General features: G+C 39.2%; 1 protein-coding gene across 4 annotated transcripts; it reads right to left on the bottom strand.

Annotated features, from left to right (window-relative positions):
• Positions 1–42,307: 42,307 nt before the first annotated feature.
• GRIK1 (glutamate ionotropic receptor kainate type subunit 1) lies at positions 42,308–206,124 on the bottom strand. 4 transcript variants are annotated; one of them, XM_068689570.1, is made up of 18 exons: positions 205,768–206,124; positions 120,154–120,321; positions 117,452–117,709; positions 110,362–110,543; positions 100,256–100,309; positions 98,217–98,390; positions 94,766–94,909; positions 79,973–80,080; positions 78,728–78,772; positions 75,521–75,634; positions 74,126–74,329; positions 73,326–73,549; positions 67,718–67,836; positions 63,368–63,585; positions 58,333–58,558; positions 53,598–53,848; positions 50,999–51,164; positions 42,663–42,797 (listed from the first exon to the last, which is right to left on the bottom strand). In XM_068689570.1, the coding sequence occupies exons 1-17, from the start codon at positions 205,907–205,909 to the stop codon at positions 51,015–51,017; spliced, it is 2,781 nt and encodes a 926-aa protein (XP_068545671.1). In that variant the 5' UTR covers positions 205,910–206,124; the 3' UTR covers positions 42,663–42,797; positions 50,999–51,014. The 4 variants fall into 4 exon arrangements, with proteins under 4 accessions (XP_068545660.1, XP_068545682.1, XP_068545671.1 ...); XM_068689559.1 differs by lacking the exon at positions 50,999–51,164 and having other exon boundaries at positions 42,308–42,797; positions 205,768–206,122; XM_068689591.1 differs by lacking the exon at positions 78,728–78,772.
• Between the last annotated feature and the right edge of the window lie 25,464 nt (positions 206,125–231,588).

Below are 231,588 nucleotides of genomic sequence, written 5' to 3'. Positions count from 1 at the left end.
TAAAACCATTTACAATAATGCTTATTCAGTATATGTTTAAGTCTAAGGATGCTGTTTAAAATATGGATGCATGTTTTAAAAAAATAAAAGCTTTAATACCTACCAGGTTTTGCAGGCAGGCACTATCCAAAGAGATAATGGTTAAGAGATGCGAGATAACCTAAAAATATGCAAAGCACAAGATAAACTAAAAATCTCATTTTAGTTCTGGGACAGTGTTTCAGCTTGCTACCTACAAAACTTCTAGGACTTCTAGGACTTCTAGGCTTCCTGGGCTATGAGAAGGTATGGTATGACTGCAGGAGGGTAAAAATAGCTTTAGACTGTGAATGAACATGAATTCGTTTTGTGGAGGGTTATGTTAGGGTTACTTCTATAATATATTGCTAATGTTGATTCATATATGTTCTTATTACAAGCTAGTGTACTGAGTAATAAATATATAGTAAATGTTTATGTACATATAAAAAATTTCTTGAACTCATCAGAAATGCTAATACCTGTTAGCTGGACTGACGCATGTCTTGGAGTACCCAGAGTTGTTTGGGCCACACGATCTGTACAGTAACTTGTGGATGGAATGTGTGACATCCATTTCCTTCCTCTATTGGGATCTCCCATTGGGGAGGAAATGGAGGTGTGGGGCACATCACACAAAACTTCATTCTGGCAATGTCAGGCAGAGCAAACTGCATAGTGTGGTTGGTATTCACTAGGAAACATTAAGGTTGTTTATAATGTTCAGTAGAAGCTGAATGCTTGATTGTAGATGGTCTAAAACTCCAGTTATCATCAGATAAGAGTATTCTTTGTGTGCACGTAGTGGCTTCTTCCCTTTTCAGTTCATGAGAAGCATTTTCTGAGCACTATAGCTGGTGAAAAGTTCGAGCTTTCTATGTATCCACAGACATAGAAAGAATGAGGATACAGATAGAAAAATATTAACAAGCTCTTATAAGTTTTAATAGTAATTTAATACTTGCATATTTTTGCTTACAAAATTCACTTAGTGATTTGAGTGTGTTACAAAAGTAGGTCAAAATGAACATACTTGTAATGCCTAGAGAGAACATCAGAAAATGTCATCTGCTTCTTGAATTTCAGTCACTCAAATTAGGATCTTTGTGTTTTTCTTATTTTATAATTAAAAAATATATATATACAAAAATCAAAGGAAATGAAGTCAAGAAGTGTCAGATTCTGGAAGACAAGTTGGTAATTTACAGGATTTCCACATCCGCAAGATTTCCATTATTTTCTTAACAAGAAAACTTTTTTATTTTGTTTTCATAGAAATATATTAAATACTCTTTAAAAAATAGCTTTATGTAAAAGCATATAATTGTATGAAGAGCCATCCTGAGAACAGTAAGACCTGTGTCCAAATAATTTGGAATGTGAAGAATTCAGCAACTTTTTTCTAAGCTGTTAATACCTACTTTTAAAGTAAGTGCTAGTAGGTGATCTCACATTTGTAATCAAGATTGCCAAATCTGTATTTCATACAATCAAATGATTTTTTTTGTGTTTATGTACAATTACTTTTTAATGTAGTCCAAGATAAGACTCCTCAAGGATGTCTTTCTGATGCTTTCAATAAGGCCACAAGTTTTGTTCACTGGGCTAGAGCATAAGCACAAAAACGACTGCATCTTGATCACACATTTCTTGAGAAGCTCAGTTGATTTTTATTTTATAAGTTCTACTTAATCCGGTGGTTTATATTGTTAAATTGAACAGTGCAACCTGTTTTCTCCTTTAAACTGTAGATGGCAGCATAATACTGCTTACTGTGTGCATCACTAGGTGTATCAGTGAGGGTGAAAAGTGTGTTGGTTAAAAAAATCTACTGGAAGAGTGAATTTAGATTTAAAAAACCACCAACAACAAAAACTTAGATTATGAACCTCAATATCTAGCACTTCATCCTGTAAACTATGCTTACTACTCATTCATTTCAGCAGATCAGTGATGTGAATGCAGCCTGCTGGTTCCTGATATATTCAGGTGTGAATTCCAACAGCATCTATTTTGCTTGCAACTTTTCATTCCTGAAGTGTATAGCATATCATTGGCTTGATTTCAAGATAGAAATTAGAAAAATAGTTAAAAAAAAAAAAAATTAATAAAACATTTCCTAAGGCTTTCCTCTTTGTGAATTTAAGTGGAAGAGTACATTCCAGTTTGCCTTGGGGCCTGACCTAACCAGTGTGTTAGTACCTTTTTAGTGCTATTATTACTGCTGTTGGTACAAAGGACTTTATATTACTCATTTTGTAAGAAAGGAAAGGTCTTTAAATTGTGCTAGCATTGAGTCTTCTAAATATAAACAGGGACAGATGTAGATTTTGGTTTAAAAATGAAGATATAGCTTTCAAATTGTCAGACTATCACTGATAGTATCAGGCTGTGGTCTAAGAAACTACAATCTTGCCACTTCATGTATACTGTGCAGTAAGAGGAGGTAATTCCCACAAGGCTGAGGATGTTTTTTCCCTCTTCCAACCTTCCTGGTTGACTGCCTTCTTCCTGGAATATCTTCCTGGATGCTGCTGAAGAAGACAAATGCTGCTTTCCAACAGCCTGAAGGGTACCAGGTGATAAGTGTTTGGTCTGAACACACAGAACAATCCATGCTTTGGAAGAAGAGATTTGGCTGACACAGGATTTACCTAGCACAAGCTGTAGCTCTCAGCTGATGCTGTCTAACACATGCCTGTGAAGGAGAAAGAATTAGCTGAGATAAAATAGATGCCTGTGTTTAGTTCTGCTGAGAAACTGTACTGTCCTACATGCTGATGTCAGATGATGCCAGATCAAGCCTTAGGGTGTATGTAAAAGAAGAAAGAATTTGCAAAATGGTATTTCAATTATAGGCTAAAACTTTATGTAATTCTTAATTGTATAGCTAGATAAAACACTTAATGCACAAATCCTAGCAGTTAACTTCTCAAGTTTCCATTTTTTCCCCATCAGCTTAAAAAATAAAAAGATAGATCCCCATGTACGTGGCAAAATTTTCTACCATAACATTGAAAATAAAATTATCTTATGTAAATCTTACAGAGATAGTCATAAAAGTGTCTTTAGGGATATTTGCTTGAAAAATGACAAACTTAACCAGAAAACAGCTTTTTGTTGTAACAATGTGATGACAAAGACTTTTCTAATGTATTGGAGTGCAAATGTTAAAAGCAAAAATGTACAGATGTCTTAACATGAAAATCCCCATTTTTCAAGCTGGCACATTCCCTTTTGTTTTGCAGTTATGAAAATTTTCCAAAGATTTCAAGTGGTTTAGTTAGTGATAGAAAATGACCTGCGTATAATTGCCATCTCAAAAATACTTAAAATAAGAAAACAAATAAAAAAATCCTTTGTCTGAGCTGTCAAACATTATTTCTGCCCTATCTTAAAATCAAATGGTTGTTTCAGCTTTATTTTTTTAACACTGTAGTCCAGTGTTACAGGCTTACAATGAAGCATTGAAGAAACTAAGCAATAAAACACAGCAGCATTAATCCTTCTTTACTTTTTTCCTCTTATGGTGATCTGAAGATCTAGCATCTGATCCTAGAAATATTCTTTGACTGGATTACATTATGGAGCTCTTAATAAGGGGAAAAAGTAAACTGAGGGGAGGAAGACTCGGTGCTCCAACTGAGGCACTTGGCCTGCAGTCATTCCAATGGTTTTTGGAGATGTTCTTATGGCTGAAGTCTTGTTTGCATGCTCACAAATTTAGGAAATCTGTCAATCAAACTGTTATGCCAAGCAGCCAGCAGCTGTGTGTTGTTGGATGTTTTGCTTTGTTTCCTGAAGGAGCTGTGATTTGAGGCTAGGGGCTTAGACATCCAACAGCTGCTGTTTGGGGTTGGCACTCTGGTGCTACAACTTTCTCATGTATGAATTCCTCCAGTGAAAATACCACAGAGAAACATGATCTGCCATACAGTTGCAGGAGGAATTGCATTGAAGAAAGTTTTTCTTAGCAATCTTCTATAGATGGCTTATTGCTTGAAAATACCCATCCTAGTGCTGAATGCACTGCAGTCATGTGCGTTGTTTATATCTCAAGAATTACTGGATTTTTCTGCCATTATAGAACAAGTTGCAGCAATGGGAGACACAGTCACTCCAACAGCTACTTTCATAAATGCTTGAAAAAAATATTTTAAGTCAATCAATTCATAAGCAATGTTAGTTTTAACTTTCCCTTTAAATCTCAAGTCAGACTGAGCAATACTGATGAATAAATTTGTTTGTCAGCACCACCCCATCCTGTATGTTCAGAATTGCTGACTGGTTACTGACAGAAGTCAGCTAGAACAGAAATTTTGTTTCAGTGTCATTAGCTAGCTAACGAAGGAAAAAAAGTCATTTGCACAAGGCTTCCTGTTTTTAAGTGTCCTCTTTGTCTTTCCCTTCCTCCCAGCTTGTGACTTGTAAAATATAGGAATTGTAATTCTGCGTGTGCTGTGGGGCAATCACACCACATCATCACCAGTCAAGTCCATGAAATAATAGGGCCCAGGACTCTGTTTTCCTCACTGTTCATTTGAATGTGATTTATGATTTGGCTATTTCAAGAATCAGAAAAATATTGTGTAAGACTTGAGAGAAGTCATGCTGTTGCTGATTTTCTTCCTCTAACTTCTATCCCCTCCAGAAGCTACTGTGTGCTGTTCAGATAGGAAGTAAAGCACATGAAACTGTGATGTAAGATTAGTCATGACTCTTCCCACACAGTTTTTAAAATGAAGGTTTAATCGTTGTAGGTTTTTACAACTGTAACCCAAAGCTGTAAATTAGCCCTTATTTTTACAAAATGCCGCTATCAAACTAAGTGCCTGTGTGTTACATAGCATTACTCCTACTGTCTTCAACATTAGCCCCAAGAAGTCAGGGATATAAATGAGTAAACTACTGTGAGAAGGGGAATAGCAAGTATAGCTCAAGAGCTATACCTCCTTTCAATAGGGATCCCCAGCCTTCAGCTCCTTAGTGGCAAGGATTGCAGGTGATCTGAAATTGCCCACAGCAATCAATGCTGGCTTTCCTAAATTCATGGGCTATTTTATAGTCTATCTGTGTGTCAAGGCCAGATCTGCTCAGTAATGACAGCTGTGATCACCTCTTATCTGGTCCTCCAGTGCATGTGATGCGAGAGTTTTAGCTCTGTTTTGTAGGAGGATGCCAGCATGGAAATCACAAGGCCAGGAAGTTTCTTTAGCTCTGCTCTGAAGTTGGGACTGTCTCATGGCTATGTGCTGTAAGGTATCTGCAACTTTGGCAAATCTGGCAGGGGGCCACAAAAATGTAAGTTATAACAAGGCTTTGTAATGAAATTGCATAAGTAGTATTGAGACAAATTGAAGTATTTTGCTAACTGACAAGGATTTCTGTTCTCGAGATGTACTGAATGAGCTGAGGCTAGCTTAAAAAGCTCCGTGGATATTCTTTCCAATTCTGTGTTCTGAGAACGAAGAAGCTCAGGGGAATGGGGACCACTGCAATAGTGGTAATTGCAATAAACAGTTTCATTGCTGCACAGAAATATTCCTATCTGGCTAGATAAACTCCAAGGCAAAGTAAAGTATCAGTGACTGTGATTAATTTTGCTGGCTGACACTGGTAGAGGAATTGGGTTGCCTAAAAATAGGTGATTAGTGCTATTTCAGGTGTGTGGATCTCCCATAAGTTATCTGTTAGGCTTGTGTGATGTCTTGTATGCTTAATGGTGCTTTCTTTTATACTTGAAGTGGATGTGTGATCAAAAGAAAGGTTTTTATAACAGTGGATGTCAAGCCACACATTGGACATCATAATGGAAAGTCACTAGTCAACCAAAATTGGGAAAGATAACTTTAAATGATGATACTGAGAGCTTTGGCAGCTCTCCAGCCTGTGGTATAACTTTGCTGGCAGTGAAGCACCACAGAGCTGTTTGCTCACACTCCCCCCCCCTACTGCGATGGGGGAGAGAATGAGGGGGGGGGGAAAAAGTAAAATCTTGTGGGTTGACATAAAGACAGTTTATTAGGACAGAAAATAAAGAAAAATAATAATGATAATAGTAATAATAACGTGTACAAAAGAAGTGATGTACAATACATCACCTGTACAATTGCTCACCACCTGCTGATTGATGCCCATCCCATCCCTGAGCAATGGTCTCCACACCCTGGCCAGTCACCCCATATTAATTGATCATTATAGTGTCATATGATATGGAATATCAATATCTGTCCCCTCCCAGCTCCTGCTGCACCTTCAGCCTCCTCACTGGCAGGGTGATATGAGAAGCTGAAAAGTCCTTGGCTTAATATAAGCACTGCTCAGCAACAGCTACAGCATTGGTGTGTTATTAGTATTCTAATACTAAATCCAAAACACAGCACCATAGCAGCTACTAAGAGGAAAGTCAGCTCTATCCTAGCCAAAACCAGGACGCAACTTCACTTAGGAAAGAAGTTTGAAAAGTGAATATAATTCAGTGAATGTGTAGTTTAAGGGTTTGGTAGTGGTTTTTCACAGAAGGCTTTTCATTCCAGGAATCAGAGTGACTTAAGCGATGGGAACTTCCCAGTTTAGGTGCATGACTCAACAAAGCATTTTAAAGCACTGGGTGATAAAGCACCTTTTACAATTTAAGAGAAAGACAGTATCTAACCAAGCAAAATTGGGAATTATAGTACTTGTGAAAAGGATAGTCAGGAAACAATATTGTCGTCTGTAAATAAATCAGAAGAATCAAAGCATGTTTATGAGGGGAAATAACCCTTAATTCAGAAGAAAAAAAGGGAATAAAAAAAAGGGGGGGGGGAGGCATCTACAAATTACTAAAAGCAAGTAGTTCTTCCTGTGTTGTATGATCTTCCATGGACTATTTTGGTGTTGCATTTAAAAGGTTTTTAATTTATTTTAATGCTGTCTTTAAGATGAGACTTCTTGCAGGTCAATCCAGGAGATGAAGGTCTCAGTAGCTACTGGATGGTGTCTTCTGCAGTGCTTTCATCCAAGTGTACATCCACAGGTGTGATTGGTTACTGCACTGATAGTTCAGCATCAGACAAAGCGGAAACGTTAGGTATGTCTAGACAGCCCACAGACATCTGTGTTAGTTGGATGAGGTGAATGGACAGGAAGTCTGCTGAGCTTATGGTCACCCTGAGTACTTCAAGAGCAGGCCTTCTTGGCACAAGTGTGAAGACGTTAAAAAAAAAAATCTGAAAAAAATCATAAGGAGATATTTTAGTTAAAGCTTTATACATGATAACAACCTTTGGTGTCAAATATTTTGACAATTTTTGGTATTAGATAATGAAATAAAACTTAATGTGAAGAACAGATTACATCTCCTGGTTTTATATTTCTTGTATGTTCTACACTGAAATAAAATCAAACAAACAAAAAAGTCTTGTTCCAGTTGAGGATTTTGGATAGCAACTTAATGCAAAATTATTTCTAATGTTACTTTTCATATACATTTCAAAAGTTAGTAAATAGATTTTAACAATGGTATCACAGAACCAGTAAATATTAGCTTCGTTGTATGGCTTAGTAGTAGGCTAATTGAGTAGCTGAGGCTGCTGTAGTGTCTAGACAGTGTTTATAGGTATATGTATCCAATATACCTAAATGATTGCCAGCTGAGTCTAGATGCTGTGATGAAGCTCTAAGTTTCATCCCTTGCCATCTACATTGACAACCTATTTGGTTGAACTTGAGCATAGCAAGACTGCAGGGAGCAAGGGGAGCAATACCACAGTTCAGTGTTCCTTCTACGCATTGTTAGCTATGTGTAATATCATCTGGAGGAAAAGACAAAATTGTACGAAAACAAACAAACAACACAAAATTGTTTCAGATAAGAAACAGGTGGAAGGAAGGAAACCTCAAGCAGTTGTTCAAAATGGATAAGTACAGGATTGGAGGCGAACTATAAATATCACTGAAAAACTAATTCAAATTGTTATTTGCAGGGAATAAAGGATTAAGAGGGAATAAAACAAAGATCTGGCTTCTCACTCATTCCTCCCTCCTCTTTTGCAAAGGAACCTAATTAGTAAAACAAGATCCTCAAGAGGGAATGCCAGAGGTAATGTAGAAGTGTAGATGACAGCCAGGAAGAATCACTGGGTATTGAAAATGTTTGTAATAGCAGAATACAAGAATACAAGAGAATGTCTTGCTTCAGAAATCAAGTGAAAGGACCCTGCTAATTCTGACTGTGAAGGGAGGATGGGGATGGCTAGTAATATGCTGGTTTCCTGTTGGGTGGGCACCTTCATGTTCTCCAGAAAGTTCCAGTTGGCCGGTCTGTTTTGCTGCAGAACACTGTAGCAATTGCATGTGTTTGCATCAATTTCTGTTTGTACAGCAACTGATTTCTTTTATACAATAGTACTTTGTGTGAGGATAATGGTGCTGAGAAAACGTACTAAAATTTGGCATGATAAACTGTACTTTTCATCTGAATTCATGAAGAAAAAAAAAAAAAGAAAATAATGGTGTTCAAACAGCTAATAAATGCATACTTTTCATACTAGCTATTATTCGGTCCTATTTCTGACTGATCACATGGTGATTTACTGACTTCACTGATAATGCTCTCAGAAATCACAAGAAAGATGTGAAAACACTTAAATATCTACAGACCACTTCAACTTCTTCATTTCTGACGTAGTCAAACAGCAACTGTAACTTCCACAAAGCCAAAGGACCAACTTCTGTTTCACCGAATTCCTTTTCCATTTCAAGAGAAAATTTGAGGATTGGAGATCTTCCTTTTTATTCACACCAGTTTTTCTTGTTCCCTTCAAAGACCATGAGTAATAAAACAGCAGCAGCAGCAAAAAAAAGTTTCTTCCATTTTTGATGACAATGACAAAACTCTTGCGAAATTTAGGGATTATTAGGGGAAGCTGCATATGGTTTTTATTAGGGAAGGTGATGAAGAAAGATCTTACCTATGTTGGTAAGGGCCGTTTCTAAAAAGTTTCTTAATCTTCAGCTATCTTCCCAAAGGAAGGAGGAAGATCTTGTCATAATCTTTGGATTATGTGAATATCCTTTATGCTTACAAATGCACTGCATAAAAATTATGGTGTCAGAAGCCTTACATGAAGCGTTTCTTTTATTCACTAAGGATTTTTTTTTCCTGGTCTGTATCAAAAACATCTTTTCCCTTTTGAATTTCCTCCTCCTTTAAATAAAACTCCAAATATTTTTGTTATTCTATCCATCTGTATGTGCTCTTTAAGGAAAAAAATTGAGATTAAGAAAAATTTAATTCTAGCTCACTCTCATCAAACTAAGTTGAAGATAGTTCAAAACTCTTATTGAGCTTCAGGGAATGACTTTTCCTTGGACTTTTCCTCTCTTTAAGGAATTTGAATAATTCAGGAACTGATAAACTGGGATAGCCATCGCTAACAATGATGTAAAATAAAGTGCTTCCAGAACTATGATGAAAAGTGCAATGAATTTAAAATTAATTGTGAAATCAAGATTGTTGTTCTCCTAATATGGCTGACTAAGATTTTCATGACATTAAATGACTTCAGCTCAGCTATGTGCAGAGAAAATCAACTGCTGTTTTGTGAGGCAGCTCAGATGCTTGCAGATTTCTGTACAAGACAAGAACTTAACGCAGGAGGAATAAATGAAGCTCACAAAAGAGCTATTCTAGATTTTGTCTGCAATTAGCAATGTCATGTATGTACTTGCTTTTGAACTAATTAAATCATTTATACTCTAATGATCCTTTTTTTGCTGAGTTCAAGGCAAGACCCCTGAGTGGGGCTGTCTCACCGGGGTGAAGTGAGATGAATTAGTAGATTGGTCACAGGAAAAAGCAGCCTGGTGGTCTGGGTGCTAGCCTGGGTCCCATAAGGATGTATGTCCAGTTTTGGTATTGAAGCATTTTGTTGTGTGCATGTGGAAATGAGAAACAAAGTTTCACCAAATCACCTCTTCAGACAAAATCACCTCTTCAAGCACTCTGATAGTGGAGGCTGCGGACATGCTACAGGCAGCTAGAGACACCCATGGAGGAGGTGTTGCAAGGTGCTGTGTCTACTGAAGTCCTCCTCTCTGCTGGCAACCCTAAGTTCCCAAAATGAGGTGCCTGTGACTGGAGCTGCTTAAGGGATCTTGACCCACTTCACCATGATCTCCTTCAAGTACTAAATAGGTTTAAACAGAAACAGGCTTGGTGAATAAAAACGCCTAAATGTCTTGAAGGAGTTGTATGCAGTTCTTATTTGGAAAAAGCTACCCCTTCCCCAAAGAATTTGCAATAAAACTAGACGTGCTTGGTAGAATTGTCCTAAAATTCTTTTTGTAAGTGGAAAAAAAAATCTAGTTTTGTACACAGTATTTTGCTGACTCACATTCTCCTGTATTGTGCATTATTAAATCTCAGTAAGTAATCACTCCTGGAAATGTCTCAGGTGTTCTAGGGGCAAAGGAACTTTGAAGGTAACGCTCTCTCTTCATGGAGGTACTTGGGTAAAACAGAATTATTTTCCTATCATATTAACAACAATTTAGAAGAAACACATCACAGGCTCTGGTGGATTTTAATTCTTCACTGAAAGAAGAGAAGGGTTCAGATTTTTCTTTGCTGAAGAGTATTTTTGTCCTTTTTTTTTTTTTTTTTTTTTTTTTTTTTTTTTTTTTTTTTTTTTCCTGGGACCTTCTTATAGGTTTGAAATGGCTCTCACTTGCTGTGACAGTGAGCATGAGAAGGGGAAGCAAACAGCTGTCCACCAGAGGCAGGTCAGAGGCCTCTAATCTTCCATTTTCTACATATAAGATTAAAGATCTGCTTTGAGTTTTGATTAAGAATGCAAAGTTAAAAGATTAAATACCAGCAAGCCAAATTAAAGAGGTTTAAGTCAATCTCAGAACTCATCAAAGTACCAAATTTTTAAGCTGTCATTACAACACAGGATTAGTGCAAAGCTTCCCAGAACCCTGATTTGATGTCCTTCAGTCAACAATGTTATTCTCCCTGCAGTTTGTGCTCTTGGCATAAAACCAGCTATTGTCTTGTATTTTAGATCCTTCTTTGACTTTTTCTGTTTTCCTACCTGTGGCCCAGTTAATCTAAGAACCCTATTGTTTTGTGACTTGTAGTTTAGCAACGCACTGTTCCATACTATGCATTGTCACAAAATGCATTCACTCTCAGTAAATTTGACTGTTTTAAAAAAAAGTCTTAGTCACTCGGGTAATTATAAACTATTCCTATGAGTCCTAAGGAGTAAATACTTTCTGCATCCTCTGTATACTTCAGACAATTGATTCTAAAAATAAAGTAAGAGGGAAAAATCTAATGAGTTCCTAGAATGAAATGAGTCTAGCATGGTGATCATCAGCTACCTGAGAATTGGTTTTAACAGGCTGTAATCGATGTTCCGACCTTTATGAAACCATGAATCATTTCAGCTGAAATTTGTGAAAACATAGGACAGTGAGAACGGAAGACTGGAGAATGATTAGATCCAGGAATCTGCTAATGCAAATAACTACTTTGGTAATAAATTTTACAAGCTGTCATAAATGTTATTTAAAGCTCAGGCTGTAATGCATTAAAGTGAACGTTCCTCTGGTTTTCAATATAGTAATTTGGTTCCTTTCCATATTTTATTTATAGAGTTTGGGATGTCTCAGCTATATTAACATTAAGCTTTCCAGGATTGTAACCACAGATGATAACTTACTAATGTTACCAAGCACCACACTAATTAAATCTTTAATTTGAAGTTATTCCCCCAGTAAGATTGTGTGCCAAGTGAAATATTTCAAAATTTTAATCTAAAGACTTACTTTTTTTTTTTTTTTTTTTCTTTTTTTGGTAATGATTAAGAACAATAATGCAGCTTATTGAACACAGACACACATTTTAACATGTCTGTGCAGAATCATGTCTTATCCAAAATACCAAACTCACATGCTAAACTATTTTATTTTTTTTAAACAACAACAACAATATGAAATTAAAATTTGTGTTCTTTATTGAACTGTAGTATCTGCAGCTCTATATTCATGAGAGATCTTCATGGTCTGTTCTGACTCTTGCAGTCATTTCTGAGAACTGACTTGATGGGAAGGACCTTACAAATTAATGATGTATGGTACATGGGACTGTAGTAAGCACATAGTATCTTTCAGAAAATTCTTCAGGATCATGGAAGACAAGGGATAAATTCTTGGCCTTTCAAAAATGTTTTTTCTTGTAATGTTTTCTCACTCACTTGTTTGAAACTACCTACTATCTAATGTATTTTGGGTATACTACATAAAGCCCGAAAAAGCTTTTAGTCAGCAAATAAAATTCAAATTAGCTAGGTTTTCTGAAAGAACTACATGTGTGTGTTTTGATTAAAGGCAGAAAAAAAAAAAAAAAAAAAAAAAAACACGAGTGCCAAAGAACAAGGAAGACCATGAAGAAGGAAATACGGGTACTTCTTATGAAGCTCTTAGCATCCTACTCCTGGCAGATTTACAGTTATTTTATATCTGAATTTCACTAGGTCCTGTTTTCATTTGCTAGTATTCAGGTTGCAGACAGAAATGAAAACATGAGAGTATGATTTCCAACCCATAGCAATCATGACAAATAAGGACTTCACAAAAAACACTGTCTTCAGAAAATGGTATTGGCAAATTCACTTTAGGAGTAAGCAGATAGATTAGGTAGAATTTGAGTAAACTTGTTCATGAGTTGGTAAAGCTGGGATGCAGTTGACTTCTACCATATTGTGCAAATTAGTTCCTGCAGTTTAATGGATTTCTTTTTCAATATTTATAGTGTAGAAACAGTCATGCTGTCTGTACACAGGTTCACCTGGCTCTGTAGGCACTTTGTGAGAGTGGCTAATGCACTTTGAACAAATACAGTGATATTCTTCACCTGGCATTTCCTCCTGGTGATCCACAGATTATGATTATGGGCTTCTTGAGCCCAAGATTGCATTGGATTTTTCTCTTTAATGGCCTAGTGGCTTAGTGGCTTTTTTTTTTTTTTTTTTTTGAGAAAATGTACATTTCACATGCTGGTGAGTGACACATTTTAAGTATGCAAAAAAACTCATTCTGATTATTTTGTTTTTACGTTTTTTACCTGACCAATTCTTTTGATGCTTTAGGTGTTGGTATTATGAAAAACAATGAATAACAATCCTATTCGCATTTTCCTTACTGCGCAGAATTTTGTACAACCTGTTACAACCTGACCTGTTACCTCTTTTCCATGATGAGTAATTCTCTAAAGCCTTGTTCTGTTTTTCTCTTCATCTTTGTCTTTCTCTCTTAAGTTCTGCAGTTCTGCTATATCCATTTTTAGATATAGTGAGCAGAACTGAATGCCTTGTTTAAGAGATGTATTTATATACTGGTAAAGAATGCTTTCTGTTTTATTCTCTATTCCTAATCTCTGCTAATCTTTTTTTTTTTTTTTTTTTTTTTTTGACCAGAAGTGATCTGTTTCCAAAAAACTTATTCACTATGGCTCTTGATTTTTTTGTTTCTTATTCATACACAGTTAGTTTAAAAATCATTAGTGTGCATGTCTAAATAAGGTTGTTTTTCCCTATATGGATCACTGTGCTTTAACAACATTTAATTTAATCTGCCTATTTTACCATCCAGCTGCTCAGTCTCCTCCTGCAACTCTTCACAGTGCATTTATTCTTTTACTGTGCTGGATTATTACCATCAGCAATCTTTATTGTATAGTTCACTTTTTTTTTTTCACATAATTTATGACCATGTTCTACACAGAGATCATTACTGGACCCATGTGGTAGCTTCCTCTATAGGTTGAAGGCTAATCATTTATTCTTGCCTTTTATTTCCCATCTCTTAACCTATTATTAATCCATAACAGGACCTATATTTCACAAAGAGCTTTGTTCAGGTAGCATTATACAAGCCTGTTTTAGAAACCCTAATATGGTTCACTCATGACCATATGCTTGGTGATCCCTTCAGGGAACTTTAATAGGTTTGTGACTTCCCTCCCATGGTCATATTAACCCTTCTCATCGTAACACTAATGTGTCTTTTAATTCTTCCCCTGTTATAATCTTAATCAGTCTTGTCTCTACGGGCAGCAGAATTACTAAACAGCTGCTCCATAGGTCCTCTCATAGCTCTTTTCAGAAGTTGGTATCACCTTCCTTGTCTCTGACTGCTCATGCCATACTACCACACCTAACTACTTCTAGAATTAATATTTGAGATACTACAGAATTAATGAATGAAAACCATTTGGTCCTCATAAATTATTACTATATGTTTTATTTATTTGTTCTACATTTATTCTACTGATGCTTCTATTTATCATATTCTCCAGTTGATTGTATAAGTAGGTGCCAAAACAGGCAACTCCATGTTCTTCCCCATGGTAGAAATAGAAGTAAAGCATTGATTTAGCATTTCTGCTATGGCTTTAAATTTCTTGTGTGTATATATGTTTCTTGCATCTATTTCATTTTCAGGTTCTACAGACTGGTTGATTTTCTACGTCTGAGAAATCTGAAGAAAGTTCAAAAGACTTGTCTGCAGTATATTTTTAATATGGCTTTATCTTTAGCTAGCGTTAATGCACTTTTCTGTTTTCCTTGTTTGGACATGGCTTCTACTTCTGGACAGATGCCTTTTTGCTATTAATAGCTTTCTTTATTCTCCTGCTTGACCACACCAGTATTTTCAGCAATCATTTGAGAGTCATTTTTAGTACAAAGTATGCTCTAAGTCTCTGCTATACTGTCTTCATATACTCTCAAATCACCTGCAAGGATTTTGGTAATTTAGGTGCTGATTTTAGTGTTATATTTGTGCGACATATTGTTTCTAATACATTATTTCCTTTATCAGGCCTGTGTGGTTTCAGTATGAACAGGTAAAAAATTTACATAGCAATTGAAACAAACAGATGAGCAAAGATCAGCAAATCAGTCTGTGAGAGGTTAAACTCCGAACTTTTGGCAAAACCAGGATAATGTTGTTATTTGGGTTGGGCCCTGCCTGTTCCCAGCAACACTCATGTTCAATGAACTCTGACACCGCGGTCCTGCTGGGTGCTGAAGAAATGCCTGTGAGCCTGACAGAGCAACAGATGGACCCCAGTCACACCGACCCACTGAAGGGAGGGCTGTCCTCTAAAAGGGCTTCTGTTCCATTTAGTTTAGTTCAGAGGCTCTCTTTTTCTGCTTATGCTTCAGCTGAGGTGGCTCATCTCTCATCTGGAGGGTTGGGACAGCATCTTCAGAGGATGCCCCTAAGGCCTACCACCACTGACAGGCTTCTGCCCTGGCCTGGTCTGGTGAAAATGATGTTCCCAAGGCCTTGCTAAGAGTGCGTCATAACATCAGAGGGTGTTACAGTTCTTAAAGTGTCCAGGACATGGGCTGTTTCTACACAGTTTTTCATATGTGTGAGAAATTCAGTGGTTAGAAATAAGAATGGAAAATGGAATAATCCATGTAAAGTATCTGCCCATGGCTTGTAGCCTATGCTTGCTGAGCTGAGGAATCACGATTCAGAACAAGCAAGAGTTTCTGAAATCTTCTCTGGTTTAGTTATGTAAAATCTTTACTGTATTGATAGGAAGAGACTGAGGATTCCTGCAGCTTCTTGGGAGATTGGAGAGGAATCAGGGGATGTTGCTGCTTAGCTGTATTGGTTTTCCTTGAAAAATCAATGTCACCACTGTGACAAGGACATTCAATTTAATCATCTGAAAATTAAGGCAAATAGTTGAGGGGCCCCAGAGAATACAAACTGCAATTAAGAGCTAATTGACAGAGAATAGCATAGATTGACCCATTATCCCTGAGCCTTGCTTGTGAGGATCAGAAGTGGGAATAGCTCCTGCATGAGGAGTTGGTGAGGAGGTCCAGAGGTGATGTGGGAGATGTGACAGAGGCCCTGCAGGGTTGTGACCAGAAGGGGAGGGCAGAGAGAGACCAACGGCTCAACATCTCTGTGGACCATTAAATGAAGCTAGCAGGAGCCTGGTTCAAACCAAACAAGAGGTGGGGTTTCTCTTAATGGATGGCTTGGACTTATAGCAGAAAGATATGTTTAGGTGCTAAAATATTACATAGGTTGAAAGGGAGGTTGAACAGGCATGTGGAGAAAAATACTGCAGCAAATCTAGGAGGTACTGCTGCAGAAAAGCACAAGAAAAGAAGTTGTGTGTGTCATGTTCAGTGTGTAGGTATGTCCCTAAGCAACACAAGTCAAGAATGGAGCTGCTGTGTGATAATATGAGGCATGGACAACATTTCAGATGGAGAAGCTATAAACTAGTGTGCAGTTCTCTGCTACAAAAAGAGAGATTTATCTAAGCTTTACCTAAGATGTTTACATAAGCTTTACTTAAGCTTTACCAAAGCTTTAAAATCTTCATTTTTTATTTTTTTTAATGAACTGTTTTTAAATATGAAGTTTTAATTTAAGAATAAAGTAAATTAATTAATTTGAATAACAACAAACGTAGGATCATGATTACCATGTCTATTCAGAAATTGCTATAATTTATATAGCTCTCGTCACTCATGCATCTTGATACTTCTGATAGTAATAATCATGTTGTTTTGAAATCCATATGTGTGAGCATTATAAGCTACATTGGATTGTCACTAAACTGCAGCTAAGATGAATACAAAGAAACAAAAGTTACAGCTTACAGTTCTACAGAATAAGCTTGGAAGTGGATGTCACAATACTTACTCTCTGACCAGATTCTTTCAGCTATTCCACATGAGGAAGGTTTAATATGATATCTACTTATCAACAAATGTTACTTATTACCAAATGTATTTAATATCAAATAACTTATTTGGTTTATTTGGTGTTACATGGGATTTGATTTAGCAGAGTGATACAGAAATATACCAAAATCACAAGCATAACATAACAACTGCAGTATACAGTTGAATTGCAATACAGACGTAATTCCCATTACCAGACTCTGTATGTTCACCATCACTGCGCTGGGTGTCCCCAGTCACTGACAAGGCACATGTGGGTTGAGATCAGCTCAAATGGTTGCTTTCTTCAAAATGTGTTTTATTTGTTGGCTGGTATAATACATTATGCTGGGCTGAGCCACATGGGCACTCCCCCCACATGGTGATCCGGCTGGCTCAGGAAGACATTACTCTTTGTTAACTGTCTCTGAAACGTGATGACTCACTGCTGCAGCTGTCTTATCTAAAACCAAAGTTACCCTCCAGTTGCAAGAAAGTGTAACTTTTTTTTTTTGGATATATTTTTCCCTGAGCTTATTGCTTTTGTTGTTGTTGTTTCCCTCCTCCACTGTGGGGAGTGCTGGTGGGGCTCAGTAGGGCTCTCGAGTGATGAAAGAAAAGGCTTTGAGTTGTATTTTGGAAAAATCAACTTACTGGTGTAGTTCCTTTTAGTATATTTTTAATATCAGAAAAACATAATAACGTTAAGCTTTTAGTTACATTTCATTGTTTTAACAATTGTGTGATACATACAATACATTGTATTGCATTGTGTTAGTTCTTGTGAGTGCATTAGAGCCCTCAATCTTATTGGGCACTAGAGGTCTCTTATTTACACTTTTTCAAAAGACTACAGTTCATTTGTATGCTGAATACAGTGCTCATCACATTGCACTTGCTTGTTACTTTATTATTAGAGGTACATCGTGTGCTGCAGACCAAAAAATATTAGCACCAATTAAAAGTCCTAGTTATTGAATATTGTTCTTTCCTATACAAGCAGCAGCATAGCTTCACTAGAAGGAGCAAAGCATAAAAATCTCCTATTTGTCTTAAGGAAAAAGAGAGAGAGAGAGAGAGAAAGAGAGAGAAAGAGAGAGAGTTAAAAGACAAGGCAGTTTTTGTTATTTACTATGCCTTTGGGAAGGGGGAGTCTAAAGTTCTCCTTAACTGGCAACAGAGTGTTGAGAATTTGAGCCTAGATAGACTTTTTTAGGTAATTGACTATGTAGCTATTCTTTCTGGTACATTGATAGCAAAAGAATAATTGAAGAATTTATCCATAAAAGCATACATTTTGTCTCATAAATATGCCTCCATTTAATTTTTTGTGCATGAAAGATCTAGAGCACTCAAAATGCAGTAATACAAAGGAGAAACACACACTTGTAATAAATCCTCAGGCATTTGAAGTATATATTTGCTATGACTTTTATCATGCATTTGACATTTTCCTTCTGCCCAGCAACAGTTTGTTATAGCCTTTACTGCAAGAAAGATTGTCAGTGGGAGGTTATCAGATGCTAGAAGTGCTATTGCTGGAAGATGTCATCTGTAGATATTGCTTACATTTCTTCTCTTTATCTGTATTTTCCTCCTCTGTTCACCCCAGGGGAAGATAGAAAATGGATTAAAATTGATCGAGCTAATGAGTTTTGGAAAAAGTGCTGAAATATACATTTTCCATAAAACCACGAATGAAATGCATGCTGGCTGCAGTCTGCAGAGGGACTCTGAAAATAGAAATGCTCAGATGCAAATTTTTCCTGATTATCACAGGATAAAATTCTTGCATCTAGTCAGTGGCTCCTTCCATTGTGAAGCCCAATAACTTCTTGCAAGCATTAAGGACTGAAGCAGCAGTTTAAATCGTCACTTAAGTGATTATTTCTCTTTTATAAATGAAGCATCTGAGGCACAAAAAAACAAGACCCTTGCTCCTGTGCAGGGAGTCTTTGGCAAAGGTAGGGTTATGATCTAAGTCCCTCGTCATAAAGAGATCCCAGTTAAGGTTTCTCATTTCTAACAGCTTTGACTGACTCACCAGGCATCTGTGCTGAAAACCTTCTTGAAGTCCAGTGTCCAGCAGCAGCTCAGTCCAACCCAAGAGCACATCCTCCACCCCTGAGGGTTTCTAAGACCCAAGGAAAGGCCTGAACAGGCTGCTCTGATCCCAGAGCTGGCCCTGCCTTGGGCAAGGGCTTGGACTGGAGATATCCCAGGTTTACCTGCCACCCAAATTATCCACAGCACTCTGAGAGCTTTTCTGAGCACCATGGATGGCAGTGGAGGCTGCTCCTGCACCTGGCTGTGGTGGGGACAGAGCTGGCTTGGTGCTGCGGGCACACTGTGCCTGCCTGTCTGCACCTCTGCTCTTCTCTCTGGCTCCCAAGTTTGAGGCAAGGTCAAAAGGAAAAAAAAAAAAACAGAAAAGAGAAAAAAAGAAAAAAGGAAAAAGAAAAGGCAAAAGAAAAAGAAAAGGGGAAAGAAAAAGAAAAAGAAAAAGAAAAAGAAAAAGAAAAAGAAAAAGAAAAAGAAAAAGAAAAAGAAAAAGAAAAAGAAAAAGAAAAAAGAAAAAGAAAAAAAAAGAAAAAAAAAGAAGAAAAAAAAAAAAGAAAAAAAAAGAAAAATGATTCCTAAAGCATTTTATCTCAAGTGCAGTTGTCCTTCAACTGAGAGGCATAGCCCAGGCCAGGGCAACCTAGGATGATTTTCCAGCACTGGGCTATATTTGCCCTCTGTCTCTATTTATTGGTCTATAAAAGACTGATAAATTATACTTGCCTGCATTAGAAGTGAAGAGTTATTATTAAATTGCTATATAATGTATCTCTAATGAGATATTTAAAAAGAAGGGCAGAGATAAGCTCAACATAAATGCAGGGTAGGAGTGTTTACTCCATCCCACAAATATTTGTGTTTTTGCCTGTCTACATCAAAGCCAGCTTACACTGGGAAAATGAGAGCTACCAGCACAGCAACCCTGAGCCTGGGGCTTCACAGGTAGCCTGGTGGTGCCACCTCAGATTCTGCTGGGACAGGATCCCTGCAGACAGCCCAGTGCCGAAGGCATCTGGACCATGGGCGCTCAACCACATCTGTTGTGTCTGGGGACAAGTTTGAACATGAATGTAAATCACACGTTCCTGAGTGAGGCTGAGCACTCCTCCCAGGCTGCTGGCCACTGTGAGGTAGGGCAGAAGTGGGTTGAAGGACCAGGATGCCCATCCTGCAGCACATGGAAACAATTCAATGGGATATCCACACTGATTAGACCCTTTTCTCTTTCCTTAAAATTACGGATGTGGCAAATCTCTGCCTGGCACCCCGCATGAAAGATAACTGATCAATAAGCCAAGGCTGCATGCTGGGATGCTGATGTTATCCGCTATTTGTACTACTCGGAGCGCTGACTTCAGAGGCTTGCGTTCTTGATTCGCTGAGTTGGTAGCTGCATTACAAGTCTCTTCACGTTTTTCCAGTTAAACTAAATGACTATTATTTCCTCCTCCTCCCTCCCCCACCCGGCTGTTGTTGTTTAATTAACCATAACATGCTGCTCTTCAGTGGGTGTTTGTTTATAGCTAGATAAATGTCAGTAATATGCTGTAGTGTAAAGTCTTTTAACTGGGAATAGTCAATTTTTTTTAACAACAACTACTAATGTAAATAGGAAAAGTTATTTAAAATCTATTTTTCTGATGCCTTTTCTTAATATTTTAATTTTTTTAAAAAAAAAAGAAATGTGCAGCTCAAATTGGATGTGAAACTTTAATCCCAAACTGAAACCATATGTGACAAGAAAAGAAGATTATGTGGATTTCTTGTAGCATTTTATCAAGAGGTTTAGTTCCCTAGAAATTCAGATCACATCTGCATTTCTCAGCTTTTTATTTTCCCTCTTTTACTTACTTTTTAAGCCTCTGAGAAGACATAGGCAAAACAAGCTCATGCCCAGCAACAGACAGAGAATACAGATATAGGCTGATTACTTTGATTTCTGATACCTGTGTTCAGTTCCCCCAAGGTAAGTTAAATATCTTGAATAACGAAGAATTTACTTTGCTAAAAGTGCCACTGGAGCACATCCAAAAGCTGGTCCCTAAGTGTTTTGTAGTCATTTCTCCAAAACCATCTTTATTTCAATAGTCTTTCATGTAAGAAACACCTGAATTCACTTTGTGTGTGTGGAATGCCGTAGCTAGTTGATAGACATTTGGGACACAAGGTATTCTAGCATATGCCCTTTCCTGGTCAGGAGTAACAGGACAATGGAAGAGGTTTAGGGTTCCCCTTCCACTAGATTGCAGAGACCTGGGACACAGATCCTGAGGGTGCAGCTTAGTCCAATGTTCAGAATATAAATATTCCTGCTTAAAGAAAAGTATATTAAAAAAAAAAAATTTTTTTTCTTCCTTTTAAAAAAAAAAAAAAACAACTTTTTTTTTAAAAAAAAGGAAGAAAAGGAAAAGAAAAAGAAATAAGAGTGAGAAACAGAGAGGAAGGTTGGAAACAATGGCAAAGACAGAATGGGATTATAATGGTCAAGGACACTGAACTACATTTTACCCTACGGTAAATCAATAGACTTCTCCAGGCTGCCCAAAGTGCTGCTGGCAGTCTTTCTCCATCACACACACTGCGCCTGTCTCCTGTGGCTCCCTGTTTGTGGCCAGGTCGAAAGGCAGGCTGAAAGCAGTCCTTGCCTGAAAAGCACCTCCAGAGGCAGCAGATTTGTCAGTCTGAATCCCAAGCTACATCATTTTACTCACAGTAATGGCAGTGACTAGTTAGAAATCAACTGGGGTGCAAGCACACATCGAGGGGGGCTGCTCTGCTGGGAATATGGCCCAGATGTGGCTGGACTGGGGGGTCTCTGCCTGCAGCCTGGCAGTGGGGCATCTCAACTCCACATCATGTGGGCTGTGTGCCTGAGAGCATGGCCAGGGCAGGGCTGCAGCCAGACAAACCTCACGGGGATTGTTCTGATCCTGAGCTGTGTTGGCAGGGTTGGTAGCTAGGTCGCGGATGAAGCATCTCCAAGTGCAGGGCTTTGCAATGTTCCTTTTTTTCTCAACTTGTTAAAAAATTGAATTTTCTACTGTGAGTTTGTTCCTGTTTAGGAATGAAGGCAATCGCTACATCTTCTTATAAGCTTTCAGCCTGTTTTGCTGTTGTTTTTTTTTTCTGTCTTACTAGGCAGTATTGAAGAACTGAGGAATATGGGCACCAAAATCAATTCGTCTGAACAAGACATCTCTAATTGTTCTGTAGTGCTTATCCAGGCTCATTCCCTCTCATGGAAACATGCTGAGGGCATTTCTGCCTTGCTGAACAGCCACAGAGCAGCATCCTGTGACAACATTGCCATGGGGTGTTATGCTATGGGGCCAGGTTGCCTCAGAGTTGGTTCAGGGACCAGCCATGCTATATCAAACTATGGGGTCTGGATCAGCTTCTGGCTGCCTAAAAAGCTGCTGTATTTTGTGGATATTTTGTATGTTGCATAAACATAACACTGTTCTACTAGTTGTAGATTAAATCTGGAAGATTTATTGTCTGCATTGTCTCCCCGAATCCCTATGCTGAGATTAGATATTTTCATCTTTTTTTGGTCCCCAGTCCCCATTTTATCAACAGAAGACATACATGTTCACCTTGGGGGAGACATTCGTTTTCTTAAAACCATAAAGTTTAAATGGGGAAAAGAATACAGAGCAGCAAAAACAAGCTATCATTGCTATCAGATGTCACAGGAAGAAAGCATGACTTGCCCGGTGTCACTTGGAAAACATGTGGTGTAGCTTGCTGTTCCATCCAAATCTATCATGTGATTTTCAGCTTTTCACAATGCCCCTTTTCTTTGCCTGTTTTGTTTGTTTGTTTGTTTGTTGTTTGTTTGTTTGTTTTACTTGGTGGCAATCTGTATGTTTTGAAACTGGAGAGGAAAAGTATATTCATGATTTATTTTGCAATAGTATAGAGTGTAAATACAAGCTATTGCCTTCATGTACATTTATATTTATTGGCTGTGTGAAGTTTAACGTGTCCCAGATTATAGCCGTAAGAGCCACTGAGAACAATCTTCGTCCTAAAAAAGTGTGGAAAGTAGAAAGGCAAGAGCTGGCAGACAACATGCAAGGATTTCCATTGGGAAATACACTCTGTTTTCTATCACTTACTTCTATTGAAACTATCACAGGCCAGAAAGAGTTGTTTTTCCAACATAATAATTTCTAGTCATTTTTGTTTTCATTGCATGAAAAAGCTCTGCTGAGACTAGGGAAATACCAGCAAACCCCACCGACAGCATTGCCCAAGCCTGGCTAAAGTAGTCCCAAGTAAGAGGGAAGCCGCCTCTGCTGCATTCCTCCTCAGAAGTGCCGGCCGATTGCTCTGCTCTGACCACCTGGGGTCACCTCCATGAGTAACATACAGGCCAGAACCTGAGCTCCCTGCTGATTTTGTTGTTTTTAGGTTAAGGAATGTTTTCTCTCTGCTAGCTATCACAGAATCATAGAATATCCTGAGTTAGAAGGGACCAATAAGGATCACTGAATCCAACTCCTGGCACCACACAGGTCTACACAAAAGTTTAGACCATGTGACTAAGTGCACAGTCCAAATGCTTCTTAAACTCTGACAGGCTTGGTGCAGTGACTGCTTCCCTGGGGAGCCTGTTCCAGTGTGTGACAGCCCTCTAGGTGAAGAACCTCTTCCTGATGTCTAGCCTAAACCTCCCCTGCCTCAGGCTGACACCATTCCCATGGCTCCTATCACTGGTGACTGAAGAGAATAGATTGGTACCTGCCTCTCCACTCCCCCTCATGAGGAAGCTGTAGACTGCGATGAGGTCTCCCCTCAGCCGCCTCTTTTCCAGGCTGAACAGGCCCACTGACCTCAGCCACTCCTCATACGTCTTCCCCTCTAGGCCCTTCACCATCTTTGTAGCCCTTCCCTGGACACTCTCCAACAATTTAATGTCCTTCTTGTACTGTGGTGCTCAGAACTGCACACAGTACTCAAGGTGAGGCCACACCAGTTCAGAGCAGAGCAGCACAATTACTTCCCTCGACCGACTAGCAACTGCACCCCAGGGTACAGTTGGCCCTCCTGGCTGCCAAGGCATACTGCTGGCTCATGCTCTATCAACAGAGCATTGGCTGATGAGTCTGAAGGCCATGCTGTACACCAGATGTGCAACTTTCTAGCAAAAAGAATGCTCCACGTTGCAGGAGATGACATGCTACTACCATCCATGCTGCTGCTCGCAGACATAAAGCTGCAAGGAAGATGGGGAAGAAAAAAAGTTCTTCTCATTGCAGGATGACAAAATCTGCCTCTCCCTCTTTTGTTGTTGTTGTTGTTGTTGTTTGTGTAATGATTTAAGGCTGGGCAAAGGCATTTTACAAGGTGTTTGCCATGGGGTTGGGGCATACCTGCAACCGGCCCTTCTGCACCACTGACGAATCAGGAGTGACTGTGCAAAGATAGTTGGGAATGAACAGACAAGCTGTGAGAGAACATCAGCATGGGGACATGTTGTGGCAGAAGCTTCTGAAGATGATGACCCCCAGAAGAAGCAGAGAGTGAAGGCAAGGGTCTGGTCAAGGCATCTGCCCTGCAATGAATGGTTTGTAGCCTCATGCTCTTCTTTGTTCTTCTGTTTTACGCCTGAAAAAAAAAGGGGAATACCAACCTGCATTTCATGGGAGCACTATGGCTGCAGCCATTTTATGTCCTAAGTTCCTCTGTCCCACCACATCCCAAAGCAAAAGAGGAAAAAAAAAAAAAAGTGAGTGCTCTCAATTCCAGTGTTGTTTTTTTTTTTTTTTTTTTTTTTTTGGTTGGTTGGTTGTTTTTTTTGCTTTTGCTTTTTTTTTTTTTCACTTTTACTTTTTTTTTTTTTTCTTACCAAAATAAGGCTTTCATATGTATGAAGCAAAATATTTTGTGTCCCTTTACAAAAATGAACTCAGATACCTTTTTAAAGTCATCTTATAAACAAAGCAAAAAATAATTTGGAAGATGTCTAAATGACTTTGCTTCTTGAAATTCCCTTTCCTACACTAGCCAAAGTTAAAGAAATATTCATTTGAATCCAAAATGCATTTTTGATGACCAAACTCCACACAGGAAAATGGAGAGTGATCCATTAAAAGGATTCAGATGGTAGGATAAGGAGTCTCACATGAATAATGTAGACAGATTGGTCTTTAAGAGACACATTACCTTCTAATTTCTGAAGCAGAGTTTCAGTCACTGAGTTATGTGATGAAATCTCTCTTTTCCCAGCATCTTTGTACCCATAAACAGGAGATTTATCCTTCCAAATGGTGAAGTGTTCTCTCAAGTGCTGCTCAATATTAACATAAAGGACTCCCCATTAATATTTTGGGAGGAGAGTTAGTGGTTTCTTTGGATATCACAAGCTAAGAACATTAGCCAGGTGGGGCTTGGGAACAGACATGATATCTTTTATTAGACAAACTGGTACAGTTGGGAAAAATAAAAATGTTTTCTGGCACACACTGGCTGAAATGAAAGCAGCAAGTTTCAAAGTGAAATAGATTGGGAACAGTTGCTCTGAGTTTAACTGGTTGCCTTGGTGGTTAGGCTGTCTGAGACAGAAGGTAAGAAGCAAGGGGTAAGGGAGGATTTTGGTACTAGGAAAGGCAGCTAAAGACAGAGGAGGAGAAGGAGGAGGAGGGAGTTATCACTTGTAGAGCCCAGAGGGGCTAAGGAGTGACTGCTGAGCTCTAATGTTTTCTGAAATCACCGCAATAGAGTGGTCTCTTAAGGAATCAAATACTTTTATCTTACAAGAAACTATTGAGTTTCATAGTTTATTTATTTATTTATTACATTTTTGGATTTCTTTTTCTTCTCTTTTCTGCCTTTCCTTATCTTTCCTTCTGTCAGGCCTTTCAAAGTACCAAAAATGAATGATGCCTACAAATTCTCCCCAGTGTTTAGAAAAATTCTTATCTCTCCCTACCTCTTTCTCACCTGTAAAAACTCTCTGTCCCCAGAAACATTATTGGCACAAGGCAGAAATTTGGAAGAGAGAGAGAGGGTAATTTTTAAATGAAATTTCTTTGAATACGATTTTTTTTTATTAGCAGCTGGAAAAATATTTAATGAAAAGAGTTGGTTTTAAGAGCTAAACTAATGCTACTATAAAAGCAGAAGTAGGGAGTTAAAGGCACCGATAGCAAAGAGAAGCACATGCATGTTTAGAGCCACATATGTGCATACTTTCTGTGTGTCTCACATCTGAGTCATCACCATGTTCCAGCACAAATCACACATATTTGGGGCTGTATTTAATTCACCTTTCTTCCAGGGGCTGTTTTGTTACTGGAAGGTGAAATGACAATTATACAGGATGAAGCCCACATGAAATTTCTCCCCCAGACTGGTTAGTCTGCCCAAATGTCAGCAGTCACCCATGTCCCTTGCTGCTGCAGTGACCTCAGCAGCCAGGCAGAAGGGGGGATGCAAGCAAAGCCCTGCACAGTGCCACAGCAGCACCAGGGAGGCACAATGTCGCGCTGTGTGCACACACTAAAACACCCATGCACACGTGTGCTGCCATCTCTCATATTCTATCCTGGCAAGGGGAGCGCATCCACTTGTCAGGCACATCACTCTGCAAGTATTCCTGCTCAGGTTCCGTGTGCCTAGTCTGTCTTGTTGAATGGGCACTTCATAATTTTAAGTAAGGAGGTCTGCTAACAGATACGATACTCTTCAGGGGGGATTCATGCACTCCATCACTTTTGAAGAAGAGGGTGCTGCTTAGTGTAAATAAGAGTGATGGTAGATGTTTTTTCAGACCTGTGCTGCCCATCTATTTGTTTACTGAAGCATCAATCTAAACTAGAGGACTTCATTGATGGATGTAGCACAACCATGCCTGTCTGTATGATACAAATTATATATGATACAGACTTTATTTGACATATATCTATTTTCTTTGTGCATGTTAGCTATGCTCTTCTCTTTATTTATTTAAGGATTTAAATGAGAAGACAAATGAGTTTGGACAGTCCTGTGAGACTTTGCTGTTCTTAACTTTGATTCTTGGCTCTGACACAGATCTCTTATGTGACCTTGATCAAATTGCTTAACACCTCTGAAATGGGTTACTCTCTGTAAATTAGTGATAATAGATTTATCTCTGCTTTCACTTTAAGCTTCTATTTTAATTGGATGGGAAGTGTCCTTTGCTTACTTTGGTTCTACATTTTACTCAGGAGCAGTGTTTAGAGTAATGTGACGTGACTTCTGCTGAAGTCTTTGGTAGTCTTACACTACTATTAAGACTGGGGACTAGTCAGTTCAGTTTAAATAATGTAAATGACAAGTGCTTGAAAATTTGATATGAGTGACAATTACATTTTAATTCTCTTTGAGAAGGATTTTTTTTATGCATACCTATTTTAATAAAAAATTGTAAATTCATGCTTCTGCCTAAGCTGGAGAAATATTCAGGTTTGAAGTGCCAAATTTCTAAGAGGCTGTTATCAATCACAGCCTTTCTGATCTTGCCAAAGCCAGACAGAAAATCTCAGGAGTAACGCCTCTTTCATGAAATTTGTAGACCAGTTTTTCAGCCTCTAAGAGGTTATGGGAAACTGCATGTCTAACAATAACTATTACCTCTGAGACTTTTATATAACTGCAGGAACTCACAGTGCTCCATTTGCTATTTTAGGAATAGTTTAGGGTCTTTCTTGGGTCATTAGTTGAGTTGTGAAATCATATAGTTTTTTGCAGTCACTTTATGTGTTTATATTACTGGAAAAAATATATTTAAAACCTCCTTTTCTTTTTTTTACATGACAGTGTTGCAGACTTGTTTAGTATCCTCAGTTGCTCAATAGTGAAGAGCTCAAAGGTCACTTTGACATGTGGAGCTAGACATGGAAAGGGCAAGATTTGAGTAATAATGAAGATTTCTTGTCTTGTTCAGAAATTTACTGCATGCATCTGTCCCTGTATCTGCAATATGTTTTGCAATCAAAAATAAGACTGAAATGCTTTTTTTTTTTTTTTTTCTCAGTGATAACTACTTCCATATATTGCTTTTCATAAGCAGCTTGAGGTTGATGTTATCTTCCTTTGTTCCCATGGACCTTCTTTAGTTTATGGGATTAGATTTCTGACCCAGGCACCCTATTTCTTTTCCTTTACCCAGGATTTCATCTGCTGTTGATCTAATCAACATGATAATAATAATAATAGCAACAAGGCTTTCTTTCTTAATGTTATATCCTAAAGAAAACCCTTAATGTTCATAGTTCTCCCCAGAAAGTGGACTGCCCTGAGGCGTTTAGGTTTTTCTTTGTCTGGAGGAATTAAAGATCAACATCTGTCAGAAATATGAGGATGTCTGTAGCTCTGCTTTGGTGCAGGGGAACTAAATGACCTCTCAAGACTCTTTCTAGTTCAATTTTCTGTCTCCACCACATAGCGTTGCAATATGTCTAGAAAGAGCAGAAAAGATCCTGCATATAAATATCCCATTACAGTACTCTTTTTTCAATAACACTTGAAAGGTCAGATTTGAAGGGAAAATCCCCATGCAACATTTAACTACTGTGTTGCTATTGATACACTAATCTCCTATGTATGCTTTAAAAGTTAACAACAAAGAAAAAGCAGGAAAAAAAACAGGTGTTCAATAGTAGCATGAGGAACCTTGGACATATGTTCACCAAGGGCAGAAATTTAAGGATTTTGAAAAAAAAAAAAAAAGTCTTACCCTGTAGAAGTACTTCATAGACAGGAATACTCTATTTGTGCTTGGAATCACCTGGAAGTACATGGAACCATTGAAGTAAGGATAACAGGTGTCGGTCAATGGTCATAAAGCCAAACATGTAAAAGAACAAACAATTACAATTTCTTGTGTGCATACTAAGCAAAAGTTTCTCTCCTTTCAACCAGTGTTGCATGTTATAATATTTCTTCAGATGGTATAGCTGGGAGTAAATCTAGCAGGCACTGCAGAGTTGCTTGTCTCCATCTGCTCTTTCATCTCAATGGTTAACCTTAATCTCAGGAATATCCACTTTTTTTTTTTTTTTTTCTCCTAGTTTCAAATGAAAAATAATATTAGCCCTTAACTAGCATGGTATGTGGCTACCTACAGAGATGATAGATTTCTTAAATAAATATAGAAGTCCATTCATTTATTAAAAAAACACTCTGGCTAAATTGAATAAACATTGATCGTCTATTAATATTAAGAATGACATGTCTTGCTAATGTTTTGGCTATGGATTGGCATCATTGTTTACTGACATTTTGAAACTGCATTGCAGAATAGATGATGCTCAAATCTGTGTCTGAAAAACCCACCATAATCTTTCTGCAGAGAACTTCAGGGGTGAGGAAAACAGAAAAAGAAAGTATGAAGAGCTATAAGACGAGACTTGTACAGCAAGTTCAGCAACTCATTTTACCTACTTTATATGCATTTTGTATAAATCAAAGGTCACACTTTGAGTCTATGTTAAATCATCAAATAGCTGCTTTCAAAATGTCAGCAATTCATTGCACAAATAGTCTGCCAAATAATAGTTAATCAAGTATAAATGGCATGCAGATTCTCATGTAAACTTTGGGAAAATTGTTAACCTCAGCTAAATGTAGATAATATTTTTCATGGAAGTCACTTCATACTCTTGCCTTGGCTGATTTAGTCTGGGCACAGCTCTGCTGTAAATCACTTCAGAAATGTGGATTATACTGAAAAGACATGTTTGATCTTATTAACATAACTGTACCTTCTATCCTGTATCTGGGAGTTCCTTGCTGCATGAAAGCAGCCTCTTCACAGATCTATATCACGAGTTGAGAGAATACTTTGGGTCAAACCTTTAAAGAGAAAATATTTGTGTAATGACCATAAGCCTGGATTTTCCCCCATATTTCACTGTAAGCAGAATGACATACAAAGGAGTTGACAGATTCTCCGGTTACTTCAAAACACAGCCCTTAAGCTCTTGACAAGACCAGCTTTCCTCCCATTTGCACTGAGATTAGCTGTTATGCCACCTGTCTCCTTTCCTCCTTCCCTTTTTCTTGCCAGTGTGTCGGCTCCCTTCTCCTTCACTTTCCTACCACATCGGTTCTGTCAAGGCCACTTCATTTTCACTCTGTTTTCTTTATAGACAGTTGACCCCACACCCCCACCTCCCCATCCCAGCCCAATTCAGCCCAATTCAGCCCAGGGATGAAGAGACATGTAAAGGGAAATCCAGCCATCCCTCTTCTTCAAGGAAGTGCAATGAAGGCTGGATGAAAAGTATGGTGCTGAGCCATCTTTACACACAGACCATGTCCCATTTCTTTTCTCATGACTGGATTTTTTTTTTTTTTTCTGGTGGAGAAAGAAAGCTTAAGAATAGGCTTGGAGCTCACTTACTGGAAATGCACAATGCTTTCTGGTGCAAAGGCAGTGGAGCATGGACTCGCCTCGATGCACTCATGGTGTTCGTTCCTTCTCTGACAGACATTCTGCTCTCTAAAGCCAATTTGCTTCATGCCTTTCTTTGCTTGGCGGCTCTGCCCAGTGCTTTGTGTCTCCAAATCTCCATGGGAAGTTTGTTTCTCACTATTTTAAGGAAAGCTCCCTTGCATTCTCTTAAGGTTTCGAGTGATAATGTCTTTTCAGTCCATTTTTCCCGTCACACTTGTGCCCTGTAGCTACACTATGAACCTCTACTGTGATTTATACATGCCCTAATTCATGGTCATTAGCTAGCTATCAGCGTGAGCCACTTTTACTTCAGACCCTAGGTCTGTGATATAAGTGGTCAGGATCGAAGTGTTGCTGAGGTACATTATCTGTGCTTTCTAGCACTTGATATACAGTTTATCTCCTTCTGTTTATTGTAGGAACTTGCAGTGTGCTATGAGCTGTGTACAACTAACTAAATAAGTTCTGGCATGTCTCTGCTTGGCCACATCACTTTCCCTTTCCCTTTCCCTGGCTTGCTCAGCCCTTGGATGGGGTCTCTTTCCCCTCTGTAGAGGTCAGGTGAGGGACCCCTGGCGAGGCTGAGCCAGGCCCTTCCCCTGGGTGCTGGGAGTGAGGAGGCCTGGTGCCCAGCTGGGGGCTGTTCAGGTGTCCATGTTTGAGAGGGGAACACCTCACTACTACAATGGCATTTTGGAGTGACAGGCATTAGTAAAAGTAGACGCAGAGGCGCTTAGGAGGCAGCTGGGTGCAGCAATGCCCTGGGGGGCTGCGTGCCATCCCAGGCTGACAGGGGAAGGTTGGTCCTAGCTGTATGCCAGGCAGGGCTGTCAGCTCAGGAAATGTGTCATGTGAGTGGTGTGTTTAGAGGCCATTTGTCCTCCTCAAGGCAGGTTCACCTTGACCAAGGCAATCCTAAGAGAGGTCTAGTCTGTTTATCTTAGGCCTCTTCCACCCTCTCCAGGCCACCTGTATGTGCCAGTGCCTCTGTGTCAGTAATATCCTCCTCCTTGATGAAGTCTGAATATCTTTCTTCCTGTCCCTGTGCTGCAGGCAGAGGACAGTATTTCCTCTCTAGAGGAATCTTAGATATATTTGAATATCATCTTATTTCCCCTCAGTCATTGCTGGACTAAATAACTTCAGTTCTTTCACCTGCCCACCCAGGTGACTCTTTTGGGGCAGCTTTTTTTCTGTTCTCCTCTAATTTCTTCCCCTGTTAGTCTTGAAGCACGGTCCGCCCAGCTGGGTACAATACTCCAGCTGGGCTCTTACTGGAGCCAAGCACACTAACTAGAGAGGTGCCAGTGTCTCTCTTGCACATGCACTGCCACGTACCCAGCCTGGTATGTTTGCATTCTCACACAGCAGTATGAGCATAGTCAGCTGTAATCCCCTGATCCTCTGCAGAGGGAACACTGCACACACATTTTTTCTCTGTTCTCTGTAGGCAGCTGGTTATTCATATGCTAGGGTGGTGCTTTACATTTGTCCTTAATGAATTGCTTTCAACCAGTGTCAGAGGAACTTTTCAACCTAGCAAGATCCCTCTGAATTATGATCCTGCCCTCCAGAGAGTTTGTTGATACTCCAGAGTTGGGCTACTCTGCAAATAAGTTTATTATCTTTCACCATTTACATTAATTATGGAAAAGGTGAATTGATAATAAAATCCTGAAAATCTGTTTTGACATTTTGTTCAGCATCATACATTCCCAAAGAACTGGTTCCTTGGGACTGCAAAGGAGATGCAACCAGTCTTGTATCAGACATATGACCCATTAGGTGTATGAATGAGTTTGTTCTTCAATGACTAAGAATAATTTATCCATAAGCTTTTTGCCTGCTGTGACACTGTGGCACACAAAAGTGGTTCAGTAATGTGTGTCATCTTCCATAGGATAATGCTGATGAACTTTCAAAATGAATGTGTTGATGTGAGTTTACCATCTTTCTTAATATCACATGATGTCATTATAAAAAATTTTGGACCCCTTATCAGCTACTTTATCTTCAAGCATTTTTGTAGAACAGCTGAATATGTGCCATCCAGGCAGTCTGCATAGTGTAGAAACAATTTATATTTTACTTATCAGACTGAACTGTCCACCTCCCAGAAGTCTATTGAATTTCAGTCCTATAAGATGTATTTCAAGTAATTAAAGTTGGTTAAGCCTTGCTGGAAAGCAGTACTGGGTGGGAAAGGTATATGTCCATCCTGCAAAATAGTCACATGTAGAAACAAAGAAGCTAAGCTAGTGTTTCTGCATAATTCAGCACTGTGTAGGTATGTTAGTTCTAGCAGTAGTATACAAATTTGAATTTGCCTCCAGTTGTGGTGCTAGTAAGTTCTGTAGTGGCATGGGCACCCTTCTCCAGTGGCCCTGCTGAATGCCTTAAGTTTGCCTTCTTGGGTCCATACCCCCAAAAGACAGTCCAAGAGCAAAAGCCTCTTCAGCCTCACTACTCTCTACTTTGCAGTAGTAAGTACCCTAAACTGCTGTTATGAATATCTGTTTTCAGGATACTATATGCTCCTGAGGTAGACCAATGTGTTTTCTGCTGTTATTCCTTTTTTTTCCAGCCTTTAAATTTTTTAAAAAGTCATTCGTGTAAGCTGGGTATACTGGTGATACTCTGGTAACTGTCTGCAGAGATAAAGCTGAAAGCAATATAAATAATTAATGTTTTTCTCCTGTTGAATGCCTCTTACTTAACGTTAGCTGTCATTAAAGCCAATAGAAGGGATACAGAACAGAGTGAGTTACATTTACTGAATTTAGCCTTTAGATAACTGTGTCAAATAGGTCTTGTTAATTAGGTGTTGCATTAAGACAATTTTGATTATGGCAGCTGTCACTAAGGGCTGTTGTCAGGGATTGTCTTCCAGCTCCTTTTTCTTTATAGGCAAGCATGTCTCAACATTAAGAATACCACTGTGCTGGCTCTTAGGTGTACAGCCAAGCTTTGTGTGGTTTTGTGGAGATGTGGGTACTTTGGATGCTAAGAACAGAAACTGGAAAAGATAATTTAGACATCAATAATTGGACAAATTTGCTGTCTTTAATTAAACAATCAGATAAAGCTTTATATCTGACTTTATATCACTGCACTATCTGGGGGCCTTCTAAATGGATTGCAGTTATTGTGCTCCAGATATACCCTGATAACTTAGACATCTAGAGAATAACGAAGATTACCTTGCAGTGTTCAGTCTCTGACCGGGGTGATGTTTTTTTATAGGAAGAAAGAGAGATAATAGTTTGGGAAGAGAAGGGACAGTGACAGCATGCTGGAAAAGCTTTTCTCATGCTTCAAAGCATCCCCTAGAGACTCTCAGACTCTGATATAATCATCACAGGAAGATTATTTAATCTATCATTAACCTGGGTTTAAGTTTTTAAAAAACAAGCAATCCATTTATTTTGAAAGGGGAGTTGGGAAAGCAGAAAACAAACATGTCTGTAAAGAAAGCTATCTTTTCTGGGTGACAACTTTTTGACAAGATAAGCATCAGTCAAATGTATGGGAAACTTGATCCTTGTACTTTCTCTTCCCTCTCAGAAAAAGCAAAAAGCCACTCACTTTCATTGTTGTTCTTGTGAAGATGCAGATTCACCAGTGTGCACAATGACTTTTTAAATGAATGGCAGCCTACTCAACTCCTCCGAGTGGGAAATCCTCTGGGAGGATTTGCAGGATACAGATGTCCTTTCCATCCTTCTGCCCCCGCCCGTGAGGGACTGATACCCAACCTCTGTGAGCAGGCCATTAATCTGACATGAAATCTGATTGAATGAAACGGGGTAAATCCCTGTTGGATAACAAAATGCTAGATTAGCAGTTAGCAAACCTTGTGATTAGAGAGATTAACTGCTGAAGACATCATTCTTTCAAACGTAAAGCCTCCAGTTTCATTTAGAGTTGGTAGTCCATGAAAAACTACTGTGCTAGCAATTAAGAAACAGTAAACGTGCTGACCTGCAGAAGGGTGAATGAAACCTAAGGTAACTTTGGTAGCAGTATTTCTTGCTCTTTGCTTGTTAGGCACCCCATTTTTCTTCCTCTGGGCATTTAAAGCTGTGTCCTCTCAAGAGACACTGTTTTCTTTAAAGAGAATGTGATTCAGTGTTGGCTACAAGGAACAGAATTCATTCTTTTTGTCATTAGGTTTGTTTCATTAGGTATGGGACAACAGCTTTAAAGCAAAGACGTGCAAATGGCTCCAAAGATCAAAGGCTTCCCCACAATTTTCTGAGCTGCCTCCTGGAAATCTACCACAGGACATTAAAGGTTACAGTGGTCTCCCCTAGTGGCACTTGCAAACTCTATAATTTAAAAAATAATTATTGAAATATGATATGCACTTTAATAGGCACCATTAAATTAGTCAGCTAGTTTAATTCAATATGGACATTATATTTATTTTATGCTTTGAGATGGCAAACAGGAGCTTTACAAAACATACTATATTTTTTTTTTTTTTTTTTCTTCAACAGTGCTGCATCTCTTTCTAAGTGTCAGCAGAGAGTCCAGTGCTCTTCTGGTCTAAGCACATCTGCATAAAACCTGAAAATCTGATAACTACCAAATGAAAGGGGAATACCAGTATTATGTCAAAACCTGAAATGAAAGCTTTTGGGGATACTAGTGTTTATATCAATTCCCTTTCTTCACAGAATAAAGATGATTAAAAATGAAAAGAGGAAATGCAGATCAGGAAAAAAATATAGGAAATGTATTAGGGACATATTTAACAGGTAGCTTTAAATGTAATCTCTCACATTTCTCCCTTTCCAGAGACATGATAGGTAAATAATTAGAGTTAAGCTAAATCACATTAAGAGGTGTCCTCTTGGGGTAAAAAAATAAAAAATAAAAATAAAAAATCTTGGTTTAAGCAACTGCTTTTGAATATTCTGCTGGGATTGAACTGCATCTTTGGGCATCCAAATCCTTTAAACAGTGTGGCTTATACTTGATGCAATGAAGGGAGACTCACTAGATTACGTTCCATGCTCAGACCTGCTGAAATTAACACATCTTTTCCCCTACACAAACAGGAAGACTTAACGTTTCATACAGTATGACTAAAGCACTCTGGACAACACTCAGAGTAGTTTCTCTAGTTGGTATTTTCAGCAGTCTGGTGCTTTGTGCATGAGTAAAAGCCCATGGGAGGAAGTTTCAACCCCATCTGTGGATAAAAATTTTCCACTGTTGCTGCTTGGGAATGAAGGAGCTCACTACCAGCTTGCCAGAACAAAGCTTTCAAAGTCTTTGTCACTTCCATTGTCATCCTGCACCAAAACAGAAACCCATCTCCCTGCAACATGTTTTTTCTCCCTCGAGTTGTGCTAGTTTGCTGCACCCCTTCAGAAGGTTAAAATATCATCCACAGTGCTCTCATCTGGTCCTGCCTCACTGTTTTTTAGATCTGAATATTTCTTTAGCCTTGTAGTTTCCAGGAAGAGATGGTAGGCAGCTCAAAGATAAAAAACATGTCTGCTTTTAGGATATCTTAATAAATCACTTGAAAACACCTGAACACTTCTGTGGCAGTGTTGTTTATTCTCACAATTTTCAGAAAAATATGATGCTTTTGCTGGGGGTACAAGATTTTCAGCAGAAAACCAAGCACCAAAACCACAAAAAAAAGGATGTGGCAGCTTGCATGCTGTTGCTTTGTAGAAAACTCAACGTTGGAAATAAAAAAATAAATCCAAGCCTCTTACAGTGTCTCCTTTAGTATATATTTTGTAAGTAAAGGAGTATGATGTCAGTTGTGGGCAGAACACAAAGGAGGTATAATGAGTCAGCTTATGAGTAACAAGGTTATTTGAATTGTTCATCAGTCTGGATAACAACTCACCAGGCTGGAGCTCACTTGCAAGTAGAGACCAGACCAGCTAGCCTTGTAAATGTGTGCCATCTTATTCTGCAAAGCTCAGTAACATCCCAGCTTTTAGCACTTTATCCATTCCTGGTAATTCCCCTTATAGTTTTCAAGGTGAGGAGTCCCCCCCTGCTGTAAATATTTTTGGGCTATTGATAACAAAATTCTCGTTTGATATTGGGGGTCTTTTCCAACCTTAATGACTCTGTGTTTCCTGTAGCAGGATATTATCCAGCTGTAGTGTGTATAAAGGCAGTTTGCTGACTGCATTGCCCCATATTGTCTAAAGTTTCTGGGTGCTGTCCCCTTGCAGGGCCTCTGCCTTGAGCTGTGTTAAGGGCAGGAGAGCTCCAGGCTTCCTGGGAGTCTGGTTCCTGGGAGATATACCCAAGCCCCCCTTTGCTTTTGGAAATCTCGTCTAAAGATGTGTAACACATAAAGCAACGTGGGTCTTTCTGAAGCAAAAAACTAACTGCTTCCAAGCAGTACCTTATCTGAAATCACCGGGGAGTGGAGAAGTATTTTGGGCTGCTGCACACTTGTATGCATTTCAGGGAGGACGAGCACAGCGTTGTCTGGTTCAGGTGTTTCTGTAATTGTGATTCATTAGTATAACACACAGCATTCAGCGTCTAGCACCTGTGTGCTCCTGCTGGGATGGTGTCAGTGCTCTCTGCTGTGATATGAAATGTACGGCTCTACTGGCTAGTTCAAGATATTTTTCTCCTCTGGTAGTCTCTTTTCAGTGTATTTCTTGGCCTCTGCAGCTCTGAAGGTGCAGTTGCAAGTAGCCTTTAAATGACCCAGGAGCATAAGCAGCATGCTGAGTTTTATCCATCCTCTCAGAGAGGGATTACCCACATGTTCCCAATGACACATGACTGTTCCTCTCTTACCGAAGAGCCATTTCTTGTCCACTGTGAGGGAAGGGGAAGAATAAGGGCACTCAGCACAGATTGCCACAGGGTGACAACTATAAAAGGTGCATAAGGACTAGACAATTTTTAGGGCGGCTAGCTGTGTTTAAAAGCCTCCTATGGTGAGGATGGAGGAGTGAGGTGCCTGTCCCTTCTTTTGGCACTCGTAGGGCTGATATGTGTTCAGTGTTGCATACTGTGGGTGAGGGTCCTTATTTGCCATATTCACAGCTACCTGTGAGAGGTGATGCAGTGCCCAGGGCTCAATGGGCAATTTGTGGAATTTGAGGTCTTTGTATCTGTGGTTTTCATTATTAAGGGTCAGGCTGGAAACCCAGCTTTCCCCCAGACCTCAGCTCATGTGAGCTGAAAGCTGCCATGTGTGAGGCTGCCCCATGCCACCAGCTCCAGGTCCGGGCACATCATGAATGCATGGCCCAAGCATGGGTCTCATCTCCCAGGCTGTGCAACTGCCGTCAAAATCTAGAAATGCAAGAGGGAGTTTCATGTTTTGCCACTGATAGCTATGTAACGATTGGGCTAATGACAACAAAGCTTGAACTGAAGGAGGTTACAAGAGGCAAATGGGAATCAGAATGCATCAGCAGGAAAAAAAATATGCATCTCTATCAATCGATTAAGCTGAAATAAAATTGCAGTTGTTTGACAGCTGTAAGTGATTTATCTTTAAATAGCAGCAGCTCTGATCCCTGAGAAATCGTGACTCCTGCAAGCCTGGCAGAGAGTAATTAAGGGACAAGCTCAGCAGTCAATAAATGCCCCTTGGGATTACAGGTTCACAGCAGACCCACAAGATGTAGTCCTCTGACAAAGGGTTCAAAAGGTAATAAGCTGATCCTCATTTGTTTTGCAGTAGCTTATTAATCATGGTATTGGGCTGGGCCCTGTGCACACAACTTAAACAGTTGCTTACATATTTCCAATATTTTTTCTTTTCCACTGAGCTTGCCTTCCCACTTTCTCAAGAATGTTGATGGATGTTAAATTACCCTTACCAAGACCACAGACTGGTGGTGGGAAAGATCACTTGACATTAAAACTAGGCCATTTCTGGAATGAAACACATTAAAGCTATTCAACAGCATCAGTCAATATTGTATTTCTCTCTTATAAACAATGAGGATGTATGCCTGCTGCTGCCAAGACAGAGATCTGATGAGGATATTTGCTTTCCTAATGGATAATCTCTAATCAGGCTTCCCTTGTGCTGCATGCTGCCATGCAGGAAAATAGGCAGGAAAAAATATTTGTTGGGATATGGTGAAAAGGTCACAGTAATCATATTTGCTACCATGTCGATATGTAAGATTGCCCTGTGCTCATTCCCCCCCTCCCTCAGGACAAAATAACTTTCTCAGTCATGGCGTGAATTTACAAGCAGCATCTGAAACCAAGGAAAATGTTTCTAGTGACACAGAAACGAAGATGCTTTAAAAAGGTGGGGGGTTTTTTGTTTGTTTGTTTTATACAGAAAGTGAGAAGAGCAGGATGGCTGTGAATGGACTGTTCGTGCCTGTATGCGGAGCTGGGACCCGTCTGTGAGTGGTGTTCCTAACCAGTGACCTGAAGATGTTTTTGAGGAGGGTGGAAAAGGTCACAGCTCCAAATGAGAAGAGCACTTAGCTGAATCCTTAAATACCACTGGGATTTAAACTGATCCCTAAGCCTCTTCCCCAGCTGCAATTTTAACTAGCTGAAACATCAAATATTCTGTTGAATCAAGGTGAGAGATATGGTGGTCTCAATCTCCCATGCATGTGTCCTTCAGGTCCAGAGGTGGAGCCAGGACAAGATCACCACTGGCCTGAGGCAGGAGCAAACACTGAGAGCAGGTGTCCCTCAAATTCCTTCACTGTCTCATGTTAATCCTTTCTGTAGTTTCTTGAAAGAAAGACAATTAGTGAGGGAGTCACAGGCCATGACAGTAGTGACATAAAAATATCAAGAGAGGAAACAGAGCAAGGGGTTTGGTGCGTGTTGTGTAACTGCTTGGAGGTTTGGGGGAACCCACAGCTCATCAGGTAGTTCACACCTCAAGTCCACCCAAGCTTTGGGGAAAATTTATACTGGAGGAGATTTTATAACCCTTCATAAACCTGCATTCCAGGAGATGGAAGGGAAGGGCACAGATACACACAGGGATGTGTTGCTTCATGAAATCACGGCAGGATAGTTAGCTCCTTTGCTGTAACTATAGTTTGTTAAACTGCCATCTGAGATTAACACAGAAACTTCCTGATACACTGTCACTCTTTCAAGCTACTAAAAAGGAAAAAAGGAAATCAAATATGCTCTATTTATTGTTTCCCCAGGTATTTCTTCTCAGACAGCAAAGGCAGTTTCTTTTTTTTTTTTTCTATCTTTTTTAAGGGGTGGGCCACTAATGCGAAAGCTGAAATTGAAAAAGCAACTAAACAAAATACTGTCTCTTAATTTCCAGAAAGTTTTAGTAGATTTTTTAAAAATGGAACTTGGAATTCTTTAACCTCAATATCTAAGGCACAGAAGAATGTCCCTTTAAAAAAAGGGGGGGGGGGGGGGGGGGGCTGATCATAAATCTGTTATCACTTTGAACCTATTCATTTAAAAATATCTTAGCTAAAGGCTGTGGATGGCAGAGTGATAGAGTTACTCAGACTGAAAAATAATAACTTGCTTTTCAATCATGTTATTAAGACATTACTGGTGGTCTGAAGTGCCTGTTTGTAACCTGAAGATGACATAAATAAAAGAAACTACCTTCAGAAGGATGAAGACGCCTTATCATAAGATCCTCTATGAGCTCTCAGGGCCAGGGGCTGTTTTTCTTAACTATTGCTTATCAACCCAGCTTGTTACTGTAGTAGGCAACAGACCAAGGCTCCCAAAAGCAAGCATTGATTTGAGAGTTTTCTACCATTGTCACTGAAAAAGAGACTATTTTCCTTGCTTTCCCAGGGGCTGACTGCTGTGAACCCTCAGACAAACTCAGGGAGGACAGATATAGTCCAGAGGAAATGCTGGAAAACAACAATAATAATTCCTGTCTTCAGCAGAAGGAAAAAATAATCTAAGGAGTTCGGGGCCAGGCAGCTTAACTCCAGGTGCCTGGCAAACACTGGCATATACTTCATAAATAATTGGTTGGAAATGAGCAGGAGTTAATATGAATGTGTCAATCCTATCTGATGAATTTCCTTTAGCAGCCTAAGGGGCCCTGTGGGTGAGGGAAGGGCTTCTCCATCTCAATTTTAATAAGCCTTTGATCCTGTCCTGTGTGACATTTTCATAAACAAGTAGGGCAATAGGCCAGATGACATATACCAGACATATTCTGTCTGGTAGCCAGGAGCGTAAAACTGTCCTATTAACTGTCAGTGCCTCACTGTCAAAATAGGAGGAGGATCTTCAGGGATCTGTCCAACATCTGGGTCTTCTTTAAGGTTGGTCTTTAGTGAGTGTGACAAAGGGGACAAACTGAAACACTGGGGAAACTGTGGTTTAAAAAAAAAATATGTGCTTATGAATGGGCATGGCCCTAAGCTTGTGCTGAAATCATCACTGCCTGTACCGCAGAGGGCTCACTTGCTTTACCCAGTTCAAGCAAGGCAAACCTCATCACAAGGTGTATGAGCAATGGTGCTACCTTCGAGGTACATGAAACAGTTTTTCTGCCCAGCTTCACATGGATTAGACTTTAGGTGGAAGAACACATCTAGTTTTGGGCATTCTGTTTTGAGAAGGATATGGACTAATAACAGAGAGCACTGGGCAAAGCAATGGTAATAACGTGAGTTTTAGAAAAACTGACCCCTGTGGAAAGGCTAAGTGAACAGAGGTGTCTCCTAGCCTATAGTAATAATATAAAAATGTATCACTTCTCAAGTAGAGCTTTAGTAAGAAATACCATTCTTTTTCAGGTTGACCTTGCCATGCAAGATCACCAGGGGCTGCACAGGGCAATGGTGTAAGGCAAAGGTGGAAGAGAGATTTCTCAGCTCGGCAGTTTCCACGTTACTTTCTGCTTTTGCAGAAGAAACGGCCATGGATACAAGGCAAACATAATCAGTGGTAAGCAGTATGTTCCCTGGGGGAATACAAGAAGGACAATAAAACTTAACATTTTGCTGAAGCACCTGCACGATGAACATTACCACAATTAGAAGCAAGTTGACATGACTGGGGCTCACCCAGCCCCACATGCTGTGCAGAAAAGCCGTCAGTGGCTCCTGTACTCTGGTTCCCCTCTTCCAGCCTTTCCTTAGGACTAGAGATGGTTGTAGTGTTGGGACCACCCTGGGCAGACCATACCCTTACTCAACCCAGCAAGTAGGATGGCAAGATTCTGCTGCCCATCCACAAGGCACAAAGGCACCAACCCCGTACATCCACCCTCATCACTTGCAGGGCATCCATGGGAGTACATAAATTTCTCAGGTTTTCTTCTGTAGGCAGCCTCAGAGATAAGCAGCTGGCACCAATAAAAGCCCTGGGAGCAACAGAATTATCAAAAGGAAAACATAATAAATATAAACGTACCTCATCTTACTCTAATGTAAAGGCACTGCTATATGGAGGAGGGATGTGGGAGCCTGCTACTCCCACAGTGCTCTTCAGACAGATTTTTTTTTTCTTTTTTTTTTAAAGACTTAATTTCTTCTTCCCAGTTAAAATATTTTGCTGGTGCCCCAAGCTGCAAAAATGGCTTCAAGTCCTGAGCATTGGCTGTATCTCTGTCAGATGTGTTATATTTCTGGTCAAGGTTTGTTGGAAATTGAATATTCTGGGCTCTAATTTCTAAAGTGATTTTTATTTTGAAGTCAAGAATCAATTTATTGGTATCAGGAGCTGGAAGATATGGCACCATGACAATGTCAGTGTTGCCTTCACCTGTTCACTGATAATTATTTCCTTGATTTTATTTCTGCCTTTTGAACAACTAGCACCTGGAGACACGGCATTACCAAATAATCTCATTTTAAAATAAATGAAAAAGAAAGGAGATAAGGGAAAAACAAGTTTGTCACAGATGAGAACCTGAAGAGTGTTCTTTATAGCATCAGAGAAAAGTAAAAATAACTCATTGTATATAGCTTAGTGTTAAAAACATTTTTGTACTCATTGTTTATGAGTTAATTGCATGATTTTTTATTTTGATTGTCTAGACCCCAGTTTCTAAACAAGTGTGCAATCTTTTCTTCAAAAGAAATAAAAAGATACCACTCCTAGATTATTGGAAAAAAGATCCCTGTCTCTTGTTTATTTATTTATTTAGAAAGCACATACAGCGATGCATGGGGAGGGGAAGAGAGATGCAAAACAGGTGAGCATACAAATCCATCTCAGAAGAAATAGTGAGACACTTCCCAGGTGATTAGTAGTACATCAGTCTATGTGAGCATTTAAACTGTTGTACCTCTAGATTAAAAAAAGAAACCACAGAGAATTTCTGAAGAACAAGGTAGATGTCTATATTTCAGAAATCCCACCACAATCAACTTGTAGGCAACAAAGTTTTTGTTCTGTTTTTGTTCCTGATTTTTCCTCCGAGGGGTCTCTCTTGCTCATGCTATGGTTTCTTTCCTCAGTGTCCTCCTCTGGTGACAAGTAAGGATACTTGTGAATGAAGACTTCCCCTTAGTTCTTGACCTTTTCTTTAACTTCTTCTGATGCTTGAGTGAAATGCCAAGCTCCTCCATTATAGCATTGAAAGAAAGACACTGGTGGAACATGAAAATTGCATTAGACACTTTTCACTGAAGACAGAGTTTGACCATACCCTCTGACCAAATTGTGGCTCTTAGAAACAAGGACCTCATTTCTCAAAGACAGGATCAGAAAGCTTCTCTGGTGAGTTCTGCCAGCCTTTAGTAAGTCTCTAATGTATAGTAGGTGAAGTCTATAAGTCAGTTTTCTTGCCTAACTTGACTTTCACTGAAATTAATTTAACTTTGGTTTAACTAAAGCTGATTATGAATGCTTCTGAAATTCTACACAGATGACTGTGATATTTTGGTGGCTTCACATCATAAAACTTATTCTTTTTTTTTTTTTCAGCAGGTAAATCTCCTCCTGACCTTAAAAGCAGAAATAGTTTCTTTTAAAAATCCTTACCCACCCCTAAATTATGAATACTAAAGAAGACAAACAAATATTTCGTTGTGATTTAATTATTTTCTCTTCATGAAATTAATAAGCAATTCCAAAATGCAGCACACTCCACAATACTTCTTCCTCTTTGGAATGAATCTTTTTCAAATATTGTGTATCAGAGAAAGAAGAGAAATTACCACAAGAATGAGGTAGCTGAATAGTTTAGAAAGCAAACAGAAATCTTTTTTTCTTTCCACTATCACAACATTAACAAAAACATTTTGGATAAATGGAAAAATCTGTTAAAATCTATTGCTAGGATAATTACTTGTAACACAAAAAGCACAAAGAATCTTTTAAGTGGAAGTATCTAGCAAGGCAAAAGATTGTTCCATGCAAATATGTATAAATAGATTATTTATACATAAAATGAAGTGATGGTAGCAGTGTGAAACTAAGCTTTAAACACCTTACCTCCACCACGCTAAATAAATCCTCCTACCAGACCCTTTCTAGAACAGTAGGACTGCTCAGTTTTAACACAGCTGGTTAAAACAACAGTTCAACAGTTCTTGTCAACAAATGAGAGCAACAGCACACAGACATGGTTCTTTGCATCAAATACAAATTCCCTTCTACAGTGATACCAATGCAAGGAGAGTTGTGTTCAGTCCTTAACCACTAGTAACTCAATGGTGATCTCAACTATAAAAAAGAAAAAAAAAAGAAAAAAGAAAAAAAAAGAGGGGGGGAGGAGAGAGAGAGAAAAGAGTAAAAAATTGATATGTTATTGAAGAGGAGAAAATCCAAGCTTTCTACTAGCCAGCTGAATTCCAGTGGAGTATTTGCAAATGTAAAAGAGACTATGAGGTATGAGGGTAGCCTGGATAAAGGTTAGGTCCCTTGTATAAGGTAGTAAAGGGATTCCTGAGTGGTGAACACCACACACTGCACTTCTTCCAGTCCAGTAGAAACCCTCTGGGTGGAGTCTGTAACCTCGATTCTGCACATGAGACCAACACATCTGTGCATCAATGTGTCTGTGGTTTAAATGTATATGATTGTGCAGGTATCATCATGTCCATTTGCGGGATGAGCTGCGTACAGACTAATATCCCATAGAGTGAATATCCCATAGAGTGTGACATCAAGAGTTTAATATGTTTTTTCTTTGAGATGCTTAATTTTTGCTCATCTGAAGTTCTTAAGTATACGTGAATCAAACTACTATAGATTCATGCCAGACCCAAAATGTAGAAGGCATGGGCTGGGTCACTGTGTTACTTTATATATATGTACATATATATATATATATTTCAAATTAATATCTGGTAATAGACAGGACTTTGGTGGTGCAATTATCATTTAAATAGCTCCTTTGGCAATGTAATATAGGAATTTCAGTGTTACTGGAGTTAGAGTCAAGTGTCTGCTGCAGCCTCATGCCCTCTGGAAGCAGCAGGTGAATGTAGCAAGTATCATACTAGTACAGAATTATTTGTATATTGCTTCAAGCTTTCTTTAGAGCATAGCACCACTTATTTCCAAACCAATAAAAGTATATGCTCTAACTAGATGATTTAGCATGTATAATTTATCTCTACTGTCTTAGTTTTAACTGAGCTTTCAACATCTAAATTACCAAGTGATTCCAGAAATCCATGGCAAATAATGAAGAAGGGACCATATTAATAATTTGTAGGATTGATCAGACTGATTTTTATTTTTTTCCTGTTGTTCTTACCAACTTGTATGCTGTGTGTGTGCTTCTGCATTGTGCATGCAGGGATGGTTTCTGCAGAAGAAAAAGTACACTTTGCTGCTTTGTTAATATGCCTATATTTGAATTTTCCAAACGGATTTGTATTATTCAGACTATGTAATGATTACAATGTCTTCTAATTTCACCAAAATAGTCCCATGAAGATCATTTTACCTTTGCACGTAGATATTTGAAAAATATAACTGGCATTCTATATATGAAGTTTTTAACTTCTGAGGATATGAATTGTGAGGTGTTCAACTGGTTCTACTTTCAACTCTCCTATGAAATTTTAAAAATCATTTTCCAGATATAAGCCTTTTAATGGAAATATTACGAGAAATAGTTCAATAGTTCAAGTTTATTTTTATGACTAGGTCTGGTGTTTAGATTGTGTCTCTAAGAATTGAACTTTTGCCTAAATGTTCATCGGTACCAGCTACACCTAAAACTGTAAAAATATTACTATTCTTGTCTTTCCTGCAAACTGATCATGTTTATTCACCCAACAAGGTATGGAACTAAGTCATTTAAAAATCTGAAAGATTCTGTCTGTTGAGACTCTCTCCTCTCCCGTCCTGACAGTGTAAGCCCCCAGTGGGCCAATCCCACTATCCAAAAGAGAAGTCAAAACACACAAGCTCAACACATGTAAGAATAGGCTCAGCCATCCTACAGAAACAGCAGTTTGGGAGAGGCGAAGGAGGACAGTTTACAGTGACAGCTACCTGAGTCTTACACCTTGTAGATCCTCTTCCTGACTTCATAAAAGCACAAAAGCAGATTTATTTTTACTGTTATATTACACCTAGTTTTGAGGGACTTAAAACACCATTGATTTGAGTTTTGTCAAGCTGAAGCAATGAATTAAAGATAGATTTAAGACCTTGTACTGATCTGTGAAAGATATTCCAAAGGTTATGGTCATAATTACAAGTCTGATCAACTTTATGAGTATTCCTCTATCTGAAATCCTGCCATCTTTGAATAAACATGCTGGAGGTGGCAAAGAGAGTTAAAAGCCTGGGATACACAGGGCCATCTAAAAGAGCAATCTAGACAATACTTTGAACTTTCAGGGGTTTGGTTAATCATTCAGAAAGGCAGTTATAACATGAGCTTTCTTTTGAGCCCTGGAAACATAGCTCAAAATCCTGTTTATCTCCAAATTCGTTCATGCAATCAGGAAACTGAACAGATGTTTGAAAACCAGGATTGCACTGAACTCTTCAATCAGCAGAGAACTGTAATATAGAAAGGGTACGAACTCAGCCAAAATGCCTTAGGAGTGACTTGAAAATCATGGACAAGAAACACCATCTGTAGGGACTCTCAAGACAGCCCTCGGAACAACACCGTGTCTGCTGTACAATTGCAGTAGCCTTTAAAAAGGGGATGGTGACATTTTGATTCCATTTAAAAGGGTAATATATTGTTCTTTTAATCTCATATTCAGATAGCCATACCCAAAGGGTTTCTTTAAAAAGCCTTTTTTTTTCTAAAAAATTATTTATTTTTTATTTTTATATATGCTGTTAAATCCACTTTAGAGATCTCTGTGAGAATGAGGGTGAAGTAGGAACAGAGCAATACATTTAACAACAGAGTAATATGTTTAACATTAAGCTTTTTGTCAGCTTGACTTTCTCATTCTAGCAGTGCCAAAATGCTGCAGTACGTGGCATGTGAGGATTAAAGGAAATCTTTTAAAAACAGAATGGGTTTGGGCCTCTTTGTGATTTGAGACTCTTCCTCTTTGCCCTTTGGTCATTTCATCAGGATGTAAAAGCTTGCTCAAGAAGGTCTCAAATCTTTCCTTCCACTCCCATACAGAAGACTGTATTAAGCATCATGATAACTCTAAATTCATTATTTAAAGAATAACATAAATTAAGCTAGAATGACTGAAAAAGTTCTATAGTTAGGCTTTATCAGTCTGCTGCTGCTTATGTTGCAGGGCTTCCACTGGAGACAAAACTTTTCTACAGTTTTTTTAACACCTTGCAAAAAAACAAACAAACACAAACAAACAAAAAATAACTAACCAAACAAACAAAAACACAGGGTGCTGTGCTGGAGATCTGAAAACTATGGATGTCAAAGGATGTAGCCTAAATTTTATTTTGGGAGAATACCTGACCAGCTCAGACACAGGAAGAACAGGATTTTTCTCCTGCTGTGCCTTCCTCGTCATGAAACACCCATAGCTGGGACGCTGACATATGTCTTCTGCTGAAAGAAAAGTGATTTATTTTTTCCTAGTGCACTGAAGGAAAAATATTGAAAATAGTTTCTCCTAGTGAGTAAACTGCTGTTGCAGCACATTAAGAATCTGTTTGAGTATTCTGTCATTGATGGTTAATTGCATGAGGAGATCACTAAATGAAGGATTTTGAACTGTCAGAGTCCATTGAACAGTGACTTTCAGAACAATATCACAATAATCCATGGATTATTTTAACTGTTTCTCAGTTACATAAACTGCACATCAGTTTCATGTTTACAAGAAAAAAAATAATCAGTAAAGCTCCTTGCTGATATCTGAAACTGTCCTATGCAAACATGGCTGCTTAGTGAAGGCACAGCTGGCCACAGTTGTGTTTGGAGGTGGGGTTACAGCCTGCAAATGGATGGGCCAAGGTTGATGTTTGAAGAGGAGAGAGTATTTATAGACCTAACAACTTCACAAAAAATTATTTTTTGCAAGAACCTAGATAGGGATTTTTTTCCTTCTCCCCCTTCTCCCCCTTCTCCCCCTTTGTTCCAAAAAAGCTAAAGATTTGAAGCTTCAAAGCTTTGATCCAAGAGAGATGGAACAAGGACATGAAACCATGGCAGTACTTTGAGGAAATATCAATCCAGATGTGTAAAGCATTATTGGTGTGCTTGTTCTAGCTCCGCGGTGCAGGCACATTACTAATCCACCCTGATCCTAGCTCTCTGAAATGGTGATCATACAGCATACTGCCTTTGTTCCTCTTATTCTTCTCCTGTCTCATCCTTTCTCCCCCCTACCCCCCCCCCCCGCCACCCGCCCCATCTTTGTCTAATTGCAGACTGTGTGATGATGACAGCAACTGGCACTAAATAAAGGTAGGCGTATTGAGCTCAGCCAAATCAAACTGGCAATGGACTGAGACTTGTTTATTCATTTTCTTTTCTTTTCTTTTCTTTTCTTTTCTTTTCTTTTCTTTTCTTTTCTTTTCTTTTCTTTTTTTCTTTTCTTTTCTTTTCTTTTCTTTTCTTTTCTTTTCTTTTCTTTTCTTTTCTTTTCTTTTCTTTTCTTTTCTTTTCTTTTCTTTTCTTTTTTCTTTTCAAGACATTATTTTGAATATTCTGGGAACTCTGAGTAAAATGCAACAATAGCAAAATAAAAATTACTATAAACCAATGTAAGGGTATATGTTTATAGCCATTTTTCTCCCCAAATATCTCTGGTTTAAGCTTTCCTGGTACTGCAGTGCCAGAGCTGATGGAGTCTGCTGTGGCTCATCCATCACAGGCAGAGCTGTTAACTCAATGCTGACACACCTGGGAGAGGACCTAGTCTGACCATTGAGTCCTGGGAGCAGTTGCAAGGTTGCAAATAAGGAAGATGCAATGGTAACAATCTGTGTCTGTAAATGGAGTACTGTTTTGTGGCTAGATTTCAAAGTTTAACAGCTGTAGACGCTGAGTTTTTTAAGGCTTCAGCACTTCTCAAAACCTATTACATCTCTGCCCACAGGTGCCATGCACTTCACAGGAGATGCCACGGACTATGGCTCCATTGAACCTCACTGTTAACCTGAAGGCATCTAACTCCTTCTAGAGCCATGGCAAACCTTGCAAAAGCTGTATTTACAAGTGTAGATTTATTAGTTCCCAGGTGGCATGCCTCCTCTTCACCATCTCAACTGCTGGTGTAACTAAGGAGCTAAGGAGCAGGTCAGGCTTTTTAATAACTTTGTGGTAGGTAGATATGAAGCCCTATTTGGGAAAGGAGGAGTTGCTTTTTAGTCCCCACCAGCAAGCTGAAGTCTGTGAGGTTGCCTGTGGGGACACCTAAATGGGGAAAATGATCACTTTTACTAACAACGTGACTATTTCCTTGACAGATGTGAAAATATTTACCCAAAAAGTGACAGAAAGTTTCGGTATTCTGCATTCATCTAAACAGTGATTAGAAAAATAGTGGAAACTGCAACAGTGAGGATTTTTTGTGCAGAACAGTGATGAAGATAAGCCCATTAGTAATTTTCCTTTCTGAGAGTTCAGAGAAACTGGTTTAAATTGGTTTTGAGCTTCTTCAACTGGGAAACTGCAGACAAGAGTGAATTTTTTATTTTTTAAATCAGGGATAAGGAAGATCTAATTCAGGTCTTCAGTTCTAGGAAGGTTCATTTTATGAAGACACGAAGTTTTCAAAGCTCTGTTCAAACAAGTTAAAATTCCAGATTGAGCAAGACAAATTCTTGCAGCATCTGGAATGAAACATGAATACCCATGTACACAGATGAACAGTGGCAGAGAAGAGGTAGCATAGCCTAGCCATGAGCAACTTCATCAAAACAAACAAACAAACAAACAAACAAAACGAAACAAACAAACAAACAAACAAAAAAAAAACCCACAACACAAAACTTGAGCCTACTGCCACTATAAATAATGCTGACTAAAAATTGTAAAATGAATGGAAGAAAAACACAGGTCGCACCGTCTTTTCTCAGGTGCAGCCAGGTGCAAGATTCAAGAGGAGAGCAGAGCTTTGCTGGAGCACTTTGGTGATTGATCATGAAGGCATCCACTCAAACAAGTTTTCTAATTGCAGCAGAGCCCAGAAATGGCCCCTCAATAAAACAGATCGTTAAATTGTTTGATGAGGAGGAACTGCAGTGTGCAAGAAATCATAAAGTAGGTGTGAGGGGTAGAAAATGAATTCATGAAACTAGAGGTAAGCCAAGATATAATGAAATTCAGATAAAAGGTAATTGAGTTTTGAAAATGTGGTTGTTTGCCATGGTTCATGACATCCTACGAGCTGGCATTTCTATATATTTTGTGTATCTCTCCCAAATTGTTGTCATATGTTTTTCTGTGGCAACAACAGATCCAGTTTCCAGCAGATCTCCTCCTGCTGGGACAGTCCCCAGACAAGTGGAGGACTGAAGGAAATCAAATTGATGTCCTTCCAGGATATAGAAAACGTCCAGTACCGCTTCCTATAAAACAGATTCCTTTTCTTTTTCAATATGCAAAACAATGCCAAGGCAAGACAGTTGAACATAAATTGATATCATGATTTTTACTGGCAGTTATGTCATAAAGGACTTCCCTATGTCACAAAGCCTTACAACAATGAACATCATGAATGGTTCAGGCCAAGTCAACAGTTATGCTATGAAAGGTATATGCTGGGAGTGCCTGAGGGTGCTTTTGCTGAATATGTTCTTAAATGTTAATGGTTACATGGCATAAAATTTAACTGAATGATATGATCTTGTGCTATGATAGTTACTAGGAGGTTTTGTCTAATGAATTTTAAATGGATGAATTAAAATTCATTAAATATTGACACCAGAAAAAATATATGTCAACTAAAAATCTCTGGGTGTTTAAAATAGGGGTTTAGGAAGTCAATGGAGCCCGCAGGTTGTTTTCTGAGGTTTATAGAGAAGTGTCTGTCCCACTTGCTGAATGCTTCAGCACAGACCAAGGAAAACATTTCTCCGTGCTTTCAGTAATGAGACTGTCATGGGTTTACTCAAGTTCTGTTGAAAATGAAAGAGAGGTAAATAATTTTTCTTACCTGAAAAAGGTGAATTACCCCATGAAATGACAAGATGACAATTGTCATATTTCTTAGAAACTACTACAGTCTGTTGCTCTCACCCTTCTTGTAGGTGTAATTATTTTCTGTGATATGCATTTAAACTGCCCAAATTTCCAGGACTTTGACAATTTGCATTAGATAAGCTTATCTCCTGCTGAAGTGAGAGGCACTTTGAAGACATTAACTACATGTTGGTGAGTACAACCTTTGTCATTATGTGCACTGTTTAGGTTTAATGTTTTCATTGGACACACCTTTTTTCTTTCCTGACTATACAGTGTGAATTGAGGGCTGAGTTCGAATCCCTCGCTCCTCTCGGATTAACTTGCCACAGTCTAACTCCGTAGATAAGGTGGTGCCAGAGGTGGAGTTGGACGGATGGGTTTGCTTACACTGTAGTCCATAAAAGAAACAAAAGGCCTTGCATGCAAGAAAAAAAAATGGAGAAAATGAATAAATGAAAGAAGTAAAATTAAAAATAGACATGAAAATGAGATTCAAAACTGTTTAAATCAAAAGAGATTAAATTTATGGAAACAGAAAAGTCATAGATTGTACACAACTCATGCTGTGGATTAGCTTAGTGATAACATACAATGTATAGAATTTTCCATCTAAGCTTCTTATATCACCAGAATAAAAATAAAACAAAGTGAGAGAAATCAAAAAGTAACACTAAAATTCACAGTATTCTCCTCCTGTTCCCCAGAATAAATCTGTGAAAGTCGTATATGATGTTATGTTAACTCATTCAAAGGTTTTAGTTATTGTCATCAGTGACACATTGCTGTGAAACAGTAGTAGAGTTCCACAATGTATAGAAGTTGTGCATGTACACATGTATCCATGAACATTTATTTATTCACCCAACAAATTGCTAAGTAAATTAACAGTCCAGCATGATGTGAAGTCATAATTTCATAATTTTAATTATGACTTCAGGTATACCTTTTCCAGGAGTCTTTTCCAGATTCCTCAAGATTTTCTAAAATATTCTGCACCATATTAGTACTTAGATATTTTTGCTGCAATAGTTCTCCAAAACTTATTTCAATAATAAAAAAGCTCCCTAATCTTGAATCAAACCAGGATCTCAATATATTCTTTACACATTTTGTGGTAAAACTAGCGTTATTGTGCTAATCAGAAAGCTACAATATGGGCAAAAAGCATCCATCACTTCTGTCTGATTTACTTAAAAACTTGATTACTAAGGTCTGAAGAATTTCCCCACATGAGCTCCACCTGTTGTTCATTACATGGTGACATTGCCTTTAGTGAGGGCTTGCTCAGGTGCACACAGAGAATTCTACACAGTCAGGAGTTGCCTTCTTCTGCAGCATACTATGAAATCCAAGTCCACTGACACTGGAATTAGGTCCCACAGATTGGACCCTCAGTAACACTAAGTGTCAGCTAGGAAATGAAGATGCCTGGGTAGGATTCAGCTCACTTCTTTCCAGCTGTCTGAACAGCAGGCTTGTAGATTTAGCTTCATGTGACCCCGCAGCAGCAGCAAAGAGATAGAGGCATGGCTGCACAGTGCTTCATTCCATCCAGAACCTGATGTCTGCAAATGAGGCACTGTCCTCTCAAGGTCCTTAGCCCTGGCTGCTTGCTGTGACTCCGCTGTCAACCCCTCTTGTGGCCCAGCATCAAAACAATGTAAACCACATCTCTGAGACTGATTTCAAAATGTTCTCTGTCCCCTCCCACTCATCCCTGCTGCCTTTGTTAAAGTTACTTTTCTTGACAGTCGTTTCTGGCTTTTATATTATCATCCTTGTAGGACTACACCTTGGATGGACAGGATGAACTGCCCACTGAAAAGGTCGTACCTTTCCCATCTAAATGGAAACTGAGCTTAAGCAACTCATTTAGAAGAAGAAGCCTGATATTTGGAAACTTGAAGTTAGGGGATATGAACCCACCTCTTGGTGATGGGCACAGGGGCCACCAAGCTGGCAGTGCAATGATATCCCTATGATATGTCCTGTAGAAGTGAGCAGGATTTGAACAGCTTTATCAGCTAAGCTGAACAGGACTAAAATAGGGTTTAGGACACTGCTAGCAACAGACCAGGACCAGGGAAGGCAGCCAGAGGGAAAGGATTAGCAGAATAGACTGTGAGTGACTGCCCATGTCTTGTTTCTTTTACAATGTTTGGAGGCTCAGAAAATGGGTGTTTGCATATTATTTTAATGATTGATTCTGTTTCTCAAAGTGCTATGATATTCAAGGCACAATTTATATACAACAATTTCTTTGTTTTCCCTCTGACCTTTCAAATTGCTTGTTACACTTCAGTGGAGCTATATCCACATTTTATTTGGCTCCATAATCTTACCTTATTGTGGCGTCCATCACCTTTCAGCAGGTTTTCCTGCTTTGAAGTGTATGCACAGAGTGTGTAAACCTCTGGCTGTGAAAGAAATGCTTTCTAGAGCAAGAAAAAAATTACACTGGGGATTTGGAAGTGCATTCCTGTTGTTACTCAAAGGGCTGATGCTAATGCCAAAAAATAAAAAATAAAATAAATAAATAAACCCACTTGCATTTTATTCCTTTCCAAAATAATTTATACTTGAAATTTTAAAGATCATGCAGAAACTGTTTGATAAATTAATTGCTCTTGATCTACATTGCCATACTAAGCGGCACTAATTGGACTGTGGATGAGGTACTTCCCTATTCTTAATAATAAATTAGTTGTCTTTAGTGCTAGAAACGCATGGTGAGAGTCCAGCAATACAAAATCTGCACTCCAGCAAAGAGACTCATAACGCAGTCACCTCCATATCTACAAACCCCAGCCTCACAGACACATAAGCAAACTGGAAATGGACAACTTACCTGCTCAATATCACTGTTTTTCCTTGATTTATATATAAATTCACCAATGGCTACGAACACTGAAAGAACAAGCCCTGCGGCGAGCACTATGAAGATGCCCCCAATATTCTCCACCCCGAGAGCACTGGCTTCTTTGCTGTCCTCCTCGGGGCAGCCATTGCCTCGCCACCACTTTTCCTTCATCATGTGGAGCTTCCCCTCCTCCTGGAGCTGGAGGATGGCAATGGTGATCTTGTCCCTGTAAGGAGACCCTGCAAGGTAAGAGCAAGACCCGTCAGTGCTGGTTGCAGCAAAGGGAGGAAGGCAGGGAGGAAGCATGTTGCTGTTATCTATTTGCAGCAAAACAGCTTCCTTATCACAAGACTGATTATTCCAGCTAGAAGGTCTTGGTTTCTCTTCAGCCGGAAGGGGAAAGAGAACTATGTGTTGGTATCTGCCCCGGGGACTGGAAAACAGAAGGCTCCTTTGGTGTGGTTGTTTGTTTGGGAATTCATGATAATTTCTAGGGTCTCCTGCTGAGGTTTATTCAAGTCTTGGCAGTGGGTTTTCTTGCTAAATAATCCCTCTATATCATGTTTGAATATTGCTTTGAGCATCCTTTGAGACTTTCCACTTTGCATCTCTTCTATTTACTTCAACATCTGTTTATTTTTCCTACTGCATGTAAAATGAGTAGCTGTCTAAGAAAACCCACAGTCAGTCAAATATATTCTCTTCTCATTTATACCTGCATATGCCCACAACTCCACTTCAACCTATAAGAACACAAACTGGCTGGGTCTTTTATTTCCGTGACTTGCAACAATATTGGCATTGCAAGCTGAAAATAGCAACTATTTAATGCTTTTTATTTTCAGGCCAACAGCTTGCTAAATGATGCATCTTCAGGCTCAACAGCATTAATGTCTCTGTACAGTATCTGGCAAATGGCAGGGTCACATTGGGCAGTTCAATCTGTTTAGGTTTGCTTCTCATGCACTGTTCCGGCTGTCCAGCTTCCAAAATCTCTGTTGCCTGTGATTCATTTCAGCCAGAAGCTCTTTCAGATGCACAAGTCTGTAGCCCCAAAGGGGGGAAAAAGGGAGAGATTTTCCCCTCAACCTGATTTTGCAGCAGAGCATAGTTAAGGGGAAATTGCTACCAATTAACTTTTTCTGTGCTGCCAGTTGCTGAAGTTATCAACAATAATAGCAGCAATCCTTTATTAATTATAATAGATAAGCAAAAGTTGGTTTTGGCATTGTGAGGAAGACTGTTGTTTATGTATATTATGATAGCAAGCAGGAGAGGGTTACAAGAAAGGCAGTTGGTTCTAAAGATATATTATCTATCTATCTATCTATCTACCTATCTATATCTTGGGTACATATATATATGCATTCAAATCCTGCCATGATGTATTCACTGAAATTGTGATGTTTTAGTGTCTGGGCTGAAATACAGCCAATGCGGCCAATCTCTCATCCATGTACCTAACTGCAATTCATTCTTTCCTTTCCTTTAGCACATTAATAAGACTACTCCTTGTAGCTGGAATTTCACAAGTAGTCAAATTTAAGTGCAAATTGAAGCAGCTGCAATTCTTGATCTGATCAACAAACTTTAAGGCAGAAGGTGCGCCAGGATTTCAGTGGTAGCAGGGTGCAAGTAGATGTGGACATTTGTGGAAAGTGTGGAAAATCTCATGAGGCACCACTTTTGTGTCTTCGTGCATCTAAACGGCCTTGGAAATTTGGGCTTAGCTTCACCTTTCCTACACTGTTGTGCAGGACACTATTAACAATAATTGTACCATGAATACAAGCCTCTGTCTCTCTTTCCATTTCCCCTAGCCTGCAGCACTGTCTGAGGAGAGTCAGTGTGAAAAACATGGCAGCTCCTCAGTTGTTGCGCCAACACTCAGCTATTTTTCAGTGTATCCTACTGCCAACAATAGGACATGCTGTGACCACAGATGCCAAGAGACATGTGTCAGATTATACAAAGTCCATCTGGGAAGCCAGCACTCAGCAGCCACTGCTTTGGGTAGCCAGCTTTGAAAGGAAAATATACTGGCTGTAAGAATGGATGACTTCTATGCATGCCATTAAAGGACCAAAAATAAGCACAACAGAAAATGAAACAGAAACACCTTCAAAAATGTTTTTAACACGGAGAAGTGAATTATTACGACTGAAAACAGGAACGCCTCCCAGAAGGAAAAGCAGAATTGTTTCTGCCTTAGGACTGGTTTGTCGCCCTGACGGCTGGAGTTTGTTATATTGTAGGACTCATCTATTTTCCTTCGACTGAAAGGACAGAGCTGTTAGGCAAAGTGAAGCATCCTAAGTCACGGCACAGGATTTGTGGGGATGTTCATTCTTCCTTGTGATGTTTTTGTTGCCAGCAGGATTATCACAATTCATCTTGAAGGTAACAGGTACATCTATATTTCTATGCGTGCTTTTAAAGTTTGTCAAGTGTGCCTGAAGTGCTGGATTGGTGGTGTTTTATCAGTGAGCACTAAAACTGCACACAAATCCATCTCAACACCTCTTTGAATATTCAGCACATCATTTATGGCCATTGAGCTATTAACAACCTACCTCACAGGCTGGGAAATACAACCATCTACTTCCTTAGCAGTCTCCCAAGTAACTGGTAATAGCTTTAGTGTTAGAATTACTTGCATCAGCACTGGCAGTGATGCTGGAAGTAATACCTGTCCTGATACCTATAACAGCATTGGTTTCTTCAGATGGATTCCTCCCAGGGTGACATTTTGCACAGCTTTTGCTTAGAGGTGCCTCTGTTACAGCCATGTTTCTAGGCTGCAGCAAGCTTACCATCAACTATCACTGCTGATTTTTCATTGGTAATGTTCTTTGCCAAGGATCTAAAGAAAACCCTCCTCCCTGTGACCCATGTGCTCAGTAATAAATATAAATGGAGGTTTTTGTTGCTACACCTGAATCCTGATCATCCTACCTCAGCAAAATGGAGAAGGAAGACAGAATATATATATATATATACATACGTTTATTTATTTATTTTTACTTGCAGAGGTTGCTGTGATAAATGAGGTGAAATTCCCTGTGTATTCATAGATTAATTGTTTCCTTGGGAACCAAGTGTTGATAGTATTCAGCTCATTCACTAGAAATTTTAGAGTGTAAGGTGTACTTTGGCTGCTGCAAACCATAGCCACATGGTTGTATATTCTCCTGAAGGAACAAATGCAGATTCAGATTTGCTGAAACTTTGGTGTTGAGGATCAAAGACAAGTCTTGTTTTCCATACAGCTTCTGCAGTGCAATACTTTTGAATGCTATGAGAGTATAACAGAGGCTTTGGGGTCTATGTGAATAGTAGAAAGGTCTCCACAGCTTCATTAGTCTTTATTTGTCTATGTCTTTAACTTTTTAAAATTTTAAAATGCCTGATGATACTGCATCATTCCAAAGTGCTTGTAGGTATATATTGCCCTGATTTTTTTCTGTTTTTTCTTAAGAAAGAAATCAAGGCACATTTATCATACAAGAAACATCTTATAAATATATTTCACAGCTGTATTTCCAATGGATGCACTTTCTCTGAGGATTACCATCTGTTCCAATTATTCTGTCATTGTTCTTGGTTTAAAGTATGGCAGCTTTATATCTGCAATGAAACTCTTGCCATGCATTTGTCTTTATTTGGAGATATTTTAGCTTTTGTACTATTTTCCTCAGGGAGAAAGGCTGTTCTCACACAGACAGTGTGGAAGAATATAGTTAAAATATTATCTGTATGATAATCTGAGGTGCCCAGCAACATAAAGAAACACATGTCAAAGTGCAGTGGTGTTTTTCCTCTCTTATTTATATCTGATCTGCCAAGCAACTGATGGACCAAATACTTCACCTGTTATACCTGTATAACATAGTTAATTCCCCCAAAGCCAATAGAATTGCATAGCTATTAGCAGAGTGTGACATGGTAAATGTATATATGAACAGTCTGGAGAGGTATATCATACAAGAAGAAGATCTGTCTGCATAGTACCATTATTCACATGAACCCAGAGTAAAATAAAAACAAAAACAATCAAAATTAAAAAAACACATACACAAAACCCAAAAACCTGACACTTTCTATTCTCTATGATTAAAAAAATATTGAAAAAGGCACTGGATATGTTAGAAAAGGTCTGCTGGAAAGAATTCCCAGAGACTGAGAATCTCTGCTTAGCTTGAAACCCTGAAGTCCCTGATGCAGATGCAGAACCTTTCAATTGCTTTTCATTGTACCCATACATTGAGTCACAAAATGGAACAAAAATCAGTCTCCTATCATGTAGCTTTCTTGCAGATGTGTATGTTGGATGTAACATTTATTCTGCCCACTACTACTTTCACAGAGACACTACCTGACTCCTCCAAGTAAGCTGAAATTCAGTAGAACAACTTGGACATCGAGCAGCACAGGAACACCCTGTTTGTTCCACGTGGGATGCTCCAGAAGGCAAGCAGGCTACTTAACTTTGCTCTGCAGATGTAGCCTGCACTACTACATCTATGTTCTCTCCTGCCTGTAGAGTCTGCTTGCAGGTGAGTGGAGCCAAGAGGTGGTCTTTTGCTTTTAAGGAAGCTCCCGGGGTCTCTTTTACTGAGAAAATTATCTAAGGCGCTAGGGCATCATTCAGATGGCTATCAATGCATATGAATAGAACATTTCTGGGTGTGCTCTACAGCACCTGTGTTGGAAAGCATCTTACCGATAGGGGTTCCCACACCGTAGCCTTTCGAGTCGATAAGCCCCCCAATCTGGGTGAGGTTGCAGTTTCTCTGGGTCACATACTCGATGCTGGTTGACTCCATCAGCAGCGCGTAGTCCGTTGTGAGTACACGCTGGATCCCCTCATCATTGTTCTTCACCAGCGCTGTCTGCTGCCTGCTGCTCATGAACGCCCACATCTTCTCATATGTGGATATCTTGGATTTCTAAGGAGGGAAAACGAGGACGTAGAATCATACCAGCACCCAAATTACACTTGTAAAATTTTCCTCTGCCTTTGGTTGTGAATGATGCCAATAGCATATCTTGAATGAAAGGGAATTTGTAGAATGGTTTTCCTTCCCACAGCCTTTTTCTCTTGCTGTGTTTTATGCTGAGAAATCTTTTTTTTTTTTTTTTTTCTCTTCCTTTGCAGTGCCAGGAACTTCATTACTGGCACAACTGTGAAGTGCTTTGAAGTTTTTTGGGCTAATGCTGTTACATGGATTACAGCAAATGACTACACATAGCCCAGCTAAATTAATGCAGCTGGATACTGTTGCACTCAGAAGCAGCGTTTCTGCCTGTCAGGGCAAATGCACTGTTCCAAAAGCCTGATGATGAATAAAGTACTGGCTCTTTTGTATTGATATCATTTGCTTAGAAATCATGTACTTCAAGGATAAAGCTTGAGAAACAAACCCAAAGTGACTTCTGAGTAAACTTCTGCTTTCAGCTTCTCATTGCAATCAGACTTAAGGTCCTAATCCTTCTCCCACTGAAGTTTAGGGGGATTTTTTGCCACTGGCCTCAGAAGGAGCGTGCACGTGGCCTGTGTCAATACCCAGCTGCAGAGGGAAGAGGGAGGCCAGCAGCCCCAGCCACCTACACGCTGGGCATTCCTTTCCCCACTCCTCTCCCTGTGCTGTGGGAGCACCCTGCAGGGAAGGGCTGTTGGAGGGGGTGGAAAGACAAACTGAACCTGCTTAGGGACTTCTCAGGGGCACTGTGCCTGCTGCCCTCAAGATGTGCTACTTACAACCCCAAAACCTTCAAGCTAGTGCTAACACGATTAAGCCTCCCTCTTCCCCTGTGTGCTGTCCAAAACCGCTGAGCATACAATGCCACTTTTGGATGAAATAGCACGTTAGGCCTACGGGCAGTTGGACCATCAGACACAGTTTGTCTCAAGATGGCATAGCCAACTGTTGCTGAACTATGCTGTGCCACAACCTAGCACAAGCCAGCCACCCACAAAACAGCTTTGAGATGTACATACAAGTCCCTACGCACTTATACTCTCCCACTTCTAGGGCAGAATATCCTTCCCCTCCTTCACGGGCCCTATATCTGGTTTGTAGCCATCAGAGCTGATTTTAGGCTCACTGTGTGGAGACCCTAAGTGCTCATTACACACAGGTGTCTAGGGGATTCCTGTGAGAAGCTGATTTTCTGGTTCTCTGAGCTTTAAATGTTAACTTGGTTTTCCTGTGAATTCAATACCTGTGAATTTCACCTAAATTTCACCCAAGTTTGTTAAGCCACTGGATACCACTAAACTTTGAATATAGTTAAGTGGCTCTTTACAAGAAGAAGCCATTTGTACTGCTCAGCTGGGAACACTTTTTGAAATTGATGATACATTTATGCAGTAGATTGAATCCAATGTTGAATTTACTGGAAAGATGTATTCCTTATTCAGATGAGTTTGAAAGAAAGATCTCAGCTTCTCAACTTACCAACTTGCATTTTTATTTTTTTTCAGGATATATCATATGCTGTACTTTGGCCTTTGGATTCTCATTGATTTCAATGGAAACATGCCTGCATATCAGCAGGTAGGAGCTGGCAAGACTTGCAATGTCAGATTAAGATCTATTATCACAGAGGGGCAAGAAAGCAATGGAAGATATATAGATGCGTTGGAAACAGAGCAGGACAACACTCTGGAGAAATACGTTCTTGTCATGATTTGCAGGTGTGAAACATCTTGCCTCCATTTAGATTTTGACTAAATTTGGACATTCACACACATGGAGAATGCTGCCTGAGCTCTCACTGCTTTGTCTGCCTGGAGCCCCATCACCTCACCAGGGTGCTCCTTAGTTCTCCATGCCCTGTTTTCAGGATACTTTCCTCTGCTACAGTCAGGTTTGTCAGACCAGCGGCTCCAAGATTTGCATACAGGGAGGAAGCTGACACCAGGGCTCCTTCAAAGCCAGGACTCTTGTCTTCCAGACGTAACTTCAGATGGTTTTGTTTTCATTCCTACTACTACCTGGTTAGAAGGCATAGCCACTGCAGAAACTTTCTTGAAATTTTTGCCACTCTAGAAAGAAGTTGTCTGGAGAGACTATTCACAACAGTGTAAGGCATCTAGAATTAGTGGAAAACCACAACTGTTTGTATCTGCATTATAAGCAAGACTAAATAAAAAGAGCCATGTGAATTGGCATAAACACAAGCTGAGTTTTCAGAAAAGCCATGGAAATACTTTTCTTTTCTCACATGGTTGCTAACCTGCATCCCATCCAATAAACACCTTGTGTAAAGCCACACTGCGGGGGCTTGCCTCTGCTACTTGAAGCAGAAAGTCTTAGACCAAAGTTCTTTAGAGTTTACTTTGTGCCTGGATCACTTGATGCTTTCAGAAAACCCTTATCTGTGTGTGTCACGTGCAGACTTGAAAATCAGCCCCACCTGATCATGTACCACATGTTAGGCACTGTGTCCTTTCTTCTGTGGTGAGGCACTGACAGCATGTATTGTTTTTCCTTTAAAAAAAGTGTTGTTCTGAAGGAGTCTGTTGTTTCCCTTGGCATGCCTTAAGTACTAGGTGAAGCTCAGGGATGAGTCAAGACTTGGAATATAGGAAGCACTCCACTTCTATGGGACATCTTTGCTGCCATTAACCTGGTGTCACTGCTTCTTCTTTCCCTTTCCCTTTCCCTTTCCCTTTCCCTTTCCCTTTCCCTTTCCCTTTCCCTTTCCCTTTCCCTTTCCCTTTCCCTTTCCCTTTCCCTTTCTCACAGAAACCCTTACTCCTGCCATTTCCTCATTCTGAATATTGGGATTTATATCTTCCCAGGTCACTCACTGCAGTGTGTGTGTGCTTGCTCAGCTCCAGATGTGTATTATTTTACAAGACAAGTGAGGCAAAGTCATGCCCTTGCAGGGCACATAGTCTTCCTGTTGCATACCTAAGTATTTCTTGCATTTATTGTACAAATATCCACACTGTGATATTTTTGAAGTTTTGGCCAGTGTAAGGAAATCATAATATTTTGAGGGTCTTGAAAGGCTTCTGTAATAAAAATAACAATGTTTTTATATAGCTCCGTGTGTTTACAAGTGTGTCACTGGTTTAGAAGTGTGTTAAACTGTATTTTCCATGCATCTTTCACTATGTCACCTTCATTTTGCTAGCTTATCCATCTCCATTCTGTAAAAAAAACCTAGTGTCCTTTCACTTGTGTTTGCGTACACACATATTTCAGGCACAAATAAGTCAGCATGCATTGCCTATAAATATTTAATCACCTTGTCTGAAATGTTATTAAATTTAAGAGGTTTGCATTCTTTTAAGCCTACAAATTTTACTCATAAGGATTAACTGTGAAATAAAAACAAAACCAACCAACCAACAACAAAAAAACCACAACAGTGTAGAACTGGAAAAAGCTCTAGAAATTTGTTTTGAACTTCTTGTAATGAAATTACAATTTATTTCCACTGAAAGATCATGGAAGCAACAGGTTTTGAAGATTTCTCTCTCTGGTGCTGAATCTGACTTCAGAATAGCAATGATGTTGGGTGTCTTTGGGCAGTGAGGAGCTCTTAGACCAAGGGAATGTCCTAGAGCACTCCTCAGGCTGCTTCCTGCTCCCTTGCATTCTTTACTGGGGTTTTGTCCTTGCCTTATGTATTTTCCAGGAATATCTCAAGATGGGTTTCCCAGCATTTCTTAACAGAAATGTCAGCTCATCCTTTCAAGAACCGACTCTAATGAGGCTCTGAAAAGTACTGTATTTTGTGCATTTCTTTCAGAACAGAACATTTCTGCTCAGCACAGAGAGCCATTAGAGGAGGAGTTCACCCCTGACAGCTCCATCAGGGATAGCCTACCATCAGCTCTACTACATAATTGAAATGACCTTGGTGAACACTGCTAGTTTTGAGAGATGACCCAAATACTGTAGCCAAGATCCCTTTTATGCATGTGGAAATACTCACTTTTCCTCACATGGAAACATGAGGGGGTGCAGTTAAAGCAAGGCAGGGAGATACAGGCAGGAACACCAGGGGAGAAGGCTCTCAGCTCAGGGGCTGAGGCTTCTCATGCAGACGTGAGTGTTATTTTGTCCCACACGTTTCTTCACCGGGGTGTCTCATCCTCAAAGGCACCACATATTTGACTGTCTATAAACATCACTATGAGATGTTACAGTGAAAAACATGATACCAATTCAGTCAGTGCTTAACTTCCCTGCTGAGACTACCGATGAAGCTGCTAATTAATTCTAATTGTCACAGGATTTTTGTGCATATATCCTATATTTATAGCTTGTTGGCTTTTACGTTGACATTTTATGAGATTAACCCATTTTGTATGTAATTAATACTAATAGTGAGAAAAAAAAAAAAAGAAAGAAAGAAAAGAAAAAGCATTTATCTATAAAGCAATTAGCCACAGAAAATGACCTTTTACTCACGATGTGTTTATGTGCATACGTGGCCTGTATATTAATATTATATGTGTTGACCACGAACCATTTTAAGAAAGGGACAAACCAACTTGCATTTTGACTACCTGCAGTATTTTTCTAGTGCATACATGTATGTGGCCTGCGGAACTGATCTTAGCCAGGTGCTTGTAAGAAGCTGAGGTCCTGCCTTGAGAAACAGTTGGGGGGATAACTGTGCCCTGGTCCCCTTCATATTCTCCCATCAGAAGCATGGGTTTGCCCCTCAGAGCAAAGGCCACTAATTGTTCACAAGTTGGTCTGACCACTCAGAGCTGGCTGATGTCATCTTACCTTGAAGAAGGTCATCGTGGATCCATCTCTAACAGCCCCGTACTCTATCTTGGTTTGCTTTGCCAGATCGTCAGCTGAATCGATGGGGGATTCCATCCTCTCTACTGTCAGGAAGGCAGCCAGGTTGGCAGTATAAGATGAGATTATGATTAAGGTGAAAAACCACCATATTCCTCCAACTATTCTGGTAGAAAGAGCTTTGGGCATCAGCTCTGATCCTGTTACAATATTATCAAAACAATCATATTAAAATGATGCTTAGAGATACCTTTCCTGATACGAAAGACTATTTCTAGGCACAGAATGCTTTTATGAGCCATAATACAATAAAATGATTTAAACAGTAATCTCACAGATGCACATCTAACATTTATAATGATAACACACTGTGAAGGGGATGTATGCCATGATACACGACAAATGGAATTATCCTTGGGTCTAAACCCCATTACCTCTCCGAGCTAATGTGCAATGGGCCATTAACCTCTTACATCCCTAACAAGCTGTACTAGTATTTTTTATCTGCTTTCTGAATTCCTCTTTGCCAGTATACTGCAATTGACATGTTCAATGTGATGTCTTTAGCAGAAAGCTGTTCCACTTTTAAGCTGTCTAGGAAAAATGCTTTACAAGAGAAAGATGTCTGGTGTTCCTCCTATCCACATACCTAAATAGAAATAGGGCAATCAATATGGTTCCAGTGAATTCATAAACCTGTGTGAACCTGAGCTCAAAATGTAGAATATGTCTTGCTACAAACACGTGACTTACATTTTAAAACTCAGAGGGTGAATGGAACTACCCTGTGGATGTACAGGACAATGCAAAGTTTTGGACACTGAACTTAACACTAATTATGGCTGAAAAGGTTTTAGCAGATCTGCCTGCATGTCACACCAACAAGTACCAAAATGATCTGCCATAGTCATAAAAATCTCACAGAAGAGCATGTTCGCAGATTGGGTGTTAAGTGCACTTAAATGCTTCTTAGCAGCTCATACAGAATGTAAGCAACATAGGTACTCAGATGTCCAAACATTCTCAAGTTTTATGCTTGCCTTTTTTTTTTTTTTTTTTTTTTTTTCTAGAAGCCTCTCCACTGAATTTAACTTATTATGGTGGAATTTAGGATGCGATTTACTTAGACATCCATATGAATACTTTTGACATCAAAGTTAAATGTTGGCATAATTTAGTTGATGAAGAATGGACTTAAGAAATTACTCCAGTGTTTGATGTAACAAACACTTCTATTACTGGAAAAACACTCTAGTAGTATGTTATCTCTCCAAAACTGTTAGATGATTTCTGTAAGAAATTTAAACAGGTCACAGAGAATATTTTCAGACTTTGCTAAAACTCTGAATGTGACTTCTGGGGCAAAGACTGAAAGTGTAACAACTTTCCAAACATCTAGCAAACAGATTTAACTCAGCTTTGTAAACAAGTAGACATGTCTCTTAAAGGTCAATGCCTGAGCATAGCCCTAGGGTTTCAGTAGGCTGACAGAATTGCCAAGCTGCAAGAGCAGATGCTCTGCCTGTGCAGCCCTGGTGCTGCACGGATTTCAAATTAGGCCAGCAGTCTGAAAGCAAAAGCTCTCACTTAAAATTTGAGGCCAAATCTACCCATTTCTAAAGCTGTAGCTCTATCTGGGTTTACGTTTGTGGTCTGCTGTACTTTCCTTGCTTTTCAGATAAGTTTTTTTTTTCTTTTTCTTTTTTTTTTCTATACCATGAAATCTTTTCATTTTTGCTGCTTTCAGGAAAAGTGTGTGTTTACTTCTAAGCTGGGGTTGACCTGCAAAGGCTGGCTTCTAGGAGAGCTGATCCAGGTTATCCTGAAGGTTTAATTTTTTTAAAAACTTATGCAGCTACACACATGCAAATTCTACACTTGAGCCCTGATGCTAGGACCTAGCTCCAATGTATACAGACACATACTGCATAATAGCCAGCTACCTTGCAGAGATCCTAACAAGCAGCCACAAAATCTGCCACCATGTGCAGCCATATGGCAGCACAAGCATGTAGGCGGAGAAGCCCTGTATGTTGAATCTGTGGGGTGAGATGCCAAACCTCCTGTGATTTCCCCTACCAAAATATTATTTGTGGAAAAGCAGCAAAATACATTCAGTTCAATTAAGCTCAAGATTCCCTGGCCTATTAATTATGCAGTGTGCTTCGATTTTGTTTATGGGAGGTGCTGAGTGCACTCTGCTCCCAGCTGAACCAATCAGGCCCAGCATCTCTTTTGATCGGTCCCCTGATTATTTCAGTGTTCACCTTTCTGAGGGCCCTGACTGCAGCAAAGAGCATTAGTATATACTTAATGCTTCCTTCACCCCAAGCTCTCTCCTGAACTGGGTGCTGCTGCTCTGCCCACCATCTGGTTGGAGAGGGGCTCTGGCAGAAAATTTGTCTTCCTGAAAGCAGTGGTTTCTCTGAATGAATTTGATGGAATGTGTCCTGTTTGGATGCTTTCAGAGTATGTATAACATGTCTGAGACTTTCAGGGGGAAAAACAGTGGAAAAAAACATCTAAATAGAAATGTTGCTAGCAAGACTGAGGGTCGGGGACAATACTTGCTGAAGTCTCTCTAGTGCCTTTTTATGGCAGACATGACAGCCAATCCTGATCCAGACTTTGCTCACGCTCTGTAGAAAAGAGAAAGTCTGATCATCACATTTTAAAATTTAATAACAAATGGCTTCCAATCAAGCATAGCAAGCAGCTGCTGTCAACAAGAAAGAGTGTAACAGTAGATGCAGAGTCTCACAACCATTCACTTCATGTTCAAGCTCTTCACATTAACGATGATGCACTTACAGTCACACGCACCACAAGTTTGTACATGGAAACATTTGTGTTGCCTTACAAATGTTTTTTCTTTCTTTCTGTCATTTATTTTGTTTTTAGGCTTCTTGAAAGACAAGCAGAGTCTGGTTGGGGCTGACTGTCATGTACCCAAGGTAGTGGTAACGAGCAGACACTGCATCCCACAGTTTGCTGTGGATGATGGTAAACTCCAAAAAAAGGCAGTACATCGAAACACAAAATCCTAGGGCACTTTCACACACACGGCAGTCACAGTTAGGTACACACACCTGCCTGATACTGTAAAACCTCAGCCTGTGTTTCACTGATCACTTGGAAGGACAATAAAACAACAACAAAAAAAAACAAACAGAAGGGCTCCTCCTTCACGCAGTCGCCTTCAAAGCCATGTCTATGAGGAAGCTCTACAACCTGTCAATGCATTAGTGCACCAATAAAAGCAAGGGTATCCTAGGTACAAGACAAACTTTACTCTCTACCATGTCTAGTAAATCCTCCTAATGGTTCTTTTACTGCTACTCATGTCTGTTAAAGAGGGAAGAATAAACTGTACCTGGATGAGTGTAGAGATGGTTTTACATTCCTTACTTAAATGTTTAGGAATTTAATACCGAAGCAATCTGGGATTTCTTCTGGATTGCCTTTTTGGTTGTTGTCGTGGGGTGGGTTTTTTTGTTCAGCATTGATTCAACTGGAAATGTTTGTCAGAAAATATTTTCATCCCTTTCAGTGGACCCCAGTTTTGGTGAACAGTGATTTAATTGGAAACCTTGGAATATACATGCCATAACCAAATGTGATTAGTACACATATCTGTTTTACTTCGCATATGGAGTGAGCTTCACTGCCCTTCCTTGTCAATTGAGTATAATGTCAGCTGTTTCCAAAATCATCAGCAACAGGGACTTGTGACTGTGTTAAGTTAATGCTTCTAGGGTTGAATGCGTTTACAGAAGGATGGGACTCATACCTGCAGAAAAGCCATAAAAAAAAGGTTTGGTTTTGGTTTTAAACAAAGCGTTTGACAAGTGCCAACAAACTTAACAATCCTTCTGAAGAAAGAGAATCATCTTTTTGGTTTGGCAGTAAAAATAATTTTCCTAGGCTGTTACTGTTTCTACTGGGATGGAGCCCAATTGAGAAGATATTTTCCTGTTGCCAAACCTCTAAAATCAACAGACTCAACTTCAGCATAAAGAACATCATATCCTTCTAGTGAATATTTTCTATTTTAGCTCCAGCAGCTCCGATGAGACCCTGTCCGCTTGCCTCTCTCCCGGATGTTTCCTCTCCTTGCTCCTGCTGCAGCCCTATTTCTGGACTCTGCAGGTTCCCCTCCTCTGCCTTCTTCCAGCTCCAGAGACTTGTTGCTTTCTTCCTTTCCTACTTCACCTGGGTTCTGAGATCGGGTTTTACAGTATAAGTTGTAATTACAGAGGGTGGAGTTTACCAGCACAGAAGCCCTTGAGCAGACTGTGGGACGTGTGCAATAACGAAGTGTAACCGGTGTACCTTGCTGCATGAGAGCTCCAACTCCAAACCAGAAACTATTTAGTAAAGTAAAATTGTTTTCCACCACATCTGAGTCTGGGTTGCACGGGTGGGGGTTATACCATTCATAGGGTGTAAACCTGTGGCAGTTAACAGAAACAATCTGTAAACATCAAGTAGAGTACACACAGTGGCAGCAGACCTGCTGAACAACACACAAAATGAGGAGAGTAATGAAGAAAACACAAGAAAAAGGAAACCTTAGTGGAAAGGCTGTCCGCGGGATGTCTAGCAGCTGCCTCACGCAAGCTGTGGAGCAGCACTGCCACACCAGGAGCAGTTTCCACAGCCTTACTGCTAGCACAGGGACTGCATCCTTACTCCTGCTCCTCTTTGGTTACTGCCCTCATGGCTGGGGCTGCTGGAACGGCCCAAATCCCCCAGGACTTTGCTGCCCGTGCCACTCCCAGGCAGACGGGGTGGGGACAGCTGGAAGCCCTCTTGCTGCTTCGTGGCAAGGCATTTGGAGAACAGTGAAGGAGGAGCAGCCCTCTCAAGACAAACCCTTTTAGCTGCCTGTGGTCAAGACACTCGATGCTGAATGCCTTCACCCTTCACAAAGCTGCCCTGGCAGCAGGGAAAAAAGCTGGCGGTGGCTGGAAGGCACAGGGGAGCGGCTGCAGCGGCTGAAAGCCATAGGCCATGCTGTCGGCAGTGTGTAGGAAGAATTACGCAGACGATTGCCTTGAACAGAGGAATTCTGCTCTATTCCCCATGCACCATGCCGCAAATGGAAACCGTACCCCTTCTGGTCTGCAAAACACTTGGCAGAGTTACTTTAAAGACCGTTCCTCCCCAAGGTACCTTGCCTGCTGTTGCTTCCCACTGCTGCATGGCTTGCTACATACTTTCTCATGACGTTTATGAATATAGTTTTAATTGACAATGTCATGCCAATACATTTTAATTACTGTTTCAACAATATAATTAAGCACTGAATTTACGCACGGTTGCAAGCAGAGTGCCTTGCTCAGCTGAAGTAATGAACTCTGATAGTAATGAACCCGCTAATTGAAACAGTATGTAGCTTAGGATGCCATTAGCTGAACAATATTACCATTACTAGTACCACAGTGGTTAAAAATTATAACAAAAGACGCAGTTTTCAGATTCAAGATACAACAGTTCTGCATATACCAGTTAGAAGAAAGCAATCACCAAGTTATAGGTTTCAGAAAGTCTTTGAGTAGCAATGAAATGGTTCCCAGCACAGTTTGTGCACATGTGGGTAAACACATCCTGAACAAGAGACTCAGCATTAAGAAATGTACACAGCCTGGACACCCAATGGACAGGAAAGTGAAGCAGTCCCACACTGTGAGTTCAGTCACAGGTATGGGAGTGCTACTATGGGACAGTAAGAAGATGTACAAACAGCTCTGTGGGACCTAATTGGGAAGCCCAAAGCTGGGATGGGACAAACATCTCCATCACACATGGTTTGATTTTGGGGTGGTCCTGTGTGGAGCCAGGAGCTGGACCTGATGATCTTGGAGGACTGCTTAGCGTTAGGTCAGAGGTTGGACTCGGTGATCTTGAAGGTCTCTTCCAACCTAGACGCTTCTGTGATTCTGTGATACCTGTGGGCCCCTTCCAACTCAGTATGTCTATGATTCTATGATACTACAGCCACTGAAACAGCCAAACTGCATTTGTTGGAAAGTGGCAATGAAATTCTGGCAGAAAAACTCTTTCTGCCAGACTGGAAAGATTTTTTATCACAACGGATATATATTTTAATGTGGTACTAGGGCTTATATTACTTTTCCACCTTAACAAAAAAGCTGGTTTTCTTCTTGTGTTTTTATTGCTGTGCTGAGATCCAAGAAGAGAATAAGTTATAGTTTAGCTCTGTGTCAGTGCTCACTCAGGTCTTCTGTTTACCTGGTCAATTACCCAGTTTTTCCCAGTTTTCAGTGAGAAACCCATGCTGAGGTTTCTGCTATAGATTAGATGTTCAAGGTTACCTAAACACCTTTTTCTATAGGTGATGTGCAAACTTATTCACCTTGTATGACTGATGGTTATCTCAGCTGCCTAGCTCTAACATCATTGACATCAACAGCACAGTGGGTATGACATTAGCAATAAACAGAAATTTTGGCAGAAAATGCCTTCTTCATTCACTGCCAGTATACTTGGGAAAAGAGCTTTGTCAGTCTGTAACCTTTAGCAGTGATAAAAACTTTAGTGTTTGAGTTTCAGAATTAATGTAACAATGACAAGGCTGCATGATACTCAAAGAGAAACAAGAAATGGTTCAGCTGTTGAAAAATCTGAAGAAAAATAACAGCAAAATTACCCCAGTCCATGAGAATTATTCCCAAGTTTTTGTCTTCTGCAAAATTATGTCAAAACACCAATAACTGCTTAATTTGCTATGGCATTGTTAAAGTGGTTGATTACAGAGATTCTTTAAAAAAACATATATTTTTGTTTTTTACTGAAAACAAGATTGCCAAATATTTACTGAGACATTTGGCAAATCTTACAGAAATCATGGCATATATGAAGACATGAACAGTCCTAGATGTGGACGTTAAGGATGGCTTAGCTTCTTGAAGTAAATTAAAATGTCCAAAGTCTGGAGTAAATTAAGACCACATGTGAGCACAGTTTCATGTACTTCTTCAGCCTACATAGTCATTATCTAATTAGGCATTGGTTTTCAGCACAAGTTCCAATAAAAAAAATAAATAATCAGAAAAGTGCATAAATTCAGAAAATTATCTTAACTATTTTGCTTAACTGGCATGTTCTTCTCCTCTTTCCCTAGAATAGGGAGGTTAAGGGATACACAAGCTTGATATGTTTAAGTTGTTGCAAGTTGGGTTTTGTGTATTGTTGCAAGTCGGCTATGTATTATAAATGTTTGTGGGTCTATGTTTGTGGGTCACCTTTAATGACATTCGAGCCTTTTAGCCACATTTGACAAATAGGTAGAGGCCTTAAAGGTTATTATGCTCCTGCAAGTTTTGTGAAATGTTGCAGCGGTAGCCCCACTAGGGGAGAAGCTGCAGGATGATCTCCCAGCATGTTCCATGGCAATTAATGCACACAGGAAAGATCTCCTACAAATCCTTCAGCTGCAGGGAAAGTAAACAAGCAAACAAACAAACTTCAATTGGTGATCACGATCCACCAGGAGACACAGATCTGTAGGGAAATCATGCTTCATTAGTTACACGACTCCTGGAACTACTGCCTTTTGGAAAGGTTTAGGAAGCAAAACATAGCACAGTTACACAGGCCAAAGCTACGGATTTACCCAAACACTGCACTGTGGTTTGGAGCAATATTTAGCAGCCAGGAGAGTAAAGCAAACAGGTTTCACAGCTGATGATCTGTGAGCACTGTGCATTTCCATTCGGTTTATTCCTGGCCATGCATCTGTGTGTAGGCAGATCTGCAAGCAGGCAAGGGACCCTGATGCTTATTTACTCTTGCAGCCTTGACGCTTTTTTATTTAAAAAAAAAAAAAAAAAAAAAAAAAAAAAAAAAAAAAAAGAAGAAGAGCTGAGGATAACTTGGGTTTTGTTTTCCTTTCTGCCTATTCTGAGGTGGAGAGGACTGTGGGATGTTTTCAGTCTTGGCACACAACTGCAGAAAAGTCAATCTGTCATGGTTGAGCAAATTTAATATTAGTCATGAGTGAGATCATGATTTGCGTACAGTAAGAGCAGTTATTTATGGTACAGTGAGCCACTGCAAGAGCTTGTGGGAAGCCATGACTAATTGTGTACAGTCTCGTCACTGCTAGGGAGGGATGAACTCTCTTTTTTACCAGGGGCCAACACTAATAAGTTAACCTATGACCCCTCCTCCTCAAATTCCCTCCTCTCTCTTCATGTTCTCAGAAACTTAAAGGAAAAAGTAAATCCCACAGACTTCTGTACTTTGGCACTGGAATAGAAGCATGCAAACAAGTAAAGCTTTCACATAGGTTGACCTCCTGGAGCTAGGCTTGTTCAGTAGACCACAGAGAAATGTATGCCCGAGGCCAACCACTCTCAGCTGAACTGCTCCTGTGAATAAAGGTTTTATAGGGTGTGTCTGTTGATTAGAAAAAAAAAAAAAAAGAGCGAACTGTAGGAAAAGCAGCAAGAGCTCCACTTGACTTGGCTCACACACATGTGGAAGTCAGGCAGAATGTATCAGAATTAATGATTCAGATTACTATGATTTTTGTCATGTTTGAATCAGGATTATGGATGCATCTTTTGGAAAATATACATTATTGCTGGTTCTTTAAAGTAGAATGTCATCATTTGCAATAAAAACTGTAGCTTTTCCCATGTTACCTTTGCTGTGATGGGAAAGGGTGTTATTTCAATGATACACAACTATAGTTCTTATATTTCATAGTATAAATATTTTCCCAGACCATTTTCCTATGTAACTCATTAATGTGTAAGACATTGCTGTATATGCAAAACAATGCACAATGAAAGTGGAGGAAGCATTAGTGATCCTTAGTAAAATGCTCAAAAATACAAATCTCTGTGAAGTATTAATAAAAATATATATGTTTTAAATTGTGAAAAGGAAAAAAATGAAGGATATGATGAGATCAAATAAGCAGAGTTGGAAATGAAATTCTGATGCCATTATTTGAAGAAAGTGACTATACCAGTTCGCAGAGCCCACAGTTATTGAAGAGTATAAAAAATAATATGCCTCAAATGACCAATTTCCTCTGACAAGTTTCTCAGTTCATCTTCTTTCATGCTTGGTTTTCCCTTACTCAAAATCACACAGCAACTGACTCCCAAACCATGGTCCATGGTCTCTGCAGCCAAGACAAGTGGCTTGTAGCTGGCTTGTGAAACCGTATCAGCTGTCTAGAATTTTTAAGGTAAAGTTTGATGTTAAGGGTGTAGAGCGCTCTTCTGTGGCCCACTGGTAGAGAAAATGTGGTACACCTGCTTTTGAGATCATCATGAGCTTTAGGATCCTTTGGAAAAGTGGTGTGTACGTGCTTATTTCTTACTGTTTTTACATTGGGACTTCACTGGGAACCTGCCACTGACAGGCAGGCTGCACCTCAGGACAGTGCTGGGAGAGACCCTTAGTTCTGTACCACCTTGCAGATTGCCCCCTCAGGATCCCAGGCATGGTATCTTGTGTTTCCAAAGGGGAGTGAGCTGAGCTAATTAGCATCAATCAGCAAAAATCTGTTCACAACCTCTCTCCTACCTTTTATATGTACTATTAGTAGGAAAAGAAAAAAAACAAAACTGTTTACATACAAGTAATATCAACTGTTTTTCAACATGTAGGTAGTGTGCTGAGGTGCTGTGCTCTGACAGAAGAAGGCTGACACATTTCATCAGATATTTCTCTCCATTCTGCCCTTAAAGAAAGTTAAATCTCATCACATTGCAATATATAAAAGTGATAGCAGTGTTGATGTGAAAATAGCAAGAGACCTTCTAGAACATTATGTTTTAGGGCTGGATAAAATCCTTAGAACAGTATTATACTATAGCTACTTTGCAAAACCAATGTAACACCTGTGAGATGAGAGGTAGTTAATGTGGATGCATCTGAAACTATGTGTTTGTCTTACCTTGCAATGACAAAGAGGACACAACTGACTCCAAGGCAGGCTAGGAGAACATACATCCAAATATCAGGAGAAAGAGGGTTTAAAAATGAGAAAACACCAGGGTTTGTGCCGTTGGGCTTCCGGTACAAGATACTGATTCCCAGTGTCATGAAGGGCTTGGAAAAATCAATTACTTTCTCTCTTACATAGGTAATAGTGAGAGGAGCAACTGCCAGATCAGCTTTCTGAAAACACAAAGGGGAAAATACTCATTTTTTGTCATGTTTTCATGCATACACAATACTCTTGCTTCCATGTCTTCTCTGAGTAACAAAGCTAAACCCAAACTGACTATAAATACAAAGTGCACAACAAAACTTAACAGTGCTAGGGTATTGCTGCATACCTGACATCCTTTTTCTGCAGGTGGGGGATCCTTGTGGCTTTTTTGTGTGGAAGGTCTGACCAGGGTCACGGGGCTTGGTCTCTGGGGGGGCTAAGTCCTGTGGGACTCTGTCCCCAGGGAGGATTACATTCACAGACCAGAGCCTGCTGCAGGGCAGAGTTGAGTTCTGCCTTTGCATCTGGAGCTTGTAGCCAAGGGGTGACAACATCCATGTGAGCTCAGTGCCCACTGCCCCCCAACACCCAGGCACTGCTAGATCAGACATAATGCTGTGACCTCCTACTCTAGCAAGAGGTGACAAGACAGAGCAGTGGCTCTGAAAAACTGTAGACTAGTGCAAACATTTCATGTGGGCTGGCTTCACATAAAACACTGCAGGTGAAAGGAGAATAAAGAGAGAATGATTCAATCTTACATGATCTATGAGCTCTTTGACCATCCCATTCCACTCTCCTTTGTCATTCTGGGCTCCATATTTACCGTCAGAAACTAGTTTGACCTCATAGATGAAGCCCAAAATATTTGACAGCTCCTTTAGCAAATCCAGGCAATAACCCTCGAATCTGTCATTTCCATACAAGGGCTTGTCAGACTTCTTGTACATAACATAGGGATCTTCCTATAGAAAAACACAGCAGATGTAGCAACAGAAATAAAGTTTGTTTCAGATTATATCAGTTTCTCTAAATTATGTGAATATTTTATTAATGGATTGCAATTAGCTGGATACCAGTAATTTATGATGTCCATTAAAAGCTGCTCTAGGTGTGTTAACAAATTTACCGAATCAATTAGTGATAACCATAAGGGCCCTAACTGTCAGTGGAACAGACCATTCACAGCTCCCGTGGGCTTTAATTAAGGTAGTGTTTAGCAGCCTCAAAATCAGATCCAAGATTTGTACTCTACGTTGTCCCACCCTGAGGGACAGGAAGGAATATTGGAGGAGAAGCCTAAATACCAGGAAAAGAATCATAAGCAGAACCTAAAATTTTATATTCTACAAGAAATAAATCTCTATTGAAAAAATCTCTAATGTGTAATATAGCAGAGAGCTGAACAGGTACTTAGAGGAGAAAATGAAGAACAGCATAGATAGATTGCAAACTACTTCACTGCTTTTTTTTTTTTTTTTTTTTTAAGGGATTTTGTGTAGAAGGTCTGGGCAAGAACATTGCTGCAATTTAGTGCAGCAAAAGGCCTTTGGCAACAGAAGAGGAGGGCAGAGGGAGCCTTTGAGCTCTTTCCCTTCCCCGGAGGGGTTAGGCAGAATAACTGAAAGAAGGAAAAAAAAAAAAGGGGGGGGGGGAAGGGAGGGATGAGGGGGAGGTGTGGAGAGAACACATGAGCAAAACAATTGGGTGAATACCCATTTCCACATTTTCTATTAATCGTAGGAAGAACATACCTCAATCTCTCTGTCTACTATTTGCTGCTTTCTTTCATTCCTCTTCATCTCACTTTCAGTAAACAGAAAAGATGTATAAATAGTGACTATAAAACTGAGCATTTGCATGTGTTTTGGGAAGAATAGTATGCAGGGTGCACCTCTGAAATTTTGAAGTAAGGTAAAGAGTTTTGGAGACAAAGGTTCTCCAGACTCATTCATTGGCAGTGGGGTATTTTGAGTCCCCCTTATTGATGGATGAAAAATTATGCTGGTTCTGAGTCTATAACACAAAATTTGTTTGAAAACAGTCGTTTACCAAAACATGTCTTAGTATGGAGGAAAGGAGCAATAGAGACACATCAGCCATGCCTGCAACCTGCAGCATGGATGAGGACACCAGCTCTGCCCACCAAGACTTACCAAAATGGTTGTGACGATCAGCGTCCGGTTAGCCAAGGAGTCGGTGATGTTGGTCGACCTGTCTTTGTTGCTGTCCGTCATGTTAAGGCCGCTGTAGGAGTTCCAGACGCCGATCTACACAGAACAGAGCTGGTGAGAGCCTGCCTGTCCGCAGCACACTGGCTGGGGTGAAATGCAGGGTTTCCCTAAATGCTCACAGCCTGGGAAGTGTGCATTGGCTCTAGTCACCACAAAAAGAGACACCAGAAGTACAAGATGCTAGAGAAGGGAAACAGCTGTAGATCTGAATAAGGCAACGACATCGAATGGTTGATTGTCACATTTAGAAAACACAGGGAACATACTGCTCTTTCAAAAGCAGGCTGAAATTGTTCAGCTGTATGAGTATAAGGCATGTCAATACAGTGGTGTACTAGCCAATTTGCTACAAAAGTGGAATATGTTGACTTCCTTTCCCGCTAAAAAAATGTCAAATGTCTATTTTTATGGATTTTTTTGCTTTTGTAAATGGTAGAGTTGCAACATACGCCTAGATTTCTCTTTTCCACTGCAACAGATTAAAAGCTTGAACAAATATGTTGAAGCAGATTGATGGATGCACTGGCCTTTTGGTTCTGCTGTGCCTTCACCAGGTTTAGCAAAGATTATTCTGTCATTTCTTACTACTATATATGACAAAGTGAACAAGGTGAAATCATTTCACCTACTGATCAGTATTTGCTTAGTAAATATAAGCGACCAAAGGCAAAACCAATTTTTGATTCTTTTCTAGCTCCAAATATAGTGAAGAATTGTGGCATTTAATGCCAGATCTGAAGCCTAAAGGGACCCATGATTTCAGTGGATCTGGATCTATACCACATATATATATATGGTATATACCATATACATGTATATATATAATGACAGAAATTATAACCATGGAGTTGATCTAGTCAAATAAATATCTACTTAACATAAATGCAGTGTGAAAGCATCTTTTTTGTTTGTTTGTTTTAATTTGGTTTACATATACTGTGTGGTTGAGGGCTGGTGTGAGAGAACCTCAGGCAAGTAGCTTGCTCAGTTTGGTTTGTATTTTGGACTTTCGTGGAGAGCACCAGATGGATAGCATGGAGGACTGGTATCGTCCATCCACAGAACTGTCTGCGTTGGTGTGCCACTCTGCCAGCATGTTTCAGCTCTACCTGGGAGGGATCAGCTTTCATATCCTCCCTTCTAGGATTGCTAACAAAGCTGCCAAGTGTGTCTAACAAAAAACCTGCTGACTTGTCCTGTGTACTGAAGGTCTGTAACCACCATCAGGTGCTCAGTCATCAGACCCATGCAGGACCCTTTTTCTGTGGCTGTTAACTGATGAAGAGACAGACCCACCTTTGTACCAAACCCAGCAGATTAATTTGTGCCTGCTGATAGTCAATTCAGGGTAATAACTGTATAATGTCATACAAACTTTGGGTTTGTGTCCCTGGGTGCCATTATTCTTGTGTTTCATAAATATTTTCTCCAAAGTATGCTTACTGGGGATAGTCATGCCATTTATTTTATTTTTTATTTTTATTTTTTGAAGAGTTTATCAGGCATTCCCTTTGTTTCCAAAATTAGATCAGGTTGAGAAACTGATCTGGAAAGTATACACAGAATAAGATGTTGGATATTATGATAGTCTGTGCCAGGAATATAGTAAATAACCAGTGTCCTTGAATTTGCACCACGGTGGCCGAGTTAATCAAAAGCTGTTCTGCTCGTTGTTACTGACTTGATTCACTTTTATCAGCTGGCAGCAGGGAAGAGGAGAACAACCATGAAGAACATGTAACAACACAGTCACAGGGCATACAAAATACACCAGGAGACCACTCTACATCTGAAGATAAGGATGACACCACAGGTCAACCTTGATTAGAGCAATGGAAGAGATCGGAGAGGCACTGGAAGAATGAGGCCAAGGTAGTACATCACTATGGTGAATCCAGGAGATTTATTGCAGTTTAGTGACAAGTCTGAGAGGTGTCATATGCCCTTCTCAGCAAGCCTGTGTTTTGAACCAATTGTAATTTGGTTTAAATCAATTCAGCATAACACGAAGTGCCTAGAGTCAAAAGCCAGATCAGTTCAATCGCGTTCTGCACGTCAGGTAGGATGATCTATTCACCAGTAATGAGGGAAATGGAGCCCTTTGTGCCTTTGCCTGATTCACTGATATTAAAACAAGGTTATTAAGTACGTCCTTTATAAGAACAAGAAAAGAGTGCTGTAGGATGCTTTACACTCGTCTACTCTGTAGCATTAAAAGACACAAAACCAGAACCTTTTAAATTGTGTGTGTGGGAGGGGTGGGAAATAATAAGAGCTGTGCAAAAGATACACAAAAATATAATTCTAAGTGCTATAAGAAAATTTCAACTTGTGAATCCAAAACTCTTTCAACATGGTAAATGCAGTTGTTATCTTCTCCTTACAGAATAGCAAGTGTATAGTAAAGAAAACTGTGGGTTGTACCTCCAGCAGGGAACAGCACATGGAGCTGGTCTCTGATTCCCTCTTTGGTGCCTTATCCACCAGACAGAGACATCCTATGTTAAAAGAGGATTGAGATTCCTGAGGTGCTTTATAAACAAGCTTAGTTCCAATTTCCATATGTTAGTGAATGACAGCATCCACTTCATCAACTATATTATTTTCTGTAAGGAGCTAATAACACACCCGTCAAAATTTTGAGTCAACAATGCTAGCACATTGCCCGCACAGTACGCATTCTGTGGGAGTTAAAAAAAAAAAGAAACAAAGAAAAAAAAAAGCCTGCACATTAAAACTGTCCTGCTGCTGATGCTCATAGACATTTGAAATGGCACAAATTTACCAGTCACGGTAAATCTTAGGTGAATCAGGAAGGATAGCAAATGAGAAAAGGAGAGATTTTGCTGCAGCCAGGAGCCTCTGCTCAAAGAAGGAAAAGGCACAGCTCCAAAGAAATAGCATAATAATTATGATGAAAAAAGATTTTGATGAAAAAGCTGAATCCTGCCAAGGATTATTTAGAGTTTAGTGTTTTAAGTTGGGACAATACTTAGCCTACTACAAAAATTCATATTCTCGGATAGACTATTGTCTCTAAACTGCAATGTGAGAGTCACCATCAAAACCCAAAGGATGAGTCTGATGACCCAACCCAAAGGTTTTTGCATCACCTGTCTGTGTACAAACCTTCTTCCACACTTTATATAAATGATTAGAAACCTCGCCAGCAGCCTTGGTATAAAGAAAAATAAACAAAGTGCTTCATTAAAAATGAAAAGAGAACCAGTCTGGAGAGCTGTGTGGGAGCAATTGTATTTACAGTCTCAATTAACCTGACAGCAATTATTATGCAGAGTCAAGCCAATGTACACAGAGCACAGGACAGCACAGCCTTGGGCTAACATGAGCTGGTGACGTTACCTACCTTGGGGATCTTTGGACACCCACAGCATCCTCCTCCTGCAATGCCTGTTGGGTACCAGTGCTGGCTGGCTGAGAGCTGGGGCAAGGCCATCCCACCTCCCTCCAGAACACTCCGAGCCCCCTTGTTGTCCAGCACGGTCCCTGGCTGACAGTGTTGGGACTTGCATGATAGGAGCAGTGCCATCCAGCTGTTGTGAAGCATGGCCAAAAACCTCTTTGCCTTTGTGGTCCTCCTTAGTGTCTGCGAGACAAGGAGTGCTCCACACCCTACCCTTCTGCATCTTCAGGACAATTAGTAAGTGGTGAAATAAGGGAAACAAGACATTTGGACATTTTTTTTTTGTTTTGTTTTGTTCTTTGTTCCTGAGGCATGTTTCCCTGAACTTCTTTAAGGAATGTGAGCTTTATTTGGCTTTTGTTTGGAAGCAGAATGAGTTTCTGAGATGGCATCGTGCAGAACTTACTATTTTTTAACAGAGATAATGCAACTAATTTAGTCTCCTGTTCAGCACAATGTATGATAAGCAGTTAGGGATGTGAGGGCAAAAGAACTGATCATGTTCGAAAACACAAAGGATTTTTAACATCTCAACTCTTTTTGAGGCTATTACTCAACCATCTGCTGTTCCCTCTCCCTTGTGTCACACCTATTAAAAGCAGTACATCTAAGTCCAAATTTTATACATATATATATATATATATGCATACATGTATATAATCTTACCCCACTAGTTACAAGGCAAGAACAGAAGATAACGTGTACTTAGAGTAATTATTGTCATCCAGATAATTATCACCAGTCTCAAATTCCTATCCAGTGTCTCAAAATGCAAGATGCACATTGTAAAACAATTAAAACAATCTTAGTAGCTCTGTTTAACTTTAATTTAAGTAGTCTTGACAGTGTGTTTTAGCCCAACTACAGGAAATACAAGCTGAGGAGAATGGACTTTCCCATGCCACTGTCAAATCAGCTTCCCATCATTATTTTACAAAAGATCTGGTTACCTTTTCTGTTCCTTCTTCCTTGAGACTAATAATGTCTAAATCAAAATCCTTTCGTAAGCCGTCAGTTTTGTTGAAGGTTATGCGCCCTGTCAGGCCATCCCACCGTGCCTGTGTAAATACAGAAAAACATCCTTCCATGTAATGATTAGTAAGAACTACTTGAAAACCATGACAAATATTGTATTTCAAATTAGTCACAGCATTCAATTGCTTATACATGGTTTTTAAAAAATATGCTGCTTTGTTACTTTGATTAAAAATAGCTTTTTTTTTTTTTTTTTCACCCAGTTTCTCTTCAATATATTTTATATTTTATAATCAGGCACAAGTTTGTGACAGTTTATATATATTGATTTGTATATGTATTGTATACTGTAGATAAAAAAAAAAAATCCACTGAAAAGAAAGAAAGAAGTACGTATTACTTGTGCCTGATGACAGAGCAGTTTTGCATTGCATAAGAGTTCACCAAGAAATTTACAAATGTTTGTCCAAACTTTGGGGCTGAATCTTGGAGTGAAGCAGTCTAAATCTACCAGCCTCTCTGAAATGATTCTGCTTACCTCAGCCCAGGATCTTTTAAGTTTTCCATGAGGAAGGGTTAATCAATAGCAATTGCTGCTGAATGGGATCCCTGAGAGGTCTTCCATGAAGGAAAGCTGGGAAACATCCAAAATCACCAAAGCTTTCTAAATACTTTAGTTATGCATTTTATAGTCTTGATGTTGCCTCTGCTACACAGAGAGTCCAGAAACCTGGATTTTTCCAGGAAGAGATAAATGAATGAAGGGCTTTTGTCATTCTTCTTTGGTTTCTTGGACAGTTTATGGTTAAATCTCCCCCATCAGCAGTGGACTCCTAACATCTTTGGACTGCTGAATTGTTTCACTAATTCCTACTCAGTTTGCATTACCAACGAAGAAGGCCCAAGTTCCCAAGTAAGCAAATGAGGCGTATCATTTCAAATAGGAATACTGCCACTGCCTGTGCTCACAGATGCTGATGGTATGAAGAGGATAGCTCTAAAAGCAGGCTTTCAGGAAAAATTCACAGAGCGCTAATAAACACTTTGTAGAGTAACATACACACAAGTTTTATGTATGGATTTGAATTATAGCATAGGAATTGCATATGACTAGTTCTGGTCCAGACAGCATTTTACTGTTCTGTCATAACAAAGTGAATTTATATTATCCTTGTTTTAAACATTGGCATCAGGAGTAAATTAAAGTGGTGGTCTTTGTACTTCAGCCTGTAAAGCTATGATGATTCCCTGTGCGGTGGAATGCTTCTTCAGTGTGGCAGGATCGATGTCCAGAACTAACTTCTGCAATTGAAGTTTTCTGTTATCTTATAGGCTTCCAAGCAAGCTCACTTTCTTTTAAGTGAGATCTATCTGTCTCTCACATAGTCCCCCTTTCTCCCCAGAGCTGATGCTTATCTACAAAGGAAAGAAAGTGATGGATTTCAAACTCAAGATTATTTTTATAATCTATTTTGGGGAACTCCTATGTTAGATTAAATTCCTCTAAGGTAAAAGAAAAGCTGATAATAAACGATGAGATAATTTCTTCATGTGTGTCAACTATATAAATCTTAAATCTAGAATTTTGTGTAAATAAGTAGGATTTCTAAATGTGGTTAAGTAATGTAAGAGTACAAAACCATGAGCGGAATGAACTTTGCATGAGACTTTCCACCTTAATGACATGGGAACATGAAAATCTCAGCTATAAACAGTGAGAAACTGGGGATTTTGTATGCTGTTATGATAAAGATAACAGGAGGGTAGACATAGGAATGCATTGTGTTATATAATATCTCTTCTCCACTCTTTATTACTCTGACATGGCCCTAATCTCCTATTCGTAAAGATGGAACATTTTAAAAAATATGGTCTTTAGCGATCAATTCCTCCTCGGAGGGCAATTTGCTTCTGTGAAATGCTCACACTTATTGATTACATATCAGATGCTCTGCTTCTCTGCTAACGTGATATGATCTTGAATAAAGGAATAAAGTAGCTAATACATTATGTTTGGAAATGGTATCAGAAGCCTAAATCTCAGTTCTATATGGTGAAATGTGACTTTTGAAAAAGGTGTTGGTGCTTTTGTACCCCCGTATAAAACAAATGGAATCAGAAGATGTTACAAGCTGCACAGATGTATGCTTAAATTTCAAGGTAGTAGGTAAGTGCATATAGCCTTTGTCTACCTTAAGTGCCAGTTAGGTCATTAAATAATGACACAAATGTTACTCAAATTATAAAGAGGAGTCAGCGAGTGTTTCTCAAAAGAGTTAATCCTCAATGTCAAAGGTGTTCTTCAGACCCTGTTTGTGAGACACGCGCCTCAAATAGCATTTAAATTCTATTCTTTTGAAATGTGTATTTGTTTTATTTATTTTAAGTAAAAGCAAAACTTCAGCATAATTTAGTTTCAGACTTTGGGACAGCTGTGGTGCCTCTATGTACAACATGTCCAGATAGATATGTGATGTTTCTTCTCTGACCAGAAAATCAAGTTTTCTCCAAGAGCTGCTGGGAAGGATGAGCTAAGAACTTGCAGTAGATTCTGGGTCTTCCGCAGTCTATAACAAAACTTCCCGGCTGTTAATATGGTTTACCTCCTATAGCACACTTGCCTGATACATGCAAAGGAACTGAAATGTATCATTGCTAGGAAAATATATTTGTATGCCACTTCTAGGTGCCTGTCAGGTAAATTGAAGATACGGGTGCCTATTAGTCATCATGTTCTGGCAAACAGAATGAGCAGCAGTTGCACAGTTCTCAGATGCAATTAATGACCAGAAATGAAGCAGAACTTTCTGAATAGTCAGAAACCACATGACTGTTGAACACAGCAATGAGAAGTCATACTTTTATATGCAAGATTTATAGCAATTTTAATGTTTCTAGTGTCACTCCGTGTTAAATGTTACAGGATATAATAAAAATTGAATCGGAACCTAATCATGTAATTCATCAAAAGAAATTGCTTTTTTGCACTCTGTCCTTGCTTTAATATTGGAGGAACTAAGGACACAATTTGATACTCTTACAGAGAGAATATATTTTGGTTTTGTTGGTATAATTTTGAGTATACCCTGCAGCTTAATTAAAAAATGTGATTTTCAGTAGCTTTCATTTGTAATATCTTTTTGCTTGTCTTTATCCCACTCTGTAAAGGTTGTAGGCTGCCTCTGACAATAGAACGGTGATGAGATGCTGCTCTCTCAGCAGTTTGGTTTGCAGAAGCAGAGTAGTACAATGTTTAGCTGAGACTCAAAATAAGACTTCTCTGTCTTCAATACTGTATTTTATCTGATAATTATAATTCTCATCTATGCTGAGATGTAAATATTTGATGACTTCTTCCCTCTTATTAAATAAAATGGAGAATTAATCCAATATATTAGTTTTGACTATCCATTGAGAAGCAAGTTGTAAAGGACCTTCAGCTATTCAGACACTTTCTTCCTAAACAGACACTTTCTTCCTAAACATTGAAAAGGCAGTAGATAGAAGAGATTACAGATAAATCTTCAGTCCTCTCTGAAGGCTGTCAGGTTCCTGATATGGCAAAACTACACAAGGAAACCTAACTAAAACTGTGAAACTTTCTTTTTCTATTTATTTACTTTAAAAGATTAAGATTGCAGGTTAACTACAAAACAACATCTGGGTTAAGTGTACAAATCACAGTATTGGTTTCTATATAAATATACCGATAGAAAATTATAACAACTGTAAAATGAAGCTGACTCAGCTTCTAAGAGCAAACACTCCAGAAGCTTGCTATCTATTCACAGTACCATCATATGGTCTTTATATCAATTTCCCCTTCATCATCTTGAGTCAATGACTATATTAGCCTTAGTTTCAGCCAAGGCCAATCAACAGCTCAATCACAAAATCAATTATTTCAGCTACAGCCAAACTTGCTAAGGTAAAAGAACAGGTACATTTCAGGTTTTGCTGCTTTTGTCTCTAGCAGACCTCACAGATTTGCAGTAGCAAGATATAAATAGATGAGTAAATCATAATGCATAGTGTGTATAATGCATGGACTGAATAAATATCCAGCTTTATGATATAGCTATAATGGGACATTGACAATTTTTATAGCAGATACTGTATTGCAGTACTGCATACAATAAATATCAATCTTTCTCAGACAAATTGATTGCCTTTTTATTATACTTTTTTTTTTTTTTTCCTACTCAATAGATGTTTATCCAAATATTTTAGTTAACTATTTATCTGCCTATGGCATATTTACTCTTTCCAAGTCCAGTGTTGAAATAATAGCTACTGGTTAATTATGTTTCAGATTAGATAATTTTGATATTTTTCAAGGTCTTTTTAAAATGTTCAAAGCCTCCTGATAATACAAAAATGCAAAGGCTTGATATTGTTTTAACTTTTTAAACTATTATGTTTAATAATGTTTAATAATGTGCATCCACTTTTTCCTTTCTATTAATAATTTATTCCAATGACCTGTGAAATAAAACAGTTTTTTTGAACCTGTTCTTTTGTAATTAACCAAGCAATTTCTTTTGAGTTTCAGACTCAAGTTCTAACCTTTTAATATGATTTAATTTCAAGTTTAAATACTCAAACTGTTCAGAGAATAAGATTCCCCCCATTTCAAAGATATGTCTCGAACTAATGTTAGAAAAAAGTATCTGAGACACATGTAGGCACCCCATAAATGCAAATAAAACAGTGACTATATCACTTACAAAATGTGTACATAATACATGTACAATAAATTGCAATTGTATTACAATAAATTGTAAATGATTATAAATTAAATTTTGGACTATGTAGACAAAGGAAGTTAATAAAACTTCTGAGTGAAAAGCTATTTTAGCACAGTATTACTGCAGAAAATTATCTGTTCTGTTTTTCAGCTCCAAAAAAACCTGTGTAATTCCAGGCTCAAAGTTGCCTTTGTGCAAAATATTCTGACACTTTGCATCTGCCACTGAAACCTGAATTATTGTTTAGGATGAAATTATATTAAATATACGATAAATAACATCTTATGTGAACATTATCTTTGGATAGAAATGAGGTGGTAAATGAGAGCCTTTTTCATTCAAAAGACTTAATTATTCATCCAGGCACATAAAAAGACTACTTTTTTATTTCTCAAGTATTTTATTAATTCTCAGATAACTGACCTGAGAAATTCCCACAGTAGACAATGGACCATATTTAGGTATTAAGGTATTTATTATCCAAAACAGCCTCCATATATTCTCTCTCTCTCTCTCTCTCTCTCTCTTCTCTTGCTGTTCATGTGTAACAAGCTTTTTGAAACCTTATCTTAACGGCATGCAATCAGAGTTTTTCTATGCATTTAATGGGAGCTTGGAACAGGAATTGATTAGTTGGACTCTTCAGTATCAAAGAAGTACATTCAGAAGCCAGAGTAAAGTCCAGTAAAAGATATGGATATTACCTTATCTACTCAGTTTTGTCAAGGAATGACCCTTGACCCTTGGTTGGTAGCTTTCCCAACCATCTTACAGGTAACCTACAAAGGCAAATAATTGAACTGCATTTTTATGCTGAATATATAGTCAAGAATATTTGTATTTTTATAAATTTGGCATTGTTTGGTGTATATTAACTATTATAAGTTTCTAGGAAAAAATTAATATCTATTACTGATTTAATGTACATTTCTAAATAACTGCCGTTACGAAGAAGAAGGTATTACACTATCATGTAATTGTTTAGAAAACAATAACAACTTACCAGGAATCATCTGGCCTGGAATTCAGGAAGAGAAGATATCTGTTTTCAACTCCACAAATTATGTTTGCCCATTTACCTTTGCACAGTGGCAGAGACGTGCTAGCAGTTTAGTCTTTTTGGACCTATACATACTCCAGAATAACTGTGTAAGGTGTTTGGGCTAAAATTAGGAAATTCTTTTCTACCAAAATGGGGGTCTTGAAAGCAAATCAGTTCTGTATTGAAGAGACATAGAACTTTATATTATATTATAATTTCCTTTAACCACCATCGCACTAGAACATTTTACCTCAGATAAACATTATCAAAGTATAGTGAATGAAGGTGAAGCAACCTCTGTACGTAGTGATACCATGCTGTTTCAGGTACAGCATCCTTCAGCTTTTAACAACAGGTGGCAGATGAGTACATACAGGGATCTCAAAGACATATCAAGATTACTGGAGTGATAGACCTGTTGTGCTTGGTCAGTATTACCTGTTTATAAAAAAAAAGTAAACAACTGCTTTAGCTATGAACTGCTAATCCAAAATGTCTGATGAGGACTATTGTGCTAACTGTCATCCAAATGCAGAGGTGGATGATGGTGTTTCCTCCAATGGCTCTTAGACTTATTAACAGAGTGGATTCTGATCGTTACAGAATCATTGTTGATGACTAATGCACATATACATAGGATATGAATTGTGTTGCTTGATGGCAAGAGGTGAGGTGGTGAGTGAGCTCCTTTTCTCATGCTTTTTCCCTACTTTAAACTTACGCTTCTGGACTACAAAATCAGCTATCTGAAAAAATTGTAAAACCTACTTGTTAAAGTAGGTTTAAGTACATCTAAATTGTGGCCATGTGCTGACAATACTACAGCTCACTTTTCTACAACTAAATCTTCCAACTCAGTAAGTAACATAGCCAAAATGTCCTAATCAAAATGCTAATGACAAGGAAAATATTCCTTTAATTCTCTTGTTGTTTCTTTCCTTTTGGAGGAGAAAGCTTCTGCTTTATTAGAATTGCAGAGACAGTTGATAGATTTAAGAGATTGTGCTATTGCTGCTAGTTACAGTGGAAATCATAATAAATGTGCTCTGAGCTACACATCAACTTATCAGCTCTTACAATTAAGACTCTTATTAAAAGAGATTCTCAAGGATTAAGGAATATAGTGAGTTAGTGTATGACTTTTCCATTATCCCAGTCCAAATCCAGCATAACAGATGTAATAAAAGGAGTTTCAGCATTCACCATTACAGGGCTTTATCTGCCCCACTAAAAATCATGATGTTTCATAGTCTCTTTCCTCCAAGACTGATACTGTCCTGGGCTTCTAATAAATGGCACTGATGAAAAGGAGGAGGTGTAGGGAGGCTTGTTTTTAGGAAGGAGTTTAGGCAGCTATTATAAGACATTCCTGTCTTGAAACAGGAAATATAAATATTGGGTGAATAGAGAAGGATTTCTTAGGGAAGAAAGGCTTTTCTGTGAACTGCTCAAGAGTGCTTGTTTCCAGAGCAGTGATTGAGCTTAATAACTTTCAGGTAATCACAATAAAGGCTTTTGGTGTTACAAATTTGATAAATAAACCCTGAATACTTGAGGATGACAGTTCAGGTGGATTCATTTCAGAGCATATGTTTGAAACGCCTTTAAGGTCCTTTAAAGCTTACACTTACTAAATTGCTTTATAATAGCAGAGGTGAGGGAATGGTGTTGAAGGATCAGAAGGAAAAGTTAAACCTTGTCATGTATTCTTCCTAGTGTATTTTATGCTACACAAATACGACTGCTACTGAAGTGGCTGGGTGGGTTATGAACTTGGAAAACAGCTTCATACTATTTTACTGTTAATGGGGAATGGGACTGCATTGTAATAGATACTGTTTGTATAAGCAAGACAGTATAGAGACATCATGTTCCACATAGCTAACAGACTAAATACATTAACTAGACAAGAGCTGTCATCTATCTTTAACAGAGTAGAATTGCAGCATTTCCAGCTACAGGGCTTCTTCGCCTAGATTTCAGGCCCTGTCGCTTTTGTTTTGAATGAGGTGATAGCTACAAGTGCAGATAGTGAACAGCCTGATCATGGCAGCCTACAAAGTGGTGACCTGCTTTGGCCTCTCAGGTAACTGAGGCACAGTTTTGGAGCTGGCCAGAAAAGACTTGCTCATGGTTGCAGAGGCCACAGCAGAGCTAGGAAATAGTGTTCCCACCCAGCATCTTGTGTGGGAAACATCCTCCCTGCCTGCACTGTTGTCCTATTACAGTGACATTGATCCACTGGACTACAGAGATGACAAGGAACCCATGGGGACTTCATGTGGTACAAAGTTCTGTGTCATTTCCACCTGGGATAACAGTACACAAGTGCTGGCAAATATGTGAATGAGTGAGTGGGAGGCTGCGTGGTTGAGGGACAGATCATTTTAATGAGTACACTGCTTCGAAATCTAAACCATCTGCATTTAACAGTTTTCTTGTAAAGTCGTTGGAGGAAAGACTGTGCATAGTGAATTGCTCAATGGTGGCATGGTTAGGGTTTCTGGGAGCTTTTCCAATACAAATAATTATAATCAAGTTTAGGCCATGCACTAACACTTAAATGGAAATATCAGTGTGGAATAAATGAAGTGCATTTTTAGTAGGCTAGAACATATAAAATATGTTCTGAAAAAAATGATTTTGTGTAGCAAATATAAAAATACACTCCATATATTCAAATAAAAACACTTTGTATGAATTCTTTCTCACTGTTTTTAAACAAATCTACTTTCTACATAATATTTGACAAAGTAAAAATTGAATGGGAGAGAATATACATAATCTTTTTGTCAGATTTCTTGTTTTCATTTTAAACATTTCAGTATCAGAGCCTTGCCAATAATTTTCGTTTATTCAATATGTATTTATTCTTACCATGCAAGTTGTAGGACCGTTATTTTGCTATTTATGTGTGCACAGATCACTGCATAAATTTTAAACTTGAAATTTGATTTCAGAATATGAATCTCTGTTGGCATTAATCTCAGCCATACATTATCTTCATGGAAAGCTGACCTTTATTTTCTCATAAATCATCATAGGATAAAAGTCTAGCAGTTGTTTTGTTTGCTCTTTCAATTAAGAGTTTCCAGTTCAAAGCAATAGGCTTATATCAGAAATGCATACCTTAATTTATGGGCGAGAAGTTTTTAAAAAGTGAACAAAAGAAAAATAATTATTTTAATGAGAGTGGATAAAATCCTAACACCAAATTATCTGGTGTCCTGCTAAACTAAGCAACTGCTTTTTTTTGGATTAACTAAATATTGGAGTATCAGAGCCCAGAGAAAACTGCCACCCATATCTTACAGATGATATATTTTATCTTAACACTGAAACCCAATGAAAAGGATGTAACAGAACAGATATTATTTTATGTTTTGGAATTGAAATATTCTTGTATTTCCTAAGTCATGTGAATAGAGATTTCTTTGCATCAGAAAGGTCAGGTGACTGACACACAGACCTTTCTTCAGGCAGTAGGGGAGATATTGGGTTCTTGGGTCTCCTAACACCCACAGTGTTGTGGTGCCTGACTATAGATTTTTATCATCATGAAAATGCTCCAACATGTTGACTTTAATAACAACAAATGAGCATTAAAAAAAAAAAAAGAAAAAAAAAAAAGAAAGCAAAGCAGTATTTTCTTCTATTGTACAAGGTTTTGTGTTTCTTTGTTTGGAGACTCTGAGAATTTTAGCCAAAAATAATGATGAATATCTCCCCAAAGGGATTACTTTCCTTTCTGTCTTATTTTAAAGTCATAGTATTTCTGTAATGAAAATCTTCAATATCTTTTTCCGGTGATTTTCAACATTCATTTTAGATTTAGTTAGTTATTATCAAGAATTCCCTGAAAATTACACCCTGTGATTTGATACCAATTAATCAAGACTCTGACTGTTCCTGTCCTCTCAAAATGCTGGTCAGCTCATGAGACTTGGGCAAAAGCAATCTGCATGTGGTGATGCAGATTCACTCAGTTTTGGCTTCAGTTCCCTCTATAGGAGCTTCCAAGAAAATATAGTAGTCCTGAGGATGCTTCCTTCCTCCTTACCAAGAGGAAAACAAAACAACAAAATATCATCCATACTGGCGGATCAGAATGAGTGCACAGCTGCCTCATAGTGCACAGTTGCCATCCATCTATAATGCTGGGTAAACACTGAAGAGTCCAGAGATCTCAAGGAGATAAACTTTCAAACATCTATGTGCTGATAAAAAAAACCCACAATATCTCAGACCTGCAAAACTGCACTAAAAATGTGAGAAAGCAGACTTACTGATGCTTCTTTTTGGTCATAGATCGGTCTGGTGTAGAATAAGCATGTATATAACAGATACCTTGGAACAGAAGGAGGTGGGTTTTTTTTGTTTGTTTGTTTGTTTGTTTGTTTGTACAATCTCAGCAAAGGTGAGATAGATATGCAGCTGATTTTGTAGAGAAGTATGGGCCAGTGGCTAACGTTCTGAAACACCTTCACTCATAAGAATTCTTACAAACAAGTTTAGCCAGAGGCTTGCAAGATATGTAGTCGTCATAGTCCTCGTATGACCAAGTCCTCCTATCTTTTTGCTTTCCATGGACATTACATGAAGAATTGGTTTAGCTCAAGAATCCTCTTTTACTTGTGGTGCAGGACTCAGCTGCTCCACAGCTCTTTTTGTGGTGGCTGGAAAATATGATGCCTGCTTGTTATCAGCTTCCTAACTATGCTGATGGAAAGGCCTCTCTGCAGACCAAGGCCAACATTTGTTTAAATGCCTTGAGTTTTGATTACAGGAGTGATATTATTCTATATATAAGTACTTTTTTTTTTTTTTTTTTTTTTTAAGGAAGAAGCAGAAAAATAAAATATTTACAGCCAATGTAACCAGAATGCAGAGTACCACACTCTGAATTATTGCCATGGTTTCAAAAAACAGGCAAAATTATAACCTAAGTAGGTAAAGATGGTCTTGTTGGATAGCTTCATTTCTTGATGCTGAACCAGTTATTGTCCTCTTGTACAGGGAAGAACTGGACACATTACTATTATACTTATTAATTTTACTCCTGAAGCAGAGTGTCATCCACAGACAATCTCACAATGCTAGATACTTCAAAAACTATACAATGTGTTCAACACTTACAGTATCTTTTCTCTGTAAAAATAACTTAAATTAAGCCCTCATTATAGGTTTTTAAGAAGGAAAAGTGATGCAAGCTTCTTCAGGGACTTAATGTTACTAATCCTTGTCTTTGCTGCAGATCAGAGACCGTCTATGAGAAATACCATATATTACCTGAAGAAACAAGAATCATCTAGAAGAAAAACTTATAAATTCTAAGGAAAAAGTTTCTTGAGCTTAAAACCATTTGAGTTGTCTTGGTTTTCCAATCTAGTTGGGACATCTTTGCTCTGAAAAATTACTATAAATAAGTTTATCCATAGACTTGAAAATTATACCGTCATGGTAGTCCTTCTATGACTAAGTCTAACTATCTTGTTCCTTTCTGTGATCATTCTGCTAGCCTACATAATGAATTCATTGAGCTCAGAGGATTGTCAAGAATCGTGTTTTTACAACGTGTTATTGATGGTGGTGGTGTTTTTAATAATGTAAAACCAGCAAAAGAAGCCTGCTCTTAATTATTTTATTTATAACATAGATGGATTTCTCTCACTCCTGGTATCTACTAACCAGACGTGCTTGAAACATATCTTGTCAACAACATAACATAAGCTCAAGTGTAGATTTAAATGCTTCAGATTTCTTTTAATCTTTGAGATTTGTGTGTGTGATTCTGTTTGAAGGGATTTAATAAAGTCACTCAAGATAAAGTCTTCATCTCTATGTTCTGAAATACTTCTCAATACAGTTGTTCTTGTAATTGTTACTGGATTTGAGTGAAGGGAATGCACGTTAGTTTACATGATAACTGAATAAAAATCAATTGGCAGTTGTTATTCTGGAGCTTATCTCATGATTTAAAGGGGAACTGATCATTTAATTATGAACACCTGTTTCATGTTTACACACATGGTCGCTTAGGAAAGGTGGAATCATGCTTGCTCGGTTTCTTCCCTCCATGAAAAGAGAATAACCTCATTTTTCTTTCTGGGCTTGCAAAAGATGGTACTCTGTGCAAACACTTCCACAAGGGCTAAAATATTAAAATATCATATATATATCAATGACAGTAGGTCACTGAGGGAGACAAGCTTCTGACAAGGATTTATTTTTCATTAAATAGATCTTCATGAGCTATTGTAGAACAGTCTTGATCCCAGACAGTGTATTTTATGTATAACAGCCTCCTTCATGGGAACTAGCTGATGACCTCTCTGACCTCAAAGCCATCCTCAGGGCTGGGTGACTTTGGGCAGGCTTACTTTTCCATGCAATTTTCCAAATTGTTCCTACAATCAGCATTAGCTCATAGAGCTACCTTTAAAGAGTAGAAGAATACTCTTTTTGTCACTGTAATTGATTATCCTGTAGTTTCAGACATTTTTTTCTAGTGCTTGTCTCCTGTAGTCCTACTAGTAGCACTGCAAGTCTTGGTCATTAGGGAAAACAGGCAGTGGTTCTGATACTACTCTTGCCTGGTATACTTGCCTGAAGTCTTAAGGCTAAGAGAAGACTATTATCACATTAAATTATCAGATTTTTTAATTTTATGTACTCTGAAAATTCAGAAATGGACTCCAATGGGCATGCATTCCAACCAACACCAATCAGAAGAAGATATTTTGCCCTAGGATATCCACTTTCCTACTGCTTTCTGGAAGAAGATAACTTGTGTACCTGAAGACTGGGTATGACTTGTGTTTTGATTACCCAATAGGACAGTAACAACATAAAAAATTTAATTTGTCATCTGGGCAGTGAAGAGAGAAGCATCTTATCAGCTCTTATATAAGGCAGATTCTTTCCACCTTATTTTCTGCTTGTGTCCAGAAGGGTTCTTAGGTCCTCTCTGTTACCATCAGCCTAGCATTTCATAGCATGGGATCATAAAGCAAATGGGATGACTGCAGTGCTTATCACCACCAAGTCATAATGAAACAAACAAAAAAAAAACAAAAACAAATCACACTAGGGAGCCATTGAAGTTCTTGCTAAGCTCTCACTCCTGAGCTACTCCTTGCATGCAACTTCGTTGTCTGAATATTATTTACTGGGACTGTGGCATTGAACATTTTAGGCCAGTCTATAAAATGGCTTCAACTATTGTCAGTGCCACATAACTTGTATTTATGTGGGCCCAAACCATCCTTCCACCTGCATGATGTTTTTCTCCATGCCTACTCACTTGATTCCTAATTTATACAGTTCATCCTTCCTTGTTGAGCAAACCATATCCTGACATGAACTAGGAACATGTAATTGCATTTGCTATTTAGGTTTCAACACCTGTTATAGCCTTTAAGGGAAATGTAATATTGTCTTATTAAACCTTATCATGTAATTTTAATAACCATCTTCTGGGCTAGAACAGAAACAGGAAGATAAGACCCTTGGAGTGTTTAAATCAGTGTTTTACTGACCATGAAAGACACTATCTTCACAACAATCACTAATTAGCTTACACATCTCACTCCATGCAAGAGAAGCCAGCTGTACATGATAAATGTGAACTGTATAACTGTTTAACATTAAGCTTTGAATTGCATCTACTGAGATACGTCCAGCGTTTTTGGTCAAAGTACTTCTGGCTTAGGATTCAGGACCTTTGCACTATATTTTCAACATCACCCAAAATAGGTATGACACCACTGTAGAAATATACAGGTGCATTCACTGTTTACTAAGTCTTTTGCTGATTTTCAATGTGATCGTAATTTTTTTTTTTAATGTATCAGAAATTGTATGAATAACACTGCTAACTCATTTAGCTTGTGATTTAGTAAAAGAGCAAAGGTTGCTGCTTAGATCAAATCATAGAGGAGGGAGGAAGGGAAAGAGAAGTGAGATCTTTGAGATCTCTGAGATCTTTTTCTCATCTTCTGCTCTTGCTTACAGTCATCTGCATACGGCATGGCTGAGATCAGTGTGAGAGAATGAGGTTTACCGGTGCTGTCTCCTGTGACTGTTCCCTCAATCTGTGTCACAGGCTGGGAAGTATTTCAGTTTCCTTAATTCTTAAGTCAGATGTCTGAGCACTGGGGTGACACTTTTTTTTCCTTTTTTTTTTTTTTTTTTTTTTTGTACTTTCAAGAAGGGAAGCTTACAAGTAAAATTTAAAATCCATAAAACTGTGTGTGGAGAGTGCTGTGTCAGTAGGTTTCACTGCTTTCTGTGTAGGTGAATCCCTACATTGTAGCCTGCCTATGGCAATTCTAAAATGCTTTCTTGGTTTTGGAGAAAATTACAGCAGTTCTTCTACATATTCTGTAACTGCCACATGTCCCACCTTTCAGATCATTCCAAAAATATTCCTGGACTCAGTCATATGTCCTGACATATTACCTTGTGCCAACAGGACCTGTTCTACCTACCCACATGGTAATGAACTTGGCTTTGACAGGAATCCCATTGTCATGGACAAAAACTAAGGTGAAAGATTAAAAATAGATCTAGGAAACTTCACGTAATTTCTCATTTTCATTTCTACACTGTGCTCTAAAGGAAAAGTTTGCATTTAAGACTCACAATAAAGACTGGATATTGTGTTATTGGGTGTACTGCTCAAACAATCTGCAAAACAGCCAGGCTTAAGTGATGAACCAACTCACTTTTCTTTCACTTTCTAGAATGCTTGTTGTTTTAGAAGTTAGACATCCATAATAAACATTAACCAAGCAAAATCCATGTGAACTCTTATGTCGTATTAGTCTGAGATTTTATCGTCAAGAAGAATTGAGTTTCTGGGTGCCAGAAATCAGAGGACAGCATATGACAAAGGCACAGGAGCAATAACACAAGCCAGTGTGGTTAAATAACAGAGGAAGGATTATGCTGTCCATAAGCAGATGGTCTACACTTGCCTCTTTTATCAGATTCATGAATCTGGGTCCAAAACGCCACGGCTTGTGTCTGTGACACTGCAAGGAGCTGACAGTCATTTGGGAGGCACGCTGGGAGGCCACTGCTACCATGTAAACAGCGTCGTACATCAGAGCTGCTTCAGTCTGTGTGAAGAGAAAAAAAATAAAAACACAAACAAACAAACAAACAAAAACCCATACACAACAGAAAGTGTTTATTTAAAGTTCATCTTTGTGTCCAGTCCCTGCTTTTCTCTACTGACAACCATTCTCCTGAGCTGCTAGTATGGAAGAGGCCTCTGTTTCCTTGTTTCCTTCCTGGGCGCTCCATGGAAATCTGAGCTATAAGAAAACATGGTGATTTTTTTGTTTGTTTTGTTTTTTTTGGTTGGTTGTTTGGTTTTTGCTTTTGCAGCTCATTTGTGAGTATTTCCAGATGTACACAGGGAGGAAAACACAGGAAGGAGCTTGCAGGTAGCTGTGTGTCATGGAGAGCAGTTTTAACAAGCCTAAGGTGATACATAGCCCAGGTCCCAGCTTTCCAGGAAAATCAGTCCCACCAAGCATCCCAAAGGTATCTATCATTTCTAAGTGTCTACTGCCCTCAGGGATCCCAGCTTTTGGCACAAATGGGTGAAATGTCTCTACTGAGCTTTGGCCATAGCAATTCCCCTGCCACACCTGGCATGCCACCTTAGAGGGAAGTGACTTGTCATTTTGATGTGCCTTGGTAATAAAGTTGAACTTCTACATCTAACTTATAGTTGTCTAAGACAGGGCAGATGAAAATACTCCTAAGATACCAAAATATTACTACAGTAACCAGATGCTTGTTACATTTAGTTTTGTTTTGTTTTGAGAATGGTTTTAGTGGTTTAAAATAATGCCCAGTAAGCCTCAGTCTAATATCACTCACCTTATCAGCCTTTGTCACTGGGAAGTTTTAGAAAAAATCTCACCTTCACCTGCATTGCATTTCAGTGCTCTGGTGTGCGAGGTGGGAATGTCTGTGTTTCACTTAATGCACAGGGATTGTAAAAAAGAAGTGCTTACATTTCTTGAAAAGCTAATGAATAATTAAGGAAGGATCTTAAAAAAAGGCAGTAACTGGAGATGAGAAAAACTGGCCTCATTTATATGAACTGCAAAGCTCATCCATTTTTATTCCTTTCCCGTGCAATTCCCATGGGAAATTAATAGATTTGATTCTTTGTCTGTTTCATTTACCTAAGTACATTACGACAGCACCAGTCTTATCAGCATTGGAAGATTTTGCTGGCAATCAAATGTGATCTGAATTTATCAACTAATCTTAATGTACTGCAGATGAGGAATCGCTCTTGAAACACCCATCAGAATCTGCCTGGAACAATGCTCCCACAATCCAAGCTAATTGAAAATCTTATAAATGACGAGGCAAGAAGGAAGAGACAGCAACAACTGTTCTCAGTGTCAAGAATCTTTAAACAGATATTTGTTGCAAACAGACCCAGTGACTAAAGGCCTGATCCAAAATCCCTCCACGTCAGTGGGAAGTTTTTGATTAATGCCAGTGGACTTGTGATCATTTTCTTTTTGTTCGATGGGAGAGTTGTCCATTCAGGATTGAATATTACATGAGTGATGGTCTGTGTCCAAGTCCTAGTGGTCAGATTTGAGTGGATCTGGAGATGCTTGCTGAAAATGTTTCCATCCATACCTCACTTTGCATTACCACCTGGGACCACCATTGCTTTTACTTGATGACATGGTGCATCCTGCATGGTTGGTATGTTGGGCAGCACTGCCGGGGCTGGCAGTTGGAATCTCATGCAACTTGTTAGTTATCCATCCTGCCATGCAGCAACTGAGAGGTTAGGTTATATTACCTCCTGCACTCATTTGTTTCTGGTCTCATTCTTGTTATGTTTTAGGGCTTGGGGTAGCATTGAGGAAAAAAAGGTCACCCCATTTTCTGAAGCAAAGTGTCTATATGTTGACGCCTGTGATTCTGCTTAAGAAGAAAGGCACTAAGAGATAGTCCTGGAATTTGTCTTTCTGATTTTGATATTCTGTTTAAGTTATTGCAAAGAAATTCTAAGGTCTTAGAACAACTATGCCTATGTGTGTAATTTGTGCATAAAGTGGGACATGAACTCAAGACTGCCTTGGTCATGCTCTGCTGACCTCCCACAAGCTCAGATCAGGGTAAAAAATATAGCATGAGCCTGAAAGAAGAAATCCTGAAATAACAATAGGACATGTAATCCTGATCTTATAATGTGCAGCTTATCATAGCCTTACTGTCTAATGAAATATAGCAGTACTGCAGCTCTCCATCAAACTGAATAAGCAGAACTTGCTATGAATATTTAAATGATCACATCCAACGAGGAGCATGCTTTTCTTGGTATTCCTGCTGTTTCAGAGCATCAAGGACACTAAAGTATTATAGAGATGAAAAGGAAGGTTTAAGACTCTAGCAAGGACTTCGTTTTTCCTAAAATCCTAGTTTTATAGCTAGGTGAATGTAGGTGAATAGCTAGATGTGAATACCTACTCTTTCATGTCTTGTCTATTTACATCAGAAGCTCCCAGAGAAACTTTTCTCCCCTGAAAACTGAAAAAAGCTCTTTTTTTTCTTTTTTTTTTTCTTTTTTTTTCTTTTTTTTTTTTTTTTGAAATGCTAGATAGCACACATAATGCATTTCTCTTCAGGATGTCAGGACGCTTCAGAATTTCCCCTGCAATCATCTGCAATAAAGTCTACTTCGTATCACCTCTAACACCATCCAGTATACAAGACACATTATCTTATACTGCAAAAAGATGGCAACCCTTTACCCCACAAACCCAAATGGAGTCACACAATCTGTGTAATTGTTCCTATTCTCTCCTTTGGTTCATGGGGGGGGTGGTAGGCAGGAAATCCTGATTTCCTGGCTTGATGATACCTTTCATTTATCCTTAAATTATATCTTAAAAGCCAGAGTTGCTGTAGATGATGGAAATGAAGGGAAAGGGCACTTTTCCAATTTAGAAATGCTATTAACTGTCCACATGTACAATATCTTTCCCTGCAGGTCATAAATCCTATACCTGCTCTGAAAGTTTTTATTTCCTGTTATGTTCTACACTCCATCCAGAACGTTAATGGAGAAATGAGGCAGCAGTATATACATTCAACAACAAAAAGATGAACGGTGTAAGCTGGATGGCACTGTGATGGAGAACTGTTATTCATCCCCAGAGCTTCCCAGCAGTGGCTTGTCACATGGGGAAGTACAACAGTGGTTAATGAGGCAAATGCATTCTTGTGTAGAATCACAGGAGAAGGAATCTGTTTTGGAGATTCTGTTTTCCAACATTTGCTTTATGAATGGAAATGCTGGTGGAATTGGTTCACCTCCGCTAGTACAGAGTTGTAAAATGTGCTGTAGACATCACTGCGTCATAGCAGTCATTCACTTACTGTCATCATGCCATCAAGCAGTCCAGTCTCTGGTTTTGGTGGTGCCTGCAGACGCTCCATTGACCATTTCTCAATGACTGATGAAACCTGGGGATTCTCAATGTTGAGCAGACGAAACCCTGTCATATTTACTCCACTGTATCTGTAGGGTTCCAGGTCTAATGCAAATAGATCCTAAATCATCATTAAGAAAACAAACAAAACCAGATGTAGCATTTTTAAAGCAAGATGTTTGGAAGGTACAATTAGGCCAAAACTGTATTTGATTTTTCAATCCAAAGCTTAAGTGCGCTTAAGTGTTCTGTTTTTTTTTTTGTTTGTTTGTTTTTCCTCATGTGAACTCTCTGCTTGCCCTCAAAACCTAGTCACGACTGCTTCAGTTATAAATCTGAATAAACCAAAGCTGTGTGAAATTTATGACAAACCACATATCTGCTTTGTTGGAATGTAAAAATCAGTCCCCCACAACAACGTTATTTTGCAACCAACCCGCACAACACTATCTAATTTTAATTTATAACAGTCCTCCAGCAGCACTACAGCTCTGTCAAACCAACACAAGGAATTAGTTGGCCAACGTCAAGCTTATTTCTCAACTTGGGGAAGGAAAATTCCGAGAGATGTCGAGAGCAATACACTTTTTCTGCTTATGAACCCCATTTTTCTCCTGCCTTGCCTGCTTCAGGTGACTCGCTGCCAATATGCCTAATGGACGTGTCAGGCCAGTGCGCAGTAACTCTGTGCACTGCAGTGCTTGGTGTTTACAGGGCTGGGAAATAATGGATATTCTAAATGGCATAATTGTGTGGCGCGTTCTGCTGATAGATTTATCAAGCAGTGGGAAGATGCTAACTGCTTTTCAAAGCCTGAAGGCTGGTTTTTCAAAACAACTTTTTGTTGATCCCGGCAAGCCAGTAAAATGACAAATGTGGTGGTCATGGTTTAATACCACAGTAGCCATGAAAATGTCAGCATTTACAATACCACAATGCTGAGATACCACCAATGCTGCTTACTGCTTGTTCTAATGTATGCTCCATGCTACCTTCTGTATACTGTTTTTCTTGGTCACCATTATATGGTAGATTCATTGCTATTGTATAAAACAGTATGATCCACATTAAACACTAAATTTTCACATTTTTCTTGGTGTTAAAATGGGCTCAGAAGAGTGCTATTGCAAACTACTACTTCAAATTCCAAACAGTTTGAGAGTCTTTTCTGACTAATGAATTGATTCGTGGATTCAGAATAAATTTTCACTTCCACATAAAATTTTATATGGAATGGAAATAAAGATTAATCTGATGCACATGAACTGACATAATCCAAATGTCTAGGATTGTTCTAGCAATATTGGCTCTTGGCTGTCTTTCTAGTCTGTCATGCGAATAGATCTTAAACATGGATTAAGTTATATGTGGTATGTATGGTAAAATGTAGGAATAATGTGTCTGAAATGAATATCCATAGATTTTTACTGTAAAATAAAAAATAATGTTTTTATTTTCTTATCAAATTTCCCAAGTGAGATTATAAATATAGGATTTTTTTTGTTGTTTTTTGTTTGTTTGTTTGTTTGTTTGTTTTCTATATATATGAGTAAACATTTTAGCTATTACCTGTGCTTGTCCAACATGTGCTAAGACAAAGTACACATCTTAACCCCTGAATTACAGTCTTCTTTTTACATTGTACTCAACAAAAATAGCTTGGAGGGACAGGGTCAATGCAATAGACTGTGGTGGTCTTCAACTAGCTAATAATTAGGTGATGCTTTTTAAGCTAGGTAGACAGAGACTGAAGGGCAAGCTCACATACTGTGCAGGATGGGGACTATACCCCACTGCCTGCAGAAGTCTTGATCTCAGCACCACCACAAAACCTTAAACTCGTGACTCCTGGTATACTAAGGAGTGTTAGTACTCATTCTCCAGGGGATTCCTTGAGTAATTGCAGTAAAAAACACCGAGGGAAAGGCTTTACTTGGCCTTTCTGCAACATCGAAATTTCACTCCCAAATCTCCAGTGTTTCTTACCAGTGTTGTAAAAAAGTAGTGGTAGTATTCAGTCATCATTCCCATGGAGAGAATCTGTTGAAAGAGATTAAAAGTTGAGTGTACTTTACACTAGACGCTTTCAGTATACTCCACTGTCTTTTGAAAAGCACGGATTAATCTGGAACAATACATTACAGGTTATAAAAGCTTGATTACAATAAAATCTACATTTTTCTTCAGGAGCAAAAAATAACATATTTGTATGTAAATGATGTTTTTATCACCTCTACTCAGGAAAGAGATTAAAGATTGCAAAACTTCTAGGACAAGAAAAATGACTGGCGATAATGAGGAGCTGATTTTTTAAAAGTGAAATTCTTTAGTCTGCAGTTTAGAAGTGTTAAAAGGAAATTTACTAGCAGACAATGGAATTTATAGGAAAAAGTGCTTAGATGCATTATTTTTATTCTACATTGCCATGTGAGAACAAGACACTTGGTGAGTGCTCACTGAAGTAAACCAGAAACAAAGAAAAGAAGAAAACTTCTTTAAATGCCTTTTGTTCCACCTGGGGAATTCAGGTCTGCGGGAAGTTGTCAAAATAGCTAGTAGGAACGGATTTTGGTTCCAGAATAATTTTCCAGAGTCAGACATTTTTAAGACGTTTACCTCTGCAAGGTAAGGTGGTGTTTCTGTGGCAAGGATGCCATTTAAATGCAAACTGACTGACGACACTGGGCAGAAAAGGAGGAAGACTTTCTTCCCAGCCCTCACATTGCAGTGGTGCTTTAAGGAAAGTTCTAGGGGGATATGCTTTGTTCCAGCTCTTCTCCAAAAATTGTTGAAAATGCTTACATAAGATACCCCTGATCACATGTACGGGGATGCCCTACAGTTCCAGCACAGCATCACCTATGCTTATCACCACATCCACGCATGTTGTTACTGTGACGCAAACATTTTGGCCTCTCTGGGATTGTGTGAAGTGGAGGAACAACTGTGAGCTAGGAAACTAGTGGTAAATTCATTGTCGTGACAGAAACACGGGCAAAGGTTAAGTGTTATTCAGTCTGGATCAGAGTAAAGTAAGCACGTACTATTAATAGTGTTTTAGAACACTTTCAGCAGTGCCTGAATAGCTACTTGAAAGACAGGGGAAAATAATATGATTTGGCTTGCCAATATTCTTTGCCTCTGAAAATCAGTTGCGTGATTGTGTATGGAAATTCCTTACATAAAGAAAGGAAAGAACCTGAACCTTCTAAGCTGCAGAAGATAATAATCAGTGTTAATCACAAACAACCAATCCATTTCCAGCCACTAAAAATCAAGCCAGAAGGCAAGTATTTTATTGAAACACTCCATTGAATTTACATGTCAAAATTGCCTTTTTTATTTCTTATTTTATTAATCCTCTTCTTTTCCATTTCTTAGAGTTATTTTATTACCTGTAAAAATGAGCACTCTAGCAATCATGAAGAGTGATGTTCCTTCCCTATTTATGCACAGAAAATGATATACAGCAGCATCAACGTAAACTTCTGCATGCTGTGTTTCCCAGCTGATTTGACTGGACTCAGTTCTGTTCCCTGAAGCAGCTGGATTTCTGTGACTACAGTCCCTGCTGTGGGAAGGAGGTGTCAGGAAGGATTTTTATGATGCAGGTTTCTTTTTAGCTGAAACTGTACTGAAATAACCCAATTACTTCATATGGGGCACAGAGCAGCCACTCACTAATAATGATTCACGTGTGGTTTGAACCCAGGTAAACCTCTGGATGCCCAAATTTAGCTGGTCCTCTACAGGAAGTTCATAGTTAGTTCATGGTGCTACATTATTATGAAAGCTAGATTATATTAATAAATGGGACAAGGAAGGATACAAATACACAGATTTAAATTATTGATTCATTAGAGTTTTAATTCTAGCCTGAGATACAAAATCTGAAATCAAGTCATTGCATTTCTGTTATCAGAATGTGTAATCTCCAATTTGCCTGTGTAGAAATAGTAAGACAACAGAGGACCAGGACAATGCCAAGTGATATAATGCCTTAAAATACAATTTTAAGTTAACTAGAAGTACATATTAGCTAGAAAGATTATAAAGTGTGTAGCGGGGGGGGGGGGGGGGGGGGGGGGGGAAGCATTACTTAGCTTGTGCTGCTGCAGCTACACTGCTCCTGGGTATGCAGCTAGTTAATGCAAGGTAGCCCAGTTATTACTTTCCCCATACAGCCAAGGGCAGTAGCCTGAGAGAGAGAAGTGTTTGTCTCCTGAACACATTTCTGATTAAAACATTTTTTGAAAGTATTGATTCCCAAATAATACACGATAAACTGAGCTGGCAGGACACATACACATGCCTGTGAATAATAATGACTTCAAAAGTCATGCTACAGAACTGTATTTGAAAACAAAACAGAACCAGAACACTTGAAAAACAAGGGCAATTGCATGTGAAAAATGGGATTTGACCAGCAATGTTATCTGCCATAACCAAAATGCAGGTTCACAATGACCAGTGGTGGAAGGGTGTCCTAGATTTGGCATGGACCTGACACCAAGAGTGCTGTGAGAGAAGCTTGCTGAAGCTCTCCCTTCCAAAGAAAGTATTGCAACCACCCAGAAAAGCTTAACCAACATGTCATTTTTGTACTTTCTGTATTAATAATGACTCAATTAGGATGTGAAGCTACAGATAGCTGGAAGGAAGCTCATAAGTGGCACACATGCAATAATAATGTCCTTTTCTGGCTAAGGAATCAGCACTGATGCTGGATCTGTCCCAGGATGGCCTCTGATTTGCCACTGATCTCTGGCCTCTCATTTAGCACTGGTCACATGAACAAGCTTCACTGGTTGTCTTCCCCTCTAACACTCGTTAACAATGATAATTAGTTAACAGGTACATAGCACTTTTCTGTGACTTGCGAATTAGATTTGTAGATTGACCTAAATAGGGTGCTTTTTATTCACAGATATGAAAGGATTTGCAATAATAATTTATTTCTCTTCTAGGGTAGCATTGTTGCTAAGTAAAATTTCCAGTGAATGGATGGATTTTATAATAGTATCGAATGCCCACTCTAAAAGATGGTATTAGGAAGACAGAAAATGGAGGCAAGTTAAAGCAACAGCGAGAGGAATGTTGGCTATTGTGCTGAAGACCCCAAAGCAGTGCCTTAATGACTCGGATGCTCCCATTAGTGTAATTAGAAAAGTTGCACTTGTGTGCTATCAGCAGCAAGGACTGATTTCCTGTTCTCTGCAACACAGCAGATATAGGGGCTGCAGATTCCAGGAACTACCAAGAGACAGACAATAGTAAAAGCATGGTAGGAGCAAAGATTCCTTTCAGATTGGGACACCTGAATAACCTGGCAAAGCAGCTGCACAGGCTCTTCCCATAGAGCAAGCGCCCTCCCCACTGCAGAAAATGAGAACAGCCCAGAAGATACAAGGGAAGGCAGCGAAATTCGGTTTTGTGTATATAGCTGTCCATAAGAAACTAGAATGGAATTTCATTACATATTCCTATTTAAATAACATTGTGTGCAATTAGTTAAATAATTATGCATCTGATATAAATGTCCTATTTAAATAATAACAGCTTTTACTTGCTGTGGAACTTAGCTGAATGTAAATTAGTGAAACCAGGATAAAATACTCTGCATTCTCCTTGCAGATCTCCTTCCCATCCAGTCCTGTATAAAATCTGTTCTTTAGCCAAACCCAGATATGGGTTATTGTGGTAAATGAGATAAAGAGACTTCCATCTCTAACTATCCATTTCAAATAGGGTGTTTGCACTTATGTGTAGCAGACCTGTGCTTTTAGCTGTAGTTCATGAACTACAGTGTGAATCTGAACAAGCATCAATGATCAAAATATATATGTCAAGAGGACAGAGGCTGTATCAAAATATAATCTCATATGTCTGTAAATTTCTTTGGGTTCCTTGTTCTTGGCTTGCATTATATCTCAGCTCTAACCTCTGTTCATTTGTATTGTGGAAAAAAAAAAAAATCTCCTCATTTAGAGCTAGTCTCAGTCTTCCTTCAAGGAGGGCTGTAACCAGACTAATGGAACCGCATCAGATACTTCACTTACTTTCACTTAGCGTTTTCCTCACTCATGCTATTATTCAATTTCATGAACATTAAATGAATGCATTTCATTATCCAATTAATTAGTACCACCATTATGTTCTAGGATCAGCAAGATACACCATGATGAATAAAGTCCCTCTGCCTCCTAGCCTCTAAAATGTTCAACATAAAAGCACTGTGCTTACTGTGCTTTCCTGGACTTCACGCAGGCAGCTTTAATCGTTCCTGACTGGAAACCTTCCATGTAACCTATGTCACACATCCACAGCATCAATCCAGCTTGAAGTGGTAAAAAGTTCCTCCAACATGGACATGAGTCATGTCAAGAAACAAGCCATATGTTTCACCTCGAGTACTGTGTTCAGTTTTGGGCCCCTCGCTACAAGAAGGACATCGAGGTGCTTGAGCGGGTCCAGAGAAGGGCGACGAAGCTGGTGAGGGGCCTGGAGAACAAGTCCTACGAGGAGCGGCTGAGGGAGCTGGGGTTGTTCAGCCTGGAGAAGAGGAGGCGCAGGGGCGACCTTATTGCTCTCTACAGGTACCTCAAAGAGGCTGTAGAGAGGTGGGGGATGGTCTGTTCTCCCACGTGCCTGGTGACAGGACAAGAAGGAATGGGCTTAAGTTGCACCAGGGGAGGTTTAGGTTGGATCTTAGGAAGAACTTCTTTACCGAAGGGTTGTTATACATTGGAATGGGCTGCCCAGGGAAGTGGTGGAGTCACCATCCCTGGAAGTCTTTAAAAGATTAGATGTTTAGATGTACATCTACGTTTAGATGTAGAGCTTAGGGATATGGTTTAGTGGAGGACTGTTAGTGTTAGGTCAGAGATTGGACTCGATGATCTTGAGGTCTCTTCCAACCTAGAAATTCTGTATGATTCTGTGATTCTGTTTCCCAGTATTGGAGTCCAGGTGTAAAAAAGGCCCATAGAAATAGGACAGAGTGAAAGCATTGGCCCAGGGGCCCAAAAAGCTGTGGCTGGCTCCTTATGCTTCCTGAAGAGATCCCAGAGAGTTTGGGCAGTGACATTGTCTTTGAAGCTCTGGTGTGGACATAGTCTCACAGTACAGACTGAAAACACCCCATCGCTTCGAAAGTTCACTTGAATTTGCAACATCCACTGAAGTTTCCAAGGCAGCAAAGAACAACTACATGTGCAAGAAGTATGGGTGGTGGTACTGCAAATAGTTTGATAGCATGGCTAACAAGAACAGAGAAACAGAAGATTCAGAAAAGCAGAGTTATGATGAGAGAGAGAGGAGAACCAGTGAGATAAATATCTCTGCTTCTCCTAGGTGGGGGTCACCTGGGAGGATCTGCCACAAGTATTTCTTCAGCAGTGAGAACAGGATAATCCTGCCTTTTCATAGCAGATAGTAGGATTCAGCCTCTCTGACAAGCTAATGGAAGGAGCATACTTTGGAACTGAAATTTTATATTCTCACAGTTATTTTACTTAGAATGTGTACAATGGTGACAAAGTTTTTGCACTTCTGTAGGAACCACATTAGTTATTTTGCTCTTTGTCACGTAGAGAAAGTGAACACAGAAGTCTTTATAAAATGTTTTATGAGTGTCTTAAACCTGATTAAATATGCTTTACGTTTTATAAAATTTATTTTAAAGGTGTGGAGGAAGGAGTAGATAATTTAAGGCTAGTAGCAACATAATTTATGAGATGTGAGTTTGCCTAACAGTAAAATCTATGCCAACTATTGGTGCGTTATAAGAGTAAATTGAAGGTTAACCCTAACAACTTAACCTCTTGAACAAAGTTCCTGATACAAAAAGACAAAATCGAGAAAAAAAAGATACAGTAAGTGCAGAACATATTGGAAGATTTGCACCCCAAACAGATCGCTGTTTGCAATAACTAGAATTAACTGACTTGTGCGATTGCTTACCTAGTCTAGACCAGCACTATATCTCTGTCCACAGAATATTTCAGGTGAGTGTTGTAAACACCATGTTTTTCCCTAAAAAAAAAAAGTGTTTCTAAATTCCTCATATAATTGATTCAGTCCTGTTGGTCTTAGGCATATTTGGAAGGTGCCTTATTATCTCATGCTCTCAGGGATGTCTGTTATGGAGCTTGGAAAGACAGGAGATGCTATGCACCCTTGCAGAAGGGCAAGATAGGCACAGTATTAAACAACCTGGGTGGCTCCTACAGAGCTTGAGCTGATCCTGAGCTGGGTCTTTGGAGATCACAATTCTACCTTTAGAAACCTCAGCTGCACTTAGCTCCTGCTTTCAGCACCTGACTCCCTGCTAGATCTTGCTGCTTGTCAGAACATTTGTTCAATCTTTATGAATTTTAAAGCTCCAGTAACCAATATTTTCAAATAGTCTATGGGAGTGACAGACCAGCTAAAACTTTTTCCATCAGCTCTGCTGGTGCAGTGCATCTTGTTTGAAAACTCTGCTGGTGTAATGTTTTGGCTCAAGTAATTTCAGATACCCTGATGCCTGTGGCATGGGTCATTTTGGGCAGCAGATGTGCTGGTTTGGGAGGTTACCTGTCTACCTGGTACCAGCAACAGAGATGGAAACCTCCTTTCGCCACCATACACCAGCCACACGAAGTTACCAGCCCTCAGGAAGGAATATAGAAAAAAAAAAAAAACGATTGGAGTAACGATTGGAAAAGTCAGTAATTAATAACCACAATTTCTGTTTACTCCTTCCAGATGTGGATGATGGAAGGGCCATGGTCTCATTAACCTGGTCAGGGACTGTGAAAGGCTGGGCTCTCTGCAGCATGTCAGAGAGAAGGGAAAATGTGTGAGATTAGGGAATAGGTTATTCAGCGGCTTGCAGGCTTTGTATTTTGTTTAAATTAGGTTATTGATTCTCCTGTTCTTGTGCACAAGGAAGAAGAGTGGTTCGATGGCATTTTAGTTGAAGCTATAAATAAGCAAAACATAGTCCCATTTAAGAGAAGAAATCTGTCTTTTGTGCTGGTTTGTAAACAAAACTCAAAGGAGGCAAGTGAAGAGGTCACCTCCCCATGTCCCAAACCTGGTAACGCAACCAGTCCAGGCAGCTCCATGCTGCCAAACACAGCTCCATAAGCTGACACTTTCAGGACATATATTTCTGATATGCTAATCCTTTCAGTCCCAGAAAGAGCCTGTGGGTATCCCTTGCCCCCCTGTCCCAGCAAAAAAGCTGTGCCACAGCTGGTATCCCCCACACACTGGTGTAAGCAGCCCCTCCTTGGAGAGCCACTGGTGCTGAGTTGTAGCTTGGAGGCAGGGAAGAGGTGGCCTTTTGCCTCTTACCAAGCCTAGGTGAGGCTTGGAGGAGGTGAGAGATGCTGCCTGCCTGAGGTGGGGGGTGCTCAAAGGAGATGGAGCCAAAGCTAGTAATGAAGGGACACCCTTGGGCTTGGAGGTGGGAGGTACAAACCCTTGTGCAGACTCCTCTGGGGTGAACCTGGGCAGACTTGGAGGGTGAGCAGGATGAAGGAACCTTGCATTTCATAAGTGATGGGGGGCACATGCCAGTGTGACCCTGCTGCAGTTTTAATCTGTGAAATATCATTCCCACCCCCACCGGCTACACGCTTACACCACCCTAATTTATCTTCTGTATGGGCTACCAAGCATTTACTACATTACCGTAAATACAGTGGTCAGACAATAAATTTTTGCTTTGGGGACTGCTTTAGGTGGCCATTGGCTGAATTTAATGATGGTATGTGTTTTTTGCTGCTAACATAAAAGAGTTTTCTTAAAATAATTTCTATAGTATTCTCTTTAATATATTGTTGCAATTCAGTGTAAATTTATATAGAGGCTTCTGTGTGCAGGGATGAGAATATGAACCATGGTACTTCAGGCAGCTGACCTACAAACAGATGATCCACACTTGAATTCAGAGCCCTCCACACCTTTGCATTTCACAGCTGCCTTTGGCAGTGAGGAATATCAACACCTGAGTTACTGCTGCCATCAACTAGATGCAGCCACAGAAGGATCTCATACAAGACATTTTCCTTTTCTTTCTCGCCTATATTTATGATGCTTCCTTTCCTGCAGCTTTGACCTACAGGTGTACCTCCCTTAATTTTCCTGTTTTCTTCCACACTGCCATTCACCATCCTCCTCTGGTCTCTTAAGGCATTGGAGAGCATTATCTGTATTTGCAGCCTGTCAGTTGTCTCCCCCGATCCATTTCCCACACAAACTGTTCTGTCACTTTGCCCTGTCTTAGTGCATCTTTTAGCACTTCCTCTTCTTCTTTTGACACTAAGGTTATTTATTTTTTTTTATATATATATTTTTTTACACTCAGTCTGGTACATTTGAAGCTCTGTGCCTCCCGCGGTGTGCCAGACATCTGCACTTTCTTCTTGCAGATCCCTGAAAATCCATGCTGTCAGTTCCCCCACAAATCGCATTTGGGAGCAGCTTGTTCCTGCTGACATGTTTTAATATTTTTGGACAGCCCTCCAGCAAGCAGAGTGCAGCTGGACAGACAGCAGCCTCCAGACAGCAGCTCTCCTACCCACCCCTCTTCTCACATAGAGCTGCATGTTGCAGTGTGCTCCCCATCAGGTGAGAGAGCAGCTATGTGATTGCACACCCTGCCCTTGCTCTTTCCTCATGTTCCCAACATCATGCCTACATCTGGTCCCACTGTAAATATATAACTTGCATGGAGAAAACCCTAAAATATAGTACAGATCAACTTTCCTGACTGCAATAAGTTCAACCCCACCAGCTCACAGGAACTTGTGTACCTGCTCTCAGCTGTGTTGCTCAGCTGATTTAGGACACCACCCTGCAAGTCTGTATTGACAGCACCAAGAGTCTCCAGCATGGAGACAACGGTTTCAGGCTCTGCAGACAAATGCATCCAGTAAGTTGGCTTACCCACTGACACATAATGCTACTCTAAATAATATAAATATTTCAGCCATGGGATGGAAACGTTAGGTCCCAACTTTTATGGGACAGCGCATCCTTGTGCATTTAGATCAGTGGAACTTCTCCTGATGGTCTCCTGTGATCAATGTTTCCCATTAGACCAACTGAGAATAACCAAAAAAAAAAAAAAAAAAATCCAAATCTACAACTGCAGCAAAAAAAGGGGAACACTCTTCCCAACACATTACTTGTTTGGTATTATTGTCTACAGGTCAATGAATTGCAGAAGCTGGTGCTTTAGACTTTGATTGTCTGGAAAAATATAGTAAGTGACAATAGCAAATTCTAATTTGCACCACTCTTTGTGTGCCCCTGGTAATGTCCCAAACCATTAACATCAGGCTTTGTGGTGCTTGTCCTTGCCTTGTGTGACTATCCAGCTCTAGCATTTAGGTCAGGGCTATGGAAACCTTGAACAATAGCCTCCTTCCTCTTCTAAAGTACACGTTTTTCCTCTGTTAATGTCTCCACTCCATCTTCTTGCTGCACCAGAGTTTGAAATGTAATGAGGTGGTGCCAGTAGACCACATATTGCTTTGTTACGGGCATGTGAATGCAGAGCTGTGCTATTCTCTGCAGTGGATTAATGCCCTGTTGTTACAGTCAGTGCTGAACTTGATATGCAGCCTCTGAAGAGGCAATAGCTTGATGTGAGCCACTCTCTAAGCACTCCAAATGGGTCTCTTTCATTTTTTTTTATTTTTTTTTTTATTTTTTTTTTATTTTTTTTGTGGGGGGAAGGCATATAAACTGTATCGATTAAACTAAGACAACCTAAAATAAATGCAACAATCTTCCTAGTCAAGCAGAACTTGAAGTATGAAACAGAAATGCATATTTCCTTCTGCTGGATATCTACAGGCTTCTCTTTAGACATCAGTACTGCTGCTGGTTCTTATGGTTCTGTGAAGCCCTGAAATCTTGAGTACTCAGAAATTGCTGCACATTTTCTAGCAGTTTCTGTCCCTGATATTAACTAGTCTATGGCTGAACTGAAAACTGATTCAACTTTAGTGTTTCCCACAAAATGAAAACCAGATAGGCTGATGACTTTCAGGATACAAAATGAGTGTTGTGTGTTTTTACTCCCTTCCCCTTACCTGCTTAAGGATTTCTGCTGCTGTTTCATGTGAGCAATCAAATATCACGTAGAACTCCTTGCCCTTCTTCATCTCCTTGAGTAAAGGCCTGGCATCTTTATTCCCAGAGGGCAGCTGACGGATTTTGATTTTAATGTTGTATCTAGAAGGGGCTTTGATGAGCTCTTGCAGTCGAATTAGACCTGAAAGATGATATGCAATTATACAACTAACCATTATGTGCAGGGAGTATTTATTGTCACTTAAAAAGGGTCTCTTATCAGTCCTAACATATTTCACATATCTAAAGGATAAGTTGTTAACCTCATATTTTCCAGCTTTGGACTGATATAGTTATAGATTTTCCTTTTCATGATTACATTTTGCCTCAGCAACTAAACACTCTGAAATCTATTTGGAATTTGTTGACTCTAGGATATGTTTGTATTGATGCAATATTGATACTGTACATTGCAAAAAAAAAAAAATATAATTCTTCTTTGCTGGCAGCTAATTATTATTTCAGTATTAAACAAGAACCTCCTTATTAAACAAGAAAACCTTACTATCTTTCCTGGCTAATATAAGGCATGAGCAAATGAGGAGAGACAGGGAGAAAAGCTTCCAATGGCAATGTTACCCTAAGTGAGCAACAAGTTGTTAACCTGAGCTAGTGATTAACCTGAGTGCCACTTAACAATAATTATTCTTAATAGGCATCCATATGGCTTTCATTGTCCTCATTTCAGCATACATTGCAATACCCTAGAGAGGGGAACGTTATTTTTCCCTTATCATCAGTTTAGAGACAAAAAGCTCGAGGACATAGTGAAATTAAATGACTTGCTTAAGGTCACTCAGCAAGTCTGAGATCTTCTAACGAATTGAAATACTTTGATATCTAACTCTATATCTGTAAACACAAGAACATGATTTCCAAGACTATGTCTTCAGCTGGTAGAAATCTACAGGGCTTATTTGAAGTCAGTGGAGCTCAACCAGCTGAAGATTTGTCCAAGTATTTAAACACAGTGCAATTCTACTAGCTAATTCAGCACTCCTATGTAATTTGTACTGCCTCCAAAAACAAAGTAAGATAGTTAAGAGTTCTTTGAGGTGTGTGATTACAATTTCTTTCTCATTACCCATGAACTTAATTTTCCCACCAAAAAAAAAAAGCCCATGATCTCCTGCTGAGTGAAAGTAATAGGCTGCCTTAAAAATCTGTATAGGGAGAGAGAATACGAGCAAGAAGCACTTCTTAAACAAAAATCAAAAAATGATTAATATGAAAAAAAGTCATTGCTCTCTTGCTGGGTGTGGGTATATGTTTGTCTTGTTCATGAATGTCCTTGTCTGAAAGATCCAATGGTACATATAAGGCAAGGTGAAGGATCACTATTTCTTCTGAGGTTAGTGAGTTATTGCTAAGTTGGCTATTGGTTGTTGGCTTTCACTGTTGATTTTCACTCAATTTATTGGCAATGGTTTTTGAAAAAAAAAGTCTTTGTCTCTGCCTGCAGTACTAGGTCTGTTCTTTGGAGGTCTTCAAGTATCAACAATCAATACAGAATATTAAGCATTATGACTATTCAAATGTAAATTACTGCACACACTGTGAGATCGGAACCTGGCTGGTAGCCAGCCTGTGTAAATATGAAACAATTTGAACTCATTATTATGAGAGTGGAGCTCATGCTTCCAACACTGATTAACAAGTAGGAGAGTTTATGCAATCTGTCTGTAAAGCTGTAACTTGTCTGTATCATGCATTCAAGTGCACTGCTGTTGACTGCAGTGCCTCAGACACTATCACAAACAGCGACTCTAAGAGGAAAAAATGAGTTTGGGAATGGGGAGAGTCCAGCATGCAGGAAATCTTGCATTTAATTCACAGGAACAGATTGAGTGTTATATCTCTTTCCAGAATCAAAAAGTACTTAGCTGCCAGTATGGTGTAACTGAGAGAACTGAAGAATATTAAAATACCTGCTTCAGTCACATACCACTTGGAATTGCACTTCCCATCACTTCCTACTGCAACACCGAATGAAAGCAAAGTCTGGTTACAGTGTACCAAAGAAATCAAAGAAACATTTAGGTGTGAAAAGTATGCAGGTATTTTCTTGGAGGACCAGACAAAAGCCTGAAGCTAGTGATTGCCATCATAATCAATAACTACAACAAATAACCATCAGTATTCTCATCTTCCTCTTTTTCCTACTCAAGAACTCCAAACCCTTGGACATACTATCACCAAGACTTGACTTGTGACATATCTTAAACATTAAGAGCTTAATCTGACTCCCAGGGGACAGGGATAAAGGCCTGGGCAAGTATGGTTTAGTGGAGGACTTGCTAGTGTTAGGTCAGAGGTTGGACTTGGTGATCTTGGAGGTCTCTTTCAACCTAGATGATTCTGTGATTCTGTGAAGTGCAGCACTTAGAACACTCACTTTTCTCTTGCTTGGTACGACCATACACCCAGTTAGGAGGCATTAGTGACTCCCCACAAGGCTGGGAAGAAAGTAGTAGTTAAGATGGGAAGGGGTCAGAAGAGACATATCCTGTGCATTGGTTCACCCTCTGCAAAGTGGATGATATGGCCTAGACAACGTTGCAGGACTGTGCTAGAGCAGGAACTTGAGTAGGACAAATACTGTTTTAGAGTATGGACAGGTGGAAGCTGTGTGGCTGGATGTGAACTTCAAAGAGCCTGAAGAAGGTATCAGCCAATTCTATTGAGAGGAAAAGCTCTTTAGAACTTGAAAACAAAAGCTGTAGGGATGGAAGCCCAACTTGTATCACTAACTTGTTTGGGTTACTGTCTGTATTCTTCCGTCTTCTATCCAGACAGCTGAACGCTTTCCCCTTTTCCTTTGGAAACAGTGTTGTGAATTTTCTCTAGCATTGATGGATTCAGTACTCTTCCAACTTGTCTTTTAGTGGTTTGAACAAGAGAAATGGTTTGCTCTGACGCTTAAGTAAAATGTTTAAATATGTGAAAGTCTTTGAATATTTCATATAAATTTGTAGTGTCTAGAACTACTGCAAGTTGTGATTGACATTTTTAGGAGTTCAAACACGCCTAACATGAACATAATGTTCCAACAGGCAAATAGTCATAGACACTGGTGGTAAGTATGGTAGTGTGTGTCAGTAGAAGTTGTTCAAGTTGTTCATCTCCTCCTTCCTCCACCTTCCTCTCCTTTTTTTAATAATAAAACTGTGTAGCTAATTCAGTCATACTTTTAAAATATTAAGAAAAGTTTTTACTGCTATGGGAGAAAGTACTTATTTTTTTATTAGAAAACTGTGTTAGGATTAGCCAAGTTTGATATCTCTTGTAACTGTGCAAGTTCAAAGAAAGCAAATTCAGTAAGAACTCAAATTTTGCACAGTGCAAACAGATAAAACTAATATGACAGAAAGATTTAGTTCCTCTAAATCTTAAAAAAAAAGAGAGAGAGAGAGAGAGAGAGAGAGAGAGAGAGAGAAAGAAAGAAAGAAAGAAAGAAAGAAAGAAAGAAAGAAAAAGAAAGAAAGAAAAGAAAGAAAAGAAAGAAAAGAAAGAAAAGAAAGAAAGAAGGAAAGAAAGAAGGAAAGAAAGGAAGAAAGAAAGGAAGAAAGAAAGGAAGAAAGAAAGGAAGAAAGAAAGGAAGAAAGGAAGAAAGGAAGAAAGGAAGAAAGAAAGGAAGAAAGAAAGGAAGAAAGAAAGGAAGAAAGAAAGGAAGAAAGAAAGGAAGAAAGAAAAGAAGAAAGAAAGAAAGAAAGAAAGAAAGAAAGAAAGAAAGAAAGAAAGAAAGAAAGAAAGAAAGAAAGAAAGAAAGAAAGAAAGAAAGAAAGAAAGAAAGAAAGAAAGAAAGAAAGAAAGAAAGAAAGAAAGAAAAGGAAAAAAGGTAGGAGAGCTCTCTAACAAATAGGGAAAATCAGTGATTCTTACACAAGATGAGGAAATTGATGTGGCTGCCCTTCTCAGTATCTGGTAGGTTAAAATTATTGAATTCAGAAAAGGTGGAGTAGATGAGAGGCAGAGACAAACCTGCACTGAACAACTATTATTGTTTGAGTTTTTGATAACTGAGGCAAAGTTATGTGTCTGTTACAGATCAATGTGTGAAATAACAATGTGCAGAAGTGGGATATTGGAAAGGATATATTAAAAATCACTGAATCTAACCAAAATACAGGATACATACCCAGCTCTAGCATGTGGAAAGGCAAACAACAGTTTATGGTACTGAAGTTTGGAAAATGCAGTGATCAATGTATCATAAACTTTTCTGCAAGGATTTGTTAGATTGTCTTTAAAGTTCTGGAGACAATTCCTTGTCTTACCTAGGCAGCAAATTGCACTTGATATAAAATAACTCTTTTTAATTAATACCCAGAATAAAGGTAGATTATGGCCTGGGTACTCTAAGAATAAATTGGATTATGCTTAACATGTAAAAATGAAGGAGCAAATATTTGCTTGGGAGTCTTATTTTTTTGCTCAGGAGTCTTATTTTTCATTAGTATAGGAAAGCTATAGGTAATAGGGAGTGGGGTGAGAATTTTCAGAGATCTTATTCTATAGCCCAAAGACATTAATTTACTATCAAGAAAGACAGTAAAAAAAGTTACAGCTGAAAAACAGTTGGATTACAAAAACTGATGGGATGGGAAGTAGCGTTTGAGATAAGAAGGGTAGACATAAGTGATTTGTATCCTTTAGAAGCCCAAGCTCACTCAAATGAGGTAATTTTCTAATTTTATTTTTTTTTAATCATTGCTTAGTCCAAACTTGTAACTGTATTTCTCTTGATGGATGTGTCCATTCAGCAATGAAACCCATAACTACAGGAAGTGGGGAGAAACCTCAGCTTGGCAAACAGGCACAATTTTGCGGCCTCTCTACCAGAGGTGGCCATGATGGCACGTGGGCTTGGAGCAATCCTGTAGTGTGAAGGATAAAAGCAGGATCCCCTCAGTCTTCAGAGCAGACTCTTATGGATCATTGCAAGTTCACTGTTACAGCTATGAGTTCATTGTTTGTTTAGAAATGCAAGTGTTCTTCACTTACAATTAGCTTCCAAGAAAAAAAAAAATCTTTTTTTTTTTTTCTTCTTGTAGTATAAAAATGTCAAACATCAGGATGAGAAATAAAAAGAAGAGCCTGAGCTAAATGGTGCCAATCTATACCAAAATCCAAATACTCTTTATAGTGATCAAAATTGACCTGTTTACTTTCCTGACTCCATGTTAATAAGATGATTGATGGTTAATTTACTTTAGAAATATCTCTACAAATGAAGTCTCTTTAATATCAATCATTTTTGTAACTGAACATGTACACAGCACCTAGTGTTTTTAAATGTTAACTTGATAATGGAGTGGGCTGAAAAAGACCTTTATTTATTTACCCCTAAGTATATTTTGGCATATAGGGCTAGGAGTCCATAAGAATCCTGCTGAGCTAAACCATCTTAATAGGAATGCAGGAAGATAGCTACTGTAAGCCCAGCCGGACTTGCTCTTCTACCTCCAGCACTCTGGTATACACTGCAACTCTAAGGTGATCAGAATATTTCCACTGAAACCTGCCTCTTGGATCCAGGAAGGGATGTTCTTTTTTTTTGTGCTGTCTACAGTGTGGAAATAAATCTAACATTTTTAGCCTTAAAACTAAGTTTGGTGTGGTTTTTGTTTGTTTGTTTTTCAAGCAGAATTTTGTCTTTCAGTCAATGTGACTTTTTATATAAATATAGTGTTTTTTTTTTATTTTTATTTTATTTTATTTTTTACATACTCCTTTTAAATGCTTAGAAAGCTGCTTTCGTGACTCAGCAAGGAATGTTTTATGCCGGTATCACAGAATCAACTTAAATGTTGCTTGCACATCTGTAGAGCTCTGAAAGGTGCTATATTTATGTAAGCAATGAGAATCGAAAGGGAAATGCAAATCTCAGAGCAGAGTTGACAGTGAAGTGCTTACTTTGCACCAATGAGAGTTAACACACAGGATTTTTCAGAAATGCATGCAGTTCATCTACATCTTAAAAAATACATAAAAAGATAGTGTTGAAGGATTGGGATGGTGAGAGTTTACATTGGAATAACTGATATGCTTTAGCTACCCCACCGTAAAATGTTGCCGGTTTAAGAGATCTACCAAAAGGTAAGGTCATGCTGTGTCACAATCCTCAGCTGGTTTCACCTCATTTACAACTCCAACACTTTGGTCTAGCTAGGATCTTTATGGTGGGTAACTTTACACTGGTTAGGGGAGGAACTTTAGCAATGGATCCTTGATAACGATAGTTTTGTATTGGCCAAAAAAGACCAATTTAAAAATGCAGTCTTCTTTGGGCCCTGGTAATAGAACAGAGCTGTGGTTTGTGCCCCTCCAGTGCTTCTAGCCATCAGCTAATTTCAGTGTCAGGGCTGCTCTGTTCCCAGCTTCAGCCAGCACACCAGCAGATGCTGTGGGCACAAGGAGCTTTGTGTCTTTGCTGGACAGCTATGGCTACTGCTTGTCCCAGGAGGAGGACAAAGAATGTCACAAGGAATGAATGATCTTCTCTGAGTTAAGACTCACAGGATGGAAACATTTACATGAATTGCACCTTTTAGATTCAGCATTCAGTATCCAGCTGACAACTGGGTTTGTTTTTTCTGAGACAGTTCTAAGGAAGAAGAGAGTCTCTGCATTAAAAATGCTACAGCTTGAACTTTTAGTTTGTAAATGCATTCTTCTAAAGATCAACCCCTCACTGAGACAGGGAATCCCAGATCAGCCCCACACTAGAATACTTATCAGTTTGAAGCTGTGTTATTGGTTCCACAGACAGGAAGCAAAATGTAACTCAGGACCAAGAACTGAGGAGCTACCTCCTGGTGACTTCTTAACTTCTGATGAAGTGAACAGCTTTCCAAAAGCCTAGGAATGGAAGCACAACTAGGAAGCACAACTGTGCCATAAGAGATCTTTCTCTTCCATATTCTGGGGAAACCTGCTGCAAGAATGCCAAACTGAACTATCACAGGCACTCTCTCACAGAATTTATCCATGAACCTACATTAACATTAGCAGAAGCACATAGCACGTGACTTGCAGCACACCACTTACCTGTGCTGTCTTCATATACTACTGTTACTATTTTCCAGTTGTAGTATAGTACGAGATCCAAAACTGCTCTACTGATGGCTGCATAGTCTGGGTAGAGGTTGATATAAAAAGCGTCCTTGTGATCCACTGTAGGGTGTTTCCATCGGGTCTGAATATGTGGGACTTCAAGTGCATTACAAATGGACTGCACAGCACTGACGGAGGAGCTGTGGGAAGGTCCAAAGAGGGCAGCTACACCAAGAGCGAGCTGATCACATGCTGTGGAGAGAGGAGGGAGGGGAGGAAGAAGCTGCTGGTAAGCCAAAGCAGGAAACTCGCATGGTATTTGCTAAGATAATTTATTCTCCATCCATGCTTATCATTTCAAAGTGACAACAGGTAACTATGTTGCTCCAATACCCACTTGGAAATGGTCCCTGAAAATGGCATTACTGATTAGCAATATATCCTAGAACCAGCTTATAAAAAACAAAACAACTTCTCTGTCCATTGCTTTCAGATTGCATTGATTCCCAAATTGCCTTTCTCTGAATGGCATTATCCTGGAGAAACCAGGAGCTTTCTGACTATGGGCTTGCCAAAGGGATGTCACATGAATTAAGTTTCATGGCAGTGTGTCAGGGAATATGTTCATGGAATCACAACAGACACCATACAGATTCCCCCCATGACTGGCAAACTACTACCAATGTGAGTTGCTTTAATTTCAGGCTACTGAAGTAATATAAACAGTAAAGGGCAATATGATTCATGGTGCTCCATAATTGGTGTTTACAGAAGATGCAGTAAAGCCTAAAGGCCTCAGTAACAACACAGAGAAATAAAGAGCCAACATCACTGATATTTTAATACCTTTCCAAATCAGTCAGATGGTAGTATCAACAAAGGCTTCTTTGTTGATACATTGTGCCTGTATCTCATCCAATGCGGTTAGTATTTCTAGAAAAGAATCCCTTCTGTAGGTGTCTTTTTATTTTTCTTCCCCTCCCATGTCTTTTCAGGCTAACTGACATAAGATGAAGTAATTTTAATTACCTTTGTCCATTTGTAAAATGTACCACAAATGTTTCTAATAAGGTATTTATGGACTGAGACAAACCTCTGCACTGAGTTGCAATGCTGTACTCTTTGTAAGGTAGTTCTTTGTGGAAAATCTAGAAATCACTGCTGTTGGATGAAATACTAAGTATCTGAACACCCACAATGAATAGAGATATTTTAAATTAATATTTAGTGTCTGATAGTAATAGAATATGACAGAAAATCAATTATTTTCTGTTTTCAGTCTACAAATGGGTGTTTTACAGACAGCATAAAATGCACAGGCTTTCAAGGTTTAATTCAGAAGCCTTCTGAAAGGATAACAGGTTTTAATGTGAAATTGCATAAATAATATTAATAATTCATGCAGAGAAGAAATTACTATTGTCTGCATGGATCCCTTGTGCTTTAGTGTGTAGAATTACAAAAATATTTGTAATGAACTCCTTCCTACAGATTAAATGGTGAAGACACTGAAGTATTTTCACAATAGTCACAGAAGAGATTCTCACTATAGAGGGAATGTAAAATCCTCTCTGGAGGTCTGGATTATATGGATTAGAAATGCAGAGTATTTGATTTTTGATAGCATATAGTTCCAGAATATATTTGAAAAAAATAAAAAATAAAAAAGCAATAAACAGAATTTAAAGCTATCCTTGATGTTCTTTGAAAATATTTTTTTCCCAATCTTCAGTAAGAAACTAAAGTGCCGTGAGGAGAATTTAGTAACTTAAACATTTAAAAAACAAAAGCTTAACAGTGTTCTAACATGATTCATGATTTGAAGTGCATTAATTTTCAGCCTTCATTTTCCTTATAGCAAACATATGTTTTAACTTAGACCAAATATATCTTGTACTTTTTACAGAAAGAGATGTTATAATAAAGCGCAAAACACATCTGCAAAGTCTTGGTGACTTATGGGTCTCTTCCCTAACTTGTTTGCATAGATTGTGTGCACACCATAGATTGTGTGCACACCAAGAGCTAGACTGCTGAATATAAATCTTAGCAAACTTCAACGTTGCCTCCTAGAGGTGAAGAAATACACTGTGCCTAAGAAAAGTTGTGTGTTTTTCCCCTTTTCTGTTTACATTTGCAAGTAAAGTGGATTAAAATAATTGGACCATACTTTTCCCTCCAGGAAAACTAAACAATATGCAAAAAATTCCAAACTTGTCCATTCCATGTCTTAGAGTTATATATAACAGAGAAATTGTACTTCTGTCTAACCCACTGAAGTTTTAATATTTCAGGACTGGGGCACTACTGGCCTCTGCTCTTTAAGGTACAATAGAAATCATTTGTTATGAATAATGGATATCTGTGTGCATGTGCTAATTATGGGTTGTGACATCCCACTGTGCTCCCTGTTAGTCAGTGATCATTTTCTGCAAAATTCCAGGTGGCAAATCTATTTTTTGGAAAGAAAAACTGGTTGGACCTGTCTCCTTCCATCTGGGGCTCTTAGCATGCAGACAGGATGTAGGTGTTTTATCAGAAACTAGATGACAAGACCAACTCCAGCTCGATTCTCTTTGAAATATATTTTTTATGTTACTGTTTGTATACACATACTACAATTGGAACAGAAGATCAGGCAGTGGAAAGGTAGTATAGAACATGTATGTTACTGACACAGTAATTGAGATAATTACCTCTTCTCGAGGCTTCAAAACTATCAAAAAGGTTAATTCTCTGGATGTCATAGGTTAATGTTGTATTAGGCATCAGAGTTCTGTTTCTATTAATGTTGGTGACTGCAAACTTGAAAGCCAATTCTTCAATATTAACAGGTTCATTTTCCACGGTTTCAAAGATCCCTCCTGGTGATACAGAGATAAATGAGAAGTATTATTCACCTCTTCATCGCTGTACATAAAAAAGAGAAAAATAAATTATGAGCAACAATAAGCTGACTGTTCATAAAGTAAAACAGTTTAACTTGCTGTTAAAAGCAAAAGCACATTGGACCATTAGTTTTTATCTACAATGTCACTGTAGGTTAACTCAGTATTATGAATGCTGGTTAGGCAAACATCTGTGAAAGATGATACATGTTTATCATTCAGGCTTCTGTAGTAAAATGTTTAAATGCTTCCAAAAACTTCTGTCAAGTTCCCAACTAAAAGCAGTAGTCATATTTATTGGTCTTGTTCCTCCTGCTCAGTGTAATCTATGTTTAGAGATGAAGCTTGGATGTGTTGGAGATATTTTCTGAAGTGTTTCTACAAATCTTGACAGTACAAGTTCCACATTCACAAGTGATATGTAGTTGGAGTAGGAATGGACCGAAAATTTCCACTCAAGGTCTTTGCCTTAAGAGGGCTTTTTTTTTTTAATTATTATTCACGTTACCAACAAATGTTGGCCATTTCTCAGTTTTCTTGGGGACAGGTGAATATTTTTGCTTTATCAAAGCTCATTGCTGTACAAGTTGAACTTGTTGATATAAAGCATCTGAGCCACATGCTGCTCCCACAGAAGATTCTGCCTCTGTGCCAAAGTGGTAAGTGATGTCTCCAGTAATGTGGTGTCTACCAGTACCATCATGACTGCTTTATAAGTCCCCTTCAAAGGCCAGTGCTGCATGTAGCATAATTGCTCTCAACTTCCTATTGTTCCTCTAAACTCTTCCATTAGCATCTGTTCTGAACTACTTGAACAATGAGGTGTCTCAGCCCTTCTGTGCAGTTTCAGCTGGGCAACTGCTATTTGAGCACTGCTCAATTTGTCAGGACTTGTTTTCTACCTTTCAAATTGAAATTATATATACTTCTTGCTCCTTGTTAAAACAAGTGATATCAATAAGAACTTTAACATGAAAGTAAGTTTTCCAGAAGAGGACCTGGAAAGAATGAATTTTAGTTTTGGCACTATGAATTACTTTGGCATGTACTCTGAGATGGGAAAGGTGCTTGTGTTTCAAGCCAACATACCATCCCACTTATACTGGGATGTCTACTCCCTCTAGCCTCTAGAGACTATATTATGCCAACAACATATTCAGCCTATCTAGGAGCACTGGGATTTGATGAATGCATAACAAACACAGCTAATTTGAAAAAAAATAGCTCCTTTAAACAGCAATCTCCAGCTTCAGTACTTGATTTTGCAAGTATAATTTACTCATTTAGTGCAAGTCACTAGAGAATACTTTGGATTTCTCACTTACATATTTTCACATTTCCCCATGTGAAATTTGAGCCCTAGATATCGCTTTATATTTTCTGAGCATCAGAATGTATTCAGCTAATGTGCTGCAATCTCTTGCAATTTTGATGTCACCAGTGTAGGAATAGTGCAGTCATTAGCTGATAATCAGGAAATGGAAACACAGTGGAATTAAAACCTGTTTTGAATTTTAACTCAGCAATGAAAACACTGGAGACTATCAAACCCAAGTTGGCAATGTAATCTCTAGCTACTCTTGAATACACAGTATTATATGTTATTTCTCAAAACCATATGTAACAGCACCTTAACGTGACTTAATCAATTCTACCAACTTAACCAATTTTTTCATTTACTAAATGGATTTCAGACTTTCGTTTTAGTTAGATAGATCTTTCAGAGCCTATAATTCCTCATGACAATGACGAACCCAACAAACTTACTTCTTTTCTGATTCAATAAAATTTACTTTCCTTCCTTTCATCTGTGGAAGACAAGTGTTTTCAGTTGGCAATAATGTCAGTTTGTTCTTAGGCCAGCAAGATACACCTTTTGTGTTTTGCTTGGACCCCTACTAGGATTAGCAGAACATTGTTTCATGAGGCAAGGTGGAATCCACTGAGTATAATCAATAGCCTGAGATAACTTTTTAATTAGACAGTTGATGATAACAAAAAAAATTTCCATCATGAAAACTATTACTGTACTGTGCTTTTTCATTTTGTTTGCTTGTTTGCTTGTTTAGCTTAAAATAACTTTTTTTCAAATATCATGAGATAGTCTTCATGTCCTATGCTTACGCATAAATGCAAACATTTTCTCATTTTAGGACTAGGACTTTTTCCAAACCTCTAATCAGTTGTCTATTAAATTGAGATTAATTTTAATTGATGTATATGCAGGAACTATTTATACTTCATTAGCAGAAATTTGCAGAATTTTTGCTTGGTCCCTTAAAAAAAATTGAAATTCACTGAGCAGAGGGAAGAAGTAGAAAGAAAGGAGGAGTGATGGATAGCGTGAAAGTTTTGCTAAGCAAACTAATCAAAATAGCACATGCACCATTGTGTATACTTCAAATGTATTCAGATATGTCTCTCTAACAGTCTGCTGTACAATCAATATGTTGGTACCCTTTCAACACATTTTCCAGGTTTCTTTTGTGCATGTTAACATGTCAGTAATGCACTTACAGAGAACTTTGGTTTCATGTTATAATTTATTGGTGAGATAGTCTGGGTAGGTCTGTGTAGGAACAGAACAGGCGGTTACAACATTCATAATTTATGCATGAAATATAATTCATAGAATCACAGATTCATAGAACATTTTGGATAGGAAGGCACCTTAAAGATCATCTTTTTCCAACCCCCCTGCCATGAGCAGGGACACCTCCCACCAGACCAGGTTGCCCAAAGCCCCACCCAGCCTGGCCTTGAACACCTCCAGGGATGGGACATCTACAGCTTCTCTGGGCAACCTGCGCCAGTGCCTCACTGCCCTCACAGTAACAGGTTTCTTCCTAGTATCTAATCTAAATACATGCTCTTTCAGTTTAAAGCCATTACTCCTTGTCTTCTCACTTCACTCCCTGACAAAGAGTCCTTCCCCAGCTTTCCTGTAGGCCCCCTTTAGGTACTGGAAGGCTGCTCTAAGGTCTCCCCAGAGCCTTCTCTTCACCACACTGAACAACCTCAGCTCCCTCAGCCTGTCTTCATAGGAGAGGTGCTCTAGCCCCTTGATCATCTTTGCGGACCCCTCTGTACTCATTTTAATACTTCTATGTCCTTCTTGTGCTGTGTGCCTCAAAGCTGGATACAGTATTCCCCTACTCCATAAGAGCAGAGGGAGAGAATCACCTTCCTCGACCTGCCAGCTCCACTTCTTTTGATGGAGCCCAGGATATAGTCAGTTTCCTGGGCTGAAAAATGCACATGGCTGGCTCGTATTCAGTTTTTCATCACTAATATGCCCAAATCCTTTCCTACAGAGCTTTCCTTCAGCCATTCTTTTAGCTGAAGTAGAGATGTTAAACAAGGTGCCATTTAGAGTCTCTGAAAGATAGTACTCCCCTTCTCCACCCCTATGATAGGGAAATTTTGAGACCACTAGCATCATTCTCCAAGCCAATAAATGTTTATTTGACTGTATGTTCTCTTGGTTAAACCCTGAAGTAAGCACAAAGAGAGAGGCCCTGCTGCCCATGAACAAAGTCCATGAGATAGTTTATGGAGGAAATCATTGTTTGTTGTGAGTGAAGTTTGGGAAAACCTTGAACTACTACTTATTTGAGACTGATTTTTCTGTTGGGACCCATGGGTATAAAAAAAGCTGAATCAGTCTATAAATTTGCATCACAAACAAAGCAGCAAATACAATCTGTCTGTTTCATTCTGTTGTGTTTTCATCCATATACTCTTAATGAAATCCTGCAATTTAGTGAATAGTTTCTCTTCTCTCATGGTCTGCTGATGACTTACAGTCAAGCTCAGAATATATTGTAAGGTCCAGGTTAAAAGAGAAATAGCAGAGTAAGTGACAAGTTTGACGAAGAACCCGTTTGTCAGATGATTCATTTAAATCAAGTAATTACTGTACAACACTTTAAAAACAAATTAACCAAAGAGTTCTACAAGGGAAGGGAAAAAAATCAATGTTAACTCAAGATATAAATGATGTTCCAGAAATGAGGCTATTACTGCTAAGCACAAAAACAAGCACTGGTTTTCAAGGTAGGCCACTGGTAGCACATACATGGGAGAAAGCTTGGGTTTTGAGTCCTCCCTTTCACCTCCCTCCCCTGTAGCTCAGCCAGGATATGCTCTGCTGCAGCTCCAGCCAACTGAAGGCTGCTTAGCCTCGGGCAGTGGCAGGCCTGTCCTTTCTTCAAGGGTAGTTGGGCACTGGAACAGGCTCTCCAGGTTTCCTCCCCAAGCCTACCAGAGTTCAAGAAGTGTTTGGACAATGCTCTCAAACATATGGTCTGATTTTTGGGTGGTTCTGTGAAGAGCCAGGATTTGGACTCAATGATCCTTGTGGGTCCCTTCCAACTTGGGGTACTCTATGATTCGATGGCTCTGCAGCAGTGCCGTGTTTGCTGCCATGATGTGCAGGTTTCAGTCTATTGAATCATCTGGAAGCTGAGTACCCCATGTCAGGTGAGTGCAAGACCTATAGAGTCTGCTCTGGTTCTTATGTCAAAACTTCCCAAGGTCTGTGCCAGCATATATGGCTGAGGAGTGTTCCCGTGCTCTGGTCCCACATGCCCTATTGCTTGCAGGCTGCAGAGTGGCAAAGCCAGATGTACATTATCCAATCATACTGCATGCAGTGAGTAACTCTCCATCAGCCACATGCGAGCACATCAGTGGGAGAACCCAGCAGTCATGTTCATTTAACAGATAATCCTGCTTCAGTGCACAACATGTGTGAAAAAAAAAAAAAAAAAAAAAAAAAACTTTTCCTTTCTACATTTACTTTACAAAGTGATGTCTCAGAGGCTGAAGAAAAAAAGCTGTTTTTTCCCCTACTTTTAATTTAGCCATGGAAAGTAAGAGAAAAATGACTATTTTCTAATGTTACTCTGACAGAAATGAGATCTGAGCCACATGAGTGACTCCTCTTCAGAAAACAGCAAGGGATGCAAGTCAAACTGACAAATATGACAAAGCATCAGCCCCATTCATCCTTTGAAAAAAAAAAAAAAACCTACAGCAAGTAAAATGTCAAAAATATAAAAGCACACCTCAGTAGGCACCTGAAAAAGTAGCTTCAGTCCTTCTGAGCAAGCAAATGTTTCCATTTAACGGGGTCATCACGGACTGAGACAGTTTTAGAAAAGGTCATGGCTGAATTGATTTCCATATCTCTGAATGGGTATCAACATTTTGCTTCAAGACAAGGTACAGCTCAAAAGATTATTATTGGGAAAAAATCTCTGTCCCCACTTTAAAACCAGTCGTAAACAGCAACAGCTAAAAATTGTTGACCTTTCCAATGTCAGTTATCAACCTAGTCTTTTTTTAGTTGGGTTTCCTCAATGCAGAATATCTCACTAACAAATTTCAGTCCCAATACCGTGGATCTAGTATATTCTTTTAGCTGCATGAACACAGAATTGCCTGAGTAGACATGAAAGAATTTCTGTGATTTCAGTCAGTGGTATTATTTGATGCTTTCAAAGCTAAATAGTTAAATGCTAACTTCTCCAAACATATATTTTTAAAGTTGTATCCTGATTGAAGAGATTTTCCTTAGCTATTCTAGAGCTAACATAAGAACAATGCCTTTTTTTTTTTTTAATGTTGTACTCCCTATTAAATTACTGAAGAAAGCCACTTGGATGAGAAGTTGGCTTGCAGAGAAAAACAGTCCTAATAGCCTGCAAAACAGAGGTGTGAAAATACAACTGTTTTTTGAGGGTGGTCTATATTACCCTCTGGCACCTAAGGGAGAATAAAGAGGAAAAACATGTTCTGCCCTTAAAACAGCCTGAAACTCAGCTGTTGCCATGGACATGCCAAAAGGGCAGTTATTTTTCAAATTTAGATCTTCCTCTGGAACATTCTTATGTTTATTATCTTGTTAGAAAAACTTCAGATTTCCCAATTAAATTTTCCATGTGTCTCTCCAGCTCACTGGTGGCTGCATGAGGCAAATTTATGGCAGGTCTCCGCCCATGCTTACACACTGGACCAGTGGTTAACCTCCTTTGCACAGCATGTAACTGCTATTGAACCACCCTCCAGATATTTTTAAATTCTTTATCACTAAAGTAATTCCTTCTGCTTTTTGATCAGTGAAAAATGCTGGCATTGGATGTAAATCGTGTTTGTGTTGTTAAAACTGAGAAAAGGGAGAGTTGCTGAACACTAGATACAATATTCAAGGACCATAGGTAAAGCTACCAGACACAATGAGATTTAAAAATATATATCGCTGGGATTTTTATCTGCTGACAGCTTTTCCTCCCTTAGTGTACCACCTCTGTCCTACATCCAGCAGTTCCAGCAACTTAATAAGCACAGCTACTTATACATACACATGATTCTTGTAGTAAGCATATTAATACTAATTCAAAGTATCTGGATATTATGACAGAAATTAAAGTGAGAGACAGGAGTTTAAAAACCTCAGAAGCCATATGTAGTTTATGTTCTTATTCAGATTCTACATTCAAAAGGCAAAAGAATGCTATTTGAAAATAAACATACCATGCAGTGTGTTTGAAATATTAAAAGGTACAATCAAATAAGAATGGAAATATATAGTTAGCAACTAAGATTTTCTTCATAAAGACACATGAATTTTTCTCTTCCCTAGGGAAAAAAAAAAAAAAAGTTGTTACAGTTCTCTCCAATTAAGTATAAAACTACATTTCTACATGGCTGATGTCCAAGTGTCCTTTCCTTGCTCAGAGGATATCCTAGTTTCATAGACTGAGTGTGACATGCACCTTCTCGCCTCCCTGGGGAAATGTTTGTCGCACAAGAGGACACACAGGATCAGCGATGTTGAGGCACATGGCCCAAGGGAAGTCACTGCCCAAGGCTTTGAGACACTGACAGCTTTCAATGGCGTCCTAGTGCCATGATGTGAAGGTGATTTTCTAGCAGGATTTCCAGAAACACCTATCTCCCAGAGGGACTAATGCTTTGAGAAGACTCCCCTGTTTTTCTCAGCACCGTCTGAACACCATGAGGTCCATGAGACCTCATTAAAACCCACCTGTCTGCCACTGAAGAGAAATGAGAGTTCAAATCCTAATAACTGTGCAGCTACATGTCACTGGCTTCCTGAAAGAGAAGCTGTTGCTGATGCCAGGTTAACATAGGAGATTCATAAAGCAAAATTAACATACAGTTTGCCCTTGCTCTCAGTCAATATGGACACGGATTCACACCACTCTGCTGCCTGAATGGCTATGGGCTCACACACACTTCTGACTCTCAGTGGGGCTGGTGGAGTGGTAGGGCTATAGATGCTATTCCAAAATGGAGCTAGGCGAAATAGTACTTATAAAGAATTTTCCTGCAAATAATGTCCACTTACACAGTTAAAGAGGGTGCTGCTGGGACTGGAAACACTTGCTGCTAGAAAACACACCAAGTGTTTTTCTCCATCCTTGCCTTTTACCAGAGGACTTCTCCTGTGCCACAAAGAGCCTGACTGAGAGCCAGTGCAAGTGTTCTCATCACAGAGCTAAGTTTGGGCATTCATCTTACAGGGAAAGAATAACCAAACAGGTTATTACTTGCAGGCTTACCTTTAGCAGACAGTTTAACAGTATCTTTCTTTTTAAAGTTAGCTCACCAAATGTGTAAGATTAGTCCAGAAAACAAACAAACAAACAAAAAAAAAAAAAAAAAAAAAAAAAACTTTCTCAGGAATAATCATCAACAATCATAATTCTATAACCAACAATAATTGCATTTTACGTTCACAAATCCAGGCTGAAATGGGTTTACTCCCCTAGGTTTTAATGGAATTAAATGCATGGGTTTTGCATTCAGCTCTCAGAATATAAACTAAACACATTAGCATTCTTTGCACGAGTGAATTTAGCCTTGCAACAGGGACCTTTGAGTTAGGCAGCTATTATCATCCTCATTTTACAGACAGTGAAGCTGAGAGCTTGAATGACTTTTCTGCCATCACTCCCTCTTCAATCTGTTCAAACACTGCCTTGGAAGTCCTCCACACATTGCTCTTTCCTTCAGCCTCTTCCCTCCCTTTTGGAAGCCCCAGTCCTTACCTCAGCATTTGCCATCTTTGCATTCACCCAGCTTGTTTTTCTGCCCATCATGCCTTTGATTTCTTTCTATACCCTGCCAAATATCACGGCCATCTCACTGCCTGTGCCTGATCCTGGATTTGGAACATGATCTCTGAAACCTTTCATCCTTCTGTAGCCTCCTCCTTTTGGGATGCACTTCAAACAACACTTGAAGCCCATACCTTTTCCCCACTCCTCCTTCATTGTTTCCAGCAATCCAAATCAAAAATAAAAGAGAAAGCGGGCACAAAAGGCAAAAATGCAACGTTCTGGTTTTCACCAGGATTACTTGTGTCCCTTACCCTCACCTCTGTGTTTATTTTCTCTGCTGTCTCTGTAGATAGCAAGCATCTCCAGACTACAAAAAATCTCAGATCAGATTTGTTTTTTGAGGTTAGATTATTACTATTATTACTATTATTACTATTATTACTATTATTATTATTATTATTATTATTATCATTATCATTATCATTATCATTATCATTATTATTATAAAGGTCACTTTGACAAATTGATGGTCCTAGGTTCAAAACTGCACAAATGAAATCCACCTCTGGGCCCATGTTTAGGACCTGAGTGATTTCCTGCAGCTTCTGTGGAGACTTTGCTACCAGCTTTCACAAGAGGTGGGGTATAGTTTTTCAGGCTTTGAAGTCTGATTCAAAATTGGATTGATTTAGCCTGAACCCTCACAGAGAGTCAGACTTTCTGTTATATTCATGCAACATGGTCAGTGCTTTAGTTGCACGGCGATGAAAGTGGTAGAAACCACATTCCAGTTTCAGCCCTTGCACAGACAGGTGCAAGTGTGAGTGCAGCAGAGCCACCAACACTCACATCAGGTCAAGATGCAGAACTCCCAGAAAACAAGACCTGATTAAAGACTGAGATGAAGGGTGCAAAGAAGGGAAAGGATCTTAAATAGATAATGCTGAAACATCCCTCTATCCAAGACATTCTCTACAAGAGTTGGGAACAGGTTTTTATAATTGTCTTTACACTAGTGAGCTACTGCATTCAGCTATGCTTTTATCCTTTGGAAAGCAAAGGGATAAATGTATGTGTGTATGTACATATATAAAAAGTTGAGCTTATTAAGATACAAAGATCTGCCTTTTCCAGTGGGATCTGTCTGAGTTCAGTTTGTGAGTGTGGAGATATTTCCCAAAGGCTCAATTGGCATGATTCATGTTAAAGAATTTCAAAGTAATGAACTTTTTCTATTTTTACAGGGAAACAACTGGTTGACCTGATTTATACATCTCTTGCAATACAGCAGCAGTACTAGCAAGAAACCAAAGGATCATTTCAAAAGTGCAAATTCTTTATTTGATGGTAGTTTAAAAATGATTGTCTTGCTGCCTGTATTTTATTGTTTTTACTTGATGCAGAGGATAGTCAGCAGGCACTAAAAATGCCAGATAATACATATGTTATTCACATTGTTTGTTATTCTTCCTCCCACAGAACCATACCTGCTTGGGTGAACTAGTTATCCATGCAATGCAGCATTAATTTCGAATGAGAGAAAAACAGGAGAGGGAGAAAATTGGTTCTAATTACCCAGTTACACATGCAACATTGGGTCCCATCTGATGCTATTTTTGGTCATGCAGCAAGGAAAAGGGAATAAGAATTGTTTCCCTTCTCTTCTTGGAGCTAGAATTAGGCAGATGAGCCTTGCAGAGAACGGGCTTTGATTTTGTTTGAGATGTTTTCCCCAGGAGCAGTGCACCTAGAAAGGGCACAGAAAGAAGTGTGTGCAGGTTTATAGCACCCCACTTTTCTGCTGCACATGTGCACCATCAAGTCTGCAGTGCTGCGCACAGGTGGTATGCTGCATGTTGTGAAAGTACACGGAAAATCAAGTCTCCACCTTCAACAGAGCCATATTTTAATCATTAAGTATATTATGAATTGAGCTGCTCTCTTCAGGACGCCCTAATATCTGCCAGACTCATGCTGCAGTGAGCTGTGCTGACAGCAGGACAATGAGGAAACCTTTACCCAGCAAGGTGGGTGCTTCAAGTGGATGTTTTAGTTCAGTGTGAGCACTGCCAAAATGCTTGTAATGATGGTTCAGGATATAAAGTAATGAATATTTCTGTAATTAATTCCTTTAATTAATGAGATGAGATGATGGGTTTGTTAACTCTGCATTGACCATAGCTCTGTAGCTGGATCCATTCATAGTTTTTACTGTCATTCTCCTGCTTCCTGATTTTTGTGAGGAAACAAAACAAAACAAAACAAAACAAAACACTCTAGGACTCTAGGACTCTACAGAAACAGTGATCTTTACAAAAATAAATAAATAAATACATGAATAAATAAAAATTTAAGGCTTCCAGCAGCAAAGTAGCAGTTAGTCTTTCTCTCTGTCATTAATTCAGCAGAAATAAGACTTTGCTGAAGAAAGTAAATGTTTCTACCAATTTCAATAGGTTTTGATCAAATTCTCTCATGGCTGAGCATCTCTCCCACTAAGCTGTAACAATTTAAATACTCCCACTGGAAGAGAAATTTACTTTCTGGTGTCTCTTTAAATTTTTCAGAGCACTAGTTCACAGATATGTTTTTCCTACATATTTGCCTGGGTCAGAGGATTTCCCTTTCAGACATCTTGTCACATTAATTGCTGATCATATGTTGGACTACAAAATGCTTCTGAAAATGAAAAGGGATGGAAAGACAACATGAAAGTAGAGAAGAAAGACCAATTTCAGAGACAGAGAGAAAAAAAATGTTTATATTAAAGAATAGAAGAAGAGGGAAATAATATCACAGAAATATAAGTAGATGAGGATAACGGGAAGAAAGCTGGCTGAAAGAAGGCTAAAAGACTGATAGCCTTTAGCTGCAGAACTTGCTGGAAGTTTTTCCTTACTGATTTTAGTTGGATCTACCTCAGAACTATTAGAAAGCTTAAAACATATAGTCAGATTTGTTGCAAATACAAAGTAATAGTACTTTATATTTGAGGAAAACCAGGAGTAACTGCTCCAAATAGAGCAATAGAGACCCTATCTAAAACAATGGCAAAGAAAATTGATTTCAGAGGGTTTTTTGCCACATGCTTTCATGTAGGTACCTGCTTATAACGGGAAGCACATCTGTGCAAAAAGTGCTTTACCACCTTCCTTTGCATTTGCTACAAGATCTTGCACTTCCCAGAAAGCAGCAATCAATACAGCATGTACTGCCACTTCACTTTATTTTTCTGCACTCTGACAGCAGCTGACCCATAGAAAGATGTATAGCTTCATTTGGCTGAATCCCTGAAGAGTTTAGCTACTGTAGCTGGAGAGCAGTCCTGAGCTGTGAGGATATAGCTTTGCCATGAAGAAATTGTTGAGTTTGTATATGCAGTGACACTATTTAAGGATTAGCCGTTTTCTCAAGCTCTTAAACAGAAATAGAAAATCAGATTTCATAATCCTAGACTGTTCTTTCAAATGTGCATTATTTAGTAAACAGCCCTTTTATGCATAAACAACAGGTTTATATATTTAAAAATATAAACTTTTTGTGAGTGCCCATTAAGCACTATTATTTGTAAGATGCTTATGAAAGTAAGGTCTTTAATAAAGCTGAAGAAATCTGAGCTTATCCTGAAAAAGCATGGATAAACTCAGATCACAGACTGTCCAAAAGTACCTCTTTTCCAGAACAGAAGTGGAGGAGGAGAGAGGTTAAAGTTAATAGGGAAAACATTTTGCACTCTAACTTTAGTTAATCGCTCTTCTCTTTCTGAATTCCAGCTGTTAAAATTCCCCTAAAGGCAGTGCTAGCTATTGATCCAGAAATGATTGACATGGGTTTCTCTGGTGGGGTATGTCAAGGAGCCCACAGCTTAGCAAGCTACAGCAGAGATATCCCCTTGGAGACTATTATGGACACTGTGTTTTAAAAAAGAACAGCCTAACACAGTGGATCAAGAATTTAAATGTTAAAGACACAAAGATTACATTAGCTTTTGTTGTCACACACTGCACATTCTGTAAATGTAAATTTTGGCTTTGTTTCTTTCTGATACACAACAACTGTCTGGGGTAGACTGGTCTGAGGCTGAGGTTGGTTCTCTAACTCTGGAGATGAGAATTAAAATAATTACTCTAAAGTGGAGAGGACTTTACTTGCGACAGTCAGCATCTTTCCCTTCTCCCATGGTGGCCAAATGTCCACTGGAACTTTTCACTAACCCTGCCAAAATCTTGTCCCATGCCATGACTGGAGCCTGTGGCCCCACCAGTTCAGGCAACCAATGTGGTCAGTGGGGTAACACCAGGCAGAAAACAAGAAACCTGTTGTAGTTCTGGTGTGTTTATCCTTCCTTTATCCTTCACATCTTCCTGATTCAGCTTCAAAAGCACATCAGAGGCAGCATTTGGAAACTCCTTGACACCGTATTCTTCTGGCCACATCTCTGATCCTGTAAGGTGCAGGTCCTTAGCAGAGTAGGAAGGGGGCCAGTGCAGAAAAGCTGCTGTTCCCTCACTTATCCCTCAGCACAGCCTCTCACTTGCAATGTCATAAACTGTGGCCCCAAGATCGCTGTTGTTTTTCCCTATGGTCTGCTTGAGCACTGTTTAGGTGCAAACAGCTGTTGGCCCAACAGCCATTTAAATACCACTGTTCCAGAGATGGAGAATTGAGCCAAGTATGCTCAGTCCTGATCAGACAGAAATGATGGCATTTCTTGTAACACTTCAGCAAAGGGAAGCATCAGCTATGTTTTATAGCTATGGATAAAGGTAGATGCTCAGAATCCAGAAGACATGCATTAATAAAACATAGCCAGCTTGACACACTGCTTTCTGAGCTCGTCTTGGCTTATAGGGGAACTATGTAACATGTCTATTAGGAAGAGATTATACTGTGGAAGAGCTTTTGAACTCTGACAAAAAAAAAAAAAAAAGGCTAAGGACTTCCAGCCCATAAAGCCCCTCTGTGAATAGAGTATGTTCAGATGTTCAGGCCGTGGCTAGCCTAGCAGAAGAGTTTTCCTAAGCCTCTTTTACTGATCTCTCTTACAAATGAGACTTTTGCAATAGGACTGGAAAACTTGCATTCTTCTAGAAAGAGTGGCAAAATACAGGTAAGACTGCAATCAGCTAATCAGACCACATAGTGTATTTAATTAAGAAAATATGAATGTAAGGTTTAAAACCACAACCTTTAAAAAAAAGACATGATTAAAATGATTTTTCAGTAAAATAAATAAGTCCCTCCATCCCGTAGTCTTTTGTTGGAGTAGAGGACAGATATAAAATCAAATGTCACCAGGTTTCCTACAGCATAAATTGTTTTGACCCTCTTGGAGTTCCAATCACACCACTGGGAGCCCTTCCCTGACTGTCCCCCATGCTTTGTAAGATGCCAGCAAGATGAAGTAAGCAGATTGTACTCAGGGATTATCTATTATTCCTTAAAGTTTATAGAAATATATTTTTTTCTCCATCCTTCAGTCTCTCTCTTACAAACATTAATGTAGTTTCATCCTTAAATACCCAAGTATCAAAAGGAACACATAGAAAATGAGCTGACAGTTTTCTCAACAAGATATTATTATATTGCAGCCTCAGCATAGCAGGTGCTTTAAAGAAAAATATCAGGATACATTTTCAGTCTTGTAAAGTATAACATCTAAGTAGGCTCATCTAGGATTACATCTTTAAGGATGGGCTTGCAGATTTTGCAACCGATCCACTCTTACATGTAATGTTTAATCAGCACCTGCTCTTTGAGTTGCCATATTTCTTTATAATAATGATGGTTGGCTCTTGAAAAGACACTTAGTTGAGATGCCTGCAATTTAAAGCTTTCTTGGTAATTATCAATCTGGAACATTTCTATTCATGAAACTACTGAGGGCCATTTGTGTCTGAAAAATATCTTATTCTCATCTACATTTGCAAATGTTAAAATAACAAGTGTAAACACAGTACATCTGCACCTGATCACAACTTTATGAAATGTTAAATTATGCAACTTCAGTGGAAATTTGGAATGGGAACCTGAACTGGAGCTACTAACAACTAGAGGAACACTGTTTTCTTGTAATGCTTTTTTTTTTTTTCTCCCTCAGAACTTATATTCTTCAAAAACCTGTTCTCACCAGACTGATTGGAAAATACTTAGAATGTGTGGAGGAAACTAAGCATTCCCAGTGGTGTTGAGCTTTCAGATGGAGATGGGTTTGAAATATATGTTTTTGAAATTCCTGTGCATACTGGGGCCTAAATTAAATAGTATATAAGAGCCTTAACTCCAGAAATTCTTGCATTAGAGAACTTTCTATGTTGTATCACCACTTTTCTCAATGCTGAATGTCCAGATATGTTCTTTGAATCCAAACTTTTCATTTCTATGATTACATTTGTACATCAGTCTGTGAATTTCAGAGGCCCCCACTCAAATCAGACACAAAAGCTGTTAAAGCAGTATCTTTTATGCAAACCAAATTCATGATGTGTTGGCAAATTTCAGGATACTTAACCCAGCAAACTTCTAACTAGATAAAACCCTAACATGAAATGCCTAGCAATTGCATCTAGGGCATACATAGAAATGCCTATTGCAGCAGCAATCATTCTCAGGCATACCAGTGCTCGAACTTACTAGCTGATTCTTAGGGATGAATTCAGTATAAAACATGATTGGAAAAGACTGTAGCAGCTACGTATGTTTCTCTTTCTTGTTTCTTATTCACAGTGTTTTGAATTTTCTTCCGTGTTTCAAGAGCTATGTGCACCGAATATGATTTGTGCAACAAATACGGAGCCTGTGAAAGGCTCCTAAATTTCCTAAAAAACAAACCAAAAAAAAACCCAAACAATTAAAAAAAAAAAAACACGCACACAACTCAAATGTGTTTACATCTGTGCTTATCAACAAGTTTTAAATGAAAATTCAGAATGTATTCTACTTTATACTTGGTTGCAAATGAAATTGCTGTAGCATGACTGCACGCAATGATACTTGGATTTTTACCACAAAGCTAAGTAGTCTACTCTTGCATTAGAAAAGATTTCAGTAGCAATAATTTGGCTGAAATAACAAGACATGAGAAGTGCAATAGGCATTATCAGTTTCCTGTAAAAGAGATGTAATCTTTATGCAGATTTTTCTATCTTGAACAGATTTGCTTGTTATGTGCAATGAGTATGTTAGCAGTTGTGCACACTTAAAATTGTGTTGCTCTGAAAATACACTTTTAGATTCTACCTCTCATTGGTTGTTCCATTCAACATTGGGTCTGGACAGCACTATATTCCCTCTTTGTGTGTTTTTTTTTTTTTTTTTTCTTTTTCTGATCTAGCATTACCTATTTTAGACAAACAATGTGATTGAAGCCAAAATCTTCCATTGACCAAGCACAAAGTTTTCCAGAAAATCTCTTATAGGCTCTGCTAAGGCATTACGTACTCCATCTCCTCATGCCTAACCACTCAGTTAACTTCAATGGGAACAACTTCATCAGGAATTATTAACTTGTTAGTTAGATATGTTAGTTATGGTAGATAACACAGTTATTAGTTGTAGTTGTACTATACTTGGTTGCAATTATAAGTTATTGATAGACAAGTTAAATATACACCTTTTGAAAGGTGGGGGAAATTTGGTTGTGGAGAATTTTACAAATGCATTAGTCACATTGAATTTGAAGTACAATATTAAATGATCTAGAAAAGAAAATAAATGAAAGAAAATGACTGTTCACTGAAAAACTGGAAACTACATCTCTGGGCTCCTGAAGTGAATATCATGGTTACTAAATCATTCCTCAGATGTTCACTATATAAAAGCTGAGGCTACTAGGTATAGCTATTATGTGTGGTTTTTTTAGACTCATAATTTCATTGTTAGAAATTATGACAAAAAGTCCATAAAACAACCTTGCTATGAAGAGGAAACTGTAATTACTTATAATTATCACGGTGTGTAAAGTATGGCTTGAAACCCATTCCATCAATCATTAGAGAAAAACTTAAGTTTCAAAGTAAAATTACAACTTCAGCTCAGGAGAAATTAGATTTAGTTTTCCTTGTTAGGTGATTCACTTTTCCTTTCTGCATATAAACCTTCCTATACATTGTGTTATTTGTAGTTTTCTTGGCATTTGCTATGTCTGAAGGGTCTTCCATTGTTTAGAAGTTAGATGTTAGACCTGTTTCAAAGTGACATCAAGGCTACTCTTTCCCTTAAAATCAAACACTGAGCTCCTCATGTCGCACATTTACAAACCCCTGGGTGGATTTCCATAACAACAGAGCTGAGATTGTTTCAGGTTGCTGGAGCTGTTTCACGCCTGCTGGAGCTGGAGAAAGAGAACTGCCTGAACAGGCAACTCTACCAGCTCTTGTTAGGCATGAGCTATGTCTCTAAAAAAAATATCCAGCTAAGGTTTTCAGAAAATTAATTTAATTTAAGAAGGCCTTCTAAGGGAAATACAACAGATCTCAAGGAAAGTGGGGTAGAAAGCACTGACTGACTAAAAGGGCTTTGGACTTAGGGCACATTGTCATATACACTCTTCAGATTTAAGTAGGCACTGTGAATACTCTCTCAGAGTATATGATTCTTGTCCCACTGAGGTGAATGTAACTTTTTTACCCATATTCAATGAAATTAGTATTTAACCAATATGCCCATTCCTTTGTATTATCATGTTGGTTTTAGTAACTCAAGAAGTAAAATATTAAGGCCAAACCCTGTTATTTAAACTCTTGCTGGCTGGTGCAGATGTGTCAAAGAGGCTGCTTTCACTTATTGTATTGACATACTTCTTTTTCTTTATGCTTTGTTTAGTTATTTTGTACCTACAAAATGCTGGTGCCTGCTGGGCATTCCCAAATGACTTTCTTCCAACATACACTAAAGATAATAAGTGAACCAGACTCATTGATTATTGTATTTAAAGATGCATTTGGTGCAATCATAGGTAAGTCTCCAATTATTCTTTTCCCTAACACTTACACCTGAAACACCACCAGTCCATGTGCTACTTGAGGATGAACAAGTCTCCAAAGACCAGGGTGCCCATAGGAAATTTCGTATGATATGAATCACAGAGACAGAGGGAGATTTGTTTCTTTTCTTTCTTTTTTTTTTTTTTTTTTTTTTCCTTCTTTTCCTGTCCACACTCCCCAGCCCCCCAGGGATGTGGCAATTGATGGGGTGTATGATTTTAGAAAACAGAGACAGTTTTAAAGACCATAAGCCAGAACACCTACTCCTTGGCAGGCTGTAATTTATCTGGATCAACACTGAGTGCCTTTCTGAAAGATGTGGCACAGTCCTGTAGAAGTTAATGGGCTCCATTCTAAGGTAAGAGTATGAAATTCTGCTCCTTTTTATGATGGAATTAGGTGTGGATTATCTAATGATCCCACCTGGCATGAAACTTTGTGAAACTCTGAAGGTAGTAATAAATCATAGTTGAACAAGAGGTGGGTTGTTTGTACGTGGCAGGAAAGCTTTCTTTCACAGTTACATATGCCACAACAAGCTGGATAACAGAATTGTGTGCACGTGTGATTTTTGCTTGGTGACAAGGCAAGTGTTGCTTCTAACTATGTATGTTTTCTGTGAGATACTGAACATTGAAAAATGGTCAAATTAACAACTGCAATACATTTTCTATGTAAATTAAATGCTATGTAGACGACACTTGTAGTGATTATAGCTCTCTATGTGACATATGTTTAATGATTTAGATTGGCTCCTGTTGAGAGGGATTTAATTTAAGGCACTTATGGTATTGGGCTCAAATTATTTGCAAGAGTTGATTGAAGCTTATGTTTTACCCTGCAGCTTGTGTTCAGCTAAGGATCATCCACTGAGTACATTTCATTTATCTCTTGCATGATCTAAACTGTGGGGTTTTGCCACACTTTCCTCTCTCCATACATATTGCTTAACCACTTTCCAACACTATCAGCCATTGGTGTAAAGTCAAATGTGAGAACAAAATTGCTGAACTCTTCTATTTTTTATTTTTTTTTTAATTAAGTACAATTTTAAGGCTTCCCCACCTATTTCTCTTGGGAACAGGTTTTAGGTGTTCTGCTTCCCATTAAAACTGGCAAGAATTGGTTATCCAACTCCTCAACAAGCTTTTAAAGCCTCCACTTTTCTGTTTATCTGTACCATTGATCATCAATGAACTGCTGACTGTAGGAACCTATGGATTCAGAACTTCCACCATCAAGTTTGATAGCAGTTTAAACTTAATCTGTGGCATGCAGTTACCACTAACCTTCCCTGTGCATTGACATATTATCTCCCCATGTTGATAAACTCTACTGATCAGTGTCTTGCAACCATATGCTCTCCATTAAACATCTGCAGATGCACGTGTATGCCTCTTGCTGGAGTGACATGGGAGATGAGTGCACAGCTTTCACTGAAGTTGTTTGGGTGTGAAAGCATAATTTTGATTCAAAATGTAAAGGCCTTCCATTAACTTTTTTGGCCTTTGTATTGGACCCTCAGCACTCACTTGCCTGGCCCTTATTAACAGTAATGATTGTTAAATCCAGGGGGAGGGTGGGGAATGCAGACTGCAGATGAGAGTAAATAATCAAAATGGATGTGTAATTTCCCTGTAGCACAATGCCAGCTGGCTTAGAAAAGGCAGAGGACAACTGAAGCAATGGTTATTTCATTACTGCTTGAAAACTAGATGTCTGGTGATACTGTTCTGATTTGTCAGGTAGTTGACTGTTCTGTTCTGGTTCCTAGGATTTCTGTGTGGAAGAGCGGATTAGTCCTTCGGGACTCTCCTGTGCAGGGTCTCAAAATACCCAAAGGACATATGGATGTGTATAGTCTTTTAATGAATTGGAAAAAATCCAGTTGATGTCTACTTGTATTCAAAGAACCTGGTAGGGTGTACAGTGCAGTGATGGCACAGGGGACAGGGCAACACAGAAATTCAATCTGCTGCATTGCACGGTCTTGACCAAACAATGGCCATAATGCTTGGAACACTTTACATCTCAACTCTATGTTGTTTGTGCCAGAAAGCCTGTTTCTTTTAATTCCTGGTCCATAAAGAGAATAGCTGCACAACCCTCTAGCCCAGAAAGATTCTGAAAATACCCACAGAAAATGTGGACTAGAGCTAACTCAAGCTCTGTGCATCATGTAAAGCCTCTAAAGATAGGTTGCAGGACTGGCACTAGCTCATTTAACAGAAGTACAATTTCCATCGCTAAAGCCATCACCAGAATCTGAGACCACGTACCAATAAATGTTCCACTAAATGAAGAACTAGGATGCCTCTTTTCTGGCTGGAAGCTAGTTATACATGTCTTTTGGGCATATTTCATTTCTTAAAGGCAGTGCAAGTATGTCCGTCAGATTTAAAACATAGGTTGAATACTCAGTGAAACCTTAAGAGCAAGCCTTTGATTTAGGAGAGTATTAAATAGAAACTCACTATTGGGGAATATAAGTTTGGGAGGAGAGCAAACTAAGCAATTTTAAGGAGATGAGTTAGAATAATTTGCTAAATAATTTTCACACTGCAAGTGAAATTCTACACTTTTCAGTGTGTGGATATCTTGTATACCTTTATTTTGATTTTTCTTTGCCCCCTAATTATGATTACATTTCCCTTTCCCAAAATATGGAGTATTTCCTGAATCACACCTTTGAATTTATATTCACTGTAGCAAATACAGTCTTTGAAATATTAAATTGTTTTAGGTAGTTGAATGACTATAGACATACTCCTTTTATTTTACTTGAAGCTGTGATGCATAGCTCTCTTTACATCTGGGTCAAGGAAGGAAGAACTGCAGTATAGCAGGTCTATGTGATAGGTTTGATTTACAAGAAGGGAAGTGACTATGCTGTGATTCAAACACTATTGATAGGAGAAAAGAGCCTGCTGGCCTCGGTGGGCTTGTATTCATCATGGCACCTCCAGAACAGCCATTTGCAGAAACACCCTGCTCTGGAGTCTGTAGGCACCTGTGTAAGTGATGCTTTTCTGCTCAGTCCTGTTCCTGGAAAAGTAACCTGTAGTTACCTGGGACTTACAATGTGTATGAAAAAAATAGAAGTCTCAAGAAATAATACTGCAAGTTTGTAAAACTGAAGTGTCAATTGCATATAAATAGCAAGTATATAATAAATTGTTCCATTAAAATAAGAAGATATCTTTCTCAGATCATTTTGCTGAATACATAAACCACAAACATGCTAGCCTCCAGACTATTATTAAATATGTATGCAAATCAGTAGTGCTGAATCCAAACTCCAGCTCCCTAAAACAGACCAAACACCAACTATAGAAAAGAGGTTTGTGTTTGGATGTGGATATGAAAATCTGAATCTTACTTCTCCTATTCATAGTGGCGTTCTGACTTTTTCCTAGGAGCAAAGTTCAGGTACAGACTCGGATCTGAGCATAGATGTGAATTGAAAAGAAGATATAAGGATATAGAACTTTTTGTTTATGAGAAGGAATTTTATTTTATTTTTTATCATTGCTTCTATTCAGATTGTTTGGAGGACAAAGATGTACAACAAACACAAGATTGCCATGTCAGAAATGCAGTTGCTTGTCTGTTGAGATAGCACATACATTGGCCATAATCATGGGATATTCTACTTTTTAATCTCTGCGCTCATACTGTTAATCCTGCCAAAAATAATACCAGTTGAGCTTGACAGGATTTCAACATGTGGTTTTAGCATGCCAAGAAATGATTTCTTAAATTTGTCCTTCATGAACTCTAACAGATGCTTTTTCTCTATTGCAGCTGTATTTTTGTCATATATATCATTTTGTGAGCAAAGGTAGACTAAAGGTATGAATTCTAGAAAAGGCAGTAAAATGTGTTATTAGGTATTTAGAATTCATTTTTATTCAATAAAGTTTCAGCAGTTGACTGAATAAGCTTATTATTATAAAAAATTGCTGTTGGTCCATGCTACATTTCATTCAATGTTTGAGCATTTGCAAAAATGAAAAGCAAGATAAAATAGAAGAAAATTAAAAAGAAAAAGATCACTGGAATTTTTCTGTCTGAGAAATTTCTGTTTCCTTAATTCTTAGAGGGTTTTGTTTTGTTTCGTTTATTTTTTAAGTGTGATCTGATTGGTTTATTAGAGCATGAGTTGCATAATTGTAGATGTATCTATACCTTTAAAATCTTGTGTGGTAACTAGGCATTTTTTAAATACCAAATTATCACAGATTACATGTACTCAAGAAGTCTGGGGGAATAAAACAGCAGAAAGGAAAAGTAGTTGAGCTGCTAACAAAATATGCAGTTTCTCATTAGTGTAGGAATCATCACCAGAAAACTCAGGGGTACCAAATGCTGCTGTACTAGTTTTTAGAAGAAGGTGCTTGGGACTGATTTTGAGGATCGCTGACAAATTTGCTTCCTGGAACACCGATTGAAATGATAAATTACAATATGGAAATTATAAAATGGCTGATAGAAATAACCCAAGTTATGCATATATTATTATTTTTTTTTTATTAATTAAATTAATTCTTGCTATTCAGAAAAGGCACCTCAAAGCCATTGTGAACATTTCTCTGAAAACACTGGTGTAGCATGCAGCAAAGATCTAAAAGGCAAGTAGCGTGAAGAGTCTTAGAGAAGCAATAAAGACCAAACCAGACAGCATTCTCCCAGAGGGGGAATACATTCACGCTGTAGTGCCCAGAGGAGTGCTGCGCACTCAGCCACAATGCTGCAAGCCCTGTGCTGAGCAGCAAAAATGGCAGTTCCTCCCTATTTGGCAGAAAGTCTCTGCACCTGCTTGTTGGACAGACCTGGAAAGTGATAACAAGCCTTTTCTTGGCTTTGAGACTCGGGGTCTTCCTATGTTGGAGGTTGCTTTTCTTCTGCCCTGTACCCCTGCAGCTGGGGAAATGTGGGTGGGGGAGGCATGAAGCATGCGTGGCTGCACTGGGTGAGACACCATCTCTGGCTCTGCACCACAGGCTCAGGGGCTGCAGGGATGTCTGCCAGCTGGAAACAAACAGGGGTGGGCTCTCTGCCAGCTGCTGAGGTGCTGCACCTCCCACCTACATACCTACCCCAAAGGCAGAGGGAAAGGGAGGAGGAGGAAGATAGGGAGATGAAGAATGGAAAGGGAAAGGGAAAGGGAAAGGGAAAGGGAAAGGGAAAGGGAAAGGGAAAGGGAAAGGGAAAGGGAAAGGGAAAGGGAAAGGGAAAGGGAAAGGGAAAGGGAAAGGGAAAGGGAAAGGGAAAGGGAAAGGGAAAGGGAAAGGGAAAGGGAAAGGGAAAGGACATTCTCAGAAGCCTTGTCCAGAGGAGGACAGAGCTGCACAAGCCCTCTTTCCCATTTTTGGGTGTGAATGGGTCACACTTGTTGCTGCCTAAGAGTTCTTCTTATTACTGCAAATAGCTCCTCTTGAAAGCTGTGTGTGGAGTCCACACGTTTCATCATGTCCATCTCATCAGGATGTGAGAAAACCTATTTCTACTTGCCTAATGTGGCAAGTGCTTTATTTCAGCAGTGATCTTTTTAACTCTTCTAATGCTGTGTACCCTCTGAATAACCAGCTTCCTTGTTTAAGGCATTTCCTTGTAATAAAAAGGAGGAAGGGAGGGAGGGAGGAAACTTTCTCTGAAGGTCCTATGTAATGTTTGTAAATGTTTTAGTGTGGAGGTTGCGCATTTGTTAGGGGAAAAAAAAAAAAAAAAAAAAAAAGGCTAAAATTAATTTCATAGTGTTTTTGTTTTGGAAGGAATCTTACCATATACCCTGCATAAAGCAAAATGATTTCAGGAAATGCTGACAGGAATTTTATCTAAATTTCTCTGTGGCACTCCTCAAATTCAATTAAAAAAACAATAATCAAAACACTTTTTTTTCACAAAAACAGTTTGAACACGAATTCATTTTTTCACTCTTTTTTTTCACTGAAAATGTGAGAACTATCTGAAAATCTGTGGGATGCTCTTTTTATGTTATCAGGTTTACTTTTTAGTAAGAAAATACAAAATTACTTACAAAATTAGCCTGAATCACACTTTATACAACACTTAAACTTGATGGTTGAAGTCCTGGCACATGGAGGTTTTGTTATTGACATTTGAATGAGTAAAAAGTTTATATGTGGCTTCTGAAGAAATGTTGTCTTTGTCTCATTATGCTAAGATGTATAAACTCATGCACACGACTGATCCTACTGAGCTCAAGAGGACTAAGGTTAACACTAAGCCAATGCATGCTTCCTTCCTTGGTAGGTGTTAGAGAGCTAAAATATTCTAATCCTGGTATAAGAGATTTCATGCAGATGGATACACAGCATGGGTCTCCAAACCTCAGAAGTTTATGCATGTGTAAAATCTGCTTTTTTTTTTCTTTTTTATTTTCTTTCCTTTTTTTTTTTTTTTCTTAAATAGAAGAAAAACAGTTTTCTTACTTTTTTTTTTTTTTTTTTTTGGGTCTATGGTTGAGAAAATCTTTATAAGGGGTTATTAACAAGAACCTAACAAGGCTCCCAGTTCAATGGAAATAATAATCTACATTAAAAAGTGAGCATTTGGAAAGTTATTTCTGACTGTAGCCTCACTGCAGGAGATTACACTTTGCAGAACACTGACTGCAGATGTGAGATTAGGAAGGAGATTGTTAAAGAAAACAACTACTTCATTCAAAACAGAAAAGAGGGAACCCAAAAGAGACAATATGAATTTTTGAATTAGGTTTTTCAAATACAGATGATAACTGGATAAGAAGGGTTGCAAATACACCTGAAAACGCAGTGATTGGTTCAATTGGAGACTGTCCTCCTTGCCATGCATATGCAATGCCACTTGCTCACTACACTTTGCCCAGATTCTCAGTTTTGAGCTGGTGCTGTCCGGAAGGAAAAGCAGAGAGGCTGGATGTTTGTTTGGTTGTTTGTTTTCTATTTTTAAATCATAGCAAAGCTTTTAGTATTACAAGCAATTTATTTATATATATATATATTTTGGACTGCATATGTTCTCTTGATGCCTCAGTGATCAAAGGGCGCTTGTACAAAATAAGAACATTTCACTAAAGAAGGCAGCTGCTTTGACAGAAATTTACAGTCACCATTAAGATCTTTAAAAGCAACAACAAAGTGGAACACCAAGAAAGCAAGTTCACACTGAGGTAAACCATATGGGGCTTTTAAGGGGTAAAGCAACCTTTCTGGGGATTTGCTGTGCTTCTTGCTGTGTCCAGAAGGTATAACGTTACCAGAAATGCAGGCAATGTCTTAATCTCCTTGAGGGCATATATTTTCCATATTTCCATTAACTTACCATTATAGCAGCATTATGATTTTTTGCAAAAAAAGAGTTTTCCAGTTTCTCACCTTATGAATATTGCTGATGCAAATTCACACCAAAGAGGAAAATGACATGGAGAAACTACTGCTCTGCTTTTTATTTAAAACACAGCACAAGGGTTGCTTTGATGTCCTGTTACTGACACTGTTTTCTTCCCTTAGCACATGAAATTTTATTATTGGTACTGAAAAAAAAAAAAAATGCAGATAGGTCTGGATTACTTCATTTTCCGGAGGTACAGCATATGTATGCCAGCAGGGATGCTGGTTTGGCAGCACCCCATTCCAGAACCCGCCCTCCTGGCATTAGCTCAGGCTATGTGTGCTTCATCATGGGGCATATGTCTTTACACGATGGCCCACAGTCACACAGGTAGCTTTCCCTGACTTTCCCTGACCTAATTGTTTTGCATTTTTAACTACTGTGCCTTTGCCACCCTCCTCGTGCCCTGCTGCTGTGCATACGTGTGCCCCACTCAGTGGGCATTTGGCAAGGGCACACTCAGCCTCAGCATGGCCTAACTAGCCAAAATAGTTTGAAAGGGTACAAGAAAGCCTTTGCAAATCAAGCTGCAACTCTATTCAATTTATGTCAACTTAAAATGAAAAACAAAAATAAAACTCATCTCTTGGCAATAGGGCTAGTGCTGACTGCTCACAGATGTAAAAATGCGAGAAAACAGCCTGTGGGGCTGACCACTAGGCTGCAATCATCTTGCTGACAGATCACACTGCATCCATTTTTCCTTCCCCTTCATCTGTTTTTGCCACTACTAGAGTGATGCGAGATCTTCCAGAAATATGCCAGGCACAATGCTGAGCATGTGGGCATGGGGTGAAGGGCGCAGCAGCATCTGCCCTCTTTGCTCTTGCCCAGGAGACCTCTTCTGGATGCCCTTCTCAGCCTCATCTCCAGCACCTGGAGTGATACAGCCTTGGGTGCTGCAGTTAATAACCGAGAGCTACTTGCCCTGCTGGTACAAATCCACCTGGAGAGAGTAGTTTCACCAGCAGAGCACTTGGCATTACAACCTTTGCGTACTCCAGGTGAAACAAGCCACTTAAGCTTCTCTCTGAGGACAAGGAGGCACAAACAAGCTGTCTTTCCACCTTTCATTCATTTCCATCCATCCTCACAAATAAATGAAGCTGGCCAAGCAGAGGTGATTCATATGTGGAGCAAAGAGAAGGAAGGCTTCAGCAGAAATCAGCTGCATGCCTGCAGGTAGCCAGGGTTCATTAACTCAGATGCTCGCAGAGCAAGGTCTGGGAGGACAGCTATGAATATTACTTTTTTCCAATATTCCTGGTTCCTTCCTGACTGTTCTTTCTTCTCTGTCAGCTTCAAGTGCTCGAGGGGCTCTGCTGCGGCTGGTGCCAACACATTGCTCTTGGTCCTTTGCTTGAAGAGCTTCGTGGTCTGAAGGCTCCATCCAAACTGATAACCATATATTTATGTATACATATTGCTCTTTTCATAACAATTTTCTGCTGTTTTTCTTCATAACTCTTTGAGATCACTGCTTTAATAAAATTATCTCACGTTCTGAAACATTTGGATAATGAACTAAGTGATACAGCTGTTAGCTCTTTGTTACTCAGCTGACCAGCTGTCACACCGAGGACTGTCTTTTGCAATTGGTAGCCATTGTTTTTGATGTTTAATTCCCTTATTTCATCAAAAGGCTTTCTTTGAAAAGAATATTTGAATCATGCATGTGTTGGAGATGGTTTCTTGTAGCTAGATCATCTGCTAGAAACAACTGGGGTTTCTTGATTAAAGATTTTTTTTTTTAAAGGAAGCAATATTTATTTTTTTTCATTTGGGGATTTTTGTTATGAAAGTGATTCCTTTGCATTATACAGACATGAATATAATTAATTTAAAATTCCCAAGTCCAGAACAGCACACCATGTGCAATACTGCCATTGTGCTGAAATGGCTTAGAGACACAGTGCACCACGTGTTGAGTTCCCCTTCCCCTTCCAGCAAGGGGGCGGGGGGGAGAGGGAAGGCAGCAGGAGGCCTTTCATCTTCAGCAAAATTTAATAGGTAGTAGCAGCTGATTGCTACTGATGTCTTATGATAACTCTCTTAGAGTATTTCTTCCACAAGAGTGCTAAAATCAGTCAAAGTTCATGGATGAGAGATGGGAGGTCTTTAAAAAACAAAACAAAACAAACAAACAAAACGCAGAAAAAAAAGGCCTTACACAATTCTGTATTGGGAAGGTAAGAATCTAGCAAAACTTCAACAGACTTTGCTATTATGGACACATAGTTTGATGCTTCATTTTTCTTCTCATTTTTAAACAACATTAAAAGTTACTCCTAAGCTTCAGTAAATTTGGGGATATACAAGTTCTGCTCTGCATGGGGTAAGCTCTGCTCTACATGGGAAGATGTTCATGGCTGTGAACAGAACCATTTCACCAGGGTGAGGACCTGTAGGTCAGATTACAAGTATTATATTGAAGTTAAAACTTGTTGCAAATTAGCATTCAGAAATTCTCCCAAAAAGATTTGTTTTGTGTTTTCCTCCTGAAAACTGGATGGCAAGTAATGTGTATCCATGAGAGAAACATCCAACCTCCCTCCTCAGGGTTTCAGGACCTCTCCAAGAACACCCTGGGGCTGCCTGCTCTGATCTCAGAGCTGGCCCTGCTTGGGGCAGAGGGCTGGACTGGAGTTCTGGGGGCTCTTTTGACCTGAGTGATCTTATAATCCTATGAGCATCTCGATAGTTTCTTTTCTGGAGTAGAAGCTAGCCAGCACAGTTTGCAGAAGTGTCCTTTATCTGAAATAATGCAGATGATGTCCCCTTCTAGAATATTGCATAGGGTCTTCCCTGATTTTTGCATGTACACACATCCTTCTGCACTGCTTTGGTGATGAAAAAGAGTGTTTGACTTATCTCTTAATATGAGAGCATTTATACCAAATTTTGGCTAATCTGTGCTGGGAATCTGCCTCTGCACTTCTCTGCAGTACTCAGCACCTCCCCCAGAAACTGGTAGCATGCAAGGAGTAAACAGAAAGAGCAGAATAGTTTTTGCAGATTGGTTACTCGCAAATATATTCTTTGAGGATCTGTCCCAATGCACATCTCAGCACTGAAAAGGCAATATATATTTTGCATATTTCATTTATTCTGTCTTTTTCTTTTGCATTGTGGTTAGCTTTTGATTTTCATGAAGGCTGAGCTCCTTGTTTTTAATATGAGGAAGGGTGTAGGAAAGTGGGAAGGACTGCAGAGACTTATTTCCATTTACAGATTCAAATATTGACCTCCATATTTGTCTGCTCCATCTATTTGCATTGCATTTTTGGAGAAGATTTGTGACCTTTGCATTTAAGTAGGTGTTGTTCTGACAGCAAACTGTCCCAGAGCAGCTCTGTGGTACATCATTGTAGTGCAGACAGGCTGCCCAGGCTTGGAATCATCGTTCACATCCAAGAAGCCAAGGTCTTATCCTCATATACTGCATAAAACTACTCACAAGTCAGTGCCTATCCATGGCTAATTCCCTACTTATTTATTTAAAGCATTGCCAACAGACACTGCTTTGTTTTCCTTTAAAGGGCCTACAGTTTTACATAAATATCAATGACTAAAGCTCATTATAATTAAACTCCTTAACATTGCTGGGTAACTGTCTGTCCTGGTACAGTGTGCATATGTACAGAATATTTTCTGATATTAATAAGCCACTGTATCTGAAATCCCACCATATACAACTGACTGACATGAGTAATGATGAAACTGAAGCTGTGATATGCTCCCAAGGGAATCGTTTTAGGCACAAAGCAGGAACTAACCTTCAATAATGTTTATGCATGTCATCCATTATTACAGCAGTTAAATGCTATGGAAATCCAGTGCCAGAGACAAGCAGGCTTAGGGAACTCGGTGCAGCTTTGATACAAATAGGAGAAAGTCCCTTTGCCTCTTTAGTGTTGAAATTGCTTTTACACCCTAAGTTGGCCCATGTTAACCAATATGCCAGATGGATATAGGAAATTCCTTAGATTTTATGATGCTTTACAACTTGAAAATTACCCAAACCCATTTTCTATAAATTATTCAAGATATTAAGGCCCCAATTGCCAGAATTAGCCTCCAATTCTGTACCCGCAAATAATTACAGGTACAATCTATAGCAAAGAGATGCAAGGGCATATTTTGATATGTGGACTTTTGACTGATGATTACCCCACAAAAGGATGTCTATGGGTTATAAAATGTTCCCAAAGTAATCTGTCTCTGGCAAATTGCTTCCACGAAATTGAAGCCTGAGCTGAAGTCCTCTCAAAAACCCAAAGTTTAAAAGTAATTATATGATTACTGTATATCTTTGTGGGGACCAGCTTTAAAAATCTTTAAAATCTTTCTTTAAAGATGTGCTTTATTGTTATCATCATTTCCCTGGGGTGTGCTGCACTGGCAAACTTACGTTCCATCACCTAAAAATGTCAGTGTGATGCCTTCAGTACACATAAGAAAGATAGATCTTCCTTAATGTTGTTATAAAAACTATTTTCATGTTCCAGCATTTGGATTTATGAAGCATGGTGTATATGTGTTATACATTTTTTTTAAAGTAGTAGACTTAGGAAAGTAAATAGGGCTACTATTAGTAAAAAAATATAAATAAAAGGAATGATGTTAAAGGAGGCAAAGCGTTAGGGATTTTATAAGGCTTCATTTCCACTCTTCTTCACAGACTTGAGACAGCTTACATCTAAATACCACAAGTATTAGGGTGAAGAGGTTATTTAGATTAATTCCAAATATCTGCTTACACTGAGCCATGTCTAAAGCAGTGTGCCCTCTGGAACCTGTGGGCATGTGTATGTGAGCAGATGTTGTGGCAGAGTTTCTGAACTAATAAAGCTGAAAGTCTTATATGCAAAAATCTGCAAGTAATTTTTATTATCTATTCCTACTTTAGTGTGTTACCGCCATCCCTTCAACTGGTTATTAAAAGTGTGGTTATTTGATCTTTGCTTCAGATGCCCATTACTGCAATTGTGAGCTCTGGTCAGATTTCTAACGATTTTGGTGAGGAAATCATTCCATTTAGAACTGGAAGTTAAATATCTGCTGAAAGAAAGAGTGACTAATTCTACCTTGGCAGTCATGGCACGCACCTCAGCAGTACAAAACCTGTGAACCTAGCATATTTTTCTGAAATGCCATCTAAAGCCAGCTTCAGTGAAAAAATGTTCCTGCATATCAGTGGGAAAAAAAAAAAAAAAGAAAAAAAAAAAAAACACCAATTTGACAGAGATTTTAATAGATGATAGCAGGTGGGGAAAGACAGAATTAGAAAAAGTGTGCCTGGTAGTTCGGAGACTTATTCACCATGAGAGTGAGGCTCTAGTGTCTTCAGCAGATGGAGCAGAATAACTCTAGACTTACCTCTCCATACTAAATTCTCCTACCAGTGCCAGTTTTTTTCAAAAAGTTTCACAAGAAAAGGTTTCATCAAGAACTTCTCAAACAAAATGTTCATCACTGCCACCAAAATTGTGACCATCTGGCAATTCAAGAAATGACAAGATTCAGATTTCTTGGTCATGACTCACTGGACCAGGGCTGTTCCCAGTTCTGCTCATAGATTTGTCCTTTCTGTTTGGTTTTGGTAGTAGATAAAGAATATTTCGTGGTCGGCCATTTTTGTAACCTTGAACAGTCCCAGGTAAGTGTTTAGGGCAACCAGATACCCCACCCTATCTTATAGGCCAACCAGGTGTAGTGCCTGAAGCCGTAACCATATTGCTCACCTGGAAATGCCCATGCACAAGAGGAGAGAGAGTCTGAATAGGCAGGACCTACAAAGTGACAGTGACATACCTACAAAGTGACAATGTTTCACGTGGCAAGGAAACTGAAGCACAATGTTAACACTTTTTTCTCTGTACTGTGCAGCCACCATATAGCTGGAAAACTTGCCAGAGCTGTTAATTCTCTTGCAGAAAAATGAAAGGTGATTTTTTTAAAAAATGTAAATTGTTATGTTCTTAATCATGCTGATGAGTAAGTATGCAGAGAGTTACTAAGGTAGCAAGAGGATGCTTCCTAAGGAACACTGAGGAGCTGAGATATTCCCTACACAGAGCAATGCAGCATTTGGTCAGATTTGGAAAAAGGTTCCCCGGTCAAAATTACCCTGTATTTTCTGACAGCTCCACTTTACTGATGTCTGCGATCTTCTTAATGACCAAGAACCACCTTTATGAAGTAAATACCTTATAAAAATAATAAATTTACTTCCTACTGAACTCCCATTCTGAAACTTGGCTCCTGTCTTTGCTTTCGAACTGGGTGACTTCATTTCGCTAGAGAATTCTGCAGCTACCATGAAATTTAATGCAAATATCATGGTAATGATAAAGAGATTGTAGCATACATATACACAAGCTTGCATAATGGCACATACCACAAATGTACCATGCATTTGTTAAGACAAGTTATCATAGTGCAGGATTTAGTCAATGGATTCTAACTGCAGTATTGGTACAGAATATTTGGAGTGGGACTTAGCTGACATTTTTCACCATGTCTTCCATTTGGTACATCTAAAGAAAGCCAGACAGGAGAAACTTCTGGGAATCAGTTCTGAAATCAATATAAAATGTGTGAAATAAGTGGAAATTCCATCCAGAAAGGAGAAGGAATTAATGTTTTATTCAAACTTAAAAAAGAAATAAAATAAAAATTAAATCACAGTCTAAACTTTCTTCAAAGTAAAAGTTCCAGAAAGCTCATACTGACTGAGAACATAAATGGAAAGTACATATGAGAACATGCAAATATGATGAAGGTTACAGTTCTACTGCAGGGTTGCCTGCTCCTGTGACCAAGAAAATAGTGCGCCAGTGTTGTCCAGAAGCACTGATGCCATCTCTTGAAAAGGTGAAGAAAATCTGACTTCAGTAGGAGATGACTGACAGCCAATGTCTTTAGTCTTTTTTACGGCTATGAACTCTGTCTCTATGTCTCTAATGAAGGTAAAAACTGACAACCTCACAGAGATGATGTGGTCATACAAGCCTCTGTCATGGTGGAAAGTAGCTCTTATTCCATAGTGTCTTTAAGTCAGCTCGTTAAATAGAAATTAATGCTCTTCTTTTAGCTGTTCTAAATTTAGGCTGGACAGAAAATGAGAAAAAAGAAAGAGTTTTGCAAGGCATGTGTGAACCCTTGCTTTGAAATCCAATTTTTCATAAATTCATGTTGGATCTAATTCTGTACACTTTTACCCAAACCTCCCCCAAAAGTAGGATGAGCTCTGAGTGCCTGAAGAGAGCGGGATGTGTCCTCTAGTAATGTAGTGAGATGAAGCACCATAACAAACAGCATGTCTTGGAACTTGACAATTATTGACAACAAAAGCTATAAGCACTTTAAAAAAGCAATACTGAAACACCCCAACAAACAGCGTGTAGCAGTCTCACAGAGGCAACTCATGAACTCAGTCATGTCCTGTTGGCCCATGTAGTGGTCAGATTCTCCTTCCTATTCTTAAAGCTGAAGAGAGTAAGACTGGAGGGAGAAAGAGGAATAGGACACACTCCCTACCTCCCCCAGAAGCAGGTGTGACTGACTATAGCTTCAGAAGACAAGATGAGGCCAAGGCAGACTGCCATGTTTCCCTTGCAAAAATTGTAGCCACCCTTCTCTTGTTTGCTCTCTCTGACTTGTGTCCTTTGAACTCTTTTCCAGACTAACTGCCCATTGGGGATGCCTTGGGCAGCTTGCCTCTGGCACTAGACCTCCAGTTCCCCAAGCGTAGTCAGAACGTGTGGGGATGTAGCATTACCCTTTGCAAAAGAAGAGGAGTTAGGTGTCACTTAGGTCAATGGGGCATACCTAAGCCCATGTGCCCAGATGGGCTACACCTCATTGTACTAGGAGAGCTGGGTGATGCAAGGAGGGCAAGGCCTCCTTCTGTCACCCTAAAAAAGTTGTGGTTATTGTGAAGGTTTCCAATAAGAGAGAAGAAGGTAAACGTCACACACATCTCCAAGAAGGGCAAAAGGGAGGATCCATGTAACTGCAAACTGGTCAGCTTCATCTTAGTCTCTGGGAAGGTTACAGAGCAAATCTTTCTGGAAGTCATTCTCAGCCATGTGAGGGACAAGAAGTTCAAAAATGAACTCCTTCCTTTCACAACGCCCTAGCACAAGGCAAAACAGCTGGCTCAAAGTAGCTGGGGAATGAGATCCTTGGGCTTTTAGGTGAAGGCTTCTACATTTTACCCTGTCAGATTGTTGTTTATGGCCATAATATCCGTGTGGCAGGCATATGTCTCTCTGCAGTGAGGTTGTTGCTCTATTTTCTGCATAGCCATAGCATGCTGAGTGGAGGTGCTAGCTTTCTGCTGTGAAGTAGGGCAGGAGTAAGGCTTTTAACAGCAGGTTTTATTCTTGTAACTTCAGTCTTTCCCTGCAAAGGTCATAAAGAACACATAAAATATTTTATTTTTGCAAATACGCTAAAGCTGTCACATAATCATTGCTTGCTTTTTACTCCCTGACAGGGCAGCTGTTCTAGTTATGGGAAAGGCACATGAGGAGAACTGTGGAATATTAACAAACTGTAAAATTCTAGTGACAAAAAATGAAGGAAATTGAAGCTCTTTTTTTGTTGTTGTTTTTTTTTGTTTGTTTGTTTATTTTGTTTTGTTCTAGAAATGATGTAGACTGTGTTATATAATTACAGTGAAATAAGGAATGCTGTTTTGCATTAATATCTAAATGAACAACAATAACAACATTCTGCTGAGAACTTTCCACAATAACTAATTCTGCTGGTTATTTTCTCATAAGCATTACTTCTAGCCCCATTTATCAGAGATGTTCCTATGCAAACTAACAAGCAAGCTAACAGTGCTCCAGTTAATTTTTTTAATTATTACTACTATAATGATAATTTTCCAGACATTCTTCAAACATATACAGACATCCCTATGCCAAAGAGACAGAAACCAGTAAACACCATTTACACCACTGGACTATCAGTGGAATACCAGCGTAAGAGAGAACAGTATAATAAAATCTCTCCCCTAAAGCAGTTGAACCCTTCACTAATATTCAAACAAACTTATTGGCAATGACAAGTGCATTGTGCAACAGGGAACAGGTTGTCTCTGCACCTGAACAGGACGTATCCTGAAAGGGGGGAAAGATGACTTCAGACAGAACTGGGAAGACACAACATATAAGAAGGTCAAGTCTCATCTGCTCTTAAAATATGTAAAACCAATGCAGTTTGTGTAAGCCACCTGAACAGTTAAACCATGTCACTCCAGTGACACATGAAAATGAACATTAAAATGCATGACTGGTCACACTGACATCTCTTCACCCTAAGCATGTGATAAAAGCTCATGTTTTCATAAAGAGAGGGATCGAATGAGTGCTAGTGTATCTGACTGTGTATTTTGTGGTTACTAGTCCAAGTTCTGCTTTCATAGATGGAAGCAGAAAGTAAGAAAGATGTTGCCCTGTGGCCTACAGATGAATGGTCCAATAAACATGCTCCACCTACCTTTACTGAGTAGTGCTTGTGAAGGAGCAAAGCACACTTCAGTTTACCTATGTAATATACATGGAAGAAAGTTTGCCACATTAGCCTGAGATAGTTTCATACATTATAGTTTCACATATGACTTACAGTGTTATGAAGAGAAGGAAAAGACCAAAGTTCAGTGCTGGAATCTTGGAACAGCTAGTGGATACCACATTTCACAAAACACTTGCATGAACTTGTGCATGGACCAAAACATGCTGTTAATAACTACTGAGTTTTATTTAATGGGAGTTCAACAAGATATGGTACATCAGGATTTTCTGTGTCTGTCTGCTTCCAGGCATTAGATAATCTTGTCTGCGTAAGCTTCAGGAAGGTCAGAAGCTGATTTAGCAGCCTTATCTTTCTGGAAAGGAAACCTTACTCTCAGAGGTGTAATACAAGCACTCACGTAGATAACAAACTATTGAACCTTTCCTGGGAAATCATGAGTGTGATCCTGCCTAGTTTTGCAAGAGCTGAAAGCCAGTTCCAAGTTCCTGTCTTTAAGTTTCTATTCCTCAGCCATGCAAACAGTTTTGTATTTTCTAACATAGTCCCTGTTTCAGTCCCACTTGTCTCCTCCCCCTTGTCATGAGCACCCATTAATTTGTTCTCCTGTGCTGGCTCTTTCTTTCCTGGTGCAGTTATGTTTTAATACAGATGAAGAGAACCTTATCACAGTATCCAAAAGCAGTAGGCACTTGAGATGATAGTACAGAAATATAAGATTTGATGTATTTCTCTCATTTTTCAGACCTTTCTTCTTCTACCCCCTATGACCTCCCTTCTAGATGGCCTCTACACATACTGCTGAAAATTGCGTGTTTCCAATTAAAATGAACAAGTATTTCTGTAAATTCTAAATTCTCTGAGAAACACTGTTTCAAAGTAGGGTTATTATATCTCCAAGACACTGCCCACCCTCCCTCACCAAGATATCTTAAGTGCCTAAGCAAGTCCTGGCCCTTCGTGCTCGTTTCCACTCACAGAATGCCTTGTGCTCAGCACAGCTGGGTGTGCAGCCACGTCGTGAATCAGATAAAGAAACAGACACAGCTGGAGAACTAACTATTTCTTCAGACTGTGATCCTTCAGGACAAATCAGTCCTCCACCTGGTTCTCTGTGGAGCCACACAAACAACTGTGCAGGAGCAATGAAAGGCTGGCCTGGGGTGCCAGTGGGAGAGGAGGGCACAGGCTGGCCTCAGCAATACCTGCCAGCAGGAAAAAAAAATAAAAATATATATATATATATATAAAACATATACGCAGCAATCAGTTGTTTGTTTTTTTTTTTTTCCCTGCAGCCATCAGTGATTTCCCCTCCCTTGCTTACAAAGCAGTTTGGTTTTGTTTGGTGAAAAGGAAGCAAATGGATTGATTTGGTCTCAGATTAAAACTAAATGACTGCTGTCCAGTAAAGAAATCTCTAAAGAGATTCGATTAGCAGGTACATGGGATAGGAATATACAGTATGAGAGCATTGCAGTTAAATATCTGCTCCCATCACAGTATTCCTTCAGATGCGGGACTAACAAAGTTTGGTATGAACTGGTCATCAGAAGCTAAACAAGTATATCTCTATCAACTCTGCTCTAAGCCCGTTTTCCTCCTTCATTGTCTCAGATTTCCACACAAAGATGTAAAGATTATATAAAAGAAATACTGTGTGAAGACTGATAGCACTGAGAGATTTTGAAGATACAAATAGAGGTTTCTTTGCTATCAGCAATACATTGAGCTTCTTAAGGAGCATTTATTAATAACTTTAAAATAACTGCAATACCACTATTACCACACTGCACCTTGGGTTATGTTGGTAGTTTTGGATCTTGTTTCTAGGGGCTTGTATTAGATCTTGAAAACATGACCACAACTAGAATCAGATGGCATTCTTATCCAGTATTATTTTAATAAGCAATTATAGATACATATTCTCTCCTAAAAATAGATAACCTTTAAGGAGGGCATGGAACATCTATGTTCTATCTATTTCTCAAATCCTGAGTTAGACTAACTGTTGGATTTCAAGGGCATAATTTCAGCTATTGATGTAGACTGGTGGATTCTAATTTAGCCATAATTTAGTCGATATCAGACATAATTCCCTTGCTTAAAAAGTTATTAAAATTTTAATAAAACCAAGGAGATGCTAGGACAAAGTATATTAAGATGGCATAAAAGTTGTGCATACATATTAATTTAAAGACAGACTAGATGTTAATTATAACATCTTAACTGAACATTTCCAAATATGAACATTTTACGATTCTTTTAGAATGCAATCTCAATTATGAATGCAATGGATTTCAAATGCATAGTAGCAAGAAAGGTCTACCCCTCACCCCCAGATTGTTCTTTTATGGAACTTATATATGTAAGTGCTGAAGGTGAGTTGTTCTTGCATGTTACATGGTACATGTTTCTGTATGTTACGGGTACTGATACAAAAGACCTAATATGGGTCTCACCTCTGTGTAGTGGTGTTGAGTGTGTGCAATGTAATGTATACACCTTCAGCAAGCAATGCAGAGTGAGCTGAAGGAAACAATTTTATCTGGAAACCCAGTGTTTCAATTGCTCATCAAAATAAAGTTCAAAGTCAATTTTTCAGTCTTGTTGAATTTAGGTATAAGTTTTTTTGTTTTTGTTTGTTTGTTTGTTTTGTTTTGTTTTGTTTGTTTGTTTGTTGTTTTTGTTTTTTTTTTGTGGTGGTGGGTTTTTTTACCTGCTTGGTTTTGCTTTATTTCCATTCTCCATTTATCAAAGCAAGCCATTATAATAATGTATAGTTGGTGTCTGCTAGCACGTTGCAGAATCTGCAAACAGTAATTTATAGCCATGAGATACATGTGAGAATTTGGATACTGGCTTCTTTCATTTCCAAGTAGATTTAACCTTCAACAAAATCCTAGCATGCATTCAGCTCATTTTCTACAAATTTGTTAAGAACTCGGTCTTTCTTTTACTGAACAATCAAACTAAGATTTTCCCTTAAGTCCTTGAGTACCTATGTGTATACTGCTATTTTATTAGTTAATTTGCCAGCATAGTAGTTGACATGCTCCTGGATTGCTTTGAGAGTGTGTAGAGTATTTGCACTAATATAAATAAATGAAGACTCTTTTCTGGCCTATCTGCAGTGGGGTGTCTCACAAGCAGGTATTATTCAGGGTAATTGTAGTTTGATAAGGCTTTTTGGTTAAATTCTACATCACAAATATATGTTTTCATACACGTCTTATGGGGAATTTTTTCTGTTGAATCTTATATAGCTCAAAAATAAGATTAAATTTGCTAAGGAAAATAACAGCCTTAAAAATGTAAACACATTCACAATGTGTATAGTGAAATACCTTTTATTCATCCAGACCTACAGCAGCAAACGAAATGCATCAGAAGCAGTACAGTAAAGTCTGTACTGGTTCAAAAAAAGTCTGGATGGATCAGGAACCTCTTGACTTCAGACCACAGTATTAGAGGCTCTGTCATCTGCAGCTTTTCACAGGTCTACATGGAGTGTGTTAGTGGGTCACAGATAGGCTTTGTACTGCAAAACTCCTTGCAGTTGACTCCTTCCTCTGCCAATTTGAGTGGAAAGCATACAGAGCTGCAAAACTGCTAAGCTGAACTGGAGTGCTACTGCAGAGCCTGTCTTCACACATTGACCTCCACGTATACTGGCAGGGTGGCTTTAGAAAGTATTCATGTATAAAATCTACATGGTTTCAGTTCAGATATGCAGGTTCTGTGTAGAACAGATACACAAAATGAAGGCCTTCTCTTTAGAGAGAGAAGGCCTGATTGATCCTTATGGGTCCCTTCCAGCTCGGGATATTCTATGATTTTATTGGTAATAATGTATTTCAGAAAGGATGAGCAGTTAGCCTACACTGAAAACCTTTCCAAACATTAACCAATATCACATGGTTCAAATTGTTCAGAGGAAAGTATGGGAGTTTTAAAATACAATTGACAATGAAAAATATTATTGTACTTCTGTACATCTGTATGATGTTGCATTATCCTATATATAATGCTCCCGTATAGCTGGAAAGCACATAACAAGCAATGTTAGGAGAAAACCTAGTCATAACAAAGCTTCTGGTGAAATGTGGTGTTTCTGACCTCCCTTCCCACTGTTTAATCAGATCTATCAGACTAGTAGGCCCTGCAGTATCTTTGTTTTATGACAACATTGGGATCTGATCAATGGCATGATGAAGTAAAAGGAATTTTATGCAAAAGGAATGAATAGAGACTCTAGACTGGCCTTTTTCCTATTGATCATTTGACCTGCATTCTTCCCCTAATTGATGTCTTTGCTGCTAATTGCTATATGTTTAGGCATGATTCACCTGATACTCAGTATATCACCCCATGGACAGTTACTCTTTGGTGTGGTTATCCTGCACCAGAAGGTGTAGGCTTCTCTACCAGCACTCAGCTTATCCCCAGATTCAGTAAAAGAGATCAACCAGCTCGGGGCTGAGACCTCGTTTAATTGCAACCAGTTCTGCTGATACGCTAATCTCATGGTGGTTTAGTGGACTGTTAATGAGAGCAATATAGAGAAGAGAAACACAGGGACAGCTGTGCTGGTTCCAACCAAAGAGCAGGCTCTCCTGCTATCTCATCACCAACAGTGGCAAACTGGATATTTAGGAAACAGCATGAAGTATGAGGGAAGCATATAACAGTTTTATTCCCTGAATAGTCAGTATTCATGTATCTTTAGCTCATTCTGTTCTAGAGCCAGAGGTGATGTCCGGGCTTTTCATAGGCTTCACTGGAGTACTCTACCAGGATTTTTCCAATGCATTTTTGAACCTGTGAAAGGCCATTGGCTTCCTCAATGCCCCATGGCAAGGAGTTTCACAGTTTAACTACAAGTTGTGCCAGGAACCACTTTACATTGCTGTTATAAATTTGGCCTTTGCTAGTTTCATTTCATGCCCCTTGGTCCTTATGTTCAGAAAGGCAGTGAACGCTCATTCCTGATTCACCTTCCCCACTGCACTGATGATTCCACAGCCCTCTGTCTCAGCCTGAGCATCTTTTCAGGCAGGCTCTATATGCTTTCCTGTCATGCTTCAAGATATTTTTATTGCCCTCATCTGAACCTGCCCTATTCCTGAAAAAAACAGGCAACGCTCTCACAAATAACAGGCTGTCAGACTTTCAAATATGCCTCTCAATTAGTATGTGCATACATTTTGCACATGCTTGGATCAAATGACCTTTGTAAATGTGCCTTGCCAATACAGTTACTTGAATATTTCCAACACTACTCTCTGAACGTTATTTGGCTTCTTAATCCTGCTCCCAAGAGTCAACCATTTGGTGAGCTCCAGTCAAATAAATACTCTGTTGAATCTGATCTCACTGTGGCAAACACGCAGAATGCAAACAAACCAAAACCAAACCCCAGAAGTGATACAAACTCTTAAAATCTTACTTGAAATAACTACTATATACGTATATGTGTATGTGGTCTATGCTTTGTGGTTTCTTTAGTCTGTTTTCTTTCAATGAAGGCTACGGCTACTGTCAAAAATAGGAACATTCTCAATAAATCACTTCTGCAGTTATCAAATGTCTTTGGATTCATTTCAGCATTTAATCACCCACAAAAGCTGGTTTTTGCCTCATATGTTTCTGCATCCTTTAATCACAAAGGAATTAACTGCCAAATCCTGTTTTGTTTTATTTTTGTTTTATTTTTTTATTTTTTAATATATTCATTTCATGTACTGAGACTAGGAATGAGGTTGTGTTTTGTTGGTTGTTTTTGTTTTGTTTTGCTTTTATGAAGCTACCCACAATTCTCCACCCTAAATGAAAATTATTTCTCATTCAGATTGGATCAAGAGGATCACTGCTCTCTTCCCTCCATCCCCGCATAGCCTGCCTTCTTTCCTCATTCTGTGCTTCTTTTCAATGAACCGCCCTTAATGAAAACTTTTTGTCTCCCTCTACACTCACTTCTCAAACAAATAAAGTTGTTGCTGGGGCTTTGAAGACAGATAAAGATTCACAAAAAGCTTGTAGTTTTTTCAGTAGCGCTTTCCTCTGAAATGATCTGCTGCCGGGGATTACCAGCTAATGCACCTGGAACTACATTAGTTTGTTCAGGCTCTTGGTTTATCTGAAAAACATTTTCCAGTAATCTTATGTACACCATCTGGCTAAACATCCTGCTAGGAGCCAGCCGCTGAGCGGAGAAGGAAGCTCTCTCTTCCCCCAGGCGGTTGCTAAGCAGCTCAAGTAGGAACAACCGAGCCATTGATGCCCTCTTATGCACCAACCTGCATTTGGACACATCCTCTGGCCCCTTCTGGGGCATGGACAAGCAGCCACCATTCTCAGATAAGCTACTGGGAATTTTTACTCCCATCCCCTCCAACTGTCAAGCCAGCATACTTTCTTTTGGTTTTCTTTTTTTCTTTTTTTTTTCTTTTTTTCCCCTACAGTGATTATTTTTAGTGAGCAGGGTGCATTGTCCTTAAGCACTGCAAGTCTTGGGTTCCCCCTAAAACTAGACGTGGCAGCTAGGGACAAATGGAAGGATGCTCTACAGCTATCTGGGTGCTCCCTCTGCACGGCTTCTGCCCATGTACACACGGGACCTCACCGCCTGCTTCAGAGCAGGCAAGTTGACCGGTGAATTCCTGCCAGCAGCTTCCCACTGAAATGAATTCTGCTGAGATCTTGCTCATTAATCTCTGGGATGCTGCAGGTGCATTTATTAATGCAAGAGCCCCATGTTCAAATGCTGTGATCCTTTCTGACACATTAAGCCATTTTTAATTTGCTCTCATCATCTCCAGACTCTCTAGTAGGCATGAGATAACTCTGGGGTCCTAAACAAGCTTCAGTGCTTTAGGTAGAAAGCAGGTGAGTTATTAATCTTATGCAAATGCCTGTTTAATTTTCAGGGATCTTGGCACCCTTGTAAGTGCTGGAAGTCATGGACTATAAAGAGAAAAGGTAATTTCCTGTTTGTTTAATTGATCTTCTGTAACTTTTCTTCTGGCTGGTAAAGCTAGGTAATGGAATTTGCAATGTATAATCATTATTAGAAGTGCCAGTATGACATTTGATTAATCCAGTCTATTTAGGCTTAATAATACATACTTGACTTATGTTCTGGAAGCAAAATTGCCTGCTACTTCCCCTCCTGCTTTCTAAATATATTTATAAATATCCCTAATGTTATTATACATGGACTTATTTCTTCATGCATTATTACTACTAAGTGACAACTCCCCCAAATGTATGCTCCATCAACAACAGCATGTTTTCTCTAAGCTTTCTACCAACAGGAAACATTTGGTCTACGAAATGTCCAAAAATTCCCTTAAACAACCAGTGCTTTTCTCACTTCCATTCAGGTTGAGGAAGGTCAGCTCTGGCCGCTTCTCAACTGGCAGGTTTCCAGGAGAAACCCAGAGCGTGGTGATGACTCAGGAACCAGCACTGCTCTCATTCAGCATGGAATCAATTTTCTGCAGTGCTAGTTCTTGGATAAAACAGAAAATAACAGTACTTCTGATGGTTTGAGGAAAATAAAGGCCACCTGTCATTTCTTTTCAGTGCAGGACTGTTACACCCAAAACCAGGGACAGATCCAATTCATGAAAGATGTTTTCTCTCCACCCACACCTTTCTGTGTCATTTCTAATAGATACAGCTTCTTTTTGCTCTCCACAGCTCAAGCCACTGTTAAAAATTATTGTATATTATGACAGGTATTGCTTTAACTCAACAATGAACAAAGATATTTACTCTTACAAAGTACTTTGGAGTGAAAACAATATTCTTAAGTAAAGTACAGCCACTGCAAGTGATGCATGAGCATTTTGTAAGATTTGGATTACTTTACAGAACTCTATTTTTTAATTGTGCTAAAGAAAATATTCTATTTCTGGTTTCGTTTCACTTTACGATAATTGCTGTAACTTCTATTTCTATCATAGTAATATTAGGTGCAATCATATCCATTTAATTTGATCATTTATGTTCCACTGCACTGATCAAAGCAGGCAGCCTACTACTTCATGTTACCATTCGTTACACTTTACTACATCAGATATCCAAATAAATATAATTGTTGTAAACACACGTGAAATGGTATATTTTATGCAACAAAGTGTTATGAAAAAGCTTTTAGAGTATTTTCAAAGTAAAAAATGGTTCCTTATGCTTTGTTTATACTTTTGTGCTTCATAGCCTGAATTTCATTTGTAAGTCAAAACTGCAAGGGATATGTGATGTTACTGAGCTTTAAAAATAAACAAAGTGTTATTCTGTAGTAGGCTTCAAAAGAGGTTTTATTCACATAGGTTTCATTTAAATGCTTCTCACTATATGTCTTTTGGGGATAGGACTACCTGCAAAGACAACACTGAAACAAAACAAACACTGGGAGGACCGATTTGAAACCAAACCAGTACTGATTTTTAAACCAAAAAATGTTATTTAAAGCAAAGTATCTCTGTAAACCTAGGATCTCACTGGTAGACCAGAAGTGTTTGTTTATTTGCTTTTTAATGGAAGGTGTGCAAGTATCAAGTACAACAGCTGAGATGCTCCTCAGGGAACCCTGCAGAGATGCTGGAGCAGGGCTGGGCAGAAATGAACTGAGTCCATGCCCTCAGAGGTAGAGCTGGGACATGGCCCTGCACCAAAGTGCAATTTTTGGAGAGCCTGAGGAGAGCTCCTGCCTTCCTCTTTTGTCAGTGCTGTCATAATTCATGAGTCTACCTCAGTTTTGAAAACGCTAAAATGAACATTCTTCAAACCTTTTCTCTGCCAAAACCATATACCTGAATGTACTAAGAATTTCTATCATTTTTTTTTTTCTGAAGTTTTGTTTTCCAATGAGTAAGTGATTCATCCTTTCCTTCCTTCCTCTTGACAATCTTGTCCTTTGTCTGCAGCTCTTACAAAATGAACCTCTGATGTTGTTTTATGCAATCAGTAGCCAGATGGTGGCTGGACAAGAAGCAGCCTGATTTACCTCAGCGTGGTACTAAACTTCCCCAGCTGCTACTGAGAGACAGCATTCCCTTTTGAATGAAGCATGGCTTGTGGGGCTCACAATAAAGTGGCAAACTTGCCGTAGATAGGTGTTTATGGAGAAATACATTTTTTTTTTTTTTTACTTCACTGTACTTCCATAAGCAAGAAAAATGAAATCTTTGGATGCATCTGTTAAGCTCTATCCCCTAGAGAGTAAAATATTGATGTCCTTGCACTATGTATTGGTGAGGGTCCACCAGGAAGGCAGCACATAGTTCTCATCACTTATATTCCAAAAGAACGTGCAGAGTTTGCCCACCAGGATGCTCAGGAAGTGGAAAATCCATCTTCTGAGTGGAGAATAGATGAGAAAGGCTGGATCACAGACCAAAATAATAGCAGCAAAGGAATAAGGTTTCTCTTTCTAAAACAAAATTTTGGTGGCATGGAGATGTCTAAAATACAGAGGGAAAGGCTGAAGGACACAACTGGCACATAGACAAGTGAATATGAAGCAGTCATGAATAAATCAAAGACAGCAAAGGAAATGAGGTTGTGGAGCAAACTCTCATCCTGACAGGCTCGCTCTTGCTCACAGATTAAACAACAATTTCTTAGAGGGCTGTGGAGAAAAAAGAAAAAAGAAAAAAAAAGGGGGAGTGGAGGGGAAAGGAAAAGGGGAAGGAAAGAAAAACTCTCACCTACTCCCCCACAAAAAGATTTTGGTTAAGATAGTGTGAAGGAGAGAGGGAACAGAAAGGAGTGACTGCTCAGGATTCCCAGCCACTCTTCAGGGGAAGAGAAGCTGCGTTTATATGGTCTCATCATTCAGCTGGAAATGACAGGCAATGATTTCCAGGCTCTTCCCTCTCCTTTTGGTGACTGTTTAAAAACTGTTTGTGTTGGTTTGGGGGTATTTTATTATACAGAGAATAGGTATATTTGACAAGCCTTAAATATGAATTGCTGCTGTGCTGCATGAAATATCTGATAGCAGACACATTTCTAAACAGTGTTTTGCTGTGATGCCTGTGCTTGTTTCTGCTGAGAAGTTTTCCCTCTCTAGTTTGTTTATCATTATTATATCTTGTCTTGCCTGATGCATTCAATGGTTCGTAAATACAACTTTCATTCTGCAGTTAACAGTCTTGTGGATTTTAATAAATTGCCCTCCAGTCATGCTGCATTTTCCTTCTGCAGAGTGAGCCTTCTTTTGTGCACACAGAAGTACTTATTACACATTCTGTTTTGCAGCGTAAACCTGGGGAAGGTGAATCTTAAAGCACCCTGCTAATGAGCTGAGACCTGCCTTCCACTGTGTGCTGCACAGGCAAGAATAAAGCCATTTGCTTCTTCTACATCCTACCCTTCTAGATAACAGTGCTACCAAAGTATTGCACGTACAATATCCCTGTAATTCCATTCTATTAAATTCACTTTACCAGTTTAATAGTCCTCCTTATGTAAATGCTGAACTCAGTCATTGAATGCATTTTGATTCTCTGAAACAGCTCTTGGTATCTCTGCAGTACATTGCTTCAACTGAAATTGGAACACTAGAGTTTTTAAAGATTTTTCTTGAAAACTGAGGTACTTAATCTTATTCTGAGAAAGTAAATATTGGTTAATTGAAGTTTAAGCTTGCAAAAAGATTAGAGACATTTAATTAGTCTAAATTATATATCATGCTGTAATATAGTAAATTAGATTAGACAAGCTTAACATTTCAACATTACATTAATGACTGCATACATTTTATTAATATTATAATCTTTAATCTTAGATCCCTTAAGATACTAATAATTCTCTAACCCATCAGTGACTTTAATATTCCTATTTAAAATCATAATCACTTCTAAGATTTTAAATTTAACTTTATGATACAGAAAGTAGCTATATATCAGGAAAAGACAAAATACATATAGTTCAGAATGTGAGATTTCTTTTAAACTTGGATTAATGAAGAGCCTATTTTGCATTACTGATTAACTAGGACCAGCCGCAATAGTTTCCTTTTTGATTTAACTTAAAAGATGACTGCTTTGTTCAAATTTAGCTTATTCTCCCCCAAGAGATGGGCTTGGCAGAGCTAGGTAACTGTTAGTGCCATGTCATCCCTCCAAATTTGCAGAAAACACTGCCTTGAAAGAAGCTTGTGTTGATAACATGCAAACAAACAAGGTAAAATAATTCAGGTACACACATTCAACTGATGGCAGAGCTTGTGATGGGTGCATGGCCACCATGTTGACGTTGGGATTTCTTCCTTCATGCCCAGAATGGCTAGAGCTGAAGTAGCACAAGAAGAATGGAAAGATGTGTATGGGAGTATCAGTTACTAGTTATTTTACACAGACTGAGACTAGCACAGCCTGAGTGAATCAGAGATCTTCATCTTTGATCTTCACTTCAGTGTCAGGTTTTGGAGAGAGATGTCAGTATTACTATGGCACACCATACCCCAGAAACATTCCCCCAAACCATTCACTTTCACAGGGACACATTCTAGCTTCCACCTTTGATAGACAAGTGCGTTATGGAAGATTTCATTTTCACAGTTTCACTCCAGTTCTTGATGTAGCTCACCAGCAGAGCATTGCAGTGATACGGGATACAGTGGCTCTTTCCGGCTCATGGGCTGAGATTTACATATTTAATAGATTATTTAACCTATTGTATCCAACCCATGAGCAAGATTCCAGAGCACTCCTTCAGAGGAGTTAAATACCCTGGGGTATGTGATTTGGATCAGGAGCCTTTGGTTCAGCAGTTAAAGACCAGCTCATGTTAAGAGCTGTTACCAGCAGGTGATGGCTGACCAGCCTCATGTACCCTCAAAAGCCACGTTCAAAGCTGTAACACTGACTGCCCTAATCTTCTTAATCCTAAAGTCTAAGGCAGCCTGGAGGCTTGCTGGGAAGTTTGTATTGCTACAGTGGGCTGGGACTGCTCTGAAGAGCTGTGTCTCCAAGGCTAAATTTCAGTATCTCTCACCAGCACTACGTTCCTCCGGAAAGCAATAGCTTTATCTTTGCCTTAAAATATTATCTTGCTTCAGAGCTTCAGTTTGTAAGGATACTTTTGTCTGGTTTCCCAAACTGTATTTCCTCATGTTCTACTTTAATCTGTTTCATCTAGGTGCTTATGTTTTAAAAGAAAGCCCCTGACACTGTGCACATACCTCAGTGAGAGAACTGGAGAGGAGCATGTGGGAGTGAGAAAACTCAGGAAAAGCAGAGAACGGTATGTGCTTGAGGGACATTTTAGTACAAGAGGAATAGGAAGAAGAATGGGCAAAACCTATTTTCCTAAGAGCAAAATCAAAGCATTAGTAGATTTAAATGTGAAAAGCAAAATAAAGATGTGATTGTTTCAGCCATTCTGATTTGCACAGTTTCATCCCCTCATTTGCTGTTTTGCCACTTTGCTGTGCAAGCAGAACTATGGAAATTCCATGGTTTTATTCTCATAATTATCTACTGATAAAGAAAAAAGAAGACTTGGCAAGGTCCAGTTTTGTAGCCTTCCTGATGAGCTGTGTAGTGTCAAGAAGACACCACGCAGCAGCAGACAACATAAGTCCTAGTCACAGCACATTATGTAAGAGACCTCCTTAATACTGTGGAACACAAAAACAATTACTACTTGGTTGCTTTATGATAGCTCCTCGAGTTACTCACAGGAGTCATGCTTATATACTGTATGCTGTTTATTGCTGTCTTTACTTGTCATTTCAATGCTAAACTTCCCAATCAAAATCAGAAATAGTCCTATGCTTTCATGATTTACTTCAGAATTTTGGTTCCCAGTGTGCCTGGCTGAATATTAAAATGAAACAGAAGGTTGAATGCATCCACACAAGACACAATCAGAATTTCTTCTGTCTCATGGAATCCACAGAGGACAGTCAATAAGTAATTTGGAACTGAAAATGTACATACTTGCAGAATTTTTCCTCTTTCAGGGACATTTTCTTAATTATACTAATTTGTCAAATATATCTTCATTTTTACAAGAAGTTTCCTTTTCAAACATTTGTTAAAAAAAAAGATAATTGCAACTGGAAAGCAGAAAAATGAAAAGAACTTTAATTATGCATTATAATAACAAATGTGTTCTAGTTCAGGTGAGCCAGACCAATTATATATGATTAGTGAATGGAAACAATTGATGCTTCCGCATTTTCAATTGGGTCTCCTGACCTTTTATGGTGAACATGCTACTATCTGTCTTCCCCTGCTGCTCAAGACAGACCAAATATTTTAATTTATAGAGCCATTTGGAAAAATTATTTCAGTCTCCTTGGAGACAAGTTTTACTAAATTTCATCGGTATTTACTCCAGTCCCACAAAAGGAAGGAATGGAGTAGCTCTTTGTAGCTCTTATTAAATTGCATATGGTCTAACTATGAAAAACAGCTATTAGGCTAGTACTTCTTTTCTTCATATCACATTTTGCATCGCTCTGTAAAAACATTGACAAAGATAGATTGAAATGTATATTTAAATTCTACTTAGGAATTACGTGAAATTGAATAAACATTAGTGTTCACTAAAATTTAAATCTGTATGTACAAAACTATGGTTAACTCCAAACTGCCAGTATTTGGCTCTGAAGTGAAGACCACTATGACCTTAGTGTTCCAGCTGAACCCCTACGTTCCCCTGCACTCCTCACTGCATGAATTGTGCAAGAGGCACCAACAACTTTATAATCCAGTCAGAGAAAAAGTATGAGGTATGGCACATAATGAAAACCCAATGACCAAATGAATTACTGAAATCAAATGGCATTTCATTCAGCTTGGCTTAGATGCAATTCTCCTAAGACACTGACCAGTGTCTGGTTCTGCTGGATATCATGGCTATAGAGCCACAACTGCAGCTCCTCAACACAGATGTTCAAAATTTTGTAATAGAATATGACTGCAGTGTTGCCAGCTTGAAGAATTTACTGAGCGTTTATTGTCCAGAAAATGTTTCAAAACGCAAAGCAAAAAGTGAACTTTTTGAAAGGACACATAAGGTGATAAGGCATTCGATTTCTTGTGGTAATGTTGACATAATGTAAGAAAAAGTAATTAGAACTCCTACTAAAAAGTAAGTTGTCTTTAATACATCATTCATTTTCCTTTGACTGTGACATGATTTCTGATGTTTACTTTTGCTTAGTACTTCTGAATAGCTCTTTAATCCAATGCTTGAATCATTTGGGATGCTATGTTTCAGAATTCCTTCTTTAGTAGAGACATATAAGAGATTCAGCATGTGAAAGTAAATTGCCAGAAGCTCTAGTAACTAAAATACTTATTTTTTTGAAACCTTAGTTTCATACAAATATTGGTAAGAAAATGTGAATCTGTTCCAAATGGGATATGAAAATGGACCAAAAGCATGTAATTGTTTGTCCCCCCTTACTTCATATTGTATTTTTCTTCAAAATTTTTTCTTCTACCAGAAAGCTCAGCCAAGTCTATGAGAGTGTAGCTGGGTCCTTCCCAGCATCAGCAGAAAGATATTCTGCAGGTAATGTAATATCCTGTAACTCCATTACTTTCAGACTGTGCCTTTGGAGAAACCTATGCAAACTCCCTCAAATCTAATGAGGCTGTACATCACTGGATTCACTTTGAAGGTAATAGGGTTGCACAAAGTGACCTGAGGGCATAATTTGGCTACTTATAATGATGATGAGTGAGAGGAAAGAAACCCCCTTAAGTCTCAGAATCCACAGAGGACCGGAGGACAGGAAAGTGCAGTTTTATTCTGGGTACCTCTGACAGAGCATCAGGGTGGCACAGTAAGTACATCTCCCTGCAGTGAATCTTGGTCACGTCTTCTTTGGGCAAAGCTTTGTTTTGAGTCTACTTATGTTATCAAAGAATTAATAACAATTTAATTTATAATCAAATTAACTGCAATCATCTTTATTAAGAAAAGAAACCCTTATTGCTCAAACTTACATGGAGGTGTGTGTGGAGGGCGTGGCAGAGGTATACCCACTAGAAAACATGTGGAAAAAACTATGTATCTAAGAGCCCAACCTTTTTTTTTTTTTCAGACATCAGCAGATGCAATCAATGATAACACCTCTCATAGCCAGTGAGACCAAATCAGCTGGAAAGAGGAGAGGATGAATGGAAGAAAAATCCTGCAGGTTTTCCTGGCCTTTTTCTCTTACACTCCTCAAGGGTGTTTGCACAGAAAACTGTGTTTTTATTCCAGATATCTGCGGTGTAAGAACATTAAACATTACTTTCTCAGTTGCAACTGATAAAATGATTTCCCCGATAACCAGTGAGTGCTGCATTTTATCATATGCATTTGGAAGGATACTGATTAATATTTTCATAGCAGCAAGCTTGGAGTTTAGTAGAGATTAAAGGGTGATTGTCCCTCATGCATGTTTCACATTCACTTGCAACTAGAATTAATCAAAGCAAAATTGTCTGCACAAATTTGCAGCACAAAATGAGGACTCATTAAATCTTTGCATGTGAAAACATGAAGAGAAACCAATAAGGATAAAAATCATATGGCAGTAAGAAAAAAACAAACAGAAATGTGTGTTATTTATTTATGGGCAGGGGCAGGAAAGGGGACAGTTCTTAAAATGCCCATTGACCAACTCTACTGCTTTTTCCTTTCCTATCTAGTGCTCTGCTTTCTTCCTTTGCCTGATGCAAACTAGTAGCAGGCATCTCCTCAGAAAGTGATGGTCCCACAAATGTTAGTAGAGCTGAGTTGCTCACTGTCTCCAGATGTATACTTCTCAGAAACCATACTAGGTGATTGCTATATACAATAGTATACATCTTAATTCCCTTGAAAATAGTATTTATCATATTATGACTCCCATCAAGGTGTCTAGAGGTCACTCTTACCAGGTCTCCTCCACAAAACTTGCTCTCTCTATGTTCAAGAAGCAACCCTGCTCCCTCCACCCCTTGCCATTTTAAGCTTTTCAGTGCACATAGGTAGTACAGTCTGGTGGTCTGCATCATTCCTTAGGAGACAGTTTGAGATGCTACTAAGAGCTTTAATCATGATAGGTAGGGCACCATCTCCTCAAAAACTACTTCTCTAGCTCAGAAATCCTGTACCATAGTCTAGCATCTGAAGCACACTTATCCTCATTCAGTCTCTTCTTTACTAGTTTCCCATGAAAAGACTTTTTCGCTTCAACCAACCAAGTAGTTTGAGCAGTTCTGAAGGTCAGTCAGAGGTACAGGAAAAATCAGTATTTCCTTTATGTTGTGTAAGTGCACACAGAGAAGTGGTTTCTGCCCCCAAAACTTGTATCCTGAGTAGACAAAAGTGAATAACAAAACTAAATGACCAGCCTTTATATAGCATCTTAAATCTTAACCTGTGCAACACTTTCTCTGAAAAAACAGAACAGTCCTTCAATTTCTTTTTCACTTACAATGCACTTAATCCTATTCTCTCCATAATTGCTTGCTGAAACGGAAATCAGAGCCCAGCATTAAAAGTACACTCTGTTGGCACACTGGACTGTGCAGAACTGAGAGGTAGGTAGCCACCCCATCCTGGCTTTGCTTGGAGCTCACTTCCACACAGAGGGCAAGCCAAGGGCCTGCGCATATCTAAAATCCCACCAGGGTCTTATTTTGAGGCTTTATGTTTTGTTCTGCACATTATTTCAAACAGCACAGTATGCCAGAATGTGCCAACTGCCTCCAAATATAGGGCAAACAAAGTATTCTATCTTTAACATGTCCTAGAACTGGTGACATTTAAAGGGTGTGTAGAATTTAATACAAAGGAGTTTGGTGAGCTTAACAGATGTTAAATAGCATGTCCTTTCTCTGAGAATAGATACAACCTTTGCATGACATAAATATTTGCTACAGTGAAAGATAAGTAATATCACTGCCTTTACCCAGTAATTTCTTCAGATATCTGTCATCCACCCATTCTCTTCATGTTCTTGAGAACTTTAGTTCAGAGGGGGAAGGCAGATTATGCCCTATAACATGGGGGCTAGGATGGACACCCAGATTTAAATCCTCCCACCAGTAGGAAAGATGTCAAAGGTTTGAGGCTAGTCATCCCTCAAAACTGCACACAGTTGGCAGATTCTGCTTGTGAAAATCCCCCAAAAGCTGGGGCTCCTTGTATGCCTCATTCCCTCATATGCAGCACCAGTGAGACCACACCTCGAGTACTGTGTTCAGTTTTGGGGCCCTCACTACAGGAAGAATACTGAAGTATTCAAAAGTGTGCAGAGAAGAGCAATGAAGCTGATGAAGGGACTAGAAAAATAAAATTTATGAGTGGCTGTCCTCATTGGAGTCCTCATCCTTGGAGGTATTTAAGAGAGGGGAGGACATGGAACTGCAGCACATAGTCTGGTGATGGGACTTGGTAGGTCATGTTGATAGACTTGATGATCTTGAAGGTCTTTTCAAAACTAGATGATTCTATGATTCTATTCTATGCTTCTATGAAACTGAAACAAATTATGGTTAACTCAACTTCCTTGGTTGAAGTTATAAACTTCACAAGAATTATACATTGAGAAAAGGTAACTCACATAGTCAGCAGTACCAGTTCCATTTCAAATTATTCTACCTGATATATTATGTGAGAAGTTAGCTATTATCTAGCTGCACACCAATAGTGATTATTTATTCATTTGGAAATACATCTCTTCCCAGACTGAAAAGTACTGCTTTTCCCTGAGCTGGAGCCTGCACAAAGAAGGCAATTTACGCATTCCAGAGAAAGCCTACACTGAACATCCCTACAATCTGTTTAAAATTCATCACCTGAGCAGCATGAGTCTTGTCTTCTTGTGAAGACAAAACTAAAACCAGAAGAGGAATACTGCAGCAAAAGTTTTAGCGTGTGTTAGTGTTTCACTTGTAAATTGAGGTATTTTTCAGTTTTACTTTCTCAGCTATTTCAGATTCTATTGTGCTGCAGTCTGATATGGTAGATAATTCATCAGCCTGTATGTCTTTTATTATTATTACTGTTACAAAAACAAACAAACAAACAAACAAAAAACCTTGAGTTTAGGAGAAACAAAACAATAATTTTGCAATATTGTCACAGCACACTGGGTTAGAATATAATAAACCTTGTTATTATGATCTGGGAATAGCAACGAATCACAAGGCATGGTGCGCAAAAGCATTCATTCAAAAACGTGAAGGTTTAAAAAATACATAGATAAAATGAAATTTCAAATAAAATGGGAGACTCAGAAAATGCATTTTCCAGCCAATGAGTTTTTCGGGTCAAAACTGGGATCTGTTCCTATGGCCTCCTACTGTGAGACCAAGCCCTGGGTCCTTATCTTACACCAATATGTAATGACTGTGTGGGAGATCAACACTGAGGTGTACGTTGGAATTTAAATGCACTGACAGTCTGACGGTCCTAAGTCTTGTAAGATATAAACACAATCAGGTGACCCAAGCAAATAGCTTTAGCTCAACAGTTTTCTGCTTTGCTGCAGCTTGCAGACAGCAACTACTCCCAGAACCAACTGCACGTCTTCACTTAGGTAATGCCTTTGACCCCAGCAGGTCATGCTGCTAGCACTTGCAGGACAAAGCTGCCAGGGTGTTTACTGATTTATGATTTGGTAACGCTAAATTACTGGTTTGAAGGGTTTGGATAATTGGTGGAGGCAAGTGGGGTGTTTTTTTTGAGCTAGAGGAGAAACTGTCCACCAGACGAGTTCTTTGGACTACAAGGTCTAAACTGGGTATTGCAGAGCTACATTGTCCTTATTCTCCACTACAGCAGTACCACTGAATGGCATTTCACTCAGCCTAAATGATGAGTTTGCCACCCAAGCAGAAATACAATGAGCTGATGCAGATGAATTTCCGAAGCGCATGAGGACCTCTCTGCCATGGAAGGCTGCCGGGTAGCACTCCACAGAGTACGCTGTCAGATATGAATTATGCATTGACACTTCACTCCCACATCATTATACCTTTCATTCTGCTGTGTGTGCACAGATAGGATTGATTCACACATCATACACTGTAACGTTCATAATGGGCAAAAGCTGGAAACGTTTGCATAGTGAGGAAAAAGAACATGAATAAGTACACATTTGGTATAACCTTATTAGTAGTTGGTCCTCTAGTTTCTAATGGGGCATGAAATGCCATCAGAAAGCTTTTTGCTTTTATCAAAATATTCCCTATTTAGGTAATAATTCAGAAGTAGGCACTTGGGGCCTGATGCAAACTGTCTACTTGCATATGGTCTAGCAAAAGTGAAAAAAACAACATGTTGTGAATTTTGAATATACTGCTTTCCAGAACAATGTTTTATAACAGCCCTGCCAAACATTCAGAACCATCATTTAAGACATCTTGCAGTACAGAGTGATCTCATCCATGCAGTAAATTAATCAGAACAGAAATGTTGCATATCAGCAGTGTCATTATGTGACTGTAACACAGTGCATTGTTTTTCAGAAAAGAATAGACTCTGAAAAATAATCTGCCCATTTTTTGTTTCAGGATGTTACATTTCTCAGCCAATCTTTTGTGTCTTCACCTTCACACTCAAGAGAGGATCCAAAACACTTATCAGGCATGCTGCCACAAATTCCTGAATGAGATGTTAAGCCAGGATTAATGATCAATTTTCCTCTATCAATCCACCTAAAATTGGATCTGTCTGAAAATCTCGATAAAGTAACACAAAGGTTTAGAAGGGACTTCCTACATTGAAAAAAACAGCTTCTGCATGAGGATATCTATCCATCACTGTTTAAGGATATAATTAATTAGTTTGGCTTGGACTCTATCACTACCTCTCCTATTCACTCCAGGATTGTGAGGAAAAAAATAAAACAAAACAAACAAAAAAAATCTGGAAACAAAATTTATATTCTGTGTACGCTCTTGTCCACAAAGACTTTCACTGTCACAATGGAAGGATGCAAAGAAAAGAGTGATTACTGAATCCTGTCCCTCAGAGAATTGTTAATGAAAACACATCAATGATTCCAAAGCAAGAGCTTAGATTCATACCCAAATTCTTCTCAAGTATATTGAGAACACCTAACAAAGTCAAATATAGTTTTAGAACAAACATGATTTGCATTTTTAAGTGTTCAAAAAACAACATTAGAGTTATTAGGTGTGAAGATTTCTGTGGCCTTTTGGTTAGGCCCATAACACTCCAGGAAATGTTTAATCATTTCAGAGTTTGCATCTACTCAAAATTCTCCACATATTCAGCTTTCTACAGTCCTGACTTTTACATTTCAATTCCATTCACATTTGAAGTGGTGCAGGAATAGTTCAGATCACAAACACGAGTTTAAGGTAGTTCAAAAATAATTACATTTTAATTAATTCTGGTAATTTGGAAGTTGTTTTTAATTTTTCTTTTATTTTTAAGTATGATGTCAAATCATTAATTTATTAACCCAGAAATATTCCTTATCTTGCCACTACAGTAGACAATGGATTTTTTAGATTTAATTTGTATTTTGGGGGTCAATAGGATTTTTGAATACAGACAGATCTGATATTGTACATTTCAATTTTCCATTTTTTGTAGTAAACACAGGGTAAGAAAAAATGCAACATATTGAGATTCCTGTGATAAGAATATAAGATTGAATTTGTGGTTTATTCATTTTTTCACGTTCCTTCGAGAAAGGAATGAAATCAGATAAGAATTACATATGAGAAAAATGGTCACTATTTTCATTTTTGTTCAAAAAACTACAGAGCAGAATCTCTGTGATTTTGCATTTCTGCTGCAGGTTTCACAAAACCAGATCAGAACAACAAAGCATCAGACGAAATTTTAGATGCAGAAATAGGTTCACATTAAGCAAGTGGAGAATTTGCAGCATTGAATTTTAGGCATCTAATTAAGGTATTTAAATTAGTACTGTAATAAAGTCAATGGAAAGAGGTAGGTACCTAACTGGAGAAGAGGGAATTGCCCTCTGGAGAAATGTCTCCACTGGCACAGCATTCTGTGGGTCCCTAATCTAGACACCAAAGTTCAGTGCTCAAAGTTAACTAATGTGAATATTCCTTCTCTCTAAGGCAGCAATCATGGCAAAATACTACAGGATAATATGTTAAGGAAGAATTATATTACTTTTTACTTTTATCAGTGTTTTCCATGTCAGTCCACTTAAAGCAGAGGTAGTGGTGCTGCTAATAGATGAATGGTGCCTACTGAAAGGAATACGTTTTCAACTCTGTCTTGCAGGTAGAGCTGGTAAAAAACATTCCAAAGATTTTTTTTTTTCAGTGAGCTGCAGTAGTATAATCAAATCCCAACTTCCCACAGGAGGATGGTGGGTTTGGCCCCAATATTTGGAAAAATAAAAATTGGAATAAGGCATTCCAATGGCATACACCGTGACACATTTCCTGTAGAGATGTTGCACATGTTTTTGCTTTGCTGAATTTTAAGCCTCCAAGAAGGACATGATCCATCCATATTTCAGAGGGGATCTCCCATGGATGCACAAACAGAGAAACCTCTCAAATGCATTTTTTGGGTGGCACTGTGATACACACCTCATCTGTCTTGTAACGATGTGGCTATGGCCCATACAAGGGGATGCTGTGAGCACTCTTCCCTGCACCTTTGCTCCTGCTGGGGTACAGGGCTTAAAGCTACACGCCTGCAGCAGTGCACAGGGTTATCCTAAAGGAGAGTGACTCCTTAGAGTACTAATCACATTTCCCTTAATTTGGACTCAGAATAAATTCAGGAACATGTAGAAGAGTCCATTTTGAAAAAAGTGTGTACAGTGTACAAAGAAAGACAGAATGAGCATGGATATTCACTCTGCATAATCATTTCTTAGCCATGTTATTATTTCAATTTCCCTAAATTAATATTACATCTCTGGAAAGAAAACTAAGCGAAGTTTTATGTATCTTCAGGTACTTTAATTTTCTCATGTTTTTGCAAGTATGCACACTGAAATTGAGGAAAAGTCTGATTTCTCAGAAGGGCTCTTTTATGTTAGATATTCATCTATATAATTATATTTTGGATTCAAGCTTTTTTTCCCAGTTGTTCTCCAGCTCCATACTAATAACTATTAAATGGTAGAAAATGTCTTTGCAAAACACCTCACTCAAGAATGAGAAGGACTTTGGCCCACACAGCCTTGCCTTCCTGCACCAGCTCCCTCTCTAATATCCCTGATATGCTCCCTCTGGCAGCTCTGCTCTGCTCCGCCGTGCACTGGAGGCATCGGCCGCAGGACAGACAGTGGATTTCCAGCTCTGCAGAGGTGGCTACGAGGGACAGGAGGCCCTGCCAGCTGTAAGGCCTGGTGCACCTTTTTCATCTGCACCGCTCCACGTGAATTGTTTTGGCGGGTAAAGGAAATTTATTATCTTGAGCACTTAGGGCAGTGATTAGAACTGTATTAAATGGCACTTGGAAGCCAACAGACTGAGCAGGCAGAAATGGTCTGCGGTGCTGAGACGGGGAGAGTACTACAATTGTACATGAGGAAGTAAAATTCAACCAGAATTGGAAAACGAGGAAATGGATGTGATAATGAAGAGTCAATGTAATGAAAGTGTCATGATAGGTGAGATGGAAGAAACAAAAGCAAAGAAAATTGAGAAGTGAAGCTGGAAAAAGGATATTAAATCCTTTCTCTAAGCAGCACATCTAATTCTTATACAAAAGACCATGCTACAGTGATCACAGAGCACTGTCTAACAGGCAAGTGGGTGTAATTAAATACCACTAAAAATCTACTGACTATCCTAAAGGAAAATTAATTCCTTAAAATAGATTGCACCTTTGGAAAGAACTGGACACACATCACAGAATATATGTCAACGATGCCATTACCTCCACTGCTAGTTAAGTAAGCTGCCAGGTTTACAAAAGCTTTGTGCCTGCAGAAAAGCAAAGATCAGGAAAATATGGCAAAATTTATTATACAACTCTCTCATACAAAAACAAAATGGTTTTCAAATTGAAGATAAAAATATATTAAATAACATTTCAAACATAAAATACCATGGTGTCCAGGTGTGCTGGGGCAAGAAAAAAGGGGAACACACTACCGAGGCAGCTTTGATAGACCTAGGAAGTTACCCAGCTCACTGACAGAGAATTTCCATGACACTTTGGGTTCCTCGCATAGCTCTCCGAAGTAGCTCATTAACAGAAAACAATTAATATTTTCACATCCTATTTATGAGTAGATATCATTTTGCCAAATATTAACTTGGGTTTGCTGCCTACTAAGGGAAGCCTGAAGCTTTCATAATCTGAAATATGAGACATGCCAAGGAAACCAAACAATTTGTAAGATTCAATCTACAGATCAGTTAGACAACTTCAAGCAGAAGCTGCATACAACCCATAACCCCAAGCAAAATCATGCATCCCTTAGAAATCCCATCATGATACCAAGGAAACGTAAATCTCAAATGTGACAGAAAATTTCATTCTCATTCATTCACAGCCACATATCTTCACATAGCTTCCAGCATAGCCACAAAATGTATTATTCTCCATTCAAAAAAATAAAAATACAAATCCATTTCTTCATCCTACATTGCCACATGTGGGAACATGCCACAAACATTCAACAGCTATTATAAATATGCTGCATCTCAAGAGTGTTGTGGCAGTAATCCACAAGACTACTTTATTGTTTTTTCTTAGACAACAGTTTTAAGAGACCCTTCTGTCAGACACACCCTCTCCAGGGACAGGGTGAATATAGCCAGAAGAAACTGAAGGAGCTACCAATGTCCCCAAAGCTGATCAGGATGTTGAAGGTACTATCATGGTCAGCTCAGCTTATTCCAGTTGAGAGTTGGTGCTTTTGAATGTGAGCAACTCTGGAAACCATTGATTTTACCAGACTCACTTTCCTATGACACTCAGCTCACCCAAAAAGAGAAGTAGAAAGGATCTTTTTTCCAGAGGCTGTTTTTTTTTGTTTTGTTATTTTGTTTTTTGTTTGTTTGTTTGTTGTTTTTGAACCCACTGAGTCTACTCAGAGGTTTGCTTGGAGTGAAGTGACTAACTTCATTCTCTGTATCTGAGAAGAATTTTCACCCATGTAAAAATGCTAGTTCTGTGTAACAGGGTATGTAGCCAAAATGCGACAACAACAACAAATAAAACCAAACACGGTAAAGAGTAAACAGCTTAATTTCTGCTCAAACACCACATCTGTTTAGAAAAATCCAGACTTGAATATAATCACAGAATACAACTTGAAGTCATTTTCCAATGTGTGAGCTATTAAGTCAAATGCATATTTATGTAAAAAACAACAACAACAAACAAAACAAAAAAACCACAGCTCTACAGAGAATTAAGTTGTATCGGCTACTTAAAACAACTCTGGTCTGGTAGCATTCTTCACATTTCTCATGCAAGGAGAAAAATATGACTACAATTCTCCATGGACAATATGCAGTTACAATTTTTTCATCAGGGTTTCACAGCAATGATCTTGACAAATGAATCCTGTCAAATTGTCTTTTTTCCCATAAACTTCCTTTGTGATCAGTTTTGATCTTGAGGCTGGTCCAGTCCCTAAGAAAATGCCCCACTGGATCACAGTTATCCCCATCAGATAATAGTGTAGTTTATCCTTAAATTTCCCTTGATCCGTAAATCAAAGAAAAAAAAAAATAAAAAAAGAGGTAAAATGGAAACCAAACTAGCAAAGGCACAATTTATTTCTGTGGAAATAAAACACATAACAAATTCTGCTTTTATCAGATAAATGCTCCCAGGGCAGAATATCTGTATCTGTGAAAAAGCTTATTTTAATCTGAGGACAGTAGATTTATGTTCACCTCTAAGCACACAACAACAAAAAAATAAAAAAATAAAAGGAAAAATCCACCTCGTGGGGTGAATTTTTATGACCACACAGACTTTAGCATCAAGACAGATGGCAATGGGTCAGCTATCAACCCACCTAGATTGCCATTTTTCAGGCAAATCACAATGTCCCACTCTTCCTTCTTAATAAACAGTCACAAATAGTCACCTATGGCTCCCACAGGAACTTTTAAAAAGTAGACAGCTAGGACTGGGGCACAGGCAGAGCTTGTTTGGGGATCCACTTCTTCCCTATGCTGTTCTCATTAACAGGAAACAGTCTCCAAATTACCTGATTTTGACACAGCTCTCATGTGAGCTCATTCTTCTTGCCTCTCAATTTTTCTTTGAAAAATTATTAACCTTATCACAGTCAACTTAAAAATAATTGCTATTTCAGCGTGTAAACCTGTGATAGGCCAGATGTTGCTGAGCCATCCAGTGCAGACTTCACATTTTTCCCAGCGCTTGAGGAAATCCTGGGCTGAAATCTCTGGGATTCTGGCCAGGGAAAGACTTGGAATAATTTAGTATTTCTGCTATGTGTTACATTTGTCTGCTTCGTAATACTCAAGCCATTCTTAAAAACACCTGTTTTATTTTTAAAAAAATTTTCTCTCTTTTTTTTTTTTTTTTTTCGCTGTGAGCAAGCGTTACCTTGGAACTATGTCTGCGTCCTTCTGACAGAAGTTGTTTCACTCCCTTAAACCACAGTGAGCAAATATTTAAATGTCTCATCTGTATTGCAGTGAAGTTTTATCTAATTAGAGGAGGGAAGGAAGATATTCTCTGTAGGCCAACTAAATATTTTATTTGTATGACTGTTTATTCATTTATTTATTCATAATTTGAGAGAATTTTGTTGTTCTGTATATAGACAGGTTTGGGGGACATGCATTTGCACACTGCAAAAGCACTGACAGAATGCTTCTCTGAAGTTTCTCATCTCATAGTTTCTGCACAATGGTCTAGTTTGTGCACCAAGCAATTGGTGCACATCGTTCCAAGCCTGAATGACTGACACCTCCTGGAAACCTTTAGTTTTCCATCCGTGTGACTTCCCACACAAAATAGAATGAAAACAAAGCTGATAAGAGAAAAACTATAAAGGGCTGTATAACCCACAAGATTGAAATACATATATAAAGGTTTAATCTTTTAAGCATAAGTAAAACTTCCAACAGGACCATTTGTTCAGCTTCTCTATGGCTAAACCAAAGCAAGTAGGAAGGAAGCAGTGAATGGCATACCAGGAGATGGCACTTAAAATTATCTTCCTGGGACAATTAAGATCACATAACCTGGGGAAAAAAAATGCTCTGACACTCAAATTTCACTAAATTTTCAATATGCAAGGGCTCCCTGTGAGTTCTGAACATATCTTTGGAAATACATAAAGTAAGGAAGCACAAAGGGTCCAAAACAGCATGTCACATCGTGTCAACAACAAAAAAGAAAAAGAACAAAGGAGGATTTATTTTTAATAATCCCTTACACTTGAAAACCTATGAAAAGCCTCTCAGACCAGTGGTATGAATGAAGGCAAACAGAATGGTTTATGTCCTCCCTTCCATCAAGAGCTCCCTGCAGGAACAGGTTAGGGGAGAAATTAATCTGAAGTTGTATGGCAGCATGGACGCTCTCGTGCACGCTCCGCTGCAGTGGTCCTGACATCTGGCTAGCTGCCCAGCAGCAGCTGCACTACAGGGCACGCTGGGCTCCCGGATGCATCCCACTCAGCTGCACATTCCCAAGAAATTTCCTATTTCAGAGGAGCTGAGTGTGATGACTCTGCACCACCCTGGGGCAGTCCAATTTTGTACTTGCTTTAACAAGAAAGTGCGGGGAGAATTTGTCGCTTTCAGTACCACTTTTAAGGATGTGTACTCTGTCCAGGATTTTTTTTTTTTCTTTCTGCTTCCTGTTCATATCCAAAAATATAATTGTCACTGACAGGGCTTTTATTTAGAGCCTGATGATTAAGTAACCATTTTAAGAACCAATTGGTTGTGATGCTAAGTTACACATTTCTGTCCCTTTTGACTCATTTATGACAAATCTCTTTTATTTATTTTACAGAAAGGAGGGCTATATTGGATTCAGAGTCTGGTCTCTGGCTCACTGTTCTTCCACTATGTAGCATTATAATCAACTCAACGATTCTAAAATGAAAATAAAAATGTCTTATTTCTATTTTGGCCTTCATTTACCTCCTACCAAACTGGACAGAAACACCTAAGAGATTACAGGTTATTGTTACTGATTCCCATTCTAACAGACGAGGCTGAACTAAATCTAAATCCTACCTGCTGAACTAGCCTCCCGTCCCCTGGGGATTGGAGCCCATCCTGGGGCTCCAGCCCTTCCCTGTTTTATGGCACTGTGTACAGCATGACTCCCCAACAATGTATTTTCTTTCTGCACCTGACTTTATCACAGCCACAGTGCAACTTTTCACATTTCCTTTGACTTTTACTGTCACTTTTGTCCTCATCCATAACATACAGTCATGCAGCTTCCTCTTCAGGACCAGCTGTTAGGATGATGCTGATGATGTTTGCACTCCAGCATTTTTTTCCCAAGCTTCCATTAAAAGTTGTGTTTTGAAATGTCATAACTTGCCTTGTTTTTGTTCTGTTATTAGCACAACTGGGGTTTGTTGGATTACCGAGGAAGGATAGTTGCCAAATAAAATGTTCGACACAGAGCCTGTGAATGACAGATCCACTATGAAATGAAAATTTGGAGTACACAAGCCTATAATATATTCTATTTACAATAGAGAGCACACAAAACGTATATATATTTTGTTCAATAGTGATGGTTCTGCTGCTGCTGTTAGGTGGTGAGTCAAAAGCTTTGTAGGGAACAGGTATGCTACAGCTCAAAACATGTTTTTGGAGTTAATATTCTGATTGTCCTCAGTCACCAGGTTTTTGCTTGCATCCCTGAGCAGTTCTGGACTACATAAGCCAGATGCACCACATCTGGACAAAGACAAAACAGAATATATGGTCCAGAAGTGAAGCCTAATGGAAGCCTACCACTGGCAGGCATCTTGTGAGAGCACTGGAGCTCAGCCACCATAGATGCCTGCAGCCACACGAGTGGGGCCGTCAGCTGTTTTGTTCGACGGATTTACAGCACCTTCTGCTAATATTGGGAGAGCCTTGTGCCCAGACACATATAAAGATACCATACTGAAAGACAGAATAACCTCTTAGTGCTAAAAGTCTGTGTCCTCAGACCTGTATTATTTTTACCTGATTATGAGGACAAGATGCTCATCACTGAAACAAGATGATGCATTTTTGTTTTTTACGTGCAAAATGAACTGCTTGACCTAGGTAGTAAAAGGTTATTTCTATTTACTATAGTTATAAACTAAGCAACTTCACAATGTTCTTCCCTATAACAGATTATTCCATGATATCATGGGTCAAGGCCACTTAGTGATAAGTGACCCTCTCAATTTGTATTGATTTGTAATTTTTATACTACCAAATGCATATAAATTTGATGCTTTAGAATTTCACTCCTATTTCAAATCACATTTCACATTTGCTTCTTTGGTAAAAGTGTGCTTGTATAGCACCTTGCACTATAGACATCCTGTCAGGGCACGTCTACACAGATATTAAGCATCTCTATTGGCTTTCCAAGACAGCTGAATAAAAGCAAGGACTGGAGTCAAACCTGTGGAGCCATGCTATAGCACTCCATTGACACAGCACGTTACCCTGGGCTGTGTTCTCCAATTCATTTAAGCCTTCTTTGGACTGAGCTGGCTCCGCTTGCCTGTAGACATCCAAGTGCGTATGTCCTTACAAGCCTCTGGGGACTCCCATGGGTAAATGTAGCATGCTGCATATTTCTCAGAGTTCTGAAAAACTAGATTTCCAGGAAAATGAAAAGCAGGAATAGCAAAGGTAATTTTCATTCAAGTAATCCTGGGTTATTTGAATTTGGCATACAACAGTGAATTTCTCCAGTTTGTTCATATTCCTCAGGGTTGCTTCTTGGTGAAATGTGTAACTTTCAGTCTGGGCAAAAATAAGAAAAAAATCCTCCTACTCAACTACTGGTGCCCACCTACATGTATGACTAGTATTTTTCCTTTTCTCTTGAGAAAAGAAAGGAGTATTGGCAGGTGCAATATGGCTGTAAAGAGCGTTTTAAAGACTCTTCATCTCCTCAGGGGTGTCTCTCTCTTGGGAACATCTGTTGTCATGATCTCAGGAGTCCTAGAGTGTACATCCTTCTGTCCTGCTATTAACCCTCCCCCCGAGTAAATAAATAAATAAATCCAATTAGCTCTTCTTGACACAGCTTTAGATAAATTTATATATTTATAGGATTGCATTTTTCTTTCTTTCTTTCTTCTTCTTTTTTTTTTTTTTTTAATCAAAAATGGATTCTCAGCAGAGCTGTAGTTGCTAGAATTTCTGAACTGGAAGGAAAAACAACGGGACTAGTAAATATAAATATTGCTGTATGCACTAATAGGGCTGGACAACCAGGAAAGACCTCTGGCACATTTCCAAGCACCTGGTCAGACATGGAACTTATCTTTTGTCATTTGAAGTAACACATACCTGGAAAAAACTCACTTTTCCAGTACAGAGTCTTGCTTTGCATCTGCTGATGCGCTGAGGACAGAGAACTAGCAGAGAGAAATATTTAGAAGTGCTTGACATGAGCCTAACACTACTCCAGTGAAGTCTGAGGCTTTACCATCAAGAACATTTGGTGCAATCAAGCCAAATTACAGCACTTTTGTAAATCCCACACGGAAGATACAAGCACTTGGTTATACTGTGCCCAGCATAGCAGCTCCCTGGTTTGTAACGCAATGAAGCACAACACCTGTTTTAAAGAAAATGCTGAAAGCAGTTGCTGCTTGCAAGCAGAAAACCCATTTCAATGGGCATGAGATATATTATACAAATGGGAACAGACGAGGGTGACAGCAATGTGGGCACAAATAACTAGACTCCTGTTTTTTGTAGCACAAAAATTAGATGACATGTAAGACATCAAGGGTACACCTTTTGCTTTCTTCGTTTCACAGATAGCTTTCCTATTTCAAATGAGACAGTGGACCCTGCTCTCTGTGGTTGCTCATGCACATCTCTGACTTGTACACACATATACATTTTCTGAACTTAAAGAAAAATGGCATTTGCCTTGGTGCGGTAAGCCATGTCTCTGTTTAAAAGCCCACAGGATCATTTAGATCAGTGTGTGTTTTACTTCCAGATCTAAACACAGCCCCAGGGAAACATCCTAGCCTTTCCAGACAAGATCAGAGAGCATGTCCCTGTGTCTATTTATACAGGTGCTTATTTTGCTGTTGCATAAAATACATAGCATTACCTGTGGACAAATATAGCTAGCAAGGGTCTATCTTTTCTGTCTCACAGTGTGACCAAAACCATTCTACAGCATGAGACAATTGAGATAACTCCAGACAATAAGGTGCTGAATAAAAGGTGGGAGGTTATTTTCAAAGAAACTCTTGTTTAGCAGGGGGCATAGCCCACTTTCAGAAAAGTTAACTTTATGTAGGATGGAAGTCTTGATGTTATAATTGATGTTATAATCTACATACGGGAAATTACCATTTCCTTTATACCAGTGCCTACACACAAGTCAATACCTATCTATAGCTGTACAACTGGAGGCTAACATCATAGGCTTTCTATATGAAAAAAGTTAAGCTTTGATCTGTACAAGAAAATGCCCTCCAGAGGCAGAGGGCAGAGTGCTATAAAAATCATGGTTGGGTGACCTCAGAGTGCCATGTCAAAAAAAAAAAAAAACACAATGCCACAGCAGGGTTTTACAGGAGAGAGCTCACCTCTGCAGGGCAGTTTGGGAAATAGGATGTCTTTTTTGGGAGATCAGAAGATGCTGATCCTCTCAGGGCATCCTTTTCTGACAAAAGGGAGAGGGCAGAAGCAAAAGCACAGATGCAAGCTCCAAGCTGTGAAATTCCTGCTACTGTTGCTTAACCTTCACAACTTTCCTCTCAGGACCAAAATTTCCCAGCAGGATGCCTCCAGAGGGAAAAGCAATCACTCTCCCTTCTCTTAGCTGTTTCTTTCCTCTTCCCTCAACAAACAGCACCTTGTTTAACTGCAACTAAAATTTGGATTTGACTGCTAATACTAAGGGGAATAAAGACTGTCTCACCACTCAGGCTCTACCTTTGTGGATGGGACTGCCAACAGACAGAACTGCGCAGAGGAAATGGGATGCAGATACAGCAAACAGCAAGAGTGGTACAGGCAGATCATTATCCTCTCCAGTTTATCCTTTTCATACTTATGGATAAAAGAAAGTACTCAGTGAAATCTGAAATGGAGAAAAGAAAATGCTGCTTGATAGAAAGAACAATTAACTTGCAGAATGTGTTGCTACAAGGTGATACCGAGAACAAAGAGGTCAGTGGGATTCAAGAAAAGATGAAACACATGGAGAATGAGAACAGCTATGATTACATCAAATAAGATTAAATGCAGAATTCATGCATGGTAGTAGTAGAGGATAAGAAGCTGGGAAAGAGTTTTCTTGAGGGATAACATTCCATAATTCTCCTTTAAAGGGTTTCTGATTTCTGCCTTGCAAACCTGTAAAAGTAGATACTGCCTGACATTGAAAACCAGAATGAAAAGCTCCAAACATGCTTATGTTGTAATTCCTCTCATTTATGTAACAATTTCTGGGAAGTGCCTATTCTACAGCAATGAACAGTCCGACTGTTGAGCTAAAACTGTATATCTGTGTTTACCTGGGTAAAATTAACCTTCTGTTTCCAAGCTGCTTACATCCATGAGTTTCACAGGACTCGAGGACAGTGTGCAGCCCTGAATACATACCACGTTACCTCACTTTCCCACCAAAGACCCCCTAAGAGGAACAGCACCTGCTTAAACCTTCTCTTCATGTACACAGATAAATTACAAAACACCTCTAGCTCGCACAGAGTAGGGAGAGCTCGCTAATAAATCCACAAACCTCCTTTAATTTAACATCTGGGTCTCCAAGTGGCATTCTAATATCGGTTTTGTGATCTGTGGAAAGTAAACTCCAACTGCTCACTGGACCGGGCATAAACTATGTCTGGCAATTTCACAATTTGGTGGATAAATACTTGTGCCTGGGCAAAAATAAAACAACAGATTCTGACTCCGAGGGGAAGCCCATTTGCTGTGATTTATATACTTACTGCAGTGGATAAACACTAATGCCATCATGATTGCCCGTTGTAAAAATCCTGTCATCTGCAGCAACCTGTCTTTTCCATTGGGGCCAACTGTGCTGTCTGACGATAAGCAATAAAGCTCTGGAAGGTGACTGTAAAAGTAGCAGACTGTCAGCAGCAGTCAGAGTTGTCATTGTTTTGTCACTGCCAGTTATTTGAATTTTTAAGACTTACATAGCCAGGAAACTTTCTGCCTTTCTCCCAACTTGCTCGATTTTTCTTTTCCTGCCAGAAATACTGAACATTTTGAGTCTTAACTTAATACAAAGGCATCCCTAACGAAAGAAAAATGAATAAATCCTTATTGCCCATTAGCTGCAAATACATTCTTATACTGTCTTGGTAGCTTTATAAGCACATCCACATTTCTATATTTCTTAGTTCATACTGCAGTGCTCCTTTCAGTTTGGGGCACACCACAATATACCAGGATAAGAGATGTGTATTTGGGAACTTCATGACAGTTTTTGCAATAAACCCTGCATTCTATAATCTCTTAAGAATTTTGCATGCTGTAAAGTACTACAGTTTAGCTAGAAAACATGCCTAAATGCAGTTCCACATACTTAAGATTATCATCAACCTGCCAATTCACTCTTATCTAAGATTTTTTCATTCCATTTCCTTTTCTTTATCCTCCTTGTGTCTTTGGTGCTTGAGCTCATGATGACAGGAGATAGTAGGACTACAGTAAAGAGCTATTGTAGCAGAACTCCAATCACTGAATCTCATAAAAGTGATCACCTTTATAAGGCAAGTCTGTTAGCTTCTGAAGCAGCCTCCAGCTTCAATTTTGAGGGCTGTGAGGGCAGAGAAAAAGAGCACACACTGAATAACGGTGACGGGTAGGAATTTGGAGGGCTATAAGCTACCTTACTATGTCAGCAAAAGCCTACAGTGAAACAGTATAGTACTGCTTCAGAAGGTCTGCCATCCCTGTTATTGTATATGGCCCATAAGTATAAACTGTATAACCATATGCAGGAATCACCATACAAATTATCACCTGCTTTCCTAACATTTCTGTGTCCTTCCTGCATATTGCAGCAGTCTGAGTCACTGAGAAAACACCACATAAGCCCCAGCTCCTCTTCCACCACCACCTTAAAGGACATCATCTCCTTCAGTGGCTCTCTGCTGTCTTTGCAAAGGCTTCTTTTCTTCCTTCTGATTCAAACATATGAATGTTTAAAGGAACGTTTATGAAGATACCTGTGAATATTCTGCATTGTAAAGGGCTTTTACAGTAAGACGAAAAATTCTCTTTGATTTTGTGCTTTATTCATCACCCATAACATAACAGAACGGGGTAAATTTTGAGATGTGTGAAGGATGTAGATCACACGTTTTGAATAATAAACATCAGTGTACTTCTGAACTTCCTGTGCTGCTTGATTTCTTGAAACATGTTTCCCTGTAATGAAGAGAAAGCTGAGCAATACTGATGGGCCTGATATTCCAAAAATTGCTATCAAAGCTTTTCCCTTTGATGTCTGTCTGCATCCTGATTGCACTGTCTCCCAGGCTAGAGAGGAAGGAAAGATATTGTTGGCATAATGCTGCATGGCTTGAATGGAACTAGCATAGCATCTTAATCCACTTTTGCCCCACAAGGAAAACAAATCTCCCCAGATCTAGCCTTTCACAAAAGCACAGGCTTTGCTGCAATAGCAGCGTCAATTTGGTTTTGATTACACAGTTTCACAGGGTGCAGAATGGGGAAATATGTATTTTTGCTATCTCAGCTATAATCTAACTTGTGGGTTCAGAAATCAGATACTTCTGATTTAATTTCTGATTTAAGCCAAAAAAATTAAGTCCCCTCTTTAGCCAGATTTTCTAAGAAAATGAGGTTTGCAAAATGATGCTCTCTGCTCTTCTGTCTCAGTCTTGCTAACACTAATAACTAAACCACTGGCCAACTCTAGCCAACTTTGACAGTTGAGAGAGGTCTCAAAGTTATGCAGTTCCTACAAATTTTGTAAGAGTTTGAGGACTGCTGGAAGTGGCCTCACTGAGAGTGGAGCTCAACAGTTACCTGCAGGTTTGGTCTGATGACTGTGTGTCTCTTGGAGACAGCTCTGCTGCCTCTTGGCAGCTAGTAGTTTGGGGGACAGGTGTCTGGAAATGGAGAAGAAAAAGAACTACTAGTGCTGCTGCAGAGAGGACCTCAAGAAGGAACAAGAAAGGCAACTGAGGTTACAGTGACTGCAGGATGGGGAGAAGCAGAAGACAATTCTAGGCTTCATTAGGTCATCAAACGCTTTGTTTCCTGGATCCTTCTAAGTAATTTTCTTTCTTTTCTTTCTCTCTCTTTTTTTTTCTCTTTTCTTTTTCTTTCTTTTTCTCTTTTCCTTCACTTTCTCTTTCTCTATCTCTGTCTTTTCTCTCTCTTTCTCTTCTTTCTTTCTTCTATTTCCATTTTTCTCTTCTTCCTGCCTTCCTTTACTTGCAATATACACATTAGTGTGTCTCAGAATAATTGCAGCATCATTATCTAGCAAAAGGGATCTAGCAGTTACATTTCATTCTTTAGTATGCAATACAAACAAACTGAACAGACACAGGTCCTTGAATGATGTAAGTCTATGTGGCTTTTTGGAGGTCAGGGAATTCTTCAGATTTTTATCAGACTGCACCCAAAGTACTTCTGTGTATTTTGAGATGAATGTGTGGGGAAAAAAAAATAAAATCCATACATGATGACTATGTTGCAATCTCGTATTTTATATGTTCACAGTTATCTCTCCTTTCTTTCAGCAACACACTCCAGAGTCCATCAAGTACATCATGGAGACTGGCAGGAGCTAATTCATCCAAAAATACAGAACACACAATTCCTAGTAGCTGTAGGTGGGACAGGATGACCTCTTTTGACCTTAAAATGCTCAGGCAGAATCACAGTCCAAGGAGGAGACAGATACCCTCATAAGATCCTATGTGTGAATACGGACCAGAATTTTAACATTGCAGCACACTATACAGGATCTTTCTATTTCACTTTGGCAGTCATCAAACAGAAACCTACCAGGCTGCCTGCAGTTCTTCAGTCAAGAACAGGTTTCACAGATATGGGGGTCGCCTGTTGCCCCCCATTCGCAGAGAGCTCAGTGACAGCATGAGGGACCATGTGTCCTGTGGACACAGATATATTACACCATGGCTTACCTGCAAAGCTGATCAGTTTGGGTTCCTTCTCCCTAAATCACTTATAAACAGTTTTGCCAGATTAAGTTTAAATGCAACTCTTTTAATCAGGTTACTCAGTACACTACAAGCAAGATTATAAAATGGATGCTGTTATTGCATTACTGATTTTTATCTCCATCGATTCTTCTGTATCTTTCATGAATCACCCTACTGAAAATGTGACAGGTTTATGTCAGTCACGACAGGACTATAACAATATTAGCTCTACCATGAATTCAGCGTGACACCAGAATTGTATCATACTTGACCTTATTTGATATATTCATGTACTGATTCAGAAGCTAAGCTGTATGAAGAAGGGAAGGTTCTTTCTAAGACATTCTTCTATATAAATTGAGGTTTGTGCTTTTAGTGTTTGCTGTGCTAGCTCCAGTCACATAATTGTATGTAAATAATTATGCTATTTCTAGAAATGGTGCTAGAAGACATTCCAGCTCTCTTCTTATTCAATCCTGTTCATAGCACCACCAGTAGCTGGAATAATTTACACCTGACTACATCTATTCTTACTATAAACCAGTGATTTTTGACATTCTTTCTATGCCTCTGCTTTGATGAGAACAAGCTGGGCAAAGAAGAAAAACTTTGCAAAAGTTGGAGATCTCAACAAAACCAGCAGCTGGAGGAAAAGAAAATAGGAGGAGGACTTTATCCATTGATTTCCTCAAACTAATGAAATCCAGAACTTCAATTGCAATTTGGATGAACCATAGTAAATTGTCCAACTGTTCTCTTCTGTCAGAATCATACACTTGCCAGAATTTCATCAGTATAAACTGGAACAGTTTCATTGACTTTAGGAGAAACAGAGCTAAAATAGCTTCTGGGTCATATTTTTTTTCTGAGACCAAGTGATCTCTCACTTAAAGAACTGAGGATCAGAAGAGATAATTTTGTACCCTATTTTCTCATAGATTTTTTCATAAGAACTCATAGATAAGAGCTTGGTTTTCAAAGAAGTTTCACAGTTTTATCTGCTGAAGATAGGCAGCTTAAAGCTCATGTCAAATCAAACCTCCTGGAGAAGCCGTCTGTGCACTCACTGGGCTTTTACCTGCTGCCCATAATGTTTATAATAGCACTACTTTACTTACTAGGAATCAATATTTCAATTATAAGTTTTGTTTCCAATGGGTTAAAGTCAGAGTATGGCTGACCATCATCTTTTTGTATCCTGCCTGTCTTAACTTACAGAAATAATGAAGGAGCAGACTTGTACATATTAATATTCTAAACTGTGAAACTGAATATGTTAAATATTTCCTCTAAAATGTTTCTTTGATTTTTGTTAATTCTGCAATAGAATTAATTCAGCAGTGATAAGAAGATGTAAAAAAGTGACAATTTGACATGAGCAGTAACTGTTATTACATTCAGATTTTTCCCATGTGTTTGGAATTATGGGTCAACAATCAGTGAAGAGACTATTAATAGAAATGTATATTCATGTTAATTATAAAATAACATAAATCACTGCATCATTCTAAGAATTTTAATAAAATATGCTCTTGATATTGCAAATAGCTGAGCTACGAGTACAAAAGCCAGGAATTCCAGCATTGATTACAGCTTCCTAGGAAAGACAGTTCTGCATCTTTTAAACTTAGTTATTTAAATTATTTAAAAATCCTATTTCTTGCTGTGCAAACACACAGTCAGCTGGTATCAATGAGCAGCTCAGTCTCCCACCTAAGAAACTCCAGCCCTTACAACAGCAGTTCAAAACCACTGGAGAGAAATAGTTTCACAACACTCATTTTAGATGTTGCTAAAAATGAGCAATTCCAATATATGTCTTGGAAATAATACTTATCGTTTTTTCTCCATACTAGTTGTGGAGGGTTGACCTTGGCCAGCTGCAAGTGGCCCACCCAGCTGCTGTCTCACTCCCCCTCCTCAACAGGACAGCGGGACAAAATAAGACAAAAAAGCTCATGGGTTGAGATAAAGACAGGGACGTCACTTACCAGTTACTATCACAGGCAAAATAGACTTCACTTAGGGAAGATTAATTTAATTTATTGATATATTTGGACAGTGAGAAACGTAAGTCAAAACAACACCTTTCCCCTAACTTCTCCTTTCTCTAGCACGGTCTCTCCACAGGCTGCAGGGGAATCTCTGTGTGGATACCTGGGGCACCTCGTGCCCTCTTCCTCCTTCTCCTCTCCCCTGGATGTCCACAGGGCCATTCCTCACAAATGTTCCCGTCACCACCCCCTGCCATGCAGTGTTTGCCCTCCCTTCCCCAGGCTGTCCCTGAGGCACTGCCATCTTGGCTGCTGTACTGACCATGCATAATAACAATTTAACACTCACAGAAATACTCAGGGTGAAGATTCATATAATGGCTTCCTGGAATTAACTTTGGGAAAAGGAAGAAAAGGTACGATCTCATCACCCTTATGGGTGCTTATGGACTTGTAGAAATAAATCAGTACATAAGTGACCATAGGACAGTAGTTGGCATATTAATTATTCTGGATTTATAAAGAAGAATTATCTTTTCCCTCATCACCCTTTCTCATTATCTTGCTGTGTGAAGTATTTCAATACGCTATGGAAACCTGGGCTGACTTTTGCTTACATAAAGTAGTCTGTGAAACACCCTGATTAACACAGAAGAAATCTGCACAGAGAAACACCCCCATCTAACGCAAAGAACCAGAGGGCATAAAGCATATAGCCATCTAATTAGTAGAAAACACTTTCCTTTATTTCCTCTGACTCTGTGCTAAATTGCAGCTCTCACAGAAAGGCTAAGTGAGACCTATACTGCCACCCCGGCTGTCTCTGTTGGTGGAGGGTTTGACACGGTGGACGGGGCCTCAACACACTCACTTGGATGACTCTGCCTGCAGTAGTCCCAGGTGTGCTTGTGACCACTCTTTTCTTTTCAGCCTAAGGAAGACATTGATGTGCTGCTCCTGAAAGAAGGGCAGTGCACCTGCCACAGGGGGAATAAGAGAGGTACCAAACTAACGTGTCTCCCCTCCATGAAGGTGACAAGGGCAACATACAAGAGAGGCCATGGGGAACCACGATGCTGGCACTCTTCCCACATTGGTTAATGTCCTCTGGCCCCATGTAGTGTCTAATAATCATGTAGCAATTTTGAGCAAACAGCATCTGGGGAAGCTGCAATGTCTGGCTTTTGTGTGCATATGTGCATGTATGCAACACAGTTCATAGGAAGAAACTAAATTCACCCTTTTATACAGAGGCAACAGAACTGTTTTCAACACTTGATCCTGTTGGATTGAGTTGTTTTATGTTTCATGTCACTTTAAAGAAGGCACCCACTCACCTTCCTCCCAGGGGCCTGTATTAGACACAGAAGGAAGGAAACACATGAGATCTCCCCACATCGGAAGAGCTAAGAGAAAGAAAAGGGATTGAAGCCAGGAATTCAGCCTGATAGAGGCATGTGTCTAAGTAAAATGGCAGTGCAAAAGTATTTCACTTGGAAGCTGCCGGCAACTGTTTTAAAAAAAAAACACATCTGTATATCATACCTACATTGTGCAACTACAGAAGGTCTAGATGAGATAAATATCTCTAGCTGATTTTCCTTCATGACCGATCTGGTGTCAAGATGACAGCATAAGGATTACAGTTTCCCAGACCAATTGCTGTTCAGGGCACATCCCACACTCACTCCATCTGCAGATGCTTTCTAATGTCAGTACACGGATCACCAACAGGACTTGGTCCCCAGGGAACAGCCTGGCACCCTAGCAGAAAAATAGAAAGGCTTGGGCAGTAAAGTGTGCAGTGAGCCACACTGATGCAAGACAGATTCTTCATTTCAAAAAGAAAAATCTGCATTCTTCAGAAAACAGTGTTCAAAAATTTAATCTTCATTCAGTTCAATGGAGCAGCTTTATAATTTACAGCAGCAGATAAAGCTAGAAGATGTAATGTGAAATATCTGAAGCAGTTCTTCTCCTGTATTAAAATGCACCTTGGGCAACAGAGCTTTAACTTCTCTTAACATATGTTTCTAGCAGATAAGTAAACAATTTGGACGTGAAATGAAAATTTTCAAGATAGTTACAGTCAAAAAAGCATCAACTCATATTAGACTTCAGCTACAGTGTCCCACTGCCCACTGATAAGTTTTTGGGGTGGTTTGGCATAGTTAAAAGCAAGCAGCTTTGGAAGAATAAAAAGCTTTTTGTGTACAAGTTGTTGGATCAGAGATAGAGAGAAAAAAAAAGACATCATTTTACATCAAAATTCTGAAAGTGGCCTTGGTGGCTGGATTGAACCATAACCTGGAGCATGTGGCCAAGGTAAAGTTGTCAGACAGAGGGGAAGCAGAAACAAAAGGATCAAGGCTTGGAAGTTTAAAGGCTCCTGCACAGACAAGAGATCCACTTGCACTGAACTGCACTGACATTTGGCTTCCTTACAACCACAGGCTTCCTTTAGTCATGTGCATGGTGAACTTTGCGTTTGTTTCTGTTCTGCTCTGTGGGGCTTTGTGCATGGCAGCAAGCTCTGATTGAGTGCCGAAGTCATCTTTACACCACCACTGCGACAGCTTAGCGTAGATCACAGAAGAGCAAATCATCATAAGTAAAGTTCGGCGCAGGCCCAGACCAAATGGTTTCTCTTCAAAGTCCCCCTACATGCTGGCTCATATACCTGAATACTAAGCTTTTCTTTGCAGCTAGCTCCCTCTCTGCCCAGATCTCTGCCACCGAGCTTAGGGATGTGTTACAGACAAGGATGTTATGTGTCCTTAGAGGGACTTCTCTTGAACTGTTTCCAAATGGAGAAGGAGGAAACCTTGTACTTCTCCTTTCTGCACTACTTGGCCATTAGCAGGCAAACAACTGGAAAATTGTTTGAGGAAGAAAAATATGCCCCTCTTTAGTGGTCTTACTTGAGCACACAGAGCTCTCATGAAGGAAAGGCATATTGCTGTAACAATCGCAGTATTTCACCGTGTAAAACGTCAGGATAAGAATTGCCCATGTTGGCTTGTCCAAGCAGGTCTGCTTTAGACAAACCAGACTGCACTCCCACAGCTGTCAGTGCTGCTGCTACCACCATCCTGTCACCACACCTCAAATTTCCAAGGTCCTTAATCAAACAGCAGACCCGAAGCTTTGATCATCTAGACCAGACCTACATGGCTGGCCAGGCTAATGCTGGCTGATCATTTAGGTACTGTAAGTGCTTCTCATCCAGCAAAGGCAAAAGAGCTTTCCCAGAGGGGAGCTCTGTCTCGCCTTTTGTAAGCATTGTCAATAAGACCTTGTAGCATTTGTCAATAAGAAAAGACTCCTGACATTGTCCACTATACAACTGTGTCTCTAGCTGTTTATAACACTGTCAAATATTAGCCATTTGAAGTGACATTTCCCCGATCCTGCATCAGTCTGAACACAGGAGGTTTTAGCTGTTCTTGAGAGTACCAATTATTTTTTTGTTTGTTTGTTTTCATTTTTCTCATGATTTACAAATATTCTGATAATCGTTTTACTGAGAATATCTTCATACAGGGACTTAAAATTTGATGGCCTAGTGCTATGAATGCAGACACAGTGATGGTGTTTTACCAATGGACAGACCTTAACTGTCTGCACTGTGAAAGTTTTGCCTGCATCTGCAGGAATTAACCTGTTCCTTTTCTCTTGTGGTGCCTGGAGACCTATGAGCCAGAAGCCTGTGCTGCCCCTGGGCTTCTCGTCACCAGACACCTTTGGAAAAACACAAGCAGTAGCCTGACTTCTTCTTCTCTAGGGCTGGGTCTGTAGAACAGCCACCTCTACTGGCAATGGGTGGCAAAAGTCTCTACACGGCATCACAGAGCTCCTGCACCACCAGTCATGTTTGCCGTGCCCATTGGGCATCAAGGGAAGGTTTCTGGGTTTTCTGCTTGTTTTTTACAGTCATAGAAAATGATACCAGAAGGTTTTTTTTTATATAAACATATAAAAGTATAAGGTGAAAACCAAGAAGATGAGAAATGTCAAACAACTTCAAAACCCATCTTTTGTTACCTAACTATATACATTATTCTACAGGATTTCTGCCTCATTTACTACATTCTTTTACTAAAGTCTTTTACATTTAATATTTTTAAACATGGATGAATGAATTGGGGGCATAAAATTCTATTAGCTAAACAATTTTGTTTAGCAAAAGCGCTGCTTATCATGCAAAATACATTTTAACAATCATAAGGGAATGGCAGTGAGTCTATGTCCTTCCTGAAGCCTGTATATTTACTCATTTTTCTCCCATTCTAACAGACTATCAAAGATCATCTGTTCAATTTAAGTAATTTCCTATGCTTTCTCTGAAGCCTAAGATGAATAAAAGCATTCAAAAACAAAACATGAGAATATTTTAAACAGAAATTATAATTGTATTTGTCTCCAAATTGCAGTGAAGAATTCTTATGTGGCTTCTTACTAGCTTCTTTAATAGCTCTCCAATATCTTATTACTAAATTATTTTATGTGGACAGCAAACGTGCTTTACACATGAGATTGCTGAAGTTATTCATCATGCATTTTGATTCATTGGCCAATCTGACAGTGAATGACAGTCTTTGGAAAAGTATAGTACAGCTAAAAACCTGACCTAACTTTTAAACAGCTTTCTCTGTGATACCAACATAATCAAATAGAGTTTTACATATGTCATGCTGTTGCTGCAGCAACCTGGCCTCCTCTCCTCTGACTACTGATAGGAGTCTCTAAGCTTGATATGGCCTCAGATGTCTTGAGACTAATCTCTTGGGACCATTCCAGAGAAATACAGATTAATTTGCGGTTCCTCAAAAATGAAGTAACTATTTCACATAAACTGCTTTTCACATTCCATCAAGTCTGAGCTTCCTATTCATAACCTTTATAAAAATGACTAGTTTGGCACAGCGCCCCCAAGACATTTAGGAGAAAGCAGTTTGCATGGCAGGAAGGAGGATTAAAATGACTTTGGCTTCTCTTGTATTTTTCTTGAAGGTAAGGAGAGAAAAGGTTATTTTTGAGAAAGCAAAAGCTGCACTTTTTTTTTTTTTCTTCCCAATGTTAACATCTTAATGCATCTAATTTTCAGTTCTTCGTATCCTTGTCAGGGATGAGATCAAGACAATAAAAGCAAACTGTAAGCACTGAGAAAGGTTTGGGTCTATATCACTGTATACAGCTCAAATGCCATATACAGGGGTGAAAAATGGAAATTGTACTGTATCCTAAAAGTGTCCATCCTTTGCTAAGACTTATCATGCCTTATTTTCAGAAGAACACCACTCTGCTGAGCAGATGCAAAGACAGAGGCTGGCAAGGATATGACAAACCATGCTGAAAAGATGCTAAGAAATGTAACCAGTGAAAAGTCACTTAAAAGGGACATGGACACTGGTGGCCTCTGAGGGGCTTCTGGTTAAGGTCAAATACAGCACCTAATATTTAGTCTCTACCTAAACTGGGACAGGTCAACACATGCTCTGCTTCTTCAGAGAATCCACCAATGTCAGGGTGGTCTGTGCTGTTTACTTTATACTTCATATCCATGGCTAAGCTCCAAGTGTATGCTAACAGGACAGGACATAAGACACGACTTCTCATTGCTACCTATAATCTTTTTAGTTAAATACACTTAGGCTTCCATAGCAACTCTTAGCACTTTGTACTACTAATTTCCATGGATCTATGCGTATATTCACCTAATATACAAACTTTAAGAAAATGTCAAAGTTGTAATGCAGTGGACGGAGGTCTAACATGGTGGCACTCAAGAGACGTCGATTCACTCCCAGCTTTGCCACAAGTTTGCCAGCAAAACACTTCAGTTGTCTGGACTTGGCTTCCCCAACCATAAAATCAAACTACCTATAGAAGCTCTGTGAGGTACTCTGAGCTCTACTGCCTGGAAGATCACAAGGTTATTATTATTCATGACAATACTTGTTGAAATACAATACAGTTAATACTACATGAATTATGGCAGTAATGAAATGAGCTCAATTCCACCTTTTATTGCATGGTAGACCCCATAAACATCAATTTCCAGGGATTTACCTCCAAATTATATGAGCCCAAAACATAAGGTACATGCAGCTTTTCTTCTCAGTACCATCTTGCAGAATCATGCTAAACCCAATTTATATAAAACCCCTTTCCCTAAGAATAGCACAATTCATATAAGTTGTTCATCATTTAATTGTTCTATTACACTACAATATCCTGCAGTAGTGTTACTGTAGCTATAATGGTCTAAAGATATAAGTATGGCAAAGTCTGTAATGAGAAGTAGCCTTTCTTAGCCTTTTTATTTAGAGGCATAGCCGTGAGACCAGATACATGGGTTGCTCTTGCTATTCACTGTTGGAGAGCAGAGAGATAGAAACCTACTGGCTTCTGCACGTACTTTCATGGACCATGAAGGCCAAAGCTCTCAGACAGGAGAAGATACTTGGCATTAAAGAAATACACAGCTAAAGTAATACTTACAATATGTTAGGCTGACATACAGACTGCCATTAACTGCAGAAACAGCAGTGGCAGATTAGGCAAGCCTAATTAATCACCTGGGAATCTGGCCTGCATGCTGAGGACATTAATGACACATCTCTCCCTGGGAGGTGAAGGGGAGGTGATCTTTAGTAGAAATGAGTGGCAGCAAGGGCAGTATAAGCATTCCGGCAGGACTCCGCTCCATCACATGTCCCCGGGGATGTGGAAAATAAACTTGTATCTTCAAATATTGTTTCTTCTTTTCTTACAGCTACCTAATGTTTTTCTTTTAAAACATTTTTTTTTCCCAAATCCTTTGATCCACAGCATACACTAGTGTCTCTCCTGCTTATTCTGTCCAAACCATTTAGAACTGAAAAGCCTGTATTACTTACAGGGCAGTGAATGTTTTTATATTTTAGCATGTCTGATCTTTTAAAAAGTGTGCTTTTAAAAAACATTCTCTGTATGCTAAAATCACTGTGATGCAAAATCACGGTGATTTTAAGGTCTTGGTGGTGTACCACTGAATTCAGGGAGGGCTCTGTCCCTTCTTCATCTGACAGAAAAAGCAAATCCTCACATCTCTGATCATACTTCTAGCAAAAGTACTGCTTGGGTACTTTTAACTTCGGGTGCTTAACGGATAGGGGAAGTTTTGCTGCCTCTTCATATTTATGTAGAACAATGAGTTTTTCACACTTGCTCACTCTAAACAAGTTCTGCTCCTTATTTCCTGAAATACTGCTCTGACTGTCACTTCCACCTACTCAGCATTTCACCAGGGCCTCCATGCCAGTTAGCAATATGGAAGGATAGCTGGTCTTGAACCCTAGCCAGAATCAATGTGTTGGAAACATAATTTTCCTTGAAATAGACAAAGTTTGCATGGGCAGATCTAATGGCAGCATGTGGGAGCAGTTTCAGTGCTACCAGAATTTATAACACTCATCTTTTAAATTTTTGGTGTTACAATCTGAAAGCTCAGACACAAACAACTAGAAGGTGTGATTGCAAAGAGGATGATGGACCAAAGAAAAGAAGCTCAAAACTGAGCCTTTTAGACCATTTCTAGTTCTTTGACCATACTGCCATGCTGTATTACTCATTCATGTTTCCCAGTTTTGTGCCACCCTAATTTAGTGTGCAGGTACAGGGGATGCTGTAAAAATAATACAGGGAACCCTCTGAAATGCCAGAGAAAAACAAAAAGAAGATATTTTACCAGCTCAATCAGATACTCACTCTTGTGGTTGAAATGAAAGGGTGCCTATTTGGAATAATGAAACAGTTTTAATTTTGAATTGTGATTTTTCTCAGTGAGAACAAATATATTACTTGAAAGCTAATTATTTTCTAGGTAATACTGAATCACCTTCAACAGAAAGAGAAAAAATAGAGAGGTAAGGGTAATAACATTCCCACTGTAAAGCTTTCCTGAAATCATAAACTCATTATTGCAAACTAAAACCTAAAGTCAACAAAAACTAGGACAAACTGGGCTTGCAGGTTACAGATCCAAAGCTGTAGAGTAAAACTAATCAGTTCTTGGACAGGATTTTTTTTTTTTTTATTGCAGCACAATCTATAGTCTAGTTGGTCAAATCAAGCCTTTCTGAGAAAAGAAGATTAGAGGCAGTTGTTTAAAATATTGTCGGGAGGGGGGAAAGATGGACAGACAGGATTTAAGCTTTATTACTGACCAGGATATATAAAACAGACTATAATGAAAAAACAGTATTGAGACTGTACTTGTGGTCTGAATAGAAAATGTTAAGTGAAGACAGGGCCATATGGAGGAGCTTATAGCTACAGCAAGAACTGATGCTAAGGCAAATGTCCTCTGAATATGTAAAATTAGGTTGTGGGAAGGATGCAGGTGTAATCAAAAAATCGATTACACCTGAAGAGAAATAAGCTCTTAGGCAAGAAAGAAAAATCAAAGAAAATTTATTTTATTTACAAGGATTGTTCTTCCTCCAGTGGTCACTGCACTGTGCATGAATGTGAAGAATTACTAGGCTAAGTGTCAATCTCTTTGCATAAACAAAATATTTGATGAAAAATACTTATCCTTTGGCAAAATTTCATCAGTTTCATTGCTGCAAAGATTTCATCCTTTATTTTACTGAAGTCCTAACTGAACTGGTGCACATGTGCTATATAAATGCATTTGAAGCCTTGGTGAACCACAGCAGGATGTCCTATTTATCCGCCCACATGGAGCTCACTGCAGCACTACAGACATGCTTTGTCCATTAGGATACACCTTGCATAAGTTAAGAGAATATAACAAATTATTACAGCACAGATATCAATGACCTGGCTGTTTTCCATTTCATTTTCCTGTAACCCACTTGACTTTTGACAAACATAACTCTATCAAATGTGCCATAGCTAATCACCCATCTTCCGAGATGTAAAATGCAGCAGTAATACACCTTTGTGGCATTTTTTTTTATTGTTTTTCATCTCCCTTGGTACTATCTGAAGCCTCTGAGCTCTGGTCTCAGGACCTTTTGTTTGCTTTTCTCCTTCATCCTCTACTGACAAGTGTTCCAGGACAGAAGCAACTCATGTTCGGAGTTTTTGTTAATACAGCTGTGAGTGGTTGGCTGCCTGCTGCATAATCATCAAGCCGCAGTATTCTATGCTATTTGAAGACTATAATTTATGCTTTTACAGCTCATCTATTTCATGCTAAAGCAGATATTTAGGACTTAGGTATACTCTGACAACAGAGACGCATACTGCCAGTTTTCTGGAAAATGAACCTCTCTTCTACAGTCTTCTTCACTGAGTAGCACTTCACACCATCCCAGCAATAACAATTTTCTAGCAATGCCACCGGCATCCAGCAAGTGCTGCTGTTGAGGTACCAAGAGCTGGTGGTGTAACCACATTTCTCACTCGAACACCAGTGAGTTGCACACACTCAGTGATCACCATTGCCCAGCTCCATACAATAATTCTCTGGAGAATGGATTGTCAGAAAACAAGGGCAACAAGACATGTAGACCTGATTTTGTCTGATTCTACCCATCATTAGTAAGGGTGGTAAGTAGACAGGGCAGTTGGGGAATTATGAAAGTTTCATCCCTCTAATATACTAAGTATGTCTAAACAGCTCTCCAGGCAATTTAAACCAGCATATCTCCCCTGAGTTCAATAAAAAGATGCCAATTTACATCAGCTGAGCACTGGCTTCATGACTTTTTAATCATGTGGAGCAACCCAGTATGGCCAACATGTTTCATGATACAAAAGCCTGGAAATACAATGGTACAGAACCCAAAGTAATTCACCCCTCTGCATCATCAAGCCTAAATGGCAGAAGACATAGAAATTGCCAGTGGGATTTTGATTTTAATAATTCAGGTTGCAACCATGCAAATCATAATGCAGTCAAGTGTTTTCCCTGAGATCACCGTATGCATCAAGGCCACTGAGCTCCATTGACCTTTCTGTGTCCAAGTACAGCTTCACTGGAGTGCCACTGGAATGCTGGCAATACATTTTTCATCCACCTCTTTTAGGCTATTTTTGACTTGATTAACCATTTAGAGCACGTGAGCAAGGTGTTGCACTGTCTCACACTTCATGGAGTACTATCAAAGCCAGCAAGGAGGGGACTGATGTTTGGACATTTTGGTAGCAATCCTTTAGAAGTACTTGTAGCACGGTAGTCTTCTGTTAAGTGCAGAATGAGGAAATTCAAGCAAATTATAGTGCAGTAAAATGATGAACCTCTGAGTATTTGGGATCTAGTGAACAAGCTGAGGTTAATGCCATCTTATGATATAAAATGCAGTCACACTTCCTACAACATTATGGAACAGAATAACTTCTACACACCTGGTAAGGTTTTTTGTTGTTGTTTTTGTTTTCTAATTAGCATTTTTAATGATGGTAAAATATGACAGAACTTTCTAAATATAGTTTTTGCCATGTCACACTGAGGAAGCTCAAATATGTATTAATATCATTCCCTTCACAACCCTGCAGAAATAAAATCTTGAAAAGGGTTGACAAAATGTAGCAAATTTGCAGTGAAATTAATTAGGTTTTTGTCTTTATCATTCTGACAGTGTTGGAATGCTAAACTCACACAGGAAAAACCTCCCAGCTCTAGCCCTGCTTGGGGAAATATAAACAGATATTTTCAAATCTATATTGAAAATTTCACCTTATTAGAAAAACCCTATTTCACAGGTTAGGTTGATTTCTGTTTCTGTTTTAAATCATATTGTGGGGCTAGACTTGCATCTTTGAAAACACAACTCGCTAAGCCACTGGGAATTTCGCTGAAGTAAGGAATAAATCAGTGCAGAGCTTGAACCTGAATTCAAATATTCCATTTAACTACAGAAACACACAAAATACTATGGAAAATTACTTCTGATGAAATAGATACTCTTCAGTTAATACCAGCTAATGCTGTTTCTATGAAACCTAAAAATTACTCATTTGCTCATTTTCAGGAATTGTTCGTTTTAGAAATTAATTCTAAGATCTATCCAAGTGTAACTTTCTACATGTATCTGTTAAAAAGTGGCACATTCTCTTTTTAATTAACTTCAGCGATATATTAATAACTTGTATAGTTTCTCAACTATTCTTGATGTCTAATCCAGAGCACAACTTAAATGACTACTATTTATAAATTACCATGCGATAGCACTGAAATGTATTCTTATAGCCTAGTTAGAAGGTTAAGTTGTAATGGCCCAAAGGATAATACGCTAAGAAATAAGACAGTTCCGCATCCAGCATTAGTACCAGATTTTGTTGCTGTTGAGATTTCAGTGCTTTTAAGGCTGTTTCTGCAACTCAGTGCCTTAATTTGTATTCTCCCTTCTCTTATTTGATTTCGTTCATTTTAAGCAAGTGGTACAAGTAGGATAGGCCAGAAGGTTAGGCTGACTCAATGTAAAAACTAGAAATTCTTTGGTATTAAATGAAAAATATTAGGGTCATGAACTTTAAATATACCTTTATATAATGTAGTCTAGTGGGTTATGGGTAGATAAAGATGGTATTTCCTTGGACAGCTCAATTAGTTCATATATCAAGGAAAAAGCTTTTTAGCATAAACGTGAAAGAAATATTCAGTAAGGCACTAAAATTCAAGTACTGTATTACCAGAAACTGAAAACTCTATCTTATCTCAAATTCCTCTGTTTTGTCCTAGTGAATCAGTTTTACTGTTCATATTGCCACCCCTCATTTCTTGTTTAGAGGACTAGAAAAGTAATCATCACCTAGATGCTGAGAAATAGACAGAATTTCTATCACTTACATGTCCCTTCTCAACTAATTAAATACCAGCAAAAGAATCCATTCATTTGTATTATAAGCCAACAAAATCACAAAAATCCAAAAGCTCCCTAACAGTGGAAAATGCAATTAAACTACCAGTGTATTAATTCAGGCAGCAAACTGCAGCACCATTGTAAAGCAGTGCTTTCCTTTCCTTAATTAACTAAAACACGACGAAGAAAATCTGATGGCTTAATAGCATTTTCTTCACTCAGAAATGCTTTGGGATGATTTTATTATGTTATCACCAAGAGCGCTGAGGGAGTTATTTCCAGTACTTCTGTTTGTCACCTCGAAAAGTGACACACTCCACAGAGAAACTTGCCCCTGTTAACTGGTGTGAAGGATTAATATTTTATGACACCATTACTTTATAGGCAGGGTAACTATAGTAATAAGAGTACATTTCATATTTTATGCATTCACAACCACGTAACACAAGGAGGATTCATTCTCCAGCAGCATCTCTTTGGATGTGTATTTGTTGCTGTGAGTGAAAGCTGAGCAGCTTGCCACTCTTGTTATTGTTTATAGCGTAGCAGAAGTAGCAGACCATAATCAGTATCAGGGTACCACCGCCGCACGCCCTGTCGGAGTGAATCTGCACTGGAGTGACACACACATCTCGCAGCCTGCAAACCATGCAGAGCAATTTTCAGGAAAAGCAATGTGGGCAACTGGCTGGGCGCCTCGCTAGACCGAACATAAGCGGCAATGCAAGTTATGCAATGGGGAGGTTGACAGAGGGAGGAGTGCACACCCTAAATCTCTGCCTGGGTCCCTGCAATGCCAATGCCAGCTGAGAAGCCAAGGTTTCACCCTGCATGGAGTGAAGCACTTAGGCAACATTCAGGCAAACATGTTTCCCTTTAAACTCTACAATGCTCCACTTTCTTCAGAGGCTACTCCTGGTAAAGCCAAGTGAGTTAAGGCAGTCTAGCAGCAGCAATCATGCCAAGTGTATTGCCAAGGCATCCTGCTACAGCATGCATCCAAGTTATCTGAGCAGGTTTTACTTTCTCCCACAAGTTTCACTGGCCCTGAATCTCCTGCTCAGTGAAAGCACAAAGCTCGGCATTTCATGTGCTGTGTGCATGTACACAGCCATTCCCCTCAGCTCTAAATGGGGCACAGCTCCACGGGCAGTGGCAAGTGGAGACAGCAGCAAACTTCAGCTGCACCCCATGAGAAAGAAAAAAGAAGCGAGAGCACGCTGAACGTGAGCAGATGAGTATGTACAGCTTTTCAGCTGCAAGTTGCAGAGTGCCTTTAGGTTTATTTATTATTTTTTTTCCTCTCCCCTTGCCTTTGCTCAGCACTTTGAGGGACTGTGCCCCTTAATTTTTCTAAATGCTTCCGTGATCAGCTCCCTTGCTCTCTAAGCCTAGGAGTCGTCTCCCACTTGATTTCTAAAGGAGCACTCGTGAGAAAAGCCGAGCGGGGTTAACACTTGCAGGTTGACAAGCATCCATCTCCTGCTTCGCGCAGGACTCTGCCTTCACCGGTGCATCTTCCAGGGTGGCTTCTCTTCTCTTTACTAGCTCCGTGCTCGGTACTCGCCAAGCCGGAGAGGGGCAGGCAGGGCAACAGAAGCGCGACAGCTTCTGCCCACAGCTTTTCCGCAGTTTTCCCTAACCCCTAACTCCGGCGATACTTTGCATTCACCGTCTCACTTGACTGACACAAGAAACCCACTGTCGGGAGAGAGGCTTCCTGTGAACCGAGCCTTGTTTCCATGGTGCGGGGTTTTCAACTTAAAAATAAATCCCTGTTTTCTGGGGCTCACACGTATGTACAGCACTTGTGGAGCTCTCCCCCCCCCCCCCACCCCCTCCAGGGTTAGGGGCCGGGACCAAAGCAGGGCAAACCCACATCCCCAAAGCGGGACGGGGGCTGGGGAAAACGCCGCCAGGTCGCGATTCGCCTGTCCCAGCTGCCGACCGTAGCCGGGGATCCCCCGATCCCTTCTCGGGGCGCGTTTTGGGGCCGCCGAAGCGCACCGCCGGCTCTCTCCCCGCCGTCCCGAGCGGGTGGGCAGCGGCCCCGCCTCGTCCCCAGCCCCAGCCCCGTTCCCGGCCGTCCCCCCGCTCCCCTCCGCACCGCAAAACTTTCCGAAGCGGCCGAGCCCCGATGCGGGAGGTCCGTGGGGGCACCCCCTGGGCCGGACAGGGGGCACCCCGCGGGAGATGCAGGGAGGCACCGCGCAGAGCCTGGGGAGGGGGGAGACGCGCAGGGGAAAGGGCTGGCAGCCCCCGGGCGGCACTCACCGATCCGCAGCACTTGCTGGCCGCTCCGGGGCAGCCCCGCCGAGGCGCACAGCAGCACGAAGAGGAGCCCCCCGCCGCCACCGCCACCGCCGCCACCCGCTGCCGGGCGCCGGGGCCACCGCGGGCCGAGGGCGCTCGCCATCCTCCGCGCCCGCCTCAGTTCATGCTGGGCTCCGCGGGTGCGGGGCGAGGGCGGCCACCCCCTGCCACCCCCGGCCACCCCCGGTTGTCCCCGGTTAGCCCCGGCGGGGCAGGCTGCGCGCCGCCGCCGCTCCTCGCCGCCCGCCCATGGTGCGGAGGCTCCGCGCCCGCGCTCCCGCCGCTGCCCTCGCCCCCCGCCGCCGCCGGGAGGGGAGGGGAAGGGCTGGGAAGGGAGGGGAAGGGAGGGGGAGGCTCCTCCCGCGGGGCGGGGCGGCTCCGGAGAGGACACGCGGGGACGCGGACACACGGACGCACGGACACACGGATGGAGGCACCCTGTGCGCGCGCTGCTCCCGTTTGGGGTCCGGGTGTGGGATAAGGGGATGGAGCGCAATGTATTGGGGCCGCTTGCAAAACCATTAGAGGGACACATCCTCGCAGCGCATCTCCCCCTGTGTAGCAGGAGCCTCAGCAAAGGGGCTGCGGGGCTGCGCACCCGGGGTCGGGACTTGGCAAAGTCCCACCTGTGAAGACAAGGTCGGTTTTGAACATCTGGGCACAGGGCTCATAACGCTCCCCATGCCTGACTTAGCCGGCAGATCACTTCTCCGCCGCGACTCGACGTTCTCAAGTTGTTTTTGAGATCTGCTTTAAAGGCAAAAATGCTTCACTGCGAAATAAACATATGGATCCTGAGCTGATCTGAAAACAGAAAAAAAAAAAAATCATAATAGGAAAATGACTCCCACCTAGCAACAGAACTAAAACTGCGTAGCTGAGATCCAAAATTGAAATGATTTAAATTTGTTTATTTTGTATTCCTCTCCAGTCTGTCTAACAATTGTTCCAGAAATTAACTCCTCAGAGGAGTCGCAGCACACGCTGAACTGCAAGGGAAATGCAAGCGTCTGCATTCCACCTCCCCGTCAGCCTCAAAGGTTTCCTGAAAAGCCTGCCTCTACCGTTTGCAGAGTAACTCGGTGCTTGTTCAGAACTTCTCACCACCGAGATGCCCAACCAGGATACTGGCTAGTGCACCACTTTGCATTTCTTTTTACACGCGTTTCCAGGATGCAGGATGTGCCTTAATGTAGGATGAGGGGCTCAGCCTGCACTCTTTCCTGTCTAGCACCCATCACATCGGCTAAAAGTGACAATTATATTAAATCACTCAAGTAGCTAATAAATATAGCATAGGGTCTCATGTAGGCGACAGAAAGGGGACCCATCAGGCCACCCTGGGCTGTACTGAATGGCTCTGTATCTTTTTAGCACTATTTTATAATCTGTCATCCCCTCTCAAATTCTATTCACAAGAGAAAGAACACATCACCTAATCTGGGAAAATCTCAGTGGCTGAGAAGTGGCTGACAACAGCTGTACATCAGGTACACATCCACCCACTACAAAACCAGACAGCAGAGGTAGCACTGACTGGACTGGCAAGTTCAATTTTCAGCCACAATGGCATGGCTAAAAACAGGGACATAAAAGCAAGTGCCAGTTCCAGAGGGAAATCATACTAATCCCAGTTTACTAAGAAATGGTACTTTTCTGAAAGAAAACAAATAAATTAAGTATTTTGTAAGGAACAAGTAGTGATAGTTTCCAAATCACTTGTCCTCAATGTAAACAGGTTCCTGCAAAAAGTCAAAGACAACGCAGCATTCATTGCAGTGAGACAAGTTGAGCAGAACCATACGGTTTTGAAAATACCACTGGTTTTAGACTGCTGTTGAAGTACCTAAGAGCACAAACTGAACAGAATGGGAAGAATAAGAGCATTATAATGACTGTGAGAGGGTGGCAGAGGTTTGTTGACACGTGCTGCCAGTGGGAGACACATGAACAGCTCAAAGTCTGCTAACCCCTTGAGGCAGGAAGGGGATCATAGTGAACTGGATATAGGCACTAGTTTCTGCTTCAGGGTGCAGTTCAGAATTACCTGGATTGTTTTCCACGAGTTCATAGAAAAAAAGAGTGATTGCCTTTAAAAAGATGCCAACAAATATGGAAAAAAAATCAAATTGGCTCTTATTTGGCAAACAGCAGCCAATTTTTAAAATGAGAAATAGTCTGGTTGTTATTGTAAAATACATTTCCTGCCCAGTTTTCTGGTTTTATTTGTGTATATGACCCCTGAGTTCTGCGTTGGCCTGAGCAGATGTGAAATGGAAGGTTGTATTTTCAGAATTATTCACAGGAAAGCTGAGGGACAGGGGCAGGGTCTTGATCCTCCCTTTTTGAGATTTAAAATATTTTCTCTTCCCAAAATATCTTTAGAAAAAATATTTTAGATTGAGAAAGGCAGCATTTTGAAATGCAAAAGGACAGAAAAAGATTTAAACTAACTGAAATTGCCCGAGAAATATCATTTAGGTTTCTAATTTCTAGCCCATACATCTCTTCCATTGCTTGCCAAGTAGTAAGCCACCCAGTAAATTCTATCCAACAAAATCATGGCATGCTTTACAGGGAACGTTGTTTTATTTCTGGATGATATTTTAAAATTAGAAGTCTCGATAGAGTTCATTTTGCAGGTCTCCAGATATTGATATCCCAGGATCATTAATCTCCTTTTGGACTTTATTCAGAGAGAGTAGGGAAGGGGACCCTAGGTCTCTGGCCAAACTTTTTCCCCCAGTTAAGCAGGTTTGAAAGCATTAGCATGTGAGCTGTTACTCAGCTACCACATTTGCTTACTCATTCATTGCATTGCCAATATTTAGATGAATTTATTAGTAAGATGTGTTGGAACACCTTGAAAGTGAAGGGTGCCTTGTGTAATCAGTCTGAGCTGATCGCATAGCATATTATAAATAGTAAGACGGAGTCCTTTACACAGGAATCTGGGGGCTTTATTCTTGTTCACAACATCAAATTCCAATTTAATATAATGTGTGATTATTATGCAATGTTCAAATAATAAGGCTGATAGCTAAAACCACTTCTAATGTCAGGGCCTCGAGACTGAATCTGAGAATGTAAACCATCTCCCTCACATTTTGCATCCATTTTAGAATTCTAGTTTTGAGTTTGGGCATCAGTCAAAATATCAGTACTCACAATATCTGTGTGCAAACTTGTAGGAAAGGCTCACCTGGAAATTTTCTCAATTTCTCAGTCAAGTCCTGAGGAATTTTGGCAGTGTTGTGTTACAGTCCTGTTCCCTCAGGACTTCAGGCAGACCTTACCCAGTCTAAACTACTTTCTTTCTGAGTGCAGACCACAGGCTGCAGTTAGCAATCATTGTGGGGAAGCTGTGTTTTCCTCATTTGTCTCCCAATACCTCTACCATCATGCAGAACAAGATTCGACAATAGATTGTAGAATATCACGGTAGTAAAAGCTCCAAATGGAGGCATAATAAATCAGACTTCCCCAAGTCTTTCACAACCTACATGCAACACCTGATAACACAAAAATTGATGGCATCATCTAAAAAATAACCACAGCAAGTCAGCATTCTGCTTTTCAAACAAATAGCTGCGATCTTCACAAAATATTTCACTCTGAGTGTGCCTTAGAACAAGGCTGCAGCAGAAGGGTAAAAGAAGAGACAAGAACCTTCCTTTCTTGTCCTTTCCCTTTCCACTTGATCAAACATTTTCCTTCAAAATCATTTGCAAAATAAATATCACTCCGAAAGAGACAGGTTCTGAAAACCTAAATGATTTGTCAAGATCTTAATCTTCGGAGCCCTGTCATCTCTTGAGTCTCCTTCCGTGACAGTCTTGGCCTGGCTGCTCCAATGTCATTCTGATGTTCCCTGCCTCTTTGCATGTTCTTTCATGTCTGACCGTCAGGCCAGGATTAGTGCTCTCCCTTCACAGAGACCTCGCCTCACTGAGCTGCTGTCATCACAGTGAAACTGTGCCGTGTGGAGGAGAGGAGAGGAGAGGAGAGGAGAGGAGAGGAGAGGAGAGGAGAGGAGAGGAGAGGAGAGGAGAGGAGAGGAGAGGAGAGGAGAGGAGAGGAGAGGAGAGGAGAGGAGAGGAGAGGAGAGGAGAGGAGAGGAGAGGAGAGGAGAGGAGAGGAGAGGAGAGGAGAGGAGAGGAGAGGAGAGGAGAGGAGAGGAGAGGAGAGGAGAGGAGAGGAGAGGAGAGGAGAGGAGAGGAGAGGAGAGGAGAGGAGAGGAGAGGAGAGGAGAGGAGAGGAGAGGAGGAGAGGAGAGGAGAGGAGAGGAGAGGAGAGGAGAGGAGAGGAGAGGAGAGGAGAGGAGAGGAGAGGAGAGGAGAGGAGAGGAGAGGAGAAACATTTCTACCTCTCGACTGTCTGGGAACACACAAAGAGCACTCCCTGGGCATCCCTGCAGCCAGAGGCAACACAAATAACCTTTATGTCCTCTGAGGGTGCCATTTCCCATAAAGAACAGCTATTCTGGGGAACCTGAGGAAGGCAGCATGATAAGACGCATTTGATCTGTAGAGCAGGGCCGGTGGATATGAGTGATGGAGCACTGTGCAGGTGTGGGCAGGGGAGAGGAGAGAGCTGTTTGAGGGGAATCATTCCAGATCCCCTGGCCTGCCCTCAATTTTGCTTCAGGTGAAGTCAACACAGATGATTTTTTACAATCTTTTCTTCCTCCCCTTTTAACAATGTTACCAAACCACCAGTGAATTTCACATAAGGGAGGAGGTTAAACTACTTTTTAAACGTAAAAACATCAAGGCATGAGTATTTGTGCTGAAGTATAGTAATACATAGGACAGTTAATATAAATTATTCCCCCGAATGAAAATAGCACCATGATTACAGCAACTTAACGCATCACACTTTAAAAGCTCCTTTCAGTTCAAGTGTTTTCTTTATTTATGTTTCCAAACCCATAAATGCAGTTCTCCCCTTTCCAAACTCTTTTTGCTAAAAAACGCTAGAATCTCTTAACAAACTAACATTGATCCACTCCATTGAACTGGCCCAACATTAATCTGCAAAACTGCTTTTCCCTGAACAGTAGATACTTTTATCCACCATACTATTTAGCTAAAAGACATAAATAACCTGCAACTCAAATGCAACCCACTGAAAATCTTTCTCAGCCAAAGACTTATTACATTTTTTTTCTCCAATAAATGATATACTAGAGACATCTTGAAAAAGAAAGCTTCTGCTGTATATATTTAGAACATGGTGGCACATCTTCTATTGAAGAAGAGACTTTTATCAAACTCTGCTTCATTGCATTAACAGAAATATAGAAATTTACACTAAAATGAATGGAGTCAATGTGTGAGCTTCCAATATTTGACCAAGAGCAATACTTCTACCTTAAGAAGCTATTGAAAATGTTCTTTTCATATTTCTTTTTCACAGAAGGAAAAAAAAAAGAAAAAGAAAAAAAAAAAAAAACTTTCAGCAGATAGTGCCAAGGGGAGAAGAGTTAATACTATTTTTTATTAAACTGCATTAAGTATCGTATTTACAGTTTCCCCAGTGTATATTTCTCTTTTCTGCCATTGAGTTAATATTAATTATGAGTAAGTTGATGGGGTAAATTAATGACTGTTCCAAATCTCTACCTAGTATTATTAAAATATGTCTTGACTCACTTTTTTCTTTCTACATTTATTTCAAAAGAGTGGCTTAAATGTCAAAAAAAGAGTATTTCGCTTTAATATTGTAGTACCCCAGCACTGATTAAATCGACTGGGACCTGAGGGAGGAAGGATATTATGATCCTGCTATTTTCTGCCCTTTTCTTCTTGGATTGACAAGAGCAGGAGATTGAGTTCCCTGGATTCTCCAGAGATGTATTTTTCCTGCTCCGACACAGTCAGCAACACAGGAATGGACAGAACAGCTTCTCCTTGCCCTCCCAGGGACTCCAGCAGACATTTCACCTCCTACTACCAGCTGAGGCAGCCCTGGGGTGTGAGGTACCTCCCTGCTTCAGCAGATCCTAGAGAATGCAAACTTCTGGGGTCCCTCAGAAATGTCTTGATGCTTTCCACAAGTCACCGTCTCCATTGTACACCTCAGTCCCATCCCAGACTCAGCTGCTTCCTATGCCCAGGGAAGCTGGAGTAGTAGCAAGGAATGCCAAGAGCAGTTCTGGCATTTGTAGGCTCTTTTCCACTCATCCACAGACACGAATAAGGAATTTGGAAAAGATTCTCCACTGCTTAAGAAATAATGTAAGTTTGCCTATAACAAGGAGAGTTTCCTTTTAAACATGTATGATTTATATTGTGATCACTCATATCATCATTTATGCAGCACCTGGCAAAATTAGATTCAGATATGCAGGTTTTGCTTTTAAAGCTCTACACCCTAAAGATCACAGAAGTCATGTTTATTCTGTGAATATTTTGGCATTTACTTGATGTTTGTAGGATCTATTCTATATATCCCCAAATAATTAAAAATTGCATGGTATGTGATTAAATATATATATATATATGTAAAGGATTTTGACTATGAGTGTAGACAAATAGCTTTATATACACATAATTATCAGGACATAATTTTAAAACCTACTTAGAAGATTTTAATACCTGTATATTACATGCTTGGTATCTATATATGATAATATATGTATATATGTTATACAGATACAAACTTTAATCAGCTAAGTCACTGGGTCTTCTTTATTTATATTTACAGTTTCTTTGGCGGCAATGCGCAGCACTTTCAGCTCAGATGGGGTTCCACTGTCACAGAGCACACATGCAAGCAGCGCTGGAAATGAAGCAGTGTGCAGCTCTGTGCCATGCCAGCACTGCTCAGAACTCCGCAATCATGTATTAGCAGACTTTCATCTCCTCTCCCTGTGTGTGCGAGGAATTGGTTGAATACAGGATTGCTTCTGCTGCTTCCCCTCTTCAATCACTATCCACAGGGAGATCCTCTCCCCTCTATGAAGAGCTTATATTAGAAAAAGTAGACAGATGAACAGGAAGGCAGGCACTGTACTTCAACAGGAAGACAGCATGGTCAAGGAAAACACTAAAAAGCAGCTTTTTTATATGTTGATCAAGTTTAATTTTTATTATGGGCATAAGAGTTAGTGGGAATACTGGAAGAATGAATTAGGGTACAAGTGTCAAGGGAAGGGAAAAAGTAGAAGGAAACCTATTAAGAATGAAGGATGGAGGGGAGAAATGGAAGTCCTGGAAGGAAAGAAGAAGAAAGAAGACAGGCAAGTGAGGCTGGAGTGGAAACATTAAGAAGCAGACAAAAAATATTTAGAGTTCATATATCTTGGAAACAGCATTCTCTAATGGCTGCAATCCAAGGATCAAGTAGACCCTGAAATAGTCACAGAGAGGCTGGCATGTGGCAGATGGAGGGGAAGGATTTTTTCTTATTTGGGGGTTGAAGAGGGAGCTTTCGTTAGCAGTCCCCATTTATACATTCCATGGCACAGCTCTGTGGTGAAATGTGAGAACCCACCTGGGCCTCTCTCTATACTATATCCCTCGAGAACTTTGTTAGTACTGATAAATACTGTCTATTGCTAGGTTTTCAGCAACGCCAGATTTCCATTTTAAGACAAGTGTCTACAGACAGGCAGCACTGCTGCAGCACTGAGTCTTGAGTGGTCTTGGAGAATTTTTTGTTTGTTTGTTTGTTTCCTCCAGTTCAGACCACACTTATCAGTATGTACTTGTGTATGTGTACTTTTTTATGTGCACAGACGTATGAGATAAGCACCCTGCAGCCACCTCAGGCTGCCCTTAGATGATATGACCCAGTGCTGCTCCCAGCTCCCACCTCTCAACCCACAGCATTGCAGAAATCTGACCTGGAGGGTGCTGTAGGTGCAGTGTGCAATGGGGAGGACATATCTCTGGGAAAGATGTATGGAAAAAGCAAGCCAACATGCCTCTGTGGATCTTTTGTCACTAAGGCTGTTTCATGTAAAGACACCTTTGTGTCATTCTGATGTGGAGCATCACTAACACAGTGCTCTGCTCAGGCCAATTTACTGCATTTCGTATTAGTGCATAAAACCTGGGGCAGTGCAGTGTGGCCAGTACCTTGTATCCATGTGTCTGACAATGAGGTTCATCAGCTGGCCCATATGTCTCATTGTTGATAGATTGTACAGTGCAGATATTTACCCTAATGCTGACAGTAAATTGAACAGACAATGACTGGAGTTTGCTTTTGGCTGGTCCTCCCCTTGCAGCTAACATCACATTGGTCTTGCTGGGATTGAGATTGAACATTTCATTTCCAGCTGTGTTCAGCTCCTTGGGGGGCTGCCCATTCCATTGACTTTGGGGTTTGGTTCAAGTTCTTTCATATTCTGGTGTTTGAAGTAAGCCTCGTATATAATATACTTCCAATAATTACTAAAGGAATTATGCATGAAAACAATTCCAGTATTAAATGCAATCAAGTTAAGGAGAAATGTTCTTTCTGAGTTAGCCTGAAGTTCCTATGTACAAAGAAATTGCATTACTTGAAAACCTCTACCTTAATGTGATATTCTTTTACGGTTGTATTAATAACCCAAAGCCTACACAAATTGCATTTTCATAAATAACTTGGATATATTTTTTAAGTCACTCTCTTTTGCAGTGTTCAAATTAAACTGCTGGATTACATCTGTAAACCAATTTCTTGCATGTTTTGCTTTTTGCCTCTCATATAGGTAATGATGCTGAAGACCTTGGTATTGGCACTACACTGTGAGCTAAAAACAGTCACATTCTCCGTGTTCTCCACTGCTGTCTGGGTTGTTTTGTCCTGACTCCTAACTAATTCACATTCTGTCCACTCTATTGTGTTGCTGCATGAATGCTCTCTGCAACTAGCTGATGACTATCCCATTATTTGACCTAGTAGAAGCACTTTACTGCCTTTTCTGTAGGAAACAGAAGAGGATAATACATCTCAACCAAAATCCTTCGGTTTTCTGTGTTCTGTCAAAAAATTAGGGCTGGCATCGCCAGTTGCTAAAATGTCCCTTTGGAAAAAATACTATATATAACAAGACTCAAATTGGCTCTAAGCATACTTTTTTTTTTTTTTTTTTTTTTCCCTCTCTAGCTATGACACTGCTAGCTATGTAAATCAAAGCCAGGGTCAGAGGAAGATGATCATATCTGAAACAATGATGTTGTAATTGAGAAATTCTCTGTCAGCCTTCCTAGATCTCTTTTGACTTGTGGTTCGTAATTAGCCTGAACTACAGGTGATTGAAACAGTCCAGTTGATGTAGGGCAACTTCTGTATCTCTGACTATGATATGTAGTGTAGTGGTTTTAGGAATGAATACACTTACACAAACTGACAAATTAATCAGAGTAGTTGTTTTTACTGCTTTGGATTATTTAAGGCTTCCTTCACAACACTAATTCCTGATTTTTTCCTACTTATGTAATCTAAACACTGCTGTGAATATGCTGATTTTCTCACCATGACCATTTTGTTTTTCTTTTTTCTATTTTTTTTTCTAGTTAATTCTGGCTTTAGCTCTTTGACCAAAGAGTAAAGAAGACTTACAAACAAAGGAAAGAAGACACTATAAACAAAATATTGAACAAAACGCCAGGGAAAGGCTCGTTATTTTGCACCCCTAAGTGCAAGTTGAGACTTGCGAGTATGTGCAAGTCTCACTGACTATCCACATTGGCAGTATTAAAATTCTATGTAGAACTTAGGGCAAGATAATTCAGTATAGCTCCATATGTCTTTATTGGTACTATGCCAACTTATGCCAATGAGGACACAGACCGTTTTGGGCTACCACCCGACTGCATTTTAAAACAGTATGTATCTGGAGTTGTATTAAACGAGAGCAAGGGAATATTAAATCTTCCAAATTAATGGAGTTTTCCCATTTGATTTAAGATTTTAGTGCTACAAGCCAAAACAACTTGAAATCCAGACATAATGACTTGAAATCAATCAGATTTTTATCCTAAACTACACTACAGTCCAGGGACCCAAAAATCCTACCTCTCTCACTGGAGAAGTGCCATTAAAAATACTGAGCTAGTGTTATCCCCTTGCTGCAGTGAGGAGTATTTTCAGGCTCCTTAATATAATACTAAAGTTTAGCAGAAATATCCATGGAGCAATAAAACAGCCTGAGTAAATACATTTTACTCCACTACCAATGAGGTATTTGCTTTTGTGGATTTGGGATTAAATTGGTGGCACTGGACTCAAAAAATCTCATTTTCTCAGATTAGATATAGTGCAGAAAGCATGCAGAGGCCAGAATCTTCACTTATTCTTTTGATATTTTTATGATCAGGATCCTCACTGGTGTTTACTAAAGTATATTTTAACTTCAGTGGAGCAGGCTTTATTCTGAGAGTGGCTCATTAATGCACACATATTCCCTGATACTACTTACAGCTGCATTATCTCCAGCACGTAGTTTTTATTAGCTTTACTAATTTTTTTATAACTTTGCTGGACTATCTTCATGTGTAAATGTCTTATGGAAAATTAACTGAAAACATCCACAAAAAGGAATGAAAAAAATGGCACAGTTAACCTATTCTAACGTGTACTCCAAGTGTCCCTTTATGATGATCACCTTGAATTTCCCAGAGGAATAAAAGCAGCTTTGGAAGAATGGGGGCAAACTGATAGATCAAGGCTAACCTTTGTGGCCATTCCTAGAACCAAAGCACAGTACATGTGTGGTTCCTGATGTTGTTGGAGACCTTCAGTCCCAAAGCATTACTTCTCCAAGAAAAAAGCACCTGCAAGTTTTCCAGTGTTCCAGGGCACAAGCAAATCAGTAAAAGTGACAGATCTTCGTCAGTAACTGCCTATATCTGAGGTAGACTTATACTACATAAAAGCAGATCATTGTTTTCTTTTCCACGTGTGAAATTTTCAGAGCTTTTAATTGAAAACTTTCCTTCAGAGAAATGTTAGTCACAAAAAAATATTATAAATTAAGTACTTAAATAGCATACTGTCTTACTTCCATGTTTCCTTGTTTGTTTCCTTCTGACTTTCAAAAGCTTTTATTTTTAATTGCATGATTAACAAAAATTTCAAACAAATTTTAGAATGTGTGTTCCATCTAGCATCTGTACCACTGAATCAGTGGATGGCAGAGGCTGGAAGGCTTCTCTTGGCATCACCTGGCCCAACACAACAGCTCAGAAAAGACCACCTCCAGGGATGGAAACTTCAGAAGCTCTCTGGGCAACCAGTGCTGGTATTGGACCACCCATACAGTAAAAGAGATCTTTTCTTATGTTCAGAAGCCATATCACAAATGAGAAGCCATCTGAAGCCAAGTGATAGTAGCAGCTGACTTTCTTCTGAGAGGTATGGAAGCACACATTTGCCAACCTGACACACTCTCTAGAGAAGTGTGCTGCTTACCGGAGACTTGTATCAGGGATGTAATTAAGACCACCAAGCCTTGTACAGCCCACTGACTATTATTCACTGCTGTTTCATGTGGACACCAATGATGTCGCCAGGAGCAGCCTGAGGAGTACCAAGAGGCATTACAGAGCACTGGGAGAGGCAGTAAGGGACTCAGGAGCACAGGTAGCTTTTTCATCTGTCCTGCCAGCCAAAGGGAAGGGGGTTGAATGGGCCATTCAAATCCAGTATATTGACAGATGGTTACAGGACTGGTGCCACAGACAAGGCTCCAGCTACTTAGACTATGGGACTCGCTTTGAGAAACTTGGTCTGCTGGGGTCCACCTGTCAGAGAAGGGGAAGAGCATCTTTGATCATAGGCTTGCCAAGCTGGTAAAGAAGGCTTTAAACTAAAGGTGCCAGGGGAGGGGAAAGGGGAACTTCAATCCATCCCACTATTTGCAGTTTGGTGCCAGTGAAAACAACAGGTGCCCAGAACTTGGAGAAGGGTCATGGTTCAGCAGGGGAGCGAGCCCAAGAAATCTAGTTAATATTCAAGGATGACCACTTTAAAACTCAGGAGCAATGCATCCCAACAAAGAAGAATTCAAGCAAAAACACCAGGAGGCCTGCATGGATGAGCAAGGAGCTCTTGGTCAAATTCAAGCAGAAAAAGGGAGCCAACAGAGGGTGGAAGCAAGGACAGGTAGCCTGGGAGGAAAACAGAGAAATCGTCCAGGCAGCCAAGGGTCAGTCTAGGAAATCCAAAGCCTCAGTAGAATTAAATCTGGCCAGGGACATCAAGTGCACCAAGAAAGGCTTCTATAACTATGTCAGTGATAAAAGGAAGACTAAGGGAAAATGTAGACCCTCTTCAGAAGGATATGAGAGACCTGGCTACATAGTGTATGGAGAAGACTGAGGTACTCAATGACTGTTTTACTTCAGTCTTCACTAGCACGAACTCTGAGTCACAGAAGGCAAAGGCAGAAACTGGGAGAATGAAGAACTGCCCACTGTAGAAGATCAGGTTTGAGACCAATCTAAGGAACCTGTAGGTGCACAAGTCCATGGGACCTGATGAGATTCATCCAAGAGTCCTGAGGAATCTGGAGGATAGCATTGCTAAGCCATTATCTATCATATTTGAGAAATCATGGCTGTCAGGTGAAGTTCCCACTGACTGGAGAAGGGGAAACAGAACCCCCATGTTTAAAAAAGGAAAAAAGGAAGACCTGGAGAAATACAGGTCAGTCAGTCTCACTTCTGTGCCCAGCAAGATCATGGAGCCTCTTTATTTTCCTCTTCTAGGAGTAAATTCTGCTTTATATTCTAGGAGGAAACTGTGCTTTATTTTCTTGTTCTAGGAGGAAACTATGCTAAAGCATATGGAAAATAAAGAAGTGACTGGGGACAGCGAACATGGCTTTTTCAACAAAGGCAAATTGTGCCTGAGAAATCTGGTGGCCTTCTTCAATGGGCTTACAGTGTTGGTGGATAAGAGAAAAGCAGCTGACATCACCTACCTAGACTTGTGCAAAGTGTTTAACACTGTCCTGCACAACATCTTCGTCTCTAAATCAGAGACATGGATTAGACAGATGGACCACTTGGTGGATAACAAATTGGCTGGATGGTTGCACTTAAAGAGTTGCTACCAACAGCTTGATGTCCAGATGGAGACCAGCAATAAGTAGCATTTATTGGAAATCAGTATTGGGATTAATGCTGTTTGACATCTTTGTCAGTGGCATAGACAGTGAAATTGAGTGAACCCTCGCCTCACCTTGGTGCCAATGACACCAAGCTGTGTGGTGCTGCCAACAAGCTGAAGGGAGAGAAGGGATGGCAGGCTTCAGAGGTAGGCCCATACAAATCTGATAAACCTCAAAACCTTAAAAAATATATGTATTTTAAGCTTTGTTGAGCTCAAAACATTTGCTCCCATCTCATAACTGGTTCATTCTCTGTGATTTTCTTATATGCTTGCATTAATTCATATTGCCAGTTATTGCTCTTGGTTTGGAAAAAAAAAAATCATGGAAAGTATTTATATTAAAAGACTAAAACTGGAGCAATGTCTATTCTTATCTTTACAGACCAAGTGTCTTGTGTAAAAATTGACTTTTAGGGACTTCTGTTCCTCTGTTAACTACAAAGAATTACAAGGAACATCAATTCCCTGTCCTAAGCGTACACTGAGACAAATTTAGAGACTTTGTATGTGAACACAAGAGAGTTTGACATGCTTTTGAAGTCAAATTAAGGAAGTGATTATGAGAACAGCAGCCAAGGGTTGGACTGCAGGTTTGTGAGCCCTGTATTCTGCCTGTCTCAGCGAGACCAGCAGCAGACCCACAGGGGAGAAATGTAAGACGAGGCACACACAAGGAAGATGTTGGCCCATGCATTCCTTCAACCCTCCATCCCAGCTCTTCCCACATGTGGACCAGGGACCGTGCAGCTGTGCCAAACTCAGTGGACTTGTGAAGATTTAATCCAGTGTGAAGCCAACTCTTTGACACTGTCCATATATGTATGCTTCACATAGGTACGTTACTTCTATCACAGCTACAGAAACAAGTCAAGGGTCATGATGTTTTCTAGAAAAAAGAAATGTAGGTGTAAAAGACTTCTTTCTGCCTTGGAGGAGTAAGCTGTCTGAATGTTGTACACAGCTTCAGAACATCCTGTTAATACTTTAGTTCTGGAAAAAAAGGCAGAGATGTATCTTTCATCTCACCCCCAGCCCAAGCACATCAGAGGTCCACCTAAATTTTAACTTCCTTAAGCCTGTTACAAAGAAATAGGTTTGTATTTCAAAGACCACCAGTCTGACTTTTTTCCCAAATGTAGTGTAATTCTAGCAAACTCCAGAATCTGCTTATTATTTGTAGGTGAAGAAAACTGAACTCAGTGGAACAATCCGAGAAAGAAGAGTGCTCCTCATGGTGCCTAAGGCTTGCCAATCTCCTTATAAACACATAAAAAAGAAAAACAGACTGCTTGACAAGGACATGGGGAAAAAAAAAAAGCAATCAGATAACACATATACCAAAGAAATTCACTTCATAAAATAGTGCAGAATACACAAAATAAGTATAAAATGTTTATCTTCTTTAATCTTTTCTAATCGTAGTAATTTTAGTTAAAAATTTTCCAGGAAGACATGTGATGTTTAAAACTCCTTGTAGTATGGTGATTCTCTATTTTAAATTAAAGAAAAAAACTACAGCTCAGATTCTGGCTTGGCATATACCTTATTAAATATATAACTTATTGTATAACATCTATGCAAAATTTAACGTTTATTTTTCAAATCAATTTCCATAGCTTTTAACATGAATTCATTGAACCCTGAACATTGATTTTAGCACTAATGATGGTCCAGTACTAATACTAATAGTTGCATTGATTAATATTCTGCATAATCATTCTCTAAATGTTAATTCTTGGGACTTAACTAAATTTCAAAAGATGCCACACTTGTGCTTTTTGTTTGGTTGGTTGGTTGGTTTTGGTTTTGTTTTTTTGTTTTTTTTTTTCCCCAACACATTTTTTGAAAAGTTAGCAAGAAGCAGTCTGGCTATTTCCAAGAGAAAACAAATAAACAAACAAACATTATATTTTCCTGATGTTATAAAGCAACAGACAAACATCACAAATCTTTCTTTGAAGAGTTTATTAATGTTACAAATTTTACAGCACTGAAGTAAAACTTAGTCTTATCTATCTACCATGCTATCTTTCAGGAAAAAAAGGGAAGGCACTGATTTTGCATGCAGACCTGTAATGTCCTTTTTAAAGGTCATGATCTCATGACCTTTAAATAAGCCCTAATAACCCAACGGATTGTTGTTTCACCAAGTTGTAGATAAATGGGAGACAAACTGAAGTTTTACGTGGAAAAAAAAAAAAAAAAAAAAAAAAAAAGGTGTTTGGATATTGAACTTCCAAACTGGGCCACTCTGATGTGACTATCAGCAGAAAAGAAATGGACCTACAAAATTGCTGGGTGGTTAGAATCTCTTTTGCATAAGAAAATTTGCTGTTTGTCTACATATATGGGCCACAGATTTAAATGTGCATCTTTTTTCCTCTGCTATGTCAGGAGAAGAAACTTTAAATTAGGTTTCAATGCTGTAGTCCAGTATCATTTATCAGACTCTTCTCCACTGGCTGAAAATGTGGGTTTCTCTAACTCCAGTAGCTCTTGTCAGGATCAGGACTCTTGTCAGGGCTGTTCAGGAAGCTCTTTTCTGTATCAGATACAGGACAAGGTACATTGGATCCAAAGGGTGAATTAGATTTTCTGCTACTCTGTTTTAAATTCTATCCCCACTTTTCCAGGTAGTACAACCACAGTCCTTGAGGAAAGTATAAAGTTCCCTCTTCTGCCTCACTTGCTCTGCACATGATGTCTAACACAAAAGCTGATGGGAAACAATTGCATTAATGGTTTATCTCCTGTTTACTGAACTACTTAACCACTTTTCTGATGAGAGCTACTCATATTCTACCATTTATTGCTCACAAAGCTCAGCCATTCAGTAATATGCTGTTAAGCATTTGCTGTAGGAAAGTCAAATAGCTATGAAAATGCTACCTGTATGGCAGCTTAGCTAAATGCAAAGTTCAAGTAAATGTATTCACAGACTGCTCTTTTCTGTCCATCATGCTGAGAGACCACCTCACTGCCTATTCTTTCTGTGCTGCTCCCATATATGTGATTATTCTGGCTTTTCTAGAGCTAGTTACTAAGACACTTTACATCTTGTTACTAAGGGTGTGTTGTTTCCTTAACTGAAAGCATTACTGTTTAATCTCCTTTCTTAAATTCTGAAGGTTCAGATATCCTAATCTATTCTCAGTTTCACAGTTTGCTGACAATTTTTTAGAACTGAGCAGCAGAATGTGTGGCCAGAATTCATATTTTTTGCTATCAATTTTTGAAGCACCACCTACGCAATGTTTTCATATTTACCCCCAAGACAGGTACTGTTTTTGACATAGCCTTATGATTTGTCAAACATTATTTGCAGCCTGACTTCTTAATGAAAGAAATCTAAGCATGCCCAGAGTCCCAGTTTAGCTTTTGCCAAACCCATTATATTCACAGTTAACATCCTGAGAACTACCTTCATTGGCACTGGAGTTAGAGGCTTCTATCTTGACTCAGTTGTAAACCCTATTCCTCATTTTCTTGGTCCATCCATTTGGAGTGGTAACTCCATTATCTTGTCTCAAAAACTAGCCCTTACTCTTTCCCAGTGAAAACATTACAACACATTTCATGTTCTTGTCTGAATAACCTGCCAATTAAAATAACCTATGACTTTTTAAATAAATAAGCCTATTTTAATCCCAAACTGTATAAGAAAACAAAGTTTTCTGCTGACACACACACACACACACACACACACACACACACACACACACAAAATGTTTTGCTTGTGGCAGCAAGACTGTCCCCTTTGAATCTGGATGCTATTGCACTTGACTTGTTGTCTTCTCAGATATAAAAGGTACTTGTAAACCAACACTGAACTCTGTCTTTGTGAATATAACAGTACTTTGCCCTTATGCAAAGTACCTTTAGAACAAAACAGAATATGTTACTTTCATCTAAATGTCAGAAGAAGTATTTTATTTCTCAAAAGTGATCACTTGCTATATGCTATAGAAGTACTAGAGATAAGAGGTAGTTCATGTTCTGTTAGCCAAGCAAAATTCTCATTGCAGGAGGAAAAGGTTCAAAGTACTATGTTACAGTATTTATTGCAGAGCATTTAGATGCCAGTGGCAGCTGGCACTGTAAGAAATGAATACAATGAAGAAATGTTGGCATTTACCATATAACCTCAGTAAAATGTTGCATTCTGCAATTTATTCTGCACTCTCCTCCTTGATGGAAGACCATGGCCCTTCATAATGTGGTCATTTATAATAGTGAATTATGTTCAAATGGTGTTAGGCCTTTCTTACAGTGCTTCCAAAAGAGAACTGAATCTATACTGACATTTAGCAAAATTAATAATAATCTTGAAAAATCTAAACCATAGAAAAAACAGACGAAAAGAGGGTCAAATGTCAACAGCAGTGCCGTATTCACAGAAGCAGCCTTGCTGAAAGTGGTGGGTGGTACGCCACAGGAATAATGCTATCAGGATGGTTATCCCACTGAGAAAGCAAGAGCAAGGAGGAGTCACAGAAGCAGTTGCATATTTATGGTAACTGAACCATTTAAGTGTCATAAATGGTACTGGTCAACCCTGACTTTGGCTGAGGTGTCCATGGCAGAAGAGAGGACAGAGATGACTTGAGGTCAGAGAGGTGCTCCTTGGGAGCACCTGTGCTCTGTGCTCTGTGCTGCCTTTCTGCCACCATCAGCTGGCTGTGCAGGGAATACGTGCCATTTAACATCATGTCTTCTGCATAAAATTGCTATAACACACCAGAAAAGTTGATGTCACGCTTCAACTGCAAGAATAAAAGTTGTTCTAATTAAGTCTCTTGATATTTGAGTCTTTTAATAGTCTTTTAATAAATATTGTCATATCTTGTAATCAGATTGATGACAAGTTAATTTACCACTGTGAAGATTTTGGCTGAGAGTGGATCTTTGGACTGAAACAGAATTTAAAAAAAAAAAAAAGCATGGAGCTGAGGCAGGACTATAGATGTGTGTTTCTTACTGAACAACAAGTGTCATTGACCTTAAAAAGTCTGAACGAAGTAGTTTCCCTTTGTAGCCAACAGAAACATATTCTTCCAGGGGACAGTTTAAAGCAGGAGCCTGTTCTCACCAAAGAAGGAGCCTAGGATAAGAGCTTAGTAATTAGGCACCTAAAGTTAGTCAGAAGCAGCAGCCACAAAGTGTGCCTACCAGTTTAAGTTAAGCTATTAATTCTACTTCAGCCTATCATCAAAATGACAATCAGAAGAAATAACATCTGCACGAGACACAGCCATACGCTCTTGGTCCAGTGGATCTTTGTCATCCTTAAGCCCTGTTTTACATGAAAGAGCACAGTCACAAATTAAACTTACATATTCCTCTTCAGCATGCGTACGCGATGTTCATCTGTCCTTGTGGGAGTCAGCATTTGAGATAATATACATGCATTGTAATACCTCTGAACATGTTTATTTAAAATCAGCCACTACAAGATGTTATGCTAATACTGCACAGAATGACGTAAATTAGGATGAATTGACTAAGTCCTCAGATCTTATTGCCAGGAACACCCTCTACAGAGAAGCATCAATAGAAAGTGTTATTATTACTGAGATGTGTCAGTCAAATTCAGTCCCATGTTCAGGCTCCACATAAATATGTGTTAAGAAACAATACCTGTCCAAAAGAGGTTACAGAGTGGGGCATGAAAGACTTATCATATTAAAGGGTACATTTATTTTAGTTTTCTCTAACAGAAAATAAAGCATACAGGGATTAAGTATATATACCTGGCACCAAATCGGAAGGAACCCAACAAGAAAGCCAAAATCCAAACCAAGCATCTGACTCCACGTTAGTGATTTAACTCTTTCTCTTGTACATAACTAGCTGGCATCATGTCAAACACTGCATAGTGATTTTTACTTTGGGGAAGCAAATTTCTCTAGCATCAGCACAACCCTAATTGTCATATCATGTGTCTCTACTCTTAAAATAAATGATTTATAGCAATTGCCTTTTCAAAGTCCACCCTTAAAACAACTTTCATAAACATTTAAAGCTTTTCAGGTATAGCATGATGAATGATATTTCTCTGGAGGGAAGAAAAAAGTGTGAATTGTTAGTAGTATCGCTGTTATGAATTCAATACCTTCACTGTTAAGAAACCAGGTGTTTTCACAAGGAATGAAAAATGTTACATGATATGCTGAAGAATAAAAGTGGAATGAGTCATTTAATTTTATCATGAAAATACAAATGCACTAAGTGTCTGAAGTACACACAATTCTCAGTATATGTCCTTCAGTTTGCTGCTCCTCTGAATTCTTGAACACAGTAATTCTTAAAATGAAAGCAGAAAAATCAATGAAATATATTATTCCTGCTGAACCATGTTATTGTAATGATTTGGTATATTTTACTCATTATATTTTTCTCAATTTGAATTGTAGAAAGGGAGGGAAGAGTAGTAGACAGGAGGAAAAGGCAGAAGGGAATACTGTCACAGTCAGATATTACCAGAATTTGTTTCAGTCAATGACATTCTTTAAAGCTGAACTTCAGTAGATTTGTATGCATCAAAATTAATTTTATCTGCATGTCATAATTACTTGCTTTCATTTCAGTTATGTTCTTTTGAAGTATTAAAATGGCAGTTGTGCCCTCTGTGGTGTTAGGCTTCTGACTTAGACCAAAATCCAAACAGATTTGGAATGAAACTGCTTTTGCTGACTTCTCCTAGGCCTATATGGTGCTCAGCTAGATATGTCTGCTGGGGTACATGACCGTACATTCTAAGTGAATAATCTGGGGACGTGTAATTAAGTTGTGTTAACTGTTTGCTGATGTAGTCACTTTACCAGATGAAGAAGATACCAATAAACCTAGATAGTATAAATATATAACATTTAAATAGCTAGATGGAAGAAATTAAAGCTTCTGCTTAATAGGCCAATCAGGCTTTTAATTATGCAGGAGTCTATAGCAAATGAATTCAGTTGGTCTAACAGATATATATTTTTTTAGGGCGGGAACACAAAACTATGTATGCAATAGCTTAAGCACATAGGGAAGTAGTCTTCATCCATATGGGTAGCTCCCAGTGTACCTTGAGCACTTAAAACCCGCTATTTCAGTCATTCACTCCAAAGCAATTTGAAAAGAGGGTATATAGGCCAAGATAATGTATTGGTAGCTGAAGAACTCCTGAGCCAGACTGTAAGCTACACAAACCTAGGAACTTTGCTTCCCCAGCATTTTCTTTCAGGGAACAGACAATATTTGCATTGCTGTATCTAGCCTCTTCTTCATATGCTGAGAAAACATATATGAGAATGCTGAGCATGTGCTCAATAAATAGCTTCTAAAATGGATAGTAACTAGCAGTTTGGGATTGCCTTCTGTTGGGAGAATACATTTGCTGGAGAGCTTGATTTTGATTAGTTTTCTCCTTAGGCTGTTTATCCTACTTGTATTCACTGTGTCTTTTTTCTGTAGTATGTGATCATCACTTGGCCATGCGGTGTCTAAACTTTGCTCCATTTATATTAGTTCTAGAGGTTCTCTCAGATACCAGCATAGGTGGAAGAAAAAGTGGAATAGGGTTTTTACAGAGTTTATAACTGTTCTGTGGTACCTGTGACCTAGAGAGTGAGTTTCAATGGTCACATTTTCTTTCTTCCTATTCCACTTCAGCCTGAGCATCTGTTTTTTACTCTCCACTGTATGCCTTGGATGCAAAGGGCTACAGTCACTGTATACATGCTTTCAGTTTCAGCTTGAACAAGAACACCGATCCCATGAATTCAATGAACTGGGTACTGAGAGTCCACAGCCTGGCTGTCTGCTGGTGAAGTTCATTGCAGGCTTACTTTTTGAAGGTGATGCTTCCTAGTTAAAAATAATAGTTTTCAGAAATACAGGTTTAACTACCAAGAAATGAAACTGGATAACAAAACACAACTCCATTCCCAAGCAGAGAATTTAGAACAGAAAGAATGTTTCCATTAGACATTGGGCAGTGCATTATGGGAGGTTTTCATTTTGGGAAAAGGGAAGAGTATGTGATAACTGCAATACTGAAGGATGATGCCTATTGATAGACAATAAGGCCGGTAATGTCTCTGCTAGGTTTGCTTCTGTAAGGCTGACTTCTCTCAATTTTGCGTAAAATCTAGAGAAAATTTTCTTCCTAAATCTTCAAATAACAGCTTCAGTAACCTCATAGCAATTACCTGGCATTTCATAAGGAGATACTGGCTCACTTTCCATGACAAAATGTTCATTCTGCTCAGATTTGGTGGATTGTTACAGTTCAGTAATCTTAATCCCAGAATGGAAGGTAATTTTTACAATAGATAGGGACCATTCTGTGGCACTGTATTTCACCTCCATTGATTTTAGTTTCTGCAGGCCAAGCAGTTTTTTCTCCCTGACTCGAACTCCTCATCTTTTACATAAAATATGCATTGTTCCGTGCCAGTGACAGAATCTGTGAAAGGGCCATGGAAATCCTATCCATCAACTCTGCAGGAACCAGCTCTGTCTCGCCATCAATCTTCACACTTTCTGACTGGAAAAGGATGCTGTCTGCTCCAAGAGCTGACTCGAAGAAGGGCCTTTAATGTTTGGTTCACTTTCCTCAAGAAGGAGTGCTGCCTTGAAAGAGACGACAGAAGCCGTGGGGAAAATCATAGGAAATAAATGTTACTGACAACACCTGGCTGAACTAAGTGGTGTTTTAAAGGGAGCGTGCTCTCTGGCTGCACATATCCTTCTTTCTTCCTAAACTTCCACACTGTGCTGTGCTGATATTTATTCAGACAGTGCTATGGTTGCCACAGGGGAGTCCTAAGGTGACAAAAAGGTAAGAGGAATACAGAGTACTCCAAATGAGAGGTGAAATATAAAGTAATAAAAGGCTTCGGGTTTCTTTTGGTTGGCTGGGTGGTTTTTGTGTATCTGTGTATTAATACTATCTGATAAATGAAGACCTTCTAGCCAGAATTATAACTCAGCTGGGTCTGTTTATACTTTGGAAAGCAGGAAAAGAAGCTCCCTGCTCAAGGTGATGCTAGAGAAACCCAGCAGGTCCTCAGAGGATGTGACCAAGGCTGTCACATGGGAGTTTCTTACACCTGCTGGAAGAGGGCAGAGGGGCTGATCAACCACCTCTCTTTGGTACATACACATGCAGAGAAATCCTATTTAACATTTTCTTTCCATTCAGGAAAGTCATTGCCATACAGTTCTTCCTAATTTTTCACCTGTGCTCTTTAGTAAGGTGAACAAGATTAGAACAGATTGTAAAAAACAAACAAGCAAAAGAAAAAAAATCATTTAAAAATGACTTTTATATCTTCAGCTTACCTTTAAATGACCTAAATACTAATAGAGGACAAAATCAGCTTTGTAATTGGAGGTCCTTCCCCTTTCTTCACTAGGGTGACTAATTTCTATCTTTTTTGTCTGGAGTGTAGTCAGTGCAGTAGCTATTAGAGTTTAGCTAATGCCATTTTTTTGCCTATATCTACTTTTTTTTTTAAAAGCTTGACTATTATTCTGGTTCCTGCAGCACTGTAGGTGAGCATGGCCCTTTGCAGGCAAATGAAAAGACCATCTCATTCTCTTCAGAGCTTAACATTTAAGTTCAAATCTCCAATTCTTATTTTCAGACCAGTATTATACCATGCAGAGCAAAGAGGTGACTGTGGACTCTCTTTCCTGCAGAGATATATTATATGTTGCGGTGACGTCCCTATATTTTCTTGAACAGCTTGAGAGAAAAGTGACACGTTCAAACTGCACTTGCAGATATTTCACAATTTAAAATAAATTCTAGGTATTCATGAGGAATTGTGGTTACTTCATTCATCTAGACTACAAGATGTCTTAATGAGAGGCTATTTTAAGAGGCAGCATGGCTGTGGAGGAAGGTTTGAGAGGTGCGAAAGAATGAATGGAAGGAGAATGGGTGCTCTGAATAATGGAACAGATGAAAACTGAGACATACATCCATAATTAGTGGGATTACACTCAGGATGAATATTGCTTTTTTTTTCTACACTCATGTAAATTCATTATGTGCTGTATGCATATAAAGCTAGCAATTAATTGGATACTCTATCATCAAGTATTGTTTGTAATACAAAGGTTGTATTCTAAAGAAAATAAATCTAAACTTGTTATTAGATGCTACAAAAATGCTCTCATGCAGTGCATTCACATTTTGAAAACAAAAGGAACAAAGTATATCCACCATTTCTCTGTCTCCACTGAACTTTTCAGACAGATGTTAATGCAGACAGTCTACATTTGTTTTACAAGGACCCCCCAAACATCCTGCTCACAAACTGTGCCTCTCCCATTTCCATGGGGGACTGTGATTTGGATTGCTTATTCCTGATGCATTAACACTGTTCTTTGCTAACTAATAACCTTAGCCATGAATCTCAGACTTATTAATGGGCTTTAATGACCCTTACGGGAAAATTCCAGGTTTGATCTCTTTAGTAACTACAAATGCAAATATAAGTCCCTCTCAGTTAACAGCTTGTTATGCTTAAGAAGTAAAGAGCACCGGAAATTATTATGGCCCATATGTTACTAAAAGGGTTTGATGTAGATTAGTGGCTTATGTAACGGGTGGGTCTAACCCACATTGGGCTTAATTTAGGGGTTATTCTCCTTTTTAAAGAAAAGGCTTGTTTCCTAATGATATACTTTACTACTAATTTAATTTACATTTTGTTGCTCTTAGGCACAATCAGCATATATTGGAATAAGCATTTAAAGCCCCTTACAAAACAATTTGTTGCTTTTGCCATTATTCTTTTTACTTTTGAGTAGTGTTCTTGTTTCTCCTGATGAAATAGTGCAGTTAGGTTTGAACTGGAATTACAGAAAATGCAAATTAAAACAATGAGTAACAATCTGCAGTCTTCTGGGGGAAAGGAAAACAGCTTCAAGGAAGTTCGACAATGATGGAAAATTTTCGAGACCTGGTCTAAACAAAGGCCAAAAGATAGCTCCAGACATACAAAGAAAATTTAGTCAATGTCAATGGTATAGGATAGCACAAGTGGATAGTTACATACCATAGCTGGTAAAAAAAAAAAAAAAAAAAAAAAAAAAAAAAAAAAAAAAAAAAAAAAAAAAAAATTATGTTCGTGAGGAATTCTAAATTTATCACTAAAAAACCTTCAAATTTTCAAATTTCTAAAATGTGTTTTTTTTGTGTGTGATTTGTGTTTCCCAATAAACATTAACATTACTTCAGTGTTGCATCTTAGAAAATATCCAGACACTCAACGCAGTTTTTCAGAGAAGACATATGTTCGCTCGTGATGTGTCAGTATTTTATTGCCAACTTGATGTACTCTGGGGCAGTTCTAAAATGCTGAGCTGTTTTAGAAACAGTTCCAAATTAAATCAGAGACATACAGAGATTCAGCTTCTCTGAAAGGCAATTTAAAATAACAATAAAAAGGAAAAAAGACATCCATCTTTTATTAACCAGGTATTAGCCCCAATGCTAATTTGAAATGAATCTAAATGATTCACAAGACATTTCTTTCCTCCACAGAAGTCATATTAATACATTCTCATTACCTCTTTATACATGTACTAACTCGGGTTTTACCACCGTTATGACTAATTTACCAGTAAAGAAATTGGGGCTATTTGTTTGTGATTTCTGATTTTCTCCTGCCCGGGAGGTTTTTTAATAAAAACAAACAAACAAAAAACCAAACAAACAAACAAAGAAATAAACCTTGTATTTAATCATGTATCACTCCCTCTCACACTGATATCAAGACTACTTAAGGGAACAGGCTACCTACAACAGCAGGTTAGCAGTTATATATCTAAATTCCTTTAGCATTTTTTTCCTCATAGATGAAGGTCTTTATTACCTCAGACTGCTAATACAGTGGCCCTCATGAGAAGGTTGCAAATCTCTGAAAGCTTCTCCAGAATGTATAATTCTTGATGCCAACAATTAACTTGCCTATTTCCCCAATACAGATATAACTCCCACTTCTGAAAATATATTTATTTTACTCTTACACTGAACTGCTAATCTTCCTTGCTTTAGGGGGTTCATTTTGCTTGTTTTGTTTTGGTTGGTTGTTTTGTTGGTTGAGTTTTTGTTAGTTTGCTTTTTTCTCTCTAAAAATCATTTTAAATTTTCATTCCCAGCTTGGAATATGGCAATGTCCTGAAGCAGTCTTCAGGTTACCTGCAAACATTTTACCCAGTTAGCAGTTCCTTTTAATTTCCTCTCACTAAAATTCTTTACTTGATTATAGTTTTACACCTTATGTTATTACTGTGAATTTGTTTTTTGACCTTTCAGACCTAGAAAAATTCAAATTTGCATACTTTAAGGCTCTTTTACCAAGAAGAACTTCAGTGGTTGCATCTCAAATAGGTTATATGGTCTGCTTGAAACTAAATCAAGAATATTTTTTCTTTGTGGATTTTCTGACCATTTAATTAAACAAGCAAACTTTTAAAATGTTTAAAATAATATTTTCTGCTACTTGCCTTATTACGACAGTCTATCTGGAAGACATGAAGTCTTTGGGATTTCTAATCTGGTAGCCTCTTGGTCTTCTTACCACACTATCGTCTTTGTCCCACCTTGGTGGAATGCTCAGTATGACTGTATTCTTTCTGCAGTGACAAAGAACTAACACTGTAATA

The sequence above is a fragment of the Anas acuta genome, chromosome 1 (assembly GCF_963932015.1).
Source record: "Anas acuta chromosome 1, bAnaAcu1.1, whole genome shotgun sequence".
In the NCBI taxonomy this organism is placed as follows: Eukaryota; Metazoa; Chordata; class Aves; order Anseriformes; family Anatidae; genus Anas; species Anas acuta.
This window is presented reverse-complemented; position numbering and strand designations above follow the sequence as displayed.

What these genes read in the sequence shown, in the direction of transcription:
- GRIK1 (XM_068689559.1), bottom strand. Translation starts at nt 205,909, where the DNA reads ATGGCGAGCGCCCTCGGCCCGCGGTGGCCCCGGCGCCCGGCAGCGGGT. An exon ending in AGTATATGAAGACAGCACAG is followed by an intron (nt 110,544 to 117,451) that starts GTAAGTGGTGTG and finishes ATCATCTTTCAG; the next exon opens with GTCTAATTCGACTGCAAGAG. An exon ending in TGGAGCTCTCATGCAGCAAG is followed by an intron (nt 63,586 to 67,717) that starts GTACACCGGTTA and finishes ATATTGTAACAG; the next exon opens with GATCAGAGCTGATGCCCAAA.